This window comes from Stomoxys calcitrans, chromosome 4, assembly GCF_963082655.1.
Source record: "Stomoxys calcitrans chromosome 4, idStoCalc2.1, whole genome shotgun sequence".
NCBI classification, from domain to species: domain Eukaryota; kingdom Metazoa; phylum Arthropoda; class Insecta; order Diptera; family Muscidae; genus Stomoxys; species Stomoxys calcitrans.
In genome coordinates this window covers 132,010,293-132,298,650 of record NC_081555.1, presented here as the reverse complement: position 1 = coordinate 132,298,650, position 288,358 = coordinate 132,010,293, and the positions used below count along the sequence as shown (strand labels likewise).

At 38.9% G+C, this 288,358-nt stretch overlaps 8 protein-coding genes across 8 annotated transcripts; 3 read left to right on the top strand and 5 right to left on the bottom strand.

Moving 5' to 3' along the window:
- The first annotated feature begins 27,603 nt into the window (after positions 1-27,603).
- On the top strand, positions 27,604-54,428 carry LOC106082618 (probable cytochrome P450 313a4). The gene is made up of 9 exons (XM_059367274.1): positions 27,604-27,856; positions 38,498-38,698; positions 38,765-38,953; positions 48,434-48,503; positions 48,582-48,714; positions 53,543-53,692; positions 53,749-53,907; positions 53,965-54,187; positions 54,256-54,428. The coding sequence occupies exons 1-9, from the start codon at positions 27,604-27,606 to the stop codon at positions 54,426-54,428; spliced, it is 1,551 nt and encodes a 516-aa protein (XP_059223257.1).
- A 9,218-nt stretch (positions 54,429-63,646) lies between these two features.
- On the top strand, positions 63,647-90,257 carry LOC106082623 (probable cytochrome P450 313a4). The gene is made up of 8 exons (XM_013245242.2): positions 63,647-63,813; positions 85,612-85,812; positions 85,894-86,082; positions 86,167-86,236; positions 86,339-86,471; positions 86,577-86,723; positions 86,917-87,352; positions 89,774-90,257. Exons 1-8 carry the CDS (start codon positions 63,657-63,659, stop codon positions 89,947-89,949), a joined length of 1,509 nt encoding a protein of 502 aa, XP_013100696.1. The 5' UTR covers positions 63,647-63,656; the 3' UTR covers positions 89,950-90,257.
- Positions 90,258-95,032: 4,775 nt separating this feature from the next.
- Positions 95,033-104,775, bottom strand: LOC131997190 (probable cytochrome P450 313a4). Its single transcript, XM_059367711.1, has 7 exons — positions 104,580-104,775; positions 99,794-99,982; positions 99,437-99,506; positions 99,221-99,353; positions 95,987-96,136; positions 95,494-95,929; positions 95,033-95,292 (listed from the first exon to the last, which is right to left on the bottom strand). The coding sequence occupies exons 1-7, from the start codon at positions 104,728-104,730 to the stop codon at positions 95,117-95,119; spliced, it is 1,305 nt and encodes a 434-aa protein (XP_059223694.1). The 5' UTR covers positions 104,731-104,775; the 3' UTR covers positions 95,033-95,116.
- An 18,990-nt stretch (positions 104,776-123,765) lies between these two features.
- Positions 123,766-139,099, bottom strand: LOC131997026 (probable cytochrome P450 313a4). Its single transcript, XM_059367273.1, has 8 exons — positions 139,039-139,099; positions 137,545-137,745; positions 137,280-137,468; positions 137,149-137,218; positions 134,356-134,488; positions 129,089-129,241; positions 128,586-129,021; positions 123,766-123,941 (listed from the first exon to the last, which is right to left on the bottom strand). The coding sequence occupies exons 1-8, from the start codon at positions 139,097-139,099 to the stop codon at positions 123,766-123,768; spliced, it is 1,419 nt and encodes a 472-aa protein (XP_059223256.1).
- Positions 139,100-148,699: 9,600 nt separating this feature from the next.
- Positions 148,700-183,766, bottom strand: LOC131997025 (probable cytochrome P450 313a4). Its single transcript, XM_059367272.1, has 8 exons — positions 183,736-183,766; positions 169,065-169,265; positions 168,789-168,976; positions 160,188-160,270; positions 157,888-158,020; positions 157,670-157,819; positions 151,868-152,303; positions 148,700-148,869 (listed from the first exon to the last, which is right to left on the bottom strand). The coding sequence occupies exons 1-8, from the start codon at positions 183,764-183,766 to the stop codon at positions 148,700-148,702; spliced, it is 1,392 nt and encodes a 463-aa protein (XP_059223255.1).
- Positions 183,767-186,439: 2,673 nt separating this feature from the next.
- On the top strand, positions 186,440-201,283 carry LOC106082634 (probable cytochrome P450 313a4). Its single transcript, XM_059367794.1, has 8 exons — positions 186,440-186,530; positions 189,806-190,006; positions 190,071-190,259; positions 191,515-191,584; positions 195,610-195,742; positions 196,078-196,227; positions 196,306-196,741; positions 201,065-201,283. The coding sequence occupies exons 2-8, from the start codon at positions 189,853-189,855 to the stop codon at positions 201,229-201,231; spliced, it is 1,299 nt and encodes a 432-aa protein (XP_059223777.1). The 5' UTR covers positions 186,440-186,530; positions 189,806-189,852; the 3' UTR covers positions 201,232-201,283.
- A 5,892-nt stretch (positions 201,284-207,175) lies between these two features.
- LOC106082636 (probable cytochrome P450 313a4) lies at positions 207,176-238,953 on the bottom strand. Its single transcript, XM_059367271.1, has 8 exons — positions 238,789-238,953; positions 224,846-225,046; positions 224,595-224,783; positions 218,391-218,460; positions 212,391-212,523; positions 208,132-208,281; positions 207,636-208,071; positions 207,176-207,383 (listed from the first exon to the last, which is right to left on the bottom strand). Exons 1-8 carry the CDS (start codon positions 238,940-238,942, stop codon positions 207,211-207,213), a joined length of 1,506 nt encoding a protein of 501 aa, XP_059223254.1. The 5' UTR covers positions 238,943-238,953; the 3' UTR covers positions 207,176-207,210.
- Positions 238,954-243,299: 4,346 nt separating this feature from the next.
- LOC106082631 (uncharacterized) lies at positions 243,300-286,864 on the bottom strand. The gene is made up of 9 exons (XM_059367612.1): positions 286,791-286,864; positions 282,367-282,499; positions 278,586-278,735; positions 278,082-278,520; positions 258,998-259,067; positions 254,472-254,604; positions 254,244-254,393; positions 250,338-250,779; positions 243,300-243,547 (listed from the first exon to the last, which is right to left on the bottom strand). The coding sequence occupies exons 2-9, from the start codon at positions 282,493-282,495 to the stop codon at positions 243,375-243,377; spliced, it is 1,686 nt and encodes a 561-aa protein (XP_059223595.1). The 5' UTR covers positions 282,496-282,499; positions 286,791-286,864; the 3' UTR covers positions 243,300-243,374.
- Between the last annotated feature and the right edge of the window lie 1,494 nt (positions 286,865-288,358).

The window sequence follows — 288,358 nt, the reverse complement described above, 5'->3', positions numbered from 1 at the left end:
GTTTCTTTGCTAACCACCATTCATAAACACACCGACAACAAAATAATGTTTTTTCACCATACTCATTGATTAGTTTTTTTAAGCAACATATTTTGCAATTACCGAAAACATATTTTTCAATTTGTTCATTCATTTAATTTTACTTTCACTTATCGGACAAACCTTTAATTATGCACATTTGTTAAAATTGTTAATAAATAACACTATATTAATCATTTTAATGCAATTGAATTTGTCTAAATCACCAAAACAACCGATCTTAGCTACCGCTTGAAAAAAGACTGAATGACCAGAGGCCTTTAGCTACTGCTATGCATGTGGATAATGATGGGTGAGCGAGAAATTGTGAGAGGCTGAGAGAATGAAAACAAAGGAGATGAGAAAATAAAGTTGACGTTTTGACCTCACAATGCTGTGCTGCAATAAAGAAGAAATGAAGATAATCAGTTTGGCACTTGGATATGGAATTATTTGAGCATTATATTATTGGAAAAAAGGGATTTAACACCTATTTTTGTTAATTTATAATGCGGGTGAGAGTAATATTAAAATGACTACAATGTTTAAAAGTTCGGCAGTAAATGAAGGTAATATTATAGCCAAAAATGTTGATCTTTCAAAACCCGACTGTATGTAAAAATGTAAGTAAAATTGTGCTTTGGCCGGGACGAATCTTGGGAACCACCATGGATTCTGCAAAAACTTTCCACAATTAAATATCATACATAACAAGTACGAGCGTGCTAAGTTCGGCCGGGCCGAATCTTATGTACCCTCCAGCATGGATAGCATTTGTCGAGTTCTATGTGCGGTATCTTTTTTAAGGCAAACAAAGAATATTGAATAAGAACAGTTATGTTCTTGGAGCTATATCAAATTATAGACCGATACGGACCATAAATGAATGCTGAGCATTGTAGAAGTCAATGTGTAATATTTCAGTTCATTCCGATAAGAGTTGCGCCTTGTAGGGGCTCAAGAAGCTAAATCGGGAGATTGGTTTATATGGGAGCTGTATCAAGATATTCAAACCATGTTAGGCACGTATGTTGAAGGTCATGAGAGAAGCTGTTGTACAAAATTTCTTCTAAATCGGATGAGAATTGCGCCCTCTAGAGACCCAAGAAGTCAAGATGCCTGATAGGTTTATATGACAGCTATATCATGTTACGTACCGATTTGCACCATACTTGGCACAATTATTGGAAGTCATAACAAAACACCTAAACCAAAATTTCAGCCAAAACGGATGAGAATTGCGCCCTCTAGAGGCTCAAGAAGTCAAGATCCAAGATTGGTTTATATGACAGCTATACCAGATTATGAACCGATTCGAACCATACTTAACGCAGTTGTTGGAAGTGATACCGCAACACCACGTGCACACTTTCAGTCAAATCGAACGAGAATTGCGCCCTCTAAAGGCTCAAGAAGTCAAGACCCAAGATCGGTTTATATGGCAGATATATCAAAACAGGGACCGATTCGAACCATACTTAGCGCGGTTGTTGGAAGTGATACCAAAACATCACGTGCACAATTTCAGTCAAATCGGACAAGAATGGCGCCCTCTAGAGGCTCACGAAATCAAGACCCAAGATCGGTTTATATGGCAGCTTTATCAAAATGTGGTCCGATTTGACCCATTTACAATCTCCATCGACCTGCACTAATAAGAAGTACTTGTGCAAAATTTCAAGCGACTAGCTTTACTCCTTCGAAATTTAGCGAGCTTTCGACAGACAGACAGACGGACGGACGAACATGGCTAGATCGACTTAAAATGACATAACGATCAAGAATATATATACTTTATGGGGTCTTAGACGCATATTTCTAGATGTTACAAACAGAATGACGAAATTAGTATACCCTCATGCTATGGTGGAGAGTATAAAAAGTAATGTTACACCGTGACCAACCTCAATTCTTTGTATCTAGCAATTGATTCCCAGAAGTGGTTCTCATATTAAAACACCAACACAGCATCATTTTCCACACAAGAAGCTATTATGCTTTTAATGTGGAATATCCTTAGAATTTGTACAATTTCCATTTTCACCGCTTTCGAGCATTGGACAAGGTTTTACGCACTCAAATTGTATATTAATTGTTTAATAAATATTTTATGATGGGGACAATATTTTAAGTACACAGCTCAACAATACTTCTGGCGCGATGACAAGAATGCTAATGTGGCGCCGTTAATTCTTAATAGCCGCCTCTGTCTGGTATTGAATTGATACCAAATGGTATTACAAATCTTTGCCAATAACTCGAAAAAAATAATACCAGGCGGTATTGGCAAAGTACCGTAATTTTTCTACCAGTGTTAACACAACTATCAAATTTTCTCTTAAGACAAAATTTCCATAAAATTTTCTGTTAAGACGAAATTTCTATAAAATTTTCTCCAAAGACAAAATTTCCATAAAATTTTACCTAAAAACAAAATTTTCTCTAAAGACAAAATTTTAATGCAATTTTCTTTTAAGAGAAATAATCATTGAATGATTTTTTTGTGCTGAATTGCCTGAAGATATCGCGAAATTTCGTGTTAAATTGGAAATGGTGTAAATCGACTCTATGCTCTGATGAAAGGATTTCATTGTGGCATGCGAAGCTTTGTTTGTTCATAAGCCATTTGTTTTTATGTACACTTGTCGTACTTATCATAATAGATTATGGTTAATTCATACATTTTGCCGCCTTTGCCTTTGACATGGTGGCCCATTTCTACCTCATTCTCATCAAGGCAACCAAACTTGAATATGTTCATGAGGTTCATGGGATCATCTTCGCAGTTGCCAATAGTTGCAAAATATACTGTCGACGAACGAACTGTTGAACAAAGTTTCAAGAGCAGCTCATCCTGGTTAGTCAGCATAAGGGTTGGTGGGAAAGTTCACTTTCTTCCTTTTTTTTTGGATGAGTTTGGTTCCTTGGTCTGATGGTCGGTCACGTTTCACTTAATTTGAAAATCTCATATAGTAGTTAAGGGAAGTAGGATGATGAAAAGAGGAATGGACCAAAGGACAAACGGATAGACAGACAATCCGACACACTGAGTGACTGACTGACACTGAACTTGTGTCAAAGTTCGGCAATGGCAACACAAATTGTTGAAACATTAAGTGCGTCTGTTTTCTCAACGGAAGGAACACGAGCACAGAAAACAACATTTCTGTTCCGTTTGTTTGTTCCTCCTTCAATGACACCCATAAAACATGGAGCAAAAGGATGATGATGAGTGAGAGAGTGAGGCATGAATTGCTTAGATGTAAGCATATGTCATTGAGATGTACGAATAAGTGGTACAAAATATGAATTTGTCTATATTTTTAAGATGGTTTAAAATTTTTTTGTGTATATGAACATTTTGTACTTACATACATGGTATATATTCAGCATCAAAACATTTTTGGATGACAAGGACAATCTAAACAAGAAAAATAGCGTAAAATTTGGCTGCGATGAATCTTATATACACTCTACAATGGATCGCAAGTGACAAATTCATTGAATGACTTTTTCAAGTACATAGGGGCAAGATCAAGTTATGGACCTATAGTGACAATGCTTGTCAAAGATCGTAGAAGTCATACCATGTCCCTAAAGACTGTTAAGAAACCAAATTTGATCACAGATTTATATGGGAGCTATAGCAGATTATGGAACGATTTGAATCATAACTGCCACGATTTCATAATTAGTTAGAAGTCACAGCCAACCTTTACGTATAAAATTTCAGTAGAAGCGAATAACTACGCAATCTAGAGGTTGATCCCATAACAGAAGATTGGTTTATATGGCAGCTACATCAGGTTATAAATCGAATTGGATCTTATCTGGCATAGCTTTTGAAAGTAATACGAACTTCTTCAAGCAAAATTTTAACCAAATAGGATAGATAATGCTCCCTCTGAAGGCTTAACCGGCTAAACCGATTTGGATAATGCAAAATTTCAGCCAAATCGGATAAAAATTGCGGCCTCTATAGGCTCAAAAAATCAATATCCGATATCAGTTTATATGACAGCCATATAAAACATGGACCGATATGGCTCTTCTGCAATCCCAACCGACATTCACCAATAAGAAATATTTGTGCAAACTTCTTCTTCGAGAGTTGGCGTGCTTTCAACAGGGCGGCAGACGGACGGAGTTATTTTCTTTCCGCTCAAATCCATGGACCTATGTTAATGGCACTACCTTGTTGTGCACAAAATAGAAGAATCCTTCGATGCTAAAATGCACACATTGACATCGAGGGGGATTTTAACATTGTGAGCACCGACTCACTGTTCTAATCATTAGACCAGTGCCGTGTGGACTGTGTCTAAAGAACATTTCAATAAAAAAATCGGTTTTGGATGTCAATGAAATTCTTTCTTCCTATGAAACTACGCTCGATGTCATTATGTTGGGAACACGATTTCTTTTGCAAGGCCACCACGAGCACGCTTACAGAATTCCAGACGCTGAACCCAATTTTTAACGGTTTTCAAGCCTAAACCGGCCGATACTGCTGCAATTTCACGTTCGATATTCGTAGGAAGTTCATTAATCTTTGCTGGCTTGTTGGCATTACCATAGACCACAGGAAATAAGTTAACGGCGTCAACTCGCACGACCGTTCTCCAAACTTTGCAAATTTGCAAATTTTCCCATGAACATTCCATGCCCATGGAACATGGGCAAACTTCTCACATATCAATGAGTGCAGTCTGATTCAAGTTTAAGCTCAATGATAAGGGGCCTCTTTTTATAATTGAGTTCGAACGGCGCGCCGTAGTGCGACACCTCTTTGGAGAGAAGTTTTACATGGCATAGAACCTCACAAATATCGCCAGCATTAGGAGGCGAACAACCACCGCCGAAATTTTTTTCTGATGGTCTCGCCAGGATTCGAACCCTGGCGTTCAGCGTCATAGGCGGACATGCTAACCTCTGCGCTACGGCGGCCTCCAAACTTGCTTTCTTATAAATTGATTGTGACATTCGCTGTGTGGCTTGTGGCTCCATCCTGTTGGAACCACATGTCCTCCAAGTCCATATTATCATTCAGTTGGAGCCAAAAATATTCTGTTATTATTGAACGGTTGCAATTCCCATGCGCAGTAACGTGCCGATCTTAATCATCACGGAAGAAGTACGGCCCAATGATGCCGCCGGCCCATAAACCGCACCAAACCGTATTTTTTTCGGGATGCAATGATGACTCATGCAGTACGTGTGGATTACTGTCTGACCAATAACGCCTATGTTGTTTATTGACGAAGCCATTCAGCCAGAATGAAACCCTAACGTTGAAGCAACTGACTCCGTATTTCGGTAGTAAATTTTAATAACTTCGACTCGTTGTTGGCTCGTATATCTTTCCATCATGAAATGGCAAACCTTACTGAAGAGAAATGTAAAAAGAGCGGCAAAACTAGGGCGTCGTTTGCTGTCCCTATCGATCAATTTTTTGTAGCATCCCTGAAGATAACCCTGTATTTTTAAATTGATCCGAATCTGCCATGCAGAAATGCCGAAAGGGTCTTAGAGATGGCAAACGACTGGGCTAGACCTATCGGTTTCAACGTTATCCCAAAGAAGACTGAAATCTGCCCGTTCACCAGCAAGACGAAGGTGGGCCAGTATGATGCATCAAATCTGACAAGGTCAAATACTTAGGAGTGATCTTGGACAGGAAACTGAATTGTAAGTGTCACATTCAGGAGTGCACAGAGAAGGCTCACAGGTGTTGGGTACTATGCATATGGGCCAAAGGCTCGAAATGGGGCCTGAAACCGAGGATAGCCCAATGGCTCTAGAGGAGCGTCATTAGACTTACGCCTCAGTAGTTTAGTGGACTGCGGTGGAGAAAAAGTGCAACGCAAGGATAATGCAAAAGGATCGAGAACAAGTCGTTTTGGCATAGGCGAAGCGATGGAGACAGCGCTTACTGGAACACTGGAGACTATTCCCGAAATCCGACCCAAAAACATACAGATTAAGTTCTTTATCTCATTTTTAAGTTCAGTATCTCGTTATAGGCAAACGAACGATCATAAGTATGAATTGCTATGCTATTGGAGCTAGTCTGATTATTGACCGATTCGCAACATACTTAGAATGGATGTTGGAGACCATAATAGAAGTCATTGTGCAAACTGTTAGCCAAGGTGATCAATATCATAGGCCACCCAAAGTCGCCCGGCCCTATTAGGGCCTTGAAATTTTGCAGAAGAGCGCATTTCTAAGAGTGATCTCTATCCGTTCTCAAATGGCATCTTTTGCCACAGTGCATTGGAGAAAGTCGGCCATTGCCACGACAGTGTGGGCATTTGCAGAGCAATAAAATTGACGAGGGACATTTCGTCACCTGTATGCCCATGGCCGTAATGGCCAAGTGTACAAGGATCTGTTCATCAGGTATTTTCTTATCATTAATATTCCAAAAATTAAAATCATCTTTTCCAACATAATTTGTCATGGTCATTAGCTCGACTCCCTTTGGAAAATATGCTCAAATTAATCACACCATAGGCAAACATAAATAACAGCATTAAATAAAATATTTTAGCGGATTTCTATACCCACAATCATAGGATGGTAGGTTCACTAACCTAGTCATTCCATTTGTAACACCTAGAAATATTGATCTGCAACCCCATAAAGAGTATATATTCTTGATCGTCTGGACATTTTGACTCAATCTAGCCATGTCCGTCCGTCCGTCTATCAGAATTATGATAGCGGTCGAACGCATTAAGCTAGCCGCTTGAAATTTTACACAAATACATCTTATAGATATAGATCTTTGAAGATTGCAATTTGGCCATATCGGATCAGATTTGGACATAGCTCCCATATAAACCGATCTCCCGATTTGACATATGTAGCCCCCAGAAGCCGGAATTGTTATCCGATTGGGCTGACATTTTGCATGTGATTTTCTGTTACGACTTCCAACAACTGTGCCAAGTACGGTCCAAATCGGTCTTTCTGATATAGTTGCCATATAAACAAACAATCGTGCCAAGTACGGTTGAAATCGCTCTATAACCTGATATAGCTCCCATATAACCTAATCTCCCGATTTCAGTCTCGATTCCCAGGAAGCCGCAATTTTTGTCCGATTTGGTTAAAACTTGTCATATAGGGTTCTGTTACGATGTCCAACAACTGTGCCATGTATGGTTGAAATAGGTTTATAACCTGACATAGCTCCCATATTACCCCATCTCCCGATTTGACATCTTAAGTCCCTGCAGTCCGTAATTTTTGTCCGATTTAGCTAAAATTTTGCATATAGCGTTCTGTAACGACTTCCAACAACTGTTCCAAATAAGGGTACATGCTATGCTTTAAAAATGAAGGTAATTCGCTAAAACTTTTGCACAGATTCTTAATTTGTCCATAGGCTGATTTACTTCGAAGATAGGCTATATCGGACTTAATCTTGATATAGACCCCATATATAGACCGATCTGCCGGTTTAAGATCTTAGGCTCATTAAAGCCACATTTTTTCTCCGATTTCGCTTAAATTTGGCATAATGTGTTGTCCTCGACAGTCGCACCGAGTATTGTCACGATCGGGCTATATATGGATATAGCTGCCATATAGACCGATCTCTCTCGATGTAAGGTCTTGAGCCCATAAAAGGTGTATTTATTATTCAATTTAACTGAAATTTGTCACAGTGACCTATTTTGGGTTTTTTCGTAATCCGTGCCCTATACGGTACAGATCGATCCATATTTGGATACAGCTGTCATATATACCGATATTCAGATTTACGATCTTGGGCCCATAGAAGGCACATTTATTACGCGATGTCGCTGAAATTGGAATTTTTGGTATCCATGCTCAATATCGCCTTGATTTTTCCACATTTAGGCCCATAGTAGGCGCATTTATTATCCGATTTCGCTCAAATTCTGCGCAGTGACCTATGTTAGCCTTTTGAACATCCTTGTCCTATACGGTTCAGATCGGTATGATTTGGCTAAAATTTTGGTACAGTGGCCTATGTAAGGCTTTTCGACATCCTATGGTTCCGATCGGTGTATATTAGGGTAAAGTTGCCATATAAACCGACTTTAGTCCGTGGGCCCGTAATAGCAGCGTTTTTTATCCCTTATCACTGAATTTTGATACAGTGATAAATGGCCTCCATTGGTTTCTATTTGGATATAGTTTGACCCAATCTGAACATATTTCGCTATATCTGCTATGGGTTCATAAATAATTCATTTTTCGGCAAATTGTGACAAAAAGTGGTTAAGATACATACCCGAGGTGGCGGATATGTCTGTATGGGCCAGGGCGAAATTTGGAGCCTGTTTACTTGTTAGTATTTTTAGTTTTAGAGCGCACAACAAACCGGTTACTGGCTTGGGTGTATGTCCATGGGGGCATAAAGCGGATTAATATCCGCATTCTCTTTTCAACCTAACCTAAGGACCATGGGGACATAGAGCGGATTAATATCCGAATCCTCTTTTCAACCTAACCTAAGGTGTATGTCCATGGGGGCATAGAGCGGATTAATATCCGCATCCTCATTTCAACCTAACCTAAGCTTCAACTTTTCACGAATATTCCATTAAGGAACACGGGACAAACTTCGCACATATCAAGAAATTCTTTCCGATTCAAGTTTAAGCACTCCTTTCTATAGCCCTGTCCGAACGGCGGGCTGCTGGACAAATGTCGCCAGAGGGAGGGGAGCAACACTGCTGACAATTATCTCTTATATTCTTGCTAGGATTTGAACCAAGGCACTCGAGCATACTAACCACTGCCGCAAGGTGGACATCACATTGTTACAGCAGTGGCCCAATTTCCATTTACATTGTAAATTGGGGAAGAAGTTAAAATTATATAGCTCCCAAACAATAGCGAATTATGTATGGTCCCCACCTACATAGGCCAGTCGATTAATGATCCTAATGCCTTTTGTTCAATCCTGCTTGGGCAAACATGAAACATATGCCTTAGACGGGATCATCAATGAATGACACCCCTCTGGAGGAAAAAGGCATGCATACGTCAGCGTAAAATGTCCATAATTATGATAATGTAAGTGTCGTGTCTATGGACGACACGTTAAGTTCCTTGGAAACAAATTCACACACAAAGCCATTCAAATCCATGCATAAAAAATGAAAATAGCCATCCTGTTGTTCGCCATGGCTTCAGATGTGTACGTCTCGCCAATACAACCTCTATTTCCTTAACTTCGTCTTGCTGTTGGGTGTCAAAGGGTTTGTGGACACAACAGCAACAACAACAACAACAAAAAAAATGCGAAATACAATGACAAGAAAACGTGTGAAAGAAAAGCCCTGTCCTTTGACGGTACAATACAAATACTTAAGGGGGTTGAATGTACACAAAAGTGGGCGAAAAGGACATTGGGGAATGGAGGCGGGGGCATGGGAATAGCAAAAGTATGTGTATCATTATATGGAAGTGGTTGTGTGTGTGTGTGTGTGCAGGAGCTTGTGTTTAAATTAAGCCTCAAAAGGCTTAAAATTTGTTCAGATGTATGGATGGACCTCTTTAGACACCCCTTTGACTGTTGACTGACCCACTTTTCATCTAATTTCATGACTATTCATGGTGTCAACAAAACGAAAAGGAAGCATTTATTCCTCCACCCCCTTGGCGCTGGCAGAGCAACACAAAACCGCCGAACTCAGAGTTATACTCCCAGTCTGTATTTCCCCTCAAAGAGTTGGCAGATATCTGTCTTCATGGCACAACAAAGTAGACCTCCTTAACGAAGAATTATGACGATGATGATGATGATGGCAGAAAAAAAGGGATTTTGTATTTCTTTACCTAACTACCTACCAAACAACAACAACACAGACACGGCCGAACAAAAAGTCTGTGAGTCAGTATTTCTTTTTGTATTTGAAGCGTTGTTTATTTTTTTTGTTGTTAGTGGTGGTGAATTGATGGGATGGGATGAGCAGGGAGAACTAAACTTCCAAGGAATACTTGAATAAAACAAAAGCTAACAAACCAACCAAAAGGATTCCACATGGACATATGAAATATTCAAAGAAGGCAGCAAGCATGACAACAACAATCCTTGCTACAGCAACAAATGCAACAACAGCAATGTCGCCCGAAGAAAAAGAATCTGTTTGATTAACCATAAGATTTACTTAGGAACACAACAACAAAAATTAGCATTTCCATTTTGGGTACAGTCATTTTGGGCATATCGCATGTCAAATGCAGACCTTCTGTGACAATTTTCCATGTTATAAGCCACTTGAGTTAGGATCCTCTAAAGAAAAATCGATAAAACTTTGTTAAACTGTTGACTTGACTTTGACCCTATTTTGCATTTGACCAAGTGCAAAGCCTTGGGTTTGCAAGGATATGATTTTGAAATAGAAATGTTTTAGACTCAATTAATCTTACCGAAGTTTGATAACTCAGTGAGTGAAGTTGAGTCTATTAATAGGGAATAGATAGTTTGGTAGAATTTAGGATTTTAACAACTCAGTGAAGGTAAGGGCAAGGGAGTTTTAAGCAGTCTGTGGAATACTATTTTGATATAACGCAGCTAAAAGTGAACCGCTTTCATGAGTGATGAGAGGCATAAAGGACTTATGCTCCAAATTTTCGAAGATGGCGTTATAAATATGCAGGATATACCCCATAAAATCTAATTTGGGTGGTACATATATCTTGAAGCTGTATCTGAATTGGAACCAAATCGAATCGCTTTATAATCTTAAATAGCTTCAATAAAATTTTACCCATCCAATGAAATTATGCCGATCTAGGTATATGGGTCAAAACATCAAATCATTCATGAGCACTGAAGACGATTCTAAATGTCCGATCCATAAACATAAGGATAAGTTTTAGGAAGCCACTGTGGCTTTAAGACTTAAGGAGATGAGAGAATGTATAGAGATCATATCATTGCGATATAATCGAGGCGACTACAGGCAACTAAATTGGAATGAAAGATGTTTCGGTTCTCATACCAGAAATCAAACTTGACTTTGAAATTATACTAAACATCAGTATAAGTGAAAGTCGAGCGATATATATGCATGCTAGCTAATCTATTCGGATATCATACTGGTGCTCTACTCCCAAATTTCTTTCCTTTGAGCCTTATATTGCTATGGTAGGTAAATATGTCTGGTATGGTGGTGTTTTTGGGAGTAAGGTGGACCCTAATGTATCAGATTCGTGCTCTAGTTTCAAATACCTTCCAATTGAGCCTAATATTGTCATTGCTTTATCATCTTTTATCATTATTTGGCGGGCTTTGAAGGTGGGGCGGCGCCCCATTTGTTTTTTTGAGTTATTATTAACAAACTTAATTTCGATTACATCTCCATATCCACCTCCGAGATCTGACGTTTTTGAAAATAGGGTAAGAGGAGGATCCGCCCATTAAAATTTAGATTTTAGATCCACTTAATTCTCTTGGTTTCGATTTTTAATATTCCATAATCATATGGACCCGGTCGGTCCACTTTGGATTTTGGGCGGTACTTTTGATGCGATTTTGGGCTTGGGGCAGCGCCCTAGGTACTTAGATTTTTTATACCCACCACCGAAGGATGGGGGTATATTCATTTTGTCATTCCGTTTGCAACACATCGAAATATCCATTTCTGATCCTCTCAAGTATATATATTCTTGATCAGCGTAAGAATCTAAGACGATCTAGACATGTCCGTCCGTCTGTTCGTCTGTCTGTTGAAATCAAGCTACAGTCTTTAAAAATAGAGATATTGAGCTGAAACTTTTCACAGATTCTTTTTTTGTCCATAAGCAGGTTAAGTTCGAAGATGGGCTATATCGGACTATATCTTGATATAGCCCCCATATAGACCGATCGGCCGATTTAGGGTCTTAGGCCCATAAAAGCCACATTTATTATCCGATTTTGCTGAAATTTGGGACAGTGAGTTGTTTTGTTAGGCCCTTCGATATCCTTCGTTAATTTGGCTCATATCGGTCCAGATTTGGATATAGCTGCCATATAGACCGATCCTCCGATTTAGGGTCTAAGGCCCTTGAAAGCCACATTTATATCCGATTTCGCTGAAATTTGGGACAGTGAGTTGTGTTAGGCTCTTCGACATTCTTTGTCAATTTGGTCCAGATCGGTCCAGATTTGGACCAATATAGACCGATCCTCCGATTTATGGTGTTAGGCCCATAAAGGCCACATTTACTATATGAAACTATATATATGAAACTATATGAAAAATCCGCAATTACTTTTTGGGCAACCCAATATTATTCGATTTTGCTGAAATTTGGGACAGTGAGGTTCAGATTTGGATATAGCTGCCATATAGATTGATTTCTTGATTTAAGGTTTTGGGCCCATAAAATGCTCATTTATTGTCCGATGTCGCCGAAATTTGGGACAGTAAGTTAAGTTAAGCCCCTTGACATACTTCTGCTATATCGCACAAATCGGTCCAGATAGACCGATAGCTGCCACATAGACCGATATCTAGGTTTTAGGTTTTGGGGCCATAAAAAACGTATTTATTGTCCGATGTCGCTGAAATTTGAGACAGTGAGTTTATTTAGGCTCTTCGACGTCCTACTTCAATTTTTCCCAGATCAGTCCAGATTTGAATATAGCTGCCGTATAGACCGATCTCTAGATTTAAGGTTTTGGGCCCACAAAAGAGGCATTTATTGTCCGATTTCGCCGACATTTGGGACAGTGCTTTGTTCGACATTTTTATGCAACTTGGCTCAAATCGGTCCAGATTTGGATAAAGCTGCCATGTAGACCGATATCTCGATTTAAGTCTTTGCCCCATAAAAAGCGCATTTATAATCCGATTTCACTGAAATTTGACACAGTGACAGATGTTAGGCTTTTCGACATCCGTGTCGTATATGGTTCAGATCGGTTTATTTTTAGAACATATTTTGATATAACTGATATGGGACATAAGGTATGAAATTTTCACCGAATTTTGATGAAAGGTGGTTTACATATATACCCGAGATGGTGGGTATCCAAAGTTCGACCCGGCCGAACTTAATGCCTATTTACTCGTTTACATCATATTCGTTTTGTACTCCTGAATACCTTGCATTAGAGTCCAAAATTTTCCCGATCGGTTCACTTTGATTTTGGACGGAGACAATTTTTTATATCATTTTCACACTCTACTCTCGAATACCTTTAATTTGGGTTCTATATTGTCTCGATCGGTCCACTTTTTATTTTGGGCGTTTCTCTTGGGTGACGCTCTAGGTATTTGGATCCAATTTTTTACACCATATTCGTATTCTACTCCTGAGAGCCTTTCATTTGAGTCCTATATTGTGCCGATCGGTCCACCCCAAAAGTACCGCCAGAAATCAAGGCGATACTTTCTGGGTGGTTTTGGCTTGGGACTGCTCGCTAGATACTTGGACCCAATTTTTAATATCATATTCACTTTCTACTCCCAAATATTTTCCATTTTGTCCGGATCGGTCCACTTTTAATTATGTACGCTAGTTTTGGGGCGGTTTTGGGCCTGGTTCGGCCCCCTTGGTACTTGGATCCAATTTTTAATGCCATATTTGTATTTAACTCCCAAATACCTTTCATTTGAGTCCCATATTGTCGCAATCGGTAAATATGTTCTGCTAGGGGGTTTTGGGGCGTGGGGATGCCCCTCAGGCACCAAGAAATAACTTTGTTTATCATACTTGTACTCCCATATTAAATAACTTTCATTTCATACCATATTGCCCAAAGCGATAAAAGTGTCCTGTTGGGTGGTGCTAAGTTTGTATTCTACTCTTAAAAACCTTTAATTTTATACCCATATTGTCCCAATCGGTAAACATGTCGGTTCGGGTGGTTTCTGGGATGCGTCGTCCCCCCAGGCAATTTAACCCCAAAATTTGTGGGGTATCTTAAGGTGGCATACAAAATTTTGCTACAATCAGTGCACCCATCGACATCTGGCGTTTTTGTAAATAGAGGTTAGGGGGAGGGTCCGCTCCCTTGGGAACCCTCCACCATGGATTCTGCTAAAGTTTATGCAACATAAATTAAGTTGAATGGCACAATTTTGTTCTACATACGAAATTTCTGTCAAACCAGGAAAAACTAAAGCTTTTAGGAACCGAACAACGATGAACGAGAGACCGGTTGTACGGAAAAAATCAGTCTATCAGGTTATTGACTGATTTGTAACGTATTTGGCTCAGTTACTGGAAGACGTAAAAGAACACCGCATGCAAAGTTTCAGCTAAATCGGACAAAGATTGCGGCTTGTAAGGACTCAAGAAGTAAAATCGGGAGATCGGTTTATATGGGAGCTATATCACGTTATAGACCGATTTGTAGCACCATTGTTAAAAGCCATAACAAAACATTACTTGTTCAATTTCAGCCAAATCGTACAAAAATTGCGGCTAGTAAGGCCTCAAGAAGTCAAATCGGGAGATCAGCAATATCAGGTTATAGACTGACTTGAACTGTAATTGGCACAGTTGTTGGAAGTCGTAACAGAATACTGCATGCAAAATTTCAACAAAATCGGACAAAAATTGCGGCCTCCAAAGGCCAAAGAAGTCAAATCGGGAGATAGGTTTATATGGGAGCTATATCAGGTTAAACACCGATTCAGACCGTTCTTGGCACAATTGTTGGAAATCATAACGGAACACCATATGCAAAATTTCAGCCAAATCGAACAAAAATCGCGGTTTGTAAGGGCTCGAGAAGTCAATTCTGGAGATCGGTTTATATCAGGTTGTAGACCGATTTGAACCGTATTTTGTACAGTTGTTGAAAGTCGTAACAGAACACTACATGCAAAATTTCAAATCGGACAAAAATTGCGCCTTGTAAGCGCCCAAGAATTGAAATCGGAAGATCGGGAGCTATATCCGGTTATAGATTGATTTGGACCGTACTAGGCACATTTGTTGGAAGTCTTAACATAACACCACATGCAAAATCGGACAAATACTGCTGCTTCAAGGGGCTTAAGAAGTCTAATCCGTAGATCGGTTTTATATGGGAGCTATATCAGGTTATTGATTGATTCGGACCGTGCTTGGCGCAGTTGTTGGAAGTCATATCAGAACACTTTATGCAAAATTTCTTCCAAATCGCATGAAAATTGAGACTTCCAGGCATTCAAGAAGTCAAATCGAAAGATCGGTTTATATGGGAGCTATATCAGGTTCTTGAACGATTTCGACCGTACTTGACAGTGTTTAAAGAACACTATATGCAAAATTTCAGCCAAATCGGACGAATCTTAAGGCTTCCAGGGGCTCAAGAAGTTAAATAGGGAGATTGGTTTATATGGGAACTATATCCAAATATGAACCATTTGTAATTTCCAATAACCTACATCAATACTAAGTATCTGTGCAAAATTTCAAGCGGCTAGCTTTACGCGTTTGACCGCTATGGTGATTTCGAAACACGGACGGACGGACATGGCTAACTTGACTCCGAATAATCGAGACGATCAAGAATATGTATACTTTATGGGATCCTATATCAATATTTCGAGGGTGTTACAAACGGAATGATTTATTCCCCCCACCAATCTGATACCCCCATCCTATGGTGGTGGGTATAAATATTACATGCTCGTAGTCTGCTCCGGAGTCGGAGTCGAGCAATCTTCCCGGAGTCGAAGTAGAGCAAATGGACAATATTTTCAACAACACCAGTTCTTGATAATTGAATCATTGATGTATGATATTGCAAACGCAAAATCAAGCAACTTGTTTTCTATCAGTATAGCTGTCATAGAAACATATCTCCCGATTGTAGGTCTTCCGCCCATTAAAGGCACATTTATTACCCAATTTCATTGAAAAGTCAAACATTGAGTTACATAAGGCCACTTGATATCCGTGTCGAGTATGGTCAAGATATTTGGATATAGCTGTTAGCTGCAATCTCCTAATCTTGGGTCTTAGGTGGTGGCTATCCCGGTGGGTTGGGCCCGTTTGTTGTAAATGAAACTACAATATCAGTATACGCCTCCATCTTATGGCTCTATATCACGCTTATTTTTAACTTTTGGCGCCTACGAAACATCGTACTAATGTTTTTTTTTTTTTTTTTATAAAATTCGAATGTAGGCACGAATACTGGCAGGAGAGTTTCTTTAAGTTTTGCCTTAGACACGTGACACACTTAAAGGATATTAAAAATGCTAACAAATAGCTTACGGTTTTCTAAATCTCACTTTGCTCGGCGGCCGCATTAACCACAAAACGTTTGGAAAATAACACACAGCAATAGGAACATCATAAAATCATTAGATAACAATCTAATATTGCCTCAAATGTGAAATATCTGATTTTGATATAATGCCCCACAGCGGGAAGTGGCAAACAACTAAACATGGCCATAATTTAAAATAAAAAAAAATAAATATCCATAAAAAGGCCATAAAACACTTTTCGTTTCTATTGCTTTGTAATAAAAATGAAATATTTTGTCATTATTGAAAATAGATTTGAATAACACCAAGGCCAAACCTCGTTGCTTGCCTCGCTTAACCTCAACCCCAACCCCAACCTCTTAAGCATAACATTTGGAAAATAAACCGCAAGCTGTCTAAAAACTTGGATCATTTCGCTGAAACATTTGTGGCTTTAATTACATTTGTTTGTGGAAACTTTCGTTAAAATTTCAATAAATCAATTGAAATCAAGTGTTGCCAATATTGTGACATTCAAATACACTAACTTGGCTAATGGTCTGCCCCCTCTACGAAGGGGAGTGCTTGAAAGGGTATGAAGTGCGTGGAAACTGTCAATTATTTACAAAACACAACGACGCAATATTCCATGCTTTGATGGCTATAAAAATTGGAAAACAATATTAAAAGCCTTGTTAAGTACTTCATTCTGTTTGAAATGAAATGAGCTAAGAAGGAATGAATTACATTTTTTTTTTATTATTATTTGTTATTAACTGTTTAATAAGCACTCAACTTTGTGTGGGCTTTGCTTGAGGGTGTTCGAAGGACTCTATGCGTGTGTTAGTGTTAGAGCTCTCCATGAAATCATTGCGCTATCATTCAATTCATTACCATTAGTTCAACATTTATTATCCATTGCTTTAGAATGGCTTTGCTCATAGTCAATAGCCTTCCATTTGCGTTCCAAAGATGGAGGCACATCCTTTCCCATACAATGTGTAGTACGAAATCTATGGAGTCGCGTGCAAAACAAAACAAAGTCAAGCGTCGAGGAAAGCGTTTTACAAAATGAGCTTGCAGTGGGTCTAGGAGTGAAAATCCGGCGATATATACATATGAGAGCTATATCCAAATCTGAACCGATTTCTATGAAATACACCAGCAACATCGGGAGTCTTAAGAAAATCCTTCCTGTCGAATTTCAAGAGAATCGGTGTACAAATGGCCATTTTATTGCTTTATTACTACAAATCGGACGAACATACATATGGCAGCTATATCCAAATTTGAACCGATTTCTATGAAATTTACCAGTAATTTCAAGAGTCATAAGAAAATCCTTCCCGTCGAATTTCGAGAGAATCGGTAAACTAATAACCATTTTATTGCTGTATTGCTGCAAATAGGAGGGACATATATATGGCAGCTATATCCAAAGCTGAACCGATTCTTATGAAATTTACCATTAATATCGAGAGTCAAGAGAAAACCCTTTCTACCAAATTTCAAGAGAATCGGTCAACAAATGGCCATTTTATTACTGTATTACTGCAAATCGGACGAACATATATATGGCAGCTATATCCAAATCTGAACCGATTTCTATGAAATTTACCATTAATATCGAGAGTCATAAGAAAATCCTTTCTACCAAATTTCAAGAGAATCGGTCAACAAATGGCCATTTTATTGCTGTATTACTGCAAATCGGACGAACATATATATGGCAGCTATATCCAAATCTGAACCGATTTCTATGAAATTTACCAGTAATTTCAAGAGTCATAAGAAAATCCTTCCCGTCGAATTTCGAGAGAATCGGTAAACTAATAACCATTTTATTGCTGTATTGCTGCAAATCGGAGGGACATATATATGGCAGCTATATCCAAATCTGAACCGATTCTTATGAAATTTACCATTAATATCGAGAGTCATAAGAAAACCCTTTCTACCAAATTTCAAGAGAATCGGTCAACAAATGGCCATTTTATTGCTGTATTACTGCAAATCGGACGAACATATATATGGCTGCTATATCCAAATCTGAACCGATTTCTATGAAATTTACCATTAATATCGAGAGTCATAAGAAAATCCTTTCTACCAAATTTCAAGAGAATCGGTCAACAAATGGCCATTTTATTGCTGTATTACTGCAAATCGGACGAACATATATATGGGAGCTATATCCTATGAAATTTACCATCAATAACGAGGGTCATAAGAAAATTCTTCCTGCCAAATTTCGGGAGATTCGTTTAACAAATGGCAGCTATATCCAAATCTGAACCGATTCCTATGAAATTTACCATTAATATCGAGAGTCATAAGAAAATCCTTCGTGCCAAATTTCAAGAGAAAGACGTCGAAAATACTATGGGGTGATCCAGATCGTGAGAGGACTAAGCTTTTAGTAAAGGGAAGTAAAAAGGAGGTCAGTATAGCTTTTGTTATCATAACGGGACACATAAGACTACGAGCTCACTTATGCAAAATCGGTGCGGCAGGTGGGGAAGATGATGAGACGTTTGAACATTTCCTATGTCATTAGGTGGGGCACATAGCCAGACATGAACCAACTGAGGGGAGTGGTATGGAAAACAATTAAGGATTTTGTCAGTAGCGCGGAATTCCTCACTTAAAATTTTCTTTTTTGATGTTACTTTTTATAACCTCCACCATAAGATGGGGGGGTATACTAATTTCGTCATTCTGATTGTAACTACTTGAAATATTCGTCTAAGACCCCATAAAGTATATATATTCTTGATCGTTGTGAAATTTTATGTCGATCTAGCCATGTCCGTCCGTCTGTCCGTCTGTCTGTCGAAAGCACGCTAACTTCCGAAGGAGTAAAGCTAGCCGCTTAATATTTTGCACAAATACTTCTTATTAGTGTAGGTCGGTTGGTATTGTAAATGGGCCATATCGGTCCATGTTTTGATATAGCTGCCATATAAACCGATCTGGGGTCTTGACTTCTTGAGCCTCTAGAGTGCGCAATTCTTATCCGATTGGGATGAAATTTTGCACGACGTGTTTTGTTATGATATCCAACAACTGTGCCAAGTATGGTTCAAATCGGTTTATAACCTGATATAGCTGCCATATAAACCTATCTGGGGTCCTGACTTCCTGAGCCTCTAGAGTGCGCAATTCTTATCCGATTGGAATGAAATTTTGCACGACGTGTTTTGTTACGATATCCAACAACTGTGCCAAGTATGGTTCAAATCGGTCCATAACCTTATATAGCTGTCATATAAACCGATCTTGGGTCTTGACTTCTTGAGCCTCTAGAGGGCGCAATTCCTATCCGATTTGAATGAATTTTGGCACGTAGTATTTTGTTATGATATCCAACAACTGTGCCAAGTATGGTTCAAATCGATCCATAACCTGATATAGCTGCCATATAAACCGATCTGGGGTCTTGACTTCTTGAGCCTCTAGAGTGCGCAATTCTTATCCGATTGGAATGAAATTTTGCACGACGTGTTTTGTTACGATATCCAACAACTGTGCCAAATATGGTTCAAATCGGTTCATAACCTGATATAGCTGTCATATAAACAGATCTGGGTCTTGACTTCTTCAGCTTCTTGAGGGCGCAGTTCCTATCCGATTTGGCTGAAATCTAGCAAGACGTTTTTTATTGTTACTTTCAACAACTATGTCAAATAAAGTACAAGTCGGTTCATAACCTGATATAGGTGTCATATAAACCGATCTGCGATCTTGACTTCTTGAGCCTCTAGAGGTCGCAATTATTATCCGATTTGCCTGAAATTTGTACGACGGATTCTTTCATGACCATCAACATACGTGTTTATTATGGTCTGAATCGGTCCATAGCCCGATGCAGCTCCCATATAAATCGATCTCTCTATTTTACTTTTTGAGCTCACAAAGAGCGCAAGAGCGCTTATTCGAATTGGCTGACATTTTATACAGGTCTCCAACATATAATTTAATTGTGGTCCAAACCGGACCATATCTTGATATCGCTCTAATAGCAGAGCAAATCTTTTCTTATATCCTCTTTTGCCTTAGAAGAGATGCCGGGAAAAGAACTCGACAAATGCGATCCATGGTGGAGGGTATATAAGATTCGGCCCGGCCGAACTTAGTACTCTTTTACTTGTTAGGTTTTAAAGCGCACAACAAGTCGATTACTGGCTTAGGTGTATGTCCATAGTGACATGAGGCGGATTATTATCCGCATCCTCTTTTCAGTCCAACCTAACCTCAGGGACACAGCTGCAAGGCCTAGGGCTTTCGTTTATCCTGCTGTCAGGGCTATGAAAGGTAATGAACAGAAGATTATATTCCTGGTCAGCAGACGGAAACACATTTCAGTCTCTGGGTCCTCAATGTAGACCCAAAGGCCTACTCTGTCCTCTAGCTTTGATTCATCCGCATATCATAAATGTTGTGATGATATTATCTGAGTGAAACCTCCTTCATTCCATCTAGGTTTCCTGTCATCTCCTCGATGGTATGATCTGCTCTTATCGGCCATTGCATTAAGTCTCATAGCCTCGAAGGCTGTCTAATACGTCCGTGTCTATGGGCCAGTCTCAAGTGCCTATGCTAAGACAACATGCCCTTTGAACCTGCTGTAATGTCTTTCTGCATCTTCCTTCACCAAACTACTGAGGCGCATGTAAGTATTGCTCTAATCACGCTCCTGTAGAGCCTATGGACTATCCTCTTCCCCATTTCGTTTACATAGAGCCTGACATCTAATAAAGGGTGATTTTTTTGAGGTTAGGATTTTCATGCATTAGTATTTGACAGATCACGTGGGATTTCGGACATGGTGTCAAAGAGAAAGATGCTCAGTATGCTTTGACATTTCATCATGAATAGACTTACTAACGAGCAACGCTTGCAAATCATTGAATTTTATTACCAAAATCAGTGTTCGGTTCGAAATGTGTTCATTCACCGTAACGTTGCGTCCAACAGCATCTTTGAAAAAATACGGTCCAATGATTCCACCAGCGTTCCCCATTTACAGTTACGCTACGATTCGCATCATCTTTGAAGAAGTACGGTCCAATTATGCCACCAGCCCATAAACCTCACCAAATTGTGACTTTTTCTGGATGCATTGGTAGCTCTTACAATGCTTCTGCCTGATCTTCACTCTAAAATCGACAATTCTGCTTATTTATGTACACATTGAGCCAAAAATTAGCTTCGTCGCTGGATGGAAGAAGCGCGCGATGAACTTTCTTAAGAGAGCACACATTTTGATAGCAAAATTTAATAATTTGCAAGCTTTGTTCGTTTGTAAGACAATTCATGCTTAAATTATAGACCAAACTGAAGATGTTTGACAGTGAAACTAAACACAAAACGTACGTGAGCTGGTTAGAACAGTGTTGCCAAAAAGATAATAGGTAAAAATACACCCTTTAGATACTCACTTGTGTTCCATATATTTGATGGAATACTTTAGAAGCAATACAAAGATGGTAGAGGCATCCCTTGTCAAATTTTCAGAAGTTGCAAGGTATTCCGCTTGGAAGCTTCATTTGAACGGCGTCATTAGGCCTGAACTAAAAACTAATCTAACTTAACCCTATCTTTGGAAAAATTTTCATTGAAATTCTATCTAGGAAGCTTTCCATCAGTCCTACTTCTCAAACTCTGAAGCTTAGTTTCAGGTTTTAAATTTGTTTGTGAATTACGAAATTTCAAAATTGGAAATGGTTGTTGTAGGAAATTTAAAAATATATGAAAAAATTGTAAAGTAAACAACAAAACTTTAAATATTGGGTTGCCCAAAAAGTAATTGCGGATTTTTTTAAAGAAAGTAAATGCATTTTTAATAAAACTTAGAATGAACTTTAATCATCTGATAACTGACAGAAGAAAGAATGCAATTACAGAGTCACAAGCTGTGAAAAAATTTGTGAACGACGACTATATGAAAAATCCGCAATTACTTTTTGGGCAACCCAATATATGTACACTTAAAATGACCCCAAGCTGAGCCAGCACAACCTAACTGGTAGTAATGAAAATTACTTTGTCATTTTTGTAAATACAAGAGGGGGAATATTTTCATTATTTCCAACATTTGTTTTAGCATTCACTTTGAATAAATGTCATAAAATTGGTCTCATCATGGTATCCATGGCATAAGTCGCGAGAAACAAAAAACGGTATTTACAAAATCCTTTCATATCCATTTGTTTGACTGACATAAAACAAAAATCTCAAGTGGGGAAAGGGCAAAAAGGGACATTGAAAATATTTATGAATGAAATGACACGCGACTCCATTCGCAGTTTGCAACACGTGTCAATGTGGCGTGTAAAGAGACCATTGTTGCGACATAATTATTTCGGCGCGTTTCAGGATAATGGTTAGCCATAGTCACAGCGCAAAGCAAACACTGGTATACGAGAATGTTGGTCCAAAAAAAAAACACAAATGGAAATAATTTTTTATTGTTTTCGGTGTAATAAAACGCCATTCATTCCCATTTGTAGTGGGTTTTCCGGAGTGGGAGGATTTTTTGTGTTTAAAAATGGAAACAAAGACAAGAGAGCATTGATGAGAAAGCAACCAAGATATATAAGGTCTTCAATAAGAGGTGTCATTTTGGTATACAAAGAAAATTTTCATTTTTTGGAGATAAATGATCGGATGTTAATTTCATAAAAAAGAGGAAGGTATACCGTTATTGAAAAGCAACATCAGACAAAATGGTCACAACGACCACGCCTGCAGTACCACACCGGGTAATTCAAAATAACACCTCGGTTCGGTTATCAACATCGTGGAATACGAAGTACTTCCAATAAATTAAATACGATTCATTTGACTGTCACAATATCCACTTTCGGAGTTGGTCGTAGCCCCACAGATATTTTTTTTTCGAATTTTGTATTGGTTTGCCCAAAAAGTAATTGCGGATTTTTTAAAAAAAAGTAAATGCATTTTTAATAAAAATTAGAATGAACTTTTATCAAATATACTTTTTTTACATTTTTTTTTCTAAAGCAAGCTTAAAGTAACAGCTGATAACTGACAGAAGAAAGAATGCAATTACAGAGCCACAAGCTGTGAAAAAATTTGTCAACGCCGACTATATGAAAAATCCGCAACTACTTTTTGGGCAACCCAATATATCACAGCTGAACCTGGCCCGCTTCGCAGCGCCTTCTTTAACACCCATATACCTCTTATTTGAGCCCAATATTGCAATGATCGATATATAAGTCCTGTTTCGGTAGAGTTTTAAGATGGGGACATTTCTCTCCGAATGTGAAAATCGTAAGCAGAGGTAAGCAAGTCCTCGAATGATGCTAAACGCGTGGTATACGAGGGTTGAGGGCGAATTTCTTTGCGGTGCATGCACATATTCATTTTCACCGTCCCAACATTCTAGCTCTTTGTGAGACCCAGGTACGTGAGGATTCAGATCCACAGGATTTTCACATCCCCGGGTACCACACTCTGTCTCTGTATACTCTACACCACTACTGTGGTACAGGGTATTATAACTTAGTGAATTAGTTTGTAACACCCAGAAGGAAAAGAGATAAATCTTAGTTGATCGGTATATCAATGGGTATATACCAATCAACTCAGATTCACTTTCTGATTCGATTTAGCTATGTCTGTCTGGCCGTCCGTCTGTCTGTCCATGTTAATTTGTGTACAAAGTACGGGTCGCAGTTTTCATTCGATCGTCTTCAAAGTGGGTATGGGCATGTTTATCGGCCTAGAGACGAAGCCTATTGAAATTGAAAAAAATCGGTTCAGATTTGGATATAACTCTCATATATATGTTCGTCCGATTTGTAGTAATACTGCAATAAAATGGTCATTTGGTAACCGATTCTCTCGAAATTTGGCAGGCAGAATTTTCTTATGACTCCCGACCGGTTAATTTCATAGAAATTGGTTCAGATTTGGATATAGCTCACATCTATATATTAGTCCGATTTGCAGTAAAAATGGTCATTTGTTAACCGATTCTTTTGAAATTTGTTAGGAAGGATTTTCTCTTGACTCTCGACATTACTGGTGAAATGAAATTTCATGGAAATCGGTTCAGATTTAGATATAGCTCTCATATTATATATAAAAATCAATTTGTGTTTGTTTGTAGGTTTGATTGTTTGTTTGTGTGTTCCTTATAGACTCAGAAACGGCTGAACTGATTTTCTTGAAATTTTCACTGATGGTGCATAATGATCCTGTGGTGAAAATAGGGTACTACATTTTTTGATATCTGAAGGGGTGGCGGACCCTCCCCCTTACCCTTATTTTTGGAAACACCAGATCTTGGAGATGGGTGATGCGATTTAGGTGAAATTTTGTGTGCTCTTATATAGTACCCTAAAAATAAAAATTTGGTATTCAAATTTCGGATAGGGTGCCTAGGGGGACCGCCCCACCCTAAAACCTACCAAACATGTATTAAGACCAATCACGACAATATGGGACTCAAATGAAAGGTATTTAGGATAAGATCTGATATCCAATTGTCAGACCAAGTGCTAGGGAGACCACCCCAAGCCCCAAAACACCCCTAAATCGGACATATTCACCGACCATGGCAATATGGGATTCAAATGAGGGGTATTTGCGAATAGAATACGAATATGATATTCAAATGTGGGACCACGTTTCCGGGGGTCCACCCCTTTCCCAAAACACCCCCCAAACAGGACTTATTTACTGACCATGGCAATATGGGGCTTAAATAAAAGGTATTTGAATGTAGAATACGAATCTGATATCCAAATATGGGACCAATTGTTTGGGGGGGCCGTCTCTCACCAAAAACATTCCCCAAAGGGGACAAATTTACGACCATAGCAATATGGGGCTTAAATGAAAGGTCTTCGGGAGTAAAGCAAGAAATTGATATCAATATTCGGGAAAGTGTCCACAACACCACCCAAATAGTAAGTATTTGCTGACTTTTGCAATATGAGGCTCAAATAAGAGGGTTTTTAGAGTGGAACACGAATTCAAGGCCAACTCACTGAGTTGTCGCCCACCACCCAAAACACCCCCCAAGCCAGTCACGTTTGCCGACTATGGTAATTTGGGAGTAGACCACGTTTATGATATCAACATTAAGGACCAACTGTCTAGAGGACGTCCACCACCATAACAACCCCCAAACAGGACGTATTTGCTCACCAAGACAATTTGGGTCTTAAAGAGAGTGGAACCAAATATTCATAGTTTTTAGGGCCAATACCCCAAACCGGACATATTTGCTGACTTTTGCAATAAGGAATTTAAATGAGATTAGAAGACGAATTTGATATCCAATTTTGAGGACAATGGGGTTCAAATAAATGATATATAGATATACGAGAATAGAGCACGTTGCTGATATATTTTCCGGGCTTAGTGTTTGGGGGACCACCCCAATCCCCAAAACACCCCTAAATCGGGCATATTTACCGACCATATCGATGTGGAGTTAAATGAAAGGAAATGGGGGCATAGAGCAACAATTGATACCCATTTTCGGAACCAATTTTCTGGGGGTCTACCCCTTTCCCAAAATACCCCACAAACAGCAATTTTTTACTGACCATCACAATATGGGGCTCAAATAAAGGTATTTGGGAGTAGAAAACGAATTTGATATCCATATGTAGGACCATGTATTTAGGGCATCACCCCTTTTCCAAAACACCCCCAAAGGTAAAAAAAATTTTCGACCATTTCAATATGTGGCTTAAATGAAAGGTACTTGAGATTAGAAATCGAATTTGATGACCTTTTTTGGGGCCATGTGTTTGGGGGACGCCTCATCCTGTAAACTCCTCTTAAGCCAATGGCAATATGGGGTTTTAAATAAATGGTATTTTAGAGAAGAGCACGATGCTGATATTTTTTCAGGGCCAAGTATCTAGGGGACCACCTCTCCCCCGAAAACACCACTAAATCAGACATCATGAGAATATCCAGCTGAAATGAAGTATTTTTGGAATGGAGTACACCTTACATCCAAACTTAAATTCGTAGACCAATAAAGATCATGTGGGATTCAGATAAAGGCACTTATATTATTAAACTGTTAGTCAAGTTTGCATGGTATTTCATGAAAAGATCTTTAATTGACGAAAATAAATATTCCAAGGAAACTTTTGTTCCATATAAAGTAAAAGAAGGCGCAGCGGAGCCGGCCCGGGTCAGCTAGTCGCTTATATATGACAGCCCTTTATTATAGTCAAGATGTTTGTAAAAATGTTCTGTTGAGTTTTTATTGCGGATATTACCATGGATTTTTCTCAGTTTTAAAGCCGTTAGCATGTCAATATTGAAAATTTGCCATTGGTCGAAAATATTTGGCAATTCAGGCCAATTAATGTCTAGATCTCTTGCTATATTTTCCAAATCTTTTAACCAAAACAAATTATTTTCAATTAATGCTCTCGTTAGCATCTTTGGCAACTGATTATCATGGTAATGTAGTAAAACATTATTAATATATTTCAAATGTAGAACCATAGTATGAGTCATATAACATATACATAGTCATAGTATTAGTCTGGACACATTGTCCAAAGCAGCTTAAAAGTCTGTAAAATATACATAGACTTTCTCCTATTCGTCTAGTTTAAGTCTAACTATTGAAGACAAGTTGTTTATATTACCATATGTGGAATAGCCTCGTCTTAATCTTGCTTGATTCATTCAAAATATTCTCAGATTCCGCTCGTTAAGAATCCCCGTATTGTAGTGTTTTTAAATATATGCTAATACTTTCGTTTGATATGTAAAGCCTTGGCACAATTTAAGCCAAAGGTAACAAACAGGTATGACTTTTTTTTCCAAAATTCTTTTACGATTTGCATATGGTTAATTTAAGTTCGCACATTTTAAAACCAATTACTAATTTAGTTTGCCATAAATTACAGCTACTTAAACTATATTAATCACTAGACTTTTATAACTACACTGAAAAAAATGTGTCCAAAATAATTTTTGTTATAGATGTTTTTTCGTAATATTTTTTTCCTAAATGACAGGTAAATGCTCTTAATGGTAACGATTTTATGATTTAAATATTTGTTCATAAACACAAAGATTTATCGACCTTATAAATAGTATGTTTACTCTTTAAAATCTCGTCCTTCATGTAAGGACGTTTATCTTTAACCCTCCGATGAGTGAGAAGGTCACTAGGGACCTTTTTGCCTTTTCAAACTGAAATTACTCCTACTTCGGCCACTAGAACCCACTCCCAAAGTTACTCTGTTTTCCAAGAGTATTTAGTTGCGCATCTTTTGGAAAAAAAATCAAGCCGATCGGATCATTACTTTAGGAGTTATTGAGGTTTTAGTGAGAATAGTACGCGGACGTGTGAATAGGTCCGTATGGACCTTGTACTGAATTTCACTAATAAATGCATCCGCAAATGACTGCAGATGAAAGGCGTGCAGCCGATAGCAGATTTGCTGATTTTATGGACGAAAATATGGATGAGGAAATTGATATTGCTTCAATTGATAATTATGAAGTTGAGGATGATGACGATCGCTCATACCAACATGCTGAAGACTCAGATGCCGAAACTGAAGGATACGTCGAGCTAAATGAAGATACTGATGACGACGATGATGAAGACGAAGAAAATGATGGACAGGAAACGAATGAAAGTTACTATATTGGTAAATATGGCACCCAATGGAGAAAAAACAACATCACGCACTCGTTATCATAACGTGGTCGACTTCAGAAGAAAGAAATCGCGAAATTGAAATCGCGATACGGATAGCCAATCAAATGTTTCAGCAACAATACACTTTTGCAGCCTTTCAAATGTTTTGCGTATCTTTTGAAGGTGGTTCTTTCTGTCTTACCAGGGTCTTTCCACCATATCACCGCAACATATTACCGCTTTTTTGTGAAATTGCATATCACAAAAGAACATAAATGCATTTAGTTGCCTGTTTTCCAAAAGATTCCGATCCGCCGATTTAAGGCTTAAAACCTATAAAAACCACATATATCTGTTTTTATATATTTTTTTTTTTTGACAATGAAAAAAAAAAGAACTAGAGGCTCAAGAAGTCAAGACCCAAGATCGGTTTATATGGCAGCTATATCAGGTTATGGACCGATTTGAACCATACTTGGCACAGTTGTTGGGTATCATAACAAAACACGTCGTGCGAAATTCCATTCCATTCGGATAAGAATTGCGACCTCTAGAGGCTCAAGAAGTCAAGACCCAAGATCGGTTTACATGGCAGCTATATCAGGTTATGGACCGATTTGAACCATACTTGACACAGTTGTTGGATATCATAGCAAAACACGTCGTGCAAAATTTAATTCCAATCGGATAAGAATTGCGCACTCTAGAGGCTCAAGAAGTCAAGACCCAAGATCGATTTATATGGCAGCTATATCAGGTTATGGACCGATTTCAACCATACTTACCACAGTTGTTGGATATCATAACAAAACACGTCGTGCAAAATTTCATTCTGATCGGATAAGAATTGCGCACGCTAGAGGCTCAAGAAGTCAAGACCCAAGATCGGTTTATATGGCAGCTATATCAGGTTATGGACCGATTTGAACTATACTTGACACAGTTGTTGGATATCATAACAAAACACGTCGTGCAAAATTTCATTCCAATCGGATGAGAATTGCGCACTCTAGAGGCTCAAGAAGTCAAGACCCAAGATCGGTTTATATGGCAGCTATATCAAAACATGGACCGATATGGCCCATTTACAATACCAACCGACCTACACTAATAAGAAGTATTTGTGCAAAATTTCAAGCGGCTAGCTTTACTCCTTCGGAAGTTAGCGTGCTTTCGACAGACAGACGGACGGACGGACGGACGGACGGACGGACGGACGGACGGACGGACAGACGGACGGACATGGCTAGATCGACATAAAATTTCACGACGATCAAGAATATATATACTTTATGGGGTCTCAGACGAATATTTCGAGTAGTTACAAACAGAATGACGAAATTAGTATACCCCCCATCTTATGGTGGAGGGTATAAAAATTATATATAACTGTCCAATAAAATCAACTTACAAATCAAAGGATTTTGAAATGTTAAGATAAAGTAGGTTAGGTTAGGTTCTTTGTCCTAATGATTCATGCATTTTTTTATTTTAAAACTCTGCGTACTTGATTTATATCTACACTACGTCTTTAATGCTAGGATGGTATTCTTGTTTATATGTTGTACAATATATATTTGGCTCGAAATTATTACCATCCTCAAATTTTTGCATTCTAAAATTAAGCACAGATCTTTAACTTTTTTTGAGTGTAAACATAATACATGTTCAAATTTATGTTCTAACAGAGAAGTATTTACATAATCCATCGTTTTAATTGTTTTAAGCCCATTACCATTAGAATGTAGGGTATTTTCATTTTATCATTTCGTTTGCAACATTGATGTCAGATTATAATTGGATATAGTTGTCATATAGACAAAATTTCTGATTTGACTTCTTGAACACATAAGACGGGTACTCGTCTAGCTCTGAAATTTTGAAAGGTGTCTTTTAGTAGACCCTTTAACATTCATGCTTAATATATTTCTTACCACAAATATGTTCATACGGAAGGCTCCTTCAGGTAGTTTTGACCTCGTGAAGTTTTTGCAAGTTTGATAAGATTGATAAATTACTAAGAACAACTGACAATGGTAATTTATTAATATTGTCATAAGGCCAAAACTGCCTGAAGAAGCGTTCCAATGCTTTTGCGATGTACTGGAGAGTTCTTAACTTTTATTTTGGCTACAAGTTTTGTCTTAGTCTGGAGGCTCGATTTTCACCGTAGACGTATGGTCTAGTTGACTATTTTGTTCAGTATAACCCCGAGAGCCAGAAACCTGAAGGGCCTATTAAGATTTTTTTTCTCGCGAATATCCATCCTAGTGGATATTCAAATTTGCCCATGAATATTCCATTAAGGAACAGGGGATAATTTCTAACATATCAATGAGTGTTGACCGATTCGAATTGTTAAGCTCAGTGATAAGGCGAGTACGAACGGCGTGCCGCAGAGCGACACCTCTTTGGGAAGAAGTTTTTACATTGCTGTCATACCATTCTTTCAAATGGCATAGTACATCACAAATGTACTATGCCATTTGATGTTCTCGCTAAAATTCGAACCCAGGCGTTCAGCGTTATAGGCGGACATGCTAACTTCTGCGCTACGGTGGCTTCTATTGGGTTGCCCAAAAAGTAATTGCGGATTTTTTAAAAGAAAGAAAATGCATTTTTAATAAAACTTAGAATGAACTTTAGTCAAATATACTTTTTTTACACTTTTTTTCTAAAGCAAGCTAAAAGTAACAGCTGATAACTGAAAGAAGAAAGAATGCTATTACAGAGTCACAAGCTGTGAAAAAATTTGTCAACGCCGACTATATGAAAAATCCGCAATTACTTTTTGGGCAACCCAATACATTTATAATTATATCAAATAAGAAACTTAGCAATTTATACATAAAGATTGGTATTCAAATTGAAGAGGGTTGGGGTAAGTCTTCCAATAAGATTTAGGCAAAACAAAATGATGATGATGAAGATGATGATGATAGGAAAGACAAATTGCAAGACTCTAGTGATTAGTGGACTATATACAGTCCACTAATCACTAGAGTCTTGTATTTATGTAGATGCTTGTTATTTCTCAGGATTGGGGAATAACAAGCGTAGAAACCCCACAGGAACCGCAGAAGAATTAAACAAATAAAAACGTGCTTTGTTCGGCCAGGCCGAATCTTGTGAAACGACCACCGTGGATTCTGCTAAAATGTGGAAACTATATCTGCTAATGGACCGATTTGAACTGTATTTCGCACAGTTGTTGAGAATCATAACAGACTATATGCAAATATTCAGCCAAATCGGATCAAATCGCGGCTTGTAGGGGGTAAAAAAATCAAATCGGGAGATTGGTTTATATGGGAGCTATATCAGGTTATAGACTGATTTAAACTGTATTTGGCACAGTTGTGGAAGTCGTAACAGAACACCGCATCCAATATTTCAGCCAAACCGAACAAAAATTGCGGCGATCGGTCTATATCAGGAGATCAGATTATATGGGAGCTATATCAGGTTATAAACCGGTTCAGTCCGTATTTGGCACAGTTGTTGGAAGTCATAACAGAACACCATATGAAAAATATCAGCCAAATCGGACAAAAATTGCGGCTTGTAAGGGCTCCAGAAGTTAAATCGGGAGACCGGTTTATATGATGGTTATGTAAGGTTATAGATCGATTCAGACCGTACTTGGCACAGTTGTTGGAAGTCATAACAGAACTCTATATGCGAGATTTCAGCCAAATCGGACAAACATTGCGGTTTGTAAGGGCTCAAGCAGTAAAATCGGGAGATCGGTTTATATGGGAGGTATATCTGAATCTGGACCGATATGGCCCATTTCCAATCCCCAATGACCTACATCAATACTAAGTATCTGTGCAAATTTCAAGCGGCTAGCTCTACCCGTTCGACCACTATCGTGATTTCGACAGACGGACGGGTGGACATGGCTAGATCTACTCAGAAAGGCGAGACGATGAAGAATGTACATTCTTTATGGGGTCTTAGACGGATATTTGTACGTGTTACAAGCGGAATGACTAGATTAGTATACCCTCATCCTATGGTGGTGGGTATAAAAAACAAAACGCAGAGTAATTTCAGTAAACGTTTCAATACTGGTTTATTGAAGTAAAACGGTTAGAGTTAGAGAGAGCTAAAGTGATAGAGAAGGAGGCCACCGTAGCGCAGAGGTTAGCATGTCCGCCTATGACGATGAACACCTGGGTTCGAATCCTGGCGAGACCATCAGAAAAAATTTTCTGCGGTGGTTTTCCCCTCCTAATGCTGGCAACATTTGTGAGGTGCTATGCCATTTCACATTTCACCAAAGCGGTGTCACACTGCGGGCCTCCGTTCGGACTCGGCTATATAAAGGAGGCTCCTTATCATTGAGCTTAAAACTTGAATCGGACTGCACTCATTGATATGTGAGAAGTTTGCCCCTGTTAGTTAGTGGAATGTTCATGGGCAAAATTTGCATTTGCAAGGTGATAGAGAAGGGGTGTTAATGAAGAGAGGATAAGACCTTACCGATCAAGTGCTGATGAACAAGTGATCGATCTTAAAATGGTAAGAAAGGAAATTAGTAGCTAGTGTTTCAATTCCATGATGTTTTGTTAGTACTAAATGACGTTTGTTATTCAACTCTTTTACAATTCGATCAGAGTTGAAGAATTTAAATTATAATTCATTTAATTCAAATAAAGTGTCTACAGTACATTTCAGGAGTAAATACAATTCAATACTATAAAAAATTGTAATTATAAGACAATTTCATAATTTAAGGACAGGATCGTCCACAAATGTCGATGCGGCCAACTGCAATGAGTTTTATCCCTTTTTTCAGTATTTATAACCTACACCACCGTTGTGGTACAGGGTGTTATAACGAAGTGCATTTGTTTGTAACACCCAGAAGGAAGAGAGTATACCGATCGACTCAGAATCACTTTCCGTTTCGATTTAGTTATATCCGTCTGTCCCTCTGCCCTTCTGCCCATGTTAATTTGTGTACAAACTACAGGTCGCAATTTTCATCCGATCGTCTTCAAATTTGGCAAATTAATTTTTTTGACGTAGGGACGAAGCCTATTGAAATTGGATAAAATCGGTTCATATTTAAATATAGGTCCCATATGTTCGTCCGATTTAACTATTGCTATATTAATGTGGTCATTTGTTAACCGATTCTATCGAAATTTGGCGAAAGGATTTTCTCTTTACTTTCGACAATACTGGTGAATTTCACAGAAATCGGTTCCGATTTAGATATAGCTCTCATAAATACATATCGCCCTATTTTCTCCACTAGAGGCACTGGAAGTGCGTTTATTCAACAATATTTTTAAAATTGTGTACAACGTTTTCCTCGACGACTACTACAATGTCTGCAGAGTTTGGTCGAAATCGGTTAAGAATGATATAGCTCCCTAACATTCTTTCGTCCGATTTTGAGACATATTGGGATAAAGTGTCAATTTGTTAACCGATTCTCTCGAAATTTAACAGTAAATATTTTCTTACGACTCCTAATATTACTGGTGAATTTCATAGAAATCGGTTCAGATTTAGATATAGCTGCCATATATGTATATCGGCCGATTTTCACTTCTAGGCTCACAGCAAGCGCATTTATTCACCAATATTTCCAAAATATTGTACAGCGCTTTCCCCGACGACTGCCGCAGTATCTTAGAAGTCTGGGTGAAATCGTTTCAGATTTAAATATAGCACCCATTTATATGTTCGTCCGATTTAAGTGCTCATTCGTAAACCTATACTCTGGAATATTGGCACGTAAGATTTCCCTATGACTCTTAATATTTCTGGTGAATTTCATAGGAGTCGGTTCCGATTAAGATAATAGCTGTCATATATGTATTTCGCCCGATTTTCACTTCTAGAGCCATTGCGCGCGCATTTATTCACCAATATTGCCAAGATTTTCGCAATATTGGTTCGCTCCAAATGTGATACAGATTGCTTAATAACCCATCTGAAAACATTCGGCGAGGTCCATCAAAATTGGTTCAGAATTGGATATAGCTCCTACTTTGTACTTATAGGGTAGATGTAGGGCATTATACAGTCAGCACCGCCCGACTTTTGCCTTTCCTTACTGGTTTTTAACTAGTTATCAAAATCTGATTAATGCTATGCTAATATTGAATTCTTTTATTAAATATATTTATTATATATTTTAGCCTTCAATGGAGCTCCTTCAATTTTGAAAAGTTTAGTGTAAGCTAAATATCACACAGAAGCAGATCGGTCATATCGGTTGTTTAAATGTTGTTCTTATTCAAGTGTATTATATGTGGAATATTGCTGGCATGGCTTTATAAACGTTGGAGAGATCGCCATTCCATTTTATTAGGTGCCCGAGTGCCATCAAATAAATGGCAAATGCTTTTGGGCTTTGGTCCCATATTGTCGGCCAAAGGTAAGAGTAATGTTGAAATGAAAAAGCAATACAATGTAAAAAAGTTGTGGACAAAGTGACCAGCGAGTAATATTTTCATTACTATTGTTAACCTATTGGAGTTAAATTTGGTGCTAGTCAGTCCCTTAGACTAAGTGCACTTCATTTTCATAGTTCCAACAAAATTGGGAGAAAAGTAAGGCTTTTAGAACCTAAGGAAGTCAAATGGGTGGAACAGTCATTTCTATATATGGGTCTATTTGACTCAAAAGCTATTTCGAGAGTAGCAGCTGAAGAAGATTTGTCTACATTGCGTAAAGATGCTTATTATGACCAAATCAATCGAGTCCTGTGAGTATGAACTCCTGTCAGGCAATGAAACTAAAGCAACAGTGGTGAAAAATTTTAAACCTGACCATTGTCCGGTTTCTATATATAGTTCTCCATGTTTGCAAAGAATCTTTGGTAGTTCTAAAGCTCTTCCTGATGGCATGTGGATTTGACGTTCTTACAAAGGGAACCATGAGTGATTAGTGACGTGGTTCGTGGATTATGAAAGTAAGCACTTAAAGATGGGGGAATACAAGACCACTCAGCAAAAGTCACATTACTGGGCAAGTCAGTGAATAACCCGAAATATAATTAAGTAACCAATTATTTTTTGGTATACCCTTAATATTACTTTAACATGTACATATGGTTGGAGGAAAGTTATTCAGAGTGAACATATCATCAGGTGATATAATAATTAATTCTTCGTACAAATACTGAGTTGCTAAAAATAATGACTTACCTCTAAACATACCCAAGTAGGGAAAATAATTATTATTGCTTCTATATATTTCATAACATTGGATTTTTGAGTAGATATGGTACTTAAATGGAGGGAAATTCAGATTAAATAATGCAAAAAAAAATCGATCCAGAATTCAAGTCCAGGAAGGGTCCAACAAGGCAGTGAGTCTCCTCTTTACTTCTACAGTTAGTTTTATAAAAATTTTAAATAATTTATATGTTTGTGAGCAAATGTTTTTCCATATGTTTGTTCCAATTATTGAAGATATTTCGAGAATAGAAAAGGGAAAGAGTCCTCTTCACCATTTTGAAACGAAAAGGGACATCTTTATGTCATGACTTTCCTAATGTTGCACAAAAATTCTGCAGAAGTGGGCTCTCAACTAAATAGATGGGAGATCTATTGGCATAAGTATTAGAGCTGGCAAACTATCGATAATCGCAACATTCGATTTTTGATAGTTTTAATAATAAATATCGATAGTATCGATACTATCGTTAATTTCCCATCACCTTTATTTGAAAAAAAAAATCTGGAGATCGATTTACATAGAAGCAATATCAATGCACAGACCAAATAAAACCAAGATTATTAAAGTCAGTTTAAAGTCATGCATCTATAGTCGCAAAGTATCTTTAAGGATGCATTCAGTGTCGGATAGCTTATTTTTGTTTAAATTTGGAAAAAATTAAACTTTCCGATAGTATCCATCGGAAAAATATCAATCGATATTCAGTAAAAAATTAAATATCAATAGTGTCATAGATATTTTGACAGCTCTAATAAGTATCGGCACGAACATATTCTTCAGCACTGTCCCTTGTAGGCCTGAAAAGAAAGTCGAAACTGTGAAAGGACATTTATATGATGGTTAAGCGGATCAGGAACGCCCTGAACGATTCGCTTAAGTCTAATTTTTCTAGAGCCAAAACCAAGAGGCAAGCAATTACCCCGATGGTTGTCGACGTATCATGTTGGTCTACCGACCTTTGTTACCAGGAGCAGGTAGAAGGTACCATGGGGTTCTTTTGTATCTGAGAATATTAGAAGAAGGATATGAGACTGGAATGTGTTGGATGACCACAATTTCTCTGGTCATCGTTACATTAGTTTCAGCGTTGGAGAAAATACTGCAGAAGTGGGCCAACGAATAAATATAAGAAAGGCGGATTGGTATAAGTTTTGGCACAAATTCTGCATGGCTTTCCCCCCAAGAGCTGAAAAGGAAGTGTAAACTGAGATGACATTGAAAGCCCTAAATAACTCGACTAAGTCTATGATCCGAACCAAGGGGCAAACAGATCGCTATGGTGGACACCAATAGTGGTTGGTCTAAGGTAGAAAACAAACGCTTGCAAGGGATTCTCCAGCTCCGTAGAAGATATTGTAGCGAGGCAGACCGTGCAGTGTACTCGCCCTATGTAAGGATTCAGATCCAAAGGACACCTGCACTCACAGGATCCAGAATTTAACTCCCTATGGGTCAAATTCCGGATTGGATCATACATGCTACATTTTGGATTTTTAAATAGAAGTCCAAACACGGAAAAGGAGGCTTCCATTAATGGCTTCAATACTCTTTCCGATTTCATAACGGAACTTTTGGCTTTTCCATTCGGGCTACAAGACACGACACGGAGGGCCAATACGCCGAGCTCTTTGATGCGCAGGATGATTTGACGCAGCTAGTGAATGAACCGCCACATTCCGTGCGTCTAAGAGCAACAAATGAATACTCTTGATCTTTTCTTAACTTCACATAATGAAAAGTACGAAGTTAAAGCACTTGCACCTCTTGGAAACACCGATCCATTAATGGCATCAACATTCTTATCGATTCCATAACGAAGATTTTGTTGGATATTCCGGACAGTGAATTCGTTGTTGTTGGGCCTCTGACACGGAGGGCCAATATGCCGAGTTCTTTGATGCGCAGGATGACTTGACGCAGCTAGTGAATGAACCGACACACATTCCGTGCGTTGAAGGACAACAAATGAATACTCTTGATCTTTTCTTAATTTCGCATCCCGAAAAGTAGGAAGCACCTCTTGGAAACCCCAATCATTGCATTATTTCAGCCAATTTTTCATATTCTACTCTTCGTGCCGTTTTATCTACAGCCCCAAAAGCGGACGATTTTTATGTACGAAAATGCTCGTTGGGCTCAGCTCAACGATTTCTTCGTGCCGTTTTAGCAAAAGCCCCAAAACGGACACTTTTTATGTACGAAAATGCTAATAGGGCTGAGCTCAACGATTTCTTCCGCAGTTTCAATAGGAACCTTTTCTTTCTTGATAGTGACGCAAATGAGGTGCCTGAAATGATGGAGAAATAAAATTATTTTTTCCAACTCAAATAATTTCGGTTAATTCAAAGGACAAAAGTTGGTTAAATCAGACCAGCAAAATAGGAGGCTTTCATAAATTGGCGTTTCAATAAAAATGCCAGTAATGGATTGCTGCACAAGCAGACAAGAACTTCGTGTGCCAGAGTGCTTAGACGCGGAAAGTTTCCGCTTCTTCAAGAGGAAGTAAGAGCTTTTGGTCGTAAGTGAAAAGGGTGAAGGGCAACTCATCGGCTATTTCGACTCTCATTGAAGACGATCAGATATTCACTGACCCTGTTGATAATCTGCCGGAAGCGATCCCCGTTATTGAGGACTTGTCTAGTTCCATCCGCAGATATTTTTTCGAACACGTGGAGTCAAAAGGTGTTCTTGCATATCTCGGCGTAAATTAATCTCCGGGCCCGGATGGAATATCATCACTTGCAATTGTTCTTCGACGCTCGCTCGTCCTTTATGCAATTTTTTTAAACTTGCTTGTCGTGCGGGTGTTATTCCCGCGCATTGGAAGATGTTCACAATCTTGCTGCCTATCGTCAAGAAGAGTTAGGCGACCAACTCACGAATTTCCAACCAATAGCTTTATGCTTCGTGCTTTCCAAGGTAATGGAGATCATGGTTAACCACCATCTTGTGAGATACTTATAGTCCAATGTTATTCTTTGCGACCGACAGCATGGGTTCCGTAGAAATCGCTCCACGGGTGACCTGATGGCATTTCTGTCGGAAGGTTGGAGTTGTTCTTTCCACCAGTTCGGTGAGAGTATGGTTGTGGCACTGGATATCTCCAATGCATTTTATAGGGTCTGGCACGATGCACTCCTTTCAAATTTTGTCACTTTTGGTGTCGGTGATGACTTCGATTTTGGCAGCCCGAACAAATTTTTGTAGGGCCGATAACCTAATTTTGATGGCCCACAAATGGGCCCGGGCTTTCTAGAGCCCTTAAATCTCGCCCATCTGAATAACAGCTCAACTGTTACCAAATAAAATTTCGCGAAAAAATCTTCATCCGTTCACAAATGACAGACTTATGGAATGTTGCCAGAATTTAAATCTTATTGCTCACAGATTGTTATTAAAATTTCTCATTATTTAAACTCTTTGTGGATTTTATTCTTCATTTCAGTTATCATTCCTGAGTTTGAGAAAATTTTCAAAAACTTCGGCAAAACTACTATGCAATATTTTGGACCTTTCTCTTATTTTGTAACCAGTGATCCGGTATTGATTAAGGATATTCTAACCTCTAAAGTTTGTTTAGCTAAATCGGATATTCCATATAATGTTTTAGCTCACGCCATAGGCAAAGGATTAATAACATTACGTGGTGCGTATGATTTTAACGAAAATATAGATTTTTGCTAACTATTTTTTTTGTTTTTCAAATATTTAGAACCACGCTGGTCTCACGAAAGAAAAATTTTAAATCCCGCTTTCAAAAATTCAAATCTAATAGCCTTTATGGGCATTTTCAATAAACGAGTTAATAGCATTTTCAAGGATATAGACCATAATATCGAAAGTGGAAAGCCAGTGGAGTTACTGCTGAATTTTCGCGAATTATCCCTGCAAATATCAATTGGTGAGTAGAAAATTTTCATTCCGCTACTGAATCTTGTGGATTATTATAGGAAATGCATGTTGTCGACAAAAGTTTCAATGATGTTTTTCTATACCAACCACCATGGGAATGGTGTTGGGTATGGAAATCGCCATTCGAATTATACTAAATCGAAATATTGATCTGTGACCCTATAAAAGAATTAAATTTTTGATTGTCGTAGAATTCTAAGACTATTTAATGAAATCAGTGTAGAGCGAAACTTTAATGTTTTAGTTGTATGAGACTCCCCGACGTACCAAACGAATATGAATTTAAATGCCATATATACTGATTAAAGGCCTTCATAGCATAAACAAAGTATTTCGAAACATATTATGCTGAAATTTAGAACAGTGAGTTGCCTAAGACATCTCGACATAAGGCATCTCAGTTGTATCAGACTCCCTGATGTACCAAACGAATATGAATTCAACTGCCATATATACTGATTAAAGGCCTTGATAGCATAAACAAAGTATTTCGAAACATATCACAATTTGCGAAAATCTCACATCCGTAAATAACCCAGGAACCAGAAAAGTCTTCGCAAGGAGAATACGTATTTTGAGAGGAGCGAAAGAATGAGTCACCCACTAAAACGCAATTTTGCATACGCCCGTCCGGTCACGTGATTTGACTAACACAGTGAACTATCAAATATCAGACCCAAGTTCTTCGCATTCGAAAGAATATCAACCTTTTGGTCATTTATAAATACATTAGAATTCCCTAAAGAACCCCTCTTATTTTTATGAATGACAGGACATTTAGATATGTGTGGACTCAATAATAAATCATTAGCCATGGCCAAGCTATAAACTCTGGCAAGATCAGCATTAAGTCTAATTACACACTCATTGATATTACTCACAGAACCGCTATGAGATATCTGTACGTCATCAGCATACATGAGGAGTTGACTATGAGCCAATTTTTTGGGAAGGTCAGTTCTTATGAATTATGAAACTTCAACTAAAGCACTGATGCAACTGTGATCTGCTCGAAACCCAGTCTGTCTATCACACAACAGTGATTCCCGGTTGAGATATTCAGATAATTTTTCAAATACTTTTGAGAGGTAACAAAGGATAGAAATGGGGCGGAATTCCGTACTAGATTTAGGGATAGGAATTATTTTGGCATGTTTCCAAATGGTTGGGTAGGTACTAGAATCAGAATGAAATGGAAAAAGTATGAAAAGTAAGGAAGAAGTTGGAAAGAATTATGCAAATAAATTTCGGATCTATATTATCAAGGCCCACAACATTAGACTTAATCAATAAAAAACTTTTCAAAAATTCCTCAGTGCTGACATATTTAAACTCGAAACTATTATCCACATCCATGTTATCATTACGCTTCGAGATTAATTCCACCTCGGAGCCGATAGGAACTTTAAAGAAAATTCGACTTAAAAGAAAGCAGAAATCTATTTGACCACGAATTTATTTAGACGAAAACTTAATGTTTAGAATGGTTCTACGACTTTATAATGTAGGAAGCTTTATAAGACTTAATCAGTACTCATACGAAGGTAATGAACTTCTGTCCCACCCATTTCGATGGAGACAAAATAATAGAAATTTTTTTTAATCGATTTTATCAAATCAGAATGAATATTGCAGTACGAATCCCATACCACTGAGCCGTACTCAAGATAACTTCTGACTTGCGAAGTATATACCTTTGTCGTCACAGAGAAATCTTTAAGTTCTTTACTCCAGCGTTTCATAAAGCCAAGAGCACCACGTGCTTTGTTTACAACCATTAAGATGAGTTGACGGAAGTTTAAGTGCACGGAAGTTTAATGCTTTGCTAGAGGAGCATTTGACCTTTCTATGCATTTTCGTAAGTAACCATAGCCTGTCAACATCTTTGTGACGTAATAGTGGACGTCGCTGTGCTTCCTATTTCTCCACATCTGTAATGGTCGTCGCGCACGCCTGGCCCGATTCTCGTCCACCTTTGTTGCAGTCTCTCAATAGTCTCCTCTCGTAAGGGCCATACGTGTATAATCTGTTTGAATCTCACCCTGTCCTCTATGGATGTTGCACTTCGTGGTGTAGAGCGTCGCACGCTCCATGGCCTCTAGGTCTATAGGAACCATTCCGGCTATTACAAAGGCTGCGGACTACGCCACTGTCCGGTAGGATGATATGACCCTAAGAGCTGTCGTCTTCTGTACCGAGAGCAGGGATTTCGCTCGGCATGATGTCTGTAGTGTCTGACCCCATGTTTCAGTAGTGTCCGACCCCATTTTCAGGATGCTATTGCCCTTCTCTCACCAGTAGCCGAGACACTTAAGGGACTACTCCTCCCGAGCCCCGATGGCGAATTTCCATTAGCCGACCATAAGCATGGCTTTCGAAGACCGCATAGCTCAACAACTGCTTTGCATGGCATCACCGCACAAATTTGCCGTGCCTTCAATCAGCCCAGGCCATGTGATAGGACGGTCCACGTGGCACTGGGCCTATCGAAGGCACTCGACACAGTCAGCCATGCCAATATGTCCCTTCAGCCAGACTTGAAACGCTGGATCGCGAATTAACTATGTGGTCGCCAGTCATTTATGGAATTTAGGGATAAGAAATCGAAACACCGTAGAGTGAAACAGGGAGTTCCCCAAGGCGAGGTGATATCTCCGGCACTGTTTAACCTCTACCTATCCTCTATTTCACCCACCGCCCATAACCCTTCAGGTAGATCTACATGATGTAGAGCGTGAGGTCCAGCGCTACAAGAGAGAACCTTTAGATCAAGCGGGTCAACACAACAATCATGCAGACACGATAGCAGATGCGTTGAATAGCTAAAGGGTTAATGTGCTCCTTAGAGAACGACCGCCTCCTATTGCACATGCAAAAATTGACCTCCACCGGCAAACCAGAGTAGTTCTGGGTCTTGACAACAATCATGCAGATACGGTAGCAGATGCGGTGAAAAGCTACCGGGTGAATGTGGTCCTTGGAGAAGGATCCTCCTCAATCCCTACGGAGCAAGGATTGATGCCAAAGTCCAAGATGTATGCCCCGATTGTGACCTGACGATACATGCACCTGTTTAACTGCCCAGCCGGACCCACTTGTCTTGACCCAGATTCCCCTGGACGCAGGATTGTTGGATCTGGATACTCAACAGAATAAATCAGACGTAAGATAGAACACAACATACTGGTACAACAACAACAACAGGATCATACTGTATGTCTCCATTAACAGTCTGCGCCTGCTAGGATATGCCCACCTGCGCTTGTCATCAGTCGACTGTGTTGCGTAGTTATCCTTGCTTCATTTGAGGTCGCGTGCCGTATATACTCTGCATAGGTCAACTTTGTATCCAGTCGGATCTCTAGATATTTGAGCGATCTCTTGGTTTTCACCACTATGTCGTGTCGAGTGTAATTTTTCTGCAAGATGTAATTTTTGAAGCCAAGATGTAACCATGAACCCTAGAAGTTTAGATTACAAATATAAGAAAACTTTTGCTCTGTGTATTGTAAAAGAGGGCACAGCGGAGCGTGTCTGGGTGGGCTAGTGCCAATTTATATATTCAATTCAGTTTTATTCACTCCATTTATCAGTACGACAGGTACCATTAAATCGTAAACCAACAGTTTAGGTAGAATTTTAGGCAATCAATAGAGTGTTTATAGTGGGATTAACCTAATTAATACTTAAATTTTTTACTATTGTTTGGCATAAACAAAGGTGTGCTGTGTCTGCTCGCCGTTGTTTTACAAAGTCGGTATGTTGAATGATATAATTTCTTGCATATTTTATTAACAGTTTTGAAATAGCCACAAAGGAAAATATATCACTAGATGTTCCACTTAATATTCAAAAAGTTTTTAATAGTTTAGAGCTAGCTATAAATAGTTCAGCTGTTGACCGATTTGTTTTAATCCCCACCACCATAGGTTTAAGATTCTACTTGTTCTTGTTGTAAAAACTTGTGATATCAATTGGCAAACCTTTAAACTTGATCGCCATGACGTTCGATTTGATTAAGCCAAGGCGGTCTGTCCGTCTGTAGAATTAACCACAATGTTTGAACGAATGTGGTTCGAACGGTGTATGCCATTCGAGTGCTAAAATGGGCATATACTCATATTATCCTTATAAACCAATTCGCAGATATGGCTTATTCAACCCCTAGATGTTTCTTTTTGTACATGATTGGGATAAATCACTTAGCATAATTGGGTGTAATCCCCATCGACCCACCCTAATAAGAACTATTTATGCAAAATTTCAAACACATGTTGACCTAGGACAGGAATATGACTAATGGAAGAGACGGTCGCAATCCTTCCCTTCTTTCTGTTCAATCTAGAAGCTCTAAATCAGTGATGGGCACACTATCACTGTTAAAAAGAGCAAACTGTGTTTGTGTGAGTACCATCAAACATGAACTTAATGAAATAGAGTCAGCTGAACTAAGCCACACGAAGTTGTTTACACTATCTGTGTACTTCAGATCGTTTTTATACCCACCACCATAGGATGAAGGTATATTTCGTGTGTAACACCTCGAAATATTCGTCTAAGGCCTCATAAAGAAGGTATATATTCTTGATCACGCCATGTCCGTCCGTTCGTCCGTCCGTCTGTCGAAATCATGATAGCGGTCGAACGCGTAATATTAGCCGCTGAAAATTTTGCACAGATACTTAGTATGCATTGACATCGAGGGGGCTTTTAATAATGTGTGGACCGACACACGGATCCAATCCTTAGACCAGGTGGACCCGATCCATAGAGACTAGATAAATTGTAATTTATAATTGTGGATAAATTGTGTGTCCCATGGCATAAATATAAGGGAGAAAGTGACACAAGGCCCGCCACAAGGGGGCATTTTACCGGGTGGACCCGATCCATAGAGACTGGATAAACCATATGGAACAGGTGGATAAATTGTGTGTCCCATGGCATAAATATAAGGGAGAAAGTGACACACAAGGACACAAGGCCCGCCACAAGGGGGAATTTTACTGCCCACCATAAATGACCTATTACGGATGCTGACTGAGGAGGGATTTGAACCTGTCTGCTACGCAGAAAATGTTATTATACGTCTAAGGGGTAAAGATCCGAACGAGCTATGCAGAAGGGCCGAAAGGGTCTTGGATATGGCATATGACTGGGCTAGATCCAGAGCTCTCAATGTTAACCCAGAGAAGACTGAAATATGCCTATTCACGAAAAAGACAAAGGTGGGCCAATTTAACGCACCACGTTTCCTCAATAAGACGATTTCGATATCTGACAAGGTCAAATACTTAGGTGTGATCTTGGACAGGAAACATAATTGGAAGTGTCACATTCAGGAGCGTACTGAGAAAGCTCACAGATGTTGGGCCCTATGTAAACGGGCAGTAGGCTCGAAACCCAGCCTGAATCTGAATATAGTCCACTGGCTCTACAGGTGCGTGATTAGATTAATACTTACTAACGCCTCAGTAGTTTGGTGGACAGCTATGGAGAAAAAGTGCAACATAACCATACAACATGTTCAGAGAACATGTTGTCTTGGCATAGGCGAAGCGATGAGGACCACTCCCACTAGGGCACTGGAGACTATTCTAGATATCCGACCCATTGACATAAAGATTAAGAATGAGGCAGCCACTGCGGCTATGAGACTTAAGGCGATGGGAGAATGGATTTAGAATGGGAGCAGCTCATACCATCGCGGTATAATCGAGGCGATGATAGGAAACCTGGAAGGAAGGGAAGAGGTTTCCGATCGGATACCTGAGTTGAACCTTGAAGTCAAGTGCGAGGCACTGCTGCCATCGGCACAGTCTTGGATTGACGGAACCCAAGTATTGCCATCTGGAAGATCATGTTACGCGGATGGATCAAAGCTAGAAGACAGAGTGGGTCTGGGGTCTACATTGAGAACCCAGGGACTGAGATCTGTTTTAGACTGCCTGACCATAATACGGTCCTGCAGGCGGAGATCCGGGCGATCACGGAATGCGTGAAGTGGTGTGGTGCTAACGCGAGAACGTCGAGTGTGAACATCTTTACCGACAGTAAAATTGTCATAAGGGCAATAACAACCAGGACGGTAAGGTCACGAACAGTCCTGCAGTGTACGAAGGAGATTAACGCCATCTCTGAGGATGGCAAAATCCGCATCGTTTGGGTGTCGGGCCATAACGGAGTAAGGAGAAATGAAAGTGTCGACGATTTGGCGGTGAAGGCCGGAGGACTGCCGTCAATAAACTTGGTTAAACCGAAGCCTTTCGGGTCGACGCAGTCCGAGTTAAGGGAGTGGGCGACGAATGCGCATGCAATATTGTGGAAAAGCGAAAAGGTCGCTAGGACGGCGAAAATCCTATGGGGGGATCCAGATCGTGAGGAGACGAGGCTAGTACTGAAAGGAAGCAAGAAGGAGGTCAGTATAGTTATTGATATCATAACGGGACACATAGGACTACGAGCTCACTTATGAAAAATCGGTGCGGCAAGTGATAGCATGTGTAGGGCATGCGTGGAAGTTGATAAGACGTTGGAGCATTTCATTTGTCATTGCCAGGCTTTCGCATCCAACAGATACCGGTACTTAGGTGGATACACAATACAAGACATGAACCAATTTAGGGTAGTGGAATTGAAAACAATTGAGGATTTTGTAAGTAGCACGGAATTCCTAACTTAAAATTTTATTTTTAGAGGTTACTTTATAGTTTTTAGAGCGCACAACAAGCCGATTACTGGCTTAGGTGTATGTCCGTAGTCGCATGGGGCGGATTAATATCTGCACCCTCTTTTCAACCTAACCTAACCTAGTATTAATGTAGGTCGTTGGGTATTACAAATGAGCCATATCGGTTCATATTTGGATATAGCTCCCATATAAACCGATCTCCTGATTTGACTTCTTGAGCCCCCGGAAACCGCAATTGTGGTCCGATTTGTCTGACATTGCGGTGTTGTTATGACTTCCAACAGCTCTGCCAAGTACGGTCTAAATCGGTCCATAACCTAACTTTTAACCTCCGACATAAACCAATCTCCCGATTTGACTTCCTGAGACCCTGGAAGCCACAATATTTGTCCGGTTCAGCTGAAATTTTGCATGTAGTATTCTGTTATGACTTCCAACAACTGTGCAAAGTACGGTTGAAATCTGTGTATAACCTAATATAGCTTCCATATAAACCGATCTCCCGATTTGAATTCTTGAGCCCCTGGAAGCCTCAATTTTCATCGGATTTGGCAGAAATTTTGCACATAATGTTCTGTTATGACTTCTAACAACTGTACAAACTACGGCTTAAATCGGTAAAGAACCTGATATAGCTCCCATATAAACCCATACCATGATTTGATTTCTTGAGCCCTTACAAGCCGCGATTTTTATCCGCTTTGACTGAAATTTTGCATATAGTGTTCTGTTATAACTCTCAACAACTGTGTCAAATACGGTCCATGTCGATCTATAACCATAAATAGCTACCATATTTCAACAGAATCCATGGTGGTAGGTTCCCAAGATTCGGCCCGGCCAAACTTAGCACGCTTTTACTTGTTATACCATCCACCATAGGATGGGGTTATACTAATTTCGTCATTCTGTTTGTAATACCTCGAAATATGCGTCTGAGACCCCATAAAGTAAATATATTCTTGATCATCTTGACATTTGAAGTCGATCTAGCCATGTCCGTCCATCTGTCCGTCAATCCGCCTGTGTGTCGAAAGCACGCTAACTTTCGAAGGAGTAAAACTAGGAGTTTGAAATTTTACACAAATACTTTCTATTAGTGTAGGTCGGTTGGCTAGCGTATTAGCTGCCATATAAACCGATCATGGGTCTTGACTTCTTGAGCCGCTAGAAGGCGCAATTCTCGTCCGATTTGTTTGAAACTTTGCACGTGATGTTTTGGTATCACTTCCAACAACTGTGCTAAGTACTAAGTATGGTTCAAATCGGTTAATAACCTGATATAGCTATCATATAAACCCATCTTGGGTCTTGACTTCTTCAGCTTTTAGAGGGCGCAATTCTTATCTGATTTGGCTGTAATTTTGCACGTGGTGTTTTGGTATCACTTCGAATAACTGTGCTAAGTATGATTTAAATCGCTTCATAATTTGGTATAGCTGCCATAAAAACCGATCATAATAGCATCTTGACTTTTTTAGCCGCTAGAGGGCGCAATGCGTGTGATATTTTGTTATGACTTCCAACAACTGTGCGTAGTATGGCGCAAATCGGTACATAACCTGATATAGCTGCCATATAAACTTATCTGGGATTTAGACTTCTTGAGCCTATAGAGGGCGCAGTTCTCATCTGATTTGTACAACTGCTCCTGCTATGATATTGAACATACATGCCCAATATGGTCTGAATCGATCTATAACTTGATACAGCTCCCATATAAACTGATCTCCCGATTTTGCTTCTTGAGCCTCTACAAGGCTCAATCCTTATACGAATGGACTCAAATATTACACAATGACTTCTAAAGGGTGATTTTTTTGAGGTTAGGATTTTCATGCATTAGTATTTGACAGATCACGTGGGATTTCAGACATGGTGTCAAAGAGAAAGATGCTCAGTATGCTTTGACATTTCATCATGAATAGACTTACTAACGAGCAACGCTTGCAAATCATTGAATTTTATTACCAAAATCAGTGTTCGGTTCGAAATGTGTTCATTCACCGTTCAGCGATGAGGCTCATTTCTGGTTGAATGGCTACGTAAATAAGCAAAATTGCCGCATTTGGAGTGAAGAGCAACCAGAAGCCGTTCAAGAACTGCCCATGCATCCCGAAAAATGCACTGTTTGGTGTGGTTTGTACGCTGGTGAAATCATTGGACCGTATTTTTTCAAAGATGCTGTTGGACGCAACGTTACGGTGAATGAACACATTTCGAACCGAACACTGATTTTGGTAATAAAATTCAATGATTTGCAAGCGTTGCTCGTTAGTAAGTCTATTCATGATGAAATGTCAAAGCATACTGAGCATCTTTCTCTTTGACACCATGTCTGAAATCCCACGTGATCTGTCAAATACTAATGCATGAAAATCCTAACCTCAAAAAAATCACCCTTTACAATGTTCCGCATTCAATTCATTTATGGTCCGAATCGGACCATAACTTGTTTTATGTTCAGATGTGTATGCTGCCTATCTATGCTCTAAACCAGTGATGGGCACACTAACTCTGTTGAAAATTCAAAGTTGTGTTAGTGCGAGGGGCAGTAAAACCCGAACAACCAATCTAGTGAAGAAGCTATGTAAAATAACCACAATACGTCAACCGAACGAGGCCACCCGAAGTTGCTTATAATGCGAGTGTGCTAATGTTCGTCGTTTTACCCGCGGGCATAGGATGTAGTTGGGTGCGGCTGGGTATTGTTGTCCATCCATGCTCTCAACAAACCAAATCAAAGAGTTAATGACAAAGCAAATCGTCTTTTTACAGAGACCATAATTGGAAGGAATTTGGATTACACTGATCACAATGTGAAGGAATACACAACACGTGTAGCAGGGTAAGTGACAACCTTTCAAAACTGGAATTCAAAAACAATACAACAAAAATAGTAAATGATGTTTTTCTATAACTTTAGAGCCCTCAAATACGCTTCAGATTTATCCTTCAGCGGCATATTTATAAATGACTTTGTGCGTAAACTTTGTCAAATGACCGTCTTCAGGAGACATTTGAAAATAATTCACATTCTTAATACTATTATTTTGGAGGTAAGCATATAAGAGAAAATTTCAAACAATAAAACCATTTAACCGATAACCATCAAATCCTGTGCAGCCTAAGATATAGCGTACATATAGTGGTATTGCCCAATTTCCGCAACTTTTGTCTTTTCTTGCTTTCCCCAACATATAAATGGCGATGCAACGATGTATCGGACATTCCGGAAAGGAATAAGGGAGCTGCATTAATGATGACCTGCAAAATTTTTGCTTTAAAAAATTCAGGAAAAATTTTGTTTTTGGGGATCTGGAAGTTCTCCACACTGGACATACTCTTGCATTCCATTTTGTACATACATCTAAGCCAGTAATCGGTATATTGTGCGCTCTAAATACTAAAAAGTAACCTCGAAAAAGAAAATCTAAGTTAGGAATTCCGTGATACTTAAATTCTTAATTGCTTCCATGCCACGCCCCTTAGCTGGTCTTTTCTGGTAATGTGTCGCCACCTAAGTACAGCTGTCTATTTGCCGCCAAAGACGAACAATGACATAGGAAATGCTTCAACGACTCATCATCTTCCGTTATGCCCTTTACATGATATCGAAAGATGAATGCTATACTGACCTCCTTCTTACTACCTTTAAGTTATAGCGTCGTTTTCTCATGATCCGGATCTCCCCATAGGATTTTCGTCGTTTTACCTACCGATCCTAAAGGCTTCGGGTTAACCATGTTTATTGACGGATGTCCTCTGGCCTTCACTGCACAGACTTGAAAAACAACAACTTTGGTCGAAAAACCAGCTACGAAAGTTGTTAATTTTCCTGCAACAATTTTTCTGTAGACGAAATTCTTTTCTTTTATACCGGGGAACTCGATCCTGCGTTTGCAAGTCATGAATGGCATGGGAGTTTTGTGCTCTACATGGTAGTACGCCTATTTGAACAACTACTTCAACTAAAGAATTTGTTGAAAGTCAACAAAATTTCAACAATTCTGTCTGTCAAGTCTATTGTAGAGACTAACTTACTTACGTACTTCAGCAAAGAATGTCTTCGATTCAGTGGTAAAATTCGTTGAGAATTTAAAGTTTGACATACAAATTTGGTAGTTGGTTTTATGTACGAGTTATTTTTTTCTGTGTGCCAAATCGTCTGCCCTTTCATTCCCTCTTACTCCGCTATGACCCGGCACCCAAGCGATGCGGATTGTGCCTTTCCTAAAGAAGGAGTTGATCTCCTTTTTACACTCCAAATATGTTCGTGACCATACCGGCCTGGTTGTTATGATTGTCCGTAAAGAAGTTCATACTCAAAGTCCTCGCGTGAACATCGCACCACCTCACGCATTCCGTGATTGCCCGAATATCCGCCTGCAGGATCGTACTATGGTCAGACAGCTCAAAACAGATCTCAGTCCCTGGGTTCTTAATGTAAACCCCAAGACCCACTCTGTCCTCTAGCTTTGATACATCTGTACAACATAATCTCCCAGCTATAAAAACCACAATTCTGTCAATCCAAGACTTTGCGTATGACAGCAGTGTCTCTCACTTAACCTCAAGTGTCATCTCAGGGCTTCCTATCGTCGCCTCGATTGTTCCACGATGGTGTGATGTGTTCCTATCCTCTATCCTTTCTCCCATTTCCTTAAGTCTCATAGCCGTAGTGGCTGCCTCACACTTTGTTTGTATATGTATGTCGGATATCTGGAATAGTATCCAGCGCCCTGTACTAAATATTGTTATTATACCCATCACCACGGGATGGAGGTATATTAACTTAGTCATTCCGTTTGTAACTCCTCGAAATATTGTTCTGCGACCCCGTTATGTATATATATATATTCTGGATAATCTCGACATTATGATTCGATCTAGCCATTTCCGTCCTTCCGTCCGTCTGTCGAAATCACGATAGCGGTCGACACGTTAAACTAGCTTGAAATTTTGCACAGATACTTAATATTGATGTAGGTCGTTGGGGATCGCAAATGGGTTAAGTCGGTTCAGATTTTGATAAAGTTCCCGTATAAACCGATCACCCAATTTGACTTCTTGAGCCCCTGGAAGCCGCAATTTTTGACTGATTTGGCTGAAATTTTGCACATAGTGTTCTGTTATGACTTCTAACAACTGTGCATAGTACGATTCTAATCCGTATATAACCTGATATTGCTCCCATAAAAACCGATTTGACTTCTTGAGCCCATGGAAGCCGCAATTTTCATCCGATTTGGCTGAAATTTTGCACATAGTGTTCTGTTATGACTTCTAACAACTGTGCTTAGTACGGTTCAAATCGGTCTATAACAAGTATACCTCCCATATTTTAGCAGAAATGCAGGTGGTGGGTATAGACTGTTGCGATAATAACCGACCTTGGATCTTGAGCCACTGGAGGGCGTAATTCTTAACCTATTTGGCTGAAATTGCTATTGTGATGTGCTTGGTTATGGATTCCATAACCTGATATAGCTGCCGTATAAACCGAGTTAAGAATCAAACTTCTTGAGCCTCTAGGGGGCGCAATTCTTATCCGATTTGGCTGAATATTTAATGACGTGTTTTGTTGTGACTCCCAACAACTGTGCCAAATATGGTTCAAATTAGTCCATAACCTGATATAGCTTCCATAAAACCGATCTGGGATCTTGACTTTTAGAGCCTCTAGAGGGCTCTACACAATGACTTCTACTATAGTCTCCAACATTAAATTCGTTTATGGTCCGAATCGGACCATAACTTACGTTGGGATTTGAACTCGACCTCAAGAGTACTCTCAGGTATCCGATCCAAAACCTCTTCCACTCCATCCAGCTTTCTTACCGTCGCCCAATTATACCGCAATCTTATCTCCATTCTCCCATAGCCCTAAGTCTCATAGCCGCAGCTTCATACTTAATATTATGCATCGGATATCTAGAATAGTTTCCAGTACCGAAGTGGCGCCTATGCCACCATAGCATGTTCTATGAACCTGTTGTATTATTTCTATGTTCTACTTGTTCTCCATCGCCGTCCACCAAAACACTAAGGCGTAAGTAAGTTTTGGCCAAATCACGATCCTGTGGGAGGTTTACTTCAGTCGTATGCCATCTCCAAGAGCCTTTCGGTGCTTCTGCATAGCTGATTCGCACTCCTACCCCTTATACGCAATACAATAAAACGTTTGAAATGTCTTTGTAACAAACAAATCTGTTTTATTGAGGAAGTTTTATTTTATTATTGTGGAGGCCACCGTGGCTCAGAGACTAGCATGTCCGCCTAAAACGCAGAATGTTAAAACTTCTCTACGAAGTGGTATCGCTATGCGGCACGCCGCTCGGATTCGGCTTCAAAAAAGGAGCCTCCTTATAATTGAGCTTAAACTTTATTCGGATTGCACTCATATGAGATATGAGATAATTATACCCTGTTCCTTAATGGAATGTTCATGGGAAATTTAGTAGAGGCAGTAGTGCTTAATTGGGGGCCACTTCTCCCCAAAGAGGTTATAAAAAGGAGATCCCTTAGGGTAGGTAGGTAAGTTGAGAGTGGCAGTCCTTATGCATTTTCGATTTAGCTATGTCCGCCTGTCCGTCTATGCATTCATCTGTCTTTCTGTCCATGGTAGTTTGTGTACAAAGTAAAGGTCGCAATTTTATTCTGAACGTCTTCAAATTTGGTACAGGCATCTTTTTTGATCTGAAGATGGAACATTGACATGGGACTTTTCCAATGTTGCCAAGTCCGCAACATTTTGAAAATATAATCCAAACCTTTTGAGATATTTCCAAAATTTTAATATAGGCTTGGAGAACAATCAAAACATTTGTGAATGAAACTGGACTTCGTTCATGTGGCTATCGAGGGCACCTTTGCATCTGCAAATATGATGGATTTTTGACGACTCGGCCACACATCTCAGCCGAAACGGTCGCAATTTCCCGATCAATGTTGGCTCTGATTTCTTCCAACGTCGTTGGCTTGTTGGCATAGACCAATGATTTGACGTAGTCCAAAGAAAATAGTCTAAAGAAGTCAAATCGCACGAACGAGACGAGACAGAACGAGACGCTCATCAAACTTTCTCTTCAATAAATCGATCATAACGTGTGCTGTGTGGCTTGTGGCACAGCACTGTTGAAACCACATGTCGTCCAGGCCCATATCTTCCAATTCAGGCTAAAAATAACCAGTAGGCATGGTGCGTTAGCGTTTTCTATTCACAGTAACATGACGATTTGCATCTTCGATGAAGAAGTATGGCCCAATGACGCCGCCGACATGCAAGCCGCACCAAACAGTTGTTTTTTGAAGATGAAGACTGTCGCCTGACCCTTAACACATATCTTGCTGATTGACGGACCCATTGAGCCCAATATGACTTTCGTCAAAATTGGAGTTAACACTATTAAAGTAACGATCCCCGACCCCCACGAGTTTCGGTTGAAATTTTCTACTATTTGTAGACTTTGTTCCTTCGTGTACATTATCACGATAAAAATGTTCAGTTTACAGAACAAGTTTTCAGTGACAGTTCGATGATTAGTGTAAGAGTGCGTTCACAAATACAATTGAAAGTTGTCAAATCGATTTTGGAAAACCCTTTAGTACTGCATAGCATTTCCCTTCTCGGTTGAAGGTTAGTCATGAATTTTCTATTTTTTCATGTAAAACTTACTTCGTTTATGGTAAAATCTTTAGGGACTTGGTTTATGTTAAAGGATGACGCTTTTACGCATAAAATTACAAAAATTCTTTTAAGCCAAACAAATTTTGTTTACAGCAAAAGTCGCCCCTGCTAATTTAAATTAATAATTACAAATTTAAATCAAAAAAAAAAATTGTAATTAAAAAAATAGTAACTAAAGTCTTCATTTTTCAAATCAGTCTTTTCAAGGTATTAATTCAAAACCTGGTCTGGATCCCAGCTTCGTCCAAAATGTGGGCTCAGTCTTAGAACATATGTTGAGATCTATGAAAATTGAAGGCCTCAAAGAGGAGGATGTAGTCGGCGGCATGTTTCACATGTTTGTGGCGGTAAGTTTTTTCCCTTTTCTTTGATAAATTTCATTAAATGCATAAATTACTTGCAGTCATTCGAAACCAGTTCAACTACCATGTACCTCGCCCTTATTCTTTTGGCCATGCATCCTGAGTATCAGGAAATAGCCTACGCAGAGATCTGTGATGTTTTTCCCGCTCCCAATGATGAGGGGGAATTCGAAGTAAACTATGAACATATACCTCAATTGGTATATCTCGATATGATTCTTAATGAAACGATGAGAGTATTTCCTATCGTGCCACAGGTCGGAAGAAAAGTTGTTGGCGAAAATTTTACACTTAGCAATGGAGTAGTGCTGCCCAAGGATCAAAACATATTTGTGGACATTCATAGTCTACACCGTAACAAAGAAATCTGGGGTCCTGATGCTCATGACTTTAATCCAGACCATTTCCTAAGACACAATGTGGAAAGCCTACATCCCTATGCTTTTATACCATTTACCAAAGGATTAAGATTTTGCATTGGTAAGCGCAGATCACATATGGAGAACTTGGTGTAAGCGAATTTAGATTTTTTTTTCATTTCTTTGCAGGTATGCGATATGCTGAGCTTAGCATCAAAGTGGCATTGGCCAAATTAATAAAAAGATATAAATTTAGCACCTGCAACACCATGGCAGATTTGAAATTTGAAAATCACATAACAACACAGCTGGCTAGTCATCCATCTATAACTGTGGAAAGGCGATTGGAATTAAAATTGTAATTCTTATGAAAAATTGCTTTTGGCATTGTTATGTTTAAAAGTTTAAATAAAATATTTGTAAAACATTGATATGAACTTTTTATAGCTTAGGCATAGTGGGATTGGAAACAAAAACAATGAGAAACGTGCAAAGTTTAGCAGGCCGGAATCTTAGGAATCCACTTCTATGGGTTCCACTATTCTCACCAGAGGCCTGGTCCGTCCCTACTGTGGAATATAAATGGAGTGAAATAGCATAAGTAGGTCTCTTTAGAAAATAGACTGCCATTCTAACCTAACCTTCCCATTTCGTTGGCTCTAAATGGGGCCTGAATCCGAGGATAGTCCACTGGCTCTACAGGAGTGTGATTAGACCAGTACTTACTCAGTAGTTTGGTGGACTGCTATGGAGAAAAAGTCCAACATAAGGACCATATAACAGGCCTAGAGAACATGTTGTCTTGGCATAGGCGGAAAGATGAGGACCATGCCCACTAGAGCACTGGAAACTATTCTAGATATCCGACCCATTGGCATGCAGCCACCCATTGACAGGCAGCAACTGAGGCTATGAGACTTAGGGAAGGGTAGAGATTTCCAATCGGATACTTGAGACAACACTTGAGGTCGAGTGCGAGGTACAGCTGCCAGCGGCACAGTCTTGGACTGACGAAACCCTAGTATTGCCATCTAGAAAATCATGTTACAAGAATGGATTAAAGCTAGAGGACAGAGTAGGCCTGAGGGTCTACATTGAGAACCCAGACATTGAAATCTTTAGACTGCCTGGACATAATACGGACCTGCAAGCTGAGCTCCAGTGATCACGGAATGCGTGAGGTGGTGTCGTGCTAAAGCGAGGACGTCGAGTGTGAACATTTTTACGGACAGTAATCAAGCCATAAGGGCAATAACAACCAGAACGGTAAGGTCTCAAACAGTCTTGCAGTGTAAGAAGGAGATTAACGCCTTTTCTGAGGATGGCACTATCCGCAACGTTTGGGTGTCGGGCCATAACGGAGTAAGGGGGCAGAGGCAGTGAAGACCGGATTAAACTTGGTTAATCCGAAGCCTTTCGGGTCCACGGAATTCGAGTTAAGGGCGTGGGCTGTGGAACAGCGAAACAAACTATGGGGTGATCTGGATAGTGAAAGGATGAGACTATTACTGAAAGGAAGTAAGAAACAGGTCAGTAAAGCTTTTGGTATTATAACGGGACATTTAGGACTACGAGCTCACTTATGCAAAATCCGTGCGGCAAGTTTTAGCATGTGAAGGGCATGTGGGAAAGAAAATGAGACGTCGGAGCATTTCCTATTTTCATTAAAATTTGTTGAAATTTTTCTTTGAGTGAATATTTCAATGTAAATCGACGAAAAACTGTTGAAAATCTGTAAAAACTCTCACTATCGGTATACTCCTACAACCAGTTTAAAATATTTAGAGACTACCGAATTATAGCTACAAAAAGTTTGAGCAATCAATTTGAAATTCAATGACGTTGCCACTAGAAAATAAATTTGTTTATAATATCTGCTATTCTATATTCGTAGAGCCCTCAAATATGCTTCAAATTTGAGCTGAACTGGTTTATATACGATTGGGTTAGTGCGCAGACTATACCAAATGACCATCTACAGAGAAAATCATTAAAAATCATTCATTCTAATTCTGAATTCTTTGATTTCAGAGGCGAGTATGTATTAATAAAACAGAACACTTAAATTCTGTAAAATTTTTTGCTACAACAAAAATTTACCATAAAACTTGACTGTGGTCAGCAAAATGTTCTCAAGACAAAATCTCAATAAAATTTTCCTTAAAGACAAAGTTTCAATGAAATTTTAGCTGAAGACACATTTTGAGTAAAATTTTATTTGAAAAAATTTCATAGAAAATTTCTCTGAAGCCAAAATCGGAAAAAAGTCAATGTCACTCAAGACATAGACTTTTCTCAAAATTGCAATAAAAAAAAATTCATGAAATATTCCCTAAAAACAAAATTTCAGAAAATTTTCGTCTAAAGACAAAATTTCAGTGAAATTTCCTCTAAAGACAAAATTTCAGCGAAATTTTATTTGAAGACAAATATTTAATGAAATTTTTCCTTAGGACAGAATTTCCATGAATTTTTCTTTAAAGAACAAATTTCTTTGAAAATTTCTCAAAAGACTCCTATTGATGGAGACGTACCTTACGGGTATACAATAGGGAGTCAGCCATCATCGGCGATATTGCCGATGATGGCTGACAGATATACTCTTGGAGTATATCTGCCAGGAAAAAGGATTTTCGGGGCGAGCCTGCCATTGTCCTGCGAAAATCTGGAAAAAAGTTTACCTGGAGAGGCCCTGACACCGGAGAACTTCAGAGAGACACAACAAGAATACCTCAAGGGTAGGTGGTTGAAGGATTGGATTTTGATATTGCAATGTATTGCAAACGAATATGCCTCCTATCCCATAGTAATTGGTATAAAAATATAATACTAATAATTCCAGACAAGATTCTTAAATTTTTTTTTTTTCTATTTTAGTCTTTACATTTGAACATCTGAGGCATGTAGGCTGAGGAAGATTTTACGATTACGGTGCGGTATATTCAGAAGTCAGAGAATGTATGGCCAATATCTAGTCAATCCCATGGCAGCCTGCTGTACGTACGGGATTTACCCGATGAATTGCTTCAACGGCAAGGGCTGCCGCCTCAGTGTACTGTACACTGGTACAACAAAAAACAACAACAATGTCTAGTGAGGAGACACTAGAACAACTACTAGTTGATAGACATTTCACGGGAAATTCTCCCACGGGCAACGTGGCCCCAGAAGAGGTTGTCGCTGGTATGCATTCGTTGAAGGTTATTAGGGAAATTGTGTCTGAGCTGAAAATCCTTTGGGCGAAAAGAAGTTTCGAGTCCTTTAAGTCGCCAGACCTTGATGATGTATCACAGGTTGAATTACAAACTGTGTCTGATAGACTGGTTCCTTGGGTTAGGGAGATATACTCTGCTTGTACCTTTACCCAAAAACACAACCCAAAATCAAAAGTGGACCGATCGGGACAATATGGGTATCAAATGAAAGGTATTGGAAAATAGAATACGAATATGGTATTAAAATTTGCATTTAAGTACCCATCGGGGCGCCCTAACCCTAAAATACCCCCAAAGAGACATATTGGGCATTCATGTTAATATGGGCCTCAAATGAATAGTATTCGGGAGTAGATTACGAAACTGGCATACAAAATCAGATCGAAGTATAGGGGGTCCCCTTCCCTCCAAAAACGCTTTAAATGGGCAAATGACTCATGATGACTATATGGGACTACTATTTTTTTGTTTGTTCCGTAGAATCATCGGCTGAACCGATTTTCTTAAAATTTTCACAGATTGTGTAGGTTTATCTGGAAGGAAACATAGGCTATATAATTATTGGATGGGGGTGGTCCCTCCCCCTTTACCCAAAAATACCACCCAAAATCAAAAGTGAACCGATAGGCACAATATGGGTATCAAATGAAAGGTATTAGAGACTAGGAAACGAATATCGTATTAAAATTTGGGTCCATGTACCCAGCGGTCTTCCCCAATTCAAAGACTCCTCTAAACAGATATGTTCGACGCTCATTATAATATGAGCCTCAGATGAAAAGTATTCGACAGCAGATTACAAATATGGCAAAAAAAAATTAGTTCCAAGTAATGGGAGGTCGCTCCACCCCCAAGTACCCCCAAATGGACATATTAACCGACCATGTCTATATAGGACTCAAATGAAAGGTATTTGGAAGTAGATTAAGAATATGATATTAAAATTTGATTTCAAGTCTAGGTGGCGCTTTTCTTTCCAAAAATAAGTCAAATAGGTTGATTGACATTATGACAATATGATACTGAAATGAAAGGTATTTGAGAGTTGAAACGAATTTGATACCCAATTTTCAAGCCAAGTGTTTAGGGGTACGTCCTAAAGCGCCCCCTAAACTGAACTTTATTTACGATTATGGCAATATGGAGCACAAGACGGTATTTAGAAATTAAGAACGAATTGGATATCTATTTTCAGGGCAAAGTGCCGGTGGCCGACCCAGCCCCAAAACATCCTCCAAACATTTTCTATTTACTGACCATGGCAATATGGGGCTCAGCACGAATTTGATATCCATATTTGAGTCGAAATGTCTTAGTGCCATCCCTCCCCTAAAAAGCACTTCTCATTACCCTAATTTTCAAAACCACCAGATCTCGGAGATTGGTAATGCGATTCGTTCGAATTTTTTTTTGCACTCTCACAGTCAAAACAAAACATGGAAAAACAGAAGGGGCACACTTCTCACACAAGCATTTCGATTCAATGATAAGGGACGTTTTTTATAGTCGAGTCCGAATGCGGTGCCGCAGTGCGGCATCAATGAAACGATGAAAGTGTTGGCTATAGTACCGCAAGTGGGTAGAAAAGTTAGTTAGTTAGTTAGTTAGTTAGTTGTCATGGAATGGTCTTGCACAAGGGCCAAATAATTTTTCTGGACATTCATAGCTTGCATCGTGGCAAAGAGAATTAGGTTCCCGATGACCATCAATTTAGTCCAGATCATTTCCTTGGGCAAAATATGGAAAATATACAAAAACTGGTTGAGATTTTGCATTTGTTGGAAGAAATCAGATTATTTAGTTTTTAGCGTTCTATGATTGCATGGAAAACAATTTTTAACATTTTTTTTCTATTTAGGAATGAACTATGATGAGCGGAGCATGAAAGTGGCATTGGCCCAAATTTTTAAACAGGTATGCATTTATAATGTCAGACCCCATGGAGGAATTGAAATTTGAAAATTGAACATCACATTGCATCACAGTTAGTCATCAGCCAACGATAACTGTCCAGAGGAGAAGAAAGTCGCAATATATTTGTGGTTAAAATTGTTGATGAAGGTGTTTGGTTTTGTTGCCAAACCTTATGTTTGAATAATTAATTCCTAGGTTATAAATAGGCCCTAAAATAGTTTAAATTTATGCACCACATGTGGTGTAAACGGTAAATTTTAAATTTGTTTTGACATTTAAATGGCGCTTAACCCAGTGCGCATGCCATGACAATCACAATCAAAATTCCGGTTTTAAAATTAATGTTAATACTACTGATAATGTTACAATACGTAGTCTTTACGATAGTTATCAAGTTTAAATGCCGCTGATACTTCTGTCAATGGTTATCCGCCATGGGATAACCACCGCCATAGGATGAGTGATTCTAATCTAGACATTCCATCTGCAACACGCATTTTTATTGCTTAGAGAAAAAAGCCTATTGAAATTGGAAGAGATGGTTTCAGTTTTGAATAACCGTTTGTCACTAAATTTGGCACAAACGATTTTCTTATGGCTCCTGGCTGACTGCTGTTATATTTTACACAAGTCGGTTCAGATTAAGGTATTACTAGCCAAACCGGGCCCGCTCCGCTGCGCCTTCTTTAACTCTCTAACATCATTTAGGGTTGGGACACTTCGCCCTGTATGTGGGAATCGAATTCGTGCCACTAAAGTCTAAGTCCGCTTATAACGTTGGACGCCTGCGTTCAAATTCTGGCGACAACATCGGACATCGGTGATGCCCCCTTAATGCTGGCGACATTTGTCATGCATGGTCATGTAACAAATTCTCCCCAAAGAGATGTCGCACTGCGGCACCGCATTCGGACTCAAATACCTTTCATTTGAGTCCCAATTGAGTTAAAATGGGTCAATCCATCTATTTGACTTATTTTTGGACAGAAAAGCTCCACCTAGACTTGAACTCAAGTTTTAATGTCATATTCGCAATCTACTCTCAAATACCTTTCATTTAAGTCCCATACAGCCATGGTCGGCTAATATGCCCATTTGGGGGTACTTGGGGGTGGGGCGAGAGTCAGTTTAGAGGAGTTTTTGGTTTGGGGAGGCCTGTTGAGTACTTGAACCCAAATTGTAATACAATATTCGTTTTCCAGTCTCTAGTACCTTTCATTTGATACTCATATTGTGCCCATAGGTTCACTTTTGGTTTTGGATGGCGTTGTTGGGTTAAGGGGGAGAGACCGCCTCTATCTGATATCTAAAAATTATATAGCCTATGTTTCCTTCCAGATAAACCTACACAATCTGTGAAAATTTTGGGAAAATCGGTTCAGCCATTTTTGATTCTATGTAACAAACAAGAAAAAAACGTGTCCCATATAGTCATGATGGGTCATATGCCTATTTAAAGCGTTTTTTGGAGGAAATGGGGACCCCCTAGACTTTGATCTGATTTTATATGCCAGTTTCGTAATCTACTCCCGAATACCTTTCATTTGAGTCCCATATTGACATAAACGCCCAATATGTCTGTTTGGGGGAATTTTGGGGTTGGGGCGGCCCGATGGGTACTTAGATTCAAATTTTAATACCATATTCGTATTCTTTTTCCAATACCTTTCATTTCACACCCATATTGTCCTGAACGGTTCACTTTTGATTTTGAGTGGTATTTTTGGGAAAAGGGGGAGTGTCCGCCCCCCTTCCGAAATCAACAAATTATAAAGCCTATTTTTTCTTGCTGACCATATTTGCAATCTACTCCCGAATACCTTTCATTTGAGACCCATATTGTTATGAACGTCCAAAAAACCCTATTTTAGGGGGTTATGGGGTTATGGGGTTTGGGCGGCCCCCTAGATACTTGGAACCAATTTTTAATATGAAATTCGTTCTCTACTCCTGAATACCTTTCATTTGAGTCCCATATTGTCCCGATCGGTCCACTTTTATTTTTGGGTAGTACTTTTGGGGTAAGGGGAGGGCCATTGGTTATTTGAAGGCGCCAATAATTCGCCTTGTCATCTCGAGTATCATTGGCACTCACAGCTACTCCGCTTAAACGGAGCTTTCCACCATCCGCAACCTGTGGACGCGCCCGGTAGCTTTCAGCTAAGCTTCCCGTGATAACGATGGGCACAATGCAAGTCGCAGCTCAAAGTTCCAGCCTGTGTGGTGCTCATAGTCATCCCGCATCGGCCGGGATTTAAACATAATTGAATCAATTAATTATACTCTACACCACCGCTGTGGTACAGGGTTGTTGTTGTTGTAGCAGTTTATTGTGTTCTATCTTTCGTCTGCTTGATTCTGTTGAGTGTCAAAGCCCAGGAACTCTGCGACTAAGATGGGGTGCGTCCACAAGGAACTGGGTCTGAGTCGAGTGTGCTACCGTGTCTGCATGAATGTTGTTTAGACCTGCTTGATATGCCGCTTGATCTAGAGGTTCCCTCTTGTAACGCTGAACCTCATGCTCTAGATCATGTAGATCTACCTTAAGGCTTCTGGGCGGTGGATATCTATCCACAAGATGATGATTTGGATGGTCTCTGCGATAACAGCCCAAAAGGTATTGCCTAGACAGCATGTAGTTATGTCTTCGCACTGGTAGGATCTTTGTCTCCCGATGGAGGGGGTCCACATGAGAACTGAGGAGACAGCCCGTCGCAATTCGGAGGGCGGCATTCTGACAGATCTGAATATTATTCCACTGCGTGCCACACAAAGTTGACGAGACCACACTGGCGCTGCATAACTTACCACAGACCGGCCAATTGCTTTGTACGTCTGCACCCCAAGTGCTGCCAGCAAGTGACTTGAGGACCTTGTTTCTACTTTTGACTTTATGGCAGATTACTGTGGCATGTGGGAAGAATGTGACGCCAAGTATTTTGGGACACTTGGTGGTCGGAATAATTTCTCCATCGACCATCGCAGTCAGTTCAGTATTCACCTCACGCGTATTTGTTGTGAACAATGTGGCTGAAGATTTGGTGGCGGATATCTTTAGATTTCTTGCAGCGAAATATGAGGCAAGTTCGTTGAGGTAGACGTTCAACCTATCGCAGATGTCATCAATGGGTGGTAGGCCTGATGCCATGATCGTACAATCGTCCGCATATGATACGATCTCTATGCCGTCTGGAGGGGATGGAATGGAGGATAGGTAGATATTAAACAGTGCCGGAGATATCACACCGCCTAGGGGAACTCGCTGTTTCACTCTACGGTGCTTCGACTTCTTATTCCTAAATTCCACAAATGACTGGCGACCACACAGATAATTCGCGACCCAGCGTTTCAGGCCTGACTGGAGGGACGTCTTGGCGATGTCCTCAAATAATTTGGCATGGCTGACCGTGTCGAATGCTTTCAATAGGTCCAGTGCCACGAGGACCGTCCTATCACATGGGCTGGGATGATTGAAGCCACGGCAAATGTGTGCGGTGATAGCATGCAAAGCTGTTGTTATGCTGTGCAGTTTTCAAAAGCCATGTGGATGCTCGGCGAATGGAAATTGTCCCACGATCCTCGGTAGGAGTAATGCCTCAAACGCCTATGACACTGGTAAGAGAAGGGAGATCGGTCTGTACGACTTCCCCAAACTCGGGTCTTTTCCAGGCTTCAATAAAGGGATCACTCTGCCCATTTATAAGAGTGTTCAAAGACAGTTTGAGGAGAAGTGGTAAGGTACTCAACTCCAGGTGAATCCAGATTCTTCAACATCAATGTAGAGATTCCGTTGGGGCCCAACGCCTTAGATGATATGGCGCCACGGATGACATTCGTAACTTCGCGCCACGGTAAATTGTGATGGCTGTTCATCGGCTCGGAGACCGCGAATACGGCTAATGGCTGTCCTCCTTGCCCTGTCACTCTCGGGATGCACAATAAATTGACGGTTGATCAACCTGGCGCATCTCTTCGGATCAGTCACGCTTACGTCGCCAAAAGTGACTGAGGTCCTGTCATACCGTCTATAGGGTATTTGGGAGTGACTTAACAGAGTGACCATAGTTTGCCTAGACCGGTGCCTAAGTTACATTGCTCCAAGTGTTCCAACCACAAATTTCGCTTATGTTCGTTGACTACCCTGTATCAAGACGAAATTAGTATGCCCCCATCTTATGAGGCTAATTTTGTTCGATTTCATATCTGCTGATCTGTTGTAAAGTCCAAAATCAGCGATCGAGCGTAACGTTGTGTAACGTTGATTATTACAATTATTGCTTTAGAATATTAATTACCGACATTTTAATACTAATTACCGAAAAATTAATATTCCTAGGAAGCAATAACTATCTGTAGAACTGTAATGGAGAGTACATATTCTGGGTTATTTTAAACAATAATGCAGTTTTCATTTCACTTTTGCTTTGAAAACATTCATCGTAGAGTAAAAATCGTAAAAATATGAATTTGGTTTTGGTTTATTCAGTAATTGGATTACTCTTCATTTTGTGGATCGTGAAACGGTGGCAGGATCGAAAAGCGATTGGATTGGCCAAACATTTTGGCTCAAATAAATGGCAAATACTGTTGGGATTTGGTCCGCTGCTTAGGACAAAAGGTAAAAAGTTTTCAGAGAATATTAATTTGTAATAATAATATTTTGTAAGCAGCAAGGTTTGCTCTAAGCAAAATGCAAATTTGCAAAATTGAAACTGATAATCCCCATTTGCAGTCCAAAACTAACTACGGCAAAAGAAATGTTCGTGCGAAATTTTTAGTGGATATTTTTATTCGTTCGACCGCTATCGTGATTTCGGATGATGGATTTATAAGGGACTAGCTGGCCCGGGCCCGCTCCGCTGCGACTTCTTTTACTTTATATGGAACAAAAGTTTCCTTGGAATATTTATTTTCGACAATTAAAGATCTTTTAGTGAAATACCATGCTAACTTGACTAACAGTTTAACAATATAAGTGCCTTTGTCTGATTCCCATATGATCTTTATTGGTCTACGAATTTAAGTTTGGATGTAAGGTGTACTCCATTCTTAAAATACTTCATTTCAGACCGATATTCTCATGATGTCTGATTTAGTGGTGTTTTCGGGGGAGAGGTGGTCCGCCAGATACTTGGCCCTGAAAAAATATCAGCATCCTGTTCTTCTTTAAAATACCATTTATTTAAACCCCATATTGCCATTGGCTCAAGAGGAGTTTACAGGATGAGACGTCCCCCAAACACATGGCCCCAAAATAGGTTATCAAATTCATTTTCTAATCTCAAATACCTTTCATTTGAGCCACATATTCGCATGGTCGAAAAATTTTAACCCTTTGGGGAAGGGGTGATGACCTCAATACATGGTCCTACATTTGGATATCAAATTCGTATTCTACTCCCAAATACCTTTATTGGAGCCACATATTGCGATGGTCACTAAAAAATTGCTGTTTGTGGGAAAAGGGGTAGACCCCCAGAAAATTGGTTCCGAAAATGGGTATCAATTCTTGCTCTACCCCCCAATACCTTCCATTTAAGCTCAAAATTGACATGGTCGGTGAATATGCCAGATTTAGGTGTGTTTTGGGCATTGGGGTGGTCCCCCTAACACTATGCCCGGAAAATATATCTACAACGTGCTCTATTCTCTTATATCTATATATCATTTATTTAAACCCTATATTGCCATTGCCCTCAAATTGGGTATCAAATTCGTTTTCTAATCTCATTTAAACTCCTTATTGCAAAAGTCAGCAAATATGTCCGGTTTGGGGTATTGGCCCTAAAAACTATGAATATTTAGTTCCACTCTCTTTAAGACCCAAATTGTCTTGGTGAGCAAATACATCCTATTTGGGGGTTGTTATGGTGGTGAGACGTGCGCTAGACAGTTGTTGATATCAGATACGTGGTCTACTCCCACATACCTTTAATTTGAGCCCCATATTTCCATAGTCGGCAAACATGACCGGCTTGAGGGGTGATTTGGGAGATGGGCGGCCACTCAGTGAGTTGGCCTTGTAAATATATATAGGGTTGCCCCATAGACACTTTTCCCGAATATTGATATCAAATTTGTGCTTTACTCCCAAAGACCTTTCATTTGAGCCCCATATTGCTATGGTCGTAAATTTGTCCCTTTGGGGGATGTTTTTGGTGAGAGGCGGCCACCCAAACACTTGGTCCCATATTTGGATATTAGATTCGTATTCTGCATTTAATTGCCTTTTATTTAAACCCTATATTCCCATGGTCAGTAAATAAGTTCTGTTTGGGGGGTGTTTTAGGGAAGGGGTGGATCCCCGGAAACGTGGTCCCACATTTGGATATCAGATTCGTATTCTACTCGCAAATACCTTTCATTTGAGCCCCATATTGACATGGTCGGTAATTATGTCCGAATTAGGGGTGTTTTGGGGGTTTGGGTAGTCCCCCTAGCACTTGGTTCGACAATTGGATATCAGATTCGAATTCTACTCGCAAATACCTTTCATTTGAGCCCCATATTGACATGGTCGGTAATTATGTCCGAATAAGGGGTGTTTTGGGGGTTTGGGTGGTCCCCCTAACACTTGGTTCGACAATTGGATATCAGATTCGAATTCTACTCGCAAATACCTTTCATTTGAGCCCCATATTGACATGGTCGGTAAATATGTCCGATTTGGGGGTGTTTTGGGGCTTGGGGTGGTCCCCCTAGCACTTGGTCCGACAATTAGATATCAGATACGTTTTCTTATCCTAAACACCTTTCTTTTGAGTCCCATATTGTCGTGATTGGTCTAAATATATTTTTGGTAGGTTTTAAGGTGGTTTAGGGCAGCCCCCCTAGGTACCCCAACCGAATTTTGGATACAAAATTTATATTTTGTATCACACAAAATTTCGCTTAAATCGCACCACCCATGTCCAAGTTCTGGCGTTTCTGAAAATTTGGATAAGGGGGAGGGTCCGCCCCCCTTCAGATATCAAAAAATTTAGTACCCTATTTTCACCACGGGGTCATTATGCACCATCTGTGAAAATTTCAAGAAAATCGGTTCAACCGTTTCTGAGTCTATAAGGAACACACAAACATACAAACAAACAAACAAACAAACAAATAAAACTTACAAACAAACACAAATTGATTTTTATATATAAGATAAGATATATGGTATATATGGTAGATCGGTCTATGCGGCAGTTATATCGAATAATAGACTGATCTTAACCATACTCGGTGCGGGAGTCGAGGAACCCAACACAACTCACTGTCCCAAATTTCAGCATAATAAATGTTGCTTAAATGGGCCTAAGACCCTAAATCGGCGGATCGGCGGATCAAAATATGTATGTCCGATGTAGCCCATCTGCAGAGTTTCAGCTTAATATCTCCATTTCCAAAGACTGTAGCGTGATTGCAACACTCAGACCGAAGGACGGACATGGCTAGATCCTCTTAGATTTTTAGGACGGTCGGAAATGGATATTTCGATATGTTGCAAACGGAATGACAAAATGAATATACCCCCACCTTCGGTGGTGAGTATAAAAAAGGCAGTAAATCATTTGAATTCTATTTAAGTCAAACGCTTATTAAGTGATGTGTGGACTTTATGAAACTTTAGCTAAACTGTTGCTATCAGATCTACTAGTAGCAGTTGTGCTATTAAATTTATACTGACTGCTAATTGTTTTTTGTTTCACGTGTTGCGTTATAAATGAATAAAATTAACGTTAAGCAGACCATTTGTTTAAATATGATAATTAGTACAATGAACTATGATAATTATTTATTAGGAATATATTTATAACAAAAACAATGAGTTTGCTCAAATTATCTTATCGTTTATATTTGAATTAGTTAATGTAAATTAGTTAACGATTAACTCTTCTTGGGACTTAAGGCAGCACATGGTGGAAAAACTTATAATGGGGGCTATAATTAAGTTGTGGTAAGTAGTGCACTCCACTTAACATACTTTAAATCGGATAAAAATTGAGATGTATTGAAATTGTGTGTGTGTGTGTGTGTGTGTTAAAAGGCAAAAACTTACTTTACATACCAAATTTCAGCCTAATCGGTTGAACATTAAGGCTCATAGGGGCTCAAGAAGCCAAATCCAGCGATTGGTTTATATGGGGACTATATCAATTTATGGACCGATGTGGTTGGCAATTTCTTATTTGTCTCCTTCCTACGTGCGGTGAATACTTTTCTTAGGTTCCAATCATCCACTATGTGTTCTTTTAGCGAGATGGCGGAGACCAGTTAATGGGTATACCTGATTGTATCGCCTGCTGTTTCAAAAACTTCAGCTGAAAATCCATCGGCTCATACTGCCTTGTTGTGCTTAAGCCGTGTTGGTGACATCATGCTGACTAGAGAATATACCTTTCTTATACCCTCCACCATAGGATGGGGGTATAATAATTTCGTCATTCAGTTTGTAACTCCTCGAAATATTCATCTAAGACCCCATCTTATATATAAAAATCAATTTGTGTTTGTTTGTAGGTTTGTTTGTTTGTATGTTTGTGTGTTCCTTATAGACTCAGAAACGGCTGAACCGATTTTCTTGAAATTTTTACAGATGGTGCCTGTGGTGAAAATAGGGTACTACATTTTTAAATATCTGAAGGGGGGGAGGACCCTCCCCCTTACCATAATTTTCAGAAACGCCAGATCTCGGAGATGGATGATGCGATTTAAGCAAAATTTTGTGTACTCTCATATAGTACCCTAAAAATAAAAATTTGGTATCCAAATTTCGGCTGGGGTACCTAGGGGGGTACCCTAAACCACCCTAAAACCTACGAAAAACATATTTAGACCAATCACGACAATATGGGACTCAAAAGAAAGGTATTTAGGATAAGAAAACGTATCTGATATCCAATTGTCGGACCAAGTGTTAGGGGGACCACCCCAACCCCCAAAACACCCCTAAATCGGACATATTTACCGACCATGGCAATATGGGACTCAAATGAAAGGTATTTACGAGTAAAATACGAATCTGATATGCAAATGTGGGACCACGTTTCTGGGGGTCCACCCCTTCCCCAAAACACCCCCCAAACAGGACTTATTTACTGACCATGAGAATATGGGGCTTAAATAAAAGGCAATTGAATACAGAATATGAATCTAATATCCAAATATGGGACCAAGTGTTTGGGTGGCCGCCTCTCACCAAAAACATTCCCCAAAGGGAACAAATTTACGACCAAAGCAATATGGGGCTCAAATAAAAGGTCTTTGGGAGTAAAGCACGAATTTGATATCAATATTCGGGAAAAGTGTCTATGGGGTAACCCTATACATATTTACAAGGCCAACTCACTGAGTGGCCGCCCATCCCACAAAACACCCACAAGCCGGTCATGTTTGCCGACTATGCCATGTTCGTCCGTTTGTCCGTGCGTCCGTCCGTCCCTCCGTCTGTCTGTCGAAACCACGCACGCTAGCTACCATATAAACCGATCTGGGGCATTGACCGGGTGGGCTTTGGTGTGTACTCTAAAGATCTAGAACTGGTCATATCGAAAAGGTTACCGGACCACTGCAGTTTGCATCAAGCGGAGATCCTTGCAACTAAAAAAGTGGTGGATTGGCTAAGATATAATGTAATGGCATTAATATTTTCTTAGGCAGCCAGGTGGCCATTAAATCCCTGCAGGACGTATTTCTGAACACAAAAACCTCCCCGACTGTCGCAGATCTCTCAACGAGATTGCTGGGCCACAAAGATATACCAGGGAATTGTTAAGCGGACGTGTTTGCGATTCTAGGAACTACCCTACACATGCCAGGGATACTGGAATCTGTGGGCATGCCTCTAGAGATATGTAAACTAAGTTTTTAGGCCAGCCCGAAGGACACCGAATGATAGATGGTCACAAACTATGTGGCCTAATCTATAATTGAAGAGGTCTACTGCTTCGCTGTCATTGCCAGACAACAGATGTCTCAGTAATTGTGCCCGCGTCATGACAGGTCACTGTCTAATCAGAAAACATGCTGGCAGACTGATGGTTGCCAGCAACGACTTTTGCAGAAGCTGTGAGGACATCGAAAAACAAGATACACCTTCTGGGTGTATGTCCCGCACTAGCAGTCAGAAGGAGTTCCACTTAAGGTTCTCATTTCTTTGAGAACCTGTCTGATTTAGCGGATGTGAAGATTCGCAAGTTATTTGGCTTTTTTAAAGCGATCTGGATGGTTCAATGATAGGAACTAGAAGGCTCCTTCCTTCTTCTGTTCCTGTGATACCACAATGGACGAAAACGTCTAAGTGAGTCTGATGGCAGACTGCCACTTGAAACTAAGCCAACCTAACCTACCTCGCCTGTTCAAAGTCATAAAAGAGCACTACTAGAAAAATGTCAGCCACCATAGCGGCTACCAGGGGCTCAAAATCTCGATAGCGACACACACCAACCACTATGGGATGCGTTTCGTCATTGGTTAGAAGACTTTTCAACCATATTAGGTGTGATGGCTTCCAGGGACCGTGCATTGGTATATTGTATTTGTATCGTATTAATAGCGAAAACGCATATATGATACAATTACAACGTTAACCACGCTTGACAACCCTCTCTATTAGCTGTACTTTTTCCCAATGCATGTATTTTTGTGTAATGGTAGACTTTCAGACAACGGCAATGGCTCTCGCTGTTGCTCGGCAGAGCCCGGTCGGGACTCGTACCTGGCACACGGAGCAGCAGTGATAGCCCTTGCCGTTGTCTTGCATTCGAAGCCAGGAAGGATCATTGATAAGTATAACGATTGACTCGGAATCATTTTCTGATTCGATTTAGCTAAGTCTGTCTGTGTATCTCTCTGTCCGTATGTCCATGCTATTTTGTGTGCAAATTATAGGTCGCAATTTCCGATCGTCTTCAAAATTTGGCACAAGGTTATTCTTGGGCCAAGAGACGAAGTCTATTGAAATTGGAAAAAATCGGTTCAGATTTGGATGTAACTTACATATGTATGTTCGTCCAATTTGGACTAAAATTGCAGTTATATCGTTATCGTTGTGAATCATTTCACACTAAATTTTTACACGAGGGATTCTCTTGACATTATTGATGAACTTCATAGAAATCGGTTCAGATTTAGATATAGCACCCATTATATATGTTCGCCCGATTTGGACTAGCATTGCAATAACTTAGTCATTTGTTAATCGATTCATACGAAGATTGCCACAAAGGATTCCCTTATGACTCCCGGTATTGCTGTTGAATTTAATATTGGGTTGCCCAAAAAGTAATTGCGGATTTTTCATATAGTCGGCGTTGACAAATTTTTTCACAGCTTGTGACTCTGTAATTGCATTCTTTCTTTTGTCAGCTATCAGCTGTTACTTTTAGCTTGCTTTAAAAAAAAAGTGTCAAAAAAGTATATTTGATTAAAGTTCATTCTAAGTTTTATTAAAAATGTATTTACTTTCTTTTAAAAAATCCGCAATTACTTTTTGGGCAACCATAGATATAGATATAGCTTTCATATATATTTTAGTTTGATTTTGAATATAACTCTATAATTTGGTAATTTGGTAACCGATCTTCATAAAATTTGGCAGACAAACCTTTGTCTTCTAACTCTTCTGATGACTGATAAATTTCATAGAAATTTGTTCAGTCTACATATACCTCCCGTTTTATATGCTTCTCCAGATTTGGCTTTTGCTAAACCATTTATCAATCGATATTCTCAAAAATTTGCACAACGATGAATACTATACTTCTTAGCCTGCATATCCAATATGGTGTAGGGTATAAAAAGGTCGGATTCGCCCGACTCTAGCCCATCCTTACTTGTTTTAACTGGTTTCGCCCACTTCACGCTTATCAAAATCGAATGATAATAGTCAGAATAAGGTCCAGGTAGCAGTGACCCGACTAAAGAACAACAAGGCAGCTGGAGCCGACGCGTTACCCGCCGAACTATTTAAGATCGCAGGCGACACGCTGATAAGGCGTATGCATTAGCTTATCTACGCAATCTGGCTAGAAAAACGCATACCCGATGATTGGTGGTACACGCAAACTGGGAAGACCAAAAGCCTGATGGATAGATCAAGTGGAGGGAGACACCTCGAAATCTGGTGTCAGAGATTTTAGAATGAGCACATTAGATCGAGGCGCTTAGAACGCTATTCTACGTTCGGCTGGTGGAACAAATGTTCTGTCATAGCCAATTAAAGGAAGTAAGTAAAGTAACGCTTATCAAAATTACATTAGAATACCTATTTCCTAACTCGAGCTAGAATTTTTTTTAAGACAGTTCAATTCTTGGGTATTTTTTGCTACCCACTCGTCGATAATGGGTTAAGATGACAATGGAAAAAGATGAAGTTGTCGATGCTGTATTTAAAAATCTTTTATTAACGAACCTATATTAAAAACCACTAAATGTGCTACACAAGCCCGACAACATCGCATAAAAAAGAAAACTCACTGTTTTGTGCACCAATAACATAACTAAATACGGCTAAATCCTACGAGAAGCATGGTTATAAAATTTAGGTTAAGCCGGTGGCAAATTTTCCCAAAAAAAAAAATGTGTCAATACTCAAAAATCAAGAAATACATTCTTCACAAACTAAAAACTTCAAATATTCGCAATATGTTGGGATATATAAATAATTAGAAACAACAATTTATGCAAATATATGTATGCATAAACTACTATTTCATTTTATCCACCATACTACGTTAGCTGCTCATAATCGCTGTGGTTCACTCAAGCAGACAGACCAAAAAAAATTCTCTGTGCTCCAAATTATATGCGAATTTATTCATGCTGTTCTTAAAATATCCAAGTGGCCACTTTACATTGAAAATACACTAAGGAATCGATACAAAAACTTTATGATAATAAACTAAATTTTTATTAGCATTTTCCGATTTCATTCACGATTATTTATAGGAAACTAAATAAACTTAATAGATTCTAGAATTTGGTCATTTGTTAAAAATAATTTGTAATCGAAGGTAAAATAAACAAACACCAACAATTAATAACGCGCTAAGTTCGGCAGGGTAGAACTTGGGACACCATCCACCACTGATATACATATACAATATATATCTTACCAACATTTTGTCGAAATCAGACGAAAAATTAGACTTTTATAAAGCAAAGAAGTTTATTCAGGAAATCGGTTTATAAGAAGGTAATCCCCAATCGCGACTAAATGGGAGCTTTTTTTGAACATGGTTCAATTGGTTCATATCCTAATCAAATAAAGAGGGACACTACAGCTACAACTCATTACATATCAAATTTCAGCAAACTTAGATATTGAATTTAAATGGCCTATATCTTAAATCTGGAATTATGTCTATATGGCAGTCATATGTAAATATAGTCCGATCTGGACCATACTTGGCACATATGTCTAGAGGTCCAATTTTGTAATTTTGTAATTTTGTAATTTATTTATTTACACCCGCACAAAAAGAATATAAAATTCTTATAATTAAAGTGCGGACAATATCTCCAACAATTGTACGTGGTAAACACTTAAAACTAAGAATCTGTAATTATACAATACATCACAGATTTTGAATGAATAACTTACTAACGGAAAAAACTAACATTTGTGGCTTTGTATTGGGTTGCCCAAAAAGTAATTGCGGATTTTTTAAAAGAAAGTAAATGCATTTTTAATAAAACTTAGAATGAACTTTAATCAAATATACTTTTTTTACACTTTTTTTTTCTAAAGCAAGCTAAAAGTAACAGCTGATAACTGACAGAAGAAAGAATGCAATTACAGAGTCACAAGCTGTGAAAAAATTTGTCAACGCCGACTATATGAAAAATCCGCACTTACTTTTTGGGCAATCCATAGATTTGAAATTAAAAGAAAAAAAAAACAAAAGTGAATTTATCAATTAAAGAGGAATTAATACACTTAGTTGATCCGAAAAAAAGAAATTAAGGTAAGTATAAAAGAATAAAAATAAATATATAAATGAGTCTTAACATTCATCAACTTAATGTAGTAAAATGTTTACAGAGTTTGGTTTTAAATGTTACCGAGTTACTGAGTAATTGCAGATCGTTAGGAAGTGAATTCCACAGACGTACAGCAAATATGAACATATGCCATTCAGAAACAAGCCTCCGATACATTTTGGGAATGATTTTTTTTACCTCTAGAAGATCTGGCGAAATCAATAAATCCATACAGATATTGCGATGCCTGCGTGTAGATCAGTTTATGCAGGAAAGTAGGCGATCTCAGGTACAACAAGTGCTGTAAGGAGACGCCATACAGGGATAAAGAGTATTAAGAGATGGAATCGCGGCGCCTCAAGCCAAATACATAACGAGTAACGCTATTGAAAAAGGTGTTTAGCTTACGTCTACTTACCGAGTTGCAATTAGCAAACAACTCACAGCCGTAGAGAATGCCAGGAACAAGATAAGTCTTGCCCAAGAGAGACCTAACCCGCAGCGGAGTAACCGACTGAGTGGCCCAGAGAGCACGCAATTTTGAATATCCCTGACCAACGACAGAGTCGATATGATTACTCCAAGTCAGAGTGCTGTTAATAACAACGCCCAAGTTCTTTGCATGAGGAACGATTTCCAATCTAGAGTCGTTAATGAATATACCGGCATCACATGAAAAACGAGACAGCCTATTTCTGATAACCACACACTTGGACTTTACAGGGTTGAGACACAGGCCATTGGCTTTCGCCCATGTGCTGACTCTTGACAGATCATGATTAAGCAGACGTATGTTTTCAGCAATCTCATCCCTCGGACTGCCGATATATATTTGTACATCGTCAGCGTACATATGTACCTCACAATAGGACAATTGACCCGCCAAGTCGTTACTCTACGGTGAAAAGAGAAGAGGACCCAGAATTTATTCCTGAGGAACACCTTTTAAAACAAGCAGAGGTGCCGATAGAGAAGACTTATAACTGACGGACTGAGTGCGGTGTGACAGGTACGACAAAATAAGACAAACGGACGTAGAAGAAAAATTGTAAAGATGTCTCATCTTATCACATAACAAGGAATGATCCACAAAGTCAAATGCCTTAGAATGGTCAAGAAGAACAAGAAAATTTATCTTGTCATTCTCCAAATTGACCCTGATCCTCTCAGTGACCTCTGCCAAGGCAGTTACGCAGCTGTGGTTAGGTCGAAACCCGGACTGTCTCACATATAACAAAGAGTTCTCGTTGACAAAAGACGACATTTGCAAATACAATAATTTCTCAAAGATCTCTGACAAGTAACAAAGAATCGCAATTTGTCTATATTCCTGGGATGACTTTGGCATGTTTCCACGCTAATGGAAAGTAACTCGTGGTGAAAATCCTATTGAAAACATAGGTTACTTGAGGAATAATAAGGGGAAGCAAGAGTCTTACAAATCTAGGATTAATGCCATCAGATCCGACAGCGTTAGACTTTATAGTCGCGACGCACTCAAGGCCATCGGTGGGACCAATACAGCTGAAGCCAAAACCAGAGTCGTCATCGAGAGAGGGGAAGATATTGAAGCCATAGAAATTGGAATCAACTGGGATCTGTGGGACATTAACAAAGGCATTGTTAAGCCCATTGATGTTCAAGTTTGTTGAACTTCTATTAGTATCTTTCCCAATTCCTATGTCTCGAATAACCTTCCACGTTCTCTTAGAGCCTATTGCAGAAGTAAAGCGTCTGTAATAGTAGTCTTTCTTTGCTATCTTAATCAACTTATTGACGTGGTCTCTTGCTGAGCAAAAGGCATCATGTAACTCAGGCATCCTGAAACGTCTCCACCTGCGATGCGACATAGCCGAACGAATATCCCGGGAGAACCACGGTTTCGATCTGGAGGACACTTCTCTAGTCTTGAGTGGAACCGTAAGTTCCTGTAGGTCACGGATATTTCTCTGTAGAAAGTCAGTTTGTTCATCGATAGTTTCCATACAATTAAATTTCTTGTTGACTAACCTTCACGAGTCTACAATTAATGCCATATACACAGAAAAAATTGAAAATAGGTTTCAATTACGAAATTAAATGGGCCAATTAATTTTTTAATTGAAAGAATTGCCTTTTCAATTAAAAAAAAATGATTGCAGTTTTTGAAATTTTCAATTAATTTTTGGAATTGATCCAATGAAAACACTTCACAAAAAAATATATATTAAAACCTCACAATGTGTTACGAACTAATGCAGAAAATAATCGTACCACGGTAGTGGCGTACGGTAAAAAATGTGCCCTTTTGATGAAGCTTTTATTGCGTAGATTTCTTTTTCACCGATTAACAATTTGCATTAAATCGTCAAAGCGACACACAGTGGGGTGGGAAAAATATAAGTGGAAATAAGTCTGGCATTTGTTGAAAGAATTATTTGAGTAAAACCCAAGATGAGCCGAAACTGTGCAATTTTGTCAAAACAAAAATTCACATTGAAATGATCATAAAATCAAAATGACCATAGCAACATAGCAGCTCAAACGAAAGGTATTTGGGAGTAGAGTACGAATATGATATGCACATTGGGAGAATAACATCTTACATTCAAACTTTAATGGGCGAACCCTTCCCATACCCTAATTTCAAAAACGCCATATCTCGGACATGGGTGGGGCGAAGTAAACGCAATTTAATTTATAATAACTCAGCTATAACAGCAATTTGGTATCCTAATTTAAATTGGGATATCTAGGGGGCCGCCCCAACTCCAATGCCAGCCAAGTGGAAATAAAGACCAACAATAACAATATGGGGCTCAAATGAAAGGTATTTGAGACTAGAGCACGAATTTGATATATGGGGGGTCTGCCTCTCCTCTGGAAATACCCCCATACCGGACATATTTACCGAACGTAGCAACATAAAGCTCAAACGAAAGGTATTTGGGAGTAGGGCACCAATATGATATCCATATTGGGGGCCGAAGTATCTGAAAGATCGTACCAGTCTCCCCAAATAGGTTTTATTTCCTGATCGTGCGCCAGTATATGGCTCAAATAAAAGAGTGAAAGAAGCCACAGCGGAACGGGCCCTGTCCAGCTAGCCTTATACATAAAATCAATTTGTGTTTGTTTGTAGGTTTGTTTATTTGTTTGTGTGTTCCTTATTGACTAGGAAACGGCTGAACCGATTTTCTTGAAATTTTCACAGATGGTGCATAAAGACCCCCCGTGGTGAAAATAGGGTACAACATTTTTTGATATCTGAAGGGGGCGGACCCTCCCCCTTACCTTAATTTTCAGACACGCCAGATCTCGGATATGGGTGGTGCGATTTAAGCGAAATTTTGTGTGCTCTCATATAGTACCCTAAAAATAAAAATTTCGTATCCAAATTTCGGATGGCTGCCCCACCCTAAAACCTACCAAAAATATATTTAGTCCAATCACGACAATATGGGACTCAAAAGAAAGGTATTTAAGATAAGAAAACGTATCCAATTGTCGGACCAAGTGCTAGGGGGACCACCCCAAGCCCCAAAACACCTCTAAATCGGACATATTTACCGACCATGTCAATATGGGGCTCAAATGAAAGATATTTGCGAGTAGAATACGAATCTGAAATCCAAATGTGGGACCAAGTGCTAGGGGGACCACCCCAAGCCCCAAAACACCCCTAAATCGGACATATTTACCGACCATGTCAATATGGGGCTCAAATGAAAGGTATTTGCGAATAGAATACGAATCTGATATCCAAATGTGGGACCACGTTTCCGGGGGTCCAACCCTTCCCAAAACACCCCCAAACAGGACTTATTTACTGACCATGGGAATATGGGGCTTAAATAAAAGGTATTTGCGAGTAGAATACGAACCTGTTATCCAAATATGAGACCAAGTGCTTGGGGGTGCCGCCTCTCACCAAAAACATCCCCCGAAGGGGACAAATTTACGACCATAGCAATATGGGGCTCAAATAATAGGTCTTTGGGAGTAAAGCACAAGTTTGATATCAATATTCGGGAAAAGTGTCTATGGGGCCACCCCACCCCCACCACCCAAATAGTAAGTATTTTCTGACTATTGCAATATAAGGCTCAAATAAGAGGGTTTTTAAAGTGGAAACGAATCCGATATACATTTTCAAGGCCAACTCACTGAGTGGCCGCCCATTGCCCAAAACACCCCCCAAGCCGGTCATGTTTGCCAACTATGGAAATATGGGGCTTAAATTAAAGGTATATGGGAGTAGACCACTTATCTGATACCAACATTAGGGACTAATTGTCTAGGGGACGTCCCACCACCATAACAACCCCCAATAGGACGTATTTGCTCAACAAGACAATTTTGGTCTTAAAGAGAGTGGAATTAAATATTTATTGTTTTTAGGGCCAATACCCCAAACTGGACATATTTGCCGAATTTTGCAATAAGGATTTTAAATGAGATTAAAAAATGAATTTGATATCCAATTTTGAGGCCAATGGCAATATGGGTTTCAAATAAATGATATATAGATATATGGGAATAGAGCACGTTGTTGGTATATTTTCCGGGCTTAGTATTTCGGGGACCACCCCAATCCCCAAAACACCCCTAGATCGGGCATATTTACCGGCCATGTCAATGTGGAGCTTAAATGAAAGGTATTGGGAGGTAGTGCAAGAATTGATACCCATTTTCGGGACCAATTTCTGGGGGCTACCCCTTTCCCAAAATACCCCACAAATAGCAATATTTTAGTGACCATCGCAATGTGGGGCTCAAATAAAGGTATTTGGGAGCAGAATACGAATTCGATATCCAAATGTAGGACCATGTATTTAGGGCCTCACCCCTTTCCCAAAACACCCCCCCAAAGGGTAACAATTTTTCGACCATAGGAATATGTGTCTCAAATAAAAGGTATTTGAGATTAGAAAACGAATTTGATAACCTATTTTGGGGACGCCTCATCGTGTAAACTCCCCTAAGCCAATGGCAATATCGGGTTTAAATAAATGGTATTTGAAAGAAGAACACGATGCTGATATTTTTTCAGGGCCAAGTGTCTGGGGGATCACCTCACCCCCGAAAATACCCCTAAATCAGATATCATGAGAATATCGGGCTGAAATAAAGTATTTTAAGAATGGAGTACACCTTACATCCAAACTGAAATTCGTAGACCAATAAAGATCATATGGGAATCAGATGAAGGCACTTATATTGTTAAACTGTTAGTCAAGCGATATACTATTTGCGTAGCATGGTATTTCACTAAAAGATCTTTAATTGTCGAAAATAAATATTCCAAGGAAAATTTTGTTCCATATAAAGTAAAAGAAGGCGCAGCGGAGCGGGCTCGGGTCAGCTAGTGTACTATAAAAGATATCCTGCTCATGTCAGCAAGTTTTTTGTGAGCAATTTCCAGAAAATAAAACATTTTGAAAATCGGATTATAAAAGCGAATTTGGCAGGCCAAACAAAATTTTCAAGGGCTGAGGTGACCAACTTTGAAGGCCCACCAAGAGGCCCCGGGGTGCTCTAGGACCCTCATTTTATGCTAATACCTCAGCTATAACCGTGTACAATATCATGATGATATCTTTATCTGTTCTAAAATGGCAGACATATATCTACTTATTATTTTTTTGCACATCCCACTGTGCGACATTGAAAGTAAGAGGATAAGTGAAAGTCAATAAAAATTATGATAATTCAATTTATGTTTGATTGTGTTAACGATATACACTTAGAAAAATCTACAGGCAATCGCAAATTCCGAATAAGAGAATTACAAAAAAATTGGCAAAAAGGAATTGCGGAAAGAGAATATATGAAATAGTGTTGAAAAGATATATTTCGATGAGTTGTAAACAGAAAAGTAAACATTTTTAAATCCTGCACCATAGGATGGAGAAGGAGACTTATTTATTCGAGTTATACTTATCTGCCGTTTTAATTTCAGATGAGCCTCTAGAAGGAGCAATTACTACCTGAAATTTTGCTGATAGTGTTTTGTTACAACTTCCATGCTAAGTATGATCCAAATGGGTTCCTTACATGAAATACCACCCATATACGCCGATATACCGATTTGACGTCTTGCCAGCCAGGAGGCCGATATCATTTACCACATGTGAATGAACTTTTTCTCGTCAAATTCTGTTTTGACTTCTGACGGCCATTACAACTACGCCCAAAACTGGATATATCTTCCACAAAAAACGGTCACCTTATATAAAAAAAGTCATTCAAAGAACTTGTCGTGATTCATGGTGGAAAGTATATAAGATTCGATTCGTCCCGAACTTGTATCAGAATAACGTGCTTTTACTTGTTTTCCCATGAATTCTTTAAATCTACTTCGTGCTTATAACTTTCTCACATACAGGGTTTCATAAGTTCTATTTTTGGTTTCATTCGTCTTTTAAATCCATGCAAAATCTATGAAGAAATCCAAAGAATCCATAACGTTTTCACCAAGCTAATATCTTAAGTGTAGGAATTATGCTAAAATATGCCAGCATATCAAATATCTATTTAGTATCGTAGACGCGCTAAAATCTCAAACTAGCTAAATGATAACATGTTTGATCAAATCAATGGCTTTCGAATGTTTCGCTTTCTATATCGTAAAAGTTACGATAACAAAGTGTTTGGTTTCCAACTCATGTTCAGTGATCATTTCGCCTTGAACTTCTCAAGAACACTCGGTATTAATAAAATATGAGTTTTTGGTTAGTTTTTGGTACATTTTGTGTGGCGATTGCCTGGATTCACCATCGATGGCAAATCCATCGTTCGATAGTGCTGGGAACTAAAGTGCCCTCAAGTAAATTACAATTGTTCTCCGGATTTGGACCTCTACTTACTACCAGAAGTAAGTGTGTGTGGTAATACGAGTATATATATAAAAATACTTAAATGACAAAAAAATAGCTACGAAAAACCGACAACGAATGGTGTTAGTTAAGTGAGAGAGAAAGTGAAATTAAGTGTGGAAATTTCAAAAATTAATTTAAAAAAAATGGTTTGACCCTCTAAAAAGAAACGAAAAAAAGAAAAAACACTAATAATTAATACAAGCTAAGCCATATGGCATTTAACCTCGTGGTAAAGAGAGAATTTTTTTTTTTTGCAAATAGAGAAACGCATACTCTCAACGTAGGCTGGGGGTATACTAATTTCGTCTTTCTGTTTGTAACTCCTGGAAATGTTAGTCTAAGATCCCATGAAGTATATATATTCCTGATCGCAATAACATAATAACGAAGGCCACCGTAGCGCAAAGGTTAGCATGTCCGCCTATGACGCTGAACGCCTGGGTTCGAATACTGGCGAGACCATCACAAAAAATTTTCGGCGGTGGTTATCACCTCCTAATGCTGGCAACATTTGTGAGGTACTATGCCATGAAAAACTTCTCTCCAAAGAGGTGTCGCACTGCGGCACGCCGTTCGGACTCGGCTATAAAAAGGAGGCCCCTTATCATTGAGCTTAAGCTTGAATCGGACTGCACTCATTGATATGTGACAAGTTTGCCCCTGTTCCTAAGTGGAATGATCATGGGCAAAATTTGCATTTGCGATCGCAATAACATTATAAGTCGATCTAGTCAGGTCCGTCCGTCCGTCTGTCCGTCCGTCTGTCCGTCCGTCTGTCCGTCCGCCTGTCTTTCTGTCCGTCCGTCCGCCTGTCTGTCCGTCCGTCTGTTCGTCCGTCCGTACGTCTGTCTGTCCGTCCGTCTGTCCGCCAGTCCGTCCATCTGTCCGTCCGTCTGTCTATCCGTACGTCTGTCTGTCCGTCCGTCTGTCCGTCCGTCTGTCCGTCCGCCTGTCTTTCTGTCCATCCGTCCGCCTGTCTGTCCGTCCGTCTGTTCGTCCGTCCGTACGTCTGTCTGTCCGTCCGTCTGTCCGCCAGTCCGTCCATCTGTCCGTCCGTCTGTCTATCCGTACGTCTGTCTGTCCGTCATCTCTCCGTCCATCTGTCCATCTGTCTGTCCATCTGTCTCTCCGCACGTCTGTCTGTCCGTCCGTCTGTCCGTCCATCTGTCCGTCCGTCTGTCTGTCCGTCTGTCTGTCCGTCCGTGTGTCCGTCCGTCCGTCTGTCCATCCGTCCGTCTGTCCGTACGTCTGTCTGTCCGTCTGTCCATCCGTCTGTCCGTCATCTCTCCGTCCGTCTGTCCGTCCGTCCATCCGTCCGTATGTCCATCCGTCTGTCCGTCATCTCTCCGTCCGTCCATCCGTCTGTCTGTCCGTCCGTCTCTCTGTTTTGCACAAGCACTTCCGATTAGTGTAGGTCGATTGGAATTATAAATGGGTCATATCGGTCCTTGTTTTGATATAGCTGCCATATAAACCGATCTACCGATTTGATTTCTTGAGGTTCTAGAGTGCCCAATTTTGCATGAGGTGTTTTGCTATGACTTCCAATAACTGTGCTAAGTATGATTCAAATCGGTCTATGTTTTGATATAGCTGCCATATAAATCGATCTTGGTTCGTGACTTCTTGAGCCACTAGTGGGCGCAATTCCAATCCTATTTAGCTGAATTTTTGCATGACATATTTCGTTACGACTTCCAAAAATTGTGCTAAGTATGGTTGAAATCGGTCTACAACCTGATACAGCTGTCATATAAACCGATCTGAGGTCTTGACTTCTTGAGCCCCTAGAGGGCGCAATTCCTATCCTATTTTGCTGAAATTTTACATGATGTGTTTCGTTACGACTTCCATCAACAGTGTCAAACAAGAAAAAAGGCATTAAGTTCGGCCGGGCCGAACTATGGATACCCACCACCTCGGGTATATATGTGAAGCACGTTTCGTCTAAATCCGTTGAAAAATGCATACTTTATGCCCCATAGCGGCTATATCGAAATATGTATGGGTATTTTATGTAGCTATATCTAAAAATAACACGACCCGAACCTTATACGACACGGATGTCGAAAAGCCTAGCATAAGCCACTGTTTCAAATTTCGGCGACATCGGACAATAAATGCGCCTTTTATTGGCCCAAACCCTTACATCGAGAGATCGGTCTATATGACAGCTATATCCAAATCTGGACCTATCTGTGCCATGTTACAGTATATCGAGAGGCTTAACCTGATTCACTGGTTCAAATTTCGGTGACATCGGACAATAGAGGCGCCTTTTAAGGGCGCAAGACCATTAGTCGAGAGATCGGTCTATATGGCAGCTATATTCAAATCTGAACCGATCTGGGCCAAATTGGAGAAGGATGTCAATGACCCTAACGCAACTCACAGTTCCAAATTTTGGCATAATCGCCCATAAAGGGCGCATGACTTTAAAACGAGAGATCGTTGGTCTATATGGCAGCTATATCCAAATCTGAACCGATCTGGGCCGAATTGACAAAGGATGTCGAAGGACCTAACACAACTCACTGTCCCTAAATTTCAGCAAAATCGGATAATAAATGTGACTTTTATGGACCTAAGACCCTAAATCGACGGATCGGTCTATATGGGGGCTATATCAAGATATAGTCCGATATAGCCCATCTTTAACTTAACCTGCTTATGGACAAAAAAAGAGTCTGTGCAAAGTTTCAGCTCAATATCTCTATTTTTAAAGAGATGTAGCGTGATTTCAACAGACAGACGGACGGTCAGATTCGTAATCTACTCCCACTTGCCTTTCATTTGAGCCCCATATTGAAATAGACTTTCTATTTGTCTGCTTTTAGAAGTTTTGGGGTTGACTACTGGGACCATATTCGTATTTTACTCTTCAATACCGTTCATTTGATAGCCATATTGTCGTTATCGGTCCACTTTTGATTTTGGGTGGTGTTTTTTGGGGTAACGGGTGAGGGTCCGCCCCCCCTTCCGATATCAACAAATTATAAAGCCTAAGTTTCCTTCCAGACCAACCCACACAATCTGTAAAAATTTTCAAGGTACTTGGTTCAGCCGTTTTTGAGTCTATACGGAACAAACATACAAACCGAGTCCCATATTGTCGTGATTGGCTGCTATGCCCATTTGAGGGGTGGGGTGACCCCCTATACTTCGACCTGATTTTACATACCAGATTTATAATCTACTCCTGAATAACTTTTATTTGAGTCCCTATTGATACAAAACGTTCAATTTGTCTGCTTGGAGGAGTTTTGATGTTAGGGAGACTTCCTGGTTACTTGGACCAAATTTTTAATACCATATTCGTTCTACTCTTCAATACCTCATTTGACTGTCCTTATCGGTCCACTTTTGATTTTGGGTGGTGGTTTTTGGGGTAACGAGGAAGGGTCCGTATGGTATCAACAAATTATAAAGCCTATTCCTTCTTACAGACTTTATTGATAATCTACTCAGAAATTTCATTTGAGTCTCATATTGTCATGCTGGTTCAACAAAACCTATTTTAGGGTGTTTTGTGCCCCGGCGGTCCCTAGTTACTTGGAACCATTTTTTTAAAAGGAAATTCGCACTCTACTCCTACAATATGGGACTCAAATGAATGGTATCATTTGAGTCCCATATTGTCCTGATCGTTACACTTTTAATTGTGGGTAGTACGTTTGTGGTAATCCCCCTTACCACAAAAAGCAAAAAAAAAAAAATAGGTCTGCCCCCTTCCAATATAAAAAAAATATATAATTTTATACAATATTTCCTTCCAGACCAACCGACACAATCTGTGAAAATTTGAAGGCAATTGGTTCAGCATTTTTTGAGTCTATACGGAACAAAAAAACAAACCGACAACCAACCAAACAAACACAAATTGCTTTTTATACCCTCCATACTAATTTCGTCATTCTGTTTGTAACTCTTCGAAATATTCGTCTCAGACCACATAAAGTACATGTATTCTTGATCATCATGACATTGTATGTCGATCTAGCCATGTCCGTCCGTCTATCCGTCCGTCCCTCCGTCTGTCTGTCGAAAGCACCCTAACTTTCGAAGAAGTAAAGCTAGCTGCTTGAAATTTTGCACAAATACTTCTTATGGGTGTGGGTCGGTTGGGATTGTAAATGGGCCTTATCGGTTCATGTATTGATACAGCTGCCATATAAACCGATCTTGAATCGTGACTTCCTGAGCCGCTATAGGGTGCAATTTTTATCCGATTTGGCTGAAATTTCGCATGAGATATTTCTTTATGATTCTCAACAACAATGCCTAGTATGGCTGAAATCGGTCCATAACCTGATATAGCTGCCATTTAAACCGATCTAGGGTCTTGACTTCTTCAGCCTCTATAGGGCGCAATTTTTATCCGATTTGGCTGAAATTTCGCATGAGGTGTTTCTTTATGATTCTCAACAACTATGCTAAGTATGGCTGAAATCGGTCCATAACCTGATATAGCTGTCATATAAACCGATCTGGGGTCTTGACTTCTTCAGCCTCTAAAAGGCACAATTCCTATCCGATTTGGCTGAAATTTCGCATGAGGTGTTTCTTTATGATTCTCAACAACTATGCTAAGAATGGTTGAAATCGGTCAATAACCTGATATAGCTGCCATTTAAACCGATCTAGGGTCTTGACTTCTTCAGCCTCTATAGGGCGCAATTTTTATCCGATTTGGCTGAAATTTCGCATGAGATATTTCTTTATGATTCTCAACAACTATGCTAAGTATGGCTGAAATCGGTCCATAACCTGATATAGCTGCCATTTAAACCGATCTAGGGTCTTGACTTCTTCAGCCTCTATAGGGCGCAATTTTTATCCGATTTGGCTGGAATTTAGCATGACGGGTTTCGTAATGAGTTCCAACAACTGTGTAAATATGGTTGAAATCGGTCCATAACCTGATATAGTTGTCATATAAACCGATCTGGGGTCTTGACTTCTTCGACCTCTATAGGAAACAATTTTTATCCGATTTGGCTAAAATTTCGCATGAGGTGTTTCTTTATGTTTCTCAACAACTTTGCTAAGTAAGGTTGAAATCGGTCCATAACCTGATATAGCTGTCAAATAAACCGATTTGGAATTTTGACTTCTTGAGCCTCTAGAGGGCTTAACTATTATCCGATTTGGCTGAAATTTTGTACAACGGCTTCTCCCATGACCTTCAATATGCCTGTGAAATATGGTCTGAAGCAGTCTATAGAGTAATACAGCTCCGCTATAAAACGATCTCCCTGTTTTACTTTTTGAGCCCCTAAGGAGCGAAATTCTTATTCGATTTGGCTGACATTTTGCACAATGACTTCTACTGTGGTCTCCAACATTCATTCCATTCCATGGTACGAATCGGACCATAACTTTATATAGCTCCCATAGCTTAGAAATTCTTTTCTTTTATCCTTTCCTTTCCTGTTTGTTTGCCCAAAAGAAGACACCGGCAATAGAACTCAACAAATGCGATCCATGGTGGAGGGTATATAAGATTCGGCCCAGCCGAACTTGGCACGCTTTTACTTGTTATATATAAGAAGATACATATAAATTTTTTTCATAAATCTCTCTACTTTCAGCTATTATTCCGAAACTAACGGAAATCGCTAAAAAGTATGGTAAGAATTCGTTAATGTTCTTCGGACCATTCCCTTTCTTTCTAACCAGTGATCCAACGGTCATAAAAGATATTCTAACCTCGAAGTTATGCATAAACAAGTCGTATAATCTGTATTCGGGGATATCATTCTCCTTGGGCCAAGGGCTAATAACATTGAATGGTATGTAATTCGAGTTACACCGCGCATCCGTCCATCTATGTGAGTGACTATTTCTTCCTTCCTTCTTCCCCCAAAAAACAGGTGCCCAATGGAACCACAGTAGAAAAATACTAAATGCTGGTTTCAAAAATTCAAACATTGTCACATTTCTGCCAACATTCAACCGTAGAATGGAGGGCCTTTTCAAAGACATAGACGATGCTATGGAAAAAGGAAATTATACATCGCTTCTTTTGTTTCTGCGTGAATTTGGCTTAAAAATCTCCTTAGGTATGAAAAAAATATATAAAATTGAAAAAAAATTTCACTAGATACAAATTTGCTAATAGAATAATTTTGAATTTTTTGTTATAGAAACTATAATTGGACGAGATATGGATAAGTCCCAATATGACATAAGGCAATGTGCCAGCCAAATTGAGGGGTAAGTTTAAGAGTTGAAATTGCTATACAACTACATAAGTACAAAACATGCGTAGAAACTAGGAGTCTGATTGTTCTGTTTGATTTCTTTCATGGTTTTTAGAGCCCTAGAATATATCTCAAATATGGTGTTTGATAGCAAATATGCAATCGAGGCTACACGAATGATTGCCAAAACTACAATCTACAAAAATGACTTGAAAATCATTGATACTGTGAACACGGTTATAGCAGAGGTAAAACTCTTAAGACAAGGCAATCTCCCTTCGTCATAATTTGCTTAATTGATAAAAATAAGACTTATTTGCTCAATTATAGTTAAATTTACATTACATTTGCAGTCATTACATTCAACTGGACTGAGGGGTTCAAATCCTACCTTCCTGGAGCATATCAATTCGATTATGAGAAGCGCCGATAGGGCCATAGAAAATGGCCAAATGAAGCGAGAACACGCAATATCGAATATATTTCACCTGTTTGCTGGGGTAAGTGTGACAAGTGACTAACTCTAGGCAAAGGTTGCCCACACCCAATAAAACTAAAATCTTATAAGAAGAAATTTGCTTTGAAAACTTAATTTAAATGAAATTTTTTCGTTAACAGAAAAATTTTTTTGAAGTTTATCAAAAATTTTCTTCTCATGTTGATGTAAATTTTCATAACATTTTCTATTTTCAGTCATTTGAGACAACTTCCATGGCGACCTACTTCGTTGCTTTACTTCTGGCCATACATCCAGAGTATCAGGAATTAGCATACGCCGAAATTTGTGACATTTTTCCCAACGACGATGAGGGTGAATTTGAAGTGCTCTATGAACATATCGATCAAATGGTCTACCTTGAAATGGTCATAAATGAAGCAATGAGGCTGTTTGCGATAATACCTCAAATTGGTCGTATGGTGGCAGGAGGAGATTTGACATTGAGTAACGGCATTATATTGCCCGAAGGCCAAGATATTATGATCGATTTAGTCAATTTACATCGCAACTCCGATATATGGGGCCCCAATGCCCACAAATTCAATCCAGACAATTTTTTGCCCGCCAACATTAAGGCAAGGCATCCATATGCCTTTATACCGTTTACCAAAGGCATACGATTCTGCATAGGTATGTAATGAATGCCGAAGGTGACTTAGGAAAAGAAGTATCCACATTTTGATTCATTGCTGTTTTCTCTTTCGAGACGAGCTTAATGATCGGAGATTTTTTATACCCTACACCACTTCTGTAGTGACACCCAAAAGGAAGAAAGATAGACCCATTGATAAGTATACCGATCGACTCAGAATCGCTTTCTGATTCGATTTAGCAATGTCCGTCTAACTATCTGTCTGTCCGTCTGTCTGCCTGTCTGTCTGTCTGTCTGTCTGTCTGTCTGTCCGTCTGTCCGTCCGTCCATGTTAATTTGTGTACAAACTGCAGGTCGCAATTTACATCCGATCGTCTTCAAATTTGGTATGGGCATGTTTTTCGGCCTAGAGACGAAGCCTAAAGGAAAAAATCGGTTCCCATTCGGTTATAGCTCCCATATATATGTTCGTCCGATTTACAGTAATACCGCAATAAAATGGTAATTTGTCAACCAATTTTTCGAAATTTGCCAGGAAGAATTTTCTTATGACTCCCAACATTGTAGGTGAATTTCAAAGAAATCTGTTCAGATTTTGATATAGCTCTCATATATATGTTCGTCCGATTTGCAGTAATAATGCAATAAAATGGTCCAATTTGGCAGGAGAGATTTCCTTATGATTCTCGATATTATTGGTGAATTTCATGTAAATCGGTTCAGATTTAGATATAGCACTCATATATATATATATATATATATATATATATATATATATATATATATATATATATATATATATATATATATATATCGCCCGATTTTCACTCCTAGAACCACTGCAAGCGTATTTATAGACCAATCATTTCAAAATTTTAAGCAACGCTTTCCTCGACGACTTCCATAATATCTATAAAGTTTGCTCGAAATCAGTTCAGATTCAGACATAGCTCCCATATATGTGTTCGTCCGATTTGCAGTAATACAGCAATAAAATGGTCATTTGTTAACCGATTCTCTCGAAATATGGCAAAAAGGATTTTCTTATGACTCTTGATATTACGGGTTTATTTCATTGAAATCAGATCAGATTCGGATAAAGCTCCCATATATATGTTCCTCCGATTTGTAGTAATAATGCAATTAAATGGTCATTTGTTAACCGATACTCTCGAAATTTGCCAGAAAGGACTTCCTTATGATTCTCGACATTACTGGTGAATTTCATAGAAATCGGTTCAGATTTAGATATAGCTGTCATATATGTATATCGCCCGATTTTCACTTCGAGAGCAAGCCCATTTTTTGACCAATCTTCCCAAAACTTTGTACAACGCATTCCTCGACGACTTCCAAAATATCCATAAAGTTTAGTCGAAATCGGTTCAGATTTAGATATAGTTTCTATATATATGTTCGTCCGATTTGCAGTAATAATGCAATAAAATGGTCATTTTTTAACCTATTCTCACGAGTTTCAGCAGGCTGGATTTCCTCCTGACTCTCGCTATTACTGGTGAATTTCATAGAAATCGGTTCAGATTTAGATATAGCTGTCATATATGTATATCGTCCGATTTTCACTTCTAGAGCCACTGCAAGCGCATTTTTTGACCAATCTTCCCAAAACTTTGTACAACGCTTTCCTCGTCAACTACCACAATATCTGAGAAATTTGCTTCAAGTCGGTTCAGATTTAGATATAGCTCCCACATATATTTTTTCCGATTTTGAGAAATATTGCAAAAAAGTGCTCATATGTCAGACGTAGTTATTCCAGTTTGAACATATTTGCTCGAAATTTGATACGGTTGTTTAATAACCCATCTGAAAAAATCCTTCGAGGGCCATCAAAATTGGTTCAGAATTAGACATAGCTCCCACTTTGTACCTTTATGGTAGATGTAGGGTATTATAAAGTTGGCATCGCCTGACTTTTGCCTTTCCTTACTGGTTTTGCAAATGGAAAAGGAAAACCATAGATTGCAACATACACCAATCACTATGGGACGCGTTTCGTTTTTGGTTAGAAGCCATCCATACAACTTTCAACAGATGCACATAATCATGTGCACCATGGAAGTAGTGTAATTGTCGCAGACAAAAAAATCTTTCATTACACGAACATACACGCATTGGGAAAAGTATAGCTAATAGACAGGGTTGGCGAGCGTAATTAATGTAGTTTTTGTATCATCGAGGTGTTTTCGCAATAAATACGACTCAAATACAACATACCAACATGATTTTGTTGACAAGTCTTCTAACTAAAGATGAAATGCATCCCATAGTGGTTGGTGTGTGTTGCAATCACTGGCTTTTCTTTTCCATTTGCAAAGAAAATCTCCGATCATTGAGCTCGTTTCGAAGAAGAAACAAACAAAAATTGTGAAATTTATTGATCTTCGCAAAAAACTTGTTTTTGATTCATTGTTTCTTTTTTCTTTTCTCCTTTTTAGGAATGCGTTACGCGGAGCTGACTATGAAAGTTGCTATGGCAAGAATTATAAAAAGATACAAACTTACTACCACCGCCACCATGGATGATTTAAAATTGGAAAACCATGTTTCAATTCAACTTGCCAAACATCCTTCATTGAAATTTGAAAGAAGAAAGATCTCAAAAACTACTTGATTTAGTTATAGTCAAAATATTAACTGTTACAAACTTTGGGAAAATGCTTAGCATTAGAAAGAACAATATTTGTTATACACTCATCATGGGACAATTAAGAGGTAACGTCATTAGCACAACAACAACGAAACTACCCCCAACGCTGTAAATTTAAATGTCAAAGTGGGTATAGAAATAAACACTTTCTGCTTTACTATTTATCTTCTTCAAATAAGTTTCGTATTTGTATTTTCATCATTGTAGCATTGTTTTGTTGCTTATGTCTGGAATATCCGATCAAATAAAACAACTTTTTAAAATTTTACAAAAAAAAATCACACCTGTGTTAACAATCATTTGACATTAGGATTTATTGCAAAATCAAAAAAATATAAAACCCGTAAGGAAGGCCAAAAGTCTGGCGGTGCCGACTGTATAATACCCTACACCTACCCTATAGGTACAAAGTGGGAGCTATATCCAATTCTGAATCAATTTTGATGGACCCCGATGGAGAGGGGTTATTAAACAATCCGTATCAAATTTCGAGCAAATATGTTTAAACTGTAATAACTACGTCTGACAAATGAACACTTTATTGCAATATTTCTTAAAATCGGACAAAAATGTATGTGGGAGCTATATCTTAATCTGAACCGATTTGGAGCAAACTTCTCAGATATTGTGGTACTTGACGAGAAAAGCGTTGTACAAAGCTTTGGGAAGATTGGTCAAAAAATGCGCTTGCAGTGGCTCTAGAAGTGAAAATCGGGCGATATGCATATATAAGAGCTTATCTAATTCTGAACCGATTTCTATGAAATTCACCAGAAATACCGAGAGTCATAAGAATATCTCTCCTGCCAAATTTCGAGAGAATCGGTTAACAAATAACAATTTTATTGCATTATTACTGCAAATCGGACGAACATATATATGAGAGCTATAACTAAATCTGAACTGATTTGGAGCACACTTCTTAGATATTGTGGTAGTTGACGAGAAAGCGTTGTACACAAGTTTTCTTAAGATTAGTCAAAAAATACGCTTGCAGTGGCTCTAGGAGTGAAAATCGGGCGACATACATATAAAAGAGCTATATCTAAATCTGAACCGATTTCTATGAAATTCACCAATAATGTCGACAGCCATAAGAAAATCCCTCCTGCCAAATTTTGAGAGAATCGGTTAACAAATGACAATTTTATTGCATTATTACTGCTAATCGGACGAACATATATATGAGAGCTATAACTAAATCTGAACTGATTTGGAGCACTCTTCTCAGATATTGTGGTATTTGACGAGAAAGCGTTGTACACAAGTTTTCTTAAGATTAGGCAAAAAATACGCTTGCAGTGGCTCTAGGCGTAAAAATTGGGCGACATACATATATATATAAGAACTATATATAAATCTGAAACGATTTCTATGAAATTCACCAATAATGTCGAGAGCCATAAAAAATCCTTCCTGCCTAATTTAGAGAAAATCGGTTAACAAATGACTATTTTATTGCATTATTACTGCAAATCGGACGAACATGTATATGGAAGCTATATCTAAATCTGAACCGATTTAGAGCAAACTTCTCAGATATTGTGGCAGTCGCCGAGGAAAGCGTTGTGCAAAATTTTGGCAAAATCGGTCAATAAATGTGCTTGCAGTGGTTCTTGGAGTGAAAATCGGGCGACATACATATATAAGAGCTATATCTAAATCTGAACCGATTTCTATGAAATTCACCAGTAATGTCGCGAATCAAAAGAAAATCCTTCCTGCTAAATTTGGAGAGAATCGGTTAACAAATTACCATTTGTTTGCATTATTACTGCAAATCGGACGAACATATATATGGGAGCTATTTCCAAATCTAAACCGATTTCGATAAAATTCATCAGTAAAATTGAGGGTCATAAGAACATTCTTCCTATCCCATTTTAAGAGAATCGGTCAACAAACGACCATTTTATTGCTGTATTACTGCAAATCGGACGAACATATATATGGGAGCTATATCCAAATCCGAACCGATTTCTATAATATTCAATTTTAATATCGAGAGTCATAAGAAAATACTTCCTGCCAAATTTCAAGGAAATCGGTTAACAAATTACCATTTTATTTCTGTATTACTGCAAATCGGACGAACATATATATGGGAGGTACATACAAATCTGAACCGATTTTTTCCAATTTCAATAGGCTTCGTTTCTAGGCCATAGAACATCCCAAAACCAAATTTTAAGACGATCGGATGAAAATTGCGACCTGTAATTTGTAAACAAATTAACATGGACAGATAGACTGACGGACATAGCTTAATCGAATCAAAAAGTGATTCTGAGTCGATCGGCATACTTATCAATGGGCCTATCTCTCTTCCTTTTGGGTGTTACAAACAAATGCACTATGTTAAGGAGGCTACCGTTGCGCACGGGTTAGCATGTCCGCCTATGACGCTGAACGCCTGGGTACGAATCCTGGCGAGACCATCAGAAAAAAATTGTCAGCGGTGGTTTTCCCCTTCCTAATGCTGGCAACATTTGTGAGGTACTATGCCATGTAAAACTTCTCTCCAGAGAGGTGTCGCACTGCGGCACGCCGTTTGGACTCGGCTATAAAAGGGAGGCCCCTTATCATGGAGCTCAAACTTCAATCGGACTTCACTCATTGATATGTGAGAAGTTTTCCCCTGTTCCTTAGTGAAATGTTCATGGGCAAAATTTGCATTTTGCAATCCATTTTCTTCGAACCTTAAATTTTTGTGGAAAATTTTTTCAATGAAAATTTAGTTTAAATTATGTATTAACACAAGTTTTTTTGTGCCTAGAAACTAAAAAGTATTTTCAAATTTTTACCAAATATTTTTTTTGGTTACTCATTTTATAAAATTGGCATTTGGTAACATATTTATTTTAAAAATTTTAAATTTCTCCTAAATAGTAACTTTAGACAAAATCATGATCAAATTTTGTTCTTAAAAAAATCATTTGTCAAAATTAAGTTTTTGTTCTACAACTGAGGAATTTTGGTTACCACCAAAATGGAAAAAAACAAATGGCCTTAGAAAAACAGTACAAACATGCCTTATATGGTTTGCGAATACAAGATGAACTTACCTTGAAACAGGTGCAGCAACGCTTCTTCCTCTATTAGTCACCTTTAACTATCGCATAAAAAAATTTCAGTGCCAAACTCGCAGTTGCTTGATACACATTTACACGTATTTGTTGTTGTATTGAAAAGAAACACATGGAGTGTACTCCCCGTACTCCCCGTTTTTTTTGCTAACCGGCATCCCTAAACACACCGACACATAAAAATGTTTTTTTCACACACTCACTTATGAGTTTTTTTCCGCAACATATTTGACAATTACCGAAAACATATTTTTCAATTTGTTTATTCATTTCATTTTACTTTCACTTATCGGACATACTTTCAATGAAGTACATTTGTTAGAATATTTAATAAGTAACGCTATATTAATCATTTTAATGCAATTTAATTCGTCTAAATGACCAAAACAACCGATCTTAAGTAAAGCTTCAAAAAAGACTAAATGACAGGAGGCCATTAGCTTACTGCTATGCATATGGATAATGATGGGTGAGCGAGAAATTGTGAGAGGCTGAGAGAATAAAAACAAAAGAGATGGGAAAACACAATGTTGACGTTTTGACCTCACAATACTGTGGTGTAATAAAGAAGAGATGAAGATAATGAGCTTGGCACTTGGATATGGAAGTATTTGAGCATTATAGTATCGAAAAAAAAGGAATTTTAACACCTATTTTTGTGAATTTATAATGCGGATGAGAATAATAACATTACTATAATGTTAAGAACATCGATAGTAAATTTGAGGGCGGTACTATAATCGCTTTTAGAGAAATTTTTTCATGATTACTTTTTTCGATAATGGATTTTGAAGCTAGACCAGTAAGGAAAGGCTAAAGTCGGGCAGTGCTGACTTTATAATACCCTACACCTACCCTATAAATTCAAAAGTGGGATTATATGGAATTCTGAACGAATTTTGAAGGACCTCGGCGGATGTATTCAGATAGGTTATTAAAATTACTGTATCAAATTTCGAGCGAAGCAAATATTGGGTTGCCCAAAAAGTAATTGCGGATTTTTCATATAGTCGGCGTTGTCAAAGACAACCCAACCCCCCAAATCAACCCAAATCGGACATACATATTTAACGACCATGGCAGTAAGGGACTCAAATGAAAGGTATTTTGGAGCCGAGCAATCGACACCCACTTTCGGGACCATGTTTTTGGGGGTCAACCCCACCCTCTAAATCCACCAACGACGACCCTGGGGCCCTACCCGCTACCAAAATCGCCCTGAGAATATCGGGCTCTAATAAATTCTCGTAGAGCAGAGGTTAGCGTTCCTCGTAGAGCAGAGGTTAGCATATCCCCCTATGACGCTGAATGCCTGGGTTCGAATCCTGGCGAAAACATCAAAAAAAAACAAAATTTAAGCGATGGTTATTTGTGAGGTACTATGCCATGAGAAAAAAACTTCTCCCCAAAGAGATGTCGCACTGTGGCACGCCGTTCGGACTCGGCTATAAAATGGAGGCCCCTTATCATTGAGTTTAAACTTGAATTGGACAGCACTCATTGATATGTGAGAAGTTTCGCCCTGTTCATAAACGGAATGTTCATGGGCAAAATTGCTTTTGTAAAAAAAATTGGAATACATCTAGCATTCTAACTTAAATGATCCTAAACCCTCCGATCGAATTCATAGACCAATAAAGATCATATGGGATTCACATAAAGTCGTTCATGTTTGTCTACTTTAAGTTAAGCGACATGGGTTAGGTTAGGTTAGGCAATTGAGATACCACAGTAGCGACAGACCAAGGCTATTGGTGGGAATCAAACCCACGACCCCTGCACTGGTAATCCAAGCACGCTACCAACTCGGCTACACCACTTTCGTAGCATGGTATTTCACTAAAAGCTCTTTAATTGTCAAAAATAAATATTTAAATGATAATTTTTTCCATATATTGTAAAAGAAGGCGTAGTGAAGCGTGCCCGATTCTGTTGGTAAGTTATTTAATCCTGTGGAACAGTTACAGTGTAATGCATTATTTTTTATATATTTCAATCATTATTATATTTATTATACTGGTCTTTGCTAATTTTAGGCTAAATTTTCATTCACTTGATATCGTTCGCCTCCTCTCTACAGTCACTTTGGGTTGATGAATAAATTGCAGCACTATGTGATTTTCACCAATCAAATCTTCCATTTTTGCATCTGATGAAAATTTGTATCTCTTAATGAGTCTTGCCAAAGCGACTTTTAAGTTGTATTCAGCATATCGAATGCCTGTAATGACATAGAATTTAGAAAGATAGTAAATATTTTATTGAAAATTAAATTTTTGATTTTATTTTTCTGCCTTTTGCCTCAGGGTTCAAATCCTGAGTGAAGCCAAAACCATAGGTGAAAATAAAGTTGCTTACACCCAGTCTTGGTGTGTGGGTTTTTTTTTTTTGGTGGGAGAATGTGGTAAATACCTATACTCACCTATACATGAACGAATTCCTTTCGTAAATGGTATAAATGCAAATGGATGTCTCTCCATGCTATTGCTGCTTAAGAAATTGTCTGGATTGAATTTGTGGGCATTGGGACCCCAAATATCCTTGCTGCGATGCAGGCTATAGATATCAATTAGTATTCTTAAACCTTCGGGCAAAACAACACCATTGCTCAGTTTCAAATTGCCACCTTCAACTTTGCGGCCCACTTGAGGTACTATGGGCAATACTCGCATTGTTTCATTTAAGATCATATCAAGGTATCCAAGTTGGCTTAAATGAGCATAGGTGACGACAAATTCGCCATTGTCATTGTTGGGGAAAATATCGCAGACATGTTTGTAGGCTCGTTCTTGAATTTTCGGATGCATGGCCAACATTATTAGGGCAAAATATAAAGCGGTGGAGTTAGTTTCAAAAGTCTGAGTAAAAAAGAAAGTATGTTGACTATCAAAATTGTACTAAAATATTGAACTTACTCCAATAAATAGTTGAAAAATTCCTTCTGTAGCTTCTTCCAGTTTGAGTTCATTTCGTTCAACTGCTCTATCCAGTGTTTCCATGGGCGTATCAATATTTGGAACATAACTTGGATCGGTTCCTCGTAGTTTGGTATAATTTTTTTGTGACTGCAGTAGAATATTTGGTATAGTTTAATACTGAGATTAATATTGATTTCTTTGAGTAAGAAGGCAAAATATCTGAAATGAGTTCGACCGGGCTAAATGTTGGATACAATTTTGTATGCAGTTTTTGTCGAAGAGGATATAAGAGTATATTTGCTTCAAGACAATGGGCCTTTATTACAAAATGTGAACTTGTGTTTGTTTTTAGGTTTGTTTGTTTGTTCAGTATAGACTCAAAAACCGATTATCTTGAAATTTTCACAGATTATGTAGGTTGGTCTGGAAGGAAACATAGCCTACATAATTTTTTGATATCGGAAGGGGGACGGACCCTCCCCCTTACCCCAAAAGTACCACCCAAAAATAAAAGCCTTCCGATCAGGACAGTATGGGATTCAAATGAAAGGTATTCAGAAGTAGAATACGAATTTCAAATTAAAAATTGGGTCCAAATAACTGGGGGGACGCTCCAACTCCAAAACCCCCTAAAATAGGTTCATTGGACGAGCATGTCAATATGGGACTCAAATGAAAGGTATTCGGGAGTAGATTACGAATATGGTCAGGAAGAAGAAATATGCTATATAATTTGTTGATATCGGAAGGGGGCGGACCCTCCCCGTTACCCCAAAAATACCACCCAAAATCACAAGTGGACCGATAAAGACAATATGGATATGAAATGAAAGGTATTGAAAAGTAGAATACGAATATGGTACTAAAAATTGGGTCCAAGTACCATGGAAGTCGCCCTTACCTCAAAATGTCTAAAAACATGCAAACTGGTCTTCCTTATCAATATGGGGCTTAAATGAAAGGTATTCGGGAGTAGATTACGAATCTGGCATGCAAAACCAGATCGAAGTGTAGGAGGTCACTCCACCCCCCAAAAACTCCCCAAATAGGCATATAACCCATCATGACTCTATGAGACTCGGTTTGTTCGTTTGTTCCGTAGAATCAAAAAATGAAACATAGGTTATATAATTTTTAGATATCGGATGGTGGCTGACCCTCTCCTTTACACCAAATACGCCAACCAAAACCATAAGAGGACTGATGGACATAATATGGGTATCAAATGAAATGTATTGAAGACTAGAAAATGAATAATGTATTACATTTTGGGTCAAAGTACCTAGCGAGCCTCCCCAACCCCAAAACTCCTTTAAACATATATATTCGGCGTTCCTATCAATATGAGACTCAAACGAAAAGTATTAGGCAGTAGATTACAAATATGACATAAAAAATTTGGTCCAAGTAATGGGAGGTCACCCCACCCCCAAATACTCTCTCATGGGCATATCAGCCGATCATGGCTATATAGGCTTCAAATGAAAGATATTTGGGAGTAGATTAAAAATATGACATTAAAATTTGCGTTCAAGTCAAGGTGGCTCTTTTCCTTCAAAAATACATCGAATAGATTAATTGACCCATTATGGCAATATGGGACTTTAATGAAAGGTATGTGAGAGTAGAAAACGAATTTGATATCCAATTTTGAGGGTACTCCCTACATCACCCCTTAAAGAGAACTTAAATTTCGACGATATCAATATGGAGCTCAAACGGCATTTGGGAGTAAAGAACAAATTTGATATCTATTTTCAGGGCAAAGTGCCGGTGGCCTTCCCAGCCTCAAAACACCCTCCATACGGTTCATACTTACCGACCATGACAATATGGGGTTCAAAGTAAAGGGATTTGGGATTGGACACAAATTTGATTTCCATATTTGAGTCGAAATGTCTCCCCTAAAAAGCACTTCCAATTACCCTAATTTCAAAAATACAAGATCTCTGAGATTACATATGCGATTAGTTCGAAGTTTTTTGCACTCTAACAATCACCAAAACAAAACATAGTTTCTATTGTTGGGGATGGGTGCCGCGGGGACCGCCCAAAACCTGCCAAATGAATATAAAGACCAATCATGACAATATAGAGCCACCCCAAAATACCTCCCTTTTATATAAAAGCAATTTGGGGTGAAAATGTATTGATTTTTGTAGCACGAATTCGATTTCCACATTCAGGGCGAAGTGTTGCCACCCTAAAAAGATATTAGAGAGTTAAAGAAGGCGCAGCGTAGCGGGTCCTGTCCAGCTAGTCTATGATATAAAAATGGAATTGTTGTGCTTTTTTTGTTTGCTTGTTTCTTTATTTGTTTGTTTGTCTGTTCCGTATAGACTGAAGAACTGAACATTTACATGAAATTTTCACAGATGGTAGAGTTTAAGCCTCCGGTGAAAATAGGGTACTTTAGTTTTTCATATCCGAAGGAGCGGCGGACCCTCCCCCTAACCCCAATTTTCGAAAACGCCGGATCCCGGAGATGTGTGCATAGATTTTAGCAAAATTTGATCATTTCATGGTAAAAACACGAAATTGATATAAAATTATGGGGTCAAATAACCTGGGGGGACGCCCCATCCAAAACTCAACCGAACTGGACACTTTACCGCTTTTGGCAATATGTGTATCAAAAGTGTGTTATTGAAGAGGGGCTTACAAATGTCACCTTAAGGGTCGAGTGGGACAATATGGGAATCAAGTGAAAGGTATTTAAAAGTATAGTCAATAGCTGATATAACAATCTGAGGCGGACACCAGTCTGTAAAGGACTGTCACTTTTATCTAACCTAACCTGTGTACTCAAAACAACAGATTTTGTTAGTTGAAATAGCAATAAGAAATGTTTGCTAATACAGCAGCCCCATGTTTGCTGAAACAGCAGTAATGTCTGCTTTCCCATTTTCAGCAGACAAAACAACTGTTTTAGCAAACATTTTTGCTGTAGCAAATTTGGTTAAGGGTATAAAATTTTGGTCAAAATTACAGATCTTAAATCGTCAGATCGATCTATATGGGGGCTACGTAAAGATATAGACCGATATGGCACTTCTTCGAACTTAACCTGTCTGTATACAAAAAAAAAAAAAAAAAAAAAGAAAACCTGTGCAAAGTTTCAGCTTAACATCCCTATTTTTTAAAATTATAGCAAATGGAATGACAAAATCAATATACCCCCCTCCTCCGGTGGTGGGTTTAAAAAGTGATATTTTCATGTTGTACTCTCACCATCGAAATGAATTGATGAATGCCTTTCGTCACCTCCAAAGCCTTCTTGAAGATACTCTTCTCAGCAATTTTACGCACAAATGCAACTAAGTATATAAAATTGCTGGCTAGATGAGAAGCATATTCTGCGGCCCTTAGTGGAATAGAAATGTATTTAAAATTATAAATTTTTCCAATTAGAAACAAATCATACAAATGTTATGCACCATTACTTACTCGGAGAAATTAAGTAGAATTTCTTTTACATCGCCATCAACTTTATCCAAGTCTCTGCCTATCATTGTCTCTGTATATTTAGAAAGAAGAATAGTAAAATATAATTAGCGGTCGATTGGTAACACATCGGCTTATTTATTTCTGATCCTATAGCTATACATATTGTAAGACCATTAAGACGTGTCTGTTGTGCTTTATTCTTTCAATATATTATTTTCAAGCTATATTGATTATAACAATGGATCTATTTAACTAATATTTGGTAAAAGTTCAGTTTCTGCCTATAATTATGCTACCTCCGTAGATATCTTATAATTGACTATATCTAGCTTTCTAGCATTCTGAAAATATACTTACCGAACGATGCACTCAAGGTATATTCACGCGTATAGTAAAACAATGGAGTGCTCTTATCATTTTTAATATCTTCATCAATGTTGTGGAAAAGGGTTTTCATTTTCTTGTTAAAAACTGGTAAAATCGCCTGTAGTTTTCCAATTTTGAAGGATTCATTGTAGATTTTTCTCTCATGGTACCAGTTATCACCTAAAGCAGTAAAAAATAATACTTTGTTACTAATGTGATTGATGATAAATTCCAAACTACTGAAATCGCTACTCTAAATTTCCACACAATGGTGGTGGGTAGTTCGACTGGGATACCATTATAAGGCATTTTTAATTGAAAACTTTCTACATAAGAACGTATTTTTAAAGTCAAGAAGTAAAGGAAGGTGAACAGTCTATATGTTATCTGCTATGGACCTATTGGGTGACTTGGGAATGTTTGGAAATCAAAAAACGGTTCTGATTGGTTTTAACTTGGCAGTATCCTGGCTTATCTTGGTCTTCCTTCATCTCAAATATGGACACATAAACTCACCCCACAGTGTCAACTGGGCAGCTATCTTGTAGCTATACAAAATTTTAAGCGGCTATCGCCACGCGTTCGACCGCTATCGTGATGTTGACCGAAGGACGGTTGGACGGACGGACAGTTATATCGACTCAGAACGTCCAGACGATCAATAATATATGTACTTTATGGGGTCTTAGACGAATATTTCGAGGTGTTACAAACGAAATGTCTACATTAGTATACCCCTATCTTAAGGTGGTGGGTATAAATATGAAGAAGATTGAAGATTGAAGAAGAAACAGATCCCACCTTTGTTGACAATCTCCGAAAACATTTTAATTACCATTACTTGCATATCTGCACCTGAAATGTCCAAACTCTTTATAGAAGGGATTCAGGGCAGACATTACTACCAAACACGAAGTGGCTTGATGGTTCTGGAAAGGTTTCACAACAACTTCGAAAGTAGAAGCCTTATAAAGGGTGATTTTTTTGAGGTTAGGATTTTCATGCATTAGTATTTGACAGATCACGTGGGATTTCAGACATGGTGTCAAAGAGAAAGATGCTCAGTATGCTTTGACATTTCATCATGAATAGACTTACTAACGAGCAACGCTTGCAAGTCATTGAATTTTATTACCAAAATCAGTGTTCGGTTCGAAATGTGTTCATTCACCGTAACGTTGCGTCCAACAGCATCTTTGAAAAATACGGTCCAATGATTCCACCAGCGTACAAACCACACCAAACAGTGCATTTTTCGGGATACATGGGCAGTTCTTGAACGGCTTCTGGTTGCTCTTCACTCCAAATGCGGCAATTTTGCTTATTTACGTAGCCATTCAACCAGAAATGAGCCTCATCGCTGAACGGTGAATGAACACATTTCCAACCGAACACTGATTTTGGTAATAAAATTCAATGATTTGCAAGCGTTGCTCGTTAGTAAGTCTATTCATGATGAAATGTCAAAGCATACTGAGCATCTTTCTCTTTGACACCATGCCTGAAATCCCACGTGATCTGTCAAATACTAATGCATGAAAATCCTAACCTCAAAAAAATCACCCTTTATTATAGACGCCATGCAAGAGGCATGCATTTGGCTGTGGAATTTTGGTTGGACCGAAACTGTAATACCTTTTCTCCAGGTCAATTCGGTGGCTGAGATGCTATCCAAATCCACACAAATGCCAAATTCTGCAACATCAACCTCATTTGCTTGCATTTTTCGACATAAGATAAGGTCGATCACGATCATCCAGGATCATCGGTTCCTAGAGGCTTTAATTTTTGCTGGTCCGGCCGAACTTATCACCCTTTTACTTGTTATATATAAGACTAGCTGGACAGGGCCCACTCTGCTGCCACTTCTTTCAATTTCTTATTTAACTGAGCCCTATACTGGCACAGTCAGGAAAATAGTCCTGTTTGGGGTGCTGGTACGGCCTTTCAGATATTTCGCCCCAAAGTGGATAACATATTGGTGCTCTCTTTCTTTCATTTGAGCCTTATATTGCTATGGTCGGTAAATATGTCCGGTATGGTGGTGTTTTTGGGGGTGAGATGGACCCCCATGTATCAAATTCGTGCTCCTATCTCAAATACCTTTCAGTTGTGTATAATCTGATATAGCTCACGCCCCCTCTTTTCAACCTAAGCTAACCTTACCTACTATTGAGGTAGTTGGTTGAGGATTGTAAATGGGCCGTATCGGTTAAGATTTGGATATAGCTCCCACATAAACCTATCTTCCGATTTCAATTGTAGAGCCCCTGGAAGCCGAAATTTTTGGTCGATTTGGATACAATTTTGCACATATTGGGTTGCCCAAAAAGTTATTGCGGATTTTTCATATAGTCGGCGTTGACAAATTTTTTCACAGCTTGTGACTCTGTAATTGCATTCTTTCTTCTGTCAGCTATCAGCTGTTACTTTTAGCTTGCTTTAGAAAAAAAGTGTAAAAAAAGTATATTTGATAAAAGTTCATTCTAAGTTTTATTAAATATGCATTTACTTTCTTTTAAAAAATCCGCAATTACTTTTTGGACAACCCAATAGTTTTCTGCTCCTCTTCTTATTTTCAACAACTGTGCTAAGTTCGGTCCAAATCGGTTTATTACCTGATATTGTTCCCAAATAAACCGGTCTCCCTATTTGACCATTTGAGCAAGCCGAGATTCTTGTCCGATTTAGGTGAAATGTAGTATTCTGTTATGACTTTCATCAAGTGTACTAAGTAAAGTCTAAATCGGTCAATAACCTGGTATAGCTTCCATATAAACCTCCCGATTTGTTTTCTTGAGTCCATACAAGCCGCAAATTTTGTTCGATTTGGATGAAATTTTGCTGGCGGTATTCTGTTACGAGGTATTTTGTTCTGGAGGCTACCGCAGCGCAGAGGATAGCATGTCCGCCTATGACGCTGGACGCCTGGGTTCGAATGCTGTCGCGACCATCAGAAAAAATGTTCAACGGTGGTTTTCCCCTCCTAATGCTGGCAACATTTGTGAGGAACTATGCCATGTAAAACTTTTCTCCAAAGAGGAGAGAGAGTCTTACATTGGAGAGAGAGAGACTCGGCTACAAAAAGGAGGCCCCTTATAATTGAGCTTAAACTTAAATCGAAGAAATTTGCCCCTGTTCCTTAATGGAATGTTCATGGGCAAAATTTGCAATTTGCAAATTCTGTTACGATTTTCAACAACTGTACCAAATACGTTGGCCTCCATGACCCCGTCAGGTATATATATTCTTGATCCTCATGACATTTTAGGTCGATCTAGTCATTTCCGTCCGTCCGTCCGTCCGTCCTTCTGTCTGTCGGAAGCACTCAAACTTTTGAAGGAGTAAAGCTATGCACTTGAAATTTTGCACATATACTACATTCTAGTGTAGGTCTGTTTGGATTGTAAATGGGCTAAATCGGTCCATGTTTTGATATAGCTGCCATATAAACCGATCTTGGTTATTGAGCCTCTAGAGGCCGCAATTATTATCCGATTTGCCTGAATTTTTGCACGTGTTGTTTTGATTTTTACTTTGAGCTTCTAGAGGCCGCATTTTTTATACGACGTAGCTGAAATTTTGCACTTTATGTTTGGTATTACTTTGAGAACTGCGATAAGTATGGTTCAAATCGGTTTATAATCTGATATAGCTGCCATTTAAACCGAATTCGCGATTAGACTTTTTCAACTTCTAGAGGGCGCAATTCTTATCCAATTTTTTGAAATTTCACATGTCGTGTTTTGATATCGTTTCCAGTAACTGTGCTAAGTATGGTTTAACTAGGTTCATAGCTGCCATATAAACCGATCTCCCGATTAAACTTCTTGAGCTTCCAGAGGGCGCAATTCTTATCCGATTTGGCTAAAACTTTGCAAGTTGTGTTTTGGTATAACTTCCAGCAACTGTGTCAAGTTTAATTTTAATCGGTTCATGACCTGATATAGCTGCCATATAAACCGATTTCCCAATTTGGCTTTCTCAGCCCCAGGAGGGCGCAATTATCACTCGATTTGGGTTGGTAATTTTTTATGACTTCCACATCAGTCAATAACTTTTTTATTTATTTTTTTATTGTCCAATTTCGCCGAAATTTGGGACAGTGAGTTGGGTTAAGCTGTTCGACAACTCTCTGTAATTTGGCCCAGATCGGCCAAGATTTGGATATAGCTGCCATATAAACCGATCTCTCGATTTAAGGTTTTGGGCCCATAAAAAGCGCATTTTTTGTCAGATTTCGCCGAAATTTCAAAACAGTGAGTTGTGTTAGGCCCTTCCATATCCCTTTATTGTTGGCTCAGATCGGTTCAGATTTGGATATAACTGTCGTATAGACCGATTGATCGATTTAAAGTCTTGGCCCCATAAAAGACACATTTATAATCCGATTTCGCTGAAATTTGACAGAGTGACTTATGTTAGGATTTTTGACATCTGTATCGTATATGGTTTCGATCGGTCTATATTTGGATATAGCTACCAAAAAGACCATTATTTGGTTATACAAATTCTATTAGACCATTCAATATCCCAATCGAATTTGCTCCAAATCGGGCAATATTTCTATATAGCTGCTAATCGGGCATAAATTATCCATTTTTCATCGGATTATTATGAAAGGTGAATTACATATATACCCGAGGTGGTGGGTATCCAAAGTTCATCCCGTCTGAACTTAACGTCATTTTACTTGTTTTTCTTAAAAATTTCGATTCAATTTGATAAAACTTACTTACGTTTTTTTTTAACGTTCTCACACAGTTCTTTCTTTTACCTCTCAAAGTGATTAAACCTCGTCCGATAACATGAGCTATTCCATCATATACAAGATCGGGCTTATTTATGCATAATTTTGACGTTAGAATATCTTTTACCACTTCGGGATCGCTGGTAACCAAAAACAAATGTGGTCCACAATAGATCATGACATTCCTTCCATAGTATAAGGCAAAGTCTGAAAACTTTTTGAGAATAACTGGAACGATAGAGTAATGAAAATAATATTGTAATTTACGAAACCACAGCATTACAATTGCTGTGCAAAACTTATCCATAAGAGTTTAAATTTGGCATAGGATTTTTTTTGTAATGTATTTTAGGTAAATTGTGCTGTCCGATTTTTATTTGATGTTCTTAAAATTGTTTACGGAATTTTATTAAAATCGGTTCACGTTTGCATATAGCTCCCCTATATCCGAAGTCCACTTATTAGGTATTATATTGGGTTGCCCAAAAAGTAATTGCGGATTTTTTAAAAGAAAGTAAATGCATTTTCAATAAAACTTAGAATGATCTTTAATCAAATATACTTTTTTTACACTGTTTTTCTAAAGCAAGCTAAAAGTAGCAGCTGATAACTGGCAGAAGAAGGAATGCAATAACAGAGTCACAAGCTGTGAAAAAATTTGTCAACGCCGACTATATGAAAAATCCGCAATTACTTTTTGGGCAACCCAATATATGTATTGTATTATAATTAAAATTAAATGAAAATTTGCCCCTTTTTGTAAAAATTATTTTTTTATAGATTTTTTTTCATATTTACCACTTGCTGACATTAGAGGACCAAACCCCAACAGCATTTGTAGTTTATTCGCTCCAAAGTGTTTAATCAACTTGATAGCATGTCGATCTTGCCAACGTTTCTTGATCCACGCGTATATTAGGCCAACGAAAATGCTAAGCAAAGCGATATGCATTTCTACAAACCAGTGAGTAAGTGTACAAGACAACTTCGAGCTATCAAAAGGATTATGTTTGATAAATGCAATGCTTTATATATGAAGACCTCGGATATAGCCAAATTACTATGAAAATATATTTTGTAATATTAACCGCGGCAATTTTATTCAAAACCCTTTATTATAACGTGTGGTTAGAGTGCAATTAGATTTACGACTGCTTGGCATTATTTTTTTTACAACTAACTCAACCAATTTTCTCTTACAATGTGTAATCCATGTTGTATTTTGTACCCAGCAATAATATTGAAAAGAAGTAAAAACGACGTTAAGTTCGGCCGGGCCGAAACTTCAACCTTTTGTCAAAATCCGATGAAAAATTCATAACTTATGTCCCCATAGCAGCTATATTGAAATATGGTCCAGTTTGGACCAAATTCGACACGGATATTGAGTGGTCTAATATATACAAGTCATTGTACAATTTTGTAGAACCAAATATTGGTCTTTTTGGTAGATATATCCAAATGTAATCCGACTTGAACCACAAACGAAGGGGATGTGGAAAAACCTAATATAAGTCACTAAGTCAAACTTCAGTGAGATCGGATTATAAATATGGTTTTTATGCGGCCAAGACATTAAATCGAGAGCTCGCAACTAAATCCGAATCTGAACCGATCTGGGCCAAGTTGGAGAGGGATGTCGAATGGCCTAACACAACTTACTGTCCCAGATGAAATCGGAAAATATATGCGCTTTCATGGGCCCAAAACCATAAATCAAGAAATCGGTCTAAATGGCAGCTATATCCAAATCTGAACCGATCTGAGCCAAATTGCAGATAATTGTCGAAAAGCCTTACGCAACTGACTGTCCCAAATTTCGTCGAAATCGGAAAATAAATACACCTTTTATGGGCCCAAAACCTTAAATCGAGAGCTTGATCTATATAGCAACTAAATCCGAATCTGAACCGATCTGGGCCAAATTGAAGAAGAATGTTAAAGGACTTAACAAAACTCACTATCCCAAATTTCGGCGAGATCGGACAATAAATGAGCCTTTTATGGACCCAAGACCTTAAATCGAGAGATCGGTCTGTATGGCAGCTATATCCAAATCTGAACCGATCTGAGCCAAATTGCAGAAAGAAGTTCAGAGGTCAAAATTAACACACTGTCACAAATTTCAGCGACATCGGACAATAAATTAGGCTTTTATGGGCCCAAGACCATAAATCGAGAGATCGGTCTATATGGCAGATATATCCAAATCTGGACCGATCTGGGCCATACTGCAGAAGGATGTCGAGGGGCCAAATTTCACTCACTTTCCCAAATTTCAGCGACGTGTGGCAATAAATGCGCATTTTATGGACCCAAAACCTTAAATCTAGAGATCGGTCTATATGGAAGCTATATCCAAATCGGAACCGATCTGAGCCATATTGCAGAAAGAAATCGAGGGGCCAAACTTTACACACTGTCCCAAATTTCAGCGACATTGGACAATAAATGCGTCTTTTATGGGCCTAAGACAAATCGAGAGATCGGTCTGTATGGCAGCTATATTCAAATCTGAACCGATCTGAGCCAAATTGAAGAAGAATGTTGAAGGACTTAAGAAAACTCACTGTCCCCAATTTCGGCGACATCGGACAATAAAAGAGCCTTTTATGGGCCCAAGACCTGAAATCGAGAGATCGGTCTATATGGCAGCTATATCCAAATCTCAGCCGATCTGAGCCATATTGCAGAAAGAAGTCGAGGGGCCAAACTTAACATATTGTCCCAAATTTCAGCGACATCGGACAATAAAGGCGGCTTTTATGGGCCCAAGACCTTAAATCGAGAAATCGGTATATATGGCAGCTATATCCAAATCTGAACCGATCTGAGCCAAATTGCAGAAAGAAGTCAAGGGGCTAAACTTAACACACTGTCCCAAATTTCGGCGACATCGGACAATAAATGCGCCTTTTATAGGCCCAAAACCTAAAATCGAGAAATCGGTATATATGGCAGCTATATCCAAATCTGGACCGATCGGGGGCAAATTGAAGGAGGATGTCGACTGGACTATCACAATTCACTGTCTTCAATTTTGGCAAAATCAGACTATATATGTGGCTTTTATGGGTCTAAGACCATAAATCGAGAGATCGGTCTATATGGCAGATATATCCAAATCTGGACCGATCCAAGCCATATTGCAGAAGGATGTCGAGGGGCCCAATTTGACTCACTTTCCGAAATTTCAGCGACGTGTAACAATAAATGCGCCTTTTATGGATCCAAAACCTTAAATCGAGAGATCGGTCTATATGGCAGCTATATCCAAATATAGATAACCGATCGGGGCCAAATTGAAGAAGGATGTCGACTGGCCTACCACAACTCACTGTCCCAAATTTTGGCAAAATCGGACAATATATGTGGCTTTTATTGGCCTAAGACCCTAAATCGGCGGATAGGTCTATATGGGGGCTATACCAAGATATAGTCCGATATTGCCTATCTTCGAAATTAACCTGCTTATGGACAAAAACGAATCTATGCAAAGTTTCAGCTCAATATCTCTATTTTTAAAGGCAGTAGCGTGTTTCAACAGACAGACGGACGGACATGGTTAGATCGTCTTAGATTTTTACGCTGATCAACAATATATATGTTTTATAGGGTCGGAAATTGATATTTCGACGTGTTGCAAACTGAATGACTAAATGAATATACCCCCTATCCTACGGTGGTGGGTATAAAAATTCTAATTGTATTATACCCACCACCATAGGATGGGTTGTATACTAATCAAGTCATTCCATTTGTAGCACCTTAAAATACCGACCGACCACATATTTTAGGTTAGGTTAGGTAAGAGCGGCAGTCCTTTACAGACTTACTTAGACAATTTAAGGTCCATTGAGATACCACAGTAGCGACAGACCAAGGCTTCTGGTGGGAATCGAATCCACAACCCCTGCACTGGTAATTCAAGCATGCTACCAACTCGGCTACCGGAGAGCCCTTGCAACCTCATAACGTATATATATTCTTGATCGTCTTGACATCGTGTTAAGTAGATCTAGCTATGACCATCCGTTCGTCCTTCACGATAGCGATCGAACAAATAGAGATATAGAGATAGAAATTTTGCCGAGATACTTCCTATTTATGTAGGTCGTTAGGAATTTTAAAATTGGCCATATAGATTCAGATATAAAGTGGTCCTTTGACATGACTTCTTGAGCCCTTAGGAGCCGTACTCATTATCCGGTTGTGCTGCAAAACCTGATAAAGCTCCCATACAGATCGATCTCCCGATTAGACATCTTGAGCACCTGGAAGCTGCAATAGTTGATTTGCACGATATATAAAATTTTTTGATATCACCCCAAAAGTACTATCCAAAAATAAAAGTGGACCGATCGGGACAATAAAGGACTCGAATGAAAGGTAAGGAATTTCATATTAAAAATTGGGTCCAAGTAACTGGGGAACCTCCCTAACCCCAAAATTTCGTAAAATAGGTTTTTTGGGCGATCATGACAATATGGGACTCAAATGAAAGGTATTCAGGAGTAGATTACAAATCTGGCATACAAAATCAGATCGAAGTATAGGGGGTCACCCTACCTCCTAAAAACGCCTTAAATGTGCATTTGACCCATCATGACTATATGGGACTCGGTTTTCTAGTTTGATCCGTAAAATCAAAAACGGCTGAACCGATTTTCTCAAAATTTTCACAGTTTGTTTAAGTTTGTCTGGAAGGAAACATAGGCTATATAATTTTTAAATGTCGGATGGGGGAGGTCCCTCGCCCTTACCCCAACAACGTCATCCAAAACCAAAAGTGGACTGATAAGCACAAATGAAAGGTATGGGAGACTAGAAAACTAGATAACGAATATCGGGCATATTAGCCAACCATGTCTATATAGGACCCAAATGGAAGGTATTTGGGATTATGGATGGAATAGATTACGAAAAAGACATTAAAATTTGTGTTCAAGTCTAAGTGGTGTTTTTCCTTCCAAAAATAAGTCAAATAGGTTGATTGGCCCATTGTGACAATATGGGACTCAAATGAACGATATTTGAGAGTAGAAAATGAATTTGATATACAATTTTGGAATCAAGTGTTTGGGGTTTGCCCTAAAGCACCCCCTAAACTGAACTTCAATATCGATCATGACAATATGGAGCCCAAATCAATGGTATTTGAAAGTAAAGAACGAATTTGATATCTACCTAGGCCAAAGTGCCGGTGGCCGCCCCAGACCCAAAACACCCTCCAAACAGTTCATATTTACCGATCTTAGCAATATGGGGCTCACATTAAGTGGATTTGGGAGTGCAGCACGAATTTGATATCAATATTTGTGTCGAAATGTTTGAGGTGTTATGCCTCCCCCAAAAACACTTCTCATTACCCTAATTTTCAAAAACACCAGATCTCAGAGATTTGTAATGCGATTCGTTCAAAATTATTTTTTGCACTCTCACAGAAAAAATGTTTTCTATTGTTGGGGTCGGGTGCCTCGGGGGTCGTCGAAATCCCGCCAAATAGGTATCTAGACCAATCACAACAATATAGAGCTCAAACTGAAGGTGCTTGAGAGAAACAAAAACGAATTTGATATCCAATTGAAGAGCCATATGTTTGGGGAACTGCCCCACCCGAACACCCCTTCCTATTATGTAAGAGCTTTTGATGTTTAAATTGCTTGATTTTAGGGAAATTGATACTCATTTTCGGGACAAAGACCCAGAGGTACACCCCACCTTCAAACAAAATTTATTTACAGTTCATGCCATTATGGGGCGCATATAAAATGTATTCGAAAGTAGAGTTCGAAGCGTATATTTACATTACGGGCCAAGTGTCTTGGAGGCCATCCCACCCCCGAAATACCCCCTAAACCGGAAATATTTACCAATTCAATAATATAGGACTCAAAAGAAAGGTATTTGGGAGTGGAGTACATTTTTACCCAGGAACTTCGAATTGACTTTTAAGCCCGTACAAGCCGCAATTATTATCCGCTATCCGTGCTAGCTACGATCCATATAGGTCTGTAACTTGATTTAGCTGTCATTTAAACCGATCTTCCGAATTGACATCTTGAGCCCCTAGAAATTTCGTATATCGTGTTCTGTTATGACTTTCAACAATCGTAAGAAGTATGGTCCAAATTGGTCCATAATCTAATATATCCCCATATAAACCGATCTGACAGTTTGAGCTCCAGGAAACCGTTATTCTTGTTCAATTGGGCTGACATTTTGCACGTATTGTTCTGTTATTACTTCCTTGGCTAGTATTGGCCAAATAGGTATCTAACCTGAATTTGCGTTTTTGATTAACTTTATTGTCCCACTATTTTCCGCTTTCTTATGTTATAAAGTTGCTGCTACAACTGAACAACTGTTCGACTTTGTTTGCTGTGTTTTATTTGCCATATGCGGCAAATTGTTTAGCATTGACAAAAAACTCAGATTCAGTAGCAGAAAGAAAATAAAAGTGAAACCGGTTAGTATTACTAGCAATGATCATTTCCCATAGCTAGAATGACTATTTAATTGTAGTTGGTTGCTTAATGTGCATAGAGGTCTTCATGTCGTGAGACGATTTTTGTATTCAACAAGCTGATTACAAGATCAATAAATTTAAACACAAATATTGTTGTTGTTTGGTTTTTTTTTTGTTGTACCCACCACCATATAATGGGGGTATACTATTCTGGTCATTCCGTTTATAACACCTGGAAATATTGATCTAAGACCTCAAAATATTGATTCTTGATCGTCTCGACATTCTGCGTCGATCAAGCCATGTCCGTCTGTCGAAATTATAATAGCGGTCGAACGCGTAAAGATAGCCGCTTGAAATATTGCACAGATACTTAATATTGATATTGGTCGTCGGGGATTACAAATAGGCAATATCCGTTCAGATTTGGATATAACTCTCATATAAACCGATCTGCCGAAATTTTTGCCCGATTTGGCTAAAATTTTACACATAGTGTTCTGTTATGACTTCCAACAACTGTCCAAATCGGTATATAACCTGATAGAGCTCTCATATAAACCGATCACCCGATTTGACTTCTTGAGCGCCTGGAAGCCGCAATTTTCATCCGATTTGGCTGAAATTTTGCACATAGTGTTCGGTTACGACTTCCAACAACTGTGCCATGTACGGTCCGAATGGGTCTTGAACCTGATAAAGCTTCCATTTAAACCGATCTCCCGATTTGATTTCTTGAGCAACTGTAAGCCACACTTTTGGTCCGATTTGGTTTAAATTTTGCACACAGTGTTCTCTTATGACTTGCAGCAACTGTGCCAAGTACGGTTCAAATCAGCCAATAGCTTTTATTTGATACCTATATTGTCCCGATTGGTCCAGTTTTGATTTTCGGTTGTGCTTTTGGCATAAGGGGGAGGATCCGTCCCCCTTCCGATACCGAAAAATTTTATAGCCTATGTTTCCTTCCAGACTTAACTACACAATATGCGAAAATTTCGAAAAAATCGGTTCTGCCGTTTTTCAGTCTATATGGAACAAACAACCGAGTCACATATATCCGTGATTGGCTAATGTGCCCATTTTGGGCGTTTTTGTGGGGGTGGGGTGACCCCCTATACTTCGACATAAATTTGTATTCGTTATCTGCTCCCGCATACTTTTCGTTTGATACCCATATTGTCCTTATCGGTCCACTTTTGATTTTGGGTGGTGTTTTTGGGGTAACGGTGGAGGGTCCGCCCACTTTCGTTGTCAATAAATTAAATAGCCTATTCCTACTTCCCTAACATATTCGTAATCTACTCACGAATACCTTTCATTTGAGTTTCATATTGTCATGATAGTCAAATAAACCTTTTTTTGGGGGGTTTTGGGGCTGGGGCGGCCACCCAGGTACTTGGACCCAACTTCTATTATTAAATTCGTACTCTACTCTTGAATACCTTTCATTTGAATCCCATATTGTCCCGATCTGTCCACTTTTATTTTTGGGTAGTACTTTTGTGGTAAGGGGGAGGGTCCGCCCCCCTCACGATATCAAAAAATTATATAGCCTATGTTTCCTTCCAGACCAACATACACAATCTGTGCAAATTTCAAGGTAATTGGTTCAGCCGTTTTTGAGTTTAAACGGAACAAACAAACAAACCGATAAACAAACCAACCGACAAACAAACAAACCGACAAACAAACAAACATACAAACAAATACAAATTGAATTTTATATATTAGATTCTTTTTTCACAGGTGAAATCATATGTAATTCATGGTTACTTTTTTTGGAACATATAGTACCACCCTCTAATTTACTATCGAAGTTCTGAACATTGTATTGTAGTAATGTTAATATTACTCTCATCCGCATTATAAATTTACAAAAATAAATGTTAAAATGCCTTTTTTTCGATAACATAATGCTCAAATAATTCCATATCCAAGTGCCAAGCTCATTATCTTCATCTCTTCTTTATTACACCACAGTGTTGTGACGTCAACTTTGTTTTCCATCTCTTTTGTTTTTATTCTCTCAACCTCTCACAATTTCTCGCTCACCCATCATTATCCATATGCATAGCAGTAAGCTAATGGCCTCCTGTCATTTAGTCTTTTTTGAAGCTTTAGTTAAGATCGGTTGTTTTAGTCATTTAGACGAATTAAATTGCATTAAAATGATTAATAAAGTGTTACTTATTAAATATTCTAACAAATGTACTTCATTGAAAGTATGTCCGATAAGTGAAAGTATAATGAAATGAATGAACAAATTGAAAAATATGTTTTCGGTAAATGCAAAATATAAACAAATAAAAGAACTTATCAATGAGTGTGTGAAAAAATGTTTTTATGTTGTCTGTGTGTTTATGGATGGTTGTGGTTAGTAAAGAAACAGGGAGTACGGAGAGTACAGGGAGTATACTCCCTCTGTTTCTTTTCAGTACAACAACAAATACGTATAAATGTGTATCAGACAACTGCGAGTTTGACACTGCAATTTTTTGTGAGATTGTTAAAGGTGACTAATAGAGGAAGAAGCGTTGCTGCACTTGTTTCAAGGTAAGTTCATCTTGTATTCGCAAACCATATAAAGCAAGTTTGTACTGCTTTTTCTAAGGCCATTTATTTTTTTCCATTTTGGTGGTAACCAAAATTCCTCAGTTGTAGAACAAAAACTTAATTTTGACAAATGATTTTTTTAAAGAACAAAATTTGAACAGGATTTTTGATTTTTAAAGTTACTATTTTGGAGAAATTTTTAAATGAAATATGTTACCAAATTCCAATTTTATAATAATGAGTTTCCAAAACAAAATTTAAAAATATTTTTGGTTTCTAGGCATCAAAAAAATTTGTGTTAACAGTTAATTTAAACGAAATTTTCATTGAAAAAATTTTCCACAAAAATTTAAGGTTCGAAGAAAATGGAATGCAAAATGCAAATTTTGCCTGTGAATATTCAACTAAGGAACAGGGGTAAACTTCTCACATATCAATGAGTGAAGTCCGATTCAAGTTTAAGCTCAATGATAAGGGGCCTCCCTTTTATAGCCGAGTCCGAACGGCGTGCCGCAGTGTGACACCTCTCTGGAGAGAAGTTTTACATGGCATAGTACCTCACAAATGTTGCCAGCATAAGAAGGGGAAAACCACCGCAGACAATTTTTTTCTGATGGTCTCGCCAGGATTCGAACCCAGGCGTTCAGCGTCATAGGCGGACATGCTAATCTCTGCGCTACGGTGGCCTCCTTAACTTAGTGAATTTATTTGTAACACCCAAAGGGAAGAGAGATTGACCCATTGATAAGTATACCGATCGACGCAGAATCACTTTCTGATTCGATTTAGCCATGTCCGTCTGTCCGACTGTCTGTCCGTCTGGCTGTCCGGCTGTCCATGCTAATTTGTGTACAAACTATAGGTCGCAATTTTCATCCGATTGTCTTCAAATTTGGTATGGGCATGTTCTTTGGCCTAGAGACGAAGCCTGTTGGAATTGGACAAAATCGGTTTAGATTTGTATATAGCTCCCATATACATTTTCGTCCGATTTGCGGTAATTCAGAAATAAAATGGTAATTTGTTAACCGATTTCCTTGAAATTTGACAGGAAGTATTCCCTTATGACTCTCAATATTGCTGGTGAATTTCATAGAAATCGGTTCAGATTTAGATATAGATCCCATATATATGTTCGTCCGATTTGCAGAAATACACCAATAAAATGGTCATTTGTTACCCGATTCTCTCAAAATTTAACAGGAAGGATACCCTTATGACTCTTAATATTGCTGGTGCATTTGCTGTAATACAGCAATAAAATGGTCATTTGTTAACTGATTCAATCGAAATATGGCAGGAAGGATTCCCTTATGACTCTCAATATTGCTGGTGAATTTCATAGAAATCGGTTCAGATTTGGATATTGCTCCCATATATATGTTCGTCCGATTTGCAGTAATACAGCAATTAAATGGCCATTTGTTAACCGATTAAATCGAAATATGGCAGGAAGGATTTTCTTATGATTCTCAGTATTGCTGGTCGATTTTATAGAAATCGGTTCAGATTTAGATAAAGCTCCCATATATATGTTCGTCCGATTTGCAGAAATACTCCAATAAAATGGTCATTTGTTAACCGATTCTCTCAAAATTTAGCAGGAAGGATTTTCTTGACTCTCGATATTATTTGTGAATTTTATAGAAGTCGGTTCAGATTTGGATATAGCTCCCATATATATGTTCGTCAGATTTTGGGTAATTTGTGGTCATTTGTCAACCGTAGTTATTGGATTGCCCAAAAAGTAATTGCGGATTTTTAAAAGAAAGTAAATGCATTTTTAATAAAACTTAAAATGAGCTTTAATCAAATATAGTTTTTTTACACTTTTTTTCTAAAGCAAGCTAAAAGTAACAGCTGATAACTGACAGAAGAAAGAATGCAATTACAGAGTCACAAGCTGTGAAAAAATTTGTCAACGCCGACTATATGAAAAATCCGCAATTACTTTTTGTGCAACCCAATATTACATTTTGAAGATATTTGCTTTGCTCGAATTTTAATACAGGAATTTTAATAATCCATCTGAATATATCCATCGAGGTGCATCAAAATTAGTTTAGGTCTACATATAGCCTCCCTTTTGCATTTATAGGGTAGGTGTAGGGTATTATAAAGTCGGCACTGCCCGACTTTTGCCTTTCCTTACTGGTTTTACATGTCTTTTGCGATAAAATCTTGCAAGAATTTGTGACAAATATAGTTTTTTTATACCCACCACCTTAGGATGGGGTATAGTTATCTTGTCATTCCGTTTGTAACACCTCGAAATAGTCGTCAAAGACCCCATAAAGAATATGTATTCCAATATAATATATATACGATCTAGCCATGTCTGTCCGTCGAATTACGATAGCGATCGAACACTTAGAGCTAGCCACTTGAAATTTTGCACGGATACGTAATATTGATGTAGGTCATTGGAGATTGCAAATGGGCCATATCGGTTCAGATTTAGATATAGCTCCCATATAAACCGAACACCCGATTTAATATTTTGAGCCCTTGCAAGCCGCAATTTTCGGTCGATTTGGCTGAAATTTTGCATATAGTGTTCTGTTGGGATTTCCAACAATTGTGCGGTCCAAATAGGGCTATAAGCTGATGTAACCCATATAAACCGATCTTCCTATTTAAATTCTTGAGCCTTTACATCCCGCAATTTTTGTCCGACTTCGCTGAAATTTTGCATGTGGTGTTCTGTTATAACTTCCAACAACTGTGCCAAGTACTGTTCGAATCGGTCTATATGTTGATATAGCTCCCATATAAACCGATCTCCCGATTTGAATTCTTGAGCCCCTGTAAGCCCCATTTTTTGCGATTTAGCTGAAATAATGAATGTGGTGTTCCGTTATGACTTCCAACAACTGTACTATACTGTCTATAACCTGACAGAGCTCCCATATAAACCGATCTCCCGATTTGACTTTTTGAGCCAATGGAAGCCGCATTTTTTGCTTGATTTAGCTGAAATTGAGCAACAACTGTGCCAAACACAGTCCAAATCTATCTATAACCTGATGTAGCTTTCATGTAAATCGGTCTCTCGATGTTCGGATCCTAGAAGCTTTAAGTTTTGCTGGTTTGACAGAAGTTTGGTATGTAGAGTAAAATTATGCCATTAAACTAAATTTGTTTTGTATAAATTTTTAGCAGAATCCATGGTGGTGGATTCCCAAGATTCGGCGCGATTGAACTTAGCACGCTTTTATTTGTTTAAATATTTGATAGATATCTTTCTTCACTCCGAAAAGAATGCCTTTTATTCAATGTCTCCATACGAAATCACGCTTATTTCTTGTCTACTTTACACTTATAGTGATTGTCACCAAATTAAACCATCCATTACTGTTATACAAATTTATTGATTTTGTTCCATGGCAAATACTTGGCCAATTTAATTGTATGTCGATCTCGTCAACGAATCTTCAGCCAAAGTAATATTAACATTGAAAAGATGAAAAACAAAAAATGGTTAATTTTTTCTTAAGTTCAAGTCCTAATGATGTGTATTGAGCTAATAATTTAAAATCGCTGAAGTGGGGCAAGCCTTATGAAGATCTATTTAAAGCATTTCTTACAATTAACCATACTTATTTACCTGACTAATCAAATGGTTAGTGCTATACATGCACTAAATGGGTTATTTAGCAAATGTGTAACTTGTATATAAAACGATCAACTGCACAAAGAAGCAAAACACACAAACAAATTAAAAATAATGAACAAATGGTCAATGAAGATTTAGCCGAATTTTAGGAACTCACCACAATGGATTCTGCTTAAAGATAACCCCAAGGATTTGGACCGTACATGGCATGATTGTTGGAAGTCGTAATAGAACACTACGTACAAAATTTCAGCCCCGTCGAATAAAAATTAAGTCTTCCAGAGGCTTGAGATGTCAAATTAGAACATCGGTTTATATGAGAGCTAAATTAGGTTATATACTGATTTGGACCATACTTGTCATGAATGTTGAAAGTCATAATAGAATCCTAAGTGCAAAATGTCAGCTCAATCGGATTCCAATTACGGCTTTTACGAGCTAAAGAAGTCAAATCAGGAGATCGGCGTATATGGGAGCTATGTCGGGTTAAAGACCGATTTGGACCGTACTTGACACAAATATTGAAAATAACAACAATATTACATGCAAAATTTCAGCCAAATCGGACAAAAAAGGGCTCAAGAAATCAAATCCAGCGATTGGATTAGAGCGCGCTCTATTTGTATATGACGAACATAAGACAAGTCTTATGAATACAGAAAGTGACAGCTCATATGACACGATCGACATCGTGTAATTGGAGCTTTAGATGTTGTATAAATAGAATTTTTGTTTTTACTCCATTGTATACCTAATAATCTTGGTAAATTGATTCCGCTGCTTGTAGTTAAGCGTCTATATAGTGTCATCATTTTTTAATGTCTAAATATTTAATAACAATGTAATTATACAGAAAATTTTTCTAATAATATGCTTGCGTCAATTTTCCATATTTCTACTGATAACGAGAGCAAACTCTTTGTCATTGATATTACAGCGGTCAAAAAAAGTATTCATCATTAGCAAAATTGATAATAAATTCACTTATTTTGGGTAATTGAAGAAAATTTAAAGTAAACAAATAATGCAGTTTTATGCAATAGTTTATTTTTCGTAATATGTTTTAAAATAAATTCAAAAAATAAATTTAATTAGCGCAAAAAATGCAATTTTATATAATAACACCAAAAACAGAACAAAAAAAGTATTCATCATTGATGTGCTATCATCAAAGTCAAATTCAAATATTATTTGGGAATCCCCCTTTTCTGTTTTATTTAGTAAAGGAGGCTTTGCCCTTGACAGCAAATATTTAATTTCATTGAAAATATAGTTTTTGTCAAAATGGGTCGTAAGCAAAACGAGGTTTCTGATGAGGTAAAAGTTTTGATAATAAAACACCACAGGAATGGTTTAACTCAAAAAACTATCAGTGAAATATTAAATAGACCACGATCTACTATACAATCCATCATCAGAAAGTGGACAGAAACGAAAACTGTTGACAATAAACCAAGATCTGGTCGACCAAAAGCACTTTCAGTTGGAGATGTGCGTTGGCTAGTGCGGCAAGTTCAGAAAACTCCGAAGACAAATGCGACCATTCTTCGTAAAAACACTATGGAATATTTAGGGAAGGAAGTTACTACACAAACAATTCGAAATACACTCAAAAGGCATAGTTACAGAGGAAGAACTGCACGTAAGAAGCCCTTTATAAATAAAATAAACCGAGTGAAAAGGCTAAACTTCGCAAAAATGTATGTAAAACAGCCCGAATCATTTTGGAAAACAGTAATTTTTGCAGACGAGAGCAAGTTTAATCTTTTTGGGTGCGATGGAAAGGTCATAGTGTACAGAAAACCAAATACAGAGCTTGAAGAACGAAACACAGTTGCTACTGTAAAACATGGTGGAGGTGGTTTAATGGTTTGGGGGTGTATGGCGGCTTCAGGAGCGGGAAATCTTGAAATTATTAATGGAGTAATGGATCATAAGTATTACATTGACATTTTAAAGAGGAATTTTAAAGATAGTGCTGTAAAACTTGGGCTTGGTAATAACTTTCAATATTATCAAGATAATGACCCCAAACATTCTGCTTTAAATACCAAGATGTGGATGCTGTATAACTGCCCCAAAGTCATTAAAACTCCTCCTCAAAGTCCCGACTTGAACCCAATTGAACATCTTTGGGAACATCTCGAACGCAAATTGAGAACGCGCAATTTTTCGAGCAAGAGTCAAATGCAACAGGTGATAATGGAGGAATGGACTAATATAGACCAAAATATAACCGCTAAATTAGTCCAATCGATGTCAAACCGTTTAAAAGAAGTTATAAGACGCGGTGGTCGAATAACAAAGTATTAATTTTTTTAAATTATGTTATTTATTTTTTTGTTTTTTTGCAATGATGAATACTTTTTTTGTTTAATTTTTTGTTTTCAGCTGTAAAATGGCCCTTTTTGTTCCAATAAATACTATTTTTTTCTTTAAAAACAATGAAATTGTGTACGTATATATCACACAAGCACTACTGCATCATTAGTTTAATATGTTTTTATTCCAATTGTCTTTTGTAGACTTATTAAAAAAAAAACATTGAATGATGAATACTTTTTTTGACCGCTGTATGTTATGTCATCTTCAATGAAGAAGACTCGAGAGAGCTTGGTAAAAATATACGTTAGCGCAAAGATTACTGAAATCGCCTGTCTTGACAATAGTATGCATATACCAAAGAAAACTTACGCGTTTTGTTAGTGCTTCTGAAAAAATTGATCATTTTGCCTGTAGCAGCGTTTGGCCTGCCACAAAAGACGTTAACTTTTTGGTCTGGAAACTGGAGAACATTGAGACTACGCCTCGTGCACGTTTCGACATTTTTACAACTTAAAAATTAGAAATTTTGTAAAATAAAGCCAAAACAGTGGAATGCTAGAATTTTTGTCGTTAACCGGTGAGAGTGATTGGAAATCGTAATAGAGCTCCAATCGGATAATAATTGCACCCCCAGGGGCACAAGATGTGAAATCGAAAGATTAGTTATATGTGAGATTTATCCAAATATGATTCGATATTAACCATTTTGAATCCCCAACGACCTACATCATCTAGAAGTTTCGGTGCAAGATTTCAAGTGGATATCTTTATTCATTTAATCGTTGTCGTGATATCCACGGACCGAATGTCAAGACGATCAACAATATACAATAGCATGAAACATTTTTTTTTTCTTAAAAATTATACCCTGTTGCACGAATGAATGAACCACATAAACTATGAACAAAATGAGATATCGATCAACCCTTGACATCTTTTTTATGATTCTCAGATTTAAAGAAAATTGGTGCGAAACAAAAGGTAATGCCACTTTTAAGATTGCGACAGGAAACTAATAAACTCTCTTAAATTTATGCTTTTTGGTTTTTTTATTACATCCACTCCGTTTACATTCAATTTGACGAAGAAAAAGAAACTGCAGTTTTTATTGATGTGTGTGTTTCCGTTGGCTACCTGTTGGGAAATGATTTTGTAACAGAAGCCACATTAATAAGGGGTCTTTATAAGTTTTGAAAAATTTGCAACATACATTTATTTAAGGAGATAAAGAAAAGTGCATTTTTTACTGATGTGTGTTTTTCCGTTGGCTACCTGTGGGGAATAAATGCTAACTCAGATATGTAGAATATAAGGAGAAAAAATAACATGCGCATATTCATAAATACCTATTAGTAAGATATTGAAAACATGTAAAAGTGTGCTAAGTTCGGCCGGGCCGAATATTATAAACCCTCCACCATGGATTGCATTTGTCGAGTTCTTTTCCCGGTATCTCTTTTAAGGCAAACAAATGATAAAAGAAAAGAATTGCTATGTTGTCACCATATGGTGGAGAGTATAGTATACCCACCATGGACGTATACTAATTTCGTCATTTTGTTTGTAACTCCTCGAAATATTCGTCTAAGACCCCATGTAGTATATATATTATTGATCGTCATGACATTTTATGTCGATCTAGCCATGTCCGTCCGTCTGTCCGTCCGTCTGTCTGTCGAAAGCACGCTAACTTCCGAAGGAGTAAAGCTAGCCGCTTCAAATTTTGCTCAAATACTTCTTATTAGTGCAGGTCGGTTAAGATTGTAAATGGGCCATATCGGTCCATGTTTTATTATGATTTCCAACAACTATGCTAAGTATGGTTAAAATCGGGCAATAACATGATATAGCTGTCATATAAATCGATCTAGGGTCTTAATTTCTGGAGCCTATAGAGGGCTCAATTCCTTTCCGATTTTAATGAAATTTTGCACGACGCGTTTCGTTTTGATTACCACCAAGTGTGCTAAGGCGCCCCGGTTGCCAAGTTGGTGGCGTGCTTTGATTACCAGTGCAGGGGTCGTGGGTTCGATTCCCGCCAGAAGCCTTGGTCTGTCGCTACTGCGGTATCACAATGGACTTAAAAATTGTCTAAGTGAGTCTGTAAAGGACTGCCACACTTTCCTTACCTAACCTAACTGTACTAAGTAAGATTCAAATCGGTGCATAGACTGATATAGCTGCCATATAAACCGATCTTGGATCTTGATTTCCTGAGCCACTAACGGGCGCAATTCTTATTCCATTTAGCTGAAATTTTACACAATGACTTCTACTATGGTCTCCAACATTCAGTTCAATTAGCATAGCAATGCTTTTCTTTTATCCTTTGTTTGTCTAAAAGCAGATACCGGGAAAAACTCGAAAATTCGATCCATGGTGGAGGGCATATAAGATTCGGCCCGGCCGAACTTAACGCGCTTTTACTTGTTTTCATTAAAAAACCCTTTATAAGGTTGTTCCAACAAGGCAACACTGTAGAACACAAACAGATTGGCAATTTTATATCCACCACCATAGAATAGGAGGTATTTTCATTTAGTCATTTCGTTTGCAACACATCAAAATATCAATTTCCGACCCTACAAAGTGTATATATTTCGGATCGTAATAAAATTCTAAGGCGATGCCCGTCCGTCTATTGTGATTACACTACAGCCTTCAAAAATTCGAGCTGAGCACATATGCGTTTTTTTTTGCTGCACGCAGGTAAGTTCTTGAACGGGCCAAATCGGACTATATTTGGATCTAGCTGTCGATCTGCCGATTTAGGATTAGGATCTGAAACCCATTAAAGCTGCATTTATTACCCGATATCCCTGAAATTTGAAACTGTGCGTTGCTTTAAGCCTCCCGACATCCGTTTCAAATATGGTTCAGATCTGACTAAATTTAGATATAGATGCCATATAGACCGATCTACCAATTTAGGGTCTTAGTCTCATAAAAAGCGGATTTATTGCCTGATTTCGCTGAAACCAAGTAGGGCCACGTACATAACACCCCCAGGATCTGAAACCCATAAATTACCCGATATCCCTGAAATTTGAAACTGTGCGTTGCTTTAAACCTCCCGACATCCGTTTCAAATATTGTTCAGATCTGACTATATTTTGATATAGATGCCATATAGACCAATCTTCCAATTTAGGGTCTTAGTCTCATAAAAAGCGGATTTATTGCCTGATTTCGCTGAAAGCAAGTAGGGCCACGTACATAACACACCCACAACACTTGCACCTAAATAGTGATACTCTTTCTCTCTCACCATTTGTTTCTCTTACTCTCACCACTAATTCTCCTACCCATGGATATGCATCCACACCCATAAGGAATGCTTTAGAAAAAAACAATGATTCTTTATCTTTAATTGAAAATTAATTCCTCATTTTCATGGTTTTCCTTTAAGGAAAATTAATTTTCATCTACATTCGTCGCTTCTCTGAATTTATATCTTTCGATTGATGCCAATTTCGTTAAAATCCATTCATCCGTTTGGCCATAAAATGTACCATAAATTAGCCTTCATAAAACTTTTAGCCATTTAATAATATATATTCAATTTAAAAAATATATTAATGACAACAAGGGTAAACCAAAGGGCAATGAATCGTGACACTTAAGAACAAAGAACCTAAATTCATCTCAGAACATTTGGAATCAATTCTTACCTAGAAGCAAAACTTGTATCTCTGTGCAGCTTTTTTTTCTCTGTGTAGCTTCCTTTTCGACTTCAGAATCGGTTATTCAACTTTTTAATCATTGAATTTTTTATTTTTTAATCATTCGACTTTTTGACTTTATTATAAAAAAGTCGACTAATTGATTGGTTGAATGTCGACTTTGGGTCCTTACATTTGAATTGAAATTTGGGATCAAGTACTTAGGAGCACCTCTAGGCTTAAACCCTTAATTTATTCCACTGTGTAATAAGATGCATCTTTCTGCATCTATTAAAATTCAATATTAAATAACCGTTCCTCTTATCAAGTGTTTACTAAAGGAAAATTACATTGGCAAATCGAGCAGGTTTAATCTTATTTAAGAACATTTAAAAAAAAACATGGAGCATTTTTGACATGACAGTTTAATGTTTAATACAGGCTTAGAAGTAAATGTATTGCTAGTTTTTTTCGATACTTTTTTATAGAAAGTTGTGCCATACAGTACTACATAAAAGGCGTATATTAAATTTTTTTTTTTGCCACCAATATTCCAAACTTTCGTTTGAAATATATGGCTTTTCGTTATCTATTTTCAGACATTTTCCTTTTTTCAATTTTTATATTTGGATGCTGCATTAATTGTAGAACAATGTGATTTTCAAAAACAAAATCTTCCATCTTCGCCCTCGTTGAAAATCTATACCTCTTGAGCAATTTGGCCAAAGCAATTTTAATATTGATTATTGAGTATTTCATGCCTGCAAGAAAATTAAAGAAGAAAAAAAAAAACCACAGAAATGAAATTAAATTAAAAACAAGTAAGAACATGCTAAAGTCGAGCGAAGCCGATCTTTTCATACCCTACACCACATTGGATACGGAGGCTACGTCGTCGAATTTAAAATTAAATTTGAATTTGATTTTTTGAGAAGATTGATGAACGAGTTAGCAAAGGCCTGAAAAGTGAAAATCGGAAGATGCATATATAGGGAGCTATACCTAAAACTGACCGATTCCTATGAAATTCACCAATGACGTCGAGACTTATAAGAGAATTATTCCTGCAAAATTTCGTGAGAATCGGTTTACAAATAACGATATAATTGCAGTTTTAGTTCAAATGGGACGAACATATATACGGGAGCTATATCTAAATCTGAAACGATTTCTATGAAATTCATTAATTATGTCGAAACATATAACGGAATCACTCGGGCAAAATTTCGTCAGAATCGGTTTACAAATAACGATAAAATTACAGTTTTAGTCCAAATCGGACGAATATAAAGGGTGATTTTTTTGAGGTTAGGATTTTCATGCATTAGTATTTGACAGATCACGTGGGATTTCAGACATGGTGTCAAAGAGAAAGATGCTCAGTATGCTTTGACATTTCATCATGAATAGACTTACTAACGAGCAACGCTTGCAAATCATTGAATTTTATTACCAAAATCAGTGTTCGGTTCGAAATGTGTTCATTCACCGTTCAGCGATGAGGCTCATTTCTGGTTGAATGGCTACGTAAATAAGCAAAATTGCCGCATTTGGAGTGAAGAGCAACCAGAAGCCGTTCAAGAACTGCCCATGCATCCCGAAAAATGCACTGTTTGGTGTGGTTTGTACGCTGGTGGAATCATTGGACCGTATTTTTTCAAAGATGCTGTTGGACGCAACGTTACGGTGAATGAACACATTTCGAACCGAACACTGATTTTGGTAATAAAATTCAATGATTTGCAAGCGTTGCTCGTTAGTAAGTCTATTCATGATGAAATGTCAAAGCATACTGAGCATCTTTCTCTTTGACACCATGTCTGAAATCCCACGTGATCTGTCAAATACTAATGCATGAAAATCCTAACCTCAAAAAAATCACCCTTTATATTGTAGCTATATCAAAATCTGAACCGATTTTTTCCAATTTCAATAGGCTTCGTCTCTAGGCTCAAGGAAAGCTTGTGCCAAATTTGAAGACGATCGGATGAAAATTGCGACTTGTACTTTGTACACAAATTAACATGGACAGACGGAGAGACATACGGACAGCTAAATCGAATCAAAAAGTGATTCTGAGACGATCGCTATACTTAATGGGTCTATCTCTGTTCCTTTTGGGTGTTACAAATAAATTCACTAAGTTATAATACCCTCTACCTCAGTAGTGTTATAATAACCTGTAGTGTTATAATACCCTGTACCTCAGTAGTCCGGGCCGAATCTTATATACCCTCCACCATGAATCGCATTTGTCACGTTCCTTGCCCGATACATCTTTATAGGCAAACAAAAGATAAAGGGTAAGAATTGCTATACTATTGGAGATATACCAAGTTATGAATCTAATGGGACCATACTTGTGCAACATTTCAGCCCTATAGTGGATCAAGAAGTAAATTCGGGATTATGGAACGATTCAGATCACATTTAATACATATGTTCAATGTCATAGTAAAAGTCCAGAGGCTCAAAAAGTATAATCAGAAAATCGGTTTACATGGCAACTATATCAGGCTATGAACCGATTTGAACCATACTCAGCGCAGTTGTTGGGAGTCATAACAGATCACTTTCTGCAAAATTTCAGCCAAATCGGATAATAATTGATCATGGATCGTTATATGACAGATCTATCAAGTTATTAACCGATTTGAACCATACCTGGCCCAGTTAATGTAAATCAAACCAAACCACTTTGTGTAAAATTTCAGCCAAATCGCATAATAATTGCGCCCTCTAGCGGGCCAAGAAGTCAAGATCCAGGATCGGTTTATATGGCACCACTATCAGGTTATGAACCTATTTGGCCCAGTTAATGGAAGTCAAATCAAACCACTTTCTGCAAAATTTCAGCAAAAATTGCGCCCTATAGAGGTTCAAAAACCTACACTAAAAGAAATTATTCATTTCAAGCGCGTAGCTGGATTCCTGTGAAAGTTAACGTGCTTTCCACAGACGGACGGCAATGCTTATTCGACTTAGAATGTCAAGACGATCAAGAATATAAATACTTTGTTGAGTCTCAGATGGTGGAGGGTACAGAAAGCGCGGTAAGTTAGGCGGGGCCGCATGTACCCGGACGAGAAACAGCTTTTTCATAAAAATTTAAATGCAAAGACAAGCAGACGTTGTAGCACACCTGTCATCAGTGTATCTGCTTTTCGATTCTCCGACATAACACGTCGCACAGTGAGAGAAAAAAAAAAAAAAAAAATAGTAAAAAATATGTCGTGTGAGAGCGGAAATTCAGAATGGTTAGAGCTGAGGTGTTAGCGAGATCGTGTGCAAAATTTTAAGGCCCTAGGTGGTCCGGTCGCCTCTGAGCATGTCCCTAAAGTTGGTCACCTCGGCATTTCGAAAAATTGATCGTGCTGACAAATCTTCATTTGTGGTCCGATTTTCAAAATTCTTTTGCTGGATAGTGCTCTAAAACTTCTATTGGGTTGCCCAAAAAATAATTGCGGATTTTTTAAAAGAAAGTTAATGCATTTTTAATAAGACTTAGAATGAACTTTAATCAAATATACTTTTTTACACTTTTTTTCTAAAGCAAGCTAAAAGTAACAGCTGATAACTGACAGATGAAAAAATGCAATTACAGAGTCACAAGCTGTGAAAAAATTTGTCAACGCCGACTATATGAAAAATCCGCAATTACTTTTTGGGCAACCCAATATTTATAAAAAAGTCCGCTTGCGATATGCAATACTAAAAAAAACTCATAAAGATGTCTTAGCATTCTTTTTGAATTTTGCAGAAAAAAGCGTCCTTAAACAACCAAAAATAATTTCCGCCCGAATTTTTTTTAACAAAAATTACCAAACTACCCCTAGCGAGGAAAGATGGTATCGAAATCGGCATCTTTTAGTAAATTTGCTGAGGAGGCTACAAAATATTGTTAAGCGCAAAAAAAATGTGCATGGGTTTAGGGGGCATATGAAGTAAAAAAAAAAACATGTATCCAAATGAGGGATCTAGGCTTTGGAATTTTTTAAATCAAAGGGTTTTTCCAATTTTGTAATAAAAATTGGTTGAAAAGTCTTCTAACCAAAGACGAAATGCGTCCCAGAGTGGTTGGTGTGTGTTGCTATCTTTGGCTTTCCTTTTCCATTTCCAATCTCCGCTCATTGAGCTCGTCTCGAAAGAGAAACAAACAGAAATTGTAAAATTTAACAGGCAAAACACTTAAAAAAGTAAAGATTCGGCAGAGCCCGGACGGGCTTCGAACCTGGGCACACGGAGCAACGGCGAGAGCCGTTACCGTTGTCTGGCGTTCAAAGCCTTCAATACAACTTCCAATAGAAAAAGAGGCAAATTCACCACTAAAGTTCAACAATGAAGGGAAATGTTACACAGTTACTTTAACAATAATCAGAGGGACGTACGAACATGGCTAAATAGTCTCAGCATATTAAGACGATCAATAACAAATAATCTTTACATTTTGAAGTGTACCCAAATGGAAGAATTAGATTGGTTAAAGACCCATTCCATGGTGGTGGGTGTGAAAATTATTCTTGGGAAATGAGTGTTTACAAGTAATTTTAGTGCTTCCTCACTAGAAATTTTGAACAAAGACTTAAGTTATGACTTTCAACATCCATGTCAAGTATGATCCGAATCGGTCTATAAACAGATACAGCCCCCATATAAACCGATCCCCGGATTTGTCTTCTTGAACACTTAGAAGCATTAATTTTCATACGACAGGGCTAAAATTTGGAACAAAGACTTGAGTTACGACTTTAAACATCCACGCCACGTATGATTCGAATCGGTCTATAAACAGATAAAACCCCCATATAAACCGATCTTGACTTCTTGAGCCCTTAGAAGCCTCAATTTTTATCCGATAGGGGTAACATTTGAGATTACGACATGTGTTATGACTTCCAACATCCATGCCACATATGATTCGAATCGGTTTGTAAACAGATATAGCCCCCATATAAACCGATCCCCAGATTTAAAATCGTGAGCCCTTAGAAGCCTCAATTTTCATCCGATTTCGCTGAAATTTCGGCACAAAAACTTGAATTATGGCTTTCAACATCCATGTCACGTATAATCCGAATCAGTCTATAAACAGATATAGCACCCATATAAACCCACCCCAGATTGGACTTCTTGAGCCCTTAGAAGCCTCAATTTTCATCCGATTTGGCTAAAATTTGGAACAAAGACTTGAGTTATGACTTTAAACATCTTTCCCGAGAGTACTTCTTAAGAAGCAAATAATTCAAATACAAACTCAGTTAATAAAGGTACATTTACATCGGAATCCATGGTGGTGTGTTCCAAAGATTCGGCCCGACCGAACTTAGGACGCTTTTACTTGTTTAACGTGCACTTGCACTATTTTCCAGAAGAACATTTCTCTTACTTTTGTTTTAGTTACTTACCTATACAAGTTCGAATACCCTTTGTAAAAGGAATGAATGCATACGGATGTCTCGCTTCAACATTGCAACGCTGAAAATTATCTGGATTGAATTTGTGAGCATCGGGACCCCATATTTCCTTACTACGATGCACATTATAAATGTCTATCATAATTCTTAGGCCCTCAGGCAATACTACGCCATTGCTCAGCTTTAAATTGCCACCCACAACCTTACGTCCCACTTGTGGTATTATGGGCCAAATTCTCATTGCCTCATTTGCCACCATCTCAATGTATTTCAGATGACCCAATTGCTCATAGGTCACCTCAAAAATGCCCTCATCATCTTCTGGAAAGATATTGCATACCTCTTCGTATGCTTGCTGTTGAACATCAGGATGTGTGGCCAGCAAAAGTATGATATAGTAGAGAGTCGAAGAGCTTGTTTCGAATGCCTAAATAGAGCAGGAAGTAAGGGAACATATCAACTGTTCTCATAGTACTATTTTACACCAATCTTACGCCCAAGAAAACATGCAACAATGGTCCTAAGGTATCTTCTTTTACGGTCTCATTTCTTTGAATCGCTGTGACTACGTTCTCCAAGGCTGTATATTCGGAATTTTCGATATAACTTGGGTCGATTCCTTGTAGTCGTTTGTAATTTTCCATTGACTGAAAAAGAGGAGAAATTAATGTCATTGAAATGTAAGTTACAGCGAGAATAATGCTAACTAATACCAATGCTAGGACAATATGAGTTTTAAATAAAAATCCTTTGGAAGTAGAGCCTCATTAGATATCCAAATTTTGACCTCAAATGACACCCCAAACTCAAAAAGCGAAAATGTAAAGCATTTGAGATTCAACAAGTTAAAATATTCCAAGTTCAGCCAGGCAGAATCTCGGGAAACCATCTCCCTAATCGGGAGATCTGTGGGAGCTTTATCAGGGTACAAACCAATTTGGGCAATATATACTGTGTATGTTGAAAATCATATTAAAACACTACTTTCAAAATTGCAGCCAACTCGGACAAAATTTGCATACCGTGAGATACTCGTAGAGACTTCCTTGGGTTATACTTTTACCAGCATACATTTGATATTGCAAGGCCAGTGCTTATTGTACACCTTGTCGTAAAAAAGATTTGTTCTCGTTGGATTCTGCAAAATTCTCTATTGCTCCCATATTAACGGATCTTACGACCTTTCTTCTTAGGCATATACCGCGATATACAAGCAATTCTTAACCAAATTTATAATTTGCAAAAAATAACAAGTATAACAAGTAAAAGCGTGCTAAGTTCGGCCGGGCCGAATCTTATATACCCTCCACCATGGAACGCATTTGTCGAGTTCTTTTCCCGGCATCTCTTCTTAGGCAAAAAAAGGATATAAGAAAATATTTGCTCTGCGATTAGAGCGATATTAAGATATGGTTTGGACCACAATTAAATTATATTTATGTTGGAGACCTGTGTAAAATGTCAGCCAATTCGAATAAGAATTGCGCTCTTTGTGGGCTCAAGGAGTAAAATAGAGAGATCGATTTATATGGGAGCTGTATCAGGCTATAGATCGATTCAGACCATAATAAACACGTATGTTAATGGTCATGAGAGAATCCGTCGTACAAAATTTCAGGCAAATCGGATAATAATTGCGACCTCTAGGGCTCAAGAAGTCAAGATCCCAGATCGGTTTATATGGCAGCTATATCAGGTTATGGACCGATTTAAACCATACTTGGCACAGTTGTTGGATATAATAACGGAACACGTCGTGCAAAATATCATTCCAATCGGATAAGAATTGCGCACTCTAGAGGCTCAAGAAGTCAAGACCCCAGATCGGTTTATATGACAGCTATATCAGGTTATAAACCGATTTGAACCATATTTGGCACAGTTGTTGGATATCATAACAAAATACTACATGCCAAAATTCATTCAAATTGGATAAGAATTGCGCCCTCTAGAGGCTCAAGAAGTCAAGACCCAAGATTGGTTTATATGACAGCTATATAAGGTTATGAACCGATTTGAACCATACTTGGCACAGTTGTTGGATATCATAACAAAACCCGTAGTGCAAAATTTCATTCCAATCGGATAAGAATTGCGCACTCTAGAGGCTCAAGAAGTCAAGACCCAAGATCGGTTTATATGGCAGCTATATCAGGTAATGGACCGATTTACACCATACTTGACACAGTTGTTGGATATAATAACGAAACACGTCGTGCAAAATTTCATTCCAATCGGATAAGAATTGCGCACTCTAGAGGCTCAAGAAGTCAAGACCCAAGATCGGTTTATATGGCAGCTATATCAGGTAATGGACCGATTTACACCATACTTGACACAGTTGTTGGATATCATAACAAAACACGTAGTGCAAAATTTCATCCCAATCGGATAAGAATTGCGCACTCTAGAGGCTCAAGAAGTCAAGACCCAAGATCGGTTTATATGGCAGCTATATCAAAACATGGACCGATATGGCCCATTTACAATACCAACCGACCTACACTAATAAGAAGTATTTGTGCAAAATTTCAAGCGGCTAGCTCTACTCCTTCGGAAGTTAGCGTGCTTTCGACAGACAGACGGACGGACGGACGGACGGACGGACGGACGGACGGACGGACGGACGGACAGACGGACGGACATGGCTAGATCGACATAAAATTTCACGACGATCAAGAATATATATACTTTATGGGGTCTCAGACGAATATTTCGAGTAGTTGCAAACAGAATGACGAAATTAGTATACCCCCCATCTTATGGTGGAGGGTATAAAAACTCGTTTAGTTTTGCCGTGCTGAACTATGAATACACACAACCATGGATTACTATATATTAGCCTATATTATTATTAACTTACAATATCTATATAAATATCCACGTATAGGCCGATTCGGTTCAGGTGCCGAAAAGCCTTATACAAGTCACAGTTTCAAATTTCAGGGAAATCAGGTTATAAATGATGGCTTATGGTGACAGATCGGTCCATTTGGCAACTATATGCAAATATGGTGTGATATGGACCATACGCGGTTCGGATACCGGACGGCCTTGCGCAACTCCATGTTCCAAATTTATAACAAAATATGGTCTGATCTGGTACAAATTTGGTTCGGCCAGATGCAAAATTAAATCCAACTCACTGTTCCAAATTTCATCGAAATGGAAATAGGGCTTGATATGAGATTAAAACCCTTAATTGGCATATCAGGCTATATCTAAATGTAGTCCGAGTTCGGACAACGGGAGGACTAAACCAAATCACTGTTTCAAAATTAGCGAAATCGGGCAATAAATAAACCTTTTATGGGCTTCGCACACCATTATCGGCAGATCAGTCTATATGGCAGCTATATCCAAATATAGCCCGATCTGAACCATATTTAGGTCGGATGTCGGGAGGTTTACAACAACTCACTGTTTCAAATCTCGGCGAAATGGGGTAATAAATGCAGTTTCTATGGGTTCCAGTCCCTTAATCGCCACATTTGTTAATATGACAAATGTATCTAAATATAGTCCGATCTGAAAACAACTCACTGATTCAAATTTCAGCGAAATCCGGTAATAAATAAAACTTGTATGAGCTTCAGATTCTTTATTGTCAGATCGGTCTATATGGCAGCTTTATCTAAACATAGCCCGATCTAAACCATATTAGGAACGGATGTCGGAAGGCTTAAAAAACTCACTATTTCAAATTGCAGCGAAATCGGGTAGCAAATAAAGCTTTTATTCGCTTTAGACCCTTTATCGGCAGACCGGTATATGTAGCAGCTATATCCATATATGAGCCGATTTGGCCCATTCAAGAACTTATGCTGCGTGCAGCAAAAAGACGTACTTTTGCCAGATTTCAGTTCAATATCTCCATATTCGTAGGTGGTAGAGTGATTACAACAGACGGACGGACAGACACACGGACATCGTTAAACCGTCTTAGAATTTCACTACGATCGGAAATATATATACTTTGTAGGGTCGAAAAAGGATATTTCGATGTGTTGCAAACAGAATGACTAAATGAATATGCCCCCTATGATATGGTGGTGGGTATGAAAATGTGTATTTAAAAGATTTGTAATTTATCGGAGCTGAGGGGTTTTTTAGTTTGGAAACCGTTCCGCTCCGGGTTCTAAAAATGACGCTCCCGCTCCGCCAAAATTATGACTGCTTTGCTCCGCTCCACTTCGATTCGATTTCCAGCTGCTCAAGACGTCAACTCGGGATATAAGTTTATATGGGAGCAATAGCAGGTTATATACCGATTTGGACCGTACACATAGTACAGTTATTACAAGTCATAATATTTAGAACACTTCTTACAAAATTTCAGCCATATTGGACACAAAGTGCGGCTTCTAGGTGCTCAAGATGTCAAATCGAGAGATCGGTCAATATGTAAACTATATGCAGCTAGTCACTGACTTGAACTTCACTTGGCATGATTGATGGAAGTCATAACGGAATACTCTGCGCAAAATGTCAGCCAAAGGTGATAATAACTGCTGGTATACGATTATGGTTACCATGAATATACCACAGAACCAATCCCTGAGGATGGTATAGAATGTGTACCACCTAGTCGAAACAAAGTCTACACGGCTGAAAAACAATAAGGCAGCAAAAGCCGATGGATTGCCCGGTGAACTATTTAAGACCGGAGGTGACATGCTGATAAGGCGTATGCATTAGCTCGTCTGCGCAATCTGGCTAAAAGATCGCATACCCGATGAATGGAACTCAGCATACTATGACCCGTACACAAGAAAAGGGACAAGCAGTATGTGGTAACTACAAAGGAATAGGTCTCCTCCCCCATTGAATACAAGGTACTATTGAGCGTACTGTGTGAAAGATTAAAGACTAATTTTACAGAAATCATTAAGCCTCCTCAGTGTGGCCTTAGGAAATACACATAAACTAGATACTTTCACCGCTCCAAATCTGGGAAAAAAGTCGAAAAGGACAATCCAACACCTATCATCTTTTAGTTGACTACATAGCTACCTTCGTCAGTCCTATATGTTCATAGGTATATCAAGCTATGACTGAGTTTAGTATTCCTGCAAAACTGATACGACTTTGCAAGATGACGCTTACTGATACACGCTGCTCAGTTAAAATAGGAATGAAACTCACAAGAGCACGTATGCTACTCGCCTATGCCGACAACATCGATATTATGGGTCTGTCACCGGAAGAAGCAATTGCAGCCTTGGAAAGTATCGAAAAAAAATCAATGAGAGTGGGATTGGCAGTAAATGGAGATAAGACAAAGTAAGCATATAAAGACAAACGTAAGCATATAAAGAAAATGGAGAAAGTTGAAAACTACAACTTTGAGATAGTCAACAACTCTCTCTACCTAGGCACCTCAGAAACAAATGAAAAATTTTTGCAGTAAAACGAAGGAAAAGACTGGCTAACAGATGCTACCTTGGCTTAAGCAAGCAAATGAGGAGCAAAGCCACCTCTCGGCAGACAAAAATTACACAATACAAGGCACTGATACTAGCTGTGCTGTTGTATGGCTTCAAAGCATGGGTGCTTGCGCAAACAGACAACCAGTACTTGGAGTGTTTGGAAGAAAAATCCTTTCTTATGAAAATCAATTTTTGTTTGTCCTTAATAAAAAATTAATACAATATGATATCTATCCGTAGTGGTGGGTATGCAATACTTTTTACTTCGTTTTTCAAAAGTCTAGTTTTAGAACAAAATCGTAAAGCAGAATTTAGTATTGATTTTGACTTACCTTTAAAATGATATTGTTAAATTCAACAATCAAGCTAGCGGCAATTTTGTATTTTGTCATTTTTGCAATTACACGTACAATTCCAACTAGATATATGAAGTTGCTAGTAAAGTCTCCCGAAAATTCCAAGGTCCTAGTGAAAGGAATGTTGAATACATTTATTAGAACGTACTTTCTTATGTAGGTAATGTTATGGTTGTTCAAACTAAATACTGCCTGAAAATTCCAAGATAGGGCACCAAGTAGAAAATATGATTAGAAATGCGCTAAGTTCGGCCCTACGAAATGTGATTACACAACACAATAGCTTCTGGTAACAAAATTTAGAAATTAGTTTATATTAGGATTAGTTTTGAAAAAAATCAAATCGATAGAGATTAACGCTTCTTAGACCTAATAAAATCAAGCCTTGGCATCGGTGTACATGGATGGTTTATAAGTTTACAATATAAATTATAAAAGTGTTTATTTATTTGTTAACTGTATATTTTCATCCGTGAAGCCATATCGTCTAAGGCGGTGGGTCCCGACGGAATCTCTACAGTGATGTTGAAGAATTTGGATTTACCTGGAGTTGAGTACCTTACTACTGTCCTCAACCTGTCTTTGAACATTCTTATAGTTCCCGATGTCTGGAAAATGGGCAGAGTGATCCCGCCTCTGAAACCCGGAAAAGACCCGAGTCTGGGGGAGTCGTACAGTCCGATCTCCCTTCCCTCGCAAAGGCGCTTGAGGCATTTCTCCTCCCGAACATCGTAGGAGAATTTCTATTCGCCGAATATCAACATGGATTTCGTAGATGGCATACAACATCAACTGCTTTGCATGCCAACACCGCACACATTTGCCGTGGCTTCAATCATCCCAGGTCACGTGATAGAACGGTCCTCGTGGCACTGGACCTCTCGAAGGCATTCGACACGGTCAGCCCTGCCAAACTATTTGAGGATATCGCCAACACGTCCCTCCAGCCAAGCCTGATCTTTCTGTGTGGTAGCTAGTCATTTGTGTAATTTAGAGATAAGAAGTCGAAGCACCGTAGAGTAAAACAAAGAGTTCCCCAAGGCGGGGTGATATCTCCGGCACTGTTCAACCTATACCTATCCTCCATTCCACCCCCGCCAGGCGGCATAGAGATCGTTTTGTGGCATCAGGCCCCCCACCCATTGATGACATCTGCAATAGGTTGAACGTCTACCTCAATGAACTTGCCTCATATTTCGCTGTAAGAAATTTGAAGATATCCGCCACCAAATCTTCAGCCACATTGTTCACTACAAATACGCTTGAGGTGAATACTGAGCTGATTGTAATGGTCGATGGAGAAATGATTCCGACCATCAAGTGTCCCAAAATACTTGGCGTCACATTTGACAGCTCTAACACATTCTCCCCACATGCCACAGCAATCAGCGATAAAGTCAAAAGTAGAAACGAGGTCCTCAAGTCACTTGCTGGCAGCACTTGGGATGCAGACAAAGAAACCTCATACAAAGCAATTGGCCGGTCTGTGGTTAGTTATGCAGCGCCAGTGTGGTCTCGTCAGCTCTGTGACAAGCAGTGGCATTCTGTCAGAATGCCGCCCTTCGAACTGCGACGGGCTGTTTCTTCAGTTCTGATGTGGACCACCTCCATCAGGAGACAAAGATCCTCCTGATGGAGGATCCTCCTCCTCCAGTGCGAAAATATGACTACATGCTATCTAAGCAAATCATAGTTTTGTGGATATATATCCACCGCCCAGAAGCCTTAAGATAGATCTACATGATCTAGAGTGTGAGGTTCAGCGCTACAAGAGAGAACCTCTAGATCAAGCGGGTGTAGACAACATTCAGGCAGACACGGTAGCAGATGCGGTAAATAACTACCGGGTGAATGTAGTCGTTGGAGAACGACCGCCACCCATTGCATCTGAAGAAATTGATCTCCCCCGGCAAACCAGAGTGGTTCTAGCTCAATTACGTTCCGGCAGATGCAGCCGCCTCAATTCCTACAGAGCTAGGATTGATGCCGACGTCGAGATGTATGTCCCGATTGTAACCAGGGACCGCACGATACACCTGTTTAACTGCCCGGCCAGACCCACTCGACTCAGACCCATATCCCTGTGGACGCACCCCATCTTATCCGCAGAGTTCCTGGGTCTTGACACTCAATAGAATCAAGCAGACAAAACAACAACAATCTCTAGATCAAGCGGGTGCAGACAACATACAGGCAGACACGGTAGCAGATGCGGTAAAATGTAGTCGTTGGAGAACGGCCGCCTCCCATTGCATCTAAATAAATTGATCTTCCCCGGCAAACTAGAGAAGTTCTAGCTCAATAACGTTCCGGCAGATGCAGCCGCCTCAACTCCTACAGAGCAAGTATTGATGCCAATGTGCAAGATGTATGCCCCAGACACCACACGATACACGTCACCAGTTCAACTGCTCAGCCAGACCAACTCGACTCAGACCCAGATTCCTCTGAAGGCACCCCTTTTTAGTCGCAGAGTTCCTGGGTTTTGACACTTAATAGAATCAAGTAAACGAAGGATAGAACACACCAAGCTGCTACAACAACAATAACCTTCTAGTTCCTACTGTTGAACCACCCAGAATGCTTTTAAAACCGATCGTCGAACTTATACGTTTTTAAATGGATCGCTCCTTATCGGAAAGCATTCATTGATAGGAGAGAAGTAGCTCGATGTTCTATTATGGAATATTCGTTGGAGTATTTAAAAGTTATAAGTAATGGTAATAAATTTATGATGGTAATACGTTTTTATAGTGTTAAATAACTCACTTTGAAACAATCTCCGCCATGTGTTTCACGTCATATTCGGTTTTATCCAAATCTCTTCCAATCACAGTCTCTGCGAATAAAAATAGCAAGAGATTTTACAAAATCTTGAACAACTGCTGGCAGATACTTACCAAAAGATATTCGCAGTGTCATTTCGCGCATATAATGAAGTAGTGATGTATTTTGGCCCTTGGCAATATCATCGTCGATATTCTTGAACATTATATCTAATTTTTTATTGAATACCGGCACAAATGCTTGCAAATTTGCATTTTTAAAAGAGCCATTAAGGATTCTTCGTTGATGAGCCCACTGGGTGCCTGATTTCAATTAAATATGGTAGTTTTGTATTAAATGCTAGATTGGTGTCTTCTGCTCTCTTCATAATTATCTTACCTTGCAGAGTTATTAGACCTTTTCCCCAGGCATTTGTTAGACCATCATACACAAGATCTGGTTTAGACACACACAGCTTTGAAGATAGAATATCCTTAATGATGACCGGATCACTAGTGACTAGGAAAATATGTGGACCCGAATATTCGACAATATTTTTGCCATAACCCTCAGCAAGCTTACAAAATCTCTTTAGAATAACTATAACGAATAACACAATTAGTGTAGTTTACAGCAATGTCACGGCTCATTTAATCAAAAAATTTAGTAGTTATGAGATAATTGAGGCATTAGATCAAACCTATTTATACTATCCTGATATAAGTTAAGGGCACACCTCACAGCCACCCACTGTTCTGCCCATGCACTGCTTTCACACTTTAAATCGCAGAGCATGGGCAGACCAATTGTAGAGTAGGAGCAATGATACAATCATTGCTAAAATCCTTCGACCAAGGGAAACTCAAACTTTCAGCCAACTTTTTTCTGTGTATACATATTAAGTATTTAGAACCCATGGGGTGTAAATATCCAAGATTCGGCCCGGCCGAACTTAACACCTTTGGATAATGCGAAGATACACAAATTCTTCTTTTACCTTTGGATCCATACAAGGGTCCGATTCCCAACACCATTTGCCATTTTTTCGCTGCAAAGTATTTACTTAGCCGAATCGAATGTCGGTCTTTCCAACGTTTGTGAATCCATGCGGACACTAGAACCACTAAAATGCAATAAACATAAAAATGCATATTGCTGTGCCGCGTATTCGTTTCGTAATGAACAACTAGATTGATGTTACTAAAGATTGATAGAAAACTGAAACCCACATATATAGACTAGTCTTCTAATAATTGGTTATTCACAACAATGTAATATAATATGTGTATATATTTTATGTAATTTATTTATAAAATATTTCAGTAAGCTTAATGCGATCATTGCCGTAGCATATTTCCATATGAAAATGTTGGTCAAGGTGGGTGGCGTAGGGAATGAGGGATAACAAGCAACTATTCAAAGTGGCTTTAGGTTGTTAAAATTCGGGCCTGTCTTGGTCTCGGCCACACACAAGATAGGCCTGTGGACACATAGCTCCTTGCGGCCAAGCCAAAATGTGGAAAAGAAATGCGGATTCACCTAATGTTGACGACGCCCGCAAAACGAAAAAAGGACCATAGCCACATTTTCCAGAGGCATTCGATGTAGCATTAAATTCAGTGCATCAGATGGTGTCGCCTCAACTGCGGCTGTGAAGCACATACAAGCCATCATTTGGATCCGGCCGAGCATTGCAATTAGGTGGACTTTTGGAGCGCCGTCCACCGAAAAACAACATCATATAGCATTATAGGTCTGAGAACTGCAGTATGAAACCAATGCATGACATGCGATTTCCAATGGCTCCCCCTGCTGGTGTATAGTGCAAGATTGTCTTTCTTGCCTTTTCCAAAATGTTTGAATTGATGTTAAATTTTCTGTTCGGCAACATACCCAGATATTTTGCGCTTTCGGTAAATGAAGCCTTTATTACTCCCAAAGAGACAGGTGTCATGGTGATTCCTCTTGTTGAAATAAAACTTAATTTCCGTTTTTGAAGAATTTAGGCCTAGACTACTTTTGGTGGCCCACTTTGCTGTCGTACGTAGAGCTTCCTGAGGCATATCTTTTAGATGTCTGGAAGCTCTCCCTTAAACACAATAGTCACCAGCATATGCAACCACTTTAACTCCTTTTTCTTCCAGAGCGAATAATATATTGTTAATAGCTTAATTCTAAAGGAGAGGGGAGAAAACATCTTCTTCATTCTTCCATCCATGGCCCATCTTTGTAAATCTATAGGTCTTAAACCTGCCATAATGCATCTTTTAGTAGGTTAGGTTAGGTTGAAAAAGTAAAAGCGTGTTAAGTTCGGTCGGGCCGAATCTTATATACCCTCCACCATGGATCGCATTTGTAGAGTTCTTTTCCCGGTATTTCTTTTTAGGCCAACTAAGAATAAAAGAAAAGAATAGCAATGCTATTGGAGCTATATTAAGTTATGGCCCGATTCGAATAAGAATTGGTCCCTTTAGTTGCTCAAGGTCGGTTTATAGGGGAGCTGTATCAGATTATAAACCGATTCAAACCATATTTTACCTCATATCCTTTATTTACCTTCCCTTGAAAAATGTATTATTGTACAATTGAATTATTGTAATGTATATATATTGTATCGAATATTGTTATATTAAGCTTCAAGTTCAATGGAACTTAGACCTTAGACCTCACATTTGTCATTGACTTGCAATTATAATTTAAATTAATTAATTAGTGTTTGTGTATATATAAATAATATTAAACTTTGTAGGAAATGGTCTTTCTTTTTGTAGTTTTGCTTTAGAAAATTTTTTTATTTTTTTTTTTTTTAATTTTTTATATTTTCTGAGTCGACGAGCTGAATGGACAAACGAAGGTAACACAAAAAGGAGAGACTGTGTTAAATGAGTTTTGAAGAATATAAATTGACAGTTTCTCAGACAAGGCTGGTCACACATCACACCACTGGTGGACGCGTTTCGACATTTGGTTTAAGATTATCTTCATCGGCATCATCATTATCATCGTGAACAATTTTTTGCCATCTGGCAAGCCTACAGTTTCAAAGCCTGCTGTTCGTGGTACTCATAGTTAAGATCTTTAGCACAAAGACTATGTGAAATCTCAACCTATACTGCCAAATCGTTTTACTGTAACCTAATTTCACTGAATTTGAGATTTCAAAGTGTCTTCTTGTGCTAATGATCATTACTGTAAGTATTACGATCAACAGGCTGTGAAACTGTAGGCCGGTAATAGGTATCAATAGAAAGGTAGAAAAACAAATCTTAAAATTGGACCCGGGAAGAAACTACAGGGTCTTAAGGATTTTGAACCCCTCTTAACCGGAGGCAATATGGGTATCAAATGAAAGGTATTAAGGAGTTGCTTGTAAGCAAAAATCAAATAAATTACATTCACCTACGACTAGAATAAGAATCAACACGATTCAAAGGTTTTTTAACGTTCAAAAGCAACGGCGGGATTACTGCTATTTGAAATACATTCCTTATATCCTCAGCATACTCTCTGTATCTTTTTCAAATTATCATTTTACTACATCCCAACAGAAGTCCTATATCAAATCGTGTGAACTGGCATTTCATTCATTGGCGACTTTTTGTTTTTTAACTTCCACATAAACCTCTATATGTTTGCATTAACCTAAGATAGCATATATTGGGTTGCCCAAAAAGTAATTGCGGAAAAAAAAGTAAATGCATTTTTAATAAAACTTAGAATGAACTTTAATCAAATATACTTTTTTAAACTTTTTTTCTAAAGCAATCTAAAAGTAACAGCTGATAACTGACAGAAGAAAGAATGCAATTACAGAGTCACAAGCTATGAAAAAATTTGTCAACGCCAACTATTATGAAAAATCCTCAATTACTTTTTGGGCAACCCAATATTTACACGCCATTAATGAATAAATATGATTACCACATTACAATAACAATGTACTTAATATACATGGCCTCTTATAAGACCGACAAATGAGGTTATGCAATTTCGTAGTGACCCTCAGAATATTTCATTGAACATAGGGAATTTCATTGAAAATCCGCACCGCATGCAATTAGCAATTTAATTTGTTTTTCTTTTTATTAATGGGTATAGTAAATTTTTATATTTCGATTAATTTATAGAATACACACAGCTATTTTAGCTATTGAAAAATTGCATTTAATGAAGAAACGTCCATAGAATTTTGAAAAAGCATTCTTACAAAATCTTCGACACAAATCACACCTATCAATGTACAGCCTATAAAACCTTTACACCTCGAGTGCCAAAGAACTTCCATGGGCGAAACTCGGCGCACTAAAACTTCGATACAAATCCCACCTATCAATGTACAGACTATACAACATTTACACCTCAAGTGCCAAAGAACTTTCATGGGCGAAACTCGGTACACTAGGTTGGTGTGGGTTATCCTATGGTTGGCGTTTTCCTTTACTTGGGAGGAATCTTCAATCATTGTATAATATATATCCAAATATAATACAATCTGGACTGCATTCGGCAAAATTGTTCAGGAATCCAATGCATTTCACTCTTAAAAATCTCAGCGAAATTAGATAATGAATACGTCTTTTATTGGCCTGAAACCTTAGTCGGGATATCGGTCCATATGGCAGCTATATCCAAAGATAGCCCGATGTGCACCCTACTCAACAACTCACTCACAACCTACTATTAAGTCGGGGAAGTCGGATGATCAATGCGACTGTTTTGGGACTAAGACCATAATCGGGTAATTGGTCTATATTTTAAGGTCATATCAAGATTAGTTCGATACATCCTTCCTTCTAGTTTAGCCTGCATGTGATAAAACAAATAAAAACGTACTAAGTTCGGTCGTGCCGAATCTTGGGAAACCACCAACATGGATTCAGTAAAATGTTTACAAAAAATGAACTTAGTTGAAGGCCATAGTTGTACTTAACATAACGACTTACTTAACATAACGAAAATTAACTTTTACTGGCTTACGGTTTTAGACCACTTACAAGTTTTAGACCACTTTGGACAATACTTACCACGGTTGTTGAAATTCATAACAAAAAACTACGTACAATATATCAGTTTTTGTACCAACCACCATAGTATAGGGGTATACTAATTTAGTCATTTCGTTTGTAACACCTCGAAATATTGATCTGCGACCCCATAAAGTATATATATTCTGAATCGTCTCGTCGTTCTGGGCGATCTAGTCATGTCCGTTCGTTCTTCTGTCGAAATCACGATAGCGGTCGAAATTTTGCATACATAGATACTTATTGATGGAGGTTGCTATCCTCAAATGGGCCATACCAGTTCAGATTTGGATATAGCCCTAATATAAACCGATTCCGAGATTTGAATTCTTAAGCCCCTAGAAGCCTCATCCGATTTTGCAAAAATTTGAGATTTTCGTACAGTTAGCACAATTCTGCTTAATCGAGCTTTCATGAAACCAACACCAAGAAGCCAATTAAAGTAACATAACGGAATTTGTTCGAAAGAGAAAATCATTTTGTTTTTACACCCTCCATCATAGGATGGGGGAATACTAATTTCGTCATTTCGTTTGTAATTTCTCGATATATTCTTCTAAGACCCCATAAAGTATACTTGTTCTTGATCGTCGTGACATTTTAAGTCGCTCTAGCCAAATCCGCCCTAACTTTCGAAGGAGTAAAGTTGGCCGCTTGAAATTTTGCACACATATTTATTATAAGTGTAGGTCGGTTGGGATTGTAAATGGGCCATAACCTGCTATAGCTGCCATATAAACCGATCTTGAATCTTGATTTCTTGAGCCACTCGATGGGGCAATCCTTATCCGATTTGCATGATGTGTTTTGTTATGATTTTCATCAACTGTGCTAAGTATGGTTAAAATCGGTACATAACCTGGTACATCAACCGATCTGGGGTCTTGAATTATTGAGCCTCTAGAAGGCACAATTCTTATCCGATTTGCCTGAAATTTGGCATGAGGTGTTTCGTTATGACTTCCAAAAGCTGTGTTAAGTAAGGATCAAATCGGTCCATAACCTGATTTAGGTGTCATATAAACCGATCTGGGGTCTGGACTTCTTGAGCCTTAAGAGGGCACAATCCTTATCTGATTTGCCTGAAATTTTGCATGACAAGTTTTGTAATGACTTTCAACAACTGTTCTAGATATGGATCAAATCGGTCAATATCCTGATATAGCTACCATATAAACCTATCTGGGATCTTAGCTTCTTAAACTACTAGAGAGCGCAATTATTATTCGATTTGGATGAAATTTTGTAAAACGGCTTCTTTTACGACCTTCAACGTACGTGTCAAATATAATCTAAATCAGTCTATAGCTTGAAAAACAACCCATAAAAACTGATCTCCATATTTAACTTCTTGAGCTCCTAAAGGGCGCAATTCTTATTCGAATTGGCTAAAATTTTACACAATGGTTTCTAGTGTGGTCTCCGACATTCAATTCGATTATTATCCGAATCCGACCATAACTTGATATAGGTCCATTAGCATAGCAATTCGTCTTTATATCCACCACCGAAGGATGGGGGTATATTCATTTTGTCATCCCGTTTGCAATACATCAAAATATCCATTTCCGTAAAGTATTTCTTTTCTTGATCGTCGTAAAAATCTAAGACGATCTAGACATGTCCGTCCGCCTGTCTGTTGAAATCACGCCACAGTCTTAAAAACTAAAGATATTGAGCTGAAACTTTGCGCAGATTCTTTCATTGTCCATAGGCAGGTTAAGTTCGAAGATAAGCTATATTGGACTATATCTTAATATAACCCCCATATAAACCGATCCACCGATTTAAGGTCTTATGTCTATAAAAGCCACATTTATTATCCGATTTTGCTGAAATTTGGGACAGTGAGTCGTTTTAGGCCACTCGACATCCATCTTCAATTTGGCTCAGATCGGTTCGTATTGGATATAGCCGCCATATAGATTGATCTCTTGATTCATAGGTCTAGGGCCTATAAAAGCCGCATTTATTGTCCGATTTTGCTGAAATTTGGGACAGTGAGTTGTGTTAGGCCCTTCGACATCCTTCTTCAATTTGGCCCAGATCGGTTCAGATTTGGATATAGTTGTCATATAGATCGATCTCTCGATTAAAGGTTTTGGGCCCATAAAAGGCGCATTCATAGTTCCATTTCGCCGAAATTTGAAGCAGTGAGTTGTGTTAGGTCCTTCGATATCCTTTTAAAAGATGGTCCAGATCGGGTTAAGTTTGGATATAGCTGCCATATAAACCGATCTCTCGATTTAATGTCTTGGATCCATAAAAGGCGCGTTTGTTGTACGATTTCGTCGAAATTTGAGACAATGAGTTGTGTTAGGCCCTTTGACATCCTTCTTCAATGTGGCCCAGATCGGTCCATATAGACCGATACCATATATTTAGCCCATTTGCAATCCCCAACGACCTACATATGTATTTAGACAAGTGAATGAAATAAACAGTATTCATGGAATATTCATTTAAAATGTATTCAAATTTACTAAATGTAAATGACATAAAATTGAACACAATGTCAACAAATTTCGAATGTGTATTACGTTTTGTAAATGAAGAAGCAACCGTTCGGGCTAGATGCAAATGGGTGATATACAATATATTTGCAAAGACATCCATTAAGTAAAAATAACATCGAACTGAAAAGACATTTTATAAAATTTTATAAATGTTCAATGACATATTAAAAATAATGATGATTACAAAACTGCGGAACAAAGCTAAATTTTTTTTCGAATATTTTAAGGAAACTTAATTGTATTGTTAAAGACAAGGCGAAAACAAGAAACACGTGTATCGGCGTGGTGAACGTTTTCAAAGGCAGGCATAAGTGAAGAAAGGCATTTGAGTCATATGGATGTAACCATGTCCATCCCTCTGTTGAAATAATGATTGCGTTCGAACGAATGAAGATTTCTCTTGAATTTTCGCATAAATTCTTTTAATTGATGTATCATGAGGATCACCTGATACTGCCCCTTTTTGAGGTGAGGAACCTAACTCGGTATAGTGAGAATAAGAATGACTGTTTATAACTTTGTTGTGATCCTAACGCTCACCACTCTCTTGTAGGTTAGTGTAGTATATGGCAGCTATATCTAAATATGATCCGATCTGGACCACATTCAACAAATAGGTGAAGGGATCTTGCAGAACTCAATGTGTCAAATTTCATCGAAATCGGATAAAAAAATACACTTTATCGGGAGATCGGTCTATATGGCATCTATATCCAAATGTTATCCGATCTATACCACATTTGATAAGCATGAGTTTGGGTCTACCAGAACTCACTGCGTCAATTTTCATCGAAATCGGGTAATAAATATATTTTTTACGGTCTTTTTATCCTTTATCGCGAGATCGGTCTATAGAGCAGCTATATCCGAATATGGCCCGATCTGGACCTCACTTCACAAAAATTGATAGGGGTTTCCTGTAACTCACTGTACCAAATTTCATCGAAATCAGATGAAAAATAACCAATTTATTGCCTCAAGACTTTAAGTCTGGAGATCGGTCTATATAGTGGCTATATATCCCCTTCTATTGTTGGCGACATTTGTAAGATACTATGCCATGTTTACATTGCATAGCATTCATTTAAAATTTTTCTTCCCAAAGACATGTTTCACTGCTGCATTCCGATCGGACTCGGCACAAAAACTAGATCCCTTATCATTGAGCCCCAATTGGAATTTCTTAGCACTCATTTTCCCCTGTTTCTCAAGTCATTTTAGACACGTTAATCTTGTAATTATGAGGTTCTTGGAAGGTTTGCCATTACGGAATTTATGGTGAAGGAAGCCTTGAGGAACTTCCAACCGTTTAAGTCATCCAGACCCGATGGAATATTTCCGGCTTAACTATTGTACAAAAGGAGGCGCCCCATCTGGTTATTATATTGAAAGCTTACCTAGGACTAGCATATACTCCAAAAGTCCGGCGGAAGGCAAGGTTAGTATTTGTACCCAAACCCGTGCAAGGCAAGTTATAAGACACCTAACACCTTTAGACCTAAAAGCCTTACGTCTTTTCTTCTCAAAACCATGGAACAAAGCGCATGCATATGTCAAGGGAAGTTTGGTGGTGATTGCCCAACACGAGGTTGGGCATAAAATAGAAGAAACCTTCCATGCCAACATAAATACATTAGCTGTATGCATTACCATCGAGGGGGATATTAACAATGTGCGGACCGACATACTGATCCAATCCTTAGACCAGGATAAACTGGATAAACCAAAAGCTAAGGAGTAGGTGGATAAATTGTTGGTTCCCTTTCATGAGCATAAGGGTGAAGGTGACACAGGGCGGAATGTGAACCTGACTGCTATGCAGACGATGTTATAACACTTCTTGGTGGTAAGCATACGAATCAGCTATGCAGAAATGTCAAAAGGGCCTTGGAGATGGCAAACGATTGGCCTAGCGGTTCACCTAGAGAATGCTGGAAACTGCCTGTACACGAGCAAGACGAAGGTGAGATAATTTGACGTACCACGTTACTTCGACAAAAAGATTTCGAGTTCTAACAAGGTTATGTAGGTGTACAGAGAGAATTTTATAAATATAATGATCGGGTCTCCTTACCTTTTGTTCATAAATATTATGAAAAGTTTTATTATATTAATGAAAAAAATCATAAATAAAGGGTGATTTTTTTGCTATTATCTTTTTGGAACCACTGGCTTAAAATGCTAACGCACGTTTCGTGTTTTGTTTAACTGTCAAGCAACTTTAGTTTGGTCTATAATTTAACCGTGAATAGTCTTACAAACGAACAACGCTTGCAAATTATTGAACTTTATTAAAAAATGCGTGCTCGACGAAGCTCATTTTTGGCTGAATGGGTACGTTAATAAGCTGACTTGTCGATTTTGGAGTGAAGATCAGCCAGAAGCATTGCAAGTGTTACCAATCCATCCAGAAAAAGTCACAGTTTGGAGCTGTTTATGGGCTGGAGGCATCATTGGACCGTACTTCTTCAAAGACGAAGACGATGCTAATTGTAACGTAACTGTGAATGATGAGCGCTGTCGTGAGATGATATCCAACTTTTTTTACCCAAAACTCAAGAGCTTGACTTGTGTGGTTTCAACAAGACGATGTCACGGCACACAGCACGCTTAACAATAGACTTATTGAGAGGCGAGTTCGGTGAACATTTTATTTCATGTTCAAGACCGGTCAATTGGCCGCCTAGAATCATGCGATTTAACGCCTTTAGAATATTTTTTGTGGACCTATGTTAAAGCACATGTCTTTATAGAGAATCCCGCTTCAATTGGCGCATTGAAGGCAACATTGTAGTATTTATTCGTGAGATACCGGCCGAAATGTTGGAAAGAGCACACCAAAATTGGACTAAATGGATAAACCGTTTGACATGGTCAACATTTGCATAAAATAATCTTCAAACATTAAATTATTTGGACCGTACTATTGACTCAAATGAAGATTTTATGCATTATTCTGAATTTTATGTTTTATTTTTGGAAAACTTTCTTATAGCTCTTAAAAAATCATCCATTCAAATAAAGATTTCATGCATTGTTCTGATTTTTTTTGAAACATTCTTACAGCTCTTTAAACAATCGCCTTTTAGATCCGATTTTGTTCGTTTCAATACATAACCTATGTATAAACAAAATACGAATCTGTGCCAAACTTTAGCTCAATACTCGTATCTCAATTTTTGAAGCCTTTATCGTGATTACAACTGACGGACATACAGAAATCTTTAAATCATCTTAGAATTGTACGACGATCCAGAGTATATATACTTTGTAGTATCGGAAATGGGAATTTCGATGTGTTGCAATGCCCCTTTTGCCCCTGAACATTCCACTAAGGAACAGAGACAAACTACTCACATATCAATGAGAGCACTCCGATTCATGATTAAGCTGATAGCCGAGTCCGAACGGCGTGCCGCAGTGCGACACCTATTTGGAGAGAAGTTTTACATGGCATAGTACCTCACAACTGTTGCCAGCATTAGGAGGGAAAAACCACGGCTGAAAATTTTTCCTGATGGTCTCGCTAGGATTCGAAATCAGGCGTTCTGCGTCATATGCGGACATGCTAACCTCTGCGCTACGGTAGCCTATGGCGGTGAATATAAAAATCCATGGAATTTGATGCTTGATCCAATTTTAGTTTCTGCTTATAAAAGAACTTGACAAATGCGATCTATGGAGGATGGTATGCAATATTCTGCTCTACCGCAGAATGTTTTAGCTTTAAGAAGAAACTTTTGTAATAATTTAAAAATCGACAAAATAAGTTCGTAAAGCAAAAATATTTGTTTTTAAAAAATTTTTATTTTGTCAGAGCGTATTTTGAGGTTGGAAACCGTTCCGCTCTGCGTTCAAAAACTTTCGTTCTCGCTCCGGTAAAAATAGGTCTGCTCCGCTCCGCTCCACTCCGATTGCTCCAAATCCCTGGTCACAAGGATCTTCTACTTTACTCCATTATTTTTTTATTTGTACATTGTTTACATTGAATTATAGAATAAATTCCATAAAAGTTTATGCATTTTTCTTTCTTCTTAAAATTTTTAGTTCCGGGGTGTTTGTCAAATAAAGCGAAACATGATTTTCAAAAACCAGATCTTCTATTTTGGCTGTTGTTGAGAATTCGTACCTCTTCAGTAGCCTTGCCAGCACGATCTTCATTACGATAAGGGAATATCGCATCCCTGTAAGTGAAAAAAAAATTAAAAGTATGAGACTAGAAAATTAACGAATCAAAACAATTTGTGTATCATGTATCAGATAGGGACACATTAATTTAGTCATTCCGTTTGCAACACCTCGATATAATGATCCGCGACCCTCAATCGTCTTGACATTTTGAGGTGATCTAGCCATGTCTGTCAAAATCACGATAACGATCGAATACAATTCTTCACAGATACTTTTTATACCCTCCACTATAGGACGGAGTCATACTAATTTCGTCATTCCGTTTGTAACACATCGAAGTATTGATCTCAGACCCAACAATATATATTGGGTTGCCCAAAAAGTAATTGCGGATTTTTTAAAAGAGAGTAAATGCATTTTTAATAAAACTTAGAATGAACTTTAATCAAATATATTTTTTTTACACTTTTTTTCTAAAGCAAGCTAAAAGAAACAGCTGATAGCGGACAGAAGAAAGAATGCAATTACAGAGTCACAAGCTGTGAAAAAATTTGTCAACGCCGACTATATGAAAAATCCGCAATTACCTTTTGGGCAACCCAATATATATATATATATATATTGTTGGGTCTGAGTATATATATATACTTGATCGTCTTGATATTCTTAAACGATTTAGCCATGTAAAAGTAAAGCTAGGTGATTGAAATTTAGCATAAAGAGTACTTTTTAATACAGGTTGGATGGGATTGTAGATGGGCCAAATTGATCCATGTTTTGGTATAGCTGCCATTTAAACAGATCTCGGATCTTGACTTCTCGAGCCTCTAGAGGGCGCAATTCGTATCGATTTGGTTGAAATTTTGCTCCAAGTCTTGTGTTATGATTTCCAACAACAGTTCTAAGTATGGTTCAAATCGTTTCATAATCTGATATAGCTCCCATGTAAACCGATCTCGGATTTTGACTTCTTGAGACGAGGGAGGGCGCAATTATTATCCGATTTGGCTGAAATTATGCATTTTTTGGTTTGTTTTGATTGTCAACAACTGTGCCAAGTAAGGCTCTAATTGATTCATAACCTGATATAGCTGCCATATCAACCGATCTCGGAACATGATTTCTTGAGCAGCTAGAAAACGCGATTATTATCCGATTTGGCTGACATTTTGTATGAAAAGCTTTGGTTTGACCATGAACATCTGGGCCAAGTATGGTCGAAACTGGTTCACTATCTGATATAGCTCCAATATCATCCGATTACCCGATAATACTTCTTGAGCCTCCACAGGGAGCAATTCTTATCCGACTTAGCTGAAATGTGCACTACGACTTCTTGTATGACCTTTAACATACGTGTTAAATATGGCCTGAAATTCTTATCCATTAACCTTTGTTTGTCTATAAAGAGATATCGGCCTTGACAAATGCGATCTATGGTGGAGGGTATATCAGATTCGGCCCGGCCGAACCTAGCACGCTTTTACTTGTTTTTCTTCCCTTTCTCTCAGTAGGGTACCACAATGGGCCAAACTGGCCTCCGAGTGAACTCACCTCTGGTGGGCTACCAATTCAACCTAACCCATCCGATTTGGCTAAAATTTTGCACAATTACTTCAGCTTCGACTTTCAACTTGCTCCCTTATAAACCGATCTCCCAATTATACTTCTCGAGCCTCTAGAGGTCGTAATTCTTACCCGATCTGTACTGGACAGACGAAGAATTGCGCACTTTAGGCGCTGAAAAAGTAAAATAGGGAGATCGGTTTATAGGGGAGCTGCATTAGTCTATAAACCGATTCATGCCATTTTCAACACGTATGTTAATGAGCATGAGAGAAGTCGTACAAAATTTCAGCCAAATCGGATAATAATTGCGGCCTCTAGTGGCTCAAGAAGTCAAGACCCCAGATCGGTTAATATGGCAGCTATATCAGGTTATGGACCGATTTGAACTTTCCTTAGCACAGTTGTTGAAAGACATTACAAAACATGTCATGTAAAATTTCGGATAATAATTGTGTCCTCTACAGGCCCAAGAATTCAAGATCCCAGATCGGTTTATATGGCAGCTATATCAAAACGTGGACTGATATAGCCCATTTACAATCGCAACCGACCTACACTAATAAGAAGTATATGTGCAAAATTTCAAGCGGCTAGCTTTACTCCTTCGAAAGTTAGCGTGCTTTCGACAGACATGCGGACGGACGGACGTAACAACCGCCCATCCCTACTTAAGCACTGATCAACCTTCGCCGGAGCCTGTGGCACCCCCCGTCAGAACCATCCTGTTCCCTCAACAAATTTCAGGATAGATACCAAAGGTACTTTCCCAAGTTCACCCAGATCACAGAAGATACGGCTCCCCAGAAAGGAGGGCCTATGTCTCTGCAGGCCTGAACAGGAACAAAGCAAGTGCTCCATAGTCTCCTCCTCATCCTCGTCGAGGTAACTCCTACAGCAGTCATTGTGCGGTATTCCCATGCGCGCCGCCATGCGGCCTATGACACAGTGTCCGGTTATGACCCCTGTCAGAGTAATCAGCGACCCCTTATCGAACGCCAGCAACTCCCTCGTCCTCCTCTGGTCGATGACCGGCCATAGTGCCTTCGCAGTCCGGGAACCATCTACCGTGTCCCACCCCGCCACCGACGCCGCCCTGGCCATCCCCTCTACTGTGTTCAGTAGCTCGACAAATCGGATAAGAAATGTGCATTCTAGAGGCTCAAGAGGTATAATCAAAAGATCGGTTATATGGGAGCTATATCAGGTTTTGGACCGATTCAAACCACACTTAGAACATCTATTGAATTTTACAGAAAATGTCATAGTGCAAAATTTGGATAAAAATTGCGAAAGAATTTATACGCCTTATGGGGCTTTATATGAACATTTCGGGGCGTTACAAAGAGAATGATGAAATTAGTATACCCCCACCTCTTGGTGGGGGGTATTGCTAGATAAGTTATGCGCAGTTTATTAGACACAATGCTGGTGGTATTTTTATGCACATATTTGATTAGTAAATGACTTTGTATAACAACTCACCTATACAATTTCGTAGGCCTTTAGTAAACGGAATATACGAATATTGATGCCTTGAGTCTTTATTGTGTGGAAGAAAGTTGTCCGGATTAAACTTGTGAGCGTCTGCTCCCCATATTTCCTGACTGCGGTGCAAACTGTAAATGTCGATCATAATTCGAAGTCCTTTGGGTAAGACAACGCCGTTGCTCAGCTTCAGATCGCTGCCACTAACTTGCCTTCCAACTTGGGGTACAACTGGCCAGAGTCTAAGGGATTCATTAATTATCATATCGAGATAGACCAGTTGGTTAAGATGTTTATAATTAACATCGAAGTCGCCATCATCATCAGCGGGGAAAATATCACAGATTTCCTCATAGGCCAATTGCTGGATGTCGGGATGCATGGCCAATAGCATGAATGTGTAGTACAAAGTCTTGGGGCTTGTTTCAAAAGCCTTCATGCAATGAGAAGATAATAAATAATTGATAGTAGAATACGTATTTGATTTTCAAAAACGCCAGATCGCGGAGATGGGTGGGGTGATTTAATGACTTAAAACAGAAATTTGGTATTCTTATTTAGGGCGGGATATCTAGGGGGCCGCCCGACGTCCAAAGACGCCTAATGGATATATGAGCCAATAATGCCAATATGGGGCTCAAATGAAAGATACATGAGACTAGAGAACGAATCTGATAAATGGTGTCCGCCTCACCTCCAAAAATATTCGCATACCGGACATATTAAGCGACCATAGGAATATAAGGCTCAAGTAAAAGGTATTTGGGAGTAAAGCGCCAATATGATATCTACATTGAGGCAAAATATCTGAAACGACGTACCAGGACCCACAAACAGGACTGTGACCGTGCCAGTATAAGGCTCAGATAAAATTAGAGTGGAGCGGGCCCGCCCAGCTTGTCTATTAGATAAAACTCAAAGTGTTTTTGTGTGTTTGTTCCGAATAGGCTGAACCGATTCTTTCGAAATGTTCACAGACTGTGTAGGATGGTCTGGTAGGAATAATAGGCTATACAATTTTGTTATATCGGAAGGGGACGTACACTCCCCCTTATCCCAAAATCACCACCCCAAAATAAAAGTACACCGATCGAGACAATATGGGACTCAACTAAAACGTATTCGAAAGTAGAGTATTCACTTGATAGTACAAATTGGGTCCAAGTAACTGGGGGTCCATCTCAATCACGACAATATGATACTCAAATGAAAGTTTTTCAGGAGTATATTACAAATATGGTCAGGAAGGAGATATGGGCGTTATAATTTGTTGATTTATGAAAGGGGCGGACCCTCCCTCGTTACCCCAAAAACACCACCCAAAATCAATAGTGGACCGATAAGAACAATATGGGTATCAAATGGAAGATATTGAACAGTAACATACGAATATGGTATTAAAAATTGGGTCCAAGTAACCAGGAAGTCTCCCTAACCCCAAAACGTTCATATCAATAGGGACTCAAATGAAAGGTATTCGGGAGTAGATTACGAATCTGGCATATAAAATAAGGTCGAAGTAGCATAACCGATTCTCTCGAAATTTTCACAGTTTGTGTAGTTTGGTCTGGAGGGAAGCATAGGCTATATGATTTTTCAATATCGGAATGGGGCGCATTCTCCTCCTTAGCCCAAAAACACCACCCAAAAACAAAAGTGTACCGATCGGAACAATATGGGTATCAAATGACAGGTATTGGAGACTAGAATACGAATATGGTATTAAGTTTGAGTCTACGTACCCAGCGGAACACTCAGACTCCAAAACTTCCTCAAACAGATATATTGGACGTATTCGGAAGTAGATTACGAATATGCCAAAAAAGATTAAGTCCATGTAATGGGTGTTTTCCCCACTCCCAAAAACCCCCCAAATAGGCATATTAGCCTACCATGCCTATATGGGATTCAAATGAAAGCAAGTTGGGAGTAGATTAGGTAAATGATCAAATAGATTATTTGACCCATCGTGACAATATGAGACTCAAATGAGAGGTATTTGAAAGTAGAAAACGAATACAGTTTTGGGGATAAGTGATTGTGGATAAGCCCAAAAGCACTAAATTGAATATCAATGAGTCCTGTCCGATTCAAGTTTAAGTTCAATGATAAAGGACCTCCTTTTAAGGCGGTCCTTCCCTTTATGGGGAAAGTTTTAACATGACTTTTATACATGACATAGTACCTCACAAATGTCGCTAACATTAGGCGGGGATAACCACCACTTAAAATTTATCCAATGGACTCGCCAGGATTGTAACCTACGCCTTTAGCATTATTGGCGGACTTGCTTATATCTGCGCTTCAATGACACGAATTCGATATCCCCATTACGGGTGAAATGTCCCCATCTTAATTCTCTACCAAAACTGTTATTACATATCGACCATTGCATTATAGGGCTTATATAAAATATATAAGAGCGTTAAAGAGGACACTGAGGAGTGGGCCCGGTTCGTTTTCTATAAAATGTGGAGTTTTGAAGAAAAACAAGTAAAAACGTGCTAGGTTCGGCCGGGCCGAATCTTATATACTCCACCATGGATCGCTTTTTTCGAGCTCTTGCCACGGAATCTCTTTAAAGGCAAACAATGAATAAAAGAAAAGAATTTTTATGTTATTGGAACAATATCAAGTTATGGTTCATTTCGGATCATAACTGAACTGAACATTGGAGACCATAGTAGAAGTCATTGTGTAAAATTTCAGCCAAATCTAGTAAGAACAGCGCACTTTAGGGGCTGAAGAAGTAAAATAGGGAGATTGGTTTACAGGGGAGCTGTATTAGGCTATAAACCGATTCATGACATTTTCTACACGTCGGTTAAAGGTGGTTAAAGGTAAAAATGAGAGAAGCCGTTGTACAAAATTTCAGCTAAATCGGATAATAATTGCTCCATCTAGTGGCTCAAGAAGTCAAGACCCCAGATCGGTTTATATGGCAGCTGTATAAGGTTATGGACCAAATTGAACTATTCTTAGCACAGTTGTTGAAAGTCATAACAAAACACCTCATGCAAAATTTCAGCCAAATTGGAAAATAGTTGCGTCCTCTAGAGGCTCAAGAAGTCAAGACCACAGATCGGTTTATATGGCAGCTATATTAGATTATGGACCGATTTCAACCATACTCAGCACAGTTGTTGGAAGTCATAATAAAACACCTCATGCAAAATTTCAGCCAAATCGGATAAGAATTGTGCCTAGCGGCTCAAGAAGTCACGACCCCAGATCTGTTTATATGGCAGCTATATCAGTTTATGGACCGATTTAAACTATTCTTAGCACAGTTGTTGAAAGTGTTTAACAAAACACCTCATGCAAAATTTCAGCGAAATCGGATAGTAATTGCGTCCTCTAGTGACTCAAGAAGTTAAGACCCCAGATCGGTTTATATCGCAGCTATATCAGGTTATGAACCGATTTACGCCATACTCAGCACGGTTATTGGAAGTCATAATAAAACACCTCATGCAAAATATCAGCCAATTCGGATAAGAATTGTGCTCTCTAGCGGCTCAAGAAGTCAAGATCCCAGATTGGTTTATATGGCAGCTATATCAAAACGTGGACCGATATCGCCCATTTACAATCCCAACTGACCTACACTAATAAGAAGTATTTGGGCAAAAAGCGGCTAGCGAGCTTTCGACAGACAGACGGGATCTTAGACGAATATTTCGAGGAGTTACAATCAGATTGACGAAATCAGTATACCCCAATCCTATGGTGGAGGGTATAAAAATCTATAAGCAACAGGAACTGGGGGAATAACTTATGGTCGTTCCATAAAAAGATGACTGGAAACTAAAAGGCAACTTTTTGAATGCAAAGAAGTGTAATTGATAGGAAAGATTTATTATACCCACCACAGTAGTATAGGGGGTATATTCATTTAGTCATTCCGTTTGCAACACATCGAAATATCAATTTCCGAACCTACAAAGTATATATATTTCGGATCGTGGTAAAATTCTAAGACTATTTAACGATGTCCGTGTGTCTGTCCGTCCATCTGTTGTAATCACTCTAGAGCCTTCAAAAATTGAGATATTTAACTGAAATTTGGCACAGATACGTTTTTTTTGATGCACGCTGGTTAAGTTCTTAAACGGGCCAAATCGGACCATACTTGGATATAGCTGGTATTTAGACCGATTTTCCGAAAAAGGGTCTAATGACCATAAAAACTTTATTTTTCATCTGATTTTGCTGAAATTTAAAACAGTGAGTAATTTAAGGCTTCCCGATAACTGACCCAATTATGGTTCAGATCGGACTATATTTGGATATAGCTGCCATATAGACCGATCTCCCGATAAAGGGTCTGAAGACCATAAAATCTTTATTTATTACCCGATTTCGCTGAAATTTAAAACAGTGGGTTATTTCAAGCCTCCTGATATCTGAAACAAATATAGTACGGATCGGACTACATTTGGATATAGCTGCCATATAGACCTATCTCCCGATAAAGGGTCTGAAGTCCATAAAAGCTTTATTTATTACCCGATGTCGCTGTAATTTCGAATTGTGCGCAGTTTTAAGCCTCTCAACATCGGACCAAAATGTGGTACAGGTCGGACTATATTTAGATATAGCTACCATATAGACCGATCTCCCGATAAAGGGTCTGAAGACCATAAAATCTTTATTTATTACCCGATTTCGATGAAATTTGCAACAATCAGTAGTTTAATGCTTCCCGACAACTGAAACAAATATGGTTCAAATCGGACTTTATTTAAATATAGCTACCATATAGACCGATCTCCCGATAAAGGGTCTGAAGGCCATAAAAGCTTTATTTATTAGCCGATTTCGCTGAAATTTGAAACAGTGGGTTATTTTAAGCCTCCTGAAATTGTGTGCAGTTTTATGCCTCTCAACATCCGACCCAAATGGGATGCAGATCAGACTATATTTAGATATAGCTGCCCTGTGGACCGATCTCCCGATAAAGGGTCTGAAGCCCATAAAAGCTTTATTTTTTAACCGATTTCGCTGAAATTTGAAACAGTGGGTAGTTTTACGCCTCCCAACATAGGACCCAAATATGTTTCAGATCGGACTATATTCAGGTATAGCTGCGACTTTCACAGATCTGCCGATAAAGCGTCTGAAGCCCATAAAAGCTCTATTTATTACCCGATTTTGTTGAAATGTGAAACAGTGGGTAGTTTGTGGTCTCCCGGCGTCCGTCCCAAATATGGCGTGTGTCGGATAATATTTAGATATAACTTTCATACAGAGCGATCTGCCGATGAAGGGTTTGAAGCAGATAAAAGCTTTAGTTTTTATCCGATTTCGCTAAAATTCGAAATACAAAATTCAACAGTGACTTATATTTATTAGACCACTCAATGTCCGTGCCGAATTTTGATGCTTAAGATATCGAATTTTCACCAGATTGTGGTGAAAGGTGGTTTACATAGACAGCCGAGGTGGTGGGTATCCAAAGTTCGACCGGGCCGAAGACGCAGCGGAGCGGGCCGGGTTAGCTAGTGCCTTATTTATTTATAAAAGTTTAGCTTACTTTGTCTTGTTCCCTTACAAAGCTAATGTTATCATTACCATTACAATTTTAAATGCGGTTGTTATCCTCTTACTTATGCTTGCGACATTTCTGAGGTATTCAGCCATATAAAACTTCTCTATAAAACTTCTCAAAGGTGCCTTGGCAATGAGCCAAAATTTGAATCGGACAACACTCAATGATATGAGAGAAGTGTGGCCTATTCCAAAATTAAATTTTGAAGACAAATTTTTAATATTTTATAATTAATATATTTTACTTACGCCACTTAGCAGGTGCATCAAATGCGTTTTAGCATTTTCTCTGGTAATGGCATCTCGATGAACAGCCTTTTCCAAAGTATCGACCACTGTTGCGGTACTCTCAATGTAACTGGGATCAGATCCGCGCAGTTCTGTTAAATTGTTCAGTGACTGTACAATTGAGAATATTTTTGCTGTAAAACCATTTTTTTATATTTCGTGGAAGTATCTTATCTTACCTCCGCCAAAAGATCTAAGGCGTCTTCAATGGTGCCTGCTGCTTCTTTGAATATTGTTCTTCTGGCAAGTGCTCGCACAAATCCAATCAAATAAATAACATTGCTCATCATTTCAGATATGTACTTCGAAACACTGGAAAAGAGCATTGGGATAAAAATTAATGATGGGCGGATTTTAACGCGATCCCTTGCATAGTCTTCACCGAGAATTCCGCGTACCTCACAAGTCTTATAACGCATCCATACCTAAGTGTCGGATCTCCATAGCTGCCGTCAACTTCTATCTTGCACTATCGATAGATATTGGTTTGATTTGGGAATCTTACATTGTGAGAAATAGGGTCTCTGGGTTGAGCAATGCGACTACGTCTACGTGTAAGGTGAGGTGAGGACATGTATTGTAGGAAAAAATCTTCAATCTTATCCTTCAATCTAAATACAGCAATGTTGATCAGACAAACGACGCTGTGTTTGGAGAGGAGGAACCCTACCCTCTTGCTCATTTCATCTGCATACCTGTGCTATGAGGGCACGGACCAGCCGAATGAGGCAATATGGAGGCTTTCGTGCGAGAATAGTCGGAAGACTCGGCTGATCTTGGGTTGCGATGCGAACGGATATCAATAAAAGAGGAGAGTCGATTTGTTCTTGATAATAAAATGGATTTTCTGTTGGTGGCGAACGGGATCGTGTGGAATGTTGTATTACTCATCTGAAAGCCCCTGCTAAATTTTATCACAATCGGTTCTGCTTTGGAAAGCAATACATCCTTCTATGAAGGTCGTGGCGACACGGGTTATCGATGACCGATTTCATATATCTAAAGGAAAGGAAAAAATGGAAAGCAGGAGCTTCAAAACAGAAAAAAAAATACTTTTTGTCTTATGAGACACTCTACTGTACAACAAGGCCAGTCGTACCAGGCTATGTTCTCTTTGGGACCTCTAGAAGGAGACCCTGAAACAGTACAAGGGCAAAGCGAGATCGGCTAAGAGGGAATCATGGGTCGGCTTCTGGGAGTCCGTGGAAGGGGTGAATGAGTCCCCTAGGTTTCGAAGAGTGTTACCTAAGGACCTGAAGACCATTGGGAGTATTCTAAGAGAGACGGAACTTGGACAGAGTTTAGTTCCGAAATGCACTTTCTGGCTTCCGACGTTTCGGATGTCTCGGTTGAACAGTACAAGGGCAAGGTGAGATCGGCTAAGAGGGAATCATGGGTCGGCTTCTGGGAGTCCGTGGAGGGGGTGAATGAGTCCCCTAGGCTTCGAAGAGTATTACCTAAGGACCTGAAGACCATTGAGAGTATTCTGAGAGAGACGGAACTTTTTGGCTTCCGACGTTTCGCACTTTGTGGGATCAAAAGGAAAAAATGGAGAGCAGAAGTTTCAAAACAGAAAAAAAAACTTTTTGTTTTATGAGACACTCTGCTGTACAACAAGGCCAGTCGTACCAGGCTATGTACTCTTTGGGACCTCTAGAAGGAGTCCTTGAAACAGTATAAGGGCAAGGTGAGATCGGCTAAGACGGAATCATGGGTCGGCTTCTGGGAGTCGGTGGAGTGGGTGAATTAGTCCCCTAGGCTTCGAAGAGTGTTACCCAAGAACCTGAAGACCATTGGGAGTATTCTGAGAAAGACGGAACTTGGACAGAGTTTAGTTCCGAAACGCACTTTTTGGCTTCCGACGTTTCGGATGTCTCTGGGATACAGGGATTGATAACGGAGATAACAGATCCAGGAACTCTGCGACTGAGTGATTCAGTCCAGGGATGCGTCCAAAGGGAACTGGGTCTGAATCGAGTGAGTCTGGCTGGGCAGTTAAACAGGTGACGTGTATCGTGTGGGCCCTGGTAATAATCGGGGCATACACGGGCCGGAACGTTATTGAACCATTCTAGCTTGCCGGGGAAGGTAAATTTCTTCCGGAACAACGGGGGGCGATCGTTCTCCAAGGACTACTTTCACACGGGAGCTATTTACTGCATCTGCTACCGTGTCAGCCAGAATGTTGTTTAGACTCGCTTGATATGCCGCTTGATCTAGAGGTTTTCTCTTGCAGCGATCTACCTTAAGGGTTCTGGGCGGTGGATACCTATCAACAAGATGATGATTTGGATGATCTCACTGATAACAGCCCAAAAGGTATTGCTTAGACAGCATGTAGTCATGTCTACGTACTAGAAGGATCTTTGTCTCCTGATGGTGGTGGTCCACATGAGAACTGAGGAGATAGCCCGTCGCAGTTCGACTGCGTGTCACAGAGCTGACGAGACCACACTGGCGCTGCATTACCACAGCTTACCACAAACCGGCCAATTGCTTTGTACATGCTGCCGGCAAGTAACTTGAGGATCTAGTTTCTACTTTGGACTTTATCGCAAATTGCTGTAGCATGTGGGAAAAATGTGTAAGAGCTGTTATATGTGATACCAAGTATTTTGGGACACTTAATGGTCGGAATCATTTCTCCATCCACCATCAATTTCAGTTCAGTATTCAGCTAATGGGTATTTGTAGTGAACAAAGTGGCTGAGGATTTGGTGGCAGATATCTTCAGACTTCTTGCAACGAAATATGAGCCAAGTTCGTTGAGGTCGACGTTCAACCTACGGCAGATGTCATTAATCGTCCGCATATGCCGTCTGGGGGTGGAATGGAGGATAGGTAGTTGTTAAACAGTGCCGGAGATATCACCCCGCCTTGGGGAATTCCCTGTTTCACTCGACGGTGCTTCGAGTTCTTATCCCTAAATTCCACAAATGACTGGCAACCACACAGATAATTCGCTACCCAGCGTTTCCAGCCTGGCCGGAGGGTTATGTTGTCTAATGCCTTCGATGGGTCGAGTGCCACGAGGACCTTCCCATCACATGATTGAAGCCGCGGCATTGGCGTGCGATGGTGGCATTCAAATCAGTTGTTGTGCTATGCAGTCTTCAAAATCTAAGCTGAGGCTCGAGAGGAGTAGTATCTCAAGCATCTTGGCTACTGGTGAAAGAAGGGAGATTGGTCTGTATGAATCCCCCAAACTCGGGTCCTTTCCAGCCTTCAGTAGCGGGATCACTCTGAACCTTTTTCCAGACATCGAGAACTAAAAGAGTGTCCAAAGACAGGTTGAGGACAGCGGTAAGGTACTCAACTCCAGGTACATTCAGATTCTTCTGCATCAGTGTAAAGACTCCGTCGGGGCCCAACGCCTTTGATAGCATTCGTATCTTCGCCCACGTTGAATTGTAATGGCTGTCCATCGACTCGGAGTCCGCGGATACGACGAATGGCTCTCCTCTTAGCCCTGCCACTCTCGGGATGCACAATAAATTGACGGTTGAACAACCTAGCGCATCTCTTCGGATCGGTCATGGTTACGTTACCAAAAGTGACTGAGGTCGTGTCATTCCATCCACCGGGATTCGAGAGTGTCTTAACAGTAGACCACAGCTTGCCAAACCGGTGTCTAAGTTACATTGCTTCAAGTTTTCCAGCTACAAATTCCGCTTATGTTCATTGACTACCCTCGTTATTTCCAGATTCAGCTCGCTAATTCTGGAGTTAGTGGGGTCCGTACAATGAATCCCATCAAGCTTGTCTCGGCTGCTGCGTAAATGATGTCTCGGAATTTCCCCTCGGCAACTAGCACATTCGAGGGCGTGTCAGTTCACTAAAGAGGCAATTGATGTACTCTCTAAAGCCAGCCCAATCGGCCTTTTTCTGATTAATAAACATTCGGCGCTCAGAGTTTATGAAGTCATGTGGTCGGTCGATGGTGCGAATTATGGGGAGATGGTCTGCTCCCAAAAAAATTACAGCTTGCCAATATACATCACTCAGGAGATCAGGGGATGAAATGGCGTGTTGCTCGTAATCCTCGTGGGGGCATTCTCATTCACCGTGAAAAACGTGGAGCCCCTCTGGCCGTTACCTAGGGTTGAATGCCATGAAATGTGATGCGCATTAAAGTCTCCTTGAATCAGACAAATATGGCCAGATAGTAGCCCACTTATGTCGGGCTTGTACGCCTGGCCATGCAGGTGTTGGTCAGTTTGTCTCCTAGATCGTTACAACCAATATGTTCTTCGGACACATAAAATCTACTATCACGTCGGTCTTGCATCGGAGACCGTTGTAATTCAATTGCATGAAAGATACACTTCCCGGCACTGGTCTGGCAATATTGGGGCTGGAATGCTGCTGTTGCGTATATTGCCGCATAGTCCGACAACGACAACGCTTGTGACCCGCTTCTGTTGATGTTCGCTCAGCACCTTGCAACACTTTCAGTGTGACTATACTCAAATCACGACGTAAGGCCAGAGCAAGATCGGAAATGTACCCACTCCATGCACCGGTTACACCTCACCAACACCGTCCGATGATGGAGGCGAACAGAACTGGGGTCCGGAGTTCTTTTCAATCCCCGCACCGACCAGAAGCGTGCGAAGAAGGCACTTTGGGATATGCCCCTCACTCGACGACAAAAGGTTGAGCACGTACACTGAGGCGGCACCCTATGCCGACGAGGATACCATCGGATCAATCCGGTGCGTACAACCGGTTGCCGTGGGATTGTAGACGTCCAGTATTCTCCCTCAGTTTCATTCCATCCGTTTAGCATGAATTACAAATGGCAATATCAGAGTTCCGGAGAGTTCCAGAGAGGAGGCCACCGTAGCGGAGAGGTTAGCATGTCCGCCTATAATGCTGAACGCCTTGGTTCGAATCCTGGCGAGACCATCAGAAATAATTTTCAGCGGTGGTTTTCCCCTCCTAATGCTGGCAACATTTGTGAGGTACCATGCCATGTAAAACTTCTCTCCAAAGAGGTGTCGCACTGCGTCACGCCGTTCGGACTCGGCTATAAAAAGGAGGCCCCTTATCATAGAGCTCAAACTTGACTCGGACTGCACTCATTGATATGTGGGAAATTTGCCCCTGTTCCTTAGTGGAATGTTCATGGGCAAAATTTGCAATTTGTCATACCAGAGTTCCGTCAATCCAAGTTAGCATAATCTATTATGGTCGGTTCTCAAGATCCGGCCCGGCTGAACTTAGCGAGTTTTTACTTGTTCCTATTTGTCTTCTTGAGCTATTGGTCGTCGAAGTTCGGTAAAGATTGGGCAAAAATTTTCTATTCGATAACTTCTTGAGCAACTTCAGGATTCCAAATATAGTTATTTCAACTTTGGCAATAAAAAATCAAAATTCTTAATAAATGCTGTGTTCGGCCTGGCCAAACTTATTTTCGCTTTTACTTTTAAATTGTATTACTGTGGGATTACCTTTGGGAATTACTTACCTTTCGCATCCTGTCACAAATCTTTTTACACTATAAGGCATCTTCTCTAAGCATCTACCGGATACTGTCTCTGTAATACAAGATAAATGGGCTGATTGTCGATGGTTTACTTAGGGAAATACTTAATTATCAAAATTTGAGCATGATTTATTGATAAGAGGAGTAATTACACTATTAATTCCAATTGTTTTTATACCTCCTGCCACTGGGAGGGGGCTTATTTATTTTGTTGTTACTCCATGTGTAACATATCGAGGTATTGATTTCCAAACTCACAAATTATATTTGATTTTATGACGTTTGTCCGTCTGTTTTGATCACGCTTGAGTCTCGAACTTAAAGACATTTGGTTAATAGTTGTCCTCTTCGAGAAAGGAAATTAGCCCAAGAATAACTGTGAATGATTGGGGAGATTCGCAATATTGGGAAGAGTTTCGCAGACTTTATTATAGAGCAAGTCGTAAAAAAACGGCTAAACGTGCCGCCTGGAAGCTTTCTTGCGAAAAGCTCAATAGAGTTAAAGCCGCCAAAATGACTTTTATGCATGACATAGTACCTAACAAATGTCGCCAGCATTGGCAGGGGAAAACCAACGCTGAAATTTTTTTCTTATATGCTCGTCAAGATTCGAGTCCATCATAGGCGGACATGCTATGCTCTGGGCTGCGGTGGTCTCCTATCGCCGTAATGCCACCGCCATGATTGAAAAGTTTCTCTCAAAGCCCATGTCCAAAACGGAAACATTGGTACACGACATGAGAGCAGGGAAAACGGAGGACATGTTGAGGCTTTTGATGAAAACTCATTTTCCACAGGATACGATGGGATTCACGATACTGCAATCATGGAAAATAGAGATTGATCCAGGCTTATCATTGCAGACCTTATGGTAAAGGTAGCCTTGAGTAGCTTCCAACCATTTAAGTCACCCGGACCTGATGGTATATATCCAGCGTTGCTACAGAAGAAGGCCGACTATCTGGCGCCCCCTCTGGCGACCCATCTGGCGCCCCATCTGGCGCCCCATCTGGCGCCCCATCTGGCGCCCTATATGGCCACTATTTTCGCGGCTTATTTAGGACTTGCATATACTCCGAAAGCCTTGCAGTAGGCAAGGGTGGTAATTAAACCCTAGCCCGGCAAGGCCAGTTATGCGACACCAAAGTCCTACAGACCAATAAGCTTTGCGTCTTTTCTACTCAAAGCCATTGTTGATACCATGATAAAGAGTAGGATAGCCAGTTAACTGGCATTAATAAAATGCCTATGTCAAGAAATAATAGAAGAATCGTTCGATTCCAAGACGTACACACTAATCACAGAAGAATGATTAGACCAATCCTCACTTACTCCTCATTTGTTTGGTGGACTGCTATGGACCAAAAGTGCAGCTTAAGGATAACCAAAAGGTTCAGAGACATTTTGTTTTGGCATTGGCGAGGAGAAGATTACCACACCCCCTAGGGCACTGGAGTTATTCTAGATATTGTGGTATAATCGTGGCGATGGTACGAAAACTGAAAAGAATGGTAAAAAAAACGGATCGGATACCTGAGATGACACCTGTGGTCGAATGTGTGTGGTGGTCGAAAACTGGAAAGAATGGTATAAAAACGGATCGGACACCTAAGACGACACCTGTGGTCGAGTGCAAGGTACTGCTGCTAGCGACCCAATTTTGGATGGATGGTACTCTGGTATCGCCATCTGGAATTTCATGCTAAACGATTGATCAAAGCTAGAGGACAGAGGGGGCCAATAAATCTACATAGAAACCCAGCGACTGAGATCTGTTTTCGACTGTCTGACCATAATACGGTCCTGCAGGTGGATATCCGGGCGATGACGGAATGCGTGAGGTGGACGTCAAGGACGTCGAGTGTGAATCCCTTACGGACAGAAAAGTGGCCATCAGGGACAATACCCAGGACCGTAAGGTCGACAACTGTATTGAAGTGTAAGAATGAAATTAGCGCCTTCTCTAGAGGCCACCGTAGCGCAGAGGTTAGCAGGTCCGCCTTGAACACTGAACGCCTGGGTTCGATTCCTGGCGAGACTATCAGAAAAAATTTTCACCGGAGGCTTTCCCCTCCTAATGCTGGCAACATTTGTGAGGTACTATGTCATGCAAAACTTCTCTTTAAAAGAGGTGTCGCACAGCGCCACGCCGTTCGGACTCGGCTTTAAAAAGGAGGCCCCTTATCATTGAGCTTAAACTTGAATCGGACTGCACTCATTAATAAGTGAGAAGTTTGCCCCTGTTCCTTAATGGAATGCTCATGGGCAAAATTTGCATTTGCCTTCTCTGCGCATGTCACAATTCGCATCATTTTGGGCATTGAGATTGTGAATAGAAGTGGTTATTACTGAGTGAGAAAGATGGAGGTCAGTATTGCTTTCCGAATTATAACGGGAAACATAGAACTACGAACTCACGTGTGCAGAAGTGATGGCATATGTAGGTCAAGTGGGGAAGATGATGAGATATCGAAGCCTTTCCTGTCATCGTCCGGCTTTAGCGGCTAACAGACACCAGCACTTAGGTGGGAACTCAAACCAGACTTGAACCGACTTATGAGTGGGGAATGGAGAACAATTAACGATTTTGTTAGTAACACGGTATTCATGAATTTAGTTTTTGCGACGATAGGTCAGATTGCAGGGCACGCAATCGGAAGATCAGTTTATATGGGAGCCACATCAGGGTTTAGACCGATTGGGGCCATACATGGCACGTATATTGCAGATCATAGAAGAAATCATTGTGCAAAATTTCAGCCAAATCGCCAAATCTTGCTAGGGGCTCAAGAAGTGCAATCGGGAGATTAGTTTATATGGGAGCCACATCAGGGTTTAGACCGATTAGGGCCATACTTGGCACGTATATTGCAAATCATAGAAGAAATCATTGTGCAAAATTTCAGCCAAATCGCAAAATTGCGCCCTTTAGTGGCTCCAGAAGTATAAGCGTCCTCTAGAGGCTCAAGAAGTCAAATCGGATGACCAGCTTATACCGGAGCTATATCAGTTCATATTTTGTATGACTTTGTCATACAAAAGGTCATTGTGCAAAATTTCAGCAAAATCGGATAAGAATTTCGCACTGTGGAGGCTTAAGGAGTATAATCAGGAAATCGGTTTATGTGGGAGGTTTTTTGACCGATTCGAACCAAACTTGGCCCGAAGGTTGCCTATCATAGAAAACGTCACAGTTCTTAATTTCAGACATATAAAATAATAATTGCAACCTCTATAGGCTCAAGAAGTATATTCTGGAGAAAGGTTTATATGGGATCAATATCAGGTTTTGGACCGATTTGGACCATACTTGGCACGGTTGGAAGTTAAAACAAATACCTTATGCAAAATTTCAGCCAAATCTGATAAAAATTGCGCACTCTAGAACCTCAAGAAGTCAAATCGGTAGATCGGTTTATATGGCAGCTATATCAATACATAGACCGATTTGACCCATTTACAATGCCAACTGACCTAATAAGAAGTGTTTGTGCAAAATTTCAAACGGCTAGCTTTACTCCTTCGAAAGTTAGCGTGCTTTCGACAGACAGACAAACGGATGGACAGACGGACGGACGGACATGGCTGAATAGACTAATAATGTCACGACGATTAAGAATTTATATATTGGGTTGCCCAAAAAGTAATTGCGCATTTTTCATATAGTCGGCGCTGACAAATTTTTTTACAGCTTGTGACTCTGTAATTGCATTCTTTCTTCTGTCTGTTATCAGCTGTTACTTTTACCTTGCTTTGGAAAAAAAGTGTAAAAAAAGTATATTTGATTAAAGTTCATTCTAAGTTTTATTAAAAATGCATTTACTTTCTTTTAAAAAATCCGCAATTACTTTTTGGGCAACCCAATACTTTGTTGGGTCTCAGATCATTATCTCAATGAGTAACAAAATGATGAAAAAACAAAAGAATGAGGAAATTAGTATACACCCATCCTATGGTGGAGGGTATACAAAATAAATATCGAGAGTATAATCCAGTCAATCAATTCAGGCCTCTACAGAACTCCAGAATAACAAAGGGCTAAGAGCCTGTATGGAATTCAAGCTAGAATTCCCCATAAAACTGCGTCTTCTCGTAATCGCGGGGCAGGGACGCAATAGGTGCTCGACCGTCTCCACTCCTCCTTATCATCGCACTTCCTGAAGAAATCTGTCTCTCCCTGCACCCACAGGGATATTAAAGACCTTACATTGCAATGACCTGTCAGGACTCCTATAAGCTTGCTTTTGTAGCCACAGGATAAGCGGCATCCTGTTTCGCAAAATACTCAGCCACAGGACCTTTGACACTCCATAACTTACAGCACAAACCCATGAATTATTCGCACAGTCATCGTAGAAGGAATCCACTCGACCAAGAAGCTCACACAGTGGATGTCTCACTGATTTATCAGAAAGATCTGCTTCAATCAGCTATCCATTCCAGGGCAACTTGTCTGCCGCTTCGTTCCACACCACACGTTGATGGCCTGGGACCCAACAGAGCCTGACAGCCTTTCCCATGGTTTGAACAAGCTCTTTGCATTTTCTAACCAGTTTCGACTTCACGTGGCCAATACATGATATAGCTCGCATATAGGGGGGCTCAAGAAATAAAATCGGGAGATCGGTTTATATGGCAGCTATACCTAATTCTGAACCGATATGGCCCATTTGCATTCCCCAGTGACCTACATCAGTATTAAGTATCTCTGCATGCGGCTAGCGGAGGCCACCGTAGCGCCACCTATGACGCTGAACGCCTGGGTTCAAATCCTGGCGAGATCATCAGAAAACATTTTCAGCGGTGGTTTTCCCCTCTTAATGCTGGCAACATTTGTGAGGTACCATGCCATGTAAAACTTCTCTGCAAAGAGGTGTCGCTCTGCGGCACGCCATTCGGACTAAGCTGTATAAGGGAGGCCTCTTATCATTGAGCTTAAACTTGAATCGGACTGCACTCATTGATATGTGAGAAGTTTTCCCCTGTTCCTTAGTGAATGTTCATGGGCAAAATTTGGCAATTTTCATGGGGCTAGCTTAACGCGTTCGAGCGCTTTCGTGATTTCGAGACAGACGGACAAACATGGCTAGATCGACTATTCGTCTGATGGTCTCGACGTTACCATCGGACGAATATTTCGAGGTGTTACAACGGATTGACTAAATTAGTATTAGGTTGCCCAAAAGTAATTGCGAATTTTTTAAAGAAAGTAAATGCATTTTTAATAAAACTTAGAATGAACTTTAATCAAGTATACTTTCTTTACACTTTTTTTTCTAAAGCAAGCTAAAAGTAACAGCTGATAACTGACAGAAGAAATAATGCAATTACAGAGTCACAAGCTGTGAAAAATTTGTCAACGCCGACTATATGAAAAATCCGCAATTACTTTTTGGGCAACCCAATATATCCCATCCTATAGTGGTGGATATAAAAATTTTATATAAATAACATTTGTGCATATTTGCAATGGGTTACTGGAATTGAGAGTTTGCAGATTTCTACCGGCATATTTTCCCAGCAGAAAGAAAGTATTTGAATTGTATTATGTATTATGATATCGCATAAATCTTGTTCTTGTAACTTACTCACCCAGTGCCACGAAAATTGTGTATTCATGCAGTAACTTTGCAAAGGGACTTCGCTGCCAGAATCTATAGCCCGATCGATATTATGTAACAGGCCTCCAATTCTGCGATTAAATGTGGGTAGCAGTGCTTGCAGTTTTGCGCTTTTAAAAGCTCCATTTAATATTTTTCTGTCATGGTACCATTGTTCTCCTGTTTACAAATGAAACACTCAAGTGAAAATCGAATCTCAACTAAAATTAAAATTTATATTCATGATGATTGTCGGGTACATACAAACCTGCCACATATATTAAACCTTTGCCAATAGAGTGTTTAATTCCAGCATATGCAACATCGGGCTTATCAAAGCAAAGTTTTGAAGTTAGAATATCCTTAATGGTTACGGGATCACTTGTGACCAAAAATGCATAGGGTCCATTAAAGTACAAAGTATTTTTCCCATAGATTTCGGCAATATATGTAAATTTTTTCAATATTACTGCAATGGTGAAAGTAATTTTAAATTAAATAAATATTCGATGTCGGCAAGAATTCGCTCCTTAAGTGTTCAAGATGTAATATTAAGGTACTATAGCAGAAAATCAGATTTATGATCTTCATAAAAAAAATCTCAATTTTTTTAAAAAAATTTATCTAAAAAAATTTCTTCAAAAAAGTTTCTTTAACATGAAAAAACAAGTAAAAAGGCGTTAAGTTCGGCCGAAACCCCGTTTCGTCACAATCCGGTGAAACATTCTATCTTTATGCTCCATACGAGCTATATCGAAATATGTTCCGATTTGGACCAAATACTAATAGGTACAAGTCATTGTTCAATTAGCTATATCTTTTAAGTAGCTATATCTAGAAACAAACCGATCTGTACCATATACAGATATATTTATGGGCCCAAAACCTTAAATCGAGAAATCGGTCTATATGGCAGCTATATTCAAATCTGGACCGATCTGGACCAAATTGGAGAAGTATGTCGTGAGGCTTATCCTAACTCAATGTCCCAAATTTCGGCGACATCGGACGATAAATGTGTCTTTTATGGGCCCAAAACCTTAAATCGAGAGTTCGGCCTATATGGCAGCTATATCCAAATCTTGACCGATCTAGACCAAATTAAAGAAATATGTCGAAGGGCCTAGCGCAACTCGCTGTCTCAAATTTCAACACAATCGGATAATATATGTGGCATTTATGGGCCTAAGACCCTAAATCGGTGGATAGGTCTGTGTGGCACCTATACCCAAATTTGAACCGATCTGGGCCAAATAGAAAAGGGATATCGAAGGATCTAACACAATTCAGTGTACCAAATTTCAGCAAAATCGGATATTAAATATGGTTTTTATGGGCCTAAGACCCTAACTCGACGGATCAGTCTATATGGAGGCTATATCAAGATATAGTCCGATATAGCCCATCTTCGAACTTAACCTGCTTATGGACAAAAAAAGAATCTGTGCAAAATTTCAGCTCATTATCTCTATTTGTAAAGAATGAAGCGTGATTTCAACAGACAGGTTCTATTTTTGTTCATAAGCAGGTTAAGTTCGAAGGTGGGCTATATCGGACTATATCTTGATATAGCCCCCATATAGACCGATCCGCCGATTTAGGGTCTTAGGCCCATAAAAGCCACATTTATTATCCGATTTTGCTGAAATTTGGGACAGTGAGTTGTGTTAGGCCCTTCGACATCTTTCTGCAATTTGTCCCAGATCGGTCCAGATTTGGATATAGCTGCAGCATAGACCGATCCGCCAATTTAGGGTCTTAGGCCCATAAAAGCTACATTTATTATCCGATTTTGCTGAAATTTGGGACAGTGAGTTGTGTTAGGCCCTTTGACATCTTTCTGCAATTTGTCCCAGATCGATCCTGATTTGGATATATCTGCCATATAGACCGATCTCTCGATTTAAGGCCTTACGCCGAAATTTGAAATAGTGAGTTCGGTTAAGCACCTCGACATACTTGTGCAATATGGCACAGATCGGTACAGATTTGAATATATCTGCCATATATACCGATCTCTCGATTCAAGGTTTTGGGTCCATAAAATGCACATTTATTGTCCGATGTGGCCGAAATTTGGGACAGTGAGTTAAGTTAAGCCCTTCGATGTATTTCTGCTATTTGGCCTAGATCGATTAAGATTTGCATATAGCTGCCATATAGACCGATCTCTTGATTAGGGGTCTTGGGCCCATAAAAAGCGCATTTATTGTCCGATGTCGCCGAAATTCGGGACAGTGAGTTGTGTTAGGCCCTTCTATATTTTTTTTTAATCTGGGCCAGATCTGTCCACATTTGGATATAGCTTCCATATAAACCGATCTCTCGATTTAAGGTTTTGGGTTCATTTATTGTCCGATTTCGCTGAAATTTAAGGCAGTGAGTTGTGTTAGGCCCCTCTACATATTTTTTTCAATCAGGGCCAGTTCGGTCCAGATTTTGATGCAGCTGCCATATAGACCGATAACTCGATTTAAAGTCGTGGTCCCATAAAAGGTGCATTTATAGGCGCGTGTCGTATATGGTTCAGAACGATTTATTTTTAGATTTAGCTGCTATAAAGATATATTGTAGCTGCTATGAGGCATGAGGTATGCACTTTTCACCGGATTTTGACGAAAGGTGGTTTACATATATACCCGAGGTGGTGGGTATCCAATGTTCGGCTCGGCCGAACTTAACGCTTTTTAACTTGTGTTAATCTAATTTAGATGTCTCTTATACCCTGCAACACCATTGCATACCCTGCAACACCATATGGCACAGGCTAGGTTAGGTTGAGGAAGAGGATGCGGGTATTATTCCGCCCCATTACTCTATAGGCATACACCTAAACCAGCAAATGGCTTGTAGCGCGTAAACACTTGTGCTAAAAATGTTACCAGAACAAGTAAAAGGCTATTAAATTCGGGCGGGCCGAATCTAGGATATCCACCACCTCGGATATATATATATATATATAAACCACCTTTAGTTGTCTTTTCCCCAAAGTGGAGTCGATCTTAGTGACCATGAAAATTTGTTAACCACCTTTCATCGTAATCCATTGAGAAATTCATCATTTTAGAACCCATAGCCGATATAACCAATTATGGCCCGATTTGGACCAATCTCTGCACGGATGACAAGGGGTCTAAAGCAATTTACTGTTCAAGACTTTAAAACAGAACATTGGTTCATATGGCAGCTATATCTTAATATAGATCTCCAAAATCGGATATGTAAGGACCTTCAGTATTAATCGCGCTACAGTCTTTAAAAATTGAGATATTAAGCTGAAATTTTGCACAGACTCTTATTTCTTCTACACGCAGGTTATGTTCTTGAATGGGCCACATAGGGCTATATTTGGTTATAGCTGCCATATGGACTGATCTGTCGATTTAGGATCTAAAGCCCGTATAAGCCTCATTTTTTGTCCGATAACGCTGAAACTTGAAACAGGAAGTTATACTAGAGGCCGCGATATTCACACCGAATATGGCCCATAGCGGACCATATTTAAATATTGCTGCCATAAAGACCGATATGCCAGTTAAGTGCCTTAAGCCTGTAACAGGTCTATTTATTATCCGATTTCGATGTAATTAGAAACTGTAATTAATCCACCCGACATCCGACTCAAATATGGTTCAGATCGGAACATATTTAGATATAGCTGTCATATAGACCGATCTGCTGATTTAGGATCTTAAGCCCATAAAAGCCGCAGTTATTATCCGATTTCGCTGAAATTTTAAATAGTGATTAAAGCCTCCCGATATTCAACTCAAATATGGTTCAAATCGGTCTTTATTCAGATATAGCTGCCATATAGGACAATCTGTCGATTAACGGTCTTGAGCCCATAAAAGTTGCATTTATAATCCGATTTCGCAGAAACATGAAACAGTGAGTTTTTTTCAAGCTTTCCGTCAACAAACCTTTCTTTTTTTATGACTTTTAAAATGTGCTCCGATTTTTTTTGCACACCGAGATCCTATATGACTCTCACAATGTGTATGGTGTTTGGTCTAAACTCTTCAAATTTAAGCAAATTTTAATTTCAGCGACAACCCAAGTGGTGTAGGGTATCAGATGATCGGTTTTGCTCGACTTAAGCCCATCGTTACTTATTTTTTCTTTCCTCATATACCGCTTTAGTTCATCCCATTTACCTTTGGCATTCCATATGGAACCGAATCCTAATATGATTTGCAGTTTTCGCGAAGCAAAATGCTTAATTAATCGAATCGAATGACGATCCACCCACAACTTGTAAATCCGCACAAACAAAAGAGCAAACAAAATGTAAAACCAATAGGAAAGCATTTTCAATGCGATCAATATTTTTTCAAGGCGAAACTGAAAGTCACTGAAAAATTGGAAAAATGATTTTAGCCTATATATAAGAATATTTGCTGATATATGTTTATACCCTACACCACCACTGTGGTACAGGCTATTATATGGTTGTGCATTTGTTTGCAACGCTAAGAAAGAGAAGAGCTAGACCCATTGATAAGTGTATCGATCGACTCAGAATCACTTTCTGATTCGATTTAGCCATGTCCGTCTGTCCGCATGTGTGTTCATGTATTCTTGTAATCAAAGTGCAGGTCGTATTTGTTGTCCAATCAGCACGAAATTTTGCACATATCTCTTCTTTGGCCCAAGGACGAACGCTATTGATTTTGGTAAAAATCGGTTCAGATTTAAATATAGCTCCCATCCCATATATGTATCGCCCGATTTGCACTTAAATGGCCGCAGTAGCTACAATTATCAACCGATCTGCACAAAATTAGGCACGGACTGTTTTGTTACTGATTTTAACATATCTGCTAAATTTTATCAAAATCGGTTCAGATTTAGATATAGCTCCCATATATATGTATGCCCGATTTGCACTTAAATGGCCGTAGTAGCTACAATTTTCAACCAATCTTCACGAAATTAGGCACGAATTGTTTTGTTACTGATTTAAACATATCTGCGTGATTATATCAAAATCGGTTCAGATATGGATATAGCTTCCATATATATGTACCGCCCGATTTGCGCTTAAATGGCCGCAGTAGCTATAATTTTCAACCGATCTGCACAAAATTTCGCACGGATTGTCTTAATTTATGTGCTAGTCTTAATTTATACTGGTCTTAATTTATGTGCTAGATATCATCAAAATCGGTTCAGATTTTGATATAGCGCTCATACATATATATCGCCTGATTTGCACTTAAATGGCCCTAGTAGCTACAATTTTCAACCGATCTGCACAAAATTAGGCACGAATTGTTTTGTTACTGATTTTAACATATCTGCTAAATTTTATCAAAATCGGTTCAGATTTAGATATAGCTCCCATACATATGTATCCCCGATTTGCACTTAAATGGCCGTAGTAGCTACAATTTTCAACCAATCTTCACAAAATTTCGCACGAATTGTTTTGTTGCTGATCCTAACACATCTTGTAGATTATAACAAAATCGGTTCAGATTTAGATATAGCTTCCATATATATGTATCGCCCGATTTGCGCTTAAAAGGCCGCAGTAGCTATAATTTTCAACCGATCTGCACAAAATTTGACCCAGATTGTTTTGTTGTTTATCTTAATATATCTGCGTGATTACATCAAAATCGGTTCAGATTTGGATATATATATATGTATCGCCCGATTTACACTTAAATGGCCGCAATAACTACAACGTACAACCGATCTGCACAAAATTTGGCACAGATTGTTTTGTTGCTGATCCTAACATATCTTCTAGATTATAACAAAATCGGTTCAGATTTAGATATAGCTCCCATATATATGTATCGCCCGATTTGTACTTTAATGGCCGTAGTTACTAATATTTTCAACCAATCTACACAAAATTTGGCATGAATTGTTTTGTTACTGATCTTAACATACTTGCAAGATTTCATCAAAATCGGTTCAGATTTGGATATAGCTCCCATATATATGTATCGCCCAATTTGCGCTTAAATGGCTGCAATAACTAAAATTTTCAACCGATCTGCACAAAATTTGCCACAGGTTGTTTTGTTACTGATCTTAACATATGTGCAAGTTTTCATCAAAATCGGTACAAATTTAGATGTAGCACCCATACATATTTTTCGCCAGATTTGCACTAATATGGCCGTAGTAACAACAATTTTCAAACGATCTGTTTGAAAGTCGGTTCAGCGCTCATATACATATATATTTATATAATTGCCCGAATTTATAATTGTAGGGTAGGTGTGGGGCATTATATAGTCGGCTCAGCCCCACTTTTGTCTTTCCTTACTGGTTTTAACTTGAAAATTGATTTCTTATGCACCATATACTCCTACATATTTAATTTATGCTAATCCATATCGGAATTTTTAAAAGCATACAGAATGGACAGCCCCAATCGAAATGTTTATTTGGATTTGACATTTTTAATTGACTAATAATTATTCTCTTTCATTCACCGGAAGTTAAGTTGAACAAAGGTGACTTTATGAAAAAGAAATTCTTCGGTTTAGTGTCAATGACTGAAAATGTTGCCATGTGTTTCAGTGTTGACGCTTCATCTGCAATATCTAACAACTCCATAGTATGATGATCACGACAGCCAAGAAAATTCATATCGCTCAAGTACAGCTGGGGCTTCTTTTACAGATACTCCATTTTTCCTTGAATATTTGCTTTAGTAAATATGAATTGGATTTTAGATAGATAATCGAAAACATTCTGGGTGACTAAGGGATTTTGCAAACTAAGCAACGGCTCTGATTGGTTACAAAATCCAGGCTTATCTTGGTTTTTCTTCATCTCGAATGTGGACACAAACTTCCTTTCGGCGATACCTGTGCTGCTGTAATTAACATCCGTTAAAGGTAGTTAGCTAAAATGTGCCCCGAGTTCACCTGTAGAACGAGGATAACAAGAAACAAGTAAAAAAGGCGTTAAGTTCGGCCGGGGCGAGCTTTGGATACCCACCACCTCGGGTATATATGTAAACCACCTATGGTCATAATCCGGTGAAAATGCATAAGTTATCCCCCAATAGCAGCTATATCGAAATATGATCTGATTTGGACCAAATTCGGCACGGACATTGAGTAGTCTAATAAGAACAAGTCATTGTTCAATTTTGTAGAACCAAATATTGGTCTTTTTGGTAGCTATATCGAAATATAGACCGATCTGAGCCATATACGACACGGATGTCAAAAAGCCTAACATAAGGGACTATGTCAAATTTCATCGAAATCGGATTATGAATGCGCCTTTAATGGGGCCAAGAACTTAAATCGAGAGACCGGTCTACATGACAGCTATATCCAAATCTGGACCGATCTGAGCCAAATTAAACAAGTAAAAAGACGTTAAGTTCGGCCGGGCCGAACTTTGGATACCCACCACCTCGGATATATATGTGAACCACCTTTCCTCAAAATCCGGTCGAAAATTCATAATCGGTTTTTATGGCAGCTATATGCAAATCTTGATCGATCTAGACCAAATTGCAGAAATATGTGGAGGGGCTTAACTTAACTCTTTGTCCCAAATTTCGGCAGCATCGGACAATAAATGCGCTTTTTATGGCCCCAAAACCTAAAACCGAGAGATCGGTCTATATGCAGCTATATCCAAATCTGGACCGATCTGAGCCAAATTGACCTAGGATGTTGAAGGCCTAATACAACCCACTGTCCCAAATTTTCGCAAAATCGGATAATAAATGTGGCTTTTATGGGCCTAAGACCCTGAATTGGAGAATCGGCCTATATGGCAGCTATATCCAAATCTGAACCGATCTGAGCCATATTGACGGAGAATGTCGAAGGGCCTAACACAACTCACTGTCCCAAATTTCAGCGAAATAGGATAATAAATGTGGCTTTTATGGGACTAAGACCCTAAATCGGAGGATCGGTCTATATGGCAGATATATCCAAATCTGAACCGATCTGGGCCAAATTAACGAAGGATGTCGAAGGGCCTTACACAACTCACTGTCCCAAATTTCAGCAAAATCGGGTAATAAATGTGGCTTTTATAGGCCTATGACCCTAAATCGGAGGATCGGATTATATGGCAGCTATATCCAAATCTGTACCGATCTGAGCCAAATTGACGAAAGATGTCGAAGGGCCTAACACAACTCACTGTCCCGAATTTCAGCAATATCGGATAAAAAATATGGCTTTTATGGGCCTAAGACCCTAAATCGGAGGATCGGTCTATATGGCAGCTATATCCAAATCTGAAACGATCTGAGCCATATTGACGGAAGATGTCGAAGGGCCTAACACAGCTTACTGTCCCAAATTTCAGCAAAATCGGATGATAAATGTGGCTTTTATGGGCCTAAGACCTTAAATCGGAGGATCGGTCTATATGGCAGCCATATCCAAATCTGGACCGATCTGGGCGAAATTGACGGAGGATGTCGAACGGCCTAACACAACTCACTGTCCTACATTTCAGCAAAATCGGATAATAAATGTTGCTTTTATTCGCCTAAGACCCTAAATCGGCGGATCGGTCTATATGGGGGCTATATCAAGATATAGTCCGATATAGCTCATCTTCGAACTTAACCTGATTATGGACAAAAAAAGACTCTGTGCAAGTTTCAGCTCAATATCTTCATTTTTAAAGACTGTAGCGTGATTTCAACAGACAGACGGACAAACGGACAGACGGACACACGGACGGACATGTCTAGATTGTCTTCGATTTTTACGCTGATCAAGAATATATATACTTTATAGGGTCGGAAATGGATATTTCGATGTGTTGCAAACGGAATGACAAAATGAATATACCCCCATCCTTTGGTGGTGGGTATAAAAAGAATATTGAAGGGCCTAAACAACTCACTGTCTCCCAAATTGCGGCGAAATAGGACAATAAATGCGTCTTTTATGGGCCCAAAACCTTAAATCGAGAGATCGGTCTATATGGCAGCTATATCCAAATCTGGACCGATCTGAGCCAAATTAAAAAAGAATATTGAAGGGCCTAAAGAACTCACTGTCTCCCAAATTGCGGCGAAATCGGACAATAAATGCGTCTTTTATGGGACCGAGACCTTAAATCGAGAAATCGGTCTATATGGCAGCTATATCCAAATCTGGACCGATCTGAACTAAATTGAAGAAGGATGCCGAAGGGCCTAACGCAACTCTCTGACCCAAATTTCGGCGAAATCGGACAATTAATGCGCCTTTTATGGGCCCAAAACCTTTAATCGAGAGATCGGTCTACATGGGAGCTATATCCAAATCTGAACCGATCTGAGCCAAATTAAAAAAGAATATTGAAGGGCTTAAACAACTCACTGCCTCCCAAATTTTAGCTAAATCGGACAATAAATGTGGCTTTTATGGGCCCAAGACCTTAAATCGAGAGATCGGTCTATATGGCAGCTATATCCAAATCTGGACCGATCTGGGCAAAATTGAAGATGAATGTCTAAGTGCCTAACACAACTAACTGTCTTAAATTTTGGCAAAATCGGACAATAAATGTGGCTTTTATGGCCCAAGACCTTAAATCGAGAGATCGGTCTATATGGCAGCTAAAGGGTGATTTTTTTGAGGTTAGGATTTTCATGCATTAGTATTTGACAGATCACGTGGGATTTCAGACATGGTGTCAAAGAGAAAGATGCTCAGTATGCTTTGACATTTCATCATGAATAGACTTACTAACGAGCAACGCTTGCAAATCATTGAATTTTATTACCAAAATCAGTGTTCGGTTCGAAATGTGTTCATTCACCGTAACGTTGCGTCCAACAGCATCTTTGAAAAAATACGGTCCAATGATTCCACCAGCGTACAAACCACACCAAACAGTGCATTTTTCGGGATGCATGGGCAGTTCTTGAACGGCTTCTGGTTGCTCTTCACTCCAAATGCGGCAATTTTGCTTATTTACGTAGCCATTCAACCAGAAATGAGCCTCATCGCTGAACGGTGAATGAACACATTTCGAACCGAACACTGATTTTGGTAATAAAATTCAATGATTTGCAAGCGTTGCTCGTTAGTAAGTCTATTCATGATGAAATGTCAAAGCATACTGAGCATCTTTCTCTTTGACACCATGTCTGAAATCCCACGTGATCTGTCAAATACTAATGCATGAAAATCCTAACCTCAAAAAAATCACCCTTTATATCCAAATATGGACCGATCTGGGCAAAATCTAAAAGAGATGTCGAGAGGCCTTACACAACTCCCTGTCCCAAATTTCAGCAAAATCAGATAATAAATATGATGTTTATGGGCCTAAGACCTGCAATTGGCGGATCGGTCTATATGAGGACTATATCAAAATATAGTCCGATATAGCCCATCTACGAACTTTTCCTGTCTATGGACAAAAAAGGAATCTGTGCAAAGTTTCAGCTTAATGTCTCTATTTTTCAAGACTGTAGCGTTATTTCAACAGACAGTCGGACAAACGGACGGACCTGGCTAGATCGTTTTAGATTTTTACGACGATCAAGAATATATATACTTTATAGGGTCGGAAATGGATATTTCGATGTGTTGAAAACGGAAAAACAAAATGAATATACCCCCATCCTTCGGTGGTGGGTATAAAAACGAGTTAAGTTCAGCCTCGCCGATCCTTGGATACGCACCATCGTGCATAAATTAGCTATCCTCTTTTATAACAACTACACAACCATATCCATAGTAATTTACAAAGAGGGCTGGTCCCGAGAACTCTTATAAATATATTCATCGCCCGATTTTCACTTCAAGAGCCTTTGCGACCGCATTTATGAATCGATCTTCTCTAAATTTTACATTGCGTTTTTTCTCGCGTCTACTACCAAACGTTCGTACTTTGATCGAAAATGGTTTAGATTTGGATATTGCTCTCATCAGGGAAGTAGCCCATCGAAATATTGTTCTGAGAGCAAACAAAGTATATATATTCTTGATCGTCGAAAGCACGCTAACTTTCGAAATTCGAAACTTTAAATTTCGCAGAAATAGTTCGTATTAGTACAGGTCGGTTGGGAATGGGTCATATCGGTCCATGTTTGGGCATAGCTGCCATACAAACCGATATTGGATCTTGACTTCTTGAACGTTTTTAGGGCACAATTCTCATCCGATTTGGTTGATATTTTGCACGAAGTGTTTTGGTTTGATATTATAGTTCCTATATAAACCGATTTCGGATCTTGATTTCTTGAGCCGATAGAGGGCCCAAGTATTATGCGATGTGGCTGAAATTTTACATGAAATGTTTTGTTCTAACAACTGCGCCCAAATCGGTTTTTAACCTGATATAGCTGCAATATAAATCTCGGGTCTTGACTTCGTTGGCATTTAGAGGGCGCAAATTATTATCCAATTTGAGTTACATTTTACACCAACTCTTTTATTTTGACTCCTAACAACTCTGCTAAGTATGGTGAAAATCGGTTCATAACTTGATATAGCTTCCATATAAACCGATCTCTGATGTTTAATTGTTGATCCGCTAGAGGGCGCAATTGCTAACTTATTTGGCTGAAATTTTGCATGAATTGTTTTAATTTGAACCTCAGCAACTGTGCCAAGTATGGTTGTAATCGGTTCCTAATTTGATATATCTCTCATATAAACCGATCTCGGTTGTTGACTTTTAAGCCGCTAGAGGACGCTGTTATCAGCTGTTACTTTTGGCTTGCTTTAGAAAAAAGTGTAAAAAAAGTATATTTGATTAAAGTTTATTCTAAGTTTTATTAAAAATGCATTTACTTTCTTTTAAAAAATCCGCAATTACTTTTTGGGCAACCCAATATTATCCGATTTGACTGCAATTTTGCATGAAGTGTTTTGTTCTAACTTCTAACAATTGCACCATTTACGATTCAAATCGGTTTATAACCTGATATAGCTGCCATATAAACCGATTTCGGATGTTGACTTCTTGAGCCGCTAGAGGGAGCATTAGATGCGGCTGAAATTTGTCTTCTAGCAACTACGCCAAGTATAGCCAAAATTTCAGACCTTTCTGTTCGCGTTGGGCATATATTCAGTATTTCGTACTATTTGATACTTTTTGGCACCTAAACGTAAGAATATCACAAAATCCCGTCTTATTACTCGCCAACAAGCCAAGTTTTAGCCATTGGGCCTGCCGTTAATCAGTCAACCAGCCATGAAATCAATCAGTCACGAAGCTCTTTTATGTATATAGATTACCCTCTTAACAAATCATTTGCCTTCTTTATGATTTCATAATTAAACGCATAATCATTTCACTTAACATAAACCACTCATGTGTTTTAAATTATAAAAATTTTAGCCATATATATATGGGCATAGGCTTTTTAAGTCTCTTCTCATTACTTTTCAAGTTATTGTTCGTTTTGATTGATTTCGGGAGGCGCAAATGCCGTTTTCACTAATTTCGCTTTTGCTTGGATTTACCATAGTGTGGTTGATCAAACGCTGGAATGAACGAGGCACTATAAGATTGACCAAACATTTTCCTTCGAATAAATGGGAAATTCTAACAGGAATCGGACCCATAATAACAGCTAGAGGTAAATTTAGTTTAAGTTGAAGTAAGAAATTGGAATACATTGGAAGATAGTGTAGCATTAAATTCAGTGCATCAGATGGTGTCGTCCTCAATGGGGATGCACAAGCAAAACATTCATTGGATGCGGCTAAGTATGGAACAGTAGGAGTATTTTTGGAGCTTCGTCCACCTGGCCACAATACCACTCAGAATTATAGGTCGGTCAACTGCAATACACAGCCAATGCATGCATGATACGCAGTTGAAGTCCGCAACTTTCGTTATTAGGAGAGAGGTACCACAATGGATAACTATAGTATCACCTGTTGGAAAGAACAACTTCCGGGATTTACGCCTGGAATATTTTCGGATTGCTGTACTTCAGAAAGCGCCGGGATATTTTCCTTAAACTGTAATAGCCACTTCATCAGAATACGCGACATCTTTAACCTTTGTTTTACAAATTTATTGGTACATCCAGAGAAAAAATGATTCTAATCGGTATCATACGGTATTAATAGTAAACCAACACTACGTGGTAACAAAGCAATACCGCATGGTATGGATGAAAGATAACAGAAACAGCAGAATCCATGGTAGTGAGTTCCCAAGTTTTGGCCCGGCCAAACTTAGCACGCTTTTACTTGTTTTGTTCTGGTTCGATAGGAATGGAATATTCAAGTGATAATGAAATTGGTATTAACACTACAACGGTCTGGCACTATAACCAATAAGAGTTTGGTATTATATTCAATACCAGTTCGGTAATAAGGCTACCATCAAACGATACCATTTGATGCTAGCCTTATTACCGAACTGGTTTTGGATATAATGCCAAACTGTTATTGGTTTTAGTGCCAGACCGTTGTAGTGTTAATACCAATCTCATTATCACTTGAATATTCCATCCCTATCGAACCAAAACAAAACAATTAAAAGCGTGCTAAGTTCGGCCGGGCATGATCTTGGGAACTAACTACCATGGATTTTGCTAAAATATGGGAGTCAAATCGGATAAACATCGCGGCTTATAAAGGCTCAAGAAGTCAAATCGGGCGATCGGTTTATAAGGGAGCTATATCATGTTCTTGACCGATTTGAACCGTACTTTGCACAATTGTTAAAAGTCATAACCGGACACAATGTGCAAAATTTCATCCAAATCGGACAAAAATTGAGACTTCCATGGGCTCAAAAAGTCAAATCGGGAGATTGAGTTATATGGGAGCCATATCAGGTTATAAACCGATTCGGACCGTACTTGGCACAATTTTTGGAAATCATAACCGAACATTTAATGCAAAATGTCAGCCAAATCGGACAAAAGTTGAGCCTTCCAGAGTTCAAGAAGTTATATCGGGAGATCGGTTTATATGGGAGCTATATCAGGTTATAAAGCGATTCGGACCGTACTTGGCCCAGTTGTTGAAAGTCATAACCGAACATTATGTGCAAAATTTCAGCCAAATCGGGTGATAATTGAGGCTTTCAGAGGATTAAGAAGTCAAATCGGGAGATCGGTTAAATGGGAGCTATATCATGTTCTTGACCGATTTGAACCGTACTTGGCACAGTTGTTGGAAGTCGTAACCAAACACTATGTGCAGAATTTCAGCCGTATCGGATGAAACATGAGGCTTCCAGTGGTTCAAGAAGTCAAATCGGGAGATCGGTTTATATGGGAGCTATATCAGGTTATAAACCGATTCGGACCGTACTTGGCCCAGTTGTTGAAAGTCATAACCGAACATTATGTGCAAAATTTCAGCCAAATCGGATGATAATTGAGGCTTCCAGGGTATCAAGAAGTCAAATCGGGAGATCGATTTATATGGGAGCTATATCAGGTTATAGACCGATTCGGACCGTACTTAGCACAGCTGTTGGAAGTCATAACAAAACACTAAGTGCAAAATTTCAGCCAAATCGGACAAAAATTGAGTCTTCCAGGGGCTCAAGAAGTCAAATCTGGAGATCGGTTTATATGGGCCCTAAATCAGGTTCTTGACTGATTTGGACCTTATTTGGCACAGTTGTGGAAAGTCATAACAAAACACTATGTGCCAAATTTCAGCCAAATCGGACAAAAGTTGCGGTTTCCAGGGGCTCAAGAAGTCAAATCGGAAAATCGGTTTATATGGAAGGAATCCCCAAGGACCTACATTATTTAGAAGTATCTGCGCAAAATTTCAAGCGGCTAGCTTTACGCGTTTGACCGCTATCGTGATTTCGACAAACAGACGGACGGACATGTCTAATTCGACTCAGAATGTCGAGACGATCCAGAATATATATACTTAATGGGGTCCTAGATCAATATTTCGAGGTGTTACAAACGGATTGACTAGATTAGTATACCCCCCTCCTATGGTGGTGGGTATAAATATGTATGAGTGGGATACATTCACGATCGCATCACTTATTACATCCACCACCGGAGGATGGGCGAATAATCATTTTGTCATTTCGTTTGCAACACATCGAAATATCCATATCTGGTCCTATAGAGTATATATATTCTTGATAGTCGTAAAAATCTAAGACGATCTAGCCATGTCTGTCCATCTGTCTGTTGAAATCACGTTACAGTCTTTAAAAATAGAGACATTTAGCTGAAATTTTGCACAAATTTTTTTTTTGTCCATAGGCAAGTTAATTTCGAGAATGGGCAATAATATATCTTGACATAGGCCCCATATAGACCGATGTGCCGATTAAATGCCTAAGACCAATTAAAACTGCATTTATTATCCGATTTCGCTGAAATTTGGGACAGTGAGTTGTGTTAGGTTTCTCGACATTCTTGTGCAATACGGCTCAGATCGGTCCAGATTTAGATATACCTACCATACAGTCCGATCTCTCGGTTTAGTGTCTTGGAGCCATAAGAGGCGAATTTATTCTTCGATTTCGCTGAAATTCGGGACAGTAAGCTATTTATGCCCAGATTTGCATATAGCTGCCATATGGACCGATCTCTCGATTTAAGGTCTTGGGCCCGTCATAGGCGCATTTATTGTGCGATTTCGCAGAAATTTGATATAGCGACCCTACTGGAAAGGTGTAGTCCCAAATGCCCCAAATATACCGGTCCCAAACTGGAGAATTAGTTACCTGTCGCAGGACTTATCCTACAGGGCATAAAAAGATTCAATTGTCATAACGTATGATTCTTAATTATTTTTTAAAAAGTCGCTTAATTATTGTTAACAATTGCTTATCCATGAAATATATTAGCTTACTAATGCACCTACCTAGTCAAGTGCGAGGATTAACCTTGCAATCGAGTGCGAGGCACTGCTGCCAGAGACACAGTCTTGGATTGACGTAAACCTAGTATTGCCATCTGGAAGATCATGTTACACGGATGGATCAAAGCTAGAGGACAGAGTGGACCTAGGGATTTACATTGTTAACCCAGGGACTGAGATCTGTTTTAGACTGCCTGACCATAATACGGTCCTGATGGCGGAGATCCGGGCGATCACGGAATGCGTGAAGTGGTGTGGTGCTAACGCGAGGATGTCGAGTGTGAACATCTTTACTGACAGTAAAATTGTCATAAGGTCAATAACAACCAGGGCGGCAAGGTCACGAACAGTCTCGCAGTGTAAGAAGGAGATTAACGCCTTCTCTGAGGATGGGAAAATACGCATCGTTTGGGTGCTGGGCCATAACGGAGTAAGGGGAAATAAAAGAGCAGACGACTTGGCGGTGAAGGCCAGAGGACTGCCGTCAATAAACTTGGTCAACGCAAAGCCTTTCGGGTCGACGCAGTCCGAGTTAAGGGAGTGGGCGACGAATGCGCATGCAACATTCTGGAACAGCGAAACGGTCGGTAGGACGGCGAAAATCCTTTGGGGGGATCCAGATCGTGAGAAGACGAGGCTATTACTGAAAGGAAGCAAGAAGGAGGTCAGTATAGCTATTGGTATCATAACGGGACACATACAACTACGAGCTCACTTATGTAAAATCGGTGCGGCAAGTGATAGCATGTGTAGGGCATGCGGGGAAGATGATGAGACGTTGGAGCATTTCCTTTGTCATTACCCGGCTTTCGCGTCTAACAGATACCGGTACTTAGGTGGAGACACCATATCAGACATGAACCAACTTAGGGGAGTGGCATTGAAAACAATTAAGGATTTTGTAAGTAGCACGGAATTTCTAACTTACAATTTTCTTTTTAGATGTTACTTTATAGTTTTTAAAGCGCAAAACAAGCCGATTACTGGCTTAAGTGTATGTCCATAGTGGCATGGGACGGATTAATATCTGCACCCTCTTTTCAAACTAACCTAACCTAATGTACTTATCCTACGGTGTAAGAATGGTGGCAATTCGTCACCTCGAGCGACAAACCCTTATAAAAATGATAAGTTTTTTCCATGTAGAGGGACGAGTACTGGGACCGGTCCCTATCACCAGAGTACCTATCCCATGCCAGGTTTGGGACTTGTCCCATTTTCCGTAGGGGAGTTATGTTAGGCTCCTCGATATCCTTACATCCTTATACAGCCCAGATCTATATCCAGATTTGGATATAGCTGCCATATACATATACCGATTTAGGATTTTGGTGAAACTAGACACAATGAGTTGCATTAGGACGCTCGACATGCCGAGTATGGTCCAGACCGGGCTATATTTGGATTTAGCCGCCATTTATTTACCGATTTTCCTATTTAAGTTCTTGGAACAAAAAAACCACGTTTATTTGTCGATTTCGCTGAAATTTAACACAGTACGGTTTGTTAAGCTACTCAATATTCGTGTCCTATATGGTTCAGATCGGTCTATATGTGGATATATTATCACTATCACTATCATATATGACTATCACTATCATACACATATACGCATCTCCCGATTTATGTTCTTTGGCCCATAAAAGGTGAATTTTTTAACCAATGAATGTGGTACAATGAGATGTGTTAGACCCTCATATAGCCTTCTTGAATAAGGTGGTGCTACAATGAGTTGTGTTAGACCCTCACATAGCCTTCCTGAATAAGGTGGAGATCGGACTGTATTTAGGAAATACAGTTCCTCACTTTGTTACGAGGAAAGCGTTTTAATACATATATGTGCGGTGGTGGGTAAAGCATTATGGCAACTGACTGGAGAGAGAAAAAAATTTGGGGGCTTTACCCTCCAGAAGTGCCACCTCTCGACACTCTCCCCTCCCAACTCACAGCTCGGAAGTTTTTTCAAATAGGTAAGTGTTTCTGGCACAACCTGTACTTTGCGCAAAATTTCGAAAAGAGCGATTGATAACTCTCAAGAGTCATAATGACCACTTTATTGCAATACAAGTCCAAATGGGACGAACATATATTGGGTTGCCCAAAAAGTAATTGCGGATTTTTTAAAAGAAAGTAAATGCATTTTTAATAAAACTTAGAATGAACTTTAATCAAATATACTTTTTTTCCACTTTTTTCTAAAGCAAGCTAAAAGTAACAGCTGATAACTGACGGAAGAAAGAATGCAATTACAGAGTCACAAACTGTGAAAAAATTTGTCAACGCCGACTATATGAAAAATCCGCAATTACTTTTTGGGCAACCCAATAGAATATACGAAATATACAATATATATATTTCGTATTTGCTAGACTAATCGGACCCGATTTCGTCTTACTACAAAAGGTTGCGCTTCTTGTCAAAAAAAAAGTTTGAATCAAATTTGAAGATCATCGGATGAAAATTTTTTACATAAATTAACATAGACAGACAGATCGACAGACAAACTTTCGTTCAGACAAACGGACATAGCTAAATCGAATCAGAAAATGATTCTGAGTCGATATTTACACTTATCAATGGGTTTATCTCTCTGGGGGTTACAAATAAAATCAAAAGTTTTAATATTTACATATTTGCAATGTAGTATTTAAAGTGTCCTTTATTAAAGAACAAAATTTTAAATTTCCTCCCGGAAGCTTGTTTTCAATTCAATTACACATGAATTAATAATTTCTATTTGAAATTCCACCTTTAAGGTCAAGTCTATATTTGCATTTTGAATATGAAAGAAGGTTCAGCGCGACACAACGTGCATGCTTTTTTCAAAATTTTTAAACTATTCATTATTCAGTTTGAACAATAATATAATCCCGTGAAGCCAAGTAGACTTGTTTCAAGGTGTATTACATATAAGGAACAATCGCATTAATTGATACGTTAGGATTTTAAAGAAAGTAATCAAAGAAAAAGAGTGCTAAGTTCGGCCGGGCCGAATTTTATATACCCTACACCATGGATTGCATTTGTCGAGTTCTTTCCCGGTATCTCTTTTAAGACAAACAAAGGATAAAAGAAAAGAATTATGCTAATTGAATTGAATGTTGGAGACCACAGTAGAAGTCTTTGTGTAAAATTTCCGCCAAATCGAATAAGAATTTTGCCTTTTAGGGTCACAGGAAGTAAAATAGGGAGATCGGTTTATAAGGGAGCTGTATCAGGCTAAAGACCGATTCAGACCATATTTGACACGTTTGTTGGAGGTAGTGGGAGGAGATATTGTACAAAATTTTAGCCAAATCGGATAAGAATTGCGTCCTCTAGTCGGTCAAGAAATCAAGACCCCAGATCAGTATATATGGCAGCTGTAACAGGTTATGGACCGATTTAAACCATACTTTGCACAGTTGTTGGAAATCGTAACGAAATACGTCATGCGAAATTTCAGCCAAATCGAAAAGGAATTGCGCCCTCTAGAGGCTCAAGAAGTCTAGACCCCAGATCGGTTTATATGACAGCTATATCAAGTTATGAACCGACTTAAACCATAATTGGCACAGTTGTTGGAAACCATAACAAAACACCTCATGCAAAATTTCAGCCAAATCGGAAAAGAATTGCGTCCTCTAATGGCTCAAGAAATCAAGATCCCAAACGGTTTATATGGCAGCTTGATCAAAACATGGACGGATATGGCTCATTTACAATCCCAACCGACCTACACTTAAGAGAACTATTTGTGCAAAACTTCAAGCGGATAGCTTTACTCCTTCGAAATTTAGCGTGCTTTCGACAGACAGACGGATGGACGGACATGGCTAGATCGACTTAAAATGTCATGACGATCAAGAATATATTGGGTTGCCCAAAAAGTAATTGCGGATTTTTTAAAAGAATGTAAATACATTTTTAATAAAACTTAGAATGAACTTTAATCAAATATACTTTTTTACACTTTTTTTCTAAAGCAAGCTAAAAGTAACAGCTGATAACTAACGGAAGAAAGAATGCAATTACAGAGTCACAAGCTGTGAAAAAATTTGTCAACGCCGACTATATGAAAAATCCGCAATTACTTTTTGGGCAACCCAATATATACATTGTGGGATCCTAGACGAATATTTCGAGGAGTTACAAACAGAATGACGAAATTAGTATACCCCCATCCTATGGTGGAGGGTATTTTGCATGTGGGGTTTTGTTATGACTTTTAACATTTGTGCCTAGGATGGTTGAAATCGGTCCATATCCTGATATAGCTGTCATATAAACCGATCTTGGATCTTGACTTCTTGAGCCTCTAGAGGGGGAAATTATTATCTGATGAAATTTTGCACGACGCGTTTTGTCATGAATTCCAACAACTCTGCCAAGGACGTTTCGGTCCATAACCTCATATAGCTGCTATATAAACCAATCTTTAATCTTGACTTCTTGATCCACTAAATGACGCAATTCTTATCCGATTAGGCATGAGGTGTTCTGTTATGATTTCCAACAACTGTGCCAAGTATGGGTGAAATCGGTTAAGCTGATATAGCTGTCATATAAACCGTTCCGGGGGCTTGACTTCTTGAGCCCTTAGAGGGCGCAGATCCTATCCGATTTTGCTGAAAGTTTGCATGACGTGTTTCGTTATGACTTTCAACAACTGTGCAAAGAATGGTTCAAATTGGTCCATAGCCCATATAAACCGATCAGGGATCTTGACTTCTTGAGCCTCCATAGGTCGCAATTATTATCTGATTTGGGTGAAATTTCATACAATGGCTTCTTCCATGACCATCAGCATACGTGTCAAATACTGTCTGAATCGGTCCATAGCCTAAAACATCTCCCGTATAAAATGATTTCCCATTTCACTTTTTGAGCCCCCTAAAGGGAGCAATACTTATTCGATTTGGCTGCAATTTTACACAATGACTCCTACTATGGTCTCCAACGTTAATTCCATTATGGTCCGAATCGGACCATAACTTGATATAGCTCCAATAGCATAGCAATTCTTTTCTTTTATCCCTTCCTCTCCATTGTTTGCCTTTTGTGGGATTTGTTTTCAGAGTTGCATTTTTAAAGCGCGCGCATAGGTGTGTATGAATGTACTCCGCCGGTTCTACAGAAGCATTGCCGTAAAGGATAATAAATCTGATTTATGTTAATCAACTATAAGCCATTTTTTAATTAATTTCCCTTTATGTTTTCTGTTTTTTTTTTATATTTTTATGTTTGTTATATTTTCCCTTTTCAGTTGTCATTAAAAAAGGCGCCGAAATAGCCCAAAAATATGGAAAAAATATGATAACCTATGTTGGACCATTTCCCTTTTTGGTCACCACAGATCCTGAGGTTGTAAGGGATGTTATGACATCAAAGTTGAGTATAGATAAGCCAAGCCTATTATATGATGGTTTTAGTAACGGCATCGGTGAAGGTTTGATCAGTTTGCAAGGTAAGAAAACGAATTTGATGGCGCATGCTATCAATTAATTTCATATGGTGTTCTTATCTTAAAGGAAACCATTGGAGTAAAAATCGCAAGGTTTTCAATGTACCTTTCAAAATTGGCAGTTTGCTTCAATTTATGAAAATATTCAATAAGAAAGCCAATGATCTAATCGAAAAATGTGACAACGATATAGAGAGTGGCAAAAATACACACTTGATATATTTTCTACGAGAAATGTCGTTTAGTATTGCAATGGGTAAGTACTATGTAAGTTAATTGAGAACAAGCTGGTAAATTTAAAATTTGGCCAGAATGAAACTCAGTTAACTATTACCGTGACGTCTATCACAAATTTTTCGGTGGCGATACTTCTTTCATATCAAAGAGTGCATTCCGATTCAATTTTTAAGCTCAATGATAAGAGACCGTCAAAATACAACTGAAAACGTACTAAGTTCGGACGGGCCGAATCTTGTATACCCTCCACCATGGAACGCATTTGTCAAGTTATTTGCGCAGTATCTCTTTAGAGGCAAACAAAGAATAATGAATAAAAAGTATTATGCTATTGGAGCCATATCAGGTTATAGACCGATTCGAACCATACATGTTTTAGATGTTGAAAAACATAGTAGAAGTCATTGTGCAAAGCCAAATCGGCTAACAATAGCGCCCTCTAGAGGCTCAAGAAATCAAGATTCAAGATCGATTTATAAGGCAGGTATATCAAGTTATGAAACGATTTCGACCATATTTAACACAGTTATTGGAAGTCATAACAAAACACTTCGTACAAACTTTAATCCAAATCGGATAAGAATTGCGCCGTCTAAAGGCTCAAGATGTCAAGATCCAAGATCGGTTTATATGGAAGCTATATCAATACATGGACCGATATGGCCCATTTACAATCCCAACTGACCTACACTGATATAATGTATTTGTGCAAAATTTCAAGCGCATTGCTTTACTCCTTTGAAAGTTAGCGTGCTTTCGACAGACACACAGATAAACGGAGGGACATGGCTAGATCGACTTACTTGGCGATCAAGAATATATATACTTTATGGGCTCTTAGACTAATATTTCGATGTGTTACAAACGGAATGGCGAAGTTAGCAAGGTCTAAATAGGTTCACATAAAGCGAGATTCTTATCCGATTTGGTTGAAATGGCATCTACTATGGTCTCCACAGGCTAACACAAGTAAGTCCCAAATCGGCTCATAACCTGATATAGTTCCAATATCATAGCAAAACTTGCTCATTATCCATTGTTTGCCTATAAAGAGATACTGGGCATAGAACATAACCATTGCGATCCATGGTAAAGGGTATATAAGATTCGGCTCGACCGCACTTAGCACGTTTTTACTTGTTTCTATATCATGTTTTCGATCCCTGAATATTTATTGTATAGCTACCCGTACAAAACTGACTATGTTCTATGTAATACGCTAACATAGACTATTGTATGAAGTGAATAAGAAACTTTTTGTATCTCATTTACAGAAACAGTAATTGGAAGACGCTTTGGCCCTGACGAAGTCGATTTGAAAAATTATGTCGAACGCTGCGCTCTGTAAGTAATAATAAACTCATTTATTTTACATGTATTCCCAACTACCAAAAGTTCACAGTAAGCTCTATAAACAACTGAAGTGAGATAAAAATCTACTAAGTTTAGCAGAGACAAATCTTGGGTTCAAATCAGATGGAAATTGCACTTTATATGAACCCTTTGATAAGAATACAGGTCGACTCAGAATCACTTTCTGATTTAATCTGATTGTGATTTGCTATGTCTGTCTGTCTGTCCAAGTAAATTTGTGTACAAAATATAGGTGGCAATTTGCATCCGTCGTCTTCGGATGCCAATTGGGCTTTTGCATACTCTTTCCAACATTTCGGCCGGTATCTCACGAATAAATGCTTCAATGTTGTCTTCCAATGCGTCAATTGAAGCGGGCTTGTCTGTATAGACATGAGCTTTAACATAGTCCCACAACAAATAGTCATCGTCTTACGATAGCGCTCATCATTCACAGTTGCGTTACGATTCGCATCATCATTAAAGAAGTACAGTCCAATGACGCCACTAGCCTATAAACCGATTCAAACTGTGACGTTTTCTGGATGTTCTTGTAATGCTTCTCATTGATCTTCGACAGTTCTCTTATCTACGCACCCATTGAGCCAAAAATGAGCTTCGTCGCTGAACCCAATTGTTCTTCTCTTCTTTCTTAACAGATTTCTTAAAAGAGCACTCATTTGCATAATAAAATTCAACAATTTGCAATGATATTCATGGTGCCTTTCCACTTTATGCTTGAGCAAGTACCCTAACCTTGCATTAATGAAGACGATCTAGCCATGTCCATCCGCCTCTACAGGCTTTAAAAATAGAGATAATTAGCTGAAATTTCTTTTTGATTATAGGCAGGTAAAATTCGAAAATGTGCTGTATCGGACTATATCTTGATATAGCGCCCATTTAGACTGATCTTAATGCGTAAAGCCATATTTATTATTCCACTATAATGAAAATTGGGAAAGTGTGTTGCGTAAGACTTCTCGATATTTATACCGAGTAACGTCAAGATCGGATTACAATTGGAAATAGCTGCCGTATAGACCAATTCTCCGATCTAAGGTCTTGGTTTAACTAAAGGCGCATTTTTTACTCGATTTCGCTGAAATTTGGCACAGTGAGCTGTGTTAGCTTTTTCGATATCTGTGCCCTATATGGTTTCGATCGGTTTATATTGGAATATAGTTGCCAAATAGACCTTTCCCCTGATTTGAGGTCTTCAACCCATAAAAGACGCATTTATTATTCGATTTCGCTGAAATTTGACACAATGAGCTATTTTAGGCTTTTCGACATCTGTGCCATATATGGCTCAGATCTATACACATATATTTGGATGTAGCTGCTGCAAAGACCAATATTCTTTGAACAGTGAATTGTATTTATTTGAGAACTCGATGTCCCCACAAATTTGCCATGAACATTCCATTAAGGAACATGGGCAATCTTCTAACATATGTGCTGGCAGATTCAAGTTTAAGTTTTTATTTCCGGATCCGAACGGTGTGCCGCAGTACGACAACTCTTAGGAGAGTAGTTTTTTCATGGCAAAGTACCTAACAAATGTCGCCAGCAATAGAGAGGGATAACCAACTCTGAAAAAAAAATCTAATGTTCTCGCTAGGATTGGAACCTCGGCTTCAGCGTCATATGCTGGCATACTAACCTCTGCGTTACGGTGACATCGACATCAGGACTCCGGAGTCGACCGGAATTCAAGTCGAGGTCGAACAATTGAGCCGGAGTCGGAATTTGGTTCGGAGTTGAGCACGCTTGCCCCGACTCTGGCTTTATACTCTGACACCGACCCAGGGTCGGGGTCGCGGGTTAGACTCCGCAATCCTTCTCGATATAGCTACTATGGGTTCATAGATAAAACATTTTTCACCGGATTGAGACGCAAGGTGTTTAACATAAATACCTGTGGTGTGGTGCGTATCCAAAGTTCGACCCGGCCGAACTTAATGCATTTTTTTACTTGTTATATCCGTTTGCAACACGTCGAAATATCCATTTCCGACCCTACAAACTGTGTATATTTCTCATCGTTGCAAAATTCTAAGACGATTTTACGATGTCCGTGTGTCTGTCCGTCCGTCCGTGCCTTCGTCAATTGTAATCACGCTACAGTCTTTAAAAATTGAGATATTAAATAGAAATTTTTAACAAACTCGTTTTTCTTCTATCGGCAGGTAAGTTCTTGATTGCCCATTCAGAATTGTATTTGGATAAAGTTCACATATAAACCGATCTGGCGATTTAGGGTCTTAAGACCGTAAAAGTCGAATTTTTTGTCCGATTACGCACCGAATATGGCCTGTATCACACCATATTTACAAATAGCTGGTGTGTAGACCGATCTACCAATTTAGGCTCTTAAGCCAGTAACAGGCGCATTTACTATCCGATTTCGCTGAAATTTGAAATAGTGGGTGGATTAAAGCTTCTAATATCCGATCTAAATGTGGTCCAGATCGGTCTTTATTTTTAGCTGTCATAAAGACCGATCTGCCAATTAAGAGTCTTAAGCCCATGAAAGCTGCATTTATTACCCGATTTCTCTGGAATTTGACACAGTGACTTGTATTAAGCCTCCCGTCATCCAATCAGCATATGGTTCAGATCAGACTAACTTAGATAAAGCTGACAAATAGACCGATCTTCCAATTTAGAGTCTTAATCCCATCATTTGTTGCGGAATCGTTGTCCGATGTCGCTGAAACTGTGACTTGCATAAGGGTTCTCGGGACCTCAATCATATATGATGCAGACCTGTCCTTATTTGCATATTACTATGGATATGGTAGTGGAGTTGTTATAAAAGGGGATGGTAATTTTATCCATGGTAATGGGTATCCAAAATTAGGCCCGGCCGAACTTAATGCCTTTTTCTTGTTTTATTTGTATACCCTCCAAGGGCATGGCCACATCCTATGGTGGCTAATTTCGCCATTCTGCTTGTAACACCTCGAAATATGCGTCTGAGACCCCATAATATATATATATTGTTGATCGTAATGTCATTTTAAGTAGATCTAGCCATGTCCGTCCGTCCGTCTGTCTGTCAAAAGCACGCTAACTTTCGAAGGAGTAAAACTTGGCGCTTGAAATTTTGCACAAACACTTTTTATTAGTATAGGTCGGTTGGGATTGTAAATGGGCCAAATCGGTCTACGTTTTCATACAGCTGCCATATAAACCAATCTTGGGTCTTGACTTCTTGAGGCTCTAGAGGGCGCAATTCTAGTCCGATTTGACTGAAATTTTGCACGTGGTGTTTTGGTATCACTTCCAACAACTGTGTTAAGTGTGATTCAAATTGGTTTATAATCTCGTATAGCTGTCATATAAACCGATCTTGGATCTTGACACCTTGAGCCAATAGAGCGCGCAATTCTCAATTGTCCGATTTGGCTGAAATTTTGCATGAGGTGTTTTGTCATGACTTCCAATGACTGTGCTAAGTATGGCGAAAATCGGTACATAACCTGATACAGCTGCCATATAAACCGATCTGGGATCTTGACTTTTTGAGCCTCTAAAGGACGCAATTCTCATCCGATTTGGAAGAAATTTTGTACAACGGTTTCCCGCATGACCTTCAACATACGTGTTCAATATGGTCTGAATCGATCAATAGCTTGATGCAGCTCCCATATAAACCGATCTCCCGATTTTGCGTCTTAAGTCCCTACAAGGCGCAATTCTTATCCGAATGAACTGAAATATTACACAATGACTTCTGCAATTTTCACCATTCATTTATGGTCCAAATTATAACTTGATATAGCTCCAATAGCTACTAGATGTTATTGTTATTCCTATTCAATTCAATTCAACTGTTATTCTTATTCAATATTCTTTGTTTGCCTAACAAAAGGTACCGCGCATAGAACTCGACAAATGCGATCCACGGTGGAGAGTATATAAGATTCGTCCCGGCCGAACTTAGCACGCTCTTTCTTGTAAAACATCTATCCTTATCTATTATGCTTTATATCAAACCTCATTTACAGCGGCATGGAATATGTTGGTGAATTGGCCTCCAATTTTATTTATTTAAATTGGTTCATTCGAAAACTCGCCAAAATGACTATTTATAAGGAAGCTTCAAATATGATCGATTTCCTGAGCAATTTCTTAAAAGAGGTAAGTAGACAACATGCTCTTAAATTTCCACTTTTAGCAAAGGATCTTCTTAAAATTAAGCATCATATCCAGGCATTTACAGCTTTGAAGAACAAATTTTTAAAAACTATGTATGTAAGCACAAAAGTTAATCGATATTTGATACAGACAAAAAAAATTCTAACTAAATCTACCCGTATTGTTATACGATTGCAAAAGAATACATAGCAGTATTTGGCATGTTGGATAAAAGGGATTGGTCGTTAGGTTTGTGGATGGCTTCGCTTGAACCTCGATCAGCGTTTAAAATGAAAATCATTTACAATTCTCATGATTGTTTCTTTCACGACTTTCAGTCTTTGGATAATTACAAAAACTTGCGTGGAACTGATCCATCTTACCTTGAGAATACCAACACCATAATGGAACATGTTGATAAAGCAATGCAGGAAAACAAATACGATGGTAAAGATGCAGTACCAGATCTTATGCACGTATTTGTGGGAGTAAGTATAAATTGCTCACAATAAAAGGCAAACAACTGTAAAAAAATAACTTACATTTGTTCTTGTCTCTATTATCAGTCCTTTGAAAGTACGGCAGCGACTATTTATTTTACATTTATATTGCTTGCAATACATCCGGAAATTCAACAACAGGCCTATGAGGAAATATGCAGCATCCTTCCAAACGACATTGATGGGGAGTCTGAAGTGACGTATAAGGATACAAACCAAATGGTTTATCTTGATATGATTGTAAACGAAGTATGGAGACTTTTTCCAGTAATACCCACAATAGGGCGTGAGGTAACTGGAGGCAATCTGACACTTAGCAATGGAGTGGTATTACCCAAAGGTCAAAGAATTATGATTGACATATACAATTTGCATCACAGCAAGGAGATCTGGGGTGTCGATGCTGACAAATTCAATCCGGATAATTTTCTTCCAGCCAACGTCGAAAATAGGCATCCTTTCGCTTTTATACCATTTGCAAAGGGTATTCGTAATTGCATTGGTATGTGTAAAAAATCCCATTGTGGTAATATAAGAAAATTGTCCCTTCTCCTTTTAACAAAGTTATAGAAGACAGATGCATAAGTTTCATGCCTATGCAACATCAAGTGTTGCCAGGTGGTATTATTTGCTAGTATAATCGTACTCTTAATGTACGAATGGTGCGACCATTTTTCACAACTTTCGATGTGGATTATCAGGACAAGAGAGCATTGGTGAACTAAAGCCTTTTATATGGCGATAATGCATCATCTTAGGTTAGATAAGAGTGGCAGACTCTGTACAGACTCACTTAGACAATTTTAAATCCATTGTAATACCGCAGTAGCGACAGACCAAGGCTTCTGCTGGGAATCGAACCCACGACCCCAGCACTGGTAATGCAAGCACTCTACCAACTCGGCTACCAGGACGCCCTAAAAGCATCATTCTATAGCCCAGTGGAAAAACTGGTTTATTGAACTCAGTCGTGGTCAACGTTTGCTCAAAGCCGAATTCCCTGGAGGTTGTATGAAAGTGCGTGAACTTATAATGCAAAATCGTCATGTACCATACCATGAGATGGAGGCATCCTTGGGCATACTTTCCACAAGCATACATTCGAAATTGCATGAACACCTTGTCGTAAAAAAAGTTTGTCCTCGTTGGACTCCGCACAATTTGACATTTCAGTGCGAAAAAATGTTGAACAAATACGGTCGCGGTGCTTGGAAACACATTTAAGAGATCGTCAGAGGTGGCGAATCGTGGATATATGCATAAACGACCGTGTTGGTCTTCGAAGACGGGCTATATCCTACAAAAGTTGTTAATGGACGAAGCGATTCGAAGCAAATGGTCGCCTATTTCCTTGTCAAAACTGGTCATTTGGCGACTGTTTCGCTTGAACAACAAAGAGGTCAATTTTGAGCGGCAGAGCACAATGTGATTGCCTGAAGTCTTAAGACAAATTCGGAAAACGAACAAGGGAAGACGAATCATTGCTCACCATGTCAATGCGAACTCCCACACATCGGCTCAAATCAGAGCCTTTTTTACCGGACACAATGTTTAATTGATAGATCATCCGCTGTACAACTCTGACTTTTCCAGGAATGACTCCTTGTTATGGAGGTGTCTCCATAGGAGTGGAAAACCAATTCGCTGGTTTGGACGCACTCACCAGTGTATTAATCTTGTGAAAAGATACTTTGAAAAACATTAAACCCTTCTTTAATAACATAGGATAAGTTATACGAGGGCTGTCCCAAAAGTAACTGACTTGACATAAAGATGGCGGAAGAAGTATGCAAATAAATACCTTAACGAAAAGTTATTCTCTAAAATAAATGTCTTAAGTTTCAATTCGCCTCGGTCTTCAGTTTTGTATATTCTTGATCGTCTTGACATTCCGAGTCGATCTAGCCATGTCCGTCCGTTCGTCTGTCGAAATCACGATAGCGTCAAACGCGTAAAGTTATTCGTTGAGATTTATCAAAGATACTTTTTATTTTTATTGATGTAGTTCGTTGGGTATTGGAAATGCACCATATCGGTTCAGATTTAGATATAGCTCCCATATAAGCCCAATTTATCTTCTTAAGCCCCTGGAAGCCGCTATTTTTTCCGATTTGTCTAAAATTTTGCAGATAGTATTCTGTTATTTCGGAATTGAACAACCCTTATACGGCAATCTCCCAGCTGACAGCTCTATCGTAAAGCTTGACATTTTTGAGGTTATACGTAAACACAGAAAGTTTTGACACACGAGCGCTTTTTGTGTTGTTTACAGTTACTTAAAAGATTCATCTTTCCCAAAAAATAGAATTAAATCGTGAACATTTTCGTGCGATTATTTTTTACAACTTTCGACGTGAATTAACCCAAAAACAGTGCATTGATGATCTTAATTCAATTTTTGGCGATGAAGCTCTCTCAAGGACCAGTGTTTATCAATGGTATGGTGAATTCATCCGCGGTCCCCCAAGACGAATTTCGTAAAGGTCGTCCAAAATCAGTTGTTGTTCCAAAAACTATTGATGCTGTGCGCCAACTGATCGCCATGTGACCTATCGTGAGATTGAGACACCCATAGGCATTAGTGAGACCAGCATACTTTCAATATTCCATGCACATTTGACCTTAAAATAATGTGTTCGCGTTGGATCCCACACAATTTGACCATTGCTCAAAAAATGCTTCATGTCGATTGGTCGAAAGAAATGCTCCAAAAATACAAAATAACTGCATATTTGAGCACTCAAAACATCGATTTGATGAGTCATCCGCCGTATAGTCCTGACTTGGCACCGAATGACTTCTTTTAATTCCCATACGTAAAAAATAAAATGAGAGGCCAACGTTTTTTTACACCCGAAGAAGCGGTTGATGCGTTCCGAATGCATGTTCTGGAGATACCTCAATCAGAGTGGCAAAAGTGCTTCGACAATTGGTTCAAACGTGTATAGATCTTAATGCGGAATACATTGTTTAATATTTGTTTTTGTGTTCTCTAATCCCGAAATGTAAAAGGCAACCCTCGAATGACTTCCAACAACTGTACCAAGTATGATTAAAATCGGTCTATAACCTGATATAGCTCCTATATATACGGATCCCCCGATTTGTATTCTTGAGCCCCTGGAAGCCCAACGACTATGCTAAGTTATGTCCAAATCGGTCTATAAGCTGGTATAACTCCCATCCGCCGATTTGACTTCTTGAGTGCTTATAAGCCGCAATTTTGGCGGTGGGTATTAAAAGGATAATGGAAGGTCATAACAAGAAATCCCAATGGATTTTTTTTATGTATGGGTAAGGATCCTTGGGTGGAGGTTATAATTATGCAAGATAGCTTAATCTTGCAAATTAAATGCATACTGAATCGAACTTTAATTCATAGATCTTTTTCAACACAATGGCGAATTTGTGAACTGGTGCCAATTTTTTACATATTTACAACTTCACTAAATCGTTTACGTGCTAAGTTTGACCGCGCCGAACCTTGGAAACCCACCACTATGGATTCTGCTAAGTTGAAGAGCATTATTTTATTCTACATGCCGTCTGTCAAACCAGCAAAAATTAAAGCTTCTAGGAACCGAATAAAGAAAAACGAGAGACCGGTTTTTTTGGGGCTATATCATGCTATACATTGATTTGGACCGTACTTGTCACAGTTATTGAAAGCCGTAACAGAACACTACGTGCAAAATGTTATCTAAACAGGACAAAAATTGCGGCTTGTAAAGGTTTGGACCGTACTTGTCACAGTTTTTGAAAGCTGTAACAGAACACTACGTGCAAAATGTTATTTAAACAGGACAACAATTGCGGCTTGTAAAGGCTCAATAAGTCAAATAGGGAGATCGGTTTATATGGGGGCTATATCTACATCATATCCGATATGGGCCATTTACAGCCCCAACGACCTACATCATCGAGAAGTCGGTCAAATATCAAGCGGATACGTTTATTCGTTCGACCGCTATCGTGATTTCCACAGACGGACGGACGGACAAAAGAACGAACATGGCTAAATCGACTCAGATTGTCAAGACGATCAAAACTATTTATGCTTAATAGGGTCTCAAATCAATACTTCGAGGTGTCATAAACGGATTAGTAAACCCCCATCTTTTGATGGTGGGTATAAAAATGGCTCGGCGGCTAAATATTTGTCCACTAAGAAACAGGGGCAAACTTCTCACATATCAATGAGTGCAGCCCGATTCAAGTTTAAGCTCAGTGATAAGGGGCCTCCTTTTTATAGCCGAGTCCGAATGGCGGGCTTTAGTGCGACACCTCTTTATAGAGAAGTTTTACATGGCATAGTACCTCACAATGGTTAACAGCATTAGAAGGGGAAAATCACCGCTGAAAATGTTTTCTGAAGGTCTCGCCAGGATTCGAACCCAGCCGTTCAGCGTCATAGACGGACATGTTAACCTCTGCGCTAGGGTGGCCTCCAGTAATGAATAGGTGTTAACTGCGGTCGGTGACCATTTTGTGGAACTAGACATTTCTTACAGCAAAAAAGTGTATCGAGGAAAAAGGAGATAATATTGAGACGTAGATAAAAATTTTCCAATTTTTTTGTGTTTTCTTTGTTAGGTCAGCTACTTTTGGGAGCGATTTCGTATATCCAGAGTTGGTCTTAAAATCTACACCTTCTTACTTGTTTTGCTTATATTGTTTTATTTTCCATTTTTATTTCTTTATGGAACAACATTTGGCAATACATTTAATGTATAGACAACGACATAATATCTTGTGTTTCTCTCATATGTATATCTTTTAACCAAAAAAATTGTGGTAAATAATATTTTTCTCTTCCCCGTTTAAGGTATGCGTTATGCGGAAATGACTGTTAAAGTTTCATTGACCAAATGTCTTAAACGATACAAATTCTCATCGAATGCGAGAATGGAGGATTTAGTTTGTGAAAATCATGTTGTACTACAAATGGTTAAATTTCCACACATGACTATTGAAAGGCGAAAGAAGTCATAGATTATGAATAGAAATAATTTTTAGCTTAAATAAACGTTAATGATTCGTTTAATACATTTGTTTTCTCATACTTTTAATTTCCATGCGTCATAAGAGTTTGATATAGTCGAATTTTCTCAAAAAATTTAGATAAAAGAAGAGCATAAGCACTAACGTATAATACACGAAAGCAGAATTGCCATAGCAAATAACGATAAATTGGAGCTGGCAAAATATCGATGAAACCATCGTTGCTATTGATTTTAATTTTTTGACTGAATATCGAAAAATTTAAATTTTTTGCAAAATTAAACAAAAATAAACGATGCATTGCGCCTATAGAGGGCGCAATTTTCATCCGATAACGATGTACAACGATTTCCCTCATAACTTCCAACTGATTTTATTAATCTTGGTTTTAGTTGATCTGTGAATTGATATTGCCTCTATATAAATCGATCTCCCGATTTTTAGTTCTCATTTTTGCTTGAAATATAGAAGATGGGAAATTAAGGATGGTATCGATAATATCGATATTTATTATTAGAACTATCGAAAATATCGAATGTAGCGATTATCCATAGTTTGCCAGCTCTACGATAAATGCGATATAAATGTGTACTTTTCTAGGAATTGCTATCTATAAAATGAAATCCTCGACTGAATACCTTGAATGTACTACATCCGAAATTCGAGATAATTTCAGCATGGGTTTTCGTTAAACGAGGACAATCCAATTTTTAACAAGTAAAAGCGTGCTAAATTCGGCCGGGCCGAATCTTATATACCCTCCACCATGGATCGCATTTGTGGAGTTTTTTTTCCCGGCATCTCTTCTTAGGCAAAAAAGGATATAAGAAAAGATTTGCTCTGCTATTAGAGCGATATCATGATATGGTCCGGTTCGGACCACAATTAAATTATATGTTGGAGACCTGTGTAAAATTTCAGCCAATTCGAATAAGAATCGCGCCCATTGGGGGCTCCAGAAGTAAAATAGAGAAAACGATTTATAAGGGAGCTGTATCGGGCTATAGACCGATTCAGACCATAATAAACACGTTTGTTGATGGTCATGGGAGGATCCGTCGTACAAAATTTCAGGCATATCGGATAATAATTGCGACCTCTAGGGATCAAGAAGTCAAGATCCCAGATCGGTTTATATGGCAGCTATATCAGGTTATGGACCGATTTGAACGTTATTTAACACAGTTGTTGAAAGTTAGTATAAAATACGTCATGCAAAATTTCAGCCAAATCGGAGAGGAATTGGGCCCTGTAGAAGCTCAAGAAGTCAAATCCCCAGATCTGTTTATATGACAGCAATATCAGGTTATAAACCGATTTGAACCATACTTGGCACAGTTGTTGGATGTCATAACGAAATACTTCGTGCCAAATTCCATTCAAATCGGATAAGAATTGCGCACTCTAGAGGCTCAAGAAGTCAAGACCCAAGATCGGTTTATATGGCAGCTATATCAAAACATGGACCGATATGGCCGATTTGCAATACCAACCGACTTACACTAATAAGAAGTATTTGTGAAAAATTTCAAGCGGCTAGCTTTACTACTTCGGAAGTTAGCGTGCTTTCGACAGACAGACGGACGGACATGGCTAGATCGACATAAAATGTCGCGACGATCAAGAATATATATACTTTATGGGGTCTCAGACGAATATTTCGAGTAGTTACAAACAGAATGACGAAATTAGTATACCCCCCATCTTATGGTGGAGGGTATAAAAACGTCAGATGTCGGAAATGGATGCACCGATTTAAGCGAAATTTTTCATGCCACCTTATGGTACCCTAAAAACAAGAAATTGGTATACATTTTTGGGATTAAATAACCTAGGGGGAACGCCCCATCCCAAAACCCATCCGAACGGACATGTTTACCGACTGGGACAATGTGGGTATCAAATGAAGGGTATTTTAAAGTAGGTTACGAACTTAGCATTACAATTTCACCTTAAGTGTCAGAGCGTCCCCCACCCACAAAAACACTACCCAACAGGACACTTTTACCGCTTTGGGCAAAATGGGCATCAAATGAAAGGTATTTAGTAGTAGAGTACAAATTTGATATAAGAATTTACCGTCTGAAGCGCGTACATATCCTTCAATCTGTACATATATGTGGATTATGGCAAAAAGAGGCTCAAATTTGGTTTTTGGGAGTAGATTGTGAATCTGATATCCATTTTCAGGGCAAACCAAAACCAAGAGAATTAATTAGATCTAACATCCAAAGTTTAATGGGAAGACCCTCCGCTTACCATATTTTAAAAATCTCGAAGTTGGGCAATTCAAGCGAAATTTGGTTTGTTTATAATAACTCAAAAACAGAAATTTGGTATCCTTATTTAAGGTGGGATACCTAGGGGGGCCGCCCCTCCTCCAAAGACTGACAAATGGAGATACAAACCAATAATGGCAATATGGGGCTCAAATGAAAGGTATTTTAGACTACTACGAATCTGATATATGGGGGTCTACCTAACCCCCAAAATTACCCATACCGGAGATATTTACCGACCCTAGCAATATACGGCTCAAATTAAAGGTAACTGGAAGTAAGGCAGCAATATGATATCCACATTAGAGCGAAATATCAGAAAGGCAGTACCAGCACCCCCAAAGCAGAAATTATTTCCTGACTGTGCCAGTATAAGGCTCTGATAAAACAAAAAAGTGAAAGCAGGCGCAGTGGAGAGCGCCCCGTCCGGCTAGTATGTATATATTAATCGCCTTTCGCCATTATATAATGAACAAATTTATCATTTATGAACCCATTGCAACTATATCTTAATATTGTCCGACCTCTACGATATTCAAGAAGGCTATCTAAATGTCTAACACAACTCATTTTACCACATTCATGGGTTAAAACACGCGCCTTTTATGGGCCTAAGAATTTAAATCGGTATATATATATGGCAGCTATATCCAAATATAGATCGATCTTAACTACATTGAATAGGAATGTCGAGGAGCCTATCTTAGCCCACTGTGTCAGCGAAATCGAGTTATAAACGTCCTTTTATTGCCCCAAAATCTTAAAACGGGGGAACGATCTATTGAAGAATTTTCTGCAGTCCTTCCTTAGACCAACCAGCTCTGGGGTCCACCATGGCGGTCGCTGTTTGCCCCTTGGCTTGGCACTAGGACATGCTCAAACAACCGAGTCATTCTGTGCCCTCGTCATTCGCTTGACCACTATGTCTCTATCCTCCGTAGTTTCCACTTCCTTTCCTTTAGCCTTCTCTTTGCAAGAATACAGGCTCTGTGTTTCCCATTCCCCCTACCCTTTGAGAAGTTTAAATCCCGGAATTCTTAGTCCATGAACGATTCCTCCACACACCCATGGTTACTGGATAAGAACCACCTCAAATCCCCCTGTCATCAGAAGGACCTTTAGTGCCGCCGAAGCGGCCTTACAATGGTGGAGATCGATCTGTAGAAACCGGACCACAGTCAGGATTCAGAATTTCCACAACTGTTGTGTTAGCCTCGTCTTCTGATTGCACCAGGAGTTCATCCTCACAAGATTCGTTAGAACTTCTCATGATAAGCTTCCGTGCGCATACAGGGGCAGGTGAGAAAGTTGTGAAACCACTTTTCCTTAGGTCACTGTATACTTGCGGTGTGGACGATTTCTCCTAAGATGCTTAACTAACTGCTGCTCTCGAAGTACATTTTGAGTTCCGTGCCTCCATGTCGGCGCACAGCTTGAGCCCAGTCCAACTTTGTGACCCTCCAACACAGGGCTTGTCGGGTCCCGTTTCGATGCGATTTTCAGTCTCCTGCAATAAGCCAGACTTTAGCGATGTTGTCGATAGTTCCTCAGGCAAGTGTTCAGCAACAACTGCTGAGTCGTCTCCTGATTCCCCAATCCCACCGCTTCTATAGACTTTCAGTTTCAACTTGTTGAATCCGTAGAATGCAACCCCCCCAGACTTGTTGAGGTCTGCGAGACAGTCGGAGTTTAGTACCAATACTGCATGTCTCCGATCACCATCAGCCTCATTCAATCTACCAATCTTCCAGTCGGTGGTTGAAAGATTGGTATTACAATCCCTTAGTCTTCCAAGCATCTATTCAGGATCTGAGGAAATCCTTGGTATCCACGCATGCGCCATTGGTCGAGAAGGAACATCTTCCTTCTTGACTAATATTGTGCTACACCTGGCCAGATCTCACCAATCTTTTTTAGCGCACAACGATACATTTCAATTGAGCGTTGATCCGCGGAGGCAATTAGCCTGCATCGTCACAAACTGGAGGAGACCCAGGAAATTCCGCAAGCAAATCGGAGTTTACTGATGACAGTCCATTGACTATCCCACTCCAATTGTTCCTAGCTATGTTCTTCTCCCTTGTCGACAACTGTAGTGTAGTCTTTGGGGTAGCCTGTGCAGCGAATTCCCGAGCCCAATTTAGGGAGTCTCTCTCCCTATTAGTGAGAGTCTTAGGATAATTCGCACCAAGTCTCTCAATAAACCTGAGAGCGATGCATCTTCTATTATTCCAACCTTTTAAAGAGCGTGTTGGTTTGCCGGGGAAGGCCGATGGCCTAGGCAAATTATAGGCATGCGATGAAAGAATAGGTTCGGCCTTGTCCTTAAGGCTCGAACCAGGTGTCTTCGTCAAAAGCCCCTGCTGGCCAATTGTCTGTCGGCTAGTGGAGCCTGGAGCAGCCACTCCATCAGTCGAGGTTTAAGTAGCAGACAACATGATATGGACTGATACCACCACCGCAGCTGTTGGGTCATGGTCGTCCATTCTAAGCCTACTCCCGGGCTCAAGATCTGCCATTTCACTGGACGCAGATCATCAACCGCCTAATGAATACCTCTATCGCAGCTATCCTTGAGTGGGCCAAATCAAACAAGGACATCTGGACACCTTACATAATTTACTGTCCCAAAGTTCAGCGAAATCGGAGAATAAATTCCCCTTTTTTGTACCCAAGACCTTAAATCAAGAGATCGATCCAGATTTAGATATAGCTGCCAATATCTAAATCTGGACCGATCTGGGCCGTATTGAATAAGAGTGGCGAGAGCCCTAATATAACTCAAACTGGACGGACGGACTGACATGGCTAGATATTCTTAGATTTTTACGACGATCATGAATATATATACTCTATAGGGTCGGAAAAGGTTATTTCGATGTGTTGCAAACGGAATGACAAAATGAATATACCCCCATACTTCGGTGGTGGGTATAAAAACGACCATGATGTGCGGACATGCACCTGGAAGACTGAAACAACTTGTCTCCAGCTATACTTCGGTAGATGAGAGGCTAGCCATAAACCGCATAAAAACCAAATTTTTCAACATCAGCCTTATTTGTACCCATGCCAAGACGGAAGACAAGGATTAGCAGACCAAAGATATTTTCTACAATCGTCTAAAGAGAGAAAATGACTGCCGCCCCGCCCATTACATTAAAATCGTTCAAGCCATGACTGAGTTTGGTATCCCTGCAAAATTGATAAGACTCTGCAGGATGACACTTGCTGATGCACATTCCTCACTAAGAATAAGAAAGAACATATCGGAACCCTTCAATACCAAACAAAGTTTCATACATTTTAGCCGTTTATATAGGAGACCACCATAGCTCAGAGGTTAACATGTCCGCCTATGACGCAGAACGCGTGAGTTCGAATCCTGGCAAGAACTTTAGAAAACAATTTTCACTGGTGGTTATCCCTTCCTAATGCTGGCGACATTTGTGAGGTACTATGCTATGTAAAAACTTCTTGCCAAAGGGGTGTCGCATTGCGGCACGGACTCGGCTAAAAAGGACGTCCCTTATCATTGAGCTTAAAACATGAATCGGAAGCACTCACTGTCATTGTAAGAAGTTTGTCCCTGCTCCTTAATGGAATATTCATGGGCTAAATTGCATAAACGTAATCATCTATTTTTATTTTTTTAACTTAAATACAAGCATATCTAAAATCTGTTTTGAATTTATGGTTTTGACATTTTTCTCCTTTCTATCTTCATTTCAGGATGTTTGGGTAGATGTAGTGAAATGTGGTTTTCAAAAACCAAATCTTCTATTTTAGCATTTGCATATAGTTTGTATCGTTTGATGAATCGTGCCAGTGTGATTTTAACACTGAACTCCGCATAGCGTATACCTGTAAAAGATGTGAGAAATTAAAAAAAATTGCTTTATGTTTACAATAATTCAAGTAAAAATAATTTAAAACTTTTTTTAAGTTTGGCTATGCCGAATCTTGTGTACATTTGTCCAGTTCTGTGGACGTTTACTATTTACAAGCAGAAACTAGGCTCGATTGCTTTTCAGTCATAGGCCAAGTTGATCAGGTTCCCAAGATTCGAACCGGCCAAACCTAGCACGCTTTTACTTGTTCTTCTCTTATACGTACCGATGCACGAACGTATCCCTTTAGTAAATGGAATAAATGCGAATGGATGCCTTGCCCTTACATTTTCAATGAGAAAATTATCCGGTTGAAACTTAAGTGCATTTGGACCCCAAATTTCTTTACTGCGATGCAAATTGTAAATATCAATCATTATTCGTTGACCTTCAGGTAACACCGCACCATTGCTCAGAGTCACATCGCCACCCACTACTTTGCGTCCGACTTGTGAAATTACAGGACAAATCCTCAACGTTTCATTTATAACGCAGCTTAAATACTCCAACTGTCCCAGGTGTTCGTAGGTTACCTCGAAATGCCCTTCATCGTCATCCGGAAAGATTCGGCATACCTCTTCATAGGCCAATTGTTGTATTTCCGGATGCATAGCCAGCATTAGCAGACAGAAGTATGCAGCCCCTGAACTGGTTTCGAATGCCTTAAAGCGGATGAGAATGTGAAAGTGATAGCAAATTGGCGATTAGTTTGAAAGTCTTACACCAATTAAAACGTGAAAGAGCTCCATTGTTGTGTGTTCTGCTGGAAATTCATTTCGTTTGGTTGCCCTTGCCAAAACATCCACTACGCTATCAAAATTTTCAATGTAGCTAGGATCTGTTCCTCGAAGTTTTGGAAACTTGGTTGCAGACTGAAAAAAAGGTAAAATTAAAGACATGCTTATTTAGGTTTCTATGTAACATAAATTTCAATAAGAAGACTAGACTTCTAGTTCAGCAATGCTTTCCATTTTGGTAAAGCTAAAATCAACTGAAAAGGACCGACCGATCTCTCAAGTTTTCCAGTCTATAATAGACTCATTAAACCCTAAATCACCACTTTGGTACAGTCAACTCGAAGAAGAACTGCTAGACCCATTGTTGGATAAGAACCATTTCCTGATACGAATTGCCAATGTCCGTTAATGTAGTCTTTTAATCTTACAGTCGCATTTATTGTCCGATTGTCAATATTTGCACAAGTCCCTTTTTTACCAAAAGCAAAAAACGCATTTGATTTATGGTTTCAGTAGTCAAAAGCGTCCCATTAGCTTAAACAAGTAATGGTGAAAATGCGCATTTGGAGTTTTGAATTGCAGTTCCAAATATTCAGTGGGGGGTTATCCCAAAAATTATGTACACGGCCATTGTTATACCAGTGTCTTTATATGGGGCACTAGAATGCTGGAAGGCTGTTTAAAGCCATACTAGTATTAAGAAGTCTGGAAAGGTTCAAAGACTAGCTTGCGCCGAAATTACTGGAGATTTCAGATCAACACCGTAATCAGGGTTAAAAGCAATGTTGAATGAAACAATGCCACCAAGGTTGCGGTCAGGCTTAAGGAGCTCGGAATGATAAAGGAAGATAGATACGGCCATAGTAAAATTCTGGGAACTTTAGATGCAGAGGGTAGATTAAGAAAGAACTCAAAAAACTTGACACCGAGACCGATTTGTGAAATGTTCCTCAGGAACATATCCACCGAGGGAGGCGCCTCCCTATCCACCCCTGAGGGTGGATAGGGAGGCGCCGTTTGAGGACGCTGTTGCCTTTAAGATTTAGTCAGAGACAGAAATGCGGATCTACTCCATTACAATCAACATCAATAGCTGTGTTTTATTTTAGTGCTATACAATGCAGTGCAATGAAGTTATTATGAAAATGACATCTAACCACAACAACGAAGTTCTGGATAAATTATCATTGCAGGCTTACTAATACTAAAATAAAACACAGCAAATATGTAGCCGAGACTGTATGACGAGTATACGATATTTCAGGTTAAAAATTTGCGCGACTAAAAAGGGCAGAAAGGGGCGATGCTGAATGCGTAGAAGTGCTTAGCGGAAAGTTTAGAGTTCCTGATTGAACTCCTAGATTCCCGATGGTATGTAATGAATGGTAAATGGAAAGGTATGGTAAATGAAAAGGCGAGAGGACTAGTCTACTGTTAGTTATCCAGCCTTCGGTTTGCATACGTGCCGTATGCTGCGCTACTCTGTATACGTTTCGCAGCATTCGCTTTTCCAAAAGGGTGGATAGGAAGGCGCATGCTATGTTTGAGGACGCTAATGCCTTTTAGATTTAGTCAGAAAATGAATTGCGGGTCTACCCAATATATTATATACAAATGTGTAGCCGAGATTGTCAGAAGAGTGTATTGCGTCATTAAAAATGACAAAACAAGTAAAAAGGCGTTAAGTTCGGTCGGGCCGAACTTTGGATACCCACCACCTCCGGTATATATATAAACCACCTTTCGTCAGAATCCGGTGAAAAATTATTTATGCCCCCATAGTAGCTTTGTCGAAAAATGGTCCGATTTGGACCAAATTCGACATGTATATTGAGTGGTCTAATAATTATAAGTCGTTGTTAAATTTTGCAGAACAAAATGTTGGTCTATTTGGTAGCCATATCCAAATATATACCGATCTGAACCATATACGACACGGAGGTCGAAAAGCCTAACATAAGTCACTGTGTCAAATTTCAGCGAAATCGGATTATAAATATGCCTTTTATGGGCCAAGACTTTAAATCGAGAGATCGGTCTATATAGCAGCTATACCCAAATCTGAACCGATCTGGGGCAAATTGCAGAAAGATGTCGAAGAGCCTAACACAACTCACTGTCCAAAATTTTGGCAAAATCGGACAATAAATGGGTCTTTTATGGGTTCAAAACCTTAAACCGAGAGATCGGTCTATATGGCAGCTATATCCAAATCTGGACCGATCTGGGCCAAAATACAGAAAGTTGTAGAAGAGCCTAACACAGCTCTCTGTCCCAAATTTCGGCGAAATCGAACAATAAATGCGACTTTTATGGGCCCAAATCCTTATATCGAGAGATCTGTCTATATTGCAGCTATATCCAAATCTAAACCGATCTGTGTCGTATTGTAGAAAGATGTCGAGGGGCCTTTCAAAACACAATGTCCCAAATTTCAGCAAAATCGAACAATAAATGCGTCTTTTATGGGCTCAAAACCTTAAATCGAGAGATCGGTCTATATGGCAGCTATATCCAAATCTGGACCGATCTGAGCTAAATTGGAGATGGATGTCGAGTGGCCTAACCCAACTCACTGTCCCAAATTACAGCAAAATCGGATAATAAATGTGGCTTTTATGGGCCCAACACCTTATTTTCAACCGATCTGCACCAAATTTGGCACGGATTGTTTTGTTACATATCTTAGTATATATGCAAGATATCAACAAAATCGGTTCAGTTTTATATATAGCTCCCATATATTTATTTCGCCCGATTTACACTTATAAGGCCGTAATAAACACAATTTTCAAACGATCTGCACAAAATTTGGCGCGGACTGTTTTTTTACTGATTTTAACATAGCGGCAAGATTTCATCAAAATCGTTTCAGATTGGGATATAACTCCCATATATATGCCCGATTTACTCTTCATGGCCGCAGTATCTACAATTTCCAACTGATCTGCACAAAATTTGACACGGATTGGTTTGTTGCTGATCTTTTCATATTGGCAAGATTTCATTTAGACATAACTCCCAGATTTAGATATAACTCTCAAATATATGTATTGCCCGACTTGCACTTATGTGACCGTAGTTTCAAACAATCTGTTCGAAAAAAGTCCATACAGATTTAGAAATTTCTCATAAATACATATTTTTTGTCCGAAATTATAATTGTAGGGTAGGTATAGGGTATTATATAGTCCGCTCCGCTCGACTTTTGACTTTCCTTACTGGTTACTTGTTATAAATATACAATATAATTTCTAAATAAGAAAGTCGGACCATATAATTTTGTCCCATGTTGTCGCGATTGATCAACATGTTCCGCTGGAAGGTGTTCTGAGTGTGTGCCTCCCAATCAGAAGATCTCAAATTTTAATACTATATTCATATTTTATTGTCAAGGCCCTTTCACGTAAGTCCCCTATTGTGCTGATCTGTCTACATGTTGATTGAAGAAATTTTTTGGAGATTGGGCGGCCTCAAACCCTTGCTATTATATATATATGCCTGATTCCTTATGTTTATATCAGCTATATATATTAAAATCTTAGCGGATACGGCTCATTTGCAATACCTATATCAATAATTAGTATTTGTGACAAATACAGTCCACATGAGAGGATATATATTTAAAATAAATAATTTAAACGATTGAGAATAATAAATGTGGATACACCACACACTGATAGGAAAAACAGTTCAAAACCATGCACCAATATTGGCAATATCATACACGGACGTTGTTGGAAATATCGTTAACAAGCGTGGATGATTTTGTGAACACGCGTTGTTGTTTCATGCAACGACCGCTGCGAACATCTTCACCACGAAATTTGTTTCGTATACCAACCTTATGTTTGAATGACTTTTAAATCCGCTGTGAACCTGAAATGTGTTTGGTGTACCAACCTTATGTTTAAATGACTTTTAAAACATTATTTGTGTAAAGGCGTCCATGGTGTATCATGGTAAACACACAATGAGATTGTTGGATACAGGTTCGATACTCAGCGGCACACAAAAAACATTTTGCTATCTTTTAGAAAATGGTACACGATAGGTTGTCAGAAAGTGAACGGCTGTGGACGTTTTGTTCAACATAACTGTTGTTGGTTTATAAACATTTGTGGTTGGTCTAATAACATCTGTGTGTGGATTCACTCTTCGGAACGAATGTGGTCAATTTATCAACGCCGTGCTTGATTTTTTCTATGGATGTACTTATGGCATGATCTTTCGGTGCGTCTTACCTCTGTAATAATATTGATCGTCTCGTCTATAGCATCCACATCATGTTTGTAAATCGTGTTGGCAGCTAGTGTGCGCACTAGTCGATTTAAATAAATAAAATTGCTTGTCATATCAGAAAGGTACTCCGAGGCGCTAAAAAAGGTTTAAAGATTAATGAAATGTATTGATTTTAAATTTACGAAATTTTAGTTGGGGTGTGTATGATTTTTGATTCTCATACAATTCCAACACGATATATACATGACCGTCCGTCTGTTTCTCTATCTGTTCACTTGGGATGGGGGGTGTATTCATTCTGTCATTCCGTTTGCAACGCTTCGAAATATCAGTTTTCGACACTACAACTTTTGTATTCAACAAATTTGTCCTCGTCGTAAAATTCCAAGACGTCTGACCTCCGTCAGTTGTAATCACGCTACAAATTTGCCAACTTCAGGTAATGAGTTAAGACTCGGTAGGGATCCATATTTTTATACCCACCACTGAAGTATGGGGGTCATTTCCGATAATATATTTATATTCCTGAACCTCGTAAAAATCTAAGACGATCCAGCCATGCCCTTCCGTCTGTCTGTTGAAATAACGCTACAGTCTTTAAAAAGGAAGATTTTGAGCTGAAACTTTGCGCAGATCTTTTTTAGTCCAAAGGCAGGTTAAATTTGATATAGCCCTCATATAGACCGATCTTCCAATTTAAGGTCTCAGGTTCATAAAAGCTGTATTTGTAATCCGATTTGGCTTCAACTTGGAATGATTTGTGCTCCTAAACATCTGTCCCAAATATGATCCAGATCGGTCTGTATTTTAATGTAGCCTCCATATAGACCGTTCTCCCGATATAAGGTCCTAGGCCCATAAAAGCCACATATATTTTCCGATTTCCCCGAAATTAGGCACAATGACGTGCGTTAGGATCTTCGACAACTGTGGTGAGTATGGTTCAATTTCCCCATTTCCCCGAAAATAGGCACAATGACTTGTGTTGGGCTCTTCGATAACCGTGGTGAATATGGTTCATATCACTCTATATCTTCATATAGCCCCCACAAAGACCGATCTTCCGATTTTGGGTCTTATGACCATAAAAGCTGCATTTATTACCCGATTAGGCTAAAATTTGTCACAATAGTTTGTGCTAAGATCCCCGACAATCGAATATGGTTCAAATCGGTATTTATCTCAATATAGCTCAATATATAGATCGATCTCTCGATTTAAGATCTCAGTCGAATAATACCTCATTTATTGTCCAATTTCGTTGAAGTATAACACAGTGAGCTGTGTTCGGCCCTTGGACGTCCGTGTCGAATTTGGATTATATCGGACTATATATGGGTATAGCTCCCAAATAGTCCAATCTCCCGATTGAAGTTCTTTCACCCATAAATAGGGTATTTATTTCCCGATTTTGCTGCAATTATTATGGTGCAGATCGGATCATTTCGGATATAGCTGCTTTATATATCGATCTTGTTTGCCCTGTTCCTTAGTGGAATCTTCATGGGCAAAATTTTCATATATCGATCTTACGATTTATGGTATTGATCCCTTATACGACTGTATTATTACCAGAATTTTCTGACATTTTGAACACTGATTTGTGGCGAGTTTGGTTCAGATAGTTGCTATAGGTTCAAAATTGTGAATTTTTCACCAGATTTTAACGTAATGTTGTTTATGTATGGCCGAGGTTGTGGGCATCCAAAGTTCGGCCCGGCTAAAATAAATGCCTTTTTACTTGATTTTTATACGCAGGTTAAGTTCTTGAATGGACCAAATCGGACTATAATTGGAAATAGCTGCATAGCAGCCATCATATAGACCTATCTGCCGATTTATTGCACGAATTGGCTGAAATTTATAAACAGCTAGTTGCACTAGGCCTTCCGATGGTAGAACCGAATTTGATTTAGATCGTCTCATTTTTAGATGTAGATAGACCAATCTGCCTATTTAGGGTCTAAAGCCCATAAAGCGCGCAATTATTGCCACCCGATTTCGCTGAAATTTGTTACAGTGCGTTGTGCTGGACCCCTCGGTATTCGCGTTAAGTTCGGCCAAGCCGAATTTTATATACGTTCCACCATGGATCGCATATGAAATGTTCTTTATATGACTTTTTCAAATATATAAAAGCTATATAGAGTTATAGACCAACGTGGACCGTACATGTCTTTGCTGTTAGAAGTCATAGAAAAATACCACCTTCAAAATTTCAGGCTAATCAAGTAATACTTGAGGACTCCACAGACTCAGGAAATCAAATTGGGAGTTCGGTTTATACGGCAGCTATATCAGGTTATGAACCGATTTAGACCATACTACACACAGTTAGCAAAAGTCAAAACAAAAAGCTACGTGCAAAATTTCAGCCAAATCTGGTAAGCACTGCGCCCTCTATAAACTCAAGTAAAATATGGAGATCGGTTAAAATGACAGTTATATCAGATTATGATTTAGGCCATACTTGGCACAGTGGTTGGAAGTCATACCAAAACATCACATGCGAAATTTCAATCTAATCGGATGGTAATTGCGCTTTCTAGAGGCTCAAGAAGTCAAATCTGAAGATCAGTTTATATGGCAGCTATAACAGGATATACACGGAATTGAACCATACTAAAAAGAGTTATTGAAAACCCTAAGAAAACGTTATGGTATGACTTCCAAGAATATTGCCAAGTATTGTTCAAATCGGTTCATAACCTGATAAGCTGGCACATAAACCGATTTCCTAATTAGACTTCTTAAGCTTCTACAGGGCGCTATTCTAATCTGATTGGGCTGAAAATTTTCACGTGTCATTTTAATATGACTTTTACTTGCTGTGCTTCTTGGTATGGTCTAAATTGGTTCATAACCGGATATAGCTACCACATAAAGAGATCTCACGATTTAACTTCCTAAGACACGAAATTGGTATGACATTTTGGACGCCCCATTCCAAAACCCAACCGAACGGACATGTTTGCCGGTTGGGACAATATGGGTATCAAAAGAAAGGCATTTAAGAGTAGAGCACGAACTGTCGGGGGGTCCCCTACCCCAAAAACACCGCCCAACAGGACACTTTGACCGCTTTGGGTATTATGGGTATCAAATGAAAGGTTAAATACAAATCTGACAAAAAAATATCGCTAGGTATTTCAAGGGCCTCCCAACCCCCAAAACCCCCCAGCCGGACATGTTTACTGATTGGGACAGTATGAGTGTCAAGTGAAAGATGTTAGAAAGTTGAGTACACATCTGTTATAAGAATTTGGTCCGAAGTGTCTGCCGGGCCTCCCCAACCCCAAAATCGGACATGAATGTCCAATGTCGCAAAATGGCTATAAAATGAAAGGTCTTTGGGAATTGACTACGAATCTGGTATACAGGTTTGAAACAGATTCTGGGACCTGCCCACCTACTAAATTCCCTTCAATAGGACGTATAGTTCTATCGAGATAATATGGCAATTTAAAGAAAGGTTTATGACAGCAGAGTTCGAATCTAATATTGATATAAGAACTCAAGTATCGGATAATGTCCTGTCATCCTGCCGTTCAGCAGGACGTGTAGATCCCGGCCATAAAGGACTCAAATAAATGGTCTTTTGGGTCCTAGCGTCGGGGGCACCGACCCTCTCCCTCCTCCCAATGAAAACAACAGCAAATTGTCATGTAGGTCGACCGAGAATATATTGTAGTCAAATGAAAAGATGTGTCAAAGGGCAATCCCCCTTCCACTATCCTTCCCAAAAAAAAAAGGAAATTTAAATAATATATGAAGGCCGATCAAGATAGGAGACGACAGCAATAAAAGGTCTTTGGTTGTAGAGTACACTTTTTATCCTCAAATTGGGAAAGGACCTGTGGATCTTTAAAAATGTAGTATCCCAAGTGGTAGCTTTGAAATATGATTTTGAATGTAGATAAGCAATACAAAAAAAAATAATTGGTGTGGATCTGAACGAGACGCGTAGCCCCGAATATCTTGATCACCACCTTCAAAATGCTTGACATTATGGGGCTTAAAATGCTTGACATTATGGGGCTGAAAATGCTTCACATTATGGAGCTCAAACAAAATCTTGCTCTAGCACTATGCTGATATTTTTCAGGGTCCGCCCCCTAAACTCACTTCAAACCAACCGTGGTTGCGTACTATGGCAATAAGGGGTTCAAATAACAGGTATTTGATAGAAAGCGAATTTGATATCCAATTTTGAGGCCAAGTGTTTGGGAGTCGTCTTACTCAATAAACCCGCCCCCCCACTAAACCAATGGCAATTGGGGCTCAATAAAAGGAATTTGAGAGTAGAGCGCGAAGCTGATTTTTTTTCAGGGTTAAGTGCGTGGGTGGCCGCACCACCCTGCATACCCTTCAAACTAGACATATTGGCAAAACGGGGCTCAAATCTGATATCTGTTTTATGGCCAAATTTTTCAGGGACACCTCACCTCATAAACTCTCCTTAAACCACACATATATATGTAGCTCAAATGTGGCTTTTGGGAGTAGAGTATGAATCTGACATCCACTTTCGGGTTAAAGGGTTTGGCTACTCCACTCCACCACAAACCAAGATAATGAAGTAGATCTAACATCCAAACTTTAATGGGCGGGACCTCCCTTTACCCTATTTTCAAAAACGCCAGATCTCGGAATGGATGGGGCGATTTATGCGAAATTATGTTTCTTTATAATAACTCAAAAACAGAAATTTGGTATCCTTATTTAGGGTGGGATATCTAGGGGGGCCGCTCCACCTCCAAAGCCCGCCAAATGGAAATATAAACCAATAATGACAATATGCGGTTCAAATTAAAGGTATTTGAGACTAGAGCACGAATCTGACCCCCAAAAATACCCCCCTAACGGTTTTTTACCAACCATAGCAACATCAGGCTTAAATGGAAGGTATTTATGAGTAGGGCACCAATATGATATCCACATTGAGGCGAAATATCTGAAAGGCCGTACCAGCACCCCCATACAGGACTTATTTTCTGTCCGTGCCAGTGTAGGGCTCAGATAAAAAAGAGAGTGAAAGAAGGCGTAGCGGAGCGGGCCCTATACAGCTAGTCTCCCATATAAGCCAATTAAGCCTTTTGATTTTATAAGCCTCTAGAGAGCGTAATTTTTATCCCATTTGGCTGAGATTTCGCATGTAGTTTTGTGTTATAAAACCGTTCTCCCAATTTGGAGGAGGAGGTCGCCGTCGCGCAGAGGTTAGCATGTCCGTCAATGACGCTGAACGCCTGGGTTCAAAACCTGGCGAGACCATCAGAAAAAATTTTCCCCTCCTAATGCTGGCAACATTTGTGAGGTACCATGCCATGTCAAACTTCTCTCCAAAGAGGTGTCGCACTGAGGCACGCCGTTCGGACTCGGCTATAAAAGGAGGTCCTTATCATTGAGCTTAAAAGTGAATCGGACCGCACTCATTGATATGTGAGAAGTTTGCCCCTGTTCCTTAGTGTAATGTTCATGGGCAAAATTTGCATTTGTTCTCCCGTTTTGACTCCTTGAGCCCCTAGAGGGCGCAATTACTGACGATTTGGTTCACATTAAGCAATTAGCCTTTTGTTATAACTTGCAACAACAGTATGGTATGGTCCATAATGTGATAAAGCTTCCATATTGAGTCCCTAAAGGGCTTAAAAATTATCCGTTTTGGCGTGTCAAGTATGGTCCAAATCAGTCTATAACCTGATAAACCGGTCACACGATTTGACTTCTAGAGCCTCTAGAGGGCTCAATCAGCACCAAATTTGGCTGAAAATAAGTTTTGTATGAATTTTAAGAACCATGACAAGTATGGTCCCTATCAGTATACGGCTTGATGTAGCTTCTATAAGTTTGAAAAAGTCATTCCATGAACTTTCCACATACGATCCATAGTGGAGGCTATACAAGATTCGGCTCAGTCGAACTTAACATAAGCTTTTACTAATTGTTTTTGTTTTTTTTTTTTTTTTGCTGGCAAACGGCATCACTGGTCGATAATGTCTCACCTTACAACGGACTCTGCGAAGCTTGCGATATCGACTTTGCTTTTAACGACATCTCTTCCCAATACAGTTGCTAGGAAAATTAATAAGAAAAAAAAACATACATTTAGTTTGGCCAAGTTATACTTTGGCACACCCTCCACCATAGTTCTTGCATCGTTTTATGTTTTTAAAGATACTTAAAATCAGGCTTCACACATGTTACAATGAACATGTAAACACGTGGCAAATTCGACCGGGCCGAATCTTGGGAACCCACCACCATAGATTCAACTAAAAATTTACACGAATGAACTAAATTGAAGGCCATATGGATATTTAACCAAATTTTACCAAATCAGGCTAAAATTTAAGCTTCTTGGGGCCGTAGAAGACTAATTGGGAGGTCAGTTTATATGGGAGCTAAATCCGTGGAACACAATATTTACCACACATATTGGAAGTCAAAATATAACAATATATGCAAAATTGCATTCAAATCGAAACAAAAATAACGCTTCAGTGTACGTGTTCGTCCTTTTTTCGTTATGGGAGAGGCATAGCCCTGAGTGCCTCCTCCTCATGCTTCTGGTCCATGCCGGGATTGAAAAGAACCCCGGACCCTGGTTCTGCTCGGTTTGCCAGAACCGCTTCCATCATGGAGTGGGTACAATTCCGATCTTGCTCTGGCTTTACATCACTACGGGAGCATAGTCACACTGAAGGTGCTGTGCAAACATAGACAGCAGTGGGTCACAAGCGTTATCGTCGTCTCCTTCTGCTTCCTCGTCTTCGGACTATGTGACCCCCCAAACATCTCCCGTGGGGCAATATAAGCAACAACAGCATCCCAGCCCTAATATTGCCAGGCCAGTGCCTGGTTGCAATTGAATTGCAACGGTCTCCGAGGCAAGATCGATGAGATTGTGGATTTTATGAGTCGGAAGAATATATTGGTCACAGCGATCCAGGAGACAATGCTGACCAACACCTGCTGCTTGCACAGTTGTCACAAATACAATGTGCTACGTAAGGATCGCTTAAGGAATGGAGGTGGGGGATTGGCTTTCGTGATACACAATTCCGTGTAGCATATACTCATCTCACCTGTGCCTGGCGCTAGTAACACCTACATGGAGTGCATGGGGATAGCAGTCAGGTCCAGTACTGCCGAGCTAGAGCTACATATCGTGTACATACCGCCGATTGGTGGCTGTGTCCCAATTAACGGCCAGGCTTACAAGCCCGACATTAGTGGGTTACAATCTGGCTTTAATGCGCATCACGTTTCATGGCATTCTCTCCTAGGTAACGACCAGCGTGGTATAGCTTTGGCAGAGCAGGTTGAAGGCTCCACGTTTTGCACGGTGAATAAGAATGTCCCCCACTAGAATAAGCAGGAGGCGTAGCAGCTCTCCAGACTTTTTCATTCTATCACCTGAGTGACGCAAACTACCAAGCCGTCATTACTTTGGGATCAGACCACCTGACTTCATAACATCTGAGCGCCGAATGTTTATCAATCAAAAGAAGACCGATTGGGTCGGCTTCAGTGAACTGACACCCCCCTCGAATGTACTCGTTGCCTAGATGAGACATCATTAATGCAGCAGCCGCTCGCTTATACCTGCCGGTCGAATACCCCATGTGCGGCCCAATTTCCCGGAACAGGCAGTGGTACTCGCAGACTAGCATGATGGGATTTGTTGTACGGACCCCACTAACTTCAGAATAAGCGAGCTGAATCTGAAAATTAAAAGGGTGGTCAACGAATATAAACGGAATTTGTGGCTCGAACACTTGGTGTGCGACCCCGGTAGACTGGAACTGAACTTCAGTGAACTGAACTGACTTCAGTGAACTGACACCCCCCTCGGATGTACTCGTTGCCGAGATGAGACATCATTAATGCAGCAGCCGCTCGCTTATACCTGCCGGTCGAATACCCCATGTGCGGCCCAATTTCCCGGAACAGGCAGTGGTACTCGCAGACTAGCATGATGGAATTCGTTGTACAGACCCCACTATCCCCAGAATAAGCGAGCTGAATCTGGAAATTAAAAGGGAGGTCAAAGAATATAAACGGAAGTTGTGGCTCGAACACTTGGTGTTCAACCCCGGTAGACGTAATGACAGGACCTCCGTCACTTTTGGCGACGTAACCGACAATGATCCGAAGAGATGCGCCAGGTTGTTCAACCGATGGAATATATCCGGCCGATGGAGGCAGACTATCTGGCGCCCCACATGGCCACTTTTTTTCACAGAGTGCCTAGCACTTGCATGTACACCGAAAGCCTGGCAAGGGGCATTGGTGGTATTTATACCCAAGCCCGGCAAGGCAAGTTATGCGACACCAAAGGCCTACAGACCTATAAGCCTTATGGCCATTCTACTCGAAAACCATGGAACGTATCGTGGATACCATGATAAAGAGTAGGACATCCAGCGAACTGCTCAAATACAAACAGCATGCTCATGTCAAGGTAAGGTCGGTGGAGACTGCCCTGCACGAGGTTGTGCATAAAATAGAAGAATCCTTCGATGCCAACATGTACACATTGCCGGTATGCATTGACATCAAGGGGGCTTTTAACAATGTGAAGACCGACACATTGATCCAATCCTTAGACCAGCACCAGATGGACCGGTTTCTAGGAGACTGGATAAATCATATGCTAAGGAAAAGGCTGATAAATGTGGGTCCCATGACATAAAATATAAGGGAGAAAGTGGCACGGCATGGACGACATTTTGTAGCCACTCCTATGGGTGACCATCATAACTAAACTATTACGGAACCTTACTGAAGAGGTATGTCATAATACTTCCAAGGGTTAAGGATTCTAACCAGCTATGCAGAAGGGCCGAAGAGTCTTGGAGGAGTATACGACTGGGCTAGAAATAGGGGTCTCAATAATATCCCAGAGAAGACTGAAATCTACCTGTTCACGAGGAAGACGAAGGTGGACCAGTTTGGCGTACCGCGTTTCCCTAATAGAACGATTTGGATATCTGACTAAGTCAAATACTTAGGAGGAGTGCCCAAGGGGGTCTGAATCCGAGGATAGTGCACTGGCTCTACAAGAGCGTGATAAGACCAATACTTACTTACGCGCAGTAGTTTGGTGTACAGCGATGGCAAGAAAGTGCAACGTAAGGATAATACAACAGGTTCAGAGAATATGTTGTCTTGACATAGGCGGAACGGTGAGAACCACGCCCACTAGACATCCAACCCATAGACATACAGATTAAGTGTGTGCCAGCCACTACTGTTATGAGACTTAAGGCGATGGGAGAATGCATAGAGGAAGGGAGCGCGTCATACCATTGCGGTATAATCGCTTCGACTATAGGAAACCTGGATGGAATAGAAGAGGTTTCTGATCTGTTACCTTAGACGACACTTGGCGAGTGCGAGGCGTTACTGCCAGCGGCACTGTCTTGGATTGACGGAACATTGGTATTGCCATCTGGAAGATCATGCTACACAGATACATCAACGTTAGAGTACAGGGTGGGCCTGGGGGGTTTACATTGAGAACCCTGGGACTGAGATCTGTTTTAGAGCGCCTGACCATAATACGCTCCTGACAGCGGAGAGATCACGGAATGCGTGAGGTGGTGTGGTGTTAACGCGAGGACGTCGAGTGAAAACATGTTTCCGGACTGTTAACTGGCCAACCAGGATGGTAAGATCACAAACAGCCTTGGAGTGTAAGAAGGAGATAGACGGCCACTTTGTGGATGGTACGATCCACATTGTTTGGAGCGGAGTAAGGGGGAAGAGAAAAACAAACGATTTGGCAGTGAAGGCCAGAGGACTGCCGTCAAAAAACTTGGTTAACTCGATGCCTTTTGGGTCGACGCAGTCCATGTTAAGGGCGTGGGCATTTAAGATCGAAACGGGAAAATCCTATGGGAAAATCCAGATTGTGAGTAGACGAGGCTATTGCTGAAAGAATGCAAGCAGGACGTCACTATAGCCTTGGGTATCATAACATAACACGCAGGACTATGAGCTCACTTATGCAAAATCCGTGCGGCAAGTAATAGCAGGTGTAGAGCATATGGGAATGATGATGAGATGTTGGAGCATTTCCTATGTCATTGTCCGGCTTTCGCGGCTAACAGACATCGGTGAGGACACAATATCAGACATGAACTTCGGTGAGGACACAATATCAGACATGAACAATCAGGAATTTTGTAAGTAGCATGGAATTGGTGAGTTAGATTTTCTTTTTCAAGATTACTTTTTAGTCTTTAGAGGGCACAATAAGAAAAATTTGAGAAAAAAATTTTGTTGTTGTTTAAAAATGGTCACTCAAAGGGGGACTTTCTATCTATGTCGGTAGCAAAGGACAATCTGATTTCTTATTTAGTGCTCGTAGAATTTTGTAACCTTTTCAACGGTGTCATATATGTTTCAATCGATTCTCCAATAGTCGCACAATTTCAAAAATACCGACGATACCTGCACCAAGAACTTTTAAAAATCTTTTGTTGTAAGTCCAATAATTCATAAGACGTTAAGGATGTTGCAGACTTTTCAGCTTGCTTTTTGTAGGCTTTTACGGGCTCTATAGTTTAAACAAGTAAAAGCATGCTAAGTTCGGCCGGGCCTTATCTTATAAACCCTCCACCAAGGTTCGCATCTGTCGAGTTTCTTGCGCAGCATCTCTTTTTAGGCAAACAAAAAATTATGAATAAGGACGGAGGAGAAGCTATATCAAGTTATATGTCCGATTCAGGGATCAGGAAACAAAATCGGGAGATCGGTTTATATGGGAGCTGTATCAAGCTAAAGATCGATTCAGACCACATTGCACACGTATGTTGAAGGCCATGGGAGAAGTCGATGTACAAAATTTCTGCCAAATCGGATGAGAATTGCACTCTCTAGAGGCTCAAGAAGTCAAGATCCTAGATCAGTTTATATGGCAGCTATATCAGGTTATTAACGGATTTGCGACATACAGTTTTCGGAAGTCATATCAAAACACCTCATGCAAAATTTTAGCCAAATCGGACGAGAATTGCGCCTTCTAAAAGCTCAAGAAGTCAAGACCCAAGACCGGTTTATATGGCACCTATATTGGGTTATGAACCGATTTGGACCATACTTCGCACAAATGTTGGAAGTGATACCAACACACCACGTGCAAAATTACAGCTAAAACGGATAAGACTTGCGCCTTCTAAAAGCTCAAGAAGTCAAGATCCAAGATCGGTTTATATAGGGCAGCTATATCAGATTATGAACCGATTTGAACCATACTTAGCACAGTTGTTGGAAGTGATATCAAAACACTATGTGCAAAATTTCAAATCGAATGAGAATTGCGCCCTTTGGAGGCTCAAAAAGTCAAGACCTGCCATTGGTTTATATGGCAGCTATATCAAAACAAGGACCTTTGGCCCATTTACAATGCCAACTGTCCTACACTAATAAGAAGGAGTTTTTGTGCAAAATTTCAAGCGGCTAGCCTTACTCTTTCAAAAGTTAGCGTGGTTTCGACAGACAGACGGACGGACGGACAGATGGATGGGCGGACAGACATAACTAGTTCGACTTAAAATGTCACGACGATCAAGAATATATATACTTTATGGGGTCTAAGACGCAAATTTCGAGGAGTTACCAAGATAATGACGAAACTAGTATACTCCCATCCTATGGTGGAGGGTATAAAAATTAATTAAGCCGATCGGCGCAAAAAAGCTTAAAGTGACCATTTTTCAAGCTTCATGGTAATTGCGGATTTTTTAAAAGAAAGTAAATGCATTTTTAATAAAACTTAGAATGAACTTTAATCAAATATACTTTTTTTACACTTTTTTTCTAAAGCAAGCTAAAAGTAACAGCTGATAACTGGCAGAAGAAAGAATGCAATTACAGAGTCACAAGCTGTGAAAAAATTTGTCAACGCCGACTATATGAAAAATCCGCAATTACTTTTTGGGCAACCCAATATATGCGTTCAAAAGTTCCAGAATTATTTCCAAGATTTTTTGATTTGGCAACACTGTCCAGTGGCTGATGTGTTGTGACTTCAAGCTTTCCTTTGCCATTGCCATTTTAGATTATCTCCAAAAAATTAAAAAGGAAATTAATTTTTTGTTTGGAAAAAAACTTGAGTTACTCACTCTCTCTCTCTCTTTCCCATGGTGGTGGGTTAATATTAAATGACATTTTTATATATTCAATTTAAAACTATTTACCAGCTGCAAAGGACATTGTTTGTTCTCGTAAATAACGAATCAATGGACTCTTTTTACCAGACTCAATGTCACCGTCGATGTTTTGGAACAATGCTATAACACTGCTATTGAATCTCGGTATGAACGTCTTCAATTTGACAATTTTGAATGCCCCATCTAGTATTTTGCGATCATGAATCCAATCGTCGCCTAGAAAATTTAGGTTAGCATAAGTAAATCTTGTTCGATCTCTAACGTTTTCTTTAACACACCATCCAATGTGATTAAACCTCTGCCAATGACATGCCTTAAGCCGTCATACACCAGGTCGGGCTTGCAAATACAATTTTTTGATGTCAAGATATCCTTAATGGTAATGGGATCACTGGTAACTAAGAACAGGAATGGTCCAGAATAAACCATTAAGTTTTTACCATAGTCCTGAGCATATTGCGTAAATTTTTTTATAATGGCTGAAATAGAATTAGAAAACAAAAAATATAAAAAATATATAAATATATTGGGTTGCCCAAAAAGTAATTGCGGATTTTTTAAAAGAAAGTTAATGCATTTTTAATAAAACTTTGAATGAACTTTAATCAAATATACTTTTTTACACTTTTTTTCTAAAGAAAGCTAAAAGTAACAGCTGATAACTGACAGAAGAAAGAATGCAATTACAGAGTCACAAGCTGTGAAAAAATTTGTCAACGCCAACTGTATGAAAAATCCGCAATTACTTCTTGGGCAACCCAATATAAAGTTATTTTTGTAGGGTACGCATCTGATATAAAAAGTTGATCTCGGAAGTGTTGAGAACGCGCCTACCCTAGAAAAAAATAAGTAAAAGCGTGCTAAGTTCAGCCGGGGCGAATCTTATATACCCTCCACCACGGATCGCATTTGTCGAGTTTTTTACACGGTATCTCTTTTTAGGCAAACAAGGCATAAAAAATTAAAAAAAATAATTGCTATGCTATTGAAGCTATATCAAGTTATGAATTGAATGTTGAAGACCATAGTAAAAGTCATTGTGTAAAATGTCAGCCAATTCGAATAAAAATTGCGCCCTTTAGGGGCTCAAGAAGTAAAATAGGGAGATTGGTTTATAAGGATACTGTTTCAGCCTATTAACCGATTCAGACTATATTAGACATGTATGTTGAAGGTTATGGGAAAAACCGTTGTACAAAATTTCAGCCAAATCGATTGATAATTGCGCTCTCTAGAGGCTCAAGAAGCCAAGATCCCATATCAGTTTGTATGGCAGATATATCAGGTTATGGACCGATTTGAACTATTCTTAGCACAGTTGTTGAAAGTTATAACAAAACACCTCATGCAAAATTTCAACTAAATCGGATAATAATTGCGCCCTCTAGTGGCTCAAGAAGTCATGACCCCAGATCGGTTTATATGGCAGCTATATCAGGTTATGGACCGATTTGAACCATTCTTAACACAATTTTTGAAAGTCATAATAAAGCACGTCATGCAATATTTCAGCCAAATCGGAAAGAAATTGCGCCCTCTAGAGGCTCAAGAAGTCAAGACCCCAGATCGGTTTCTATGGCAGCTATTTCAGGTTAAGGACTGATTTGAACTATTCTTAACACAGTTGTTGGAAGTCATAACAAAACACATCGTGCAAAATTTCAGCCAAATCGGATAGGAATTGCGCACTCTATACGCTCAAGAAGTCAAGACCCTAGATAGGTTTATATGACAGCTATATCAGGTTATGAACCGATGTCAACTATACTCAGCACAGTTGTTAGAAGTCATAATAAAACATCTCATGCAAAATTTCAGCCATATCGGATAAGACTTGTGCACTCTAGCGGCCCAGGAAATCAAGATCCCAGATCGGTTTATATGGCAGCTACATCAAAACGCGGACCGATTTAGTCCGTTTACAATCCCAACCCACCTTCACTAATAAGAAGTATTTGTGCAAAATTTCAAGTGGCTAGTTTTACTCCTTCGAAAGTTAACGTGCTTTCGACAGACAGACGGACGGACGGGCATAGCTACAATATATCGACTTAAAATGTCATGTCCATCAAGAATATATTGGGTTGGCCAAAAAGTAATTGCGGATTTTTCATATAGTCGGCGTTGACAAATTTGTTCACAGCTTGTGACTCTGTAATTACATTCTTTCTTCTGTCAGTTATCAGCTGTTACTTTTAGCTTGCTTTAGAAAAAAAGTATATTTGATTAAAGTTCATTCTAAGTTTTATTGAAAATGCATTTACTTTCTTTTAAAAATCCGCAATTACTTTTTGGGCACCCCAAAATACATGACCATTTGAGGTGTAAAGTAAGAATCTGCTTGGGACTTTTGCAGTTGGACGTAACGGGCTCTCATTATCTTGTTTCATGTTTCAATGTCTGTTCGTACTATACTCCTAAGACCCTTTTTTGATACCCAGGTAGGCATAAGATGGCTATCCCTTTGTTAAGGTTGGGCGCCCTTTGAGATACTTGGCACAAAATTTGGACATCAAATTCATACTCTACTCTTAACTATCATTAGTTTGAATTCATAAGGTCATAATTTGGTTACATGTCCGTTAAGGCATTATTGGTTTAAGGTCCTCTGAAATCCTATTGAATCGCTAGCATAGACGGTCATGCTAACCTCTGCTTTACTGTCGTCTCCAGGCTATATGACAGCATTATTCAAATACGATCAAATCTGAACCACAACTGTCCGGAATGTATAGGGTCTACCAAATCATACTCCTTCGAATTTCGTCGCCTTATACCTTATATCAGGAGATCGGTCTATATGGCAGTTACATCCAAAAATGATCCGATCTGGACAACATTCAACAAAAACGTGTTTAGGTCCAACAAAATTCACTACGTCAAATTTCATCGAAATCGAATAAAATATACTCCCTTAACAGGCTCCATATCCTGTATCGGGATAGGTCTATATGGCAGTTATATCAAAATATGGTCCGAACTGGGCAATATTCAACAATATGTAGAGGTCTACCAAATTTCATCGAAATCGGATGAAAACTGTTCCTCTTATGGGCTTAATACTCTATATCGGGAGATCCGGCTATATGGCAGATATATCTTAATATGGTTCGATCTGGATCATATTTGACAGAAATGGGTAGGGGCCTTCCAGCACTCACTGCGCCAAATTCCATCGATATGCAACAATAAATGGATATTTAATGACCTTAATTCCATATATTGAGAGATCGGGGGGTTGGTCTTTATGGCAGCTATATCCAAATAAGGTGCGATGTAGACCACATCTCAGAGGAGTAGGTAGGGACCTAACAGAACTGTGACAAATTTCATCGAAATCGTATGAAAAATGAGCAATGTATTGCCTTAAGACTATAAGTCGGGAGAGCGGTCTATATAGCGGCCGATTTTATCAGTTCGGAAGATAAGATTTATGTACGAAATCATCAAATTTGTTTTGCAAAATCTTACATATAAAAATCAATTAGTGTTTGTTTGTCTGTTTGTTTGTATGTTTGTGTGTTCCTTATAGACTCAGAAAGGGCTGAACCGATTTTCTTGAAATTTTCACAGATGGTACGTTTTAACCCCGTGGTGAAAATAGGGTACAACATTTTTTGATATTTAAAGCGGGGGCGGACCCTTCCCCTTATCCTAATTTTCAGAAACGCCAGATCTCGGAGATGGGTGGTGCGATTTAAGCGAAATTTTGTGTGTTCTCATATAGTACCCTAAAACTAAAAATTTGGTATCCAAATTTCGGATGGGGTACCTAGGGGGACTGCCCCACCTAAAACCTACCAAACATATATTTACACCAATCACGACAATATGGGACTCTAATGAAAGGTATTTAGGATAAGAAAACGTATCTAATATCTAATAATTTTGCGGACCAAACGCTGGGGGGTCCACCCCAACCCCCAAAACACCCCTAAATCGGACATATTTACCGACCATGGCAATATGGGACTCAAATGGAAGGTATTTGCGAGTAGAATACGAATCTGATATCCATATGTGGGACCACGTTTCTGGGGGTCCACCCTTTTCCCAAAACACCCCCCAACCAGGACTTATTTACTGACCATGGAAATATGGACCTTAAATAAAAGGTCTTTGAATGCAGAATAAGAATCTGATATCCAAATACGGGACGAAGTGTTTGGGGGGCCGCCTCTCCCCAAAAACATCCCCCAAAGGGGACAAATTTACGACCATAGCAATTTGGGGCTCAAGTGAAAGGTCTTTGGGAGTAGAGCACGAATTTGATATCAATATTTAGGAAAAGTGTCTATTGGGCCAACCCGCCCCACAACACCACCCAAATAGTAAGTATTTTCTGACTATTGCAATATGAGGCTCAAATAAGAGGGTTTTTAAAGTGGAACACGAATCCGATATATATTTTTAAGGCCAACTCACTGAGTGGCCGCCCAACCCCAAAACACCCCCAAGCCGGTCATGTTTGACGACTATGGAAATATGGGGCTCAACATGAAGGTATGTGGGAGTAGACCACGTATCTGATATCAACATTATGGACCGACTGTCTAGGGGACGTCGCATCAACATAACAACCCCCAAATAGGACGTATTTGCTCACCAAGACAATTTGGATCTTAAAGAGAGTGGGACTAAATATTCATAGTTTTTAGGGCCAATACCCCAAACCGGACATATTTGCTGACTTTTACAATAAGGAGTTTAAATGAGATTAGAAAACGAATTTGATATCCAATTTTGAGGACAATGACAGTATGGGGTTCAAATAAATGATACAAAGATATATGAGAATAGAGCACGTTGCTGATATATTTTCAGGGCTTAAAATTTGGGGGACCACCCCACTCCCCAGAACACCCCTAAATCGGGCATATTTACCGACCATGACATTGTGGGTCTTAAATGAAAGGTATTGGGGTGTAGAGCAAGAATTGTTACCCATTTTCGGGACCAATTTTCTGGGGGTCTACTCCTTTCCCAAAATACCCCACAAACGGCAATTTTTTAGTGACCATCGCAATACGGGACTCAAATAAAGGTATTTGGGAGTAGAATACGAATTTGATATCCAATTGTAGGACCATGTATGTGGGGCATCACCCCTTTCCAAAAAACACCCCCAAAGGGAAATAATTGTAGACCATTCCAATATGAGGCTCAAATGAAAGGTATTTGAGATTAGAAAACGAATTTGATAACCTTTTTTGGTTATCCTCCTCTTAAGCCAATGGCAATATGGGGTTTAAATAAACGACATTTGAGAGAAAAGCACGATGCTGATATTTTTTCAGGGACAAGTGTCTGCGGGAACCGCCTCTCCCCCGAAAACACCACTAAATCAGACATCATGAGGATATCGATCTGAAATGAAGTATTTTAAGAATGGAGTACACTTTACATCCAAACTTAAATTCGTAGACCAATAAAGATCATATGGGATTCAGATAAAGGCATTTATATTATTAAACTGTTATTCAAGCGATATACTATTTTCGTAGCATGGTATTTCACCAAAAGATCTTTAATTGTCGAAAATAAATATTCCAAGGAAACTTTTGTTCTATATAAAATAAAAGAAGGCGCAGCGGAGCGGGCCCGTGTCAGCTAGTATTTTATATAGGGTAAATACCTTTTGGGTATAAATAGTATTTTCTTTTTATAGGGCAGCAGGAAAGAAAACAAGCTCCAGTTTTTTCAGTGATTCTCAGATGAGAAAAATGCATGTGTCCAGTTTGACTGATCGCAGTTAACAAAATTTTCTGATTTCGGTCCGAAAATCGAATGAATCCGATATCGGAACCGATGTCTTTCCGGCATCGTGACTAAAAATGAGAGAAGTGGTTGTCATGTTGTCGGATCGATACGGCTGAAGGAAATCCCATACAAAGGGTGATTTCTTAAGACCTATAGGAAAGTTTTTCAAACAAAAATACATTTAATATAGAAAAATGCATGAAATCTTTTTTTGAATCGATAGTACGGTCCATATAATTTAATGTTTGAAGATTATTTCATGTAAGTGTTGACCGTGACTGCGCCTCAAATGGTCCATCCGTTTAGTCGAATTTTGGCATACTCTTTCCAACATTTCGGCCGGTATCTCACGAACAAATGCTTCAATGTTGTCTTCCAATGCGTCAATCGAAGCGGGCTTGTCTGTTAAAACATGAGCTTTAACATAGCCCCACAAAGAATAGTCTAAAGGCGTCAAATCGCATGATATAGGCGGCCAATTAACCGGTCACAAAACGTGCATGAGCTGTTTAGACCAGTGTTGTCAAAAAGATAATAGCTAAAAAATCACCCTTTATTTATGAAGCTATAAAGACCGAATGAATACATGTAACGAAAAACGGGTGAATTTCTTTTTCTCTTTAAACAAACGGGTTTAATTATTTAAATGCATTTTTGGAGTTAAGTCACTCTTCAAGTAAATGAGCCAAATGATCTACATACGTTGATGATATTGTCCACTTACAATCTAAGTGATTAGGATTTTGTGGTTAGTTGTTGCTTTATCATGCGCGCCTGGTAGTTATGTGCACACTGGGTGTTTTATATGGGAGACAAAACCAAAATAGAAAACTACAATCATAACAAAAACAAAATTCATTGCCTTTGCAAGAACCGTTTGTTTTGCATTCTTTCAAAATTTGTTGCTAGAATCCTTGGTTAGGGCTAATTAAAGGCGAATGTTAAGGTATTTTTAGACTTTAAAGCTCATTCAAATTAAAAACAGATTTATTTTTTACCAAGTCTCTGGATGTTTACGGGCATCTGGTATAAAGGGTTTGCGAAGTGAATGCATGGGTGGGTGGTAATTGGGTGAAAAAGTTGATTGGCCTAATGCTTTGACTTTTACATACAGGTTTATTACAATAGCTATAATAATTATATGTAGTGTGAGTGACTCCTATAGTTTAAACATTCTTCATAGTGTGGCTTTTTGTCCATACAAGAATTGTAACAACAACTTAAGTAGAGTGTAAAAACAAATGACATTTGTAAGGGAAATGTATTTTGTTAGTGTCTCTATAATTATGTCAATGTTCAGTGGGCGAAATGTCGTTTGAGTTATTTGCAATGAGTGCATGAGGTTTGTTGCTGCCCATCATGTGCCTCTGGTAAAGGGTGATTTTTTTGAGGTTAGGATTTTCATGCATTAGTATTTGACAGATCACGTGGGATTTCAGACATGGTGTCAAAGAGAAAGATGCTCAGTATACTTTGACATTTCATCATGAATAGACTTACTAACGAGCAACGCTTGCAAATCATTTTCAGTGAATGGGCCCTAGAAAAGTTGGCAGAAAATCCGCTTTTTTATCGACAAATTTTGTTCAGCGATGAGGCTCATTTCTGGTTGAATGGCTACGTAAATAAGCAAAATTGCCGCATTTGGAGTGAAGAGCAACCAGAAGCCGTTCAAGAACTGCCCATGCATCCCGAAAAATGCACTGTTTGGTGTGGTTTGTACGCTGGTGCAATCATTGGACCGTATTTTTTCAAAGATGCTGTTGGACGCAACGTTACGGTGAATGAACACATTTCGAACCGAACACTGATTTTGGTAATAAAATTCAATGATTTGCAAGCGTTGCTAGTTAGTAAGTCTATTCATGATGAAATGTCAAAGCATACTGAGCATCTTTCTCTTTGACACCATGTCTGAAATCCCACGTGATCTGTCAAATACTAATGCATGAAAATCCTAACCTCAAAAAAATCACCCTTTAGTTACTTACATATGTTCACATGAGACAAACTGAATAAAAACTGAAGGAGACAAAAACAATTTGCTTCATCCATCACTGTTGCCACTAGAGAAAAACATTTTTCGAACAAAAAATGTCTTAAAACCAATCAAATTTTTGCGGACCATAATTTTAAATTTATTCAATATTAATGAAGCACCACATATAAATATATGTATATTTATGTCTACGGACATAAACCGAACCGATTTGTAAAAAGTTACTCATTTATATTGAACTTGCATCCCGGTGGTATGCTTCGCAACCCCCGTTTATTAGACTATGAAGTTTTGTTATAATTGCGGATACAATTTTTGAAAGCTGTCCCTTTCTGTTTAGAAAGTACCATGTAGTACCAAAAATAACAATACATCGGAAAAATCATTAAATTGCCCAATATATATTGTCAAGGTATAAATGAGTCCCAATTTTGAGCATTTCATCTCAATTCTAAAAGAAAGTACCATTTTTTTTGTTTTAGTACTTTAATGTACGATGTTGAAACAAAATATTTTTTTCGACCAAAATTTATAGTCAAGGTGTTGCCCTATCCCAATTGTGTGAGCTTAAGATCACTCTGTAAATAAAGTACCAATTTGAATGTTAAGTACCTAAATACACGAATTAAAAACAAATCTTCTAGCCGCCTAATATTTACTGTCAAGGTGTACTTGTGTCCTTATTTTGAGTCAAGGTGTAGTCGTATCCTAATTTTTAGTACTTCAGCACAATTCGTAAATAATGTACCATTTTGTAAGTTTTAGTACCTAAATGTACGATTTTGAATAATCTTCTGTTCACCCAAAATCAAGGTGTACCTGTATTCCAATTTTGAAAGCTTTACCTCACTTCGTTAAGAAGGCACCATTTGGAACGTTTGCGTACCTAAATGTACACATAACAAATATCTTCTAGTTGCCCAATATAATCTTTCAGGGTACCAATTAGTACGTTTTCTTCCACATGTTGTATTATTGTCAAGACTGCGCTAAAGTTTGTCCAATCGCTTAATTTTAGCAGTACCCGTTCGCTGTAGGCGAAGGTAATCTATGTCGTACTATTTTGTAATTTTTGGTACCAAAAATGTACTAATTTTGAATGGATTATATAGTTACCCATTATAAATTGCCTTCTTCTACCTACATGACAAATTTCAGATCTCTAGCCCCATCTGTAAAGAAAGTACCAAGTGGTTCCAAAATGTACGAGTTTTTAATAGCTTATTTAGTCACCCATCATGTTTATCCTAATTGTAGCTGTTAGCCAAATTTCAGACCTCTAGCTCCATCTGTAAAGAAAGTACGAAGCGGTACCAAATGGTGGTACTAAACGTACGTTTTATCCCGCCTTTACTTGCTTCTAGTTGTACCTGTATGCCAAATTTCAGACCTCTAGCTCCATCTCTAAAGAAAGTACCAAATGGTACCAATTGTGATTCTAAACGTACGTTTAATGCCACTACTATTTTTCATTTTTTGTTTTTCACCCTCATCATTTAGCACCAGATCTATTTTAAGTCAGGTTTCAAAATTCTACCTCCATACATCTGCACTGTACAAAGTTCGCCCTGTTCGTACCTTTTTGGTACTTTTTTTAGTACCTAAATGTTCAAATTTCTAAAAACTCTTATATTCACCCTATTAATGTTGTCACAGCGTACCTGAACTCAATTTAAAAATAAAGTACCAAATAGTACCAATTTTGTTACTAAATTTACTTTTTCTCTTACTTCCGGTACGATTTTTCAATTTTTGTTTTTACCAGGCTTTCTTTTTTTTCGGGGCACTCAATAATTTCAGCCCAAAAATAAAATTCAAGACGTTTCCGCTCGGGCTGGAGAAATATGTACCATTTCATACCTTTTGGTACTTTTTAGTACCTAAACATACGAATATCACATAATCAAGCCTTATCCCGTGCCTATGACCCAAGTATTCAGTAAAATTGGTGCTGATCATGGAAAAAAAAATATTGTGAGAAATTTTGCATATATCTGTTGATAAAGCCGTTTGCCATGGCAATTCATCTAAAGCGGAACCAAGTTCGCCTAAATTTTTGGGGGAAAATATGATTTCTATAAAAGAAAATGTATTTTGAAAAATTTGGTGTATATGCGTTTCTTGTTATTGTTCCACAAGTAGAATTCAAAAGTAACATCAAGAAGGATTGTCAGAATATCATAAAATCTACAAAAATAGAACTGGGCCTCCCATCAGTCCAAATCTTGAATCCACGAAATTTGACAGAATAGTCATAAACGGCAACACTGTATATCAAATCATAAAATCTACCAAAATAGAACTGGGCCTCCCATTACAAATCCTGAAATTTAAAAAACCATCCCACGAAATTTGGTAGAAAAAGTCAAAAACGGCAACACCGTATTTCAAATCTAGCAACAACTTAAAAAAGGCTGCACACCATTGAACATCCTATTGAGAGAGTGAATGAGTGTTGTATTTAGTTGCTGCCCACCTATGTGCTCCCAGTAGCTATTAGCTCACTAGATGTTTTATAAGGTGGTACGAGAACAACAAAATCTGAATAACATTTACGAAAACATAACAAAAACAAAATTACATGGATGTTGGTAAGTTCCGTTGCTTTTGCAATCCTTTTTAAATTGTTGGTAGAATCCAGCATATTAAGCTTTAACTTATTGAATATGAGTTCTACCAACAATTAAAAAGGGAATGCAAAAAGCAACGGATTTTTATACAAATGAACATTGTTGTTGTGTTTTATGTTTCGCCAAACTTTTCCAATTTTATTGTTGTTGTCTTCTTCCCATATAAAATGTAGTGTGAGTTAAAAACTACCAGGCGCACATAATCGAGCAGCAACCAACCTCATGCACTCATTTGCAATCATGTAATTGTATGGTGGCAATACCAACAATGCATGTTGGTTTACATTGCCTATAGAGAGTTCGAACACAAATTCGGCGGTAGTCGTTGGGCGATTGTCGGCTTAGCATATTCTTGATTTCCTTGTATTAGATATGGCTTGATTTTAGAGTAAAAATTAAATAAAAAAATTAAGTTTGAACCTTAATTCGATTTAATTTTTAATATATCGATATATAACAACATATATGTTTGTTATAATTTAAAATGTTCTAAAAGCTTATCAAGCGAAGAAAAGTTATAATTATTTAACAAATTTAGTTTGAAGTTTTTGCCATAAAAATTATTTATTTTACTATGTTTTTTTTTCATTTTATAGCTAGAATTTATGAAAATTGACTAAAATATTGTCTTTTTTTTATTATTTTTTCTAGTCTCTGTCCCAACCGCTTAGAATTGGATCATCGGAAACCCTACGCCAATATATTCTTGGAGCAGCTTGGCAATACTGCAAATCTGATCAATTTTTTTATTATTAACATTCTTTATTTTGTTTTTGCCTAATGCATTAAAGTAATTTCATAAACTTTTAATAAAAAAAACTCACCAATCAAATAAATGACTGACTGATCATTTGATTGTTGCTTCAATAAAACAAATCGACCGACTGACATTACGACTGATAAAATTTAAGATAAAATGGCTAGCCTTCTTAGTTTTATGGATGCCGGGTATTTTGTGAGGATGTGGTTGTGATAATTAAAAGAAAAAAAATTAAAGACAATCTGAGTCTGTCGTGCTCTCTGGCTGGCGGGTCTGCCTGTCCGACTAATTGATCAACCGATCAACCAACCACAATATGTGCTTTGTTTTGTGTGATATAAAAGGATTAAGTAATAGGGGCTCAGAAATTTTAACCAGCAACAAAGCAGTAGTATTTCTTTTCCTATATGGCCTTGCTAAGAATTCTGTTTGTCAGGTTGCTTCAAGCTGATTTGGTAACATTTTTGGAATATGAAAAAAGTTCAACAACAAAGAAAGGATTTAAAGGATTTCGATGATCATTACTCGGCAAACAGAGCGTTATCACAAGTAACTTCAAGGCACATATAGCAAAAGAAATTTGGCAACATAGCAAGGGCAATGATGCACTAGCTCTACCTGCTGTTTTCTATGATGCCCTGGTGTTTGGTGGGAGTTTTAGAGATTATTTAAAAAAATTTTGAAAAATTACCAGAACCATCGAAAAATCCTTAAAAATACCAGGCAATCAGAACAATATAGCAAGTAACCTAAAACAACAAATGGGAAATGAATTTTGGCAACATAGCAGGGTCAATGGAACACTAGCTCTACCTGCTATTTTTTATGAAGCCCTGGTGTTTAGTGGCGGTTTTAGACATTTTTAGAAGAATCAAAAAATTCTCAACCAACCACACCTCCCCCCCACCACTCTGTTAAACCAATCAAATTTAAACAAATTTCAAAAAATTCTTAAAAATACCAGGCGATCAGAACAAGATGGCAAGTAACCTCAAATAACATATGGGCAATGTATTTTGGCTACATTGCAAAACTAATAGAAAAGCTAGTTTCCAAGTTACTTACTGTTTATTTTTAAGGGCATGGCAATAGGTTTTACATTTTTAAAAATTAAAGCCAGTTTTGAGAGTTGGGGTCGAAAAAAAGTGGACATTTTCTAAAATCCTCAAAAACACCAGGCTATCTGAATAAATTAACAAATAACCTCATGCTACAGTACGGTAGGACAACATTGTTATATGAAGTAAAGCAATTTTCTATAGTTTCTGATTGCCTGGTATGTATGGGCGGTTTTTTAAGTTTTGCAATAATATCAAAAACAACAAAATGCCTCGCCTCACACAAAAGGGGCTTTTTATAAAATTTCACGAAAATACCGGGCAAACAGTATTCGGTAACAAGCAACTTCAAGGCCCTATATGCGGACCCTCTTTTTCCCTCTCATTATCTCTCTCTTTCGCTCTATCTCTCTTATTATATCTCTCGCTCTCTCTCTCTCCTTTATATCTCTCTTATTATCTTCCTCTCGTTATCTGTCTCTCATTATCTGTCTCTCATTATTTGTCTCTCACTATCTCTCTCTCACATTATAGTTCCAATTATCTCTTTTATCTCTGATTCATATAAGAGTAACAATGTCTTGTCGTTTATGATTGCCTGATTTTTGGCTTTTATTTCTTAGATTTTCAAATATGAAAAAATCAGGCAATTCGATGCTTGCTTCCAAATAAAATCATCAATGGGAAAAAAAATCAAAAAATTTTTTATTTTTTTATTTTTTGCTAATTTTATTTAAAAAATAATGGTGACTAAATATAATCGAAACATAATAATATTATTTATTATTATTTGACTACTTAAATTCGGGGGATTGCAGACTTTTCAATACCCTACACCCAAATAACAATTGAGAGCAATATCTAAATTTGAAACAATTTTGATGGACCTCGGCAGTTATATCAGGTTATGGACCGATTTCAACCATACTAAGCACAGTTGTTGGAAACCATAACGCAACACATCATGCAAAATTTCAGCCAAATCGGATAATAATTGCGCCCTCTAGAGGCTCCAGAAGTCAAGACCCCAGATCGATTTAGATGGCAGCTATATCAAAATATGGACTGATATGGCCGGCCCATTTACAATCCGAACCGACCTACACTAATAAGAAGTATTTGTGCGAAATTCCAAGCGCCTAGCTTTACTCCTTCTCTCGAAGGAGTAAAGCTTTCGCGTGCTTTCGACAGACAGACAGACATGGCTAGATCGACTTAAAATGTAATGTCATATCGGTGCGTGTTTTGATATAGCTGCCATATAGACCGATCTCTCGATTTAAGGCCCTGGGCCCACAAAAGGCGCATTTATTGTGCGTTTTCTCCTAAATTTGGGACAGTGAGTTGTCTTAAGCCTTTTGGCATCCCTCTTCAATTTGGCCTAGATCGGTCCAGATTTGGATATAGCTGCCCTATAGACCGACCTCTCGATTTAAAGTCCTGGCCCCCTAACATGCGCATTTCTAATTCGATTTCGCTGAAATTTGACACAATAACTTATATTATGCTTTTCGACATCCGTGTTGTTTGTAGTTCAGATCGGTCTATATTTGGATATAGCTACCAGAAAGACCAATATTTTGTTCTAAATACAATATTGAGCAATGACTTGTACTTATTAGACCACTCAATGTCCGTGCCGAATTTTGTGGGTCCAAATCGAACCCTATTCCTATATAGCTGCTATAGGGGCATAAATTATGCATTTTTCACCGAACTATGACCATAGGTGGTTTACATATATACCCGAGATGGTGGGTATCCAAAGTTCGGCCCGGCTGAACTTAACTCCTTTTTACTTGCTTTTTTTACACTTCTTTGAATAATTTAATCAAACCCCGTACAGCTTTGGCTATAGTTGCTTATTAATGCATCATACGATTTTTACTACAATTTTGCAAGGCTTGAACAAAAATTGCATTTGAACATATCTATCAGGAATATTGAATGCTCCAGGGCATTTGCATTTGAACATTTTTTCAAAAAAAAAAGAACAAAAACAAAAATTACGTACTCTTTGCTTTAAATAAAGAGCCAAATCCGAACAGCATTTGCCATTTGCTAAACGAAAAATATTTCACTAGCCGTATCGAATTTCTATCATCCCAACGTTTTTTAACCCACACCAGGGCTAATCCGAGCAACAGGCAAATTAACGATAAAAACATTTTAATTTTCACAGAAACTTGCAACAAAAGAAAAGCAAAATATCACTAACAATGACAATAGCGACAACGCTATATTTATGCCTTCACACTAGATATGGGTCATTCTATAAAAATAATTATAAAACTTTACAAAAGATTTTTTTAAATTTTTTAAAAATTATTTTTTTATAAAATAATAAAATTTCCCTAATTTTTCAAGTCCTATTTCGCCCCTTGTGGTGCTTAAGTAACTTTGATTGCAGACTGCCGCTATTACCCAATACCCAGTTTCTCATCTAACACCCAGTTTCTGTTGCGCCACTTAAAAAAGAGCTTTCAAATATTTTTTTTTTTAACTATCACTGCTTTGCCATTCTGGAAGTGCTCATATACTTTATGAATTGCTACAAAGTTTTAACTTTACTATTGATTTAAGCAGAATATTATCGAATATTTAAAACATTTGATTTTCGAATAATTATCTATGTTAACAATTTGAGAAACAAATAGCAATTATTCCTGTTTTCCGGAAGTCGCTTGACTTCTGCTGGTCGGCATTTGCCACATGTCCAAATAGTTATTCAATGCTTGATTTTGTCATTTAAAATGGAAACTAAGCGGGTTTCTGTGATTTTAATGAAATATTCTTTAAAGATAAAATTTCAATAAAATTTTCTTTAAATAAAAAATTTCAATGACTATATTCTCTTTAGACAAAATTTCAATGAAATTTTCTTAAAGACAAAATTCCAATGAAATTTTCTAAAAGACAAAATTTTAATGAAATTTTCTTAAAGACAAAATTTCAATGAAAATTTCATAAAGACAAAATTCAATAAAATTTTTTTCAAAAACTAAATTTCAATAATATTTTCTCTAAAGACAAATTTTCAATGAAATTTGCCTTGACCCTAGGAAAAAGGTAAAAACCTGGGACAAATTTCAGATCAAATTCTATCCTGTTCTAACTAATTTGATCTTATAAGATATAATTTGATCCAAATGTTTCTGATGACAGATATTATTGGATCTGACCATATCAAGTTTTTTACTCAAGAAGACAAATTTTCTTTTCGTTTGTAACACCATGAAATATTTTCATGCGACCCCAACTTTCGTATAAATACCAAGTATTAACGTTCTAAGTTCGTCCCGGCCGATTCTTGAGAACTCACCATTATGGATTTTGGTATTGTTGGGACCTGTTACCAAAGCTCCGATCTTTTTACCTTTCTACAAACAACTTTGGAGTTGGCCTTCAACAGACAACTTTGCTCGAGTGTATATTTGATAGTTGAGACGTCACACACTACAACTGCTTCTTGTGCTGAATTGAGATAAAACGTTTCTCTAAATCAACAGCCTCGCAAGAGACAGAGAAGGAATTTTGGTGATCCATCTCAATCACCTGCTTTACGGGGGCACCCACAACACTATCTTTCCACATACTTTTATGCAGCCTTACAGGGCAATATAAAATAATATGACAATTTATTTTCGTTTAATTATTAGTTAATACATAGGTTTTATTTACAACTAGCTGAACCGGGCCAGCTCCACTGCGCCTTCTTTTACTTTATATGGAACAAAATTTTCCTTTGAATATTTATTTTCGATAATTAAAGAGCTTTTAGTGAAATACCATGCCACGAAAATAGTATATCGCTTGACTAACAGTTTAACAATATAAGTGCCTTTATCTGAATCCTATATGATCTTTATTGGTCCAAGAATTTAAGTTTGGATGTAAGATGTACTCCATTCTTATACTTTATTTCAGCCCGATATTCTCATGATGTCTGCTTTAGGGGTGTTTTTGGGGGTGAGGTGGTCTCCCAGACACTTGGTTCTAAAAAAAATATCAGCATCGTGCTCTTCTCTTAAATACCATTTATTTAAACCCCATATTGCTATTGATTTAAGGGGATTTTACACGATGAGGCGTTCCCCAAATACTTGGTCCCATATTTGGATATCAGATTCGTTTTTTACACTCAAATTCATATTCCCATGGTCAATAAATAATTTGGATATTAGATTCGCATTTTACTCGCAAATACCTTTCATTTGAGTCCCATATTGCCGTGGTCGATAAATATGTCCGATTTAGGGGTTTTTTGGGGGTTGGGGTGGTCCCCCTAACACTTGGTCCGACAATTGAATATAAGATACGTTTTCTTATCCTAAATACCTTTCATTTGAGTACCATATTGTAGTGATTGGTCTAAATATATGTTTGGTAGGTTTTAGGGTGGGGCGGCCCCCCAGGTACCCCATCCGAAATTTGGATAACAAATTTTTGATTTTAGGTTACTAAGAGATCACACAAAATTTCGCATAAATCGCACCACCCATCTCCGGGATCTGGCGTTTCTGAAAATAAGGGTAAGGGGGAGGGTCCGCCCCCCTTCAGATATCAAAAAATTTAATACCATATTTTCACCACGGGATCATTATGCACCATCTGTAAAAATTTACCGAAAATCGGTTCAGCCGATTCCGAGTCTATAAGGAACACACAAACAAACAAACCTACAAACAAAAAATGGTTTTTTATATTGGGTTGCCCAAAAAGTAATTGCGGATTTTTTAAAAGAAAGTAAATGCATTATTAATAAAACTTAGAATGAACTTTAAACAAATATACTTTTTTACAATTTTTTTCTAAAGTAAGCTAAAAGTAACAGCTGATAACTGACAGAAGAAAGAATGCAATTACAGAGTCACAAGCTGTGAAAAAATTTGTCAACGCCGACTATATGAAAAATCCGCAATTACTTTTTGGGCAACCGAATATATAAGATAATACCAATGTTACTTTTTCCATAACTGATTAATGTTCTCTAACTTTGACACTATGCATATGTTTATCACCGACAGCTTTCCTTATTAGAACAATGCGTTCTCTCTACTAATACGTTTTTTTTGCCTTTTATAATTGTTCTTTACACGGTGGTGGACTATTTCGATCTACTCGACGGTTGCTCTCCTTTGACGTACCTGTTTTCAGAACTAAACTGCGACAAGTAAAGCTCAAGGGTCGGCACTAATGTCACACATGCAGGGATTTTTCGTTTATGTCACCTGCATGGGTTCTTTACACCCCTGCAGGCGTGAACAGTTATGAATTTAGACAAATGAACTTAGTTTAAAGATTTATAAGGGAGCTATATCGAAGGAGTAAAGCTAGGCGCTCGAAATTTTACCAAATATTTACTTTTTATTAGTGTAGGTCGGTTGGCATTGTAAATGGGCCAAATCGGTCCACGTTTTGATACAGCTGTCATATAAACCGATCTGGGATCTTGACTTCTTGAGCCTCAAGAAGGCCTAATTATTATCCGTGGTGGCTGTAATTTTACATATATACTTCTACTGTGCTCTCCAACATTCAATTCAATGAGCAAAGCAATTCTTTTCTTTTATTCCTTGTTTATCTAAAAAGAGATACCGAGAAAGAACTCGACAAATGCAATCCAGGGTGGAGGGTATATAAGATTCACCCCGGCCGAACTTAGCACACTTTTACATGTTTTTACATTGCATTCACTTTCTCAATTTCTCTTAGTTTTTCTCCATTCTTAGCAACACCCTTCCATCGTATTGCTGAGACATACAACTAACGGTCTCTTGAATGTTTTTTTTTTTTTGTTGACTCTTCTATTGATGACAGCTCATCAAGCTTTGTTAGTTTTGCTTATATCTCCTTTAATTCCGTCTTCAATTCCTTTAAACATTCTTCTTCACCATTGCAGAAATGACAAGTAAACAAAACATTGTTGTTCTTTAGGAGAAATGCAAATTGATATTTATCCATTTTAGTATACTGGGAGTGAATTTATAGCATTTGCCACACTCGATGAATTCATCACCTACTTCTTTGATATAAATTTTACATTGTGCTCAAAATATTGTTTTTGAGCTTTGACTTCTGCAACTTTTTTCAGGCGTACTTCAATGATTTCAAAGGCAGTAATGCTTGAAATAAAGATTTTAAACCAATTTTATTGGGTTGCCCAAAAAGTAATTGCCGATTTTTTAAAAGAAAGTAAATGCATTTTTAATAAAACTTAGAATGAACTTTAATCAAATATACTTTTTTAACACTTTTTTTCTAAAGCAAGCTAAAAGTAACAGCTGATAACTGACAGAAGAAAGAATGCAATTACAGAGTCACAAGAGTCACAAAATTTGTCAACGCCGATTATATGAAAAATCCGCAATTACTTTTTGGGCAACCATACAATTGTTTTAAACAATTAACAATTAAATTTAAATATTTTATTCTAATTAGACACTGTTAAATTCATGTTTGCTTTGCCCCAGAGTTGCCAGCTCTCTTTGAAACTCAACACTTTATACTAGTTTAAAATATCTTAATATATATTTATATATATTATATTGTTTAATGTTTTGTAAAAATAAGTGTTTCCTAAACAAGACTTTATACATATCACAGTTTCGCTGTTCTTCTTCGCTCAATCTTCAGTACAGGATGATTCGTCAAATGTAATGAAATGTGATTTTCACAAATCAATTCTTCAATCTTTGCTGTTGTTGAAAATGTGTATCTTTTGAGCAACTTGGCCAGTGACACTTTGATGCTAATATCGGCATAACGCATTCCTGTAATACAAATAAAAAAATAATAAAAAGAAAAACTTTCGCATCATTGAACAGAATAAGCAAAAAGTAGTAAGTTCAACAGAGACGAACTTTGAATAACCATCACCATGTTATACATATTTCAAGCATACAATCCCGACATTTATTCGAGAGATCGGGCAAAGATGCAGTATTGACACTCAAGAAAATTATTTCTTACCAAAATTTAATAAAAATCCTACTAAACACGATCAAACCTACCGAATGTTCTACGAGCCAAAAATGCTATACAGCGGTCAAAAAAAGTATTCATCATTCAATGTTTTTTTTTTTAATAAGTCTACAAAAGACAATTGGAATAAAAACATATTAAACTAATGATGCAGTAGTGCTTGTGTGATATATATGTACACAATTTCATTGTTTTTAAAGAAAAAAATAGTATTTATTGGAACAAAAAGGGCCATTTTACAGCTGAACACAAAAAATTAAACAAAAAAAGTATTCATCATTGCAAAAAAACAAAAAAATAAATAACATAATTTAAAAAAATTAATACTTTGTTATTCGACCACCGCGTCTTATAACTTCTTTTAAACGGTTTGACATCGATTGGACTAATTTAGCGGTTATATTTTGGTCTATATTAGTCCATTCCTCCATTATCACCTGTTGCATTTGACTCTTGCTCGAAAAATTGCGCGTTCTCAATTTGCGTTCGAGATGTTCCCAAAGATGTTCAATTGGGTTCAAGTCGGGACTTTGAGGAGGAGTTTTAATGACTTTGGGGCAGTTATACAGCATCCACATCTTGGTATTTAAAGCAGAATGTTTGGGGTCATTATCTTGATAATATTGAAAGTTATTACCAAGCCCAAGTTTTACAGCACTATCTTTTAAATTCCTCTTTAAAATGTCAATGTAATACTTATGATCCATTACTCCATTAATAATTTCAAGATTTCCCGCTCCTGAAGCCGCCATACACCCCCAAACCATTAAACCACCTCCACCATGTTTTACAGTAGCAACTGTGTTTCGTTCTTCAAGCTCTGTATTTGGTTTTCTGTACACTATGACCTTTCCATCGCACCCAAAAAGATTAAACTTGCTCTCGTCTGCAAAAATGACTGTTTTCCAAAATGATTCGGGCTGTTTTACATACATTTTTGCGAAGTTTAGCCTTTTCACTCGGTTTATTTTATTTATAAAGGGCTTCTTACGTGCAGTTCTTCCTCTGTAACTATGCCTTTTGAGTGTATTTCGAATTGTTTGTGTAGTAACTTCCTTCCCTAAATATTCCATAGTGTTTTGACGAAGAATGGTCGCATTTGTCTTCGGAGTTTTCTGAACTTGCCGCACTAGCCAACGCACATCTCCAACTGAAAGTGCTTTTGGTCGACCAGATCTTGGTTTATTGTCAACAGTTTTCGTTTCTGTCCACTTTCTGATGATGGATTGTATAGTAGATCGTGGTCTATTTAATATTTCACTGATAGTTTTTTGAGTTAAACCATTCCTGTGGTGTTTTATTATCAAAACTTTTACCTCATCAGAAACCTCGTTTTGCTTACGACCCATTTTGACAAAAACTATATTTTCAATGAAATTAAATATTTGCTGTCAAGGGCAAAGCCTCCTTTACTAAATAAAACAGAAAAGGGGGATTCCCAAATAATATTTGAATTTGACTTTGATGATAGCACATCAATGATGAATACTTTTTTTGTTCTGTTTTTGGTGTTATTATATAAAATTGCATTTTTTGCGCTAATTAAATTTATTTTTTGAATTTATTTCAAAACATATTACGAAAAATAAACTATTGCATAAAACTGCATTATTTGTTTACTTTAAATTTTCTTCAATTACCCAAAATAAGTGAATTTATTATCAATTTTGCTAATGATGAATACTTTTTTTGACCGCTGTATATGTTTTTACACCCTCCACCGAATAGTTGGCCATTTTGCCAACTTTTTTTTTTTCAACGCTACAAAGTAAAAGATCGTCGTTATTCATACAGAATCTAGACATGTCCGTCCGTCTGTTTGTGGAAATCACTCTATAGCCTTAACTTCGCAAATGGGCTACATCTTGATATAGCACCCTTTACCCCGATCTCCTGCTAAGAAATCTTGAGTTCAAAAAGTAGTATTTTTGCCCTGATTTCAATGAACAAGCGCTACGAGTTTGGATAAAGCGATCTCCCGACTTAAATGTTTGAGCTCAGAAATGCTCTTTACTACTCATATTCGGCGGTACAGAGAATTGCATAGACCCCTCAACATCTGAGTATGGACCAGATCTGATCATATTTATATGCAACTGTCCCATAGCCCTGATTTCCGATTGAAGGCATTGAACGCACAAAAACCGCATTTCCAGAACTTACAAAGTTTGGAAGAGATCACTTAACTTTCATACCAGTTACAGTCAATATAAGAGAGTTGCATAGACCCCTCAACATCTGACCCATAGCCCTGATTTCCGATTGAAGGCATTGAACGCACAAAAACCGCATTTCCAGAACTTACGAAGTTTGGAACAGATCACTTAACATTCATACCAGTTACAGTCAATATAAGAACTTACGGCCTTAACTGAAATTTAAAGCAGTGGGTCCCCTTGAAACAGTATTGAGCCCTTCGATATCCAGGATTTTGTTCTGCACTCTTAACGAATTCACAGAAACGAATTTTGAGTTATCATCGGTGATTTTTTTCAGTAATCAACTTAGTATTTAATTGTTCGAACAACCTACGAAAAGTTGAGGTCAGCCTACCAACCTACGAAGAGTTGAGGTCAGCCTACCAACCTACGAAGGGTTGAGGTTAGCCTACCAACCTACGAAGAAAATGAAAACCTACCAATTTTGGTAGGATTCTACCAAAAAGGGCAACACTGCAAATATGTCTCAGAAATCGAATAAAAGCATATATTACATGTCCTCGAAAGTTTTAAGTGGGATCTCGGTCTACATGGCGGCCATATCCAAACACAGTCCGATCTAAACCATATTGTAGAGGTTCAAAGGATGGTTGGCTTGTGCAATACAGTCGCATTGAGGACGACACCATCTGATGCAATGAACTCAATGCTATATGGGGTGCAGGGGTGGATGACTGCGTGATAGTTTGGATAATGAGAATACTTTCGCATTGAGAAATCATGGCAAGTATTGGTCAAATGGCGGTCTACATGGCAGCCTTATCCAAACACAGTCCCATCTAAACCATATTAGACCGGTTCAAAGTATGGCTGGTTTGTGCAATACAGCCGCATTAAGGAGGACACCATCTGATGCAATGAACTCAATGCTACATGTGGTGCAGGTGTGGATGACATCGTGATAGTTTGGATAGTGAGAATGCTTTCGCATAGGACATGGCTAGAATTGATCAAACGGCGGTATGGGTTAACGCCACTAGAGGTACACTTCAGGGCGGCGTCATTTCACCGCTGCTATGGATTGTTGTGGTTGATGTAATTTTCATTTCACCGCTGCTATGGATTGTTGTAGTCGATGTGATTGCCACAGAAAAAAAGTCTGTCATTACACAAATACACATGTATTGGGAAATAGTACAGCTAATAGACAGGGTTGTCGAGCGTGATTAATACGATTCAAATACAACATACGGCCCTTGAAGCCATCACATCTAATATGGTTGAAAAGTCTTCTAACCAAAGGCGAAACGCGTCCAAATAGTGGTTGGTGTGTGTTGCAATCTTTAGCTTTCCTTTTCCATTTGCAATCTCCGATAATTGAGCTTGTCTCGAAAAAGAAACAAACAAAAATTGTAAAATTTAATGATCTTCGCCCTAACATGCAAAAAGCTTGAAAGTGATTCTGATCAGTTTGGAGGCGAAAGGGGTGAAGGTGTGTGCTTTTGCAGATGACCTTTTCATTCTCGCTATGGGAAAATTTCTAGACACTATATCGGACATTTGTAGTGGTGCTCTTGAGTGCACGGCATCTTGGGCCGCGAATTACGGGCTTATGGTGAATCGTGGGAAGACGGAACTGGTCTTGTTCACAAGGATGGGAAGGATTTCGAAGTTCGAACTACCCAAATTGCCACTACCACTTTGAACTACCACGTTAGCCAACTCCAAAGTTACGCCCTGGCTAAATCTGCTAAATTTCTTGGTGTAATTCTTGATAGCGAATTGGACTGGAACTTGATTAGAGCCTCCCGAGTAAAGAAGGCCTTTGCGGGTCTTTATTCCTTATTATTGATGTAAGTGCGGCCTGCCACCTAGGTGAATGCACTGGCTATAACCGGCGGTGGTAAGGCCAGTTCTGACCTATAGCTGTAATGTTTGGTGGCGTTCTAGACAGGGTTAATAGGATTGCTTGAGATTCATGATTTGGGCTTTGGGTACCACAGCGACAAGATCCCTAGAGGTTATGACGGAAATCCAACCGATCAATTTGATTATAAAGGAGTCGGCAGAGGGGATTATCTAGACTATCACATCTTGTGCTGCTTTCGAAAACTCTCTGGATAGAACATTGATACCTTCAGACGGACTTACAAGTAGGAACGGAAATAGTAGGCTGCCAACTATATAGTAGGATACCAACTCTGACGGAATGGCTGAAGGGTCGAAATAGGTATAATATATTGGATGTAACAGTTATGGTATGAGTGTAGGTAGTATGTTAGGTGTGCGGAATGACTTCTAACATCTACCTATATCTACAGCTATAATCAAGCAGTATTGAAGGCTTTAGTTGGCACTAGTATAAGATCTAAGGTTTTGGGTCGCTGTCGAGTGGTCTTATATTGCCTTTAGAGGAATCATAAGGATATTAAAGGAAATGAGAAGGCGAACATGCTTGCGAGATCGGGTGTAAGCCTTGCTCTTGTGCCAATATTGGATGTATACCCACCACTTTTAAAATTTTTTAAGGATGCATGGTTAAATCGCTGGAATTCACAGCCGGATATTAACAAACTAAGGTTCTGTGGGATGAACGCTCGATATCAAACATAGACAGTCTTTTGTCAATGGTAAAGGCACATTTGAGTATGGTTATCGGAATTATAATGGGTATGGTTATCGGAGTTATAAGTTAAGAAAACATATGTCTCGTATTGATGTTACAAATGATGACATTTGTCGGTGGTGTTATAAGAATGAAGTCTAGGAGGGCAGCTTTCACTTTTTTGTCGATGCTTTATGTCATAATAGAAGCAGGATACTGGCTTATTTTTCTTTGAGGCACTAAAAGAACTGATCCATGCAGGTTCAAGGAGTTTGCTTTTTCATCTAGGTGGCTCCAGAAAGTAAGTTAAAGACTGGTTTGCTTTGTGAAGTGAATTCATCGGAAGGAGAAGAGGAAAGATGAGGAATCAGGATTGAACTTAATCTGGTCAACGTGGATGTCTAGGCGACTAAGGTCTTGGCATCATCCTAACCTAACCGATTGTCTCTGGACATTGTAATATGGGAGCTTTCTCTTTGGCCTAGTAGCAGCTATATCAGCAGCACTGAAATATCCTTGGCAAAAGACCCAATCCACACTAACTGGGAGTGTGGACTAGGCTTCGTCTGAGCTGCTATTTGATAACAAATATTGCATCATTATACCGCATTGAGACGATTGGAGCTACAATCAGTGCTGCCAAGTGTTTTTCGCAAAAAATCGTCAAAGTTAACAAAAAAAAGGTGAAAACACATAAATCGTTACTCTCCTAAATTAGTCTAATTCAATTAAATTGTGCGATTTTCGAAGGATGGAAGGCATCTAGAATGTCAATAATCTTGAAAGTTGATTCATTTTTTTTATATTTTTTCTAAAAAACATTACAAATATTTTTTTTTATACTGACGGACTTCAGAATTCAATGTTATTGGAGGGCTAGTAAAGGGTGATTTTTTTGAGGTTAGGATTTTCATGCATTAGTATTTGACAGATCACGTGGGATTTCAGACATGGTGTCAAAGAGAAAGATGCTCAGTATGCTTTGACATTTCATCATGAATAGACTTACTAACGAGCAACGCTTGCAAATCATTGAATTTTATTACCAAAATCAGTGTTCGGTTCGAAATGTGTTCAAATTTTGACAAATTTTGTTCAGCGATGAGGCTCATTTCTGGTTGAATGGCTACGTAAATAAGCAAAATTGCCGCATTTGGAGTGAAGAGCAACCAGAAGCCGTTCAAGAACTGCCCATGCATCCCGAAAAATGCACTGTTTGGTGTGGTTTGTACGCTGGTGGAATCATTGGACCGTATTTTTTCAAAGATGCTGTTGGACGCAACGTTACGGTGAATGAACACATTTCGAACCGAACACTGATTTTGGTAATAAAATTCAATGATTTGCAAGCGTTGCTCGTTAGTAAGTCTATTCATGATGAAATGTCAAAGCATACTGAGCATCTTTCTCTTTGACACCATGTCTGAAATCCCACGTGATCTGTCAAATACTAATGCATGAAAATCCTAACCTCAAAAAAATCACCCTTTAGTATTTAAATGGTACTTAAATTTTAACTTTCAACGATATTTTGACTTTGATTTTAGTTTTTGTCTGTAAAAACAAGACGCAAAAATAAGGATTTATTAACCCACAATTTAAAATAAAAAATCCTTAATGTAAAGGAAAATAATTATCCCCAAAAGGAATATTTCCTTAAAAAGTTGGAAAATTCATCATCTTTAAATCAAGTTTGCTTGTCTTTGACTCGAATCTTTTAAATTAAAATGAACTAAATTTTCAGTGTACAAATGATCTGATTTCTAGCTTTAAAGTTATAAAGGCTTTTCAACGACCTTGCATAAAAAAGCTTACCTATGCAAAAACGTATTCCCTTTGTAAAGGGTATGAAAGAATAAGGATGCCTCCCTTTTATATTTTCGGTAAGAAAATTATCCGGATTAAATTTTAAAGCATCCGGACCCCAAATTTCTTTGCTGCGATGTAAATCGAAAATGTCAATAATGATTCGTTGACCTTCAGGTAAAATCACACCATTGCTCAGTTTCAAATCGCCTCCAACAATTTTACGTCCCACTTGTGGTACAATGGGAAATAGGCGGAGTGTTTCATTTATAATCCTATCCAGATAAACCATTTGACCCATATTTTCATAGGTGACATAGAACTCGCCATCATCGTCATCATTACTGGGAAAGATACCACATAGTTCCTCATAGGCCAATTGCTGTATTTCGGGATGCATGGCCAACATTAACAAAATAAAAAATGTAGATCCAGAACTGGTTTCAAAAGCCTAAAATTGTAATTATTTATTAGCAAACAAGTAAAAACGTGCTAAGATCGGCAGGGCCGAACTTTGAATACCCACTACCATGGATATACTTATAATCCTATTTAATTACAACTCTACTATATCATAGTTATGTCCAAATAGTTGGCGACCTAAATCAAGTGAAAACTTCAAATTTCAGGAAAATCAAGCAATGAATCCAGTTTTTATGGGATTAAAACCGTAAAACGAAAGATCGGTCTATATAGCAACTATGTCCGATTTCGACCGTGATTGGTAGGGATGTCGAGGGATCTAATACAACATACGGTTTTAAATTTCAGCTAAATCGGTTAAAAAATGCGTCTGTTATAGGTTGAGGACACTTAATCGGCACATCAGTCTATATGGGTCTGATGTGGACGTTATTCGCTTTTGGATTTAGGCCTAGGCTTAGTGTAACTCACCGTTCCAAATTTCAGGAAAATAGGGTAATAAATGCGGCTGATATGGGCTTAAAACCCTGAATAAGTAGATCGGTCTAAATGGTGACTATATCTAAATATGGTCCGCTATGTACCCTTAGGTTCGAATACGGGCAGACCTAGTCATACTCACTGCTCCAAATTTCAGCAAAATCGGGTGATAAATGCACCTGCAATGGGCCTAAGACCCTGAATAGGCAGGTAGGTCTAAATGGCCACTATATTTAAATATGGCCCGATCCATATTAGTTTGGAATATCGGGGGGACTACAGTAAGTCACTGTTCTTAATTTCAACGAAATTATAAAAAAATCGGGTATTATGGCAATCGGGTATTATTATATGGCAGCCATCTGTATAAATAAACCTAGTTGGCCCGGTACTCTTCTCTACAACCTTAAATGGGTTTTTGAAAAAAAATTTTAATTAAGCATTACAATGCCGGTGCATAGATGATCCAGGACATTTTGGGTTAAGGGTCCATTTCAGATTCACACCAATTTCAACAGATTTTTATAAAAAATTTGCTAACCATATTGCGCCAATCGGTAAATATGTCCGATGGACCTAAGGGATTCAATATTAACCCATCAATATCTGACAAGGTAAAATACCTAGTAGTGATCTTGGACACGAAACTGAATGGGAAGTGTCACATTCGGGAGTGCACAGTGAGAGAAAAACGAAAAAACTAGTAACAAATATGCCGTGTGAGGACGGGTAGGGATTATATATTATGGAATAAAAGAGGTTTCCGATCGGATACCTTAGACGATACTTAGTGAGAGCGAGGCGCTTCTGGCAGCGGCACGGTCTTGGATTGACGGAACTGTAATATTTATATGTCAAAGATTATGCTACATAGATAGCTCAAAGCTATAGGGCAAAGTGGGCTAGGGGTCTATATTAAGAATCCAGGGACTGAAATCAGTTTTCGACTGCCTGACTTGTACATGGTCCTGCAGGCGGAGATCCGGGAGATCCACACGGAGTACGTGTGGTGTTGTGATGTTAACGCGTGGACGTCGAATAGGAACATCATTACGAATAGTAACAACCAGAACGGTAAAGTCACGAACACTTTTGGAGTGTAAGAAAGAGATTATCGTCTTCTTTAAGGATGGCACGAATGCAGGCGTTTGGGTGCCGGGAAATAGCGGAGTAAGGGGGAATGAGATGACAGACGATTTGGCAGCGAAGCATGCAGCACTGTGGAATCGCGTAACGATCAGTAGGATGGCGAAAATCCTATGGGGAGTTACTGATCGTGAAAAGAAGATAATATTACTGAAAGGAAGTAAGAAGGAGGTCAGTATAGCTTTCGGTATCATATCGGGACACATAGGACTACGAGCTCACTTATGCAAAATCGGTGCGGCGAGTGATAGCATATGTAGGGCATGTGGGGAAGATGATAAGACGTTGGAGCATTTTCTATGTCATTACACGGCTTTCGCTGCAATTAAATAGCACGGAGAATTATTCTGAATTAGATTTTCTATTTCGAGACCACTTTTTTACGACCTTATTCACAAAACTTTATGAAGCCTTAAAATAGGTTCCTTTGACAATTCTATAAAGGATATATGTCAAGTATGGGTCGGATCAATGTATGCACCCTCTTATCAACCTAACCTCAAGGTTTGAGAAAAAAAAGAAACTCGCAAAATCCTACCGGAAGTGGGAAAAGTAGTACGTTTAGTATCGCAATTGATACTATTTGGTTCATTGTTACCAAACGGAGCTTGAGCCAAGAAATTTGGTACACAGGTACACTATAGGAACCTAAGTTGAAGAAGAAATTAATTTTTGGACATTTTTTGATTTATGTTCTAAAAAGTACAAAAAGTTGAGAAAAATTTTTGCACATGGCTATTGGATAAATTTTGGATAAAAAACATCTATTGTGAAAACTGAGGGTTTTTCACCCGCAAATTTGAAAATTGGTACTGGAGCAGGAAGAAAACGTACATTTAGTGCCGCAATTATGGTACCAATTGGTACTTTGTTTACGGATTGAACTAAAGCTTTGAAATTTGGCATGTAGGTAAAACTAGTTAATAAAGGGTGAACTTTTAGCTGTTATCCTTTTGGCAGCACTGGGTTAAGCAGCTCATGCACGTTTCGTGTGTTGTTTCACAGTCAAACATCTTCAGTTTGGTCTATTATTTCACCATGAATCGTCTTCTAAACGAACAATGCTTGCAAATTATTGAATTTTATTTTTGTCTCAATGGGTATGTAAAAAAGCAGAATTGTTGATTTTAGAGTGAAGATCAGCCGGAAGCACTGCAAGAGCTACCAGTCACAATTTGGTGCGGTTTATGAGCTGGTGGCATCATTGGACCGTACTTCTTCAAAGATAATGCGAATCGTTACATAACTGTGAATGGAGAGCGCTTCCGTAAGATGATATCCAACTTTTTGTTTGCCCAAAATGCAAATGTGGCATGTGGTTTCTACAAAACGGCGCCACACAGCACGCGCAACAATAGACTTATTGAGAAGAAAGTTCGGAGAACATTTTATTTCAGCTTCGGGACCGGTCACTTGGCCGTGAGGTCGTGCGATTTAACGTATTTAGACTTTTTTTTTGGGGGGAAGGAGGGTATGTTAAATATCATGTATATACAGTCAAGCCTACTTCAAGTGACGCATTGGAAGACAACATTGAAACATTTATTCGTGAGATGCTGGCCGAAATGTTGAAAAGAGTATGCCAAAATTGGACCAATGGACAAAGCGGATGGACCATTTGAGATGCAGTCACGGTCAACATTTGCATGAAATAATCTTCAAACATTAATTAATATGATCCGTACTATCAATTTAAATAAAAATTTTATTTTCTGAATTTTTTGTGTTTTTTGAAAAACTTTTCTATAGCTCTTAAAAAATCACCCTTTATATACTTTGTAAGGACGGAAACTAGTATTTCGACCTATGGTGGTGGGTATAAAAAAAATTAATGTATATATATATAATGTCTAGTAAAAAACTTACCCCTAGAAGTATATGGTAAAGACCCATAATGCTATCTTCTCTTCGAAATTCATTATTTTCAATGGCGCTAACCACTGAATCCAAAACTGTATTTGTATTCTGCACGTAACTGGGATCCATTCCTCGGAGTTGAGGAAAACTATCTATAGACTGAAAAAAATATGCAATGGTTAGCAGCCGTATTTATTTTTGTACATCAAACTTTCTTGCATTAATCGATCAACTTACCTCCGCAACAAATTCAATGCTGTTCTGAAATAGTGTCACAGCTTTTTTAAATATTGTGTGGACTGCAACTTTGCGAACAAGGCAATTTAAATAAAGGAAATTGCTAGTCAAATCCGATGCGTATTCCAGGCCGCTAAAAATGTATAGAAATGTTCTTAATAGAATAATGCACATTTAAACTAAAAACAGTTTGGTTAGATTAGGTTGAAAAGAGGGTGCGGATATTAATCCACCACTATGGACATACACCTTAGCCGGTAATCGCCTTGTTGTGCGCTCTAAATATTGATACGAGCCTGGAAAAAGAAAATCTAATTCAAGAATTCCGTGGAACTAACATAATCTCTACCATACCACGCCCCTTAAATTCCGATGCCTGTTAGCCGCGAAAGCCGGGCAATGACATAGGAAATGCTCCAACAGTACAGTGGGAGAAAATCGCAAAAAAAGTAGCAAAAATATGCCGCGTGAGAACGGATAAAGATATCTCTTTGAAGTTGAGGTCGTGTGCAAAATTTCAAGGCCCTAGGTGGCCCGAGCGCTTCTTGACAGGCCCCTAAAATTGGTCACCTCGGCATTTCGAAAAATTGTTTGGGATAATTAAAATTAAAGGGTATATCCCCAATACTATTGGGTTGCCCAAAAAGTAATTGCGGATTTTTCATATAGTCGGCGTTGACAAATTTTTTTACAGCTTGTGACTCTGTAATTGCATTCTTTCCTCTGTCAGTTATCAGCTGTTACTTTTAGCTTGCTTTAGAAAAAAAGTGTAAAAAAAGTATAGTTGATTAAAGTTCATTCTAAGTTTTATTAAAAATGCATTTACTTTCTTTTAAAAAATCCGCAATTACTTTTTGGGCAACCCAATATCTACCTCAAATGGACTTTTTTGTAGGGATTTGCGAAGGCCTTGACAATCGCACCATCACACGGCATAATTTTACCAGCTTTTTTTTCGTTCTATATAATCCTATATCTCTAGTTGTCATACCGAAAGCTTTACTGACCTCCTGCTTACTTTCTTTCAGGAATATCCTCGCTTCCTACAATCTGGACTTCCCCATAGGATTTTCATCGTCCTACCCACCGTTTCGCTATTCCACAGTGTTACTCGACTGGAAAGGTTTCGGGTTAATCAAGTTTATTGACGGCAGTCCTCTGGTCTTCACTCCCAAATCATCTGATCTTTCATTCCACCTTGCTCCACTATGTTTCATACCTTTTTTCTGTACCTTTCCACCCAAACTTTTTATACCCACCACCGAAGGAAGGGGGTATATTCAATTTGTCATTCCGTTTGCAACACATCGAAATATTCATTTCCGACCCTATAAAATATATATATTTTTGATCAGAGTAAAAATCTAAGACAATCTAGACATGTCCGTCCGTCTGTCCTCCTGTCTGTTGAAATCACGCTGTAGTCTTTAAAAATAGAGATATTGAGCTGAAACTTTGCACAGATTCTTTTTTTGCCCATAAGCAGGTCAAGTTCGAAGATGGGCTACATCGGAACATATCTTAATAGAGCCCCCATATAGACCGATCCGCCGATTTAGGGTCTTAGGCTCTTAAAAGCCACATGTATTATCCGATTTTGCTGAAAGTGGGGACAGTGAGTTGTGTTAGAAATCCCTCGTTTATTTGGCCAAGATCGGTCCAGAATTGGATATAGCTGCCATATAGACCGATCCTCCGATTTAGGGTCTCAGGCCCATAAAACCCACATTTATAATCCGATTTTGATGAAATTTGAAACTGTGAGTTGTGTTAGGCCCCTCGATATCCTTCGTCAATTTGGACCAGATTGATCCAGATTTGGATATAGCTGCCATATAGACCGATCCTCCGATTTAGGGTCTTAAGCCCATAAAAGCCACATTTTCATCAGATTTTTCTGAAATTTAGAACAGCAGGATGTCTTAGGTCCTTCGACATTCTTCTTCAATTTGGCCCTGATCGGTTCAGATTTGGATATAACTGCCATATAGACCGATTTCTCGATTTAAGGTTATTGTCCGATGTCGCCGAAATTTGGGACAGTGAGTTAAGTTAAGCCCCTTGACATACTTCTGCAATATCGCACATATCGGTCCAGATTTGGATATAGCTGCCATATAGACCGATTTCTCGGTTTTAGGTTTAGGGGCCATAAAAGGGACATTTATTGTCCGATTTTACCGAAATTTGAGACAGTGAGTTGTGTTAGGCTCTTTAACGTCCTTCTTCAATTTGGCTCAGATCGGTCCAGATTTGACTATAGCTGCCATGTAGACCGATATCTCGATTAAAAATCTTGGCTCCATAGAAGGCGCATTTATAATCCGATTTCACTGAAATTTGACACAGTGACCTATGTTAGGCTTTTCGACATCCGATCGGTTTATTATACCCACCACCGAATGATGGGGGTATATTCATTTTGTCATTCCGTTTGCAACACATCGAAATATCCATTTCCGACCCTATAAAGTATATATATTCTTGATCAGCGTGAAAATCTAAGACGATCTAGACATGTCCGTCCGTCTGTCCGTCTGTCTGTTGAAATCACGCTACAGCCTTTAAAAATAGAGATATTGAGCTGAAATTTTGCACAGATTCTTTTTTTGTCCATAAGCAGGTTAAGTTCGAAGATGGGCTATATCGGACTATATCTTGATGTAGCCCCCATATAGACCGATCCGCCGATTTGGGGTCTTAGGCCCATAAAAGCCACATTTATTATCCGATTTGAATGAAAATTGACACAGTGAGTTGTGTTAGGCCCTTCAACATTCTTCGTCAATTTGGCCCAGATCGGTCCAGATTTGGATATAGCTGCCATATAGACCGATCCTCCAATTTATGGTCTTAGGCCCATAAAAGCCACATTTATAATCCGATTTCGCTGAAATTTGGGACAGTAAGTTGCGTTGAGCCCTTCGATATCCTTCGTCAATTTGGCTCAGATCGGTGCAAATTTGGATATAGCTGCCATATACACCGATCCTCCGATTTATGGTCTTAGGCCCATAAAAGCCACATTTATTATCCGATTTTGCTAAAATTGCGGAGAGTGAGTTGCGTTGAGTCCTTTGACATCCTTCGTCAATTTGGCCCAGATCGGTCCAAATTTGGATATAGCTGCCATATAGACCGATCCTCCGATTTATGGTCTTTGGCCCATAAAAGCCACATTTATTATCCGATTTTGCTGAAATTTGGGACAGTGAGTTGCGTTGAGCCCTTCAACATCCTTCGTCAATTTGGCACAGATCGGTCCAAATTTGGATATAGCTGCCATATAGACCGATCCTCCGATTTATCGTCTTAGGCCCATAAAAGCCACATTTATTATCCGATTTTGCTGAAATTTAGGACAGTGAGTTGCCTTAGGCCCTTCGACATCTTTCTTCTATTTGGCCCTGATCGGTTCAGATTTTTATATAGCTGCCATATAGACCGATCTCTCGATTTAAGGTTTTGGGCCCATAAAAAGCGCATTTATTGTCCGATGTCGCCGATATTTGGGACAATGACTTGTGTTGGGCCCTTCGATATTTGTCTTCAATTTGGATCAGATCGGTCCAGATTTGGATATAGCTGCCATATAGACCGATCTCTCGGTTGAACAATGACTTGTACTTATAAGCATTTGGTCTAAATCGGATGATATCTATAGAGCTGCTATGTGGCATAAGGTATGCATTTTTCACTGGATTTTGACGAAATGTGGTTCACATATATATCCGAGGTGGTGGGTATCCAAAGTTCGGCCCGGCCGAACTTAACGCCTTCTTACTTGTTTTTAGATATAGATACTCTACTTATTAGTATTCATTATTAATATTAGGTCCAAATCGAAACATATTTCGATTTGACCTAATTTCGACATAAGGTTTGAAATTTTCACCAAATTTTGATGAAAGGTGATTTACATATATACCCGAGCTGGTGGGTATCCAAAGTTCGGCCCGGCCCAACTTAACGCCCTTTTTACTTGTTTTGCTTATCACAATGGGCGAGACTACCTTCAGAGTGAATTCACCTTTCATGATGTCCTTCCCAGTAAACCTAAACCTTAGTCTTGTGGGGTGTTAGATAAATAATTCGATGAGCTATAAACCTAAGCCTGTGGAGTTTTGGACCAATGCTTCGATGAGTTATTAAAAAAGTGAATATATCCTCTTCCTTTAGAGGAGGATTTAACAAGTGATAGTGCATTAAGTTCGGAAGCCCTGTGGAGCTAAGACTATTGCAGACCCAGAAGCCTTCTACGCTTATGGTTCCAACTAAGAGCATTTTCCAAGCCTTGCCTGGTGCGGATCAGAGACAACAGTAACATAAATCTGATGTTTTATTTGATTTGGAGGAGATTTGGTAGTTGAAGTACAGTTAAGATTTCCACTGCAGCTCCCTAAAACAGATATCTGAAGAGCTAAAGCCTCCGGAAATCTTACATGTAGCGAATCGGCAAAGTTTATTTCCGTCGATTCCGAAATTCCACTTACTGAACGAAGGCAAAATTCTGTTCATATACTTACTCCGCGATTCCTGCTGCATACTCCCTTGGATTGAGATGGGACCTTGCTAAGTCTCTGCCGATGACAGTTTCTATAAGAAAAAGAGATGCTTGAATAATAACCTTTCACAAAATTTCAATTCCAAATTTGAAGAATTTTTTTTTTTTTGTAATTATCGAAACTATTTTACACTTACCACATGCCACATGCAAGGTGAATTCTCGCAGGTAGCAAAGCAATGGACTACTCTTTCCAGACTCTATGTCGCTATCAATGTTTTCGAATAAATCCTTCATTTTGCAATTGAATATTGGTATAAATTTCTGCAAATTTCCAATTTTGAATGATCTATTTAGTATTTTTCGATTATGAATCCACTCTTCTCCTAATGTATAAAAAACGGTCATACATGTTCGGAGATACAAAACTCAGGTAATTTTTTATAATTGTTTACCATTCAATGTTATTAAACCAAGGCCAAAGGCATTCTGTAGTCCCTCATACACCAAGTCAGGCTTATTAAAAGCTAGTTTTGATGTAAGAATATCCTTAATAACGATGGGATCACAAGTACACAAGAAGGGATATGGTCCTGTATAGATTATGGCGTTTTTACCATACTTTCGAACATATTCCGAAAACCGCTTGATAATTACTAAAAAAATATTACAAGAAAAGGTATGAGAAATGTGTATTAGTTTTAGAACAAATTCATCCATCATTGAACATATTGTTCCAGTTAGTTGAGCTGATAACATGCTCTCCTTGCCTATGAATGGAAAATGCTTTCGGTTTCTAACATCATGTAATTGTGCTTCGCACGGGGTTTGTCTTCTATTGGGTTGCCCAAAAAGTAATTGCCGATTTTTTAAAATAAAGTAAATGCATTTTTAATAAAACTTAGAATGAACTTTAATCAAATATACATTTTTTACTTGGCTCAAGAAGTCAAGATTCAGGATCGGGTTATATGACAGCTTTATCAGGTTATGGACCGATTTGAACCATACTTCGCACAGTTGTTGGATATCATAAAAAAACACGTCGTCCAAAATTTCATTCCAATCGGGTTAGAAATGCGCCCTCTAGACGCTCAAGCATCAAGACCGAAGATCGGTTTATATGGCAGCTATATCAAAACATGGACCGATATGGCCCATCCCATCCCAACTGACCTACACTAATAAGAAGTATTTGTGCAAAATTTCAAACAGCTAGCTTTACTCCTTCGAAAGTTAGCGTGCTTTCGACAGACAGGCGGACGGAGTTGGCTAGATCGACATAAAATGTCACGACGATCAAGCATGAGGTATCCTGCCATGTTCAAGTTTCTGTACCAAGTGGTGTCGCTAAGCAGCACGCCGATCGGACTCGGCATAAAAAAAGGAGGCCCCTTATCTTTGAGCTTAAACTTTAATCGGACTGCACTCATAGATATGAGAGAAGTAACACCAGTTCCTTAATGTAATGCTCATGGGAAATTTTACATATATAAGCCGATTTTAACCATACTTAACACGATTGTTAGAAGTCGTAACAGAACACTACGAGCATTTCAGCCCAATTGGATAAATATTGCAATTTCTAGGGGTTAAGAAGTCAAATCGAAAGACCGAAAGGGGAGCTTTCTCGAAATATGAACCGATATATATGGCTCATATGCAAATGGTCCAAAACTTCATTCCTTGGACCGCTATAGTGATTTTGACAGACAGATGGAGGGACGGACATGGATAGGTGGACTAAGAATGTCAAGACCATCAACCTCATGTGGTCGCACATCAATATTTCGAGATGTAACAAATGAAATGATTAGATAAGTATAAAGAGTTATTTCAGTATTTTGGACGCCGCGACCGCAGCGGACCTTAAATTGTTGAAAACATTTTTAGTTTTAGCACGATGGACTAAAACCTATGCCTCTTGATTGACTAAAGCTATGTCTAAAGCTGACTATGTCTACATTCCTGTACAATTTCTCATCTCCGGAGATTCATTTCTATATAAGAGACCAGTGCAGGTGAATATGCTTTCTATTAAATCACATTGGCCAGCAATAAATTAAGGGTGATTTTTTAGCTATTATTTTTTGGCAACACTGGTTCATAGAGGGCACGCACGTTTCGTGTTTTCTTTTACTGTCAAACATCTTCAGTTTGGTCTATAATTTAACCACAAATCGTCTTACAAACGAACAAGGCTTGCAAATTATTGAAATTTATTATCAAAAGGCGTGCTCTGTTAAGAAAGTTAATCCCGCGCTTCTTCTTCTGACGACATTAAATTTTGACTCAATGGGTTTGTAGATAAGCAGAATTGTCGAATTTGGAGTGAAGATCAGCCAGAAACATTGCAAGAACTACCAATGCATCCAGAAAAAGTCACAGTTTGGTGCGGTTTATGGGCTGGTGGTATCATTGGACCGTACTTCTTTAAAGATGATGTGAATCGTAACGTAACTGTGAATGGAGAGCGCCACCGTGAGATGCTATCCAACTTTTTTTGCCCAAAATGCAAGAGCTTGACATGTATGACATGTGGTTTCAACAAGACGGTGCCACATCCCACACAGCACGCGTAAAAATTGACTTTTTGAGACGCGAATCAGGTGAAAATTTTATTTCATATTCGGAACCGGTGAATTGACCAGTGCGATTTAACGTCTTTAGACTACTTTTTGTGGCACTATGTTAAAACCCATGTCTATACAGACAAGCCCACTTCAATTGACGCATTGGAAGACAGCATTAAAGCATTTATTCGTGAGATTCCGGCAGAAATGTTGCCAAAATTGGACTAAGCGGATGGGCCATTTAAAACACAGTCACGGTCAACATTTACATGAAAGAATCTTCAAACATTAAATTATATGGACCGTACTATCGATTCCAATAAAGATTTCATGCATTTTTCTGAATTTTATGAGTGTTTTTCTTTTAAACTTTCCTATAGCTCTTAAAAAGTCAAACTTTTTAAGGAAAATGTCGATACTCAAAAAAAAAATAATTTTGAAGCTTTGCTTTTGGAATTTCCTAGAAAATACCCAATTTTTAATTTTTCCCCATCAAAATCCCAGTACCCCAATTGATCAAACTTTTTCCCCAATAACGAAAAAAAAAATCTCCTGTTTGGAGAAATTTCCCCTAGCCTGACAACAATTTCAAAGTCGTCTGAAAGGAGTGGTGTAGAATGAAGGGTGAGTTTACTCGGACAGCAGTGTGGTCTATCCGACGCGCCCAAACGCACTCGGTGAATGGCAACCGCTTCTGCTTCTCTTCTTAGTACACATGATTGTGTGTGTGTTGGATTTCATTGCGTCCTCCATCGAAATCCCGTCCCGTCTTAGCCCAGTACCTGAGAAGACTCCGCAGAGACACATCTGCAAGATCGCAGACATCGAAGAAAAATTATCTCCCTACGATAAGCCCTGACATGAGTAGAGCAAGTGCTCGATCGTCTCATCAAGACAAAGTCAGCAGTTTTCCTTGTATGGGATTCCCATATGGGCCGTATGTATTACCACACAATGACTGGTTATAACACCTGTAATTAATTCCATTAAGGAACAGCGGGGATATTTCTCTCATATCAATGAGAACTGCTGGATACAAGTTTATGATCAATGATAAAGACATAACCAACGCTGATCATTTGTAGACCCTCCACATTGAAGGGTCCTATTTTCTTCATTCCGTTTGATACACATCGAAATATTGATATTCTTGCTCCTCTTGACATTCCAAGTTGATTTAGCCATGTTCTGTCTGTCAGCGAACAGAAATTTTGTACAAATACATCCTATTAGTGTAGATCGTTTAGGATTGTTAAAGGGCCATATCGGTCCATGTTTTGATATATCCTTCATATATACCGATCTTTCGATATACATGATTGTATACGATGATGATTTAGATGATCTCTGCTATAACAGCCTACAAGGCATTGCTTAGAAAGCATATAGATATATTTTCGCACTGGTGGATATTTGTCTCCCGATGAAGGTGGTCCACATGATAACTGAGCAGACAGCCCGTCGCAGTTCGAAGAGCGGCATTCTGGCAGTTCTGAATATTATTCCACTGTGTATCACAGGGCTGACGAGACCACACTGGCGCAGCTTAACTTACAACAGACTGGCCAATTGCTTTGAAGGTGTTCAACAAGATTTCTTTGTGAACACCCCAAGTGCTGCCGGCAAGTGACTTGAGCACCATGTTTGTACTTTGATTTTAATGCGAAAAAGTGTCCCCATGTTAGTTCTCAGATGTCTTTTCAAAGTTGAGCAGTTTCTTGGCCCTCTTCCGGTTGACGGTACGCCAGAGTCTCCTTAAAGTTCAGCATCCATACACAGCTTAAACCTCGTCCCCGCCACCAAAAGCCGAGCACCGACTATGTTCAGTAGTTCGACAAGTAACATACATGCAAAAACGGTAACTGGTTTGCTCCCAATGGAGAAGCACATCCTGACATATTCTTCCATCTTTTCTTTTCCCGGAATACCAACGTATACGGGAACCAAAGTTTGCCCCATGTCGTGTCCCCGGAGTCCCCGCAAGGACTCCGGCATTGAGGGCCACCATTCTGTCCACATATAAAAATCCAAAGTTTCGAAGACTTATAATCCCGCCCAGTATTGCATTTGCGGTCATCCTAATGGCACAGATCGCGGACTGAAAGACCTTGCACTCGTCCGGCAGTCTTACCGACACACCGATGTCAAGTGTCCCTGAATAGATATTTAATTCCGTTTCGGACTCTATCTTGTAGCCATCTGTAAAGAATGAGGTTTCATCTTCAAATACTGAATCCGCTTTCCACTCGTCCCTACAGGGTAAAGCTTATCCCAAAGATCCTTTCTCGAATCGGTCTCGGTTCCAGGTATCCAGAATATAACCGTTGCGGTATCCGCTCTTCATCAGCATTGTAAGTTCCCTCTGCATAAGCGAAATTTTGGCGTCATTGTTCCAAACAAATACCTCAACTGGTTTTATATACAGCATTGCCTCCCAACCTGTCAGCGGTGAGTACCTTAACGCTCCCGTGATTTCGACGAAGGCCAGGCTTTGCATCTTCTCGAACTCTCTGTTGCGAATCCCCATCTTCATAGCCCTCTATCATACCAGTGCCCTTTATTTTAGCACTGGTCTGACAACGGCCGTGTGCATTCGGTAAATCATATTCGGGCTAGCTCTCCTTTTCCTTCCTAAACTCCTCCTGAAGGCTTGGAATAGAACTAGCTCCCTGGGTCTATCCTGAACCTATTTCACGTAGCCATCAATTAGATCGTGTTGATCATCCTACCGCTTAGCATACAATCTGTTACAGGGCGGCGATTATCAACCCCATCTCCACATTTTTTGATGCGAAATAGTTAGTCCTTTCAAATTCAGATTTCTCAGAATCAGTCTAGAGATTCGGTAGAGGCCCAGCTCCTTGGACGACTTGGCGCTGTTGATGATAATTGTAACTTCGCCGATTGGACCACGCAGAATGACTCTCATCCTCACCCTATCACTCTCGGAATGTTCAATAAATGGATAGTAAAACAACCTGGCGCATCTTTTCGTGTCAGTCACAATTATTCTATTTTAGCAGGGTTCTTGGCTGGTATAAAGCGGGCGGCTGCTGCATTAATGATGTCTCAGATGCTCATCTGAGGGCGACGCTAGCTCGCCGAAGCGGCGATTGGTGTATTCTCCGAAGCCACCCAATTAGGGTTTCTTGTGATTAATAAACGTCCGGCGTTCAGAGGTGGAGAGAATTATGGGGAGGGGATCTCATTCTGGTGGGGCGTTCTCATTCCTCAGACAACAAGAAACTGATGTCAGTCTTACCACCTGGGGCACAACTGTTAACCGGCGGTATCTATCTCGTCAGTATTACACTTGACTGGTACCCCATATATCCTATGTAGGGGCTACTAGCATTAAGCGCAAGCGAGATAGGTGTAGATTGCGCGGCATGATGTATCAGGAAACTCAATTCTTCGTCTCCACTCTACGGGGGATTGTTACGTGCACATTGCAAGCTGCAGAAGTTAGTCAGCTTTGTCGCCTGGATCGCCGCGACTCCACTATCACAAATATAACAGTAAACTGTACTCTCTCAAATTCAAAATTTTGTAAACGTTTTACTTTAAAGCATATAAATTTACCTGCGGAACCCATAAATGGACCGAATCCGGTAATTATTTGTAACATACTTGATGAAAAATATTTAATTAGGCGAATTGAATGGCGATCTCGCCATCGTTTATATAGCCACGTGGACACTAAGCAGAAAGTTAAGAGCACGTAGGATAGGTGCATTTTCAAGCTCGGGATTCTTTAGCGTAACTAAGTAACTAAATATCCGATAGCATGGCTAAGTCTTTATATACATAATGTGTAAATTTTCATAATCCAATATTTACCTTCCGGTTAATATTAATATTTAATATATTTTTTTTTTAAATTTAAATTAAGTTGAATTTATGTTCAACCATTCATGGTTGCTTTATGCATGAATAAAATATACAAATAAGAAACTACACTGACATTTGAAAAAGTAAAGCTTAGATTGCAAAGGCGGGAATGACTGCAAATACTTGGATGTCCCTCGAACTTTCTAGGGTCCGTAGTATACTATTCGGGAGATAGGTAAACATGGAAACTTTATCATGCTATGGCCGATTTGACCAATACTAACCAGTGATGTGGGAAGTCGAAATAAGGCTCTAATAACACATCAAACTTACAAGGCATTGCATTGGTGAACAGCGCATCACATTTCACTTCCAAAATCAGCATTTATATAAGCTCTGTTGAAGGAGTGCGTCGAAAAAAAATGCCTTCTAAAAAGTTTTATATTCGTCACCAGATCGTCGAGGGTATTTACACTACAATCGACACGTTTTTAGTCACAGGACTAGAATTTTAAATAAATTTAAAATAAAAATATGCTCTAAATTTAGCTTTAAAATATATGACTTAAAAAAAATTAGCTTAAAAAATAATATGACGCATCATGGAAATGGAAATTTCGAAAATCTGAAGCAAGACGAGGAGTTATATTTGTCAAAGTTTTTTGCGAAATTTTCGAAAATCAGCAAAATTTCGAAACTTTCAAAATCTCAAAAATGTTGGCGAATCTAAGGGACAATGGAGCAAAATTTCGAAATTCGTCATCACAGCGTCAAAATCGCGCCCATTTGCAATAAAATCAAGACTTTTTGGACACAAAATGGCATTTTTGAAAATCTAAGATATGCCCTGAGTTCAGTTTTTGATGAGCAATTATATTCGCCAAAGTTTTTTGTGAAAATCGAAAAAATAATTTGACGCGTATTGGCGTTAAACCTACACGTTTTTGGTGCAAATATTGGAATTTCGAAAATCTGAGGTAAGATTTGAATTCAGTTTTTGACGAGGAGTTATATTCGTCAAAGTTTTTTGCGAAAAGCAAAAAAAAAAAAGTTTTTTTGACCATTTTTCATAAAATTTTCGAAAATCAGCAAAATTTCCAAAAATTTTGACGATTGTAAAGAACAGTGGGGCAAAATTTCGAAATTGTCATCAGAGCGTTAAAATCGCGCCCATTTGCAATAAAATCAAAACGTTTTTGGACACAAAATGGCATTTTCGAAAATCTAAGATATGCCCTGAGTTCAGTTTTTGATGAGCAATTATATTCGCCAAAGTATTTTGCGAAAATCCAAAAATATTTTGATGCGTCATAGTCGTTAAACCTACGAGTTTTTGGTGCAAAAATTGGAATTTTGAAAATCTGAAGTAAGATTTGAATTCAGTTTTCGACGAGGAGTCAATTCGACAAAGTTTTTTGCGAAAAGCGAAAAATTTTTTTTACCATTTTTTAAGTCGTTTAAATTTTCGAAATCAGCACAATTTCGAAATTTTCAAAATCTCAAAAATGTTGGCGAATCTTAAGGATGATGAGAAAACATTTAGGAATTCATCATTAGCGCGTCAAAATCGCGCGTATTTGCAATGAAATCGGAGCGTATTTTGGCAAAAAATGGAAATTTTAAAAATCTTAAATATGCTCTGAATTCAGTATTCGATGAGGAATTGCATTCGCCAATGTTTTTTATGAAAATCGAAAAAAAAATTTTTTGACCATTTTTCGGACAAGGCTATAAGTCATTGAAATTTTCGAAAATCAGCACAATTTCGAAATTTTCAAAATCTCAAAAATGTTGGCAAATCTTAAGGACGATGAGAAGCGCGATAGCGCGTCAAAATCGCGCGTATTTGCAATGAAATCGGCGCGTATTTTGGCAAAAATTGGAAATTTTAAAAATCTGAAATATGCTCTGAATTCAGTATTCGATAAGGAATTGCATTCGCCAATGTTTCTTACGAAAATCGAAAAGAAGTTTTTTTTGACCATTTTTCGGACATGGCTATAAGTCATTGAAATTTTCGAAAATCAGCACAATTTCGAAATTTTCAAAATATTAAAAATGTTGGCGAATCTTAAGGACGATGAGAAAACATTTAGGAATTCATCATTAGCGCGTCAAAATCGCGCGTATTTGCACTGAAATCGGCGCGTGTTTTGGCAAATAATGGAAATTTTAAAAATCTGAAATATGCTCTGAATTCAATATTCAATGGGGAATTGCATTCGCCAATGTTTTTTACGAAAATCGGAAAAATTCGTTCCGCAACAATTTGGTCATATAAAAGAAACTTTGATACATTCATACATCCTTCAAGTTTTGGAAAAATATACTTACTTTGCTAGAGCCATTCAGAATGACGCGGAGTTCATTAGCATGGAATCTTTGATGTGTTAATAATAATATGACAAATTTAATATATTCTCCATCCTATAATCAAACGTTTACAAATCGAAAAATAAAAAATTCCAAAGGCTACATACTTGGAATGAAGGCTTATTGGGCTCCATTTACATTACAAATAGGCACTTAAATACATACATAGACCATAAGAAAATGTGTGCTAAAACGAGTACCACTTTTTCTTTCGCAAAGTAAATTCATATTGTAGCTTGGAATCTATTAAATATACATTTGGCTGGTACGAGCAGTTTTACAAAAAGTTTACTTTTCAAAGGGGATTTTATAGCCAGTTGATACCAAAGTTCTTCAAAATGCCTCTATTTAAAAAAAGTAAACCCACGGTTGAGTTAAAATAAACTACTTTCGAATAAAGTTGAACTTCATATAGCGATAAAGATATTTTTATTTGCTTTTAGTTAATGTTTATTTAAAAAAATAATTACTTCACATGAACTTCGCGATGGTTCAACGTTAACTAAATGGAAATAAACTATTCTCTATTCGGTACATATGGGGAACCATGGTGTATTACATTTTTAATTAACATTTTTAACTCGCAAATGTCTTTAATTTGAGTCCCATAATCAGTCTATATATCAGTTTAAGAGGGTTTCAAGTGATGGGTGGGATCCCTGAAAATTAATTCCCCGAAGTTTGACCCCAAATGTGGATGACAGATTCATACCCTTTTCTCAAATAACTTTCGTTTAATTTGTATACCCTCCACCATAGGATGGGGGTATACTAATTTCGTCATTCTGTTTGGAACACCTCGAAATATGCGTCTGAGACCCCATAAAGTATATATATTCTTGATCGCCATGTCATTTTAAGTCGATCTAGCCATGTCCGTCCGTCCGTCTGTCTGTCAAAAGCACGCTAACTTTCGAAGGAGTAAAGCTAGCCGCTTGAAATTTTGCACAAATACTTTTTATTAGTGTAGGTCGGTGGGGATTGTAAATGGGTCAAATCGGATCATGTTTTGAAATAGCTGCCATATAAACCGATCTTGCGTTTTGACTTCTGAAGCTTCTAGAGGACGCAATTCTTATCCGATATGACTGAAATTTTGCACGTGGTGTTTTGGTATCACTTAAAACAACTGCGCTAAGTATGAATCAAATCGGTCCATGTTTTGACATAGCTGTCATATAAACCGGTCTTGGGTCTTGACTTCTTGAGCCTCTAGAGGGCGCAATTCTCGTCCGATTTGGCTGAAATTTTGCACGAAATGTTTTGGTATCATTTCCAACAACTGTGTTTAGTATGATTTAAATCGGTTCATAATTTGGTATAGCTGTCACATAAACCGATCGTGGATCTTGACTTATCAACCGATTGCTGAAATTTCGCACGAGGTGTTTTGCTATGACTTCCAATAACTGTGCTAGGTATGGCGCAAATCGGTATATAACCTGATATAGCTGCTATATAAACCGATCTGGGATCTTGACTTCTTGAGCTTCTAGTTTTTTTAAGGTGATCGGAGATGGAGCGGCACCCAGACCCTTGACCCTAAAATTGGATGTTAGATTCGTGTTCTCAATATATTCATATTCAAAACCAGTAAAATAATTACAACTTACAGACGGACACAAGGACGGCCCACAATCATTTTCGAAAAATTAAGGAAATATATATTTACTTTAAAGGTAGTATAACAATATTTTGTCATGTTACAAGCAGAAGGACCAAATTAATATTTTCTCCATTATATGGTGGTGTATATAAATTCGTATATTTCTTTTTAGCAATTTACAGAAACTTGTAGTAAGTTTTTACGAGTATCACTTTTTGCTTAATTGCCTTCGTTCGACGACCAAGGGCGGATGTTTAATCAGTTGTAGGGCAATATGATTTTCACAAACCAAGTCTTCCATCTTGGCAGTTGATGAGAATTTGTATCGTTTCAAACACTTGGCAAATGAGACTTTAATATTCATTTCAGCGTACCGCATGCCTATGAGGAGAATAATGGTAGATATTTTTGATAATTTTTTTTAGAGATTTTTAACATTATAAAAAGGATAAAATAATGATGAAATATTTATAACATGTTAACAAGTAATAAGTTCAGCAGGATCGAATCTTGGGAACCCACCACCATAGATTCTGGAACAAATGTACGCAAAACCAGTAAGGAAAGGCAAAATGCGGGAGGTGCCCAGGTAATCGCCCGATTTTCACTCTAAGAGCCACTGCAAGCGCCTTTATTGACCAATAGTCCCAAAATTTTGTTCAACGCTTTCCTCGACGACTTCCACAATATCCAAAAAGTTTGGTTGAAATCGGTTCAGATTTAGATATAGCTCCCATGTCATGTATATGTTCGTCCGATTTTGAGATATATTGCAATAAAGTGCTCATTTGTTAACTAATTTTCTTGAAATTTGGCAGGAAAGAATTTCTTTTGACTCTTAGATTATTCTTTTGACCCGATTTTCACTGCTAGAGCCACTGCAAGCGCATTTATTGAGCAATCATGCCAAAATTGTGCACAAAGCTTTCCTCAATGCCTGTTGCAATATCTAAGAATTTGGTCAAAATCGGTGCAGATGGGAGCTACATTAAACCCATAAATATGTTCGTCAGATTTTGTATAATTTACAAAAATGTTGTCATTTGTCAACCGTATTCGTTACAGTTTGAACATATTTGGTCAAAATTTGATACGGATTGTTTAATAACCCACCTGAAAACATCCGCACAGGTCCATCAAAATTGGTTCAGAATTAAAAATAGCTCCCTCTTTTTACCTATAAGGTTGGTATAGATAACAAGTAAAAGCGTGCCAAGTTCGGCCGGGCCGAATCTTATATACCCTCCACCATGGATCGCATTTGTCGAGTTTTTTTCCCGGCATCTCTTCTTAGGCAAAAAAAGGATATAAGAAAAGATTTGCTCTGCTATTAGAGCGATATCAAGATATGGTCCGGTTTGAACCACAATTAAATTGTATGTTGGAGACCTGTGTAAAATGTCAGCCAATTCGAATAAGAATTGCGCCCTTTGGCGGCTCAAGAAGTAAAATAGAGAGATCAATTTATATGGGAGCTGTATGGGGCTATAGACCGATTCATCCCATAATAAAATCGTATGTTCATGGTCATGAGAGAATCCGTTGTACAAAATTTCAGGCAAATCGGATAATAATGGAGACCTCTAGAAGCTCAAGAAGTCAAGATCCCAGATCGGTTTATATGGCAGCTATATCAGGTTATGAACCGATTTGAACCTTATTTGACACAGTTGTTGAAAGTAAGAATGAAATACGTCTTGCAAAATTTCAGCCATATCGGATAAGAATTGCGCCCTCTAGAGGCTCAAGAAATCAAGACCCAAGATCGGTTTATATGATAGCTGTATCAGGTTATATACCGATTCGAACCATACTTGGCACAGTTATTGGATATCATAAGAAAACACGTCGTGCAAAATTTCATTCCAATCGGTTAAGAATTGCGCACCCTAGAGGCTCAAGAAGTCAAGACCCAAGATCGGTTTATGTGACAGCTATATCAGGTTATATACCGATTTGAACCATACTTGGCACAGTTATTGGATATCATAACAAAACACGTCGTGCAAAATTTCATCCCAATCGGATAAGAATTGCGCACTCTAAAGGCTCTAGAAGTCAAGACCCACGATCGGTTTATATGATAGCTATATCAGGTTATATACCGATTTGAACCATACTTGGCACAGTTATTGGATATCATAACAAAACACGTCGTGCAAAATTTCATCCCAATCGGATAAGAATTGCGCACTCTAGAGGCTCAATAAGTCAAGACCCAAGATCGGTTTATATGGCAGCTATATCAAAACGTGGACCGATATTGCCCATTTACAATACCAACCGACCTACACTAAGAAGTATTTGTGCAAAATTTCAAGCGGCTAGCTTTACTCCTTCGGAAGTTAGCGTGCTTTCGACAGACAGACGGACGGACATGGCTAGATCGACATAAAATGTCGCGACGATCAAGAATATATTGGGTTGCCCAAAAAGTAATTGCGGATTTTTTAAAAGAAAGTAAATTCATTTTTAATAAAAGAAATAAAGAATGAACTTTAATCAAATATACTTTTTTACACTTTTTTTCTAAAACAAGCTTAAAGTAACAGCTGATAACTGGCAGAAGAAAGAATGCAATTACAGAGTCACAAGCTTACTTTTTGGGCAACCCAATATATACTTTATGGGTCTCAGACGAATATTTCGAGTAGTTACAAACAGAATGACGAAATTAGTATACCCCCCATCCTATGGTGGAGGGTATAAAAAGTGGGTGTTACAAACAAATGCAAAATTGCAAATTTTGCCCATGAACATTCCACTAAGGAACAGGGGCAAACTTCTCACATATCAATGAGTGCAGTCCGATTCAAGTTTAAGCTCAATGATAAGGGGCCTCTTTTTTAAAGCCGTGTCCGAACGGCGTGCCGCAGGGCGACATCTCTTTGGAGAGAAGTTTTAAATGGCATGGTACCTCACAAATGTTGCCAGCATTAGGAGGAGAAAACCACCGCTGAAAATTTGTTCTGATGGTCTCGCCAGGATTCGAACCCAGGCGTTCAGCGTCATAGGCGGATATGATAACCTCTGCTCTGCGGTGGCCTTCAAAAATGCCCTAAGTTATAATACCTTGTAGCCGAGTTGGTAGCGTGCTTGGATTACCAGTGCAGAAGACGTGGGTTCGATTCCCGCCAGAAGCCTTGGTCTGTCGCAACTGTGGCATAACAATGGGCTTAAAATTTTCTAAGTGAGTCTGTGAAGGACTGCCACTCTTACCTAACCTAAAATACCCTGTACCACAGTAGTAGTGTAGCATATAAAAACTTAGTTGAAGGACCAAACATCTACTGGAATTAGAAGTCTATTTGGGAGATCGATTTATATGCGAGCTTTATCAGTTTATGGACCAATTTGCACCGTTTTGGCACCTTTATTGGAAGCCTTTACAAAACACACTGTGCACAATTTTAGACAAATTGGAGAAAAATTACGGCTTCTAGGTGCTAAAAATTCAAACCCGAAGATCGGTTTATATGGAAGCTATATCCTTTTCTATACCGATTCGAAACATCCGCTCCAAGTGGATGTTGTGAGTCAAAACAAAAGTCTTTCTGACAAGTTTCAGTCAAATCGGATACAAATTGAGGCCCTTAGAAGCTCAAGGAGTTAAAGTCGGAGATCTGTTTATATGGGGCTATATTTAAACATTAACCGATATAGATGCGTATAATATTCTAAAGCGTTTTTTATATGTAGTCATTTCGTTTGTAACACCTCGAACCATCCATTTGCGTCTCCATAATAAAATATTCTTGATCGTTTTGACATTCTTAGCCAATCTAGACATATCCGTCCGTCCGTTCGTTTGTGGTAACCACCCACTTGAATTTTCGTACAGATACTTCATACTGATGTAGGCCACTGGGGATTGCAAATCAACTATATCGGTTTAGATTTGCATATAGATCTCATATAAAGTGGTCCTGCGTCTTCCTCCTTTTGTCTCGAAATGTTGATCTGCGTCCGTCCGTCTGTGAAAATCACTATATCGATTTCATGAATCCCTGGAGTTGCAAATATTACCCGATTGGGCTGAAATCTTACATATAGTGTTCTGTTATGACTTTCAACCATCGTGCCAAGTTTATTTCAAATGAGCCCCTAGAAGCCTCAATTTTCATCCCATTTGGCTGAAAAAACAAAGACTTGAGTTATGACATCCATGTCAAGCACAATCCTAATCGGTCTACATAATGATGTAGCCCCAATATGGTTAGGTTAGGTTAGGTTGAAAAGAGGGTGCAGATATTAATCCGCCCCATGCCACTATGGACATACATCTAAGCCAGTAATCGGCTTGTTGTGCGCTCAAAAATCTATAAAGTAACCTCTAAAAAGAAAATTTTAAGTTAAGAATTCCGTGCTACTTACAAAATCCTTAATTGTTTTCAATACCACTCCCCTAAGTTGATTTATATCTGATATTGTGTCTCCACCTAAATACTGGTATCTGTTAGACGCGAAAGCCGGGCAATGACAAAGGAAATGCTCCAACGTCTGATCATCTTCCCCGCATGCCCTACACATGCTATCACTTGCCGCACCTATTTAACATAAGTGAGCTTGTAGTCCTATGTGTCCCGTTATGATACCAACTGCTATACGGACCTCCTTCTTGCTTCCTTTCAGGGATAGGATTTTCGCCGTCCTACCGACCGTTTCGCTGTTCCACAATGTTGCATGCGCATCCTTCGCCCACTCCCTTAACTCGGACTGCGTTGACCCGAAAGGCTTCGATTTAACCAAGTTTACTGACGGTAGTCCCCTGGCCTTAACCGCCAAATCGTCTGCCCATTCATTTTCTCCTTACTCCGTTATGGCCCGGCACCCAAACCATGCGGATTTTCTCTTCCTCAGAGAAGGACTTAATGTCCTTCTTACACTGCAAGACTGTTCGGGACCTTACCTACCGTCCTGGTTGTTATTGCCCTTATGGCAATTTTACTGTCGTTCACAATGTTCACAATCGACGTCTTCGCGTTAGCATCACACCACTTCACGCATTCCGTGATCGCCCGGATCTCCGCCTGCAGGACCGTATTATGGGCAGGCAGTCTCTGTCCCTGGGTTCTCAATGTAAACCCCCAGGCCCACTCTGTCTTCTAGCTTTGATCCATCCGTGTAACATGATCTTCCAGATGGCAACACTAGGGTTCAGTCATTCCAAGACTCTTCCCTTCCTTCCAGGTTTCCTATTGTCGCCTCGATTATACCACGATGGTATGAGCTGCTCCCATCCTCAATCCATTCTCGCATCGCCTTAAGTCTCATAGCCGCAGTGGCTGCCTCACATTTAATCTGCATGTCAATGGGTCGGATATCTAGAATAGTCTCCATTGCCCTAGTGGGCGTGGTCCTCACCGCTCTGCCTATGCCAAGACAACATGTTCTCTGAACCTGTTGTAAGGTCCTTATATTCCACTTTTTCTCCATAGCAGTCCACCAAACTACTGAGGCGTAAGTAAGCATTGGTCTAGTCACGCTCCTGTAGAGCCAGTGGACTATCCTCGGATTCAGGCCCCATTTAGAGCCTACGGCCAGTCGACATAGTGCCCAACATCTGTGAGTCTTCTCAGTACGATTCTGAATGTGACACTTCCAATTCAGTTTCTCGATCAAGATCACACCTAAGTATTTGACCTTGTCAGATATCGAAATCGTCATATTGAGGAAATGTGGTGCGTTGGCCCACCTTCGTCTTCCTCGTGAAGAGGCATATTTCAGTCTTCTCTGGGTTAACATTGAGAACTCTGGGTCTAGCCCAGTCATATGCCATATGTATCACCCTTTTTGCCCTTCTGCATAGCTCGTTCGGATCCTTACCCCTTAGAAGTATTATAACATCGTCTGCGTAGCAGACGGGTTCAAATCCCTCCTTAGTCAGCATCCGTAATAGGTCTTTTATGGTGGTCACCCATAGGAGTGGCGATAAACTGGCCCCCTGTGCCGTGCCCTGTGTCACTTTCTCCCTTATATTTATGCCATAGGACACACAATTTATCCACCTGTTACTTAGCATATGGTTTATCCAGTCTCTAAGGACCGGGGCTACCCGGTACTGGTCTAAGGATTGGATCAGTGTGTCGGTCCGCACATTGTTAAAAGCCCCCTCGATGTCAAGGCGTACCGCTAGGGTGTGCGTTTTGACATCGAAGGATTCTTCTATTTTATGCACAACCTCGTGCAGGGCAGTCTCCACCGACCTTCGCTAGACATATACATGCTGTTTGTATTTGAGCAGTTCGTTGGATGTCATACTCTTTATCATGGTGTCCACAATACGTTCCATGTTTTTGAGTAGAAAGGACGTAAGGTTTATGGGTCTGTAGACCTTTGGTGTCGCATTAATTGCTTTGTCGGGCTTGGGTATGAATACCACCCTTGCCTCCTGCCAGGCTTTCATAGTATATGAAAGTCCTAGGCTCGCTGTGAAAATTTTGGCCAGACGAGGCGCCAGATAGTCTGCCTCTTTCTGCAGTAACGCCGGAAATATTTCATCAGGTCCCGGTGAATTAAATGGTTTGAAGCTCCTCAAGGATTCCTTCACCATAAATTCCGTTATTATAAACCCCGAATATAAACCGATCCCCGGTTTGACTTCTTGAGACCCTAGAAGCCTCTATTTTCATCCGATTTGGCTGAAATTTGGAATAAAGACTAGTGTTATGACTTCTAAAATCCATGTCCCCATATAAACCGATCACCTATATTGATTTTTGAGCCCCTAAAAGTCTCAATTTTTATCCGATTTGTCTGAATTTTGGAACAAAGACTTGTGTTAAGACTTCAAACATCCATGTCAAGTACGATGCTAGCCTATCTATAAACTGATATAGCCCCCATATAAACAGATCACCGGTATAGGCTTCTTGAGCCCCTAGAAGCCTACATTTTCATCCGATTTAGCATAAGTTTGGAATATTGAAGCCTCAATCAATTCCCGATTGATAGCTGCCATATATACTGATCTGCTGATTAAGGGTCTAAAACCCATAGAAACTGAATTTATTACCAGTTTTGCTGACATTTGAAACAGTGAGTTTTATTAAAACTCCCGACATCCAACCCAAATATGGTTCAGATCAGACTATATTTAGATATCGCTGCCATCTAGACCGATCTGTCGATTAAGGGTCTGAATCCCATATAAGCCTTATTTAATACCCGATTTCGTTGAAATTTAAAATAGTGAGTTTTTTAAGCCCCCCGAATATCCGACCCAAATATGATTCAGATCGGACTTTATTTAGTTATAGCTGCCATATAGACCGATATGCCGACATAGTATCTAAATCACGTAAAAGACGCATTTATTATACGATTTCGCTGGACTTTCACACAGTGACTTGTATTAAGCCTCCCGCCATCAGACCAGAATATGGTGGACTATATTTAGATATGACTGCCATATAGACCGACCTTTCAATTTAGGGTCTTAATTCCATAAAAAACGGATTTATTGGCTGATTTTGCTGAAACTGTGTCTTGTGTAAGAGTTCTCGGGACCTGAATCAAATATGATCCAGACCGGACCCTATTTAGATATTGGGTTGCCCAAAAAGTAATTGCGGATTTTTCATATAGTCGGCGTTGACAAATTTTTTCACAGCTTGTGACTCTGTAATTGCATTCTTTCTTCTGTCAGTTATCAGCTGTTACTTTTAGCTTGCTTTAGAAAAAAAGTGTAAAAAAAGTATATTTGATTAAAGTTCATTCTAAGTTTTATTAAAAATGCATTTACTTTCTTTTAAAAAATCCGCAATTACTTTTTGGGCAACCCAATATAACTATGGACATGATAGTGAAGTTATTATAAATAGGGTGAATAATATATCCATGGTGGTGGGTATCCAAAGGTCGACACGGCCGAACTTAACACGTTTTTACTTGTCATCTATGGTATAAAATGTTCTAGACATTTCTTATTGCCGGTGCATATCTTAAACACAGAACGTTAAAGTTGTTATACGCCTTAATCCTGTTGGGTGTTGTTGCCCGTTATCCAAGGCAGAACTGTCACATGTATTTTCACTGTTATCTCTTATTCAAAGGTATCATCTAGTACCATCTACCTCTTTCCGGTAAGAACAGTATATCTGCATAGTTCCTTTGTTACAAATCGCCAGATAGTAACATACAATATACATTCGTTAAGCAGCTTATCGGCAAGGGCTGCCGCCTTATTGTACAACACACTGCTACAACAACATCAAGAACTTAAGTAGCCCATTCCTTACATTAACATCTGAGCTTCCCCATATGTGGTGATGTGTATTAGCTTCGCTGCCCACAATGAGGTTCTTCTTCCCTGCAGAAGTATCTTACACTAACAACATCAGGTTTATATGCTGAATCTCTGACCTTATTGATGCTGTTATTAGCTCTTCAGAAAAGTCTTCAACAACAGCTGCTGAAGTATCCCATGGGTGCCCACTTCTATTTGTGGGATCCATAGAATACAAGAAATGTAAACATGTTGAAGAACTCGAGGTGCTCTGATTTCAATATAAATAATGAATATCTTTCATATCCATAGTCCTTACCAACTCCATCAATCTTCCAACCGATGGTGATGGTGATTGCAGTACCCTAGTCTCCTAGCAACTGAGCTCAAGACCTAAATGACTAAATAACTCTTCTGGACTGGGCCCTGGAATTAAAAATTCTGGAGCGCCTATTCATCTTACGATATAGGGTATACAAATGCTTACAATACCTACCTATACAATTACGAGGACCTTTTGCAAATGGAATATATGCACAGGGATCCCTCTTTTCTACATTAGCTGGAAGGAAATTATCAGGATTGAATTTATCGGCATCTGGGCCCCAGAACTCTTTGCTGCGATGCAAATTATAGACATCAAGTAAAACGTCTAGACCATCAGGTAAGACCACACCATTGCTGAGTTTTAGATCTCCACCTGTTACTGTACGTCCCATAAATGATATTATAGGAAAAAGTCGCATAGTTTCTTTTATAATCATATCGAGGTATACCATCTGACCCATATGATCAAAAGTCACTTCGAATTCTTCATCATCGTTGTAGTCGGGAAAAATGCTGCATAACTCCTCATAGGCGCGTTCTTGAATTTCAGGATGCATACCCAGCAGAATGAAGGCAAAATAAACAGTGGAAGCAGAACCTTCAAATGACTTCAAAAAGAATAGAAATATACTTAAAATTCTACATTTGGAATTTTAGGCAATATCATACATACCCCTATAAATACGTGCATTAGTTCCCGTATAGTATCGTCTCTTGTGAGCTTATCATCCTGAACGGCTCTGTCTAAATGTTCCATTACCGTAGCGACATTCTCAAGATAGCTGGGATGAACACCTCGCATTGTTTTATAGTTATCTAGGGTCTAAAAAAAAGTTACTGCCCCTATAACTTGAAATTATATTTTTGATTTTGCATTTTTATTATGTTTGACTGGGTGGGACCTTGTTTACCTATCTTCATCTTAAATAAGGATTTTATTCTATTAGAGCAAATGAAATGTTTTAGGCCAGCAATAGCCAACTTTTTGTGAGACTTTTGCTATAGTCAATGACAGCAAACAGATATACCTCTTTAAGTTTAGCTTAGACAAAAGCTCCCAATTTGTGACAATATCTCAACCTTTGCCTTTCGAACAAAATATAGCAGAGCAAGGTTGCATATGACTAAAACAGCAATGGGCAAATTATTGTTTAAGTACATAGTAACATAAGCCAACAAGCTTGCATATAATGACAAAATACGTGTAAGTGCCCATCATTGTGCTCCTTCACATCTGAAAGCTCGTCGGATTTTAAATTTTCTAGAATAACTCTGTGGTATGGCACCCAGATAAGGGGAATTTTGAACTGTTCTAGAGAGAGCTTCTTAAGAGCTACCGGGCACGTCCTTGGGGAATAACAGCCTCCCATTGCACCTGAGGAAGTCAATCTTCCGCGGCAAACCAGACGCCTCAGTGCCTACAGAGCAAGGTTTAATGGCAACGTGAAGGATGTATATCCCGATTGTGACTCGGGAACCACTCGACACTGGTGTCCTTTTTCACTGCCCAGCCAGACCCCCTCAACTCAGACGCAGATCCTTCTGGAGGCGCCCCAACTTAGTTGCAGCGCTCCTGGATACTCAACAGAATCCATCAGACGAAAGATAGAACAAAACAACAACAACCGGGCGCATCCACAGATTGCGGATAGTGGACAAGTTTTTATATGAACTATATCAGTTTATAGACTGATTTGGACCGTAATTGGCACAGTTATTGGAAGTCACAATAGAGCACTACATGCAAAATTTCAGCCAAATCGGACAAAAATTGTAAAACCTCAAGAAGTCAAATGGGCAGATCGGATTGTATGGGAGCTATATCAGGTAATAGATCGATTTGGACTGCACTTGCCACATTTATTGGAAGTCGCAACAGAACAATAAATGCAACATTTCAGCCCAATCGGACAAAATATGCGGATGTTAAGGACTCAAGAAGTAAAAACGGGAGATCGGTTTATATGGGAGCTATATCAGGTTATAGACCGATTTAGACCGTACTTGGCACAGTTGTTCGAAGTCACAACAGAGCACTACATGCAAAATTTCAGCTAAATCGGATAGAAATTCTAAGGCCTCAAGAAGTCAAATGAGCAGATCGGTTTGTATGGGAGCTATATCAGGTTATAGACCGATTTGGACTGTACTTGGCACAGTTATTGGAAGTCACAACAGAACAATACATGCATGCAAAATTTCAGCCCAATCGGACTTGCGAATTGAGGCTTCCAGGAGTTCAGGAAGTCAAATCTGGAGATCGGTTTATATGGGAGTTATATCTAAATCTGAATAGATATGGCCCATTTGCACTCCCCAAAGGCCTCAAGTAGTAAATATCTGTGCAAAATTTCAAGCGGCTAGCTTTACGCGTTCGACCGCTATGATGATTTCGAAAGACGGACAGACATGGCTAGATCGACTCAGAATGTCGAGGCGAATATATTGGGTTGCTCAAAAAGTAATTGCGTATTTTTCATACAGTCGGCGTTGACAAATTTTTTCACAGCTTGTGACTCTGTAATTGCATTCTTTCTTCTGTCAGTTATCAGCTGTTACTTTTAGCTTGCTTTAGAAAAAAAAATGTAAAAAAGTATATTTGATTAAAGTTCATTCTAATTTTTATTAAAAATGCATTTACTTTCTTTTAAAAAATCCGCAATTACTTTTTGGGCAACCTAATATATACTTTACGGGGTCTTAGACGAATATTTCAAGGTGTGACAAACGGAATGACTAGATTAGTATACCCCCATCTTATGGTTTTTGAAAACTAAAAAAGTTTTGCAATTTGACCAATCTACGATTAACGTTTTTAATTAGAATATGGTACCGATTTCCCCTGTATAGGCTCACTCTCTCATAAAGTAGATTTTAGGCGTTCTTTAGATGAAATCTTCTATTTTTGGATATTTTTTTCGAGAACTTCTCCGATTTTGTCGATCGGATTCTGGCCAAATGCTTTTATGGATGTGAAATGCTCTGTACAATCACTTCATAATCATTCTTGAACTCTATACGACGTAATCTTTGAGTCAACGGACACGACACGATTTTTCCACACTTGGTTCGTAGTTATTTCAGTATAAGTCAGATGAGGTTTCGATAACTATCTTCATCCATTTTAACATAATAAATACTATTGCGTTGCCCAAAAAGTAATTGTGGATTTTTCATATAGTCGGCGTTGACAAAATTTTTCCCAGCTTGTGACTCTGTAATTGCATTCTTTCTTCTGTGAGTTATCAGCTGTTACTGTTAGCTTGCTTTAGAAAAAAGTGTAAAAAAGTATATTTGATTAATGTTCATTCTAAGTTTTATTGAAAATGCATTTACTTTCTTTTAAAAAAATCCGCAATTACTTTTTGGGCAACCCAATAGTTTACCAAAGACAGGGCACCACTAAACCATATGGAGGTAATGTCTTTGGTTGAACTCATTGGTTTTCCCACATTTTATTGGACAATCCGACTTAAGAATGTTCTAGTTTGACCCAACTCTAAACCCAACATTTTCTAAAACAGATGGCGTCATCCCTAAGTGTTGTGTAGCCAACTCCAAACAATTCTCTGTGTTGCTTTTTTGAAAGTAAAGACGGCTCTTTTTGACATGGTTTAAATTTTAAAATAACTTAAATTCGTATTTAACTCCAAGTACATTTAATTACAGTCAAATATTGTGCCGTTTGGTATATGTGTACATTTGGGGTATAATTTGGTGGTGGTGCAACCCTCCAGCAATTGACCCAAATTTTTATATACTTTTCGTATTCTTCTCTCAAATACCTTTCGTTTAAGTCCCATATAGTTCCGTTCAGTGCACATGTTCATTTGGGGCATAAGTTTGGGGTGCGGCGACCCGCCTGGGAATAGACCTCAAAGTTTTATATAAGTTTCGTATTCTACTCTCAAGTAAGTTTCGATTGAGTCCCGATCGGCCTACATTTCTTCTTCGGGACGATTTTTGGGGTGGAGCGGCCCCTGGGAACTTTTTCCCAAATTTTTATCCAACTTTCGTATCCGTTTGTGAGGGTTTCGTGGTAGGGCGTCCCCCACCATTATTTGACCCCAAAGTTTTATAACAATTTTGTGTTTTTGGGTTACCATAGGGTAGAGGCCACCGTGGCGCAGAGGTTAGCATGAACGTCAACGACGTCGAACGCCAGGGTTCAAATCCCGGCATGAACATCAACAACATTTTCAGCGGTGGTTATCCCTTTACTAATGCTGGCTACATTTGTAAAGTATTCTGTCATATTAAAACTTCTCTAACAAAAGGTGACGCTATGCGGCACGCCGTTCGGACTCGGCATGAAACAGGTGGCCCCTTATCATTGAACTTAAACTTCAATTGGACTGCACTCATTGGTATGAGAGAAGTATCCCCCGATACTTTATGGCATGTTCATGGGAAACTTAGTTACGCAATATATGTACATGTTTTAGTTTACTTACCTCAACAATAACTGAGTGAAGTATGTCAATCATTTCAGACGATTCCTTAAAAATCGTCTTTTTTGCTATGTCTCGAACGAATCCATTTAAATAAATGAAATTGGTTGATAACTCGCAGATATATTCCATAGCACTGTAAAAGAAGGCAAATAAAAAGGCATTAAGTTCTGCCGGGCTGAACTTTGAAAGAGCCCACCACCTCAGGTATGCAGTCAATCAAGTAAATTTATGTGCACATTTGTCTAGCAAATAAAATGGTTATGTTCACACCATTAATATACGGATGTCTAATTTCTGGCTTTGAAAAGAGCGGACGGGTTTTCATTTCGCTCCTCAAAGAAAAATATCCGTATATCGGAATAGGTACTACCTATTACGAAAAAAATGTAAAGCCTTTTTGGAGTAGGCTCAAAATGAACTCCAAAGACCCAACAGATGAGGTGGTGGCAACAGACCGCAGCATGTTTTTCTCCCTTCCTAAAGGTGTGGGTGCTTTGGCACCTGCAGTCGAGAGAAATGCTTTAAGCGCACAACTAGTCGTTATACTAATTAATGAGGAAGATACGGATAAACCAGAGGCATGACCAGTTCGTCCTCAGCCTTTAAGTAAAGGTGGTGTTTAAGACTCGGATGCGACATTGTCAATGAAACAGTCATCGCAGCCGAATCGAGAGATGAGGGCAGCGGGATGATAGCAGAGGTGAGCGATGGCTTTGCTAAACTCGCAAGCAGACCGGGAAAGTGATCCGGTGCACGACGAAGGGCAGAGTGGAGTATGTACTGGTAGTGTCAATGAAACAGTCATCGCAGCCGAATCGAGAGATGAGGGCAGCGGTGAGTGATGGCTTTGCTAAGCTAGCAAGCAGACCGGGAAAGTGATTCGGGACACGACGAAGGAGACAGAGGAGTATGTACCGGTAGCGCAATCGAGCGAAAGTTTGGAACGTTAGAAGGGATAGAACTGTCATTCTAAGCATTTCTATGGCAGCTGGAAAGAGAATCAGATCTCCCGAAAAGCATAACACTGCTAAAATGCTGAATAAGAAAAAGAGCTCGCCGCTTTCAAGTACTCTGGGAAGACCAAGCCAGCCCCCTCGCAATGGAGACACAAGACAGTGTCTTGTGGAGGTAGATAAAATCGGAACAGTAACTAAGGAAGCGCGCACGGCCCCTGAATATTCATGGAGGACTTTGACTTCCAAAAGGATGCCACAGCCATCTCAGCAGGGGAAGATGGTCGCTGATAAAAGTAAAGAGCCGCCATCTTAGCCGGAGTGGCAAGGAAGCACAACAGAGATGAGATGACTTATGTAGTCATCGATATCGGCTGTGAATCCGGTAGGATTCCACCAGATAGAAACATGTATTGAACTCTGAAGAGGTTCAACCCATACGAATTATAAGCTGTGAGTATAGAGGGGACATCTTAACGCTGCGCTTTGCGTCAGCGAAATGTATTGATATTGAATGTCAAAAAGCTAGTTGGAAGTATCCTCACTCCCTAGGGCGCAAAACTCGACCTTGTGAGATAGATGGACATTCCACAGCTCACAAAGGCGACGGGCTTCATCAAGAATAAGGGCGGCGAAATCGCGACGGAAAACATTATGGTAGTCTTAAACAAGCAAAATCAAGAAATGGGAGGTTTTCCACAGGGAGGAGAAGGAGGAAGGAACTCTCCTTGTGTTGGGTATTGATCAAGTTTCCGTGACAAGTTTGGCTAAGACTAAAGGCATGGCGTAATACGGAACCATGACCGTCTTTTTAAGATTGGGAAGAGAAGGATAGGCAACTATCCTTATATTGACCCATCAGGCGGTGCAGTGGTGGGACACTCAATAACGCCTAACGGACAGGGGCCGACGACGAGATTGTCACCGACTCCCTCATTATTGGGAAGACTAGGATAAGCAAAGATCCTAATACTAAAACATCAGGTAGAGCAGGGGCGAAAGACTCAACACAGCCTAACGAACAGGGACCCGATGAAGGAACCATCAACTACTTTCTCGTTATTAGGAAGACTAGGATGGATAAAGATCCTAATGCTGAAACATCAGGCAGTACAGTGATAGAGAACTCAATGCCGCCTAACGCAAAGAGAGCCAACTCCCAAGATTTGGTCGACTAGTATAGGCAACGATCCTAATATTGGAACATCAGGCAGTGCAGGAACGGAAGACTCAATACAGCCTTACGAACAGGGAGATTCAAGATTCAGAAGTCTAGGAAATGAAAAGATTCTAATATTAAAACATAAGGCAGTGCAGTGACAGGAAACTCAATGCAGCCTAAAGAATTCCCGGCAGACGATGAGACCAACACAGGGAGACGGTGGAGCATGCTTGGCATCAATTTATCTTCCTTTCTACTTTCTGACACCGCCACATGCGACGGAGCTGCAACGGTTGGTGAGGAAAGCAAAATAGTCTGGAAATGACAAACTAATATGGTGCGTTACGAACTCTCACCACATTTCTTGGAGTAGTACCAACATTAATAAGCGGGGCCAAGCCCTAGCAGAATTCTTAAATACTAACGACCAAATAACACTTAATATTGGTAACACCGATACCTTTGTTAATAGAATTAGGGAGGAGACAATATGTTCGGAAAATCTAATCGATGAGGTGCAGGATTGAATGGTCTTCATGCAGCATTCCTGCTCAGACCATCGCCACATTAGGTTTAGAAAAGCACGGCCAGTGCCGAATCCGATAAGCTTTCGTAAAAAGTTGAAAACCAACTGGCCAGACTACTCAGAAGAAGACTTGGGCATGATAATTTATATTGCCCAAGCATTAAAGACATTGACGACAATGTCAACAGGATTACGTCAGTCTTTTTTCGAAGAAAGTTGTCCTCTTCGAGAAAGGAAATCAGCCCAAGAGAAACCCTGGATGACCGGGAAGATACTCAACATTGGGAAAGAGGTCCGCAGACTTTTTATGAGAGCACGTCGTAAAAAAACCGTAGCATATTGGAATACAATAAGATTACCAGAGCGGCAAAAACGAAAGCGTTAATGACGCCGGTCGAAAGCGTTAATCAAAAAGTTTCTCTCAAAAACCCATGACCAAACTGAAACGTTAGTAGACGACATAGAGCAGAAACAACGGAGAACATGTTGAGGCTTTTGATGAAAACGCATTTTCCAAAGGATGCAACGGGACTTACGGAATAATGAGGTTGACCGAAGGTTTATCATAACGGAATTTATGGAGCTTCAAACCATTTAAGTCACCCAGACCTGATGGAATATTTCCGGCGTTACTACAAAAGGAGGCCGACTATCTGAAGCCTCATCTGGCCAATATTTTCACAGCTAGGACTAGCATATCATCCGAAAACGTGGCAGGAGGCAAGAGTGGTGTTTATATCAAAGTCCGACAAGTCAAATTATAAACCTTACGTCCTTTCGGCACAAAACCATGGAACACCTTGTGGATACCATGATAAAGAGTAAACTGCTTAGATACAAACAGCATGCCTATGTCATTGGAAGGTCGGTGGAGACTGTCCTCTACGAAGAAGTGCATAAAATAGAAAAATCCTTCGATGCCAAGACGTATACATTGGCGGTATGCATTGACATCGAGGGCACGTTTAATGTGCGGATCAACAGATTGATCGGGTACCGAGTGGACCGGGTCCTTAGACATATATCAAAGGGAGAAAGTGGCACAGGACACGCCACAGGGGGGCATTTTGTCGTCACTCCTTTGGGTGACCACTATAAATTACCTATTACGGATGTTGACTGAGGAGGGATTTGAACCCGTCTGCTACCGAGGGGACCGGGTCCTTAAAGACAGAATAGACCATATGCTAAGGAACAGGTGGATAAATTGCGGGTCCCATGACATAAATCTAAAGGAGAAAGTGGCACAGGACATGCCACAGAAGGGCATTTTGTCGCCACTCCTTTGGGTGACCACCATAAATGACCTATTACGGATGCTGACTGAGGAGGGATTTGAATCCGTCTGCTATGCAGACGATGTTATAATACTTCTTAGGGGTAAAGATGCGAACCAGCTATGGAGAAGGGCTGAAAGGGTCTCGCATATGGCATTTGACTAGGCTAGACCCAAGGGTCTCAATGTTAACCCAGAGAAAACTGAAATGTGCCTGTTCACGAGGAAGATGAAGGTGGGCCAATTTATTTAGTTCCTATATAAACCGGTCTCTCGAGTATTCTTGTTCTGTTCCAAAAAGCTTTAGTTTTTACTGGTTTGACGGAATGTTCTTGTCCAGATGATCAAAAATGTATATGCTTTATTTATTTAAATTTAGAATGGCATCTGAATTTAAAATCAGAAGACATGCTTGCTGAAATGATCATATTGTATAACAATTGCGCCCTCTATAACCAGCGCACTGGTTATAGAGGGCGCAATTTAAAGTTGTTATGAAATACTTACAGGGTGCAACGCTGTGAATACAACTTGATATCGTGTTCGGTTTCATCGAATTGTCTGCCGATTATAGTTTCTGTAATAAAAAAGGTTTCAATATTATTTTAGTTTTTAATTGTTGTACATTATCAGATTCTGGCGACAAAAAAAAATGAGCGATGGTTATCCCCCACTAATGCTGGCGACATTGGAGTAGTTGGATTCGCCTCACCATTAATCAGTTTAAATCCAAGAATTCCTATACTATTGGGTTGCCCAAAAAGTAATTGCGGATTTTTTAAAAGAAAGTAAATGCATTTTTAATATCTTCATTTACCGGTCTCAATAGTAACCAAAATTGAATAAAATAATCTCAATACCACCGTATTCTACCACCACTTACCACTTGAAATATTTAACGTCATTTCCCGTAAGAAATGCAATAGCAGCGTTTTTCTACCACTCTCAATATCCTCGTCAATACATTCGATTAAAGCGTTAGCTTTTCTGTTGAATATCGGTATGAACGTGAGTATATTTTTCACTTTAAAAGCAGGATTCATAATTTTTCGATCACGGCTCCAATGATCACCTTGATACAATGAAAAAATAAAAGCAAAATGAATTGGTAGGAAAGCTGTGGTCTTATTATTTTTGAGCGACTATTTGTAGCTTCTTATCTTATAGTGGTATCAAAAAGTGATTTGTTTTTCCAAATGCTTCTTTCATGTAATAATGCTATATTATTCAATGTCAATGTTATTGACAATTAAAGACACCATATTATTTACTTTATTATCATCAATAATTTGTTTTGAGTTGATTGAAGGAGAAAATACTTAACTTACCTTGCAGTGTTATTAAGCCTCTACTAAGGGCATTACTAAAACCGTCATATACAGGAGCAGGTTTATCTATGCATTGTTTTGAGGCTGTCACATCCTTAATGACAGCAGGATCCGAAGTTAGCAAAAAAATATATGGTCCCATATAGAGCATCATATTTTTGCCATTATTATGAGCGATTTCAATAAAAGTCTTAAGCATAACTAGAATGGAGAAAAAATGTACGAATGTCACATATTGATTTACTTAAAAATTCATACAATGCAGAGTTTTGGCGTCTCGGTGAAAACAGTCTGCTTAATTTTTGGATATCCGAAAAAATGCCAGGTCTCATAGATGGCTGTATCAATTCAAAAATTCGTTTGTAATCTTATGTCAACAGGATTGAGACTGCACTAGTAATCTTTCGAAGATAGTTGTCCGAGAAAATCAGCCCAAGAAAATCCTTGGATGACCGGAGAGATTCGCAACATTGGGAAAGAGGTGCGCAGACTTTATAACAGAGCACGTCGCAAAAAAGCGGAAATTTATTGAGATATGTATTAAACACGACCCAAGGAATTGCAAATTACAAATTTTGCCCATGAACATTCCATTAAGGAACAGGGACAAACTTCCAACATATCAATGAGTGCTGTCCGATTCAAGTTTACGCTTAAGGAGCCTCCTTTTTATAGCCGAGTCCGAATGGCGTGCGCAATGGGACACCCCTTTGTGGAGAAGTTTTGTGAAGAAGTTTACATGGCTGC

Excerpts from the sequence above, each read along its gene's own strand:
- LOC106082618 (XM_059367274.1), top strand. The coding sequence starts at position 27,604 with ATGACTGCAGATGAAAGGCGTGCAGCCGATAGCAGATTTGCTGATTTT. Across the intron at positions 38,699-38,764 it reads AGGATTAATAACATTACGTG|AACCACGCTGGTCTCACGAA; the intron begins GTGCGTATGATT and ends TCAAATATTTAG. Across the intron at positions 53,693-53,748 it reads TGTTTCACATGTTTGTGGCG|TCATTCGAAACCAGTTCAAC; the intron begins GTAAGTTTTTTC and ends AATTACTTGCAG.
- LOC106082623 (XM_013245242.2), top strand. The coding sequence starts at position 63,657 with ATGAATTTGGTTTTGGTTTATTCAGTAATTGGATTACTCTTCATTTTG. Across the intron at positions 86,083-86,166 it reads TGGCTTAAAAATCTCCTTAG|AAACTATAATTGGACGAGAT; the intron begins GTATGAAAAAAA and ends TTTTTGTTATAG. Across the intron at positions 87,353-89,773 it reads AGGCATACGATTCTGCATAG|GAATGCGTTACGCGGAGCTG; the intron begins GTATGTAATGAA and ends TCTCCTTTTTAG.
- LOC131997190 (XM_059367711.1), bottom strand. The coding sequence starts at position 104,730 with ATGATCTATTGTGGACCACATTTGTTTTTGGTTACCAGCGATCCCGAA. Across the intron at positions 99,354-99,436 it reads ATTCTACTTAATTTCTCCGA|GGCCGCAGAATATGCTTCTC; the intron begins GTAAGTAATGGT and ends TATTCCACTAAG. Across the intron at positions 95,293-95,493 it reads AGGAATTCGTTCATGTATAG|GCATTCGATATGCTGAATAC; the intron begins GTGAGTATAGGT and ends ATGTCATTACAG.
- LOC131997026 (XM_059367273.1), bottom strand. The coding sequence starts at position 139,099 with ATGACACCTGTCTCTTTGGGAGTAATAAAGGCTTCATTTACCGAAAGC. Across the intron at positions 137,746-139,038 it reads CGAAAGCGCAAAATATCTGG|TTATTCTAAAGAGATTTTGT; the intron begins GTATGTTGCCGA and ends TATTCGTTATAG. Across the intron at positions 134,489-137,148 it reads ATGGCGGAGATTGTTTCAAA|GACCTTGGAATTTTCGGGAG; the intron begins GTGAGTTATTTA and ends TCCTTTCACTAG.
- LOC131997025 (XM_059367272.1), bottom strand. The coding sequence starts at position 183,766 with ATGATTATTCGCCCATCCTCCGGTGGTGGAT. Across the intron at positions 168,977-169,064 it reads AGGTTTAATATATGTGGCAG|GAGAACAATGGTACCATGAC; the intron begins GTTTGTATGTAC and ends ATTTGTAAACAG. Across the intron at positions 158,021-160,187 it reads AAGCAATTGGCCGGTTTGTG|TGTTTCGAAGTACATATCTG; the intron begins GTAAGCTGTGGT and ends GCTCTTTTCCAG.
- LOC106082634 (XM_059367794.1), top strand. The coding sequence starts at position 189,853 with ATGATAACCTATGTTGGACCATTTCCCTTTTTGGTCACCACAGATCCT. Across the intron at positions 195,743-196,077 it reads TGAGCAATTTCTTAAAAGAG|TCTTTGGATAATTACAAAAA; the intron begins GTAAGTAGACAA and ends CACGACTTTCAG. Across the intron at positions 196,742-201,064 it reads GGGTATTCGTAATTGCATTG|GTATGCGTTATGCGGAAATG; the intron begins GTATGTGTAAAA and ends TCCCCGTTTAAG.
- LOC106082636 (XM_059367271.1), bottom strand. The coding sequence starts at position 238,942 with ATGTTTTTATCGTTAATTTGCCTGTTGCTCGGATTAGCCCTGGTGTGG. Across the intron at positions 224,784-224,845 it reads AGGTTTAATCACATTGGATG|GCGACGATTGGATTCATGAT; the intron begins GTGTGTTAAAGA and ends TAAATTTTCTAG. Across the intron at positions 218,461-224,594 it reads AACAATGTCCTTTGCAGCTG|CAACTGTATTGGGAAGAGAT; the intron begins GTAAATAGTTTT and ends TAATTTTCCTAG.
- LOC106082631 (XM_059367612.1), bottom strand. The coding sequence starts at position 282,495 with ATGGAATATATCTGCGAGTTATCAACCAATTTCATTTATTTAAATGGA. Across the intron at positions 278,521-278,585 it reads TAATGCACGTATTTATAGGG|TCATTTGAAGGTTCTGCTTC; the intron begins GTATGTATGATA and ends TTCTTTTTGAAG. Across the intron at positions 259,068-278,081 it reads AGGTCCTCGTAATTGTATAG|AAACTGTCATCGGCAGAGAC; the intron begins GTAGGTATTGTA and ends TTTTTCTTATAG.